The sequence below is a fragment of the Homo sapiens genome, chromosome 6 (genome assembly GCF_000001405.40).
Source record: "Homo sapiens chromosome 6, GRCh38.p14 Primary Assembly".
Lineage (NCBI taxonomy): Eukaryota > Metazoa > Chordata > Mammalia > Primates > Hominidae > Homo > Homo sapiens.
Window position 1 is genome coordinate 158,962,700 of NC_000006.12, and position 284,085 is coordinate 159,246,784.

Consider the following 284,085-nt stretch of genomic DNA (forward strand, 5'->3'; position numbering starts at 1 on the left):
TTTATAGATATTTTCTGTTGGGACTCCTCCAGTTGGGTCTTGTTCTGTCATTACTGGAGGTGAGGTGAAAATTCCTACTATTTATCTTTTAGCATAAAAGATGTGTTATTAAAGAAGGTAAAATCCAACTTACTCAGATTCCACTGACATTGATGGGAGTGTAAAAAGTTGGTACAATCTTTCTTTTATCATCAATATATATCAAGAGCCTAAAAATGTTCATTATTTGACCTAGTAATCTCACTTGTAGGAATCTGCCAAGGAAAGATTTAAAGACACATTTATGATTGAAAATGTTGTTTATAATTTTAGAAGAGTAAAAAATTAGGAAAGCTTCAATGACCAGCAGTAGGACATCATTAAATCAATAATTGCACTTTAGGTACTATCTGTAAGGAATACTGAATAATATGAAAAACACAAAATATATTTAATGATAAAAACAGAAAATAAAATTATATTCATCATCCCAATTTTATGGAATTACAAACATATACATAAAAAGACTGAAAGGCAATGTTATAAGTGATAATTCTTACTCAATTTTGGTGGTGAAATTAGGAGAGATCTTTTTTCTTTTTCATAATTTATCTCCTTCCTCTCTTCCTCCCTCCCTCCTCTCTCTTTCCTTCCTTCCTTCTCCTTCCTTCCTTTCTTTCTTTCAGATAGGGTTTCACAGTCTTCCTTCCTTCCTCCCTCCCTCCCTCCCCCCTCCTTCCCCCTTCCCTTCCCTCCCCCTTCTTCCCCCTTCCCTTCCCCTCCCCTCCCCTCCTCTCCCTTCCCTTCCCTTCCCTTCCCAGTCTCTTTCTCTTTCCCTCTTTCTTTCTTTCTCCTTCCCTCCCTCCCTCCCTTCTTTCTTTTCTTTCTTTCTTTTTCCCTTTTCTTTTTTCTTTTCTTTCTTTTGATAGGTTTCACAATGTTGCCTAGGCTGCAGGGCAATGGTGCAATCATGGCTCAACAACTCACTGCAGCCTTGACTTCCCAGGCTCAAGCAATCTTCCCACTTCAGCCTCCCAAGCAGGTGGGACTACAGGCATGTGCCACCAAGCCAGGCTAATTTACAAAATTCTTTTGTAGAGACAGGGTCTCACTCTGTTGTCCAGGCTGGTCTCAAACTCTTGGGCTCAAGCAATCCTCTTGCCTTGGCCTCCCAAAGTGCTGGAATTATGCCATAATTTCTAGTAACTTCCAAATAGCCTCAATAAAATAAAATGGAATAAATAACAATGAAAACAATTTTTAACAGCCATAGATCCCAAAAGTGATATACTAGAAAGTAAATTTTCTACCCCTCCTCTTACCCCTGATAAAAATAACTTTTCCTAGTTATCAGGAATCATTAATATATGTACCCTATTCAAACAATGAGGGAGGTATGGACAAATGTTCCAAGACTTTTGGGTTCCACAGACCAATAACTTTTCAAAAACAATTTTAAGAATGGACAATTAGGGGAAAAAATTCTGAACAACTACTCTTTATTATCTTTAATTTCTCACACCACCCTCTCCTCTAATATAATCTCAGAATAAAGGACAGTTCTTTAATTGGGAAAAACTTATAGTATTGTCTTTATTTTTCAGTTTTTGCCATGGATTGATAGTTTTTGTGGACTGAATCAAATCTAAGGATCAATGGGATTAGATGGATTCTCAAGTCTTTTTCTGTATTGTGATTGTATGGTCTTCAACTCATTTTTAGGACCTGGAGTCCAGATGTGACCAGTGTCATGTCATAAATCATTAACTTTATTTGCTTGAATGAGTGTTCCAATTTCTCCTCATCCTTAATAACTAGTTATTGTCTGTCTTTTTAAATTTTAGCCACCTTAATGGGTATGAAGTAGTTTTGATTTGCAATTCCTTAATGACTAATGTTATTGAACATTTTCCATGTGTTTATTGGCTATTTGTTTAAATTCTTTAGAGAAATGTCTCTTTAAACCCTTTACTCATTTTTAAAATAGGTTGTCATTTTATTGTCGAGTTGTAATTCTTTGTATATTCTGGATAATAAATTCTTTGTTAGATATATGCTTTGATAACATTTTCATCCATTCTCTGAGTTATCTATTCACTTTCTTGATGGTGTCCTTTGAAGCACAAGTTTTAAATTTTGATGAAATCCAATTTATCTTTTCTTCTTTCACCATTTGTGCTTTTGATGTCATATATAAGAAACCATTGTCTAATCCACAGTCACAATGTTTTACTGTTATGTTGTCTTGAGTTCTAGCTCTTACACTTAGGTCTATAATCTATTTGGAGTAAATTTTTGTAAATGGTGTGAAGTGGGATTTGACTTAATTCTTTAGCATGTGGGTATCTAGTTGTTCCATTACCATTTATTGAAAAGATCATTCTTCCCTTATTGAATGATCTTGAACATATGTCAAAAATTAATTGACCATAGATGTATGGATTTATTTCTAGACTCTGTAGTATTCCATTGATCTATATTTCTATCCTTATCCCTTACCACACAGTTTTGAATACCGTAGCTTTGAAGTTGGGAAGTGTGAGTCCTATAATTTTGTTCTTTTTCAAGATTGTTTGGCTACTAAGGTTTCCCTGTAATTCAATATGGGTTTTAGGACTGGCTTTTCCATTTCCGTAAAAAAAGTCTGTTGGGATTTTGATTGGTATTGCATTGAATCTGGAGATCACTCTGGGGAGTCCTGCCATCTTTACATCATTAAGTGTCCCAACATGAATATGTAATGTCTTTCCATTTATTTAGGTCTTCTTTAATTTCCTTCATGAGTGTTAAGTAGTTTTCAGTGTACTGTATAAGTCTTGCATCTCTTTGGTTAAATTTATTCTTAGGTATTTAATCCTTTTCAATGCTTTTGTAAATGAGATTGTTTTCTTAATTTCCTTTCAGATTGTTCATTGCCAATGTATAAAAATGCGATTTTTATAAACTATTGATTTTGTGGTCTGCAAACTTGCTGAACTCATGTATTACTTCTAATAGTGTTTTCATAGATTGCTTAAAATTCTGCAACTAAAGATATTTTAATTTTTCCTTTCCAATCCGGATGACTTTTCTTTTTCTTGCCTAAATGCCATGACTAGAACTTCCAGTACAATGTTGAATAAAGTGGCAAGATAAGGTGTCTTTGGCTAATTCCTGATCTTATAAGGAAAACATTCAATCTTTCACCGTTAAGTATTATGTTGTGGAATTTTCCTAGATGCCTTGTACAGGATTGAGGAAGTTTCTGTCTGTTCCTAATTTTGTTGACTGTTTTTAATATGAAAGTGTGTTGAATTTTGTCAAATGCTGTTTCTGCATCTATTGAGATGATCATGTGGTTTCTGTTATTATATTAATATGGCATATATTCTTTTCTTTTAATTTTATTTTTTAAACTCTTATTTTAGGTTCAGGGTACATGTGCAGATTTGTTATATGGGTAAACTTGTGTAATGAATATAACATATTATATTGATTGACTTTTGGATTTCACAACCTTATATTCCTTGGATAAATCCCACTTGGTCATCCTTTTCGTATGTTGCTAAATTCAGTTTGCTAGTATTTCACTGAGGATTTTTGCATTTATATATTTAAAGGATATTGGTCTACAGTTTTCTTGTGATGTCTTTGCCTGATTCTGGTATTAGGGTAAACTGGTCTCACAGAATGAGGTGGGAACTGTTCCCCTCTTCTTTTTCATAGTTTGTGAAAGTTTGACCTTAATTTTTCTTTAGATGTTTACTAGAATTCATCGGTGAAGCTGTCTGAGTCTGGGGTTTCCTTTGTGGGAAGTTTCAAAAATTAATAATCCAATCTCTTTGTTACAGATCTATTCAGGTTTTCTATTTCTTTTTGAGTCAGTTTTGGTAAATTGTATCTTTCTAGGAATTTGTCAATGTCATCTAAGTTATTTAATTTGGTGGCCTACAGTTGTTCATAATATTCCCATAATAATCTTTATTAACGTAGGGCTGGTAAAATATCATTTCCTTCATTCCTAATTTAATAATTTGAGTGTTCTTATTTTTTCTTGGTCAGTTTAGTTTTGGGTTTGTCAATTTTGTTAATCTTTGCAAAAAAAAACCAAATTTGTGGTTTTAGTGATTTTCTCAATTGTTTTTCTATTCTCTATTTCATTTATTTCTGCTCTAATCTTTATTATTTTCTTTCTTCACTGGCTTTGCATTTATTTTCCTCTTCTTTTCGTTTTTTAAGGTGGGAGTTTAGGTTATTGATTTAGGATGTTTCTTCTGTTTTAAATATAGACTTTCAGAGTTATAAATTTCTGTCTAAGCATTGCTTTAGATGCATCCATAAGTTTTGGCATATTGTATTTTTTTTTTTTTAAAGACATGGTCTCACTCTGTTGACAAGCTGGAGTGCAGTGGTATGATCATGCATCACTGTAGCCTTGAACTCCCTGGGCTCAGATGATTCTCCTATCTTAGCCTCTCAAGTAGTTGGTACTACATGCATGTACCACCATGCCTGGCTAATTTTTGTATTTTTTTTTGTAGAAACAGGGTTTTGCCAGGTTGCCCAGGCTGGTCTTGAACTCCTCGGCAATCCACTCACCTTGGTTGGGATTACAGGCACGAGCCACAGCATCTGGCCTATTTCTGTTTCTATTCACCTCAAATTACTTTCTAATTTTTCTATGATTTCTCCTTTGAACCATTTATTATTTAGGGGTATATTGTTTAATTTCCACACATTTGTGAATTTCCCAAACTTCTTTTTATTATTGACTTCTAACTTAAATGTATTGTGATTGGAGAACATACATTGTGCAATTTTCACTATTTTAAAATTTACTAAGGCTTATTTTTGGTCTAACATAATCCTGGAGAATGTTCCATGTGCACTTGAGAAGAATGTGTATTCTGTTGTTAAGTACTTCTATAAATGTCTAAGATTAATTAGTTTATAATATATTTCACATCATTTTTTTCTTTGCTGATCTTCTCCTTAGTCTATCCATTATTGAAAGTGGGGTTTTGAAATATCTATTGCTTTGAGTTGTCTAATACTCCCTTTAATTCTACCACTTTTTGCTTCATGTATTTTGGAGCCCTGTTGTTAGGTGCATATGTGTTTATAATTGTTGTCTTTCTGAAGATTGACCTTTTTATCATAAAATACATTTCTTCACCTCTTGTAACTATTTTTATCTTAAAGTCCATTTTGTCTGAGATTAATGTAGCTACCCCAGCTCTTTTTTGGTTACTGTTTGCATGCCATATCTTTGTCCATCCTTTTATTTTCAACCAATTTGTGTCTTTGAATCTAAAGTGTGTCTCTAATAGTATTGTTGGGTTATTTTTAATAAAAACCCTCATTCTGGCAATCTTTGCCTTCTGGTTAGGGTGTTTAAGCCATTTACTTTTGATTAAATTACTGATAAGCTAGGATTTTAATTTACCATTTTGCTATTTGGATTTTTACATGTCTTATGTATTTTTTGTACCTTTATTCCTCCATTATTGCTCTCTTTTGCATTAAATGGGTATCTTCCAGGAAAAGCTTTTAATACTCTTGTTTCTTTTACTGTTTTTTATTTTTTATTTTTTTGAGATGGAGTCTCACTCTGTTGCCCAGGCTGGAGTGCAGTGGCATGACTTCAGCTCACTGCAACCTCCACCATCTGGGTTCAAGCAATTCTCCTGCCTCAGCCTCCTGAATAGCTGGGATTACAGGCATGTACCACCATACCTGGCTAATTTTGCGTATTTTTAATAGAGATCAGGTTTCACCATGTTGGCCAGGCTGGTCTTGAACTCCTGACCTCAAGTGATCTGCCCACCTCAGTCTCCCAAAGTGTTGGGATTACAGGTGTGAGCCACCACACCTGGCTATTTTTACTATTTTGTAAAAAGATACTTTCTTAGTAGCTGCTCTGGGGATTACAATTAACATCTTAATTTAAGACAATCTACTTCAGATTAATAGTAATCTAATTTCAAGAGTATACAAAAAGTTTTCTCTAGTATTATTCTGTTCCTTCTCCTTCCTTTGTAGTAGTATTATTATTTATTTATTTATTTACTGTGAAACAGAGTCTTGCTTTGTCACTAGGCTGGAGTGCAGTGGTGTGATCTCGGCTTACTGCAACCTCCATCTCTTGGATTCAAGCAATTCTCCTGCCTTAGCCTCCCGAGTAGCTGGGACTACAGGTGTGCGCCACCACACCCAGCTAATTTTTGTACTTTAGTAGAGACAGGGTTTCACCATGTTGGCCAGGATGGTCTCAATCTCATGACCTTGTGATCCACCCTACAAATTACATCTTTATACATTAGAAGCCCATTAATACAGTTTTATAATGATTGCTTTATGATGTAACTGTCTTTTAAATGACAGAAGAATTACAAAGAAAAGTAAATTTATACTATCAATTATATACATATATACAGTCTTTATTGGTGCTCCTTATTTCTTAATGTGGATTTGAATTGCTGTCTAGTATCCTTTCATTTCAGTATGAAGGACTCCCTTTAGTATTTCTTGTAGGGTAGGTGTGCTAATGACAAGTTCTCTCAGTTTTTGATTATATGGGAATGTCTTAATTTCTCCTCATTTTAAAGGATAGTTTTGCTGGATACAGAATTCTTGAATGGCAGTTTTTTCTTTTAGCACTTTGAATATATGATCCCATTGCCTTTTGGCCTTCATGATGTGGGATGAGAAGTCAGCTGTTAATGTTATTGAGGAGCCCATGTACATGAAAAGTAATTTTTGTCTTGCTACTTTCAAGATTCTATTTGTCTCTGTCTCTTGACAGTTTGAGTAGCATATGTCTAATTGTGGATCTCTTGAATTTCTCCTATATGGAGTTCACTGAACGTCTTGAATGTGAAGATCAACATTTTTCATCAAATTTAGTAAGTTTTCAAGCCATGATCTCTTCAGATATTCTGCCCCTTTCTCTCTTCTCTCCTCTCCTTCTGGGGATGTGTACGTTGATATGCTTGATGGTGTCCCACAGGTCTCTGAGGCTTTGCTCATTTTTCTTCATTCATTTTTCTGTTCCTCAGAGTGGATTATCTCAATGGACTTAACTTCAATTTCATGGATATTTTCTTCTGCCAGATCAAATTTGCTATTAAGGCCCTGAAGAAAATTTATCATTTCAATTATTGCACTTTTCAATGCCAGAATTTCTATTTGGTTCTTAAAAAATGTTTTTTCTCTCTTAACTGATATTCACATTTGGTGAGACATCTTTCTCATACTTACTTTAATTCTTTAGACATGGTTTTCTTTAGTTCTTTGAATATATAATAGCCAATTAAAGTCTTTGTCTAGTAAGTTAAAAATCTGGACTTCCTTGGGAACAGTTTCTATTGACTGCTTTTTCTGACTGCCATATGTTCCTATTTTTTGCCTGCCTTGTACTTTTTTCTTTTTTTTTGCTGAAAATTAAACACTTTAAATAATTATAATGTAGTAACTTTGAAAGTTATATTCTTGTACCACCCGTCCAACCTGGGTTTTCTGTTGCTGTTTGTTATTCTTTGTTTAATGACTTCTCTGGAAAAATTTTGTAAAATTTGTATTCTTTGTTGTGTGTGGCCACTGAAGTCTCTGCTTAGTTAGCTTAGCAGTCAGCTGATGATTAGAGATTTCCTTAAGTGCCCTGAACCAGTAAGTTTTCCATCCTTTGTTGAGTGGCTCTATAAGTGTTGGGCATGCCTTTACTATTTTGGCAGTTTATAGCTCTGTCTTAGCTTTCAATTCCTGGTTGTGCAGATCCTTAAGGTCAGTCAGAAGTGAGTGATTCAGGCCTTCTTAGCTCTTTTCTGGGCATGCATGCAGTCCTACACATGTACCCTATATGTAGTTTCCCGAGAATGTCAAAGCTTTTCTTTTTTTTTCATTTTTTGAGATGGAGTCTCACTCTGTCACCTGGGCTGGAGTGCAGTGGCGTGATCTTGGCTCACTGCAACCTCCGCCTCCTGGGTTCAAGTGATTCTCCTGTCTCAGCCTCCTGAGTAGCTGGGATTACAGGCACCCGCCACTATGCCTTGCCAGTTTATTTATTTTTTATTTTTAGTAGAGATGGGATTTCATCATGTTGGCCAGGCTGGTCTTGAACTCCTGACCTCGTGATTCACCTGCCTTGGCCTGCCAAAGTGCTGGGATTACAGGCGTGAGAAACGTGCCCAGCCAAATGTCAAAGCTTTTTAAAGCCCCTTATCACCACTGCACTCTCAAGACTTTCAATTTTTTTTTGCCAGTCTCTTATTTGCTCTACCTCAGGCAGCTGTGATGTTAAACAATTGCTGCTGCTTTTTGTTCTTAATGCCTTGATGTCAGGACTTTTGTCACTGAGAAAGCTCTGAGTCAGGTTAAATAAAGACATGCCTCTGTAAATGGGCTTTTCCAGAGAGCTGCCACAGATGCCAAGTAGTGACAACTGTCTGGAGATGCGGTTTTATTGTGGGGGTGGGGAGGCACCAAGCCTTTCTGCTCCTTTCAATAGCTCCTAAGCTTCTGTTTCTTGGTTACTGACTTTCAAGGCTACTGTGGAGTTGGGAAGAGCGGGATGGAAATAGGTCAAGTTAAAATGCCATGAAGCTTACTGTTCTTACTAAGATTCAATCATTTTTCTTTAATAAATGTTTGTCATTGTTGCAAGCCGTTGGTTAATTTCTAGAGTTCTGAAAATACTGATTTTGGCAATTCTGGCCTGCATTCACATTGCTTTTATGGAGGAACAGATTTTCAGAGATCCTTATTCCACCATTCCAGAGGTGCTTTGTCCATACACATTAATTTCTGTATTGTACTTTAATATAAACATGTAGTCAGGACATGCTGAAGAATACTCAATTTTTGCTCCAGACTGCTATACTTTTTGAGTTGCCTATTTTTTCCTGCCATTTCTCTTATGTTAGTGCTATGAGTTTTCCCACAGCAGTCCCTCTTCCCTGGTTAATGTTACATCTAACATATTGTAGGGTCAATAATGAAATAGCCTAGTTGGTTAGCAACATGTTAAGATAGGCTTGGAGGGTCCACTGCAAAGTCTGTTGACTTCGTGACATTGCAGCTGCTCAAAACTCATTTTGGCTTTTTCTCTCCGATGTCCTGGAAGATATGATTTCTAGGCATTTGAGTTTAGAGAAAGTGATTTGGTGATGGGTGATTGCCGAGTCAGATTACACCTATAGTTGTCTACCTAATTCTGGGAAACATGTTTTAACAGAAACTTTGACCAAATAGCCATTTAAAAGTAATAGTAACCAGGATGGTGAGTGGGGAAGTTCCAAAACTGTGCCATATGAGGAATAATTGGGAAGAGTGGTGAATCTCATTGGGAGAAAAAAAACTTGGGGGGGATAAAGAAAAATTTATTGGGGTACATGATAGGGCTGATATGGCAATAAAATCATTTTGTCTCCCTCTACCATAATCATGCCCTCATGATTATGACCAATAAGCAAAGGTTATAACAGGCAGGTTTTGAATCAGTATAGAGAAATTTCTAATAATGAGAACTGTCCAACAATGTTATTGGCTAAGCATCTACCATAGCCCAGGCCTGTGGAGACAAAACCAAGTAAGACAGAATTGCTATCTACAGCAGCTCATAAAGTGAAAACCTCATCCTTAAAGTGATGAAACAAAGACTAACTGACCATCTGTTAAGGATCCTGAATTAGATAGTGAAGTATGTGACAACTAAAGTCCACTCTAAAATGAACATTTTAAGAGTCTGGCACCCCTACAGAGCTGGCAGAGAACTTTAGGGCGAGATAAAATATTCATTGAGAGTCTAGAAGATTCCAAGGAATACAATATATTTTTGAACTGTGCTCACCAAGGTCTTTTATGGTCACGAAATTATGTATGAAGTTGGCAGCAAGTCAACCTTACCTTAGGGTTTCACTGACACCTAGTGGTTATAATCTAAAATGTTAAAAGACAACATACAATGATCACAAAAATGTTCGTATTTATAAAAATCATAAATGAATATAGTGATAAAAATTCATTCATTTTGAATTCTCTTTTCAAAAAGAAGTTAAAATTGCTTAAATGGCATCTTATATCTGAAATATTTTTATGCTAAAATTTCAAACTCTTTAACACTTGATTATAAGCAAGCCTATAATGCTATTAGCTTATCTTTTAACTCATATCTTTCAGTTATGTTATTCTCTTGTTTATGAAAAACAGAAGAACATCATCTAAATGATCAGTTTATTGAATTTTAGTAATGTAAGTTGAGATCATGAAACATACAATCTAATTCAAAAGAAGAATCATAGGTACCAATTCAACACCATTAGCACTACTTTCACAATAGTGACACCCCACTTATAACACTCTTTTTTGGGTCTCTGACTGTGAACAAGATTGTGGAAGGTTGGTTGAGGTTAGGCCTAGGCATTACGGTTAAGAAATAACAGATGCTAATTAGTTAGTGGGGAAGTGAAGCTCATGTTTAGGCCTTTTCATAATGTCTTTATGCTAAATAAATTAAATGAAGTAAACAGCCATGGCTATTGAACTACAGAATACATAAAAATACATTCTGTGATTCACCTATAAACAAAAGAGTAAAGCAGAATGTGTCAAATTTTCCATAGCAGGTAAAGCATAGAAAAAAAATCTAGCTGATATAGTTGTTATGTTTCAACAACATAAAATGAAATGTTTCTAGGATAGAAGAAATTGGTACCATTAACATTTGGATGGTTATGGTACCATAACATTTTGATATAATATGCAAAATGCTGCTTCCCCAACTATGACCGCCATTATAACTTTTAATGGAATTATAGGCTCCAAATACTTTCTTCTGCAAGTTACCCACCCTTTCATATGTTTTTAAAATGAAACACTAGACTGATAAATCAGTTCTTTTTCTTAATTTAAAAGAAAAAAGCTTTGAGAAAGGCAAACCCCCTTCTCCATGGTGAAGACTACATGCTTGCATGTGAGGACTCAAGCCCAGTGGTCTGGCTTTGAATCTGCTTTCAAACTCCACCTTGTGTTGCTCAGAGTGACTTTGCAGGCCACGCTCATAGCCCTCAGATGGCTTAAATGTAATGATGCCTATGCTAGAGAAAATTTCATTCTACCTCTCTGATCTATTTTAGTGATATGGGAATTTATGTTAAGAATGACAATTTCTTTTTCTTTCTTTTTTTTTTTTTTGAGACGGAGTCTTGCTCTGTCACCGGGCTGGAGTGCAGCGGCGCGACCTCCTGGGTTCAAGTGATTCTTATGCCTCAGTCTCCCGAGTAGCTGGGATTATAGGCATGCGTCACCATACCCAGCTAATTTTTGTATTTTTAGTGGAGACAGGGTTTCACCATGTTGGCCAGGATGGCCTCGATCTCCTGACCTCGTGATCTGCCTGCCTTGGCCTCCCAAAGTGCTGGGATTATAGGCGTAAGCCACCACACCCGGCCAGGAATGACAATTTCAATATATTTACTATCTGTTCTTCATTTTATTATTATTTAGCTTCTGTTAACTCAGTGTTAGCTGAAACATCAGAAAGAAATAAAACTTATGAGAAGGGTATTAGCAAATGTGTGAAAAAGTCAAGTACTGTTTATACTCCAAAAAGTATTTGGAGCTTATAATTCCTTTAAAAGTCATACTGAGGGTCATAGTTGGGGATGTAGCATTTTGCATATCACATCAAACTGTTATGATGGTCCCATAACCATCTGAATGTTAATAGTACCCATTTTCTTCTATGCTGGAAGAGTTTTATGTTCCCAAACCATTTGCAAAAGTTGCTTACAGTTATGAAAAGTCTTCTAGACATATGGAACCTAAGAATGCTATCTTGTAATTTCCCAGAAAGTCCTTCAGGTACTTGAAGAAATTCTTCATAAACTTTGTTTCCATTTAACATTCTTCTCTCCAGATAACATATAATGTGTTACCTCTAAGCTTTCTCACAGCGACAATGCCCTAACCTCTCAATTATTTTGATTTCTCTCTAGGATGGACTAGGATTGCAATTAAGCTTAACCAGTTCAGTGTGGGGTTTATAGATATCTACTTCTTTCAATAAATTGAATTAATTTATGGATTTATAGAGCATAGGTCTGGCATCTGCAAAGTGTTTAATGGACTGGATCATTCTAAAGGAGAATTAGAAGATTATGAAAGATAATCAACTTCAAATCAATTTTAAGGTTTTTTTTTTTTGAGAAGGAGTCTCACTCTGTCTTCCAGGCTGGAGTGCAGTGGCGCGATCTCGGCTCACTGCAACCTCCGCCTCCCGTGTTCAAGCGATTCTCCTGCCTCGGCCTCCTGAGTAGCTGGGACTACAGGTGCCCGCCACCACGCCTGACTAATTTTTGTATTTTTAGTAGAGACGGGGTTTCACCATGTTGGCCAGGATGGTCTTGATCTCCTGACCTTGTGATCCGCCTGCCTCGGCCTCCCAAAGTGCTGGGATTACAGGTGCAAGCCACCGTGCCTGGCCCAATTTTAAGGTTTCTAAAAGCTAGTTGTAGATATTTTAAAATTGGTAATAACAATAATAATCAGCAATAGCCCTAATTAAAAATTTTTGGTCTTCTTGCCAAAATTAATATCTTATAAATGTTAGGATGATCATAAAGACTGTTTAACAAGATGGAACCAGCCCCATGATGGATAAGAGGCGTGATTCCAATTTTTAAAATGCTATTAGTGCAATAATTTATTTTAAATTATTCTTTGTACCTCACAAAAACAGCAAGTTATTAGAAGAAAGTATACCAGATTAGAAGTAAGGAGATTTGGATTCCAGCTTTAGTCCTATTCCCTACTAGGCTCGTCATCTATTGCAAATCACTTTAAATTCCTGAGCTTTGGTTTCTTTATTTACATCATTTACTTCATTTAGCTCCACTGCTAGGCTGTAAAAAACATGTAGTATTCGTGACTGTTCACCGCTGTATCTGCAGTCTCATTCCCAAGGCAGAGCAGGCACTCAGCTAATGTTTGCTGGCTGACCGAATTAAGGATTAGAAACTAAAAAATACAAATATTGTCATGCATTCTTCAGAAGGTTGCCATGAGGCCTAAGTGTTATAGTGAAATACTATATGGGAAAATGGGTGCATTCTTTTAAAATTTTTTAAATGTGGATACATTCTTGGTACCTAACTTAAAAGAAATTAAGGTAAATGGGTTAATAATTATAAGTTATTTTAAATCACTACGTTTATATATGTGTAAGTATTTTGCGAAAAACAGACTCAGCCAGGTGCGGTGGCTCATGCCTGTAGTCCTAGCACTTTGGGAGGCCAAGGTGGGCAGATCACTTGAGCCCAGGAGTTGGAGACCAGCCTGGGCAACACAGCAAGAGCCCATCTCTACAAAAAATACAGTAACTAGCCAGACGTGGTGGTGCACACCTGTAGTCCCAGCTACTTGGAAGGCTGAGGTGAGAAGATCACCTGAGCCTGGGAGGTCAAGGCTGCAGTGAGCTGTGATGGTGCTGCTGCACTCCAGCCTGGGTGTCAGAGTGAGACCTTGTCTCCAAAAAATAAAAATAAAAATAAGTAAAAAGAAAAATAGGCTCTATTTATCTAAAGGCTCTGAAGACTTCAGTTATTGCTTACGATTAGGAAGGCTTTGGAGAGAAAATAACTTGTGATTTTAATACTGCAGGTAAATTCTCTAACACATTCAGATTAAAAAGTCAAATGTTAATTCCCTATGCTACAGCACAGTCATAATATGTAATACCTTAACCATATTTTGACAAGATAAGAGATTGATGCCACTAACCTTGAAAGATCTAAGACATTCTCTTAAGTGAAAAATAAAATATGTAAATAATGTTTATATTTATATAAAGAAAATCAAGCTATATATTTCTAGATTTTCAAATACATTTGTATAGGAATACCTCAAAAAAGGCCTAGATAGCTCATACCTGATAACAGTGATCTACCTTTGAGGAGGGGAGTGAGACTGTATGAGGGCAAACAGGGACTTTTGCTTTATTGGCATTGCCTGAAATTTTTTCATAGTAGGAATGTGAAAAAATAGATGAGAGCATATACTAATCCACTGAATTCCTTAAGCCTTACTTGAATATTGAAGATGGTCCTTGCAGGAAGGGAGCACTGTGGCTTTCAGTAGCACAACGTTTAGGCATTCTCTCTCTTTTTTTTCTTTTTTTTTTGAGACGGAGTTTTGCTCTTGTTGCCCAGGCTGGAGTGCAATGGTGCAAACTTGGCTCACCGCAACCTCCGCCCCAGGTTCAAGTGATTCTCCTGCCTCAGCCTCCCAAGTAGCTAGGATTACAGGCATGCGCCACCATGCCTGGCTAATTTTGTATTTTTAGCAGAGATGGGGTTTCTCCTTGTTGGTCTGGCTGGTCTCAAACTCCCGACCTCAGGGGATCTGCCAGCCTCAGCCTCCCAAAGTGCTGGGATTACAGGTGTGAGCCACCACGCCTGGCTAGGCATTCACTCTTACAGTAGGTGAAATAGTTTTCCTATAGAGAAGAAAAGCTATATGGCTGACAGCACTGATATTGAACATTAAATATCATACTTACTAAAAAAAACTAACCCGCAAAATTAGAAGGGCTAAGGAAAAATATATTTGCTGGTTACATATAATGGTAATAGAAAGCTAGTAATTAAATATAATTCTCATTAGAATTACAATATAGCCTTTGAATATTCTATTAAATAAATGAATTCAATTTAAGTTTCATTCTCAAATTAATTTTATCACATTTGATTGGCCCAGTCCATTACACAAAAAGACATACTGACTAAATACAACATAATTTCTATAACCTGAGGGGACTCGCACATCATTACCTGATTGCTTGCTGACTTGGCTGTTGATTGGTTTCATGACTTTGAAGCTTCCCTCCTATGACAATTCTTCCTCCCCTAAGGACTTCCTCATTGCTGTTTCTTCATCTTGCCCTAAGAGTTCTCTCTCTTCCATAAACTTCCTTTCCTGGGATGACCTTCTGTCATATGTTGTTCTTTGTAGGTAGCCTCCATCTAAAAGCAGCTCCCGTGTCTGTGACATGCTCTGCTCCAGGAATTCAGAGGCCTCCAGTGACTCTGTCATTGCTCCAGGACCACCAGGCTCATCCTCGGGTTCTGGAGACTGATGTGTGTCTTCCCCATGCTCATACATACACAGCCTCTTTTCAACCACCTCACGGATCAACACTGAAAAGTTAAATGTTCAGACATCACTATGATTTTCATATTATGGTATATTTCAGGAGTTATAATGCTCACTTATAGATGATTACAAAAACCTTCACGAAGCCTCATCTCTTTCCTATGTCATAACCTTTTTTGGAAGTCAGCATACTTCACACTTAATGCATTAAATATAAAATATATTCTGTTTTCACAGAGTATCATTTATAAAGTAATGGCAGAAGATATTAATAGATAGCAAATTATAGAAGAGCCAAAAATAATATTGAGGGTAAAAATTTGCACTTTTATTAATACAATTGATATACTAAAAGTTTAAATATTCAAACTGTAAAATTAATCTTTCTTTCAGTTATTCAATTTATTCTTTCTACTAAAAACTTTAGAGATGAATTTTTGGATAAAATAACTTACTGTCAAGCACTGTTCTTCCCACCATGCTATATTCCATGGTTTTTTCAACTTCATTCATTAGCCATGGAAGAAATCCTATCTCAATATCTGTAATAAAAGAATTCATTGATTTTCATGTATTATCAGAGGAATAATGCGCTTTTCTCTTAATGTAATAGACTCATCAACATTGGTTTCTTAATATAAAATGTTAAGTAGACTCATACAGCATAACTTTTGCCATATTCCTTATATATGTTCTGGTCAGTTTCCTTTCTGTTGCATAAGTGATTTTTTATTTTTATTTTTTTATTTTTTTTGAGACAGAGGTTTACTCTGTTGCCCAGGCTGGAGTGCGGTGGCGCGATCTCTGCTCACTGCAACCTCCGCTTCCCAGGTTCAAGTGGTTCTCCTGCCTCAGCCTTCTGAGTAGCTGGGACGACAGGCACACGCCACCACACCTGGCTAATTTTTGTATTTTTAGTAGAGACAGGGTTTCACCATGTTGGCCAGGATGGTCTCAATCTCCTGACATCGTGATTCACCCGCCTCGGCCTCCCAAAGTTCTAGGATTACAGGTGTGAGCCACCACACCTTGCCCAATATTTTAAGAACTATGAGGCCTTCCTTGGAGTCAAGGCATTTGGAGTTTCCTTCATAGGTGCAATCTGAGATGGATCAGGGAGGCAGGGGGAGGATGTGGGTTTGGGAGAACTCCAATCCAAATGCAATGCAAATCTGGGATTGAGCAATGCCAGTAAAAGAAAGTCTCCACCTGAAGCCCAGGGCCTAATGGAAGGAAGCTGATCAGACTCAGAGAATGCAGTGAGAGGGCATTTGAGGAGGCAGTCATCTAGAAATAGGTCAGAAACTAGGTGTTTCCATCAGTATCAAGTTTGTTCAAACTGAAATCTACTGTGTAAGCATTTTAAAAATATGGTCTATTACAATATACATTTTAAAGTTTCAAAATAGCATTTTTTGGGGCAGGCATCTAATTTTATTTTTCAATAGGATGAAATGGAGAGTGATAGAATATTATATTCACTACTATAAATAATTTTTATCTCAGGTATGAATTTCATTTGCAAGCTTTTAAATGATCTATAACTTACTTTTTTGGTAATCTGTGATAGAAAAAAGGCTACTGGTCTCTCTGGCTAACAGTTAGAGTCCAAGCTAGAGCCCAGGACAGCAGGATGATAGCCGAGAATGAACACTGGACTTGGAGTCTGAGTTCCAAGTCAGTTTGAGGCCTAATATTTCCACTGCCTGAGGATTTGGGAGCAAGGCATTTAACTTCTCTGAGCTTCAGTTTCTATTTCTGAAAAAATGGGAATTCTATCTGACCTGTCTATCCTACAGGGTTATTGAGAGTATCAAATGATATCACCTATGAAAAATACTATGTATATTAATAATATTTGTCTGTGATCTGACCTCTTTGTATTGAATTGAATATGTAATCAGTGAAAATTATCATTACTAACATGTGTCCCAAGATACTACTGGCCAACAAAATAGGACCTATACACCAAGCACGGTGGATGTAAGTGCTTTTCACTCTGAGGAAGGTGGGTGGTGGTGAGGACATGCAACTCTTCCTTTCCACTGGCTGAGCAGCTAGGAACGTGGACTTTGAGGGGATACAGACAGACAGCTATCAGGCTATGGGCTCCCTAGTGGCAGAGATCAGGGATCCTTCTTTTTCTCCAATACCAAACACTGCCTGGAAGAGGGTAAGCGCCTAACTAAATGAATAAATGACCTTGATAGCTGCCCTCAAAGGGTTTTTGATTTGAATAAGTCAGCTGAGAAAAAGTTAATAACAACTACTTACGCATACACAGGACTTTATAGTTTACACAGTTTCATATATTTTATGACTTAACTCCTAAATAATTCTCATTTCAGGCTGGGCACGAGTGGCTCACGCCTCTAATCTCAGCTCTTTGGGAGGCCAAGGCAGGCGGATCACTTGAGGTCAGGACCAGCCTGGCCAACATGGCGAAACCCCGTCTCTACTAAAAAATACAAAAATTAGCTGGGCGTGGTAGCAGGTGCCTGTAATCTCAGCTACTCGGAAGGCCGAGGCAGGGAGAATTGCTTGAACCCAGGAGGCGGAGGTTGCAGTGAGCCAAGATTGCGCCACTACACTCCATCCTGGGCAAAAGAATGAGACTCTGTCTCAAAAAAAAAAAAAAAAATTCCTCATTTCTCACATGAAGAAACTGGAGGTCATCAAGCTAGCTAATGATAAAGCTGCAACCCAAACTCAAGTTTTCAATACCAAGTCCATATTTCTTTCTACTATACAAATGTTGCTTCTCAATAAACAAATACTAATATCCTTAAATCAAGATCTTTAAAATATACATCTCATTAACAACTGTACTTACTTTAAACAACTAAAATTGACTTTGTGTCAGAAATAGAAAGACTCCAATTCAAAATAAAAATGGACATAAGATAAATTTGAACCATTAAGAGGATGCTTATTACAACAAAATTAATCTAACAAAAATATCTACAAACCTCTTTCAATGGGATCATAAAAGTAGCCACTATCCCTGAGGCTGCCAAAAACAGACGGGAGAAGGTCAGCCAGGTAACGCTGTGCAAATGCTCGGGCGGCGATTTTTTGTGATGTCTCGTTGTGCTTGTGCATTATTTCCCACTGCTGTTTCTTACGCCGTTCCTGCCAAGAACGACAGAGGTGGTTATTTAGCTCTTATGCCCTCCCCAAGTGCTGAATCTAGTGAAGTTAGTAAGTACAAGAATCCAGACTTATCAAAAAATGGACAGCGAGGTGTCTATCTATTAAAGGTTCATATTTTTCATCAAAAATTTAATGAATTTCAACAGCTAGTGGCTACTGAATTCAGGAAGTTATGAAAGATGGAATTTAAGGTAAAACATGTCACTATTCAAGTAAAATAATTTCAAGACATAATGCTTGACAGTATAGATGGTAGCAAAAAGATAATCACCATTATATGTATTTTAAATTAATATTATCATGAAATATTACTGGTAAGAAAAATTACCAGTGGGCCAATGAATGAGTTCATTTGTAATAATTCCCTGAATTTGTAAAGCTGAATGGTTCTGAAGATTATGAAAGCCTCTTATTTTTTGTTGTTGCTTCCTTTAGACCATGTAATATTTATAAAGGTGATGAATCCTGTTCTCTACTCTCATGTGGAAGTGGGAGCATTAATACGTTTTCTAATTAAATCTATTTTCAAACTTTAAACAAATATAAATCTAGGTGATTCTTGTATCCAGTTTTCCATAATATGTTTCCAAATAGTAAATAAACAAATATTTTTTGATAAAGACTTCACGACTCATTTCAACAAAGTTTATTTTGCCACAGTTTTTTTATATCTATAAATTTGCACAATCCTTATTGTAAGCCCTATGCTCTTTACACAACTAAGTATTCATCTTAGAATTAAAGTCCATTTGATAGGTATTGAGTAGGATTTCCCAACAATTATGCTACTTTTCACAGCATAGTAAGTTAGGCCCCTTGGGAATTTTTTCTTAACTGTTTCAGGTATTAAGATATGACTTTATAATTTGTTCATCAGTATACAACAAAGGCTGACAGTTATTGCCAGAACCAGAAAGACTATCTTTTCTAGTGCTTCCTAACTGTAGGCTACTGGCACATGTAAAAAAACTGGATTGTAAACCTTTCCTTATTGAAGATTCTAAAAATCTAGAATCTGAAAAATATTCTACGAGAACCCAAATAGGTCTGGTGTGTCACCAAGGGTATAAAGAAGGGCCTGGTCACCGAGAAAAAGAATCAGAATTCTATCCAGATCCCCTGCTTTTTACCCACAGTCTCTCTCCAATACATTCACTTTTTCCTTCCTTCCATCTTTCTGCCACTGACTTATGGCAAACCAACATACATCTTTCTTTCTTTAGGACTCCTGATATTTAAGAGAGTCTTCCAACTGGCACACATGTAACTTAGGAACTTTCACTTCATTTAGAAACTTTTGGAAACTCAATTTAGGTATATTTATGTAAGCTGGAGTTTAAAAGATGTAATTCCGTCCATGAAAGATCTATGATCTATAGGAGAGACTTGAGCAAAAATACTATAGATCTTTTTCTAATATATTCCCAAAGATCTTTAGTTTTATGATATATCATCACATGTAATTTTGAACATAATATGCTAACTAGCCAAAAGACTGCCTAAGAAAGAAAATATAATTATATATACTTTTTCTTCTCGGTGTCGCCTCTCTTGCTCTTCAAGTCGTTGAACTTCAGCACGTTCACTATTCCGTAGTTCTTCATACTCACGCTGACTGGCCCGCAGGTTAGCCAGCTCTTCTTCTTCCATTACTTCCAGAAGAGACTGCTCAATTGTCTTCCCCACCAAAACTTCTAACACTGGTTTAACTTCAAGATCAAAGTCAAAGAGCTTAAACATACAAAATAAAGCAAACTTAAAATTTTAATTACGAATCAAATGCTCAACAAAAATATAATGAATAGCAATAACAAGATATTATTTATTAAGTGTCTCCTGTGTGCCAGACACTGTGCTGGTGCTTTATTCATGGTTTCTAATCCTCAAAATGAACAACATTTTGTTTACAGGCAAAAATCTGTTAAGTCAAAGTTATGAAAAAAACCTACGCATTCATCAAAATGAACCCTGACACTGAAGAGAAATATCCTCGTCTGTCTTATTCTTTGCCTTTTCTGTTTGATTTTTATTTATTTTTAAATAACAGTTTGATGAATGAAGGAACAAGAATGAGAGATATTTTGGTGATTCATTGCTAGGATTTATAGGCAAATATAACTTTCAGGTAGCTTCTGAAGATTTATTTTATTTCCCAATTTCAATGACAGTTCTTTCAAGTTCCCACAAGTGTTAAAACTCACTTAGGTCATTATGAACATAATCATTGCCTTCTCTTCTTCAATTTCATAAACAGGCCTATTTATGCATTCCACACTGATAGAAAAATGTAATTATTAAAATTTTTTTTTTAAATGAGAGAATATCTTTACAAAAGTTAAATAATCCAAAAGCAACTAACTGTGGAATTTTTTATACCAGGGATATTATTTTTCCCTATTTAGTACAAATCTATCTTATACATATATACATTAAGCAAGCATATAAACAAACAAAAATCAAATGTGGAAATATTCTAAAAATATTTCAAATGATTTTGTTTTTAATCAGCAAAGAAATCGGAACATGGTATGTTAAAACATTTCTGAGTACTATATGATAAAACCATTATAGATAATATCTGGAAAGAAATCCAAGAAGTAGAATCTGATTGTGAAGTGGTTCTTGCTCATATTAAGCATTATCTACACCTAACTTTACCTCATTTATAAAGATTATAGAGGGAAGCCCAAAGGATGTACTGTACCTCTCCTTCTAGTATTTGGGTGGCCACATCTTTGCCAGTTTTGGCAGGAATAAAGAGTGGTGTTGGTGGTCTGTCCAAAAATGCATCTGTTTGGCATTCCATATCAACTTCTATTATGCGATCAGCAATTTCTTCAAGGTATAATTCTAAGAAGAATATCATATATATCGAGTTTAAAATTCTGGTCTAAGGCCAGGCATGGTAGTTCATGCCCATAATCCCAGCACTTTGGGAGGCCGAGGAGGGTGCATTACTTGAAGCCAGGAGTTTGAGACCAGCCTGGCCAACATGGCGAAACCCCATCTCTACAAGAAATACAAAAATTAGCTGGGCGTGGTGGTGCGTGCCTGTGGTCCCAGCCACTCGGGAGGCTGAGGTGGGAGAACTGCTTGAACCTGGGAGGTGGAGGTTGCAGTGAGCCAATATCGTGTCACTGTACTACAGCCTGGGCAACACAGTGAGACTCTGTCTCAAAGAAAAAAAAATTCTGGTCTATTTCAAGCATATATGTGTATTTGAAATTTTAGCTCCTTCAAAACATATTTAAATGAATCAGAAAATAAGTATTAGAATAAAAGTGCTCAAATGGGCTTACCTCACATACTGAACTAAGAGTTTTTAAATATTTGGAAGACCATAGATAGAGTTAGGCTAGAACATTTACTGAATGTCTAGAAAGCACTGAGCTTTGTATTTGAAAATGGAACTAAAGAAGAACATGAGACCGTAGATGTGTATAAGATGCAGAGTACAACAGTGGATAAAAAGTCAATTATATATATATATATATATATATATATATATATATATATATTTGAGTCCTAAGATAGTAAACATATACAGATTTGAAAATTCCTGGATAGTTAAAAAAATCATGTACCAAGTCACCAGGTTATTTGATATTCCCTCTACACTACAGATTATAAACAGATGTATGAAAACAAATTTCATGTTAGGAGTAATTTATATGAGGCAGGGGTAATGTGGTATCAAGCAAAGAACATGAGCACTAGAGTCAGATGTTGGGCATAGGACTTGGCCAAGTCATGTCCTCTCTGGGCCTCAGTTTCTTCATTTGGAAAATGGGCTATAACTACCTGTCACACAGAATCTTTGTAATAATGAAGGAAATACACAGATAAAGGACCTGGTTCAGTCTCTGAGGAAATAGCCAAAAAAAGCTGGCTGCTATTATATCACTTAATATTCTGATGGTGTAAAGAAACATGAAAACTTAGCTCTTTGGTTAATGACAGCCATACACTCATTCTAGACTTGGCCTAAAGGCAGGGGTTAAAGCATGGAATGGTCCCTTTTGCCTTTACCATGCAGAAATAATCCCGATGGATCCACTCACCATCTTGGAAGGGTACAAAGTGAACCTGAAGTAGTGACAGTGGTCCAAGGAAAACACCAAGCACTGTCTGATGACCAAGATTCTGTCAACAACACAGCTAGACCCTATAGGACCAGGTAAGCCTCTACAGCTGAGCAGAGCGAGACAAGTACGCAAATCCTGGCACCTGTCTCAGGGGTGCCTGTGTGGCCCTGGGGAATGTGCACAGCGACAGAACCAGAGGACAGAAGAGGCTGGTGTGAGAGGCAGACGACTCAGATGGGAGTGGGTTTACTAATCTCAAAAGACAAACAAAAGGACAAAATAGAACTATATTGGTCTCCTTTCCTGTAAGTCCTAATGAAAAGAACAGTGATTCATGTTGGGCTATGAGAAAGGATCCCAGTTTGAGAACAGAATATGTGAAAACTGCTAAGAGAGAATTTGGTCACAAAATTATTTATTTATTTGTTGTTCAGGCTGAGTGCAGTGGTGTGATCATAGCTTACTGAGGCCTTGAAATCCTGGGCACATATGATCCTTCTGCCTTAGCCTACTGAGTAGCTGGAATTACAGGCGTGCACCACTATGCTCAACCAATTTTAAAATTTTTTTGTAGAGATGGCGTCTTTGGTCTCGAACTCCTGGGCTCAAGTGATCCTCCCGCCTTGCCTCCCAAAGTGTTGGGATTACAGATGTGAGCCACCGTGCTTGGCCAAAATTCTTCTTTTTGTTTTTTTTAAACCCCATCCCAGACTTCCAGCCATATCCACTATGATAATAGTATATAGTCTATGTATTTCTCTCTCTCTCTCTCTCTTTTTTTTTTTTTTGAGATGGACTTTTGCTTTTGTCACCCAGGCTGGAGTGCAATGGTGCGATCTCGGCTTACTGCAACCTCCGCCTCCCGGGTTCAAGCGATTCTCCTGTCTTAGCCTCCCGAGTAGCTGGGATTACAGGCGACCACCACCATGCCCAGCTAATTTTTGTATTTTTAGTAGAGATGGGGTATTTCACCACATTGGCCAGGCTGGTCTCGAACTCCTGACCTCAGGCGATCTGTCCGCCTCAGCCTCCCCAAGTGCTGAGATTACAGGCGTGAGCCAGCACACCCAGCCTAGTCTATGTATTTCTTTAATAAAGGAACTTCCCTACCATGTGATCGGGGAAGTATCAGAGAGCACAGGAGAGGCATAAGTAATACAAAGGCCAAATAAAAATGAACTGACATAGACAACTGAGTAAACCAAGAGGACACAATGCCAAGGGCACAGTCACACACCTGTTTGCACATCGACATGCTTTCTGCCTTCCACAGGTTCAGGTGTTTGTGGTCTGAGCTGCTCTTGGGCTTGTTTTCTGGCAAGAGCCCTCTTCCTAGCCTCCCGTTGTCTCTGGAGCTCTAGAGAATCAGGCCGTCCGAGCTAACAGTGATAGAAAATACTTCTAGAATTTAGAAAATATTTATTAAAGCATACAGGAACTGCCATTCCAAAAGCAATTCCTGAGTAGTATAAAGGCATTTGTCATAATGTTTCTTGATTATCAGTAACTTCATTAAAATTGTATTGGTACTTTGTCAGATAATTACAAAGATGTTTGACAAAGCATAAAAGCAACTTCAAAGTATGGCTGTTAACTGGAATATATGGGTGCACAATCCTATCTATATATTTAGAAAAATAATAAAAACATTTCCTTTTTAATTTATTCATTGACCTGCTGATCATTCAGGAACATGCTGTTTAATTTCTATGTATTTTTGTAGCTTCCAAGATTCCTCTTATTATTGATTTCTAGTTTTACTTCATTGTGGTCAGCAAAGATATTCGATATGATTTCTACTTTTTTGAATTTGTTCAGACATGTTTTGTGGCCTAAGATATGGTCTATTCTGAAGAATGATCCATGTGCTGAAGAAAAAAAATGTGTACTCTGCAGAAGATGGATAAAATGCTCTATAAATATCAGTTAGTCCTAATAGGTCTAGTGTGAAGTTTAACACCAATTTTCTTTTCTTTCTTTTTCTTTTTTTCCTGATTTTCTGTTTGGATTATCTATTCATTACTGAGAACAGGTTGTTAAAGTCTCCTAATATTAATGCAGTCTATCTCTCCCTTTAGATCTATTCATGTTTGCTTTATATAGTTGGGAGCTCTGGTGTTGGGTGCATGGATATTTATCATTGTTACATCCTCTGGCTGAATTGATCACTTTATTATTACAGAGTGACTGTGTTTCTTTTTACAGTCTTTGATTTGTAGTTTATCTGATGTAAGTATACTCATGCTCTTTTTTGGTTTCTAGTTGCATGGAAAATCTTTTTCCATCCCTTTACTTTCAGTCTATGTGTGTCTCTGTAGGTGAAGTGGGTTTCTTGAAGGAGCATATAGTTGGGTCTCGTTCCTTTATCCAATCAGCTCTTCTATGCCTTTTAATTGGAGAACCGAGTCCTCTTACATTCAGTGTTATTATTGATAAAGCAAGGACTTACTACTACCATTCTGTTGCTTATTTTCTGGTTGTTTTGTATCTCCTTCCTTCTTTATTGTCTTTCTTTGTGTTAAGTGACTTTATCTGGTAGTATATTTTAGTTTGTTGCTTTTAATTTTTGGTGAATCTATTACAGATTTTTGCATTGTGGTTACCATGAGGCTTATAAAAAACATAGATATAACAAGTTGTTTGCAGAGATGACAACTTATCTTAGATCACAAAGAACAGAAGCAAAGAAAAAAAGAAAAAAAATTCTACACTTTAACTCCATCCCCCCACATACTAACTTTTAGCTGTCTCATTGCACATATTTTTATATCACCTACCTCTTAACAGGTTGCTGCAGCTATTACTGTTTTTGATAGTTGTCTTTTGGGCCTCATAGTAGAATTATGAGTGGACCGCATACCACAGTTATAGTATGAGAGTATTCTAGGTTTGTCTATGTACTTAATTTAACCAGTAAGTTTCATACCTTCAAATGTTTTCTTTTGGCACATTAGTGTTTTTTGTTGCTGTTGTTCAGGCTGAAGAATTCCCTTCAACACTTCTTGTAAGATGGGCGTGGTGGTGCTGAATTTGCTCAGCTTTTATTTGTCTAGGAAAGACTATCTCTCCTTCATATTTGAGGGATAACTTTGTGGATACAATATTGTTACATGATTTTTTTTCTTTCAGCACTTTGAAAATATCACCCCAGTCCCTCCTGGTCATCTCACTCCCTCCTGGCCTGTACAGTTTCCACTGAGAAGTCTGCTGCCAGATGGATTGGAGCTCCTTCATGTATGCTATTTGCTTCTTTTCTCTTGCTGCTTTTGGGATTCTTTTTTTGTCCTTGACCTTTGAGAGCTTGATTATTCTATGGGGTATTATTTGGGGTGAATCTGTTTGGTATTCTCTGGCCTTCCTGTACCTGGATATCTATCTCTTTCTCAAGTTTTGGAAAGTTTTCTGTTAGTATTTCTTAAAACAAGCTTCCCACTCCTTGCTCTTGCTCAATTCCCTCTTGAACACAAGTAATTCTTAGCTTTGATCCTTTGGGGGTAATTTTCTATATCTTATAAGCAGTCTTTGTTTCTTCTCATTCTTTTTTCTCCTCAGACTGTGTATTTTCAAATAGTCTGTCTTTGTCTTCATGTTCACTGATCCTTTCCTCTGCTTGATTCATTCTGTTGTTGAAAGCCTCTAATAAATTTTTCAGTTCAACAAATGTATTACTCAGCTCCAAGATTTCTGCTTGATTTTTAAAAATTATTTCAATCTCTTTGTTACATTTCTCTAACAAATTTCTAAATTGCTTTTCTGTGTTATCTTAGACATCGCTGAATTTCCTTAAGACTGCTATTTTGAATTTTTGGTCAAAGAGCTCACATCCTGCCATCTCATTAGGGCCAGTTACTGATTCCTTGCTTTGTCCCTTTAAGTAGGTCATGGTTCTCTGTTTGCTGTTGTTTCATGTGGATGGACGTCTATGTCTCTGCACTGAAGGATTATTTAATCCAGTCTAATCTGTCTGGCTTGTTTTGCTTTTTATTGGATATATTTTCTTAGAGTTTTTTTTTATCTTTTTTGAGACAGAGTCTCGCTCTGTCACCCTGGCTGGAGTGCAGTGGTGTGATCTTGGCTCACTGCAACCTCTGCCTCCTGGGTTCAAGCGATTCTCCTGACTCAGCCTCTCAAGTAGCTGGGATTACAGGTGCCCGCCACCATGCCTGGCTAATTTTTGTATTTTTAGTAGACGTGGGGTTTCATCATATTGGTCAGGCTGGTCTCGAACTAATGACCTCAAGCGATCTGCCTGCCTTGGCCTCCCAAAGTGCTGGGATTACAGGCATGAGACACTGCGCCCCGACAGAGATCCTTTATCACTAGATTGCTGCCTCCTTTTTGGCTCTAGGTGGTGCCTTAAGGCCAGGTTCACCTGGCTCTAGTAAATGATCAGAGCACTGCCCATCCTGAATGGGGGAGGTCCCAAAGGGGATACACTGGTAGTGTGACTGGCTAGGGGTTTGTGCCCAGGGGACCGGTACAATGTTATCTCCTACAATGTGGTGCTGCTGAACAGCCACTCTGATTTGGTGTTTCCTTTGGTTGAGTTATACAGCAGAGTGTCCAGGGCTGGAGATGGTAGTCTCACCTCCCCATTTTGTTTTTGGCTGTACTCAGGGGTATTTCTCTCTTCAGGAACTCATGATGCTTCTGGTGGGTTGAATTTCCTGCCAGGAAACCCAACATGGTAGGGAAACTAGTTGTCCACCTTGATCTTTTTCCAGTGCAGAAATCACAAGTCAGAGATAAATCCTTGCGATGGTTAATACTGAGTGTCAACTTGATTGGATTGAAGGATACCAAGTACTGATCCTGGGTGTGTCTCAGGGTGTTGCCAAAAGAGACTATCATCTGAGTCAGTAGGCTGGGAAAGGCAGACCCACCCTTAATCGGGGTGGGCACAATCTAATCAACTGCCAGAGTGGCTAGAATATAAGCAGGCAGAAAAATGTGGAAAGAGAGACTGGCCTAGCCCCCCAGCCTACATCTTTCTCCTGTGCTGGATGCTTCCTGCCCTTGAACACTGAACTCCAAGTTCTTCAGTTTTGGAGCCTGGACTGGCTCTCCTTGCTCCTCAGCCTGCAGATGGCCTATTGTGGGACCTCGTGATTGTGTGACTTAATACTTAATAAACTCTCCTTTATATATATATATATCTATTCCATTTGTTCTGTCCCTCTAGAGAACCCTAATACAATCCTCCACACCCTTAGTGCCAGGCAGACTAGAAGGAGAGATACTGTAGACATGAACGTCTGATTCTCCTACCATCTCCTTGAAGCTTTTTCACTTTTCTGTAGCCCTGGGAACTGCTTCTTCCTTCAACTTGAGCTTTAGAATATTGCTGGTGGTAATCTTGGCACTGTACATTTGTTCTTGATTTTCTTTTGCAGGGGGAGTGAAGCCAGCCTGCTTCTATGCTGCCATTTTGGAACTCCTGAAAAATATTTTCACTGGATTAGAATTAGAGCTTGATAGTTCTTTAAGGACTTGAAAAATATTGTGCCACTTTCTTGTCTCCATGTTTTAGGTAAGAAATCCACTGCCATTTAAATCATTGTTCTCCTTTAGCTAACGTGTAATTTCTTTCTGGCTAATTTCAAAATGTTTTTTTTTTTAATTTTCAAAAGTTTGATCTTGATTTGTCTCGGGTAGATTTCTTTGGGTTTATCCTCTTGGGGGGTCACTTGGCTTCTTGGATCTGTAGGCCTTTTGCCAAATTTGTGGAATTTTCAAGCACGATTTCTTCAAATATTTTTCCATCTCATAGTTTTCCTCCTCTCCTTCTAGGATTCCAACAACATGAATGTAAATCTTTGTGATTGTTCTTCAGCTCTCTCAGCCTTTTTTTTTTTTTTTTGGTCTATTTTCTCTCTGTTCAGCTGGATAACTTCCGTTCTTCATTGATTCTTCTTCAAATTTACTGACTGTTTCCTATGCCATTTCCAATGTACTACTGAGTCCATCCAGTGAGTTTATTTTAGTTATTGTATTTTTCAGTTCTATAAGTTTCCATTTGGTTCACTTTTGTATCTTGTATTTCTTTGCTAAGATTTTTTTATTTGTTTCAAGAGTGTCTATAATTGCTCACTTTTCATTGAAACATTTTTGATTGTTGCTTTAAAATCCTTGTCAGGTAATTCCCACATCTGAGTCATCTTGGTTTTGTCATTTCTTGATTGTCTTTCCTCATGCAAGTTGTGACTGTCCTGATTCTTGTATGATGAATGATTTTTGTTTGTATCCTGGCTATTTTGGGTATTATATTTTAAGACTTTGGATTCTATTTAATTTTTCAGTAGGAAGTCACCCTTTTTGTTTTAGTGCACAAGCCTGAGTGGGGTTGGAAGTTCAACTTCCTGCTGGGCCCCACTGACACCACCTCAACAAAAGCAGAGGGTCAACTTGTACCAACACATTGGTGCCAGGTGGGGGTGGTAGTTCAGCTCCTTTCTAGGCTCTGTCGACACTGGTGGTGGTGTAGGGCGAGTGCAGCATTGACTAGCACTGCCTCATACCACCTTGTTACTACCAGATAGGACTGCAATTCAGCTACCCCACTGGGTTTGCTGGCACCACCCCAGAAAGAGTGGGGCACTGACTTGTGCCATCTCCTACTACCTCATTGGTACTGGGTGAAGGTGACAGTTCAGCTTCCTGCTCCACCCTTGTTGATACCACCTCAGTGGGAGAAGCAGGGAACCCCTGGAGGTTCTAATGCAGGAGATCCAGGATAGGGCTGAAGTGTATATACATACATACATATATATATGTTTATTAAGTTAACCATTGCTTCAGACTAATAGATGTTCCCCAACTTATGTGGTTTATGATTTTTCAGCTTTATGATGATACAAAAGTATCCACAGAAAATGTACTTTGAATACTCATACAACCATTCTATTTTTCACTTTAATATTTCATAAATTATATGAGATATTCAGTACTTTATTATAAAATAGGCTTTGTGTTAGATGATTTTTCCCAACTGTAGGCTAATGAGCACTGTTTTTTTTTTTTTTTTTTTTGTAGACAGGGTCTCATTCTGGGAACATACCTTAGGTGGGTTCTTCACATCCCTCATTTGACATTCAACAACATTCTCTCTAACGTGGATTTGAATGCTATTATTCATCTTTAACTTCTTTTTAATCACGTATTTCTTGATACTCCCTGCCTCAGACTCCGATTCAGGGCACACTGAGCTTCCCTCAATTCCTTAACCTTCTAGGTTGTATTTTTGTTTTTGTTTTTTGAGACAGGGTTTCCCTCTGTCACCCAGGCTGGAGTGCAGTGGTGTGATCACAGCTCACTGCAGCCTTGTCCTCCTGGGCTCAATCAATCCTTCTGCCTCAGCCTCCCAAGTAGCTGGGACTACAGGGGCGTGCCACCATGCCCAGCTAATTTTTGTGGGGTTTTTTTTTTTTTTTTTTGTAGAGACAGGGTTACCCACATTGCCCAGGCTGGTCTCAAGCGCCTGGGCTCAAGTGATCTGCCCACCTTGGCCTCCCAAACTGCTAGGATTACAGGCGTGAGCCACCACGCCTGGCCTCTGAGCATATTTAAGGTAGGCTATGCTATGTTATGGTGTTCGGCAGGTTTGGTGTTTTAAATTCATTTTCAGTGTTCAGTGGGTTTATTGGGACGTAACCTCATCCTAAGTGGAGGAGCATCTCTATCACCATCTTGTATTAGGCACTTACATGTCATATACTGTTTATGGATTCATCTGTATTTCATTTCTGTGCCAAGAACTCACCACCCTTAATATCATACCATGTCTTACTCATCTCTGTATCCTAGGTACCCAGAACAGGACCTAAAACTCAATAAATATTTGTTGAGTGAATTAAAGAAGCAGAATTCAGACTTTTTGATTAAATAATGATAATTGTATTAGAGTATGAGATAATCTAAACAAATCTAGATGCAATAGACAAGTGCCACTCAAAATGTGGGCCTCTGGCTAGTGTCTATAAACTATTTGAACTGGTCTGTAACAATTTAAGTACAGAAATTGAGAGTAAAGGTTTAGAAATGTTTAGAATGGCAGAGTTCTGTTGAATCGAATGAAAAATTGGGGCTTTTTTTTTTGAGATGTAGTCTCACTCTGTCGCCAGACTGGAGTGCAGTGGTGCGATCTCGGCTCACTGCAACTTCTGCCTCCTGGGTTCAAGCAATTCTCCTGCCTCAGCCTCCCGGGTAGCTGGGACTACAGGCGAGCGCCACCACACCCAGCTAATTTTTGTACTTTTAGTAGAGACGGGGTTTCACCATGTTGGCCAGAATGGTCTTGATCTCCTGACCTCGTGAGCTGCCCGCCTTGGCCTCCCAAAGTGCTGGGATTACAGGCGTGAGCCACCGCGCCCGGCCAACTGGGGCTTGCTTTTTTTTTTTTTTTTTTTAGCTAATTCTTTTTTTGTGGTAAAACACACATAATGTAAAATTTATCACCTTAACCATTTTTAAGTATAAAATTCAGTGGTATTAATTACATTCACATTGTTCTATCACTGTCACCATCCTCTATCTCCGGAACTCTTTTCACCTTGCAAAACTGAAACTCTACACTCATTAAACAATAACTCCCTCCCTGGTCCCCTCATCCCCCAGCTCCTGGAAACTGTCACTGGGCTTCTATTTGTATGTCTTTTTAAAAATTTCATTTTTATAGTAATTCATCTTTATTTTATGAATGTTTTAGTCTGCAACGGATTAGAAATTAACACCAAGAAACTGATCCTTCCCCATAGATAATGTGAGAACACGGTGTTAGACTATTCAAACTGAACTTACCAGTGGCCCTGTCTGGAGTGCATAAGTGTTACCTCGAATTACCCTTCTGTCATACATTATGTTTCCATAATGCATAGGTTCTTCATCTCTGTAAAACAGAAAATTCTGTATAACCACTTTAATAGAGTATTGGTATCTATGAAGTAACTCATTTTCAATAGGATTTAGACTAAAATCAATATATTTTAAGAAAATAAATTTCTGTTTTAGTGTGGTCCATAAAATAAGGAGGTAAATGGATACAATTTATGTAATGCTTACTATATGCCAGGTCCTTCATGTACATTATTTTATTTATTATTCACAATAAGCTGCAAGTTGGGAATTATGATTCCTTTTTCAGAAGGGGAAACAGACTCAGGAATCTGCCAAAGGTCACCTTGCTAGTAAGTGGCAGGACTAGATTTAGGTTGTAAATCTGTATGACTTTAGGAAATATGAAAATGTCCCATTTGAAAAGGAGCCTTCTTTAAAGTACTGAAAAAAGCTTGATTCAAAGATTGAAAAGTTACACTAATAAAAAAATGAGGCTTAAAAATTAAGTCAATTTTCTCATTGTTCTTTAAACCCAAATATATTTTTTAAAGTTATTGTTGAAAATGTTAATACTATTTTCCAGCCTGGCCAACATGGTGAAACGCTGTCTCTACTAAAAATACAAAATTAGCCAGGCCTGGTGGCCTGCACCTGTAATCCCAGCTGCTCTGGAGCCTGAGGCATGATAATGGTTTCAGCCCAGGAGGCAGAGGTTGCTGTGAGCTGAGATTGGGCTACTGAACTCCAGCCTAGGAGACAGAGAAAGACTTTGTCTCAAAAAATAAATAAATAAATAAGAAATAAAATAAAATATTAATTTCAGTGATTGAATGATTGCTAGTAAAAAATACAAAAACACAGTTGATATTTCCATTCAAAGTTATTTCAATTATATATTGCTTATAGCTAAGACACTAAACATTGCCCTACACCAATAACAGTACTCTATGGGAAATGATTCTGAGTGGGGTATAAGTTGCTTTTTTTTCATATATTGAAGCCACTATTGAACATTCTAACAAGTTTCATTTCTTGTATTAATTGATCTCTGGGCAGTGTTAAGCCCAGCTGGCCACTCCTTCACTGAAGCATTCTCTTTCCTAGGCCTCTGTGTTACCACTATAATCTTCTGATTGTTTTTCTACTACTTCTCTAACACCTTTTTCTTAGCCTTTGTTTGCAGTTCCTCCCATACTGGAGGATTTCCTCCGGGCTCAGCCTTCTCTTATCCTTAGTTGACCTCATCCATCTTCAAGACCTCAATTATAATCCATATACCCAAAACTCTCAATTTTTATTTTTAGCTGAGAACTCTTCTCTCAACTCTAGGCATATCCAGTTACCCAATGACATCTCACTATGTTACCTGGAAGGCAACCTCAGAATTGAACTAATTATCACTCTCCCATTCCAACTCATTACTTCTTCAGTGTTTCCTATTTCATTAAATGGTACTACTAACTACATAGTTGGCTTAAAATAACGCATTTATTCTCAGAATTCTGCAATTTAGATGTCCAAAATGGGTGTCAACAGGACTGCACTCCTCCTGGAGGTCCTGGGGAGAATGTTTCTTTGCCTTTTCCAGCCTCTAGAGACTGCCCTCATTCCGTGGCTTGTGGTCGCCTTCCAGTCAGCATTTGTGTGATTCTGACCTTTGCTTCTAATGACACATCTCCTTCTATGACTCAGACTCCTGTGCCTTCTTCTTTCACTTTATTTTATTTTTATTTTTTTTGAGACAGAGTCTCACTCTGTCACCCAGGCTGGACTGCAGAGGTGCAATCTTGGCTCACTGCAAGCTCCGCCTCCTGGGTTCATGCCATTCTCCTGCCTCAGCCTCCCGAGTAGCTGGGACTACAGGCGCCCGCCACCACGCCCGGCTCATTTTTTTTTGTATTTTTTTAGTAGAGACGGGGTTTCACCGTGTTAGCCAGGATGGTCTGGATCTCCTGACCTCGTGATCCGCCCACCTTAGCCTCCCAAAGTACCGGGATTACAGGCGTGAGCCACCGTGCCCATCCTTCTTCTTTTACTTTTAAGGCCCCACTGTGATTCTACTGGGCCCACCTGGATAAGCCAGGCTAATTTCCCATCTCAAGATCTCCCATCTCAAGATCCTTAATGTAATCACATCTCAAAGTCCCTTTTACCACATAACATGTTCACAGGTTCTGGGGACTAGGAAGAGGACATCTTTGGGGAATCATTATTCTGCCCTCTACGGTGATTTTAAACCTTATTTGACCTGAGTAAAAATAAAAATAAAAAAAAGGTATGTTCTAAGGTTTTAATTCATTTGCATTAAAAATGTTATTTTATTGGAAGGGTTATATATCCTTTACCAAAGGATTTGTAAAATGAGGGAATGTCATTATCACAATTGTCTTTTCACACATGCCTAAAGGTGAATTTAATGGCATTTATGATCACCCAACTACCAAGAAATACATAAAAGATGTATTACATTCTCTTGTTTGTAAATGAGAAGACTAGTATTCAAATGTTCTCTTTCAGCTTTATAATCCTATGAAAAGGTGGAAGTTCTTGATTCACATTAGACTTGTGTTAAATTTCTAGACCCTTTCAAAGGAAAAATCAGATACTCCCATTTCTGTATTTGTGTAACTGACTTCTCATACCTAAGTAAAACTTCACAGCTTTCCAATTAAGTTTCATTTTTTGGTTTCAGCCCAGTTATATATACCCAATCAAGATAATTTAGAACCTTGACTCCCTTCAGTCATAAGTTAGTTATCCATTCCAGCCATGTGTCATCTGAAAAACTGAAGATTTATCCAGTTCAACATAAAATTTTGAACATGAAAGAACTAAACGACATTCTAGGATAGAGACAGATTGACACAAAAGCATACTCTTTTTGGATATGGTCATTTAGTTACTCACCAGCAAGTACTAAAAGTACTGCTGTGGTCTGGATATGGTTTGTCGTCTCCACTAAAACTCACATGGAAATTTAATTTCCAATATGGCAGTGTTGGGAAGTGGGGCCTAGTGGGAGGTGTTTGGAACATGGGTGGATCCCTCATGAATGGCTTGGCACCAGTTCTCGCAGTAGTGAGGGAACTCTTACTCTCAAGAGACTGGATTAAGTTCTCACAGGACTAGTTCCAGAGACAGCAAGTTGCTACAAAATGAGGTACTTCCTCCTGTTTGGCCACTTCCCACGGATCTGCTTCCCCTTTGACCTTCTCCATCATGTTATGAAACAACAAGAAAAGCCCTCACTAGAAGGCAAGCAGATGCCAGCACCATGCTCTTGTACTTCTCAGTCTGCAGAGCTGTGAGCTAAATAGATCTCTTTATAGACTATCCAGTTTCAGATACTCTGTTAGAGCAACATAAGATGGATTAAGACAAGTACTCTCCTGAACACTTTTTTTTTTTTTTTTTTGAGACAGAGTTTCGCTTTGTCGCCCAGGCTGGAGTGCAGTGGCGTGATCTTGGCTCACTGCAACCTCCGCCTTCTGGGTTTAAGTGATCCTCCTGCGTCAGCCTCCCAAGTACCTGGGATTACAGGTACATGCCACCATGCCCGGCTACTCTCCTGAACACTTAAAAAATATTTTATTCATAAGGATATCAGAGGAGAATATTATCCTTATCCATAAGCAAATTATGGATAAAATATCAGTATTTTATCCATTAGGATATCAATGATTATGATTTGTAAGATAATACTTCCTCAAAATTGAGATTTTTCTGTCTTGTGCATTACTCAGATATACTAATAAACTAATCAATAGATTACTTCAATATACTAATCAACTATCAAAAAAGTTGTTCCTAATGAACCACCATTGATTCTTGTTTCTAATCTGTTGGTCTGATTGGATAGTAATGATTTGTAAGCAACCACTTAAAGGCACCAGAAAGTGTTTTTGGAAGGATTAGAAAATTTTAAAATTGAATCCTTTTCTAATATAAATGATCACTCTTCAAATTTAAATTTTCTATTTTAGTTTTCTTACAGTGATAGACATCTCTTATAGAAAAAGAATTTGTTAGAACAAGATAATTATGAATTTAGAAAGAGCGTTTGAAATAAGCATCAATAATTACATTGTTGATGTTCAATCATCAGTTTGACAATTCGTATTAAGTGCTTACTATGTACCAGGCATTGTACTAGGTGAACAAAAGATGCAAAAGTTCCTGCATCCATGGAGCTTGCATTCCTATAAAGTTCTGCTGAATTCAACATTTGAGGCTTATGGAAAGAACTTTAGAGAACCGTTTAACTTTAAGAGAACTTTAAGAGTTTATGTTTTTTTTGCTGGGTGTGGTGGCTCAGGCCTGTAATCCCAGCATTTTGGGAGGCCGAGGCGGGCGGATCATGAGGTCAGGAGATCGAGAGTATCCTGGCTAACATGGTGAAACCCCGTCTCTACTAAAAAAATACAAAAAAAAAAAAAAAAAAAAAAAGAGCCGGGCGTGGTGGCGGGCGCCTGTAGTCCCAGCTACTTGGGAGGCTGAGGCAGGAGAATGGCGTGAACCCGGGAGGTGGAGGTTGCAGTGAGCCGAGATTGTGCCACTGCACTCCAGCCTGGGCGACAGAGCGAGACTCCGTCTCAAAAAAAAAAAAAGAAAAAAAAAAAGGCTTATGTTTTGTTTTTTTTCTTTCCTATGTATGTTTGAATATTTGCAACTGTTCATGGATGTAAAAACACAAACTGCCGTCCGGGCGCGGTGGCTCACGCTTGTAATCCCAGCACTTTGGGAGGCCGAGGCGGGCGGATCACTTGAGGCCAAGAGTTTGAGACCAGCCTGGCCAACGTGGCAAAACCCTGTCTCTACTAAAAATACAAAGATTAGCCGGGGGTGGTGGAGGGCGCCTCTAGTCCCAGCTACTTGGGAGGCTGAGGCAGGAGAATCGTTTGATCGGGGAGGAGTGGGGGAGGGGGGCGGAGGTTGCAGTGAGCGGAGATCGCGTCATTGCAGTCCAGCCTGGGCGACAAGAGCGAAACTCCGTCTCAAAACAACAACAGCAACCACCACCACCACCACCACCACCACCACAAAAAACCAATCTGTGGTCCTGCATGGAAGAATAATCTTACTCCTGCTCAAAGCCTGCCGAAGAGATTTACTCGGCTCCCATTTTGGATATGCTACTGTTGGATATCTTTGCACCGCGGTCTCCTCATCTGCATAATGGAGTTATAAAATCAACTTCACAGCACTGTGGATTAACTAAGAAAACGTATTTGAATGCCCCCCGTAAGGTGCTCAGCACGTAGTTGGCCCTCAATACACACTGGTACAATTCAAACTTTGTGAAATGAGCCAATTCGTGTACATGTTAAGGACCACGGCAGCAACTCATATCACTAAAAGTTAACTGATGCCCAACCCATGCCCCTTCCTGCTTCACTCCTCCACACCACGGGAGATTCCTTAGGGCAGAACTTTTATTTCGGCAGAGTGCAGCCAAGGGAAGACAGCATAAGCAGCTTTTTTGCCAGGGCGAAGGGGCCAGACCCCGGCCTGGGGATGGGGTGCAAGTATGGACCACACAGGGGCTGGCTTGGTCACTCACGGCTGCGTCAGGCTGTCCCGGTAACGGCTGCGCTGGCAGGGCAGTGCTCGGGGCCGGCTGGTGTAGGTGTAGGTGCTCGGGGCCCGAGAGGTGCGATCAGTCAGCGCTGAGGCCATGTCCGGGGGCTGACTGCCTCGCTTTCGGTGGAGCTTGGCTTTGAAGCAGGTGGGCGCTAAGGTGTTGTGGGACCCGGAGAGATGTAAGTAGTGCCAAGGGCAAGGATTCCGCGACGCGAGGAGAGGCGACAACAAGGGAGGCGGGCGGGACGGGAGGTTACCAGCGCAGGAGGTGGGAGCTATACTGGGCTCGCTCCCAGCACCACAGAGACCAGCTGCGGGGGCCGCATCGGTTGCCCAGCAACCCAGGGTTCTGTCTGGGGGCGGGAACTCCGGGCAGTTCCGGTCCCCAGGTTTCCCGGGAAGGACTGCGGCACAAGGGACTTCCGGCTCTTGACTCCGCCCAGCCGCGCCACCCAGGTAGGTGCGCCTGCGCTTTGCGAGGTTCCTGGCTAGGGAGGCGGCCTTGGCTGGCTTGACCGTCATCCTTGAGGCCTGCGGGGCAACGGTGGCTGTCCTTGGCCCGGCTTTGGAATGTGGCTTTGCAGGGCTGGTGTTGGCGCCATTCTCGCAGGCCCACGTGCTCCTGCTCTTCCAGGGTGTCCTCGGCTGTTTCTCCTGCCGCGGCGCAGCAGCGCTCCCAGGCTGCCCCCGCGATAACACGCCCCTGGCAGCCAGGCTCCCAGCTCTGTTACGTGCCCGGGCGGGGAAGAGCTTCCTGGTGTCTCCCGGCTCCTGCCCTTCTCCCGCCCCAGGGGCGGGCTGCCGCCGCCCTCTGCAGCTGAGTCAGTGCAGTTCCTCACCTACCTTCTCTGCTCACCGCTGTGTGCTAGCAATCGGAGGACCCTTGGCACACGGAGCGACAGGGGCCTCCCCCACAGACACCTCATTTTGGGAAAGAAGTGAGCAATTTATTGAGTCTTAAAAAATACAAAGGCATAGTTCCCCTTAATCTATCAGGCTTCCAGCTCTAAAGAATGTCTCTAGTATTGCGGGGTGGGGCTGCGCTTAAAAACGCAGACGCTTTGGTTTTAGTACCAGCAACGTTAAAAATCTTCTATCTTGTATGAGTGAATGTGTATCCCTTGTGATCAGTTATTTGCATTTGCAGTTACACCTTCATTCAGCTAATTGCTGTCTTGATTTGAATCCAGGTTCTAGAATGTACTAGCTCCGAAACCTCAGGCAAGTTAAATGTTTTTGTGCTTCATTTTCCTAATCCACAAAGTGGCAATAGAAGAATTTATCTCTTTAGGTTTTGTCTTGAGGATTAAAACCGTTAATACTTAGAGCTGTGCCTGGTAAATGGCAAGCCTTTATATTAAGATCTGGACCGTTCTGTGCTTTGAAGTGTATGACCTAAAGCAGATGTAGGCATTCTATAAGTAACACTAGCATAAAGGTGTATGGTAAATTCTAGAGGTGAAAACACTCCCAACATATTTTAGGTCTGATCATTTAATTTTGAGGTAATTTCTGAAAGGGCTAGAGGAGAAAGTGACATTTAAGTTGTGTTTGATAAATGATAGTATTTTAACTGGCCAGCCTCTTGGGGGAAGTGCATTCGGAATGGCTTGATCAAAGGCTCAAGAAGCCCAAGGTGCATTTGGAAAACTGTAAGCAAGGTTTGTGTAGATGAGTTGTAGAAATATATATAGACAGGCTGACACCACATCGTGGAAACAGTAAACACTAGCATATTAATTAGAATATTTTTTCCCTCAAGTAACAAAAAACCAATTCCAAGTGGCTGAAATAATAAGGAATTCATTATTTTACACTCCCCAGGTTGGTTAACCTGGAGGGTAACTTGGGGGCTCAGCACATTATCAACAACACGTTTTTTCCCCTACCTTTCCACTCTGTCACCTGGGTTGTTGGCTTCAACAAAGTAGTAATAGAAGTATCTGCTCTTTTGTCTTTATTGGAAGAGCAAAACCCCCTCGTAAACTCCCAACTGACCAGAATTACATCATATTGATTTAAGCTTAGGATCTATATAAGACCACCATATTTGGATTAGACCAGGTAACCGGTCTTTCTAGGCCTCCAAGAAACACTTGGCCAGGGAGGAGGAGAACAAATTCTGTTAGGAGGATGTTGGGGCAGAATTGAGTGGGTATTAAGTGGGTAAACAATAGTGCTATACCAGCCACAGTGGGCTTTATAAAGAAATTGATAGCCACTATAGGTTCTTGTACAAGTTTCTTTCTTTTTTTTTTTTTTTAGATGGAGTCTCGCTCTGTGGCCAGGCTGGAGTGCAGTGGCGCGATCTTGGCTCACTGCAACCTCCGCCTCCCCGGTTCAAGTGGTTCTCCTGCCTCAGCCTCCTGAGTAGCTGGGACTACAGGCGTGTGCCACCCCGTCCAGCTAATTTCTGTATTTTTAGTAGAGGCGGGGTTTCACCATGTTGGCCAGGATGGTCTTGTTCTCTTGACCTGGTGATCCGCCCTCCTCAGCCTCCCAAAGTGTTGGGATTACAGGCGTGAGCCACTGTGCCTGGCCTGTACAAGTTTTTATCCACAGCCTGTTTCTCTTCTTGTACTTTCTCCCAGGGCAGTCCCATTTCACGTCTGTAATTTCTAGTACCACCTATATACTCAGGGTAGCAAAGGATGTATCTCTAACCTAGACTTCTCCCTCAGGTGACAGTCCTGGATATCTGACTATTTTGTGGACAACTCTTGGATGATCTGAAACTGAAAGATTCATTCCACAAATAGTTATGTGTATCTAGTATGTGCCAAGCATTGTTGTTTTCTTGTCCCTCGTCCCCACTCCCCTGGTGTTAGTGGGGATATAGCAGTGAAAAACAAAAACAAACAACAGATTAAAAGTCCTGCCTTGACAGAATTTATATTCTAGTGGAGGAGTCATACAAACAAGAAAAGTGAGTACATTATGGGTGTTACATAATTATAATAGCTAATTCGAAATAAAGCAGGAAATAAGGCTAGGTGCTAGGGGCATGGGAGACCTATCAATTTTATAGTGGTCAGAGAAGGCTTCATTGAGAAGGTGACATTTGAGTAAAGACTTGAAGGAGGTGAAGAAATGAAACTTGAGACTTGTGACTAATTGTCACAGCATTCCAGGTCAAGGAAGCAGCCAATTCCTCGTTCTAAGGCAGGAAGTCGTGTTGGGGATGGCAGTAAGAGTGAGTGGAGCAGAGTGAGCACAAGGAGGAGCATTCGGAGATGAAGTCAGAGGCTGGGCCGTGCGCCCTGTTGTAGGTCAGTGAAAGGACTTTAGGTTTTACTCTAGGGTTAAAAGTCCCTAAAGGGTTTTGAGTAGAAGCTTGACATAGTTTGATTAAAAAAATTTGTTTTTTCTAGTTGTTTGGTTGAGAATAGACTGAAGTGGGGCAAAGGCAGAAGCAGAGAGACCAGATAGGAAGCTGCTCCCAATAAGGCTGGTGAGAGGGTGGCTTGGATCTGGTGTAGGTGTGGTGCTCGGGCCCGAGAGATGCAGTGAGTCAGTGCCGAGGCCATGTCGGGGGACAGACTGCCTTGCTTTCAGTGGAGCTTGGTTCTGGATCTGGGACAAAAGTGGTGGGAAGATCCCAGCTCAATTTTGAAGGTAGAACAGATTGGACGTGACGTGGTGCACGAGAGAAAGAAAGGCAAAAGAGATGAACCTAAGGTTTCTGATTAAATGTTAGACATTGTGTAGGAAAAAAATCACATAGAGGCTCTGGCAAAAAAAAAAAAACTAAATAAATAAATAAAAAATAAATAAATAAATTGCATAGAGACTGTGGCTGATGTTGTGTTTCTCCAGAAAGGATTTAATTTTATTCTGGCAAGCAATTAGAGTAGGAACGGATGACTTTTTTTTTTTTTTTTTTTGAGGCGGAGTTTTGCTCTTGTTGCCCAGGCTGGAGTACAATGGCACTGTCTTGGCTCACTGTGGCCTCCACCTCCCGGGTTCAAGCAATTCTCCTGTCTCACCTCCCAGGTAGCTGGGATTACAGGTGTGCACCACCATGCCCGGCCAATTTTGTATTTTTTTAGTAGAGACTGGGTTTCACCATGTTGATCAGGCTGGTCTCGAACTCCTGACCTCAAGTGATCCACCTGCATTGGCCTCCTAAAGTACTGGGATTACAGGTGTGAGCCCCTGCGCCTGGCCTCAGATGACCTTTAATTAGGGATTCAGACTTTGTGAGGGCTGATCATTTTCTAGTTTGGCCTTATCCCAGAGCTAGGCCTTTCTATTCTTTCTCAACATGAACATCTGTGGTATTTAACAGGTCCCCATCTTTGGGTGACCTTGAACTCCAATTTTTGTACTCCCAGCTCTGTGAGACTGTTGAAATGTACACTTAGCATTTTAGCTATTTAGCAACTGTTTGGTTTCTTGATTTCCAGTGCCCTTACAGCTTAGAATTCAGCAAATGCCTCAAGGATAAAAGCCAAACTAAATGTCAGACTGGCTTCTCTATGATCCTCCTTTCTTTGGGATCTGTCCCTTCAAGTCCTATCCGCAGTTTTCAACTCCAATTTTTTATCTCCCCGTATCTGAAAGGGCCCTGATACCTCCAGGTCACTGCTTTCTGCTCGCCATAAATGCCCTGCACAAAACTCAGCAAATGACCCAATCAGAAAAAGCAATGGAGAAGTTCTGTATCACTTTATGCATCTGTCTTCTGGGATCCCAGTCTCTCATGTCTTGACCATCTTGGTTGCTCTCCAGTGTCTTCAAACAGCCTGTGTAGTTTTTGTTATGTGTGCTTTTTTAAATGTTCAGCTCTTGTGCTTATTCCCATGAGAGGACTGGTTTAATTTAAACTATTCAATTACAGCTAGAGGCCATGATAAAGTTGTTGACTAGAGTATCTGGAAGAATGGAGTTGCCATTTAGTGATAGAGGGAACGCTGGGGAGGATCCATTATTGGAGTGAGCATTAGCAGCTTGGTCTGGGGCACATCAAGCTTGGAAGGCATGTTAGTCATCCAAGTGGAGATGTTGAGTAGACAGTTGGACATGGGAGTCTAGAGTTTCAGGAGATTGGTCTGGGCTACAGAAGTGGATTTTTGAATCAACAGCCATGAGACTTGATAAGATTACCAAGGGAGTGTAGAGAGATAAGGCCTTGAGTGTTCCAATATTTAGAGTTTGGAAAGATGAGGAATAATCAGCAAAGGAGACTGCAAAAGAGGGCCAACAAAATGGTAGAAAATGCGGAAAGCCTGGTCACCTGGGAGTTAAGTAATGAAAGTGTTTCAAGGAGAAAGTAATCAGCTGTATCTAATGCTATACATGTGCTAAGCAAGATAAGAACATTGGATCTAGCAGCATAGAGGTCTCTGGTGATCTGAAAAAAGGCAACTTTCATGAAGTTGTAGAAGAGAAAGTTCAGTTATAATGGATCCTGAAGAGAGTGACAGAAGAGCGATTTATGACTCAAGGAAAGAAAAAACAAATGGGCTGGTAGTTAAAGGGAAATTGAGTCAAGAAAAGGTTCAATATTTTTTAATGGTAGAATTGACCGTATGTGTATGTGCTTCTAGAAGTGATTCAGGAGAGAGGGTGGAATGGATGGTGTGGGACGGAGGGAAGAATTGGTGGAATGATGTTGGCAAAAAGGAATAGGCTTTTGTGCATAAGTTGAGGGATTGGCCTTGCCTAGAAACATGGACAATTCGTCTATAGTAAGAAGAGAAAAGGTAGATCTATGACCACAGACATAGTCAGATAATCATTTTAAAATTCTTTAATCAATAGATGTTTCTGATGTATGGCAGGCAGTAAGCTAAGCAGTTTACATACCTGATTTCATTTAGTTATTATAACAATCCCAGTCTAACAATGAGGTAGATTCTGATATTATTCCCATTTAATTTGCAAGGAACTGAAATTTAGAGAAGTTAAAATGACTTACCAAAGTCATATAGCAAGCAAGTGACAGGACCAAGACTTAAGCCCTTGACTGCTGGACTCTAGAACTTAAGCAAGAAAGCATCAGCTTATGATGTTCATTGTCCTCCCACTCCCAGATCCCCCATTTCTTGCCCCTTTTGCTTGTTCCCCCTCCCCTCATTCTCCATATCCCAATAATCACTAAGTCCTGTCCATTTTACTTCCTCAGTGTTTCTTGCTTCTGGATCCTCTTTTTTGTATCCTTCCTATTCCTACCAGCCTTTGACCTCATCATTCTGACCTCATGTAGTCTAAATTAAATCGTCTATGGAACCAAACAATAATCGAACAGAATGTGATCCTTGATCATGCTTGCTCCATAACCCACTGCCTAATGAGTTCAAGTTTCTTAAACTATGCTATAAGCCTGCCACTACCCGGTTACTGCGTATTTTTCGAATTTCACATCTCACTGATTTCTGTCTTGTACTTTTTTTCTCAGCAGAGCTGAGCGCTTGCAGTCCCACTGCATGAACTATCATGTTTCCACGCTGTGTTTGTGCTTTATGATTTTTCCTTGTCTCTTTTCCTGGATTTTTTTTCTACTCCTCTTTTAAACCTCAGCTCCTGTTGCTTTCTCCAGGAAGGCATTTCTTTTTTTTTTTGAGACAGAGTTTCACTTCTTGTTGCCCAGGCTGGAGTGCAATGGTGCTATCTCGGCTCACTGCAACCTCTGCCTCCCAGGTTCAAGCGATTCTCCTGTCTCAGCCTCCCAAGTAGCTGGGATTACGGGCATGCACCACCACACCTGGCTAATTTTATATTTTTAGTAGAGACAGGATTTCTCCATGTTGGTCAGGCTGATCTTGAACTCCCGACCTCAGGTGATCCACCCGCCTCGGCCTCCCAAAGTGCTGGGATTACAGGCGTGAGCCACAGCACCCGGCCAGGAGGCCATTTCTGATGCCTCTAACTTGGGTTCATATAGTTTGCAGCCACAACGCCATCTTTTACTTGCCACATGGCTTTTATAATGATTTGCTAACATGTTTGCTTCCACTAGGCCATGACTTCCTTGAGGGTAGGGATCATGTTCCATTTGTATTTGTAGTCCTACCATATTACTTAATGTTTGGTTATAATAGTTTTTTGAATGAGTGAATAGCAGGGGTATACAATTTATCCAAGAAAAGAAGCAGCAGCATATTTTCCATTTAAGTGTGCAAAAAGTGAGTGAAAGGCTATGGTTTCAGAAATGTTTTTAAGTGTAGGTAAATGTATTAGTCTGTTATCACATTGCTATAAAGAAATACCAGAGGCTGAGTAATTTATAAAGAAAAGCTGTTTAATTGGCTTATGGTTCTGCGGGCTGTACAGCAAGTGTGGCGGCATCTGTTTCTGGAGAGGCCTCAGGAAGCTCCCAGTCATAGTGGAAGGCAAAGGAGAAGTGAGGTGTCTTACATGGCAGGAGCAGGAGCAAGAGGGAGAAGGGGAGGTGCTCCATGCCTTTGAACAATCAGATCTTGGCCGGGCGCAGTGGCTCACACCTGTAATCCCAGCACTTTGGGAGGCCGAGGCGGGAAGATCCCCTGAGGTCAGGAGTTCGAAACCAGCCTGGCCAACATGGTGAAACCCTGTCTCTACTAAAAATACAAAAATTAGCCGGGCATGGTGGTGTGTGCCTGTAATCCCAGGTATTTGGGAGGCTGAAGCAGGAGAATCACTTGAACCTGGGAGGCAGAGGTTGCAGTGAACCGAGATCATACCACTGCACTCCAGCCTGGGCGACAGAGTGAGGCTCTGCTTCAAAGAAAACAAAACAAAACAAAATTAAAAACCCAGATCTCGCAAGAACTCATTCACTATCCTGAGGACAGTATCAAGTAGATGGCAGTAAACCATTCATGAAAAACACCTCCATGATCCAATCACCTCCCACCAGGCCCACATCCAACATTGGGAATTATACTTTGGCATGAGATTTGGGTGGGGACACAGATCCAAACCACATCAGTAAGAGAATGCAAGGGAGAACTTAATATAGTTCATTATTTGACAGACACTAAGCACCTTCCCTGTACTGAGCAGTATTATAAGAGCTTCGGATAGATGAAGCTTTTGTCCTACTGTAGGGAAGTAGATAATAGGCAAATAAATCAAAAAAGAAAAAAAGAAAATTTCATGAAATGATAAAAGCTTTGGTGAAAACAAAACAAAAACTTTGTGGTGGTGTTGGGGGGCATGAGTAGCTGCCTTCAGTTAAGTAGCAGAAAAGGCCTGAGAAGGTAACATCTAACTAGAGACCTTGTGACATAAGAAGCAGCGAACCACATGAAGTTCTGGGGGAGCCGCCCAGACAGAGGGCGGTGGCTAGTGCACTGTTCCTAAGGAAGGAACAAGCTTGTATGTTTAAGGAGCAAAAGGAAGGCCAGTGTGGCTAGAACATGGAATGACGGGGAAGAGTGGTTAGACGTGAGCTTTTAGAGCATTTTGAGGAAGCTGGGGGCAAATTGGAGGGCTTTGTAGAATGGAGGAGGAGTTGGGATTATGGGGAGCCATTCAAGGGTTTTAAGAAAGGATATCATCTGAGTTATATTTTAAAAAGATCACTGATTGCTATGTGAAGAATGGATTGTAAGAGGTGAAGATTAAGTTGCTAGTTAGGAAGGTGCTGAGTAGGTTAATGAGAGGCTCTGGCTTGAATTAGGGTGATAGTAGGGAAAATGGAGAGAAGAGGTACATTTGGGAGCTTTCAGAGAACGAACTAAGTCCCTTTATTCCTCTACTCCTCACTGCCACTTACTAATAGTAAGTAGTGGAGGACTACAGAATGACTGCTAAGATTTTGGCTTTACTAAACTGACAGGATGATCATGTTATTTATGCGATGCAGTCAATTGTTGGAAAGAGTAGGAGACCAAGAGTTTTGTTTTGGACAGATGCTATTGGACATCCAAATACATACGTCACATTGGCAGGTTAGAGATGCGAATCTGAAGTTCAGTGGAACTAGAGATATAAATTTGGTACTCATGAGCACTTAGATGGCTTTAAAACATTTTAAAGGAGAAGGGAAACTGATTTTGCCAAATCCAAGGGTTTTAGGAACAGTGTGTTCAACCTGGTCAGATACCACTGAGAGGTTGAGAAAGGTGAGACTTGAGAAGTAATCATTGAGTTTGCCAACCTGGAAGTCATCTGTAAACTTGACAGTCACACAGATTCTGTGAAGAGGAGGGGACTGAAGCCCATGTAGAGTGATTGAAGAGAGAATCTAGTTACAGAGGCAGAGTTGCAACCCTAGGTTATTCTTTCCAAAAGTTTTGCTCTTGTCTTCTTAGTGAAGTGCACGAAGCCTTTGGACATCTCTGCAAATGGGTAGCAGTAGAACATGAATTAATAAGCTTTTGCCACAAGGTGTCACTAATTCTTCATTAGCTTCTAGTAAGCGAAATAATTGCAGCCCAGGTATACCTTGTATTAGGGAAATATTATTTTTAAAAATCATATTTACAAAGTAGGCCAACTTGGCCCGGCGCGGTGACTTATGCCTGTAATCCTAGCACTTTGGGAGGCTGAGGCAGGCAGATCACCTGAGGTCAGGAGTTCAAGACCAGCCTGGCCAACATGGTGAAACACCATCTCTACAAAAGTACAAAAATTAGACAGACATGGTGGCAGGCACCTGTAATCCCAGCTATTCGGGAGGCTGAGGCGGTAGAATTCCTTGAACCCAGGAGGCAGAGGTTGCAGTGAGCTAAGATTGCGCCATTGCACTCCAGCCTGGGTGACAGACAGAAAGAGACCCAGTCTCAAAACAAAAACAAAAACAAAAGCGAAACAAAGTAGCTAACTAGAAGGCAGTTACTTACATGGTGGAGAGGTTTCCTTTCAAAAGACAGTCTCTAGTATGTTTAACAAATGTGCATGGCCGTCAAGTGGTGCGTGGAGCACTGGGCTAGCAATCAGAAGACCAGAGTTCTGGGTGTAGAGTATTGGATTTGGAGTCAGAAGCTTCGAGTTCATCTCCTGTTTTGTTCTCACTAGCTATGTGACCTCATGCAAAATTTAAATTATTCTTTGTCTTATTTTGTTGTTGTTATTTTAAAACGATAGATAGTAAATGCTGTTCTGGCCATCTCAAGCAATTATTTTTGCATACCAAAAGAGATAATGTGTGTAACAATTTAGAAAATTATGAAGTGCTATGTAAATATAAGATTTAAAAAATTTTATAAAAATTATTTATACCGAACTTTACAGCAATATAGGTATTATGTAAAGCAGTTGTATTAGTGAGAACCCCCGGTTGCATAAGGGAGAAATCCAATTTGAATTTGCTTGGCAGAAGGGCATGTTTTGAAGTTTATGGGGTGGTTCCTGTGCCTTCAGGGATGGCAGCATTGTGGGTGGGCTTTAGGCATTGCTGGAATCAGAGATTGGAATGACGGCAGCATGTGTACCCTTCATTCCCCTTTGCTTCTGTCTGGTGCCTTTATTCTCTTTGGCCCAAACTTACCTCCCCTACCTTGTGGGGGAACATTTTGATATTGTGATTGTAGGGCACCTGCATGACAACATCCTATAGCTTGAGAAGGTGAGAAGCTGGGGCTGGAGAAGTAGACGTAGAATTACCTTGATTTTGATGAAGAGAATAAGAATTTTGAATTTATGAGTGCCATTGTCAGTTAATGCTGACCTTCCAGTTTTGAAAAATAAAACTCACATGCTCTGAAACAGTTTAATATCCTTGAGTCTGCATGTCTTTGCCTGCCTGCCCGTCCGCCCGCCCGCCTGCCTGCCTGCCTGCCTGCCTGCCTTCCTTCCTTCCTTCCTTCCTTCCTTCCTTCCTTCCTTCCCTCCTTCCTTCCTTCCTTCCTTCCCTCCTTCCTTCCTTCCTTCCCTCCCTCTCGCTCTCTCTTTCTTTCTTTTCTTTCTTTCTTTTCTCTCTCTTTCTTTTTCCCTTCCCTTCCCTTCTTCTTCCCTTCCCTTCCTGACAGGGTCTCACTCTGTCACCCAGGCTGGAGTGTAGTGATGCAAAATCATGACTCACTGCAGTCTTAACCTCCTGGGATCAAGCCATCCACTGGCCTCAGCCTCCAGAATAGCTGATACTACAGGTAGTTGCCACTATGCCCAGCTAATTTTTCTATTTTAATTTTTTTTCCAGTTTTAAATAGTTTAAAAATTAGCCAGGCATGGTGGCGGGTGCCTGTAGTCCTAGCTACTCAGGAGGCTGAGGCAGGAGAATGGCGTGCACCCGGGAGGCAGAGCTTGCAGTGAGCTCAGATCTCGCCATTGCACTCCAGCCTGGGCGACAGAGCGAGACTCTGTCTCAAAAAAAAAAAAAAAAAAAAAGTTTATTCAAGAAAAAGCTGGGAGTGGCCCATTCAGGAGGAAAAGACTCCAGAGAAACAGGGTCAGTGCTCCAAACGTCAAAGGTAAGTTCTTAATTATAGAGGCAGAAAACAAAGACATTAACAGGATTACAAAATTTTTTATACAAGGCTGGTTTAAGATGAAACTCTAATATATAGGACATAAATAAGACTTCTAAAGTGTGTTCTAAGAACACCTGCCAAAATTATCAAAATTCTGTCATTGTTCCTGGGATTCATTTAAAATGACAGGGCTGGGGACTCCTGGTTTAAAGTGGCATTGACTGAAGTTGGAATTTCTTCCAATTCTAACTAAATACCCATGGCAGTAGGACAGGGCATGTCCCATTTCTGTCTAGAGGAGCACAGTAGCTGGAAATGGGAGGGAGCTGGGAGCTGGACATTGCAGTCTGTTTTTTAGCTTGAAGAGGAGATTGACAGGCACCCAGGTAGATAGAAAGTGAGGCCGAGGACAATATGATGTGTGTCTGTTGGTGGGCACCAGGTCTGGATCTGTTCTATTCATTGGAGGAGGAGGTGAGGAGAAACATAAAATCTGCGAAAAAATGCTGTCAAGTAGGAGGAAGGGAACACACATTTGAATAATCAGAGGAAGACAGAGCTCTAAAAATGAAACTCATTGGTATCCCTAAAGATGCTGTTTGGTACCACCTTTGAATAAAGCCATGCAGAGAATTCTTAAGATGCAAAAAGACGGATGTGATTGAAAAAGACTGATATTATAGGCAAAAATATTTTTTAATGCTTACCACATGCCAGCAATGGCGCTCGGGGCTGAGGATATAATGATGAATAAAATTGCCATGATTCTTGTCCTCTCAGAATCTAGTGAGGTACCAGACAAGGGAACTGGCATTTCCAATTCAGTGTGAAATGTGTGATAATAGGGTTGGCAGGGCACAATAGAAGCACGAGGACTCCGAGCCATCCTTGGCGGTCGTGGCAAGCTTCCTACATGAAAGCTGGAGCTCAGAGCATATGAAGATGTAGGAGTTTGCCAAATGAAATGACATGGTGGTGGAGAGTGTTTATGACCAAAGAATGCCGTGTGTGAAGCCCTAGAGGTGAGAAAAAACCCAAGATGTTGTCCAGGCCCAGTGGCTCATGCCTGTAATCCCAGCACTTTGGGAGGCCAAGGCAGGAGAATTGCTTGAGCCCAGAAGTTTGAGACCAGACTGGGCAACATGGTGAAACCCCATCTTTACAAAAAAATACAAAAATTTGCTGAGTGTGGTGACACGCAGCTGTAGTCCCAGCTGCTTGGGAGGCTGAGGCCAGAGGATCGATTGAACCTGGGAGGTAGAGGCTGCAGTGTGCTGTGATTATGTCGCTGCACTCCAGCCTGGGTAACAGAGGGAGACCCTGCCTCCAAAAGCAAATACAAAAACAAAACCCTAGAATGTTGAGGAATTGAGAGAAGTTCAATGTGTCTGAATCAGAGTATGAGGCAGGGAATATCAAGAGATAAGTGATTAAAAAGCAATTAAAGATGAATAATAGCATTCACATCCACATAGAGAGAATGCTGTTGAATGTCAAATGAGGGATGTGAAGAACCACCTAACGTATGTTGCCAGAATGCAGAGAAAAGGATTAAAAATATTGGCCGAGTGTGGGAGATGAGAGCTATCTAGGGGAGGGAAGAATGAGTCAACGCAAGAATCTTAGGTATTCCTATGGGAAAATAGAAGCAACAACCAAAGACCTAATTAAACAAGTGTTTCTTGTGCTGAAAAGAACTTGAAGATGAAGATCAAAAGAATCCACCACAGGGCTGGGCGCAGGGGCTCATGCCTGTAATCCTAACACTTTGGGAGGCTGAGGCAGGCAGATTGCTTGAGGTCAGGAGTTTGAGACCAGCCTGGCCAACGTGGAGAAACCCTGTCTCTACTAAAAATACAAAAATTAGCTAGGTGTGGTGGCGTGTGCCTGTAATCCCAGCTGCATGAGAGGCTGAGGCAGGAGAGAATTGCTCGAACCCAGGAGGTGGAGGTTGCAGTGAGCCGAGATTGCACCACTGCACTCCAGCCTGGGTAACAGAGCGAGGCTCCATCTCAAAAAAAAAAAAAAAAAAAAAAAAAGAATCCACTGCATTCCAAGAAAAAAGAATGACAACATTTTCACATTACAAAGATATAAGAAATAGACCATATGAGCATTCAGATAGAAAAAAGTAAGTTTCCTATGCAGGAACAAAAATCTCTCTGGCCATAGGCTTTTTTTTAAAATTTTTTAATTTTTTTATTTTTTGCAACACCCAAGATCAGAAGACAATGAAACCACACGTAGTAGAGTTTTCAGGGGGAAATGTTGGGAACAACCTCATGCCCAACTAAGTCTGTTGTCTTTCAAGGCAACAGCATATACTTTCAGATTTGCAAGGCCTGGTACCATAGACCTTCCCGTCCTTTCATTAACACATCTCAAAGATCTGCTACTCAAAAGAGTGGTCAAAATGAAGATCTCAGTAATGAGGAGATCATGATCCACTTTAAGACCAGCATTGTTCATGCTGGACCCACACACAGGTATTTGATTGGCCTCCATGTGGTCTGGTCAGTTCTGTGGCCACGGGCTGTGGTTTGGCCTGCAAGAACCTCCTTGAGCTGCTCCTCTTAAGGTCTCCGTCATTTCCCGGAAAGTGGATTTCTTGCATCACATGCTTTACCTCATGTTTCAGAAGAAATGTCATGATTGATGACCACATGAAACTGATTTGGCTCCAGGGTCTGTAATATTGGCCAAACTATTTACATGGTTGAGAGCCAATGCCGAGAAGAACCAAACACTTCCTCTTCCTCAAAACCAGAGCTGTGTAGTGCATCGTATTCATCATTAGCATCACCAAGAGCTTCACATGTTTTCTATGTCTTTTTTTTTTTTTTTTTTTGAGACAGTCTGGCTTTGTTGCCCTGGGTCTGCTCTTGAAATCCTGGACTCAAGTAATCCTTCCACCTTAGTCTCCCAAAGTGCTGGGATTACAGGCGTGAGCCACTGTGCCCAGCTGTTGTCTGCATCTTTAAGACTTCAATGGTTACCTGATTTCTCTGACTTTTAACTAGGAAGGAATAGTAAAAGGTCTAAGCAGCCACGTTGTCAGAAAGCTTCAGTTCATACTGTCCTCCACCTGGGACTTGTGAATGTCCCTGTGTTACCTATGGCTGGACTCAGTATATTCATTATGTTCATATAATGCAAATATTTAGAAGTGAGGCTGACCTGTTTTTTATATTTTTTAAAGTAAATCTCAGAATCAGAGAAATTATCATTTCCTTTTGATCTAAGAAGTTAGTGACTCACTTTAGTAAGAGAAATATTTTTAAAGGCACAGAAAAAAGACTAAGAATTATAATAATATAAGAAAATATTTCTGACTAGAAATATTACAGTATAACTATTGCTGGGTAATTAGCCCTCCGCCCACCTCTGAAATTACTGACTTGAACAATGTATTTGGAACCTTCAGAAACAAAGCCAATAGTGTATAAATACATACATTATAAGACCTTTATTATAGGGAATTTATTATGAGGAATTGGCTCATGGATTGTGGAAGATGAGAAGTCCCATAGTCTGCCATCTGCAAGCCGGAGACCCGGGAAAGCTGGTGGTACAGTTCCAGGCTGAGTCGAATGGCCTGAGAACCAGGGGCACTTGATGGTGTAAGCCCCAATTTGAGGGCAGGAGAAGACTGATGTCCCAGCTCAAGTAGTCAGGCAGAGGGAGCAAGTTCTACCTTTCCAGGCCTTTTGTTCTGGCCTGCAATGGACTGGGGAAGGAACACTGGGGAAAGCAATCTGCTTTACTCAGTCTATGATTCCAGTGTTAATCTCATCCAAACACCTTTACAGACATACCCAGAATAAGGTTTATCTATTCAGGCATCTTGTGGTCTAGACATAAAATTAACCATCACAAACAACATGCATTTATTGTGCTCAAGGGTTCTGTGGATCTGGAATTTCAACAGGGCACAGGAGGGAGGGTTTGTCTTTATTCCCTGGTGTCTGAGACCTCAGCTCAGTAAGACTCAAGCTGGCAATGACTTGGTAGCTGGGGGCTGGAAGCATCTGGAAGCTCTTTCATTGCCCTGCCTGGTGCCTGGGTTGTCATGACTTGAATACTAGGATTACTGAGCGGAGCAGTCACCAGCTTGCCCAGATTCAGAGAAAGGGGGACACAGACCCCAACCTCAATCAGCAGAGTAGCAAAAGAATTTCTGGCCATACTTTCCAAAACGACCTGGTAATAACTTGTTAACATCGGTTTTCTTTGGCTCATAGGATTTGGGATGGTGTTCTGTGTTGAACTGTGTCCCGCCACCCCCTTCCAAATTCATATGTTGAAGTTCTAACCCCCACTACCTCAGAATGTGACTATTTGGAAATCGTGTGTTAATTACTTAAGTTAGAATGAGGTCATACTGGAGTGGGGTGGGCCTCAAATCTAATAAAACCAGTGTCCTTATAAGAAGGGGAAATTTGGATACAGATTTGCACACTGGGAGGACACCATGTGAAGATGAAGGGAGAGGTCAGTGTAATGTTCTGTCAACCAAGGGATGCCAGAGATTGCCAGTAAAACACCAGAAGCTAGCTGGGAGGTGTGGAACAGACCCTTCCCTCACAGCCCTCAGAAGGAACCAACCAGCCCTGCCAACACCTTGATCTTGCACTTCTGGCCTTCAGAACTGTGAGACAAAAAATGTCTGTTGTTAAACCATGCAGTCTGTGGCACTTTGTTATGACAGCCCTCGCCAACAAATACAGATGGTTTTAAGGTTTTTTATACTTTTCATATTTTTGACAGGGAACATATATTTCTTTAATAATGAGAAAAATAGATTTGATTTAATTTAATGTTTTCAATTTCTTTGTTCCGTAAAAACATGAAAATATGCCAAAATCTTTCCATGGTTGTGTCTAGGTAATGTGACTACAGGTAATTAAAAAAATCCCATCTACTGAAAACGTTTTCTCTAATGAGTATGTGTCACCCTTATTATGGTGAGGAAAAGAAGGCTGGAAAAGCCACCATGGGAAGTAGAAAGAGCACCTGCCCTGGGTCCCACTCCGCTGGGGAGTAGCTCTGAGTCCGGCTCCCAGTGTGTAACAGGGGGAGTCTTCCTCAGTGTTGGGAGAGGCAAATGCATGCATCTATGCAGACACACACAGAATCCCGGAATCCAGTATCTGGCGCTGGGGCCTGGTGAGCTGCACTTTGCCTCCATTCTCCACAGTGTGGTTTACAGCCTGTGGCTGTGATTACGAGTGGTGGTGGAAGATGTCAGTACTTTAAGATATACATATATATATTTTAAAATATCTATATATGGATATATATATTATATCTATAATATATAGATTATATATCACCTATATATAGATAATATATATATAGAGTACTATATATATATAATCTATCTATCCATCTATATGAGAGAGAGAGAGAGAGACAGAGAGAGAGACAGAGACAGAGTCTTGCTCTGTCACCCAGGCTGGAGTGCGGTGGTGTGATCATAGTTAATTGCAGCTTTAAACTCCCTGGGCTCATGCAATCCTCCCACCTCAGCCTCCTGAGTATCTGGGGCCACAGGAGCATACCACCATGCCTGGCTAATTTATTTATTTATTTATTTTGTAGAGAAAGCATCTCCCTTATGTTGCCCAGGCTGGCCTCAAACTTCTGGGCTCAAGTAATCCTCCTACTTTGGCCTCCTGAAGTGCTAGGGTTACAGGCATGAGCCACCATACCTGGCCACAAAAAATATTTCAACCACAATCATGTCTCTTTTCATGCTGACTTACCTCGTTGAATGGCCCTGGAGTGGTCATGGGGATTTTAGGACTAGGCTAAGGGAAAGCTGACTTATGGATATATTTAGTTTGATTTCAGTGAATGTCTTAATCCATTTCAGCTGCTATAGCAAAATCCCATAAACTGGATGGCTTATAACAACAGAAATTTATTTCTCACAGTTCTGGAGGCTGGGAAGTCCAAGATCATAGCACCAGCAGATTTGGTGTCTGATGAGGGCCCCTTTCCTGGTTACAAATGGCACTTTCTCTCTTAATGTCCTCATGTGGTGGAAGAGGTGAGGGGTCTTTCTCAGGCCTCTTCCATAGGGCACTAATCCCACTCATGAGGGCCCCAGCCTCATGACCTCATCACCCCCCCAAATGCACCACCCCTTAGTAGCATCACCTTAGGGGTTAGGATTTCAACCTAGGAATCTTGAGGGAACCCAAACATTCAGGCCATAGCAATGGGATTTACTTATGTGCTTTGCAATCACTTCCTTAAGTAGGTAAGTTATTCATAACTATCCTGGGGTGGGAGGGGCTTTCAAAGATAGTCCTACTGACCACTGTGCCTACTCACCAGGCTTGTGACGTGTGCTACGAGAAGAACACTTTTTGCAGAGCCTAACATTGGCAGTATGTAGGTAGTAGAGGAACATTTGAAATATATAGAACCAGCAGTCTGCAGGTATTTTTCCAGATTTTATAGCTCCTATATGAAAAACACTTGGCAGAGATTTCTCCAAATTTGTCAATAATTCTAACAATTTACATGACATTATCAATGAGTTGAGAAGCTGAAATAAATTATTCTAAACTATTAATGTTGGAAAGAACTCCAAATTTTAGCCAAATTAAAGGAAAAACAACTTTTATTCTCACTAGAGAAAATAATTTTAAATCTTTATTTTTTAGGAAAAAAGTGTTTTAAAAGAGCATGCAACTAAAAAAGATAGGAAAGGGAGCACTACCGAAATGTCCCAGGCAGTTAGTAAAAATGTTATTTCATATTTTGGTGAAAAATTTTGTTTGCTGTATTTGTCAGCGTTATTAAATTTATGCTTTATGTTTTTTTGTTCTAGATACATATTTGTGTTTATGATTAAATTTGCATTTGTAAGTTTGCCTTCTTTTTCTTGTAGAGAGCCTCCAAAATTATAAAAACACAGAGCCCCTCAAAATCTGAGTCTGACCTGAAGGAGCCCAGCTTTCAAATCGATCCTTGTTTTCCCACAAAGTTGTTATTTGAGTCTGATGCTACTATTTAGAATTGTAGGTTCTCTGTTTTTCCATTTCCTACAGAAGAACTCAGATTGAGAAAAGCTATTTACCAATCATTTCCTTTTAACCTAAAAGGTTTCAGTGACTCTCTCTAGCAAGAGTTTGAGGGTGCATGCTATTTACCTAGTCAGAGCAAAACCATGATTCAGAGTGTGAGAAAATGGCTCTCATTTTCCTAGGAAGTTTTCAATATAAAAACATGCTGTGCTTTTGAATGAAAAGTAAAATTTAAAGCCAATGGATGGAAATTTCTTGTAAGAAGATGTAAAAAACCCCTAGCTGTTTCTATTCTTGAAAATAAGAGTTGTTTTTTCACAGGGTCTAAGACTTGAATACATTTTTTCGAAATGAATTTGGCCTGTTGTATTAAGGCCTGTGATAATACGATTTCATTCCTTGGTGCAGCTCCTTAAGTACCTTCCTTCTGTAGCCACTGTGCTTTGGTGTTTTAAAGTTAAAAAACTCAGGAAAAAATAGTCTTGGGTCATAAAATTACATTTGCATATATGGGGTTTTAATTTGAAGCCAGGGGTTTCTTTGCCTTTATCTCTGATCAAAGATAAGCTTCACTTATTTTGCTGAACTTATTCTGTGGTTTAAAAAATATTTCCTGTTTTAAAATATAACAGATCTGTTACAGAAAGAACATAAACTAAGTATCCAGCCTAGAATATTTGTCCCCTTTCCCCTATGCTGGGATGGAGAAAAAGAAAAGAGCATGTCTTCAGAATACAGTAGCCTTATGTTAAAATGTCAGCTCCATCTTTCATTAGCTGTGTGACCTTGGGCAAGTTACTTAGTCTTCTCATCTATTAAATCATGCGTATTAATATTCATCTTGTGAAGTTGTGAAAATTACATGATAAATTAAAAACAAGAAAACAATCAAAAAACCTTTTCCCATCTAGTTATAGTAAGTACCTGGCACAAAAAGGAACTAAGCAAACACTTAAAATATGAGAAAGATAAGGCCTTAAGCCTGCTCCTGAGGAGTGTGGAATCTGGAATATGGCAGAAAAGAAGGATCAAAGGGGAAGGGTTAAATTATGGAGCATTTGAAGTTGGTGCATTTCGAAGGAAGTGGTGGAAAGAAGTTGAGTGATTCTAGTTTGGAGAAAGTTTTATATAAAGCTGAGGAGTAAGTGATAAATTACATGTAGGGGACCACTGTTATATTTTCTTGGTTGAATTAAAGAGTAGAAGTTCATTTATTTCTTTATTCTTTTATTAATTCAACAAACATGTAGTGAAATGTTTAACATGTGCCAGGAAGTTTTTTTAGTTCTGGAGAATACAAAGAGAAAGGAGACCCATTTCTCACCCTTAAGGAAGTTATAGTCTACTGGGAGGAGAGAAACAGGAAAAAATGGTAGATATTAAAATGTGGGGTACAAAAGAGAAAGGGAGGGAGGTGGGGTCTGTGAGTTCTTTAGGTGTCAGAGGTAATTCTTGAGCTGAGGTGTCTGCATGGCTGCGAAGGTCCGGTGGCAGGGTGTGTGGACTGTGTAGACATTGTAGGTAGGGAACTGGAATGAACGAAGTCCCAGGTGTACATCAGCTTTGCATGTGTGTGGGAGCTGCTCCAGAGTAACAGCATGTGGGGTCAGTGATGGAGGGCTGGCTTGCATGCATCAGCACAAGCCCGTGAGGGGCCACGTCAGGGAATAATGACAGTGGCTGTGGCAGTGACTCCAAGAACAAATAGATGTAACCTAGGGCAGGGGTCCCTGATGCCTGGGCCACGAACCGGGTACTGGGTACTACTGCTCTAGGGGAAGGTCTGAAAGACCAGGTGAAAGGGTGGGATTTGAAAATTTTGGGAAACATGATGAAGGTGGGGTTTGGAATGTGAGGCTTCCAACTGTATATACTGCTCAAATTGCATGAGGAGGTGGCGCATGCCTGTAATCCTAGCACTTTGGGCCCAGGAGTTCAAGACCAGCCTAGGCAACATGGCGAAACCCTGTCTGTATAAAAAATACAATAAAAGTAGCCGGGCCTGGTAGTGGACTCCTGTAGTCCCAGCTACTCAGCAGGCTGAGATTGGAGAATTACCTGAGCCCAGGAGGTTGAGGCTGCAGTAGGTGCCAGATTGAGACTGTTTAAAAAAAATTGCGTGGGGAAGACAGCTGAGACAAGGATATTAAATAAGAAGACATTTTATAAGCCTGGCCATTTGAAGATATAGGCTTAGACCAGTAGATTGTAATTTAAATTTTACTTTTTTATTTTCCAACTCTTTAATCTCTAGGAATAACTGGAAATTTTAAGAAGTTACTATCTCTGCTATGGGGATGGATAGTCAGACAGCAATGTTCACAAATTACTCTTGAAACTTGATGCAAACAACCTGTTTAAAAACTGATGTAACGAGAGGAATTTCATGGATGCAAATGAACACCTGTGAAAATTCTTCGGCAAGAACTGTTTCATTTAGCAACACCAGGTTAGCAGTTTGAGAGAGGATCTTTTTTGGGTCTACATGCCCAAATTTACAGACTGTTTTGCTACTTGAATCTGCCATAATGTTTGTTGAATAAATAATCTCTATCTTTGAGGGAGCTGTTGAATTTTTTTACAATCAAAATCCTGAAAGGAATACATTTAGATTGTATGCATCTCAATGTGCTCCGAGGCCTGTGGATGTTTGCTGTTCTTTTTAAAGAATTTAGGCATCTTAACTCTTGGCATATAAAATTATTCTTAGGAACGATATGGATATAATTCAAGTGTAATACCACCTATACATTTGCCAGAAATCACAGATATATATGTGTGTGTGTGTGTGTGTGTGTGTGTGTATATATATATATATATATATATATATATATATACTTTTTCTCATTTCTAGTAACAATGAAAATCCTGTAACTTTTTGCTACAGATGAAAATAACTGGGATCATGAATGAAATGACCAGATGGTTGCCCCATCACCTAACAGTGAGGTGCCCCCGCTTGAAATGTTGCCCCCGCTTGAAATGTTTCTGGTTTCTTTTTTTTTTTTTTTTTCGAGACAGAGTCTCGCTTTGTCACCCAGGCTAGAGTGCAGTGGCGCGATCTCGGCTCACTGCAAGCTCCACCTCCTGGGTTCACGCCATTTTCCTGGCTCAGCCTCCCTAGTAGCTGGGACTATAGGCGCCCGCCACCACGCCTGGCTAATTTTTTTGTATTTTTAGTAGAGACGGGGTTTCACCGTGTTAGCCAGGATAGTCTCGATCTCCTGACCTCGTGATCCACCTGCCTTGGCCTCCCAAAGTGCTGGGATTAAAGGCGTGAGCCACCGCGCCTGGCCAACATGTTTCTGGTTTCTTAAGACTTTAGTATATTGTTCTTAACATTTATTTGGGATGTATTTGCATTTTTGGAAGCTGACCAGTTTCTACACATATCTAAATGCCTCCTTACATTTGACAGTACATTTAACATGCTAAAGTACTTTTCTTAGATATGATCAATTTTATCCTTGAAATAAGCCTATTGGGAGCCATGGACACCAGCTCATTGTGGTGAGGACGCTGAACTCAATGGTGCAGATACAGTGGTGAAGGAGACACACACCCTGTGGTATGGTGGAGTAGACTCCTAACAGACCAACCCTGCCACAAATATAGCAACTATAAACTGGACAAACTACCAAAAGTAACTACTTAAGAGACCTGGGAAGTGAGCAAATGCAGGCAGAGGGGAGTTGAATCTTGGAGGAGAGTGTGAGTTTCCTGTTTTTCAGCCTTGTCCAAAAGATGGGCCCTGGTCACAAAGTGTCTGGGGGTGGCTAAAACTCCCATAGAAAGACTGCCATGTTTCTGGTCTAGGGAACCAGGGGCTGGAGCCTGGGGCAATCATGGCCACGAGAGTGAGGGAGAAATCCCAGAGAGGACAGAGCCAGAGAAGGGGGCACCCAAATGCTGTATCTGAACTCTGCCCAAGTCTCTAGCTGACCCGTGAACCACATGCACACAAACCAGATTCAAAGCCACTTGCAGCTAAGGTTTGGAGTACTGAATTGAGATTTGAATGGCCACTCACCATGAGAGACATGGAGTTTACAGCCTTCAGTGTAACCAAGTCAATTGCTTGTTAAAACAAAGTATCAACAGCCTTGGAATGAATACAACAGAATTTAGAGTCTTGACTTATGAAACATCCACCATGTCCAAAACTACTCAAAATATGAAGGACCAGGAAAATGTGATGTATTGGCAACAAAGAAGTTAATAAAAAGAGGTCAATTTCAGATGACCGAAATGTTGAAACTATTAGTCAAGGAATTTAAAGCAGCTATTGTGCTCAATAGAGTGAAAAAAATGCTCCTAATAAATGAGAAGATAGGAACTTTTAGGAAAGAAATGGAAAATATATAAAGAAAATATACAAAAAGGGGAAATTTTAGAACTGACAAATACAATACATGAAAAAAAAATTGCTGGATGGGCTCTAATAGCATAATGGAGATAGAGAGGAAAGAACCAGTGAATTTGAAGATAGAGCAATAGAAATTGTCCCATCTAAAGGAGGAGGAGAGGAGGAGGGGGGCGGGGGAAGGGAGTGAGAAACATAGAGAGCCTCAGGAATGTGTGGCACAATATAAAAAAAACTGATATTATGGATAGTTAAAATATCAGGAAGAGAGGAGAAAAAGAATGGGATGGCAAATATTTGAAAAAATAGTGGCTGAAAACATCCTAAATTTAATAAGATGTTTACATTTTCTGATTGGATAAGCTTTGTGAATCCCAAATGGGATAAATACAAAGAAAAACAAACTAGACACATCATAGTCAAACTACTGAAAACAAACAAAAAACAAAGAGGAATCTTAAAAGCGTAAATAAAAATGACACATTTTATATATAGGAGAATAATGATTTCAATGGTTGTGGACTTCTCAGCAGAAATTATAGAAGTCAGGGACAGTCGAATGAAATTGTTGAAGTGCTTAAAGAAAAAACTGTCAGCTTAGAAATCTCTGTCTAGCAAAAATACCCTTCAAGAATGAAAGCAAAATGAAGACATCTTCAGATATCAGAAAACTAAGAGAATTCATCACCAGAAGACCTGCACTTCCAGAAGCTAAAGAAAGTTGTACAGACTGAAGGGAGATGATATGAGAAAAGGAATAAAAAGCATAAAAAATTATAAATATTGGAGTAAACATCAAAGACCAATTTTCCTCTTAATTTCTTTCACATATGCACAACTGTATAAAGGACATAATATTGACTTAAGGTTTATATCACATGTAGATAGATTTTATGGCAGCTATGGCATAAAAGATGGTGGCAGTGTTGGTGGTGTGGCCGGGGAGGGTAAATGGACCAGTAAAATTGCCAGTAGACTGAGAAGTTAAGGGATTATATTATAGTCTCTAGAGGAGCTTCTAAGAAATCATGCAAAAGACTAAAAGACCAATAGGTAAGTTAAAATGAAATTATAAAAATATTCACTTAATCCAAAAGAATATAGGAAAGGGAGAACAAGAGGGACTAACAGCAGAGGAGACAAACATAAAGCAAATAATAAAATAATACAGCATAACCAATTAGTTTTATCCCAGGAATTCAAGGTTTGTTTAACATTAGAAAATCAATATAACTCACCATATTAACAGAATAAAGGAGAAAAACCATCTGATCATTTTCATATGTAGATAAAAAATATGACAAAATTTGATATCCATTTATAAGAAAAATTCTCACCAAACTGACTATGAAGGACTTCTTCAACTTCATAAAAAGCATCTATGAAAAACCTACGGTGAGCATTATACTTAATGGTGAAATATTAAATGATATTCTACCAAACTCAGAAAAAAGGCAAATGTGCTCATTTTTTTTACCACTTCTACTCAATATTGAATTGGAGCTTCTAGCCACTGCAATAAAGAATGATAAAATGATAAAGATTGGAAAGAAGGAAGCAAAATCGTCCTTATTTGCAGGCAATACGATTGTTTACATATGATTGTTTTCTACATCCTAAGGATCTAAAAAATAATTAGAAGTAGTATATTATTCCATTCTCACACTGCTATAAAGAACTACCTGAAACTGGGTCATCTTTGAAGAAAAGAGTCTTAATTGACCCACAGTTCCACAGGCTGTACAGGAGGCATGGCTGGGGAGGCCTCAGGAAACTTACAATCATGGCAGAAGGTGACAGGGATGCCAGCACGTCTTCACATGGTGGCAGGTGAGAGACAGAACGAAGGCGGAGGTGCTACACACTTTTAAAAGAAGCAGGTCTCATGAGAATTCCATCACAAGACAGCACTAGAAGGATGGTGCTAAACCACTAGAAACCACCCTTATGATTCACCTTTCACCAGGCCCCACCTCCAACACTCAGTATCACAATTCAACATGAGATTTGGGTAAGTACACAGAACCAAACCATATCATTTTGCACCTGGCCTTTACCAAATGTCATGTCCTTTTCACGTTTCAAAAAACAATTATGCCTTCCCAAGAATCCTCCAAATTCTTAACTCGTTCCAGAATTAACTCAAAAGTCCCAGTCCAAAGTCTCATCTGAGACAAGGCAAGTACTACTCCTCTGCCTATGAGCCTGTAAAATAAAGAAACAAGTTAGTTAGTTCCAAGATACAGTGCAGGTACAGGCATCGAGTAAATGCTCCCATTCCAAAAGGGAGAAATTGGCCAAAACAAAGGGGCTATAGGCCTCTTGCAAGCAAAACCCAGGAAGGCAGTCATTTAATCTCCAAGCTCCAAAATACTCTCCTTTGACTCCATGTCTCACATCCAAGGCACACTGATGCAAGGGGTGGGCTCCCAAGGCCTTGGGCAGCTCTGCCTCTGTGGCTTTGCAGGGTACAACCCCCAAAGCTACTTTCATGGGCTGGGATTGAGTGCCTGCAGCTTTTTCAGGCGAACAGTGCATGCTGTCAGTGGATCTATCATCCTGGGGTCTGGAAGATGGTGGCTCTCTTCTCACAGCTCCATTAGGCAGTGCCCCAGTGGGAACTTGGTGGGAGCTCCAACCCCACATTTCACCTTCACACTGCCCTTGTAGAGGTTCTTCATGAGGGATCCAGTCCTGCAGCAGACTTCTGCCTGGACATCCGGGTGTTTCCATACATCCTCTGAAATCTAGGCAGAGGCTCCCAAGTCTCAACTCTTGCCCTTTGCATACCCACAGGCCCAACACCATAGGGAAGCCATCAAGACTTGGGGCTTACACCCTCTGAAGCAATGACCTGAGCTGTACTGTGGCCCCTTTTAGCCATGGCTGAAACGGGAGCAGCTGGGATGCAGGGCACCATGTCCCAAGGCTGCACAGAGCAGTAAGGCCCTGGACCTGGCCCACGAAACCATTTCTCCCTCCTAGGCCTCTGGGCCTGTAATAGGAAGGGCTGCTATGAAGGTCTCTGAAATGTCTTAGAGGGATTTTCCCCATTGTCTTGGCTATTAATATTTGGCTCCTTTTTACTTATGTAAATTTCTGCAGCTGGCTTGAATTACTTCCCAGAAAATAGGTTTTTCTTTTCTACTACATGGCAGGTTGAAAATTTTCCAAGCTTTTATACTCTGCTTTCCTTTTAAATATAAGTTCCAATATCAAACCACCTCTTCGGAAATGCATATGAGCATATGCTGTTAGAAGCAGCCAGGTCACTTCTTGAATGCTTTGCTGCTTTGAAATTTCTTCCACCAGATACTCTAAATAATCTCTCTCAAGTTCAAAGTTTCACAGATCCCTAGAGCAGGGGCACAATGCCACCAGTCTCTTTGCTGAAGCATAGCAAGAATGACCTTTACTCCAGTTCCCAATAAGTTCCTCATCTCCCTCTAAGACCTCCTTGGCCTGGACTTCATTGTCCATATCTCACTATCAGTATTTTGGTCAAAGCCATTCAACAAGTCTCTAGGAAGTTCCAAACTTTCCCTTATCTTCTTGTCTTCTTCTGAGCCTTCCAAACTGTTCCAACCTCTGCCCATCCAAAGCTGCTTCCACATTTTCAGGTATCTTTTGTAGCAATGCCCCACTTCTCTGATACCAATTTCCTATATTAGTCCATTCTCACACTGCTATAAAGAACTATCTGAGACTGGGTAATCTATGAAGAAAAGAGGTTTAATTGACTCACAATTCTGCAGGCTGTACAGGAGGCATGGCTGGGGAGGCCTCAGAAAACTTACAATCATGGCAGAAGGTGAAGGGGAAGCCAGCACATCTTCATATGATGGCAGGTAAGAAAGAATGAAAGGGGAGGTGCTACACACTTTTAAAAGAAGCAGATCTCATGAGAATTCCATCATGAGATAGCAGTGGAGAGATGGTGCTAAACCATTAGAAACCACCCCCATGATCCAATCACCTCCCTCCAGGCCCCACTTCCAACACTCAGGGTCACAATCCAACATGAGATTTGGGTGGGGACACAAGAGCCAAACCACATCAAGTAGTAAGTAAATACGGCAAAGTATATGAAATTAAAAATACAAAAATCAATTCTGTTTTCTTTTTTAAATTTTACAGGCAGGGTCTTGCTCTGTTTACCTAGGCTGGAGTGCAGTGGCACAATTATAGCTCACTGCAGCCTCAAATTCCTTGGCTCAAGCAATCCTCTCACCTCAGCCTCCTAAGTTTCTGGGACTACAGGCATGTGCCACCATACCCGGCTTATTTTTTATTTTTGTCAAGATGGTCTCACTCTGTTGACCAGGCTGGTCTCGAACTCCTGGCCTCAAGTGATCCTCCCGCCTTGGCCTCACAAAGGATGAGATTTCAGACATGAGCCACTGTGCCTGGCCAATTCTATTCTTATATTTTAGCAGCAAACCACTGGAAAATGAATTGAAAAGCAATTTCATTTATAATAGGTTCAAAAATAAAATATTTAGTAGTACATTTAAGAACAGATGTACACAGGTGTATATCTACATTTAGATGTACACCTGTTACACGTAACAGATGTACACATCAGCATAGTGTATTATTAAACTTTTAGATTTTTGCTTATCTCATGGGAGAAATAGTGTCTTCGTGTAGTTTAGTTTTTTTAAAAAAATGAGTGAACTTGTGTATCTTTTCAAAAGTTAAAGAGCCATTTGCTTTTTTTTTTTTTTAAACATATTTTAAAATAGAGAGTGGGTCTCACTATGTTGCTCAGGCTGGTCTCTTAGCTTCTGGGCTCAAGCTGTCTGCCCACCTCAGCCTTCTAAAGTGCTGGGATGACAGGCATGAGCCACCATGCCCAGTTCCATTTGCTTTTCTTTTTCTGTGTATTGGCTGTTCGTATCCCTTGCACATTTCTTATTGAGTTTTGTTCTTTCCCTTATCTTTTTACAGGAACTTTATATGTTATAGAAGTTAGCCCCAAGAATGAAATCGTGTCCTTTGCCAAAACATGGATGGAGCTAGAGGCCTTTATCCTAAGTGAGTTAACGCAGGAACAGAAAGCCAAATAGTGCATGTTCTCACTGATAAGTGGGAGCTAAACTATGGGTTCACAAAGGCATGCAGAGTGGTACTGTGGACATTGGAGACTCAGAATGGGGGAGGCTAGGAGGGAGGTAAGGGATGAAAAAGTACCTGTTGGGTACAATGTACACTACTTGGGTGACGATGGGTCCACTAAAATCCCAGATTTAACCACTGTACAATTCATCCATGTAACCAAAACCCACCTGTACCCCAATGCTATGAAAATAAATAAAACCAAATTAGCTCTGTTTCTGTTAGATGAGATGCAAATATTTTCCCAAGTTTGTCCTTTGTCTTTTGACTTTGTTTATGGTGTTTCACTCATGCAGATGTTTTTTATTTTCATGTTTTTAACTTGTCATTATTTTCTTTCATGTCTTCTGGATTTTAAGTCATGTTATCAAGGCTTTCCCACTCTGATATTATAAATGAATTTTTCCTCATTTCTCTTAGAACTTTGATTCTTTCACTTCCCACATTTAACCTTCCACGTATCCAGAATTTCCCCTAGCATAAGTTGATACGGTCCCAATGTTTCTTTTTTTTTTTTCCCAAATGGCCACTCATTTATACCAACACCATTTATTGAATCGTCTATAGTCCCCACTGATTTGAAATGCCAGCTTTACATACCAAAGTCCTGTATGCATTTGCCTCTGTTCTGTTTGGTAGGTCTATTCAAGCTCCAGTTCCCAAAAGTGTTGAGTGTCGCTTAAAATCTAGAAGGGCTGGTTTCTAGTTTTCCATAATTGCTCCTCTTTTCTAGTGTCCTCTGTCCTATTAGGGCTTATTGATTTTTAAATATGATTTGTGGATTCAGTTTTCTTTAGTTCTAGTGAGCAACAAAAACAACCAAGAAAAAAATAAAAAAAACCCTCCCTGTTTTCCTTTCTTTCTTTCTTTTTTTAATCAAGATCACCTTAAGTTTAAAAATTAACGTAGGATAACTTGACATATTTTATGATTTTTATGTTACTCTCCAAAAATATAATAAGTGGTTCTATTTATTCAACTCTACTCCTTTGTCCTGCAGGAACATTTTGTTTCCTTATCAAGTCTGATATTGTCTTTTGGTCTGAGATAGACATATTTAAAAAAATTGTGTTCATTGATTTCTATCTTATTAAAGACTGGTTTTGCTAACTTTGTTCCTATCTATTTTTTGTGAACGTACATGGGGCCTTTTCTTTTGCTATATTTTCTAGCTATTAGTATGTACAGAGGCTTTTGATTTCTGTGTATTTATTTTATACCTTGCTTGCTCAGTGTGTTTTATTTCTAGTAATTTTTGTTATTAGTTGATTCTCATGAATTTTCCAGATATCCAATTATATAATTTGTAAATAGTCATAGCCTTACCTCCTCTCCTACAATTTTTGTTTCTCTGATTTCTTTCTCTTGTCTGGTTGCTTTAGATAGTACCTCCAGAGTGTGTTAGATAATAAAGGGAAATAATGCCAATCAGACTTTTTTCTGACTTCAAGGGAGTTTCTAGTGTTTCCTTATTAAGTCTGATATTGCCTTTTGGTCTGAAATAGACATATTTTTTTAAAAATTGTGTTCATTCATTTCTATTTTATTACATATATTTTTAAAAAACCTCAAAAGGCCTGGTGCAGTGGCTCACACCTGCAATCTCAGCACTTTGGGAGGCTGAGATGGGAGGATTGCTTGAGGCCCGGAGTTCAAGACCAGCCTGATCAACATAGTGGGACCCTATCTGTATTATTTTTAAAAACATAATAAATAAAAACCTCATAATGGAGATTAAATTTTGATAGGGCTTGTCTTACTATCTATGGATCTAATCATGTTACTTTCCCTCTAACTTATTAATATGATATATCATATTAATAATTCCTACATCAAGTCATATTTGCATTTTGGAATAAATGTCACTTGGTCATCATATATTCTATTAGATAATATTTTATAATTTTTACATCAATATTTGTAAGACTGATCTGTAATTTTCCTTTTTGTGTATGTGAAATTGTTACTGGGTTTTGGTAGCAGTTATAGTTGCTTTATCAAGATAATTTAAAAGTTTTTTTTTTCTTTTTCATAGTCTAGGTAGTTTAAATAGCACTGGAATGATCTGTTTTTTAAAGATTTGGAAGAAATCCTGTGAAACCAACTGGACTTAGGGAATTAGGGAGAGTGGTTGGCTAGTTTCTTTGTTTCATCTATGAAATAAATCTGCTTAAGATTTTTCTGTTTTTTGTAATCAGGTTGGTAAATTATGTCTTCCTAGAAAAATGATAATCTCATTCATATTTCAAATATAGTTGCATAGCGTATTCAAATATATTAATACAATATATAATATAATATATATTAATATAATGTATATTATGTATTATAATATATAGTACTTCAAATATATTTGCATAGAATATTCAAATATATTTGCAAAGTAGTCTTTTGATTCTTCTAATTTTCTGTAGTTATTGTCCCATTAGCATTTCTCATGTTGTATGTTTTTAATTTCTCCCTTTTCCTTGCTTAGATTAAGCAGAAGTTTGTTTTATTTATTTTTTCAGAGAGCCAGCTTTGGTTGTATTTATCAGTTTTATTCTTTTTCTGTTTTCTAAATTATTAATTTCAACTTTATTTTTATTATTTCCTTTTCTAGCTCCATAAGTGGTATGCTGAATTCATTCATTTTTACTTTTGTTTATTAATATAATCATATGAGGATGTAAATTTTCATCTGAACGCCACTGTAGCTATATCTCAGATTCTTGGTGTTAATATATATAATTAGCTGTTGTCATAATTATGATTTATGGTAGAAAGCCACTAGAGAGTTAAGAAAATAAGTGAATTTGCTTACTTAGGATGGGCCTAAATTAAGAAGGGCCTTGAATGATAGATGGTAGGCAGAGGACTTTAGACTCAATAAAAATAGTGTTAAGAAGACATTGAAAATCCTTGGTTAGGAAACTAACAAGATACGTGTTGTTTGGAAAGATGAACAGCCCGTATATCAGCAGTTACCTTATCTACTGCTTTGTGTTTTTCAAAACAAATTTTGGATAAGAAATGCCCTTTTCAGCAAAGATGGAAAAATAACATCTAACTATTTACTTCTCAAAGATATTGCCAAATCCTGTAAGTGAATATCCAGCTGGAACCTTCCACAATTGTTTTGAATGTTGTACTTGCACTTGTTTGAAATCTTTAAGTTTCCTTTAAATGTGAAGTATATCCTAAAGTAATGAGACCATGAAGCAGCCATTCATTTCTACTATGTATTTTGTGTTATTATCACTCACTTGGAACTTACCTTTGCTGTCAAAGGTGTCTTATTTCTCTACTAGATTGTAAATTCCTTATACAAATGCAATATTTTTATATTGTAGGAGGCCAATATTTGTTACTAATTTATTTTGCTTAAAACTACTGTTGTATAATTGTAAAATTCTCACAGTGAGCATACAAATAATTGAAATACTCTTGAGACTGTTATCTACCTTATCTTTTTATTATTCCTAATCATATGGAACATTTTCAATGGTCTCATATTAAGTAGATAGTCTACTTTATCCTGCCTTTTTAATCATTGAGCAACTAAATTTGGATTTGTTTCGTTGTACCTACGATCTCTTTTATTTGACTTTTGTGTCAAGGCCTTGCAGTATCCATCTCCTAATTTCTTACTGATTTTGCTGGGAGAGGCAATTGGCTATAAAAACTGTATTCTTAGGTTCCTCTGCTGGTAAGAGTAGCCACGTACTGGCCGAGTGCGGTGGCTCACGCCTGTAATCCCAGCTCTTTGGGAGGCCGAGGCAGGCAGATTGCCTGAGCTCAGGAGTTCGTGACCAGCCTGGGCAACACGGTGAAACCCCGTCTCTACTAAAATACAAAAAATTAGCTAGGTGTGGTGGCATGCGCCTGTACTTCCAACTACTTGGGAGGCTGAGGCAGGAGAATGGCTTGAACCCAGGAGGCAGAGGTTGCAGTGAGCCGAGATCGTGCCACTGCACTCCAGCTTGGGCAACAGAGTGAGACTCCGTCTCAAAAAAAAAAAAAAAAAAAAAAAAAAAAAAGAGAAGCCACGTACTAAGTTCTGGCCTCTGGGATGGAGGTAGAGGTTATTGAGCAGAAAGTTCCTGCTTGGGATCTGGAGGGAAAGGTTGGGGGAAGAGGATCATGTTCCCAGAAAGGATGGTAGACTAGAAAGTTGAAGTTGTGCACAAGACTGGCTACATAATTTGCAGGGCCCAGTGCAAAGTGGAAATGCAAGGCTCCTGTTCTCAATTATTAATACTCTAAAAATGCCAATAGCAGAGAATTACCCTAGCATTGGGTCCACAGGTCATAGCCCCATGCAACTGGCTCTGAGTATGAAGGAACCCGGGGCCGGAGGAGGCCATGAGCCTTCATCCCAGCCCTGGGCTGCCAGTCTGTTCTTTTCATAGAGCGCACAAACCTCCTTCTTGGTTAAGCGTCTGTTGTCTGGGTTTTCTGTTACATGCGTTCCGTAACTGATGCAAGTTATCATTACCCTCATCTGATAGATGGAGAAACCGGAGCTCAGACAGGTTTAGTGCCCTGTGCATGGGAGCAGATTTCGGGGTATTCACAGACTCAGGTTCTGTGAATTTGGGTCGTATATTCATTCTGTGTCAACACGTTGTCTTTCTTTTTCCACGGAGATGTTAACATTCTGCATTTCCTATTTCTGGCCAGATTTTGCATTCTGCAAGTTTGCTTGTTTCACAATGCCCCCCTCTTTGTAGCCTGTAGTAGGAGGAAGAACTTCATCCCATTTGTTTTTCCTCATTTACATTTAATTTTTACTCTGGAGTGAACATAATGCAGAAGTTCAGTCCACATTTAAAATATTGCTAAAAAGTGATTCACTTCCAATTCTAGCAAAACGTTTATACCTCTGATTCCTCAGTAATTCTCTTTTTGCAGAGGAAGAGTTAAGATTACATAATTTAATTAAAAAAGAAACTGGAAACATGTAAGATCGCATCCGATGTGAGTTTCTGTCTGACCTTTCAAGAGAGAAGCATGTATTGGCGATTTTTCCAGTGAGATCATGATCAGAAGAATTTATCTATCAATGTATACTTTTAATTTAGGATAAACCTAAGGATAAACAGTGTTTGTAGCTCTTTGCACATTCTATCTATGGCCATAGGATGTGCTATGGCCATTAACTGTCATTTGTTTTGTTAGCGCTAAAAACCATAGCTGCGACTTCAACTTCCTAGGGACCCCAGTGTAACACAGGTGTTGTATTTGTTGCGTTCAAGTTCTGGTGCAATCTTAGTTTTGCTAAGCTCCTGCAAAAGCACCTAACACAAGTCAACATTTCTGAAACAAGTTTTAATTTCTTTCAGTCCTCAGTAGTGCTGGTGTGTGGGTTGGGGGCATGGTGCACAGTGTGTCAGCACAGATAATCCGTGTATCATGGGTCATCCACCTCTCCCCCTCTTTACCGGAGGAGAGAGCATCTCCCAGGGAATCAGACCTGAATTTAAGTTTGAGCTCCTAATTAGGCTTCCAACCCGGTTTTACTATACACTTTGCATCAGGTACATCTGTGATTGTCCCATTTGTCATTAGTGTGGGCCCTTAGGAAGTCAATAGAGGACAGAACTCTGGTGTTCCTGGATCCTTGACTAAAGCATCATTTTATTGTCATCTAAATCTCACTAGAAGCCCTAGCTCTCTGGTTATGGTGAAATATTCAAATTATTGGCATATTCAAGGTATCATTAAGTAGTATTTTGAAAAACTTGGTGTTATGGGTTGAATTGTGTCTTGCCCTATCCAAATTCATATGTTGAAGTCCTAATCCCCAACATCTCAGAATGTGACTATATTTGGAGAGAGGGTCTTTACAGAGGTAAAATGAGGTCATTAGGTTGTGTCCTAATCCAGTATAACTGGTGTCCTTAGAAGAAGGGGAAATTTGGAGACAGACTCACGTAGAGGGAAGATAATGTGAAGAGACACAGGGAGGAGGCCATCTGTGCTAAGGAGAGAGCCCTGGAACCTATTCTCCCTCACAGCCCCAGAAGGAACCAACCCTGCTGAAACCTTGACCTTAGACCTCCGGATTTCAGAACTGTGAAACATACATTTCTGTGGTCTGAGCCGCCTGATCTATGGTACTTTTTACAGCAGCTCTCAAAAACTAATATACTTGGGAGCCAGGTTGGGAAAACCTGTTTGAAAGGCAGATGGACTCCATAGATAGGAGTGGGGCTACCACACTGTGCAATATTTGAAATAGTCAACTGTTGCTGTCTGCACTGTTCAAAGACTAACAATGACATTTGCTTGGGCAGGGAGCTCCTAAACGTTCGTCAGCAAAATGTGCTATTCATTTGTGTAGAGGACTTCCAGTTTCATTCCACTTTTTTAAAATAAGGAAATTTGGGTAGGGTTTTCGTGACCTGAGTCGGGTTTTCGTGACCTGAGTAGGGTCACACGGAGATCAGGTGAATGGTAAAGTGGGAATACATTTGTAACTTCCTGGTTTGTAGTCTTAGTGGTCTATTGATGGGAATCCTCTGATTCTCAATAAGAAGTGGCTATTATTAGAGGCAGAGGATTTTTTTTTTCGGTACTGAAATACTTAGCACAGTGCCTGGCACGTGGTAGATGCTAAAATTGTAACTATTGCTATTAGTGACCAACTCTGGAAAAGGACTGCTTTTCTTAAGTTAGCAGTCAGGTAAGCTCTGCCCCATGAAATTTATATATTATTGGGGCTTAATAAAGTTTTATTATTTATTTTATTTATTTATTATTTTAATTTTTTGAGACTGAGTCTCACTCTGTCACCCTGGCTAGAGTACAGTGGCACGATCTCAGCTCACTGCAACCTCTGCCTTCCAGATTCAAGTGATTCTCCTGCCTCAGCCTCCCAAGTAGCTGGGACTACAGGCACCCATCACCACACCTAGCTATGTTTTGTATTTTTAGTAGAGATGGGGTTTCACCATGTTGGCCAGGCTGGTCTCAGACTCCCAATCTCAAATGATCTGCCCACCTCGGCCTCCCAAAGTGCTGGGATTACAGGTGTGAGCCACCACACCTGGCCCATCAATAAAGTATTTTTAATATTAGGTCTGAGTATGCTGCCTTGAGCAGTCTATTTTACAACATTATTAACTTTGCCCATTATTGATAAATCATCTCCGAAAAGACTCAACACAAAATATTTCTATAACAAATCAGAAGCATGCATGATATTTTATTTTAAAAAGATAAAATAAGGAAAATTGAAGTCCAGCATCTCTAAGATACTGGATAAATATCTTAATAATCGAACAGTAAAGCTCTAATACAGTACAAACATTTTACCATTATGTTTGCCAATAATTAAGCAAACTGAGCATCATAAGAATGAGGTGAGATGTAAAATTACTGGAAAGTTTAATTCACTAGAAATGAGAAATTTTACATTTGTTATATTATCCTGTATTTGTGTACTACATTTTTCTGGCAGAATGACTCCTTGCTGAAAAAAAATGGCTTAAAGTAGGTGCTTTTTTAATGGTTTTGCAAATTCTGGAGAACAGGGACTGCTTCTTCCTAAACAAGATCCCCGGTCTTGCTATTAGTCTAGAATAGTGAATATATATTTAATAAATGCTTGTTGAGTGAACCAATATGTGAATGATTTTCTTAGTGGATTTCTATTAATTGAGGGAAAGGAGTTAACATGTCAATAAAAAAAGAACATTTTTACTTTCAAATAAGGAAGGCAATTTATTGTAGTGAAATTACATTGAAGTTTTATATATGACCCCCAATGCATATAAAATCATTTACCTCCACATTATAGGATAGGATATCATGAACTACAAAGATACTCAAAGTGCTATAGATGAGTTAATATTGATGTAATACATTTTCATTAATCTACCCACATTTAATTGGATGATTGAAAGGACACGTTGAAGTGTTTTTCATGATTTTTGCTACGGCCCCAGCTTTTACTGGAGTTTTTAATGCCTTTGATGACTCCAGACACTCAACTCTGTTCCTTGCAGTCTGTTTCTTTCTTCTATGGTGGTGATTAGTTATTGCAAGACTGCTTATATAGAGTAATATATAGTTTACTCTGGTATGGAGTAAACTTATACCAGAGATTTAAACATTTCTCCCTAAATGGAGTTTGTGGAAGATGTGAAAATTGGCATGACATTTGAGGCCACATTAAAAAAGCGAAGATAATTTTTAAACACTAACCAAGAGAAAAGTGCCCCAGGAAGCAAGGAACAGCAGTGTACTTCACTGCAAGTTCAAAACGTGTGCAGGGATTATTAGACATCCTTTGCACCTAACACCTTATCTATAATACATTTGATACATTTTTACATATTGCACAAATCCAGGTACACAGAGACTATCTGATGCGCCATGGCCATGGTGTAGCTATCCTCACTGAGGAGGGCTTTCCACAACTTTCTCAAGGAGCTTATTCAAGACCTTTTAAAAACAATCTACAGGCAGTTCTTTACAAGTCTCATATTTACAGATAGCACAAGCTATGGCATGGCGTATGGCCTCCCTCCTAAATATACGATTCTTTGGCATATTGGAATTGGTCAGCCTCAAAGACCGGCTGGCTACATCGTCGCACGAGACAGTCCCGCTTATTCCTCTGCACGGACTCGGAGACGGTCCTCAGCGGGAGGAGCTCAGGTCTCCCTGGGCCAGACACGTGCCCCAGAGAGTCCCCAGAAGCATGGACAGTTCTGCTCTGTTTCCATCGCTCAGGCAGGGGAGAGAGTCCGTGGCCAGGGAGTGGCTCTTTGCTGCCCCTGTGTCTTGAGTCCTCTACGTGGTGAGCAGGTGGAAGAGGGGGTAGGAGGCAGTGCGCCTCCAGCATCCTCGCCCTCATGCTCCCCACCGTCATGCTCCCCACGGTCTGGCTCTCGGAGGCCACTAGTCTGGCTGCCGGGCCCTGCATGGCCTCTTCATAAGAGGGTGGGCTTCCAGGCCTCTCCCAGTCAGCTCCCTGGAACACATCATCCACCGAGAGGGCGTGGGGTCTCAGGCAGAAGCCGCGGGCTGTTTGGTTGTGGGTTTCACACCCATTTTCCTGCACGATTCGGCCGGCAAGCTGGCTTTCCTTTCTGACACCCCTCGGGACGTGGTCCCTGGTAAAGTCTTGCGATTTCCCAGAGCCCGCGCTGAGGTTTTTGGTCAGCACTTTTTTGTGAGGGGCAAAGGTGAAAGACATGGAGTGCTTTTTAATTTCTCGGCTGGGCTTGCCTTTCTCTGTCTTTGTGGTGAAAGACTGATGTCTGCTGAAGAAATTTCTTTTGGGACTGGAAGGAGAAGCCACGGGCGAGCTGTCAGAGGACGCGTCCAGCGAGCTGCTGGAGAAGGCTTTGAGAACCAGTGCCCGCGGGAGCACCGAACCCGGGGCCAAGTTCTTGATCTTCAGGTCCACCGGCCTCTTGGTTTTGCCTTGCACTGCAGGGAAGACCTCCTCTGGAAATGGGTCTTCAGCCTCCTCACTTTCCAAACGAGAGCCTACCCGGGGCACGGGGAAGTCCCCTTCACTCTTTGTTAGTGTTTGGTTTGTCACCCGGCTCTCGAGGCACTCCTGGGAGGATGGCATGCTGGGCTCTGAGTATCTCCTATCGGGCTGTGCGAGGGAGCTTTTCAGCCTGGCCACGGTGCTCACAATGGGCTCTGGGCTGACCTCTCGGGCATCCTGTGGGCCCGCGCTATCCAAGCCAGCAGCTGTGGCCATGGGCACCTGGGGCTGCCTGCTGGGAGAGCTGATGCCACTGCTGCTGTTGGATTCCACATCAGGGTCGTTGCTGTCGTAGGCTGAGTCATTCTGCAGGGTCGACACATCTGGGGGAAGTCAAGCAGCAGTTGAACATTTGTTTGGGTTTATTTATTTATTTATTTTTATTTGTATTTTTTATTTTCATTTTTTGAGATGGAGTCTCGGTTTGTTGCCCAGGCTGGAGTGCAGTGATGTGATCTCGGCTCACTGCAACCTCTACCTCCCGGGTTCAAGTGATTCTCCTTCCTCAGCCTCAGTAGCTGGGATTACAGGTGCCCGCCACCATGCCTGGCTATTTTTTCTATTTTTAGTAGAGACGGGGTTTCACCATGTTGGCTAGGCTGTTTTTGAACTCCTGATCTCAGGTAATCTGCCTGCCTTGGCCTCCCAAAGTGCTGGGATTATAGGCGTGAGCCACCACACACGGCCATTTAGGTTCTTTTAGAAATGAACTTTGCTACAGTTCGCCCTGCTCATACCAATCAGGGCACTAGGTGATTTATTAGCAGAACTACTTAGGGGCTTGATATGACAAGAAATGTACCACATGAAAAGTTTATTTCTTTCTGAATTTATTTTGAGATCAGAAGAAAAATAGGGAAAGGAAATGAGTAAAGGAGGGAGGAAGGAGAGAAAGAGAGGAGAGAATAAGAAAAGAGAGAACAGCATTTCACTGAAAATGTATTGACCTTAATTTTTAAAACTGCTCCTTTTACTGGACCCATTTTCATTGTGATGGAGTCATATCCCATGAAGTGGAAACAAAAGTTTCTCACTCCAACTCCAGAGCTAAAGGTAGCTTAGTGAAATCAGCAGTGATTTGCGATGTACACTGGGAAGGGGGAAAGACTATCTGTGGTCTGAGGAGGCGCTGCAGGAAAAGCCCGGAGCAGGGTTTTCATGTTTAATGACTTCCTAATGGACTGGAGTCTAGTCTGACTCGGTGATTTGTGAAGGTAACTTCTGCCTCAAATATCAGAGATGCTTTACATGACTGGCAGACTGGCATGAACTTTTCCCTACAATCGTAATCAAATGATAGCACATTCCATACCTGAACTGTCAGTGTGCTCCAGGGAGTCATCAGAAGTGATACTGGAATGCACTGGAATGTTCTCCCCAAATATTTCAAAGCAGTTATCAATGAGGAATTCCACCAGTGTCTTCACCTGTGAGGAAAAGTAAGCAATTTGTCAGCTTGAAGACTTTTTTTTTTTTTTTTTTTTTTTGGAGGTGAGGAAGAATGGGGACACTGGAGTCAGGTGCCAAAATGAGAATCTGAGATCTTTATGTGTCTGAAAAGAGCATACAGAAATTTGGTAACAATCAGATACTTTTTTTTTTTTTTGAGACAGGCTTTCACTCTGTCACCAGGCTGGAGTGCAGTAGCCTGATCTCAGCTCACTGCAACCTCTGCCTCCCGGGCTCAAGCGATTCTCCCGCCTCAGCCTTCCGAGCAGCTGGGACTACGGGCGCCCGCCACCACGCCTGGCTAATTTTTTCTATTTTTAGTGGAGACGGGGTTTTGTCATGTTGCCCAGGCTGGTCTCAAACTCCTGAGCTCAGGCAATTCGCCTGCCTCGGCCTCCCAAAGTGCTGAGATTTCAGACGTGAGCCACCATGCCAACAATCACATACATTAAAGTTAGATACTCCTTGGTGTTTTGAGACATGCATTTTAAATTTAAGAACTTAAAAAAATTTAAAGTATTAATAAAATTTTCATTTAAGTAAGTAGTGTCCCAGATTGATAGACTGATAGACTGTGGTGTACAAAACACAAAAACAAAAGGGCTTTTTTATATCGGGAGAGAGTGATGTAAATACTCGCAGCACTCATCTGTCTCACAGATGACAGAAGACACGGATTTATTCAGTTTCATTAGATACATGTATCTGAGAGAGTGGAACTATGACAAAAGCATTTTGCATTTTATATTTTCACTGTGATTCTGAGTCAGTTGGAGACATTCTGAAGCATTTTATTGCCTGGACTTGGCAAACAGATGGTGAGATCATAAGTTGGGGATTTCTCATCAGTAAGCAGAACAAACCTTGTTGTTCAGGTCCTTCTGGGCTTCAAATGACAGGCTCTGGTCATTCTCCAGGGTGAGCATGTTGGGTCCAATGCAGATGGCCAGATTGCTGGAGTCCATCCTGTTCACCTCAGAGTTCTTGCTGATGAGGTGCAGCACATAGACCAAGTGCTTGAGTAGCAGGAGGTTGGGCCGGGGGAGCTTATCTGCAACCCTGGAATAAAGTGAAGGGATGTTAGTTTTCAAAAAGGCTAATGGTCTTCAGTGTAGCAAGCTGAGAGTTTCTGCCGAAACCAGACTTCCTTTAAAATGAGGAAGGTGCATTTTCACAAGTAATATTGTGAAATGCTCATTCAGACACTTCCAGTGGCAACTGACACAGAGTGAGACTGGTTAACCACAAGGTCTTGAGGAGCTAAGAAACTGGCCTTTGTAATTGGGACACCAATAACACAGCCCTTTATTATTTATACAGAGCTTAAATTATGAAGCCAATCTGCATTAAACACCATAGTTTGCCTTTATGTTTAGAAAATAGTTTTGTTGAGTAATCATTTAGTCATGTAGAATTTCTTTCTGTTTCTAACACGACTAGACTGGTTTTCTTGCCTTAAAACAAAGACGGAAACAAAACTATAATTACCAAACGAAGATGACACATTTTTACAACATTCTGAGAAAGCTTTATGAAGACTAAATCAGTTTCTAAGGGCATGTTCATATAAGGCGGCACTTAAATCGCAACATTGTTTCTAATGATAAGAAATTAGACTTCTTAAAGTCTCACTTTTTCAAAAACGAAATGGTGATTATTTTCATTTCTCAGAAGAAGGAATTGTTATAAAAATGCCTTATGTCTAGGTAGAAACTCATTGTGATAATCTTAGAATTTTCATTTTGGGACAGACATTTTAATGTCTTCAATTCTATACATATGTCATTGAAAGTATTTAGCCATGTGGGACAATTATAACATTTAGATAAACTTTCATAGGATGTGACAACCATGCTGACATTTCAAAGCTTGGGTTTTAGAATTCTCTAGTCACTAACAGATCACACTTTCCATTGCATATGTTATTATTTTTACTCTCACTGGAATGTGTTATTATATAGTTTTCATTTGGGTTAATTATAAGAAGATGAAATATGCTGTGAAGTTTTATGAACAAAACAACTGCCCCCCACCACACTGTCTGGCTGCATCCTGAGGGATGTTTTATGGGAGAACTGTTGCCTTGCATGACACCAGTCAGTGTAGCTTAAAGATAATCCCGAATTTCTACACTTTGCTGGTGAGCCTGTGTTAAAGTTCTCAGGTCTGATTTTATCTCATACCTTTTTGAACATCTTACATTTTCAGACTTCCCTACCTCTTGGGATTTGTGAGGATTGAAGTTCGCTTTCTACTTTTTGAAGAAATATTTCATTTGGCTAAAATTAAAATTCAAAAGTCCAGGGCACCCTCTGGTTTTTGTTCTGGGAGTGGACGAGCAATTCCACTCGGATTCCCTAAACATCACAATTCTCATGGAACAGGGATCATGAAGCATTTAGAAAGCTGTGTAAAGAATCAAAAGACGGAGGTGATGTGGCCTGGCAATGACCGATGACTTTGATGACTTACTGTTTCAGGGCCTCGATTCTGTCCTCCTCGTCCTGCATCTCCAGAGCACCCATCCACTCCTCAAAGAGGTCGCTTGAAAGTAGCTTCCGGGGGATACTTCTGAGGAAGTCCTGGGGGATGAGAGTGGGCTGTTGGCCTATTGGTACTGTATGATGTCCCATGTCCTTGTTTTCACCCGGTTTTCGTTCCATCGCAGGGTGCTCTATGCTTAGCCCATCATAGATTGTGGCCCTTCATTCCTGCATTTGATGAATCCAGGGAACCCTCTCTCCAACACCCTTGGCCTCTCTGCAACTTTCTAACATCAGGCAGAGTCAGAGGCACCATCCCCAGGTGGGTGTGTTCTGAGGGGCCACTGGATTTTGACGTATGGATTCTGCCACGGAACAATCAAATTGCCCGTACTTGGCAAAGTTTTGGGAGAGCAGAATGCATCACTTTCTGTTGGAATCTGAGGTCACAGAAACAGAGGTGCTTACTAAATAAATAAATAAAGGGCTTAATGAAAAAAATTAAACTCCAAGATCAGTGTACCTTGCTGTGTGGGGAGAAGAGCCTATTTCTTGCATCCTGAGAATGAGTGTGTCAGGGCCCCTTGGCAGGTTATTTGGCGCAAGTGTGTTGAACTCACCTTAAAGACCACAGCGAGGAGGTGCACGGGGAGCCTCTCCAGATCCACCGCATCCCCAGAGTTGAGCTCCTCCTTCAGCTCCTTACGGGCTTTCTCGTTGGCTGCTCTCCTGAATATCCCTTCCGTTGAAGGGCCTTTAAGGCATAGAATAGTGAGAATGTCCTAAAGGAAACAGCAATAGGAACAGGAAAGGGTTACCCTTCTTCTTTAGTATACTGAGATAGTCTTAACAGGAATATTGATGTCAGATTTTGCTTTCAGTCCAGTTGCTGTCAATGGCCTTCCTCAACCCTGCTATTTTTCTAAGAGGAGGCAAATTGTGAAAGCTCTAATTTTGCACTTTCTAAAATCACTTTGGAGCTCTCTCCTTTCAAATACTTCCATATGAACATTGGATTTCAGATCACAAAGTCTATATTCTGTTTCCCCCTTTTGACTTTTCAGAAGCTACAAATCTTCAGCATTCTCCACTCTGTGAAGTCAGAGGAATGGCGGGACCATAGCTCTGAGCTCATTGGCAAATACAACTAATTTCAATTTCTGGAATGGAAGCAGTCAGATATTCTTCTGACTGCACGCGTATGTGGGAGTGCCATGTTGAAGAGTGGAAAATATGGAAGATCAGTCCCTACAAACTTAATAGGAGAATGACATTCAGATTTCCCGAGTATTTTGCATGTCCAACTGAAAACTGAAGTAGGTTTATGAGAGAATGCACGCCTACCTGGATGGGTCTGGGGAGTGTGTCACTGTCACCGCAGATAATTGACAAGGGCTGATCAAATAGCGATGCTTTCAAGTCTGTCTCCAAAGCCCCAGAAAAATCTGATGCAGGGGAGAGCCTTCTCATGAGAAAGGGCCAGGACAGCACCTTCTTTCTCTTCTTAACTTCTACAGCCAAGAAAACAAGGCAACGAGAAAAATTAGACTACAGTGTTAAGAAGCAAAGATCCAGGTAAGAAAATGGGTATCGTTGGCCGCATAATGTGGTCAATAGTATGCGATGTGAGAAAAATAATTTTGAAAACTTGAGAAAGCAAAGGGCGTGAATCTTAATCTAGAAAAACCAACCGATAAACAACCACACTGTTACCAGGGCAACCAGTTCCCTAAACAGCAACACCAGAGTTCCTCAAGGCCTCCACCTTTCCTGTTTTCACTCTTTCCAGCTGTTTGCTACAGAAAATTAGCAAAACCTAACTGTGCTGATCATAAACAACCATCTTAACCTACTGGCCTGAATAACTATAGAGGAAATTTCTGATATGAAATAGATTATTTTGATTTCCTCCTTTAACTGGCGAAGAAAACGAAACTTAAAAGGTGAGGAAGTGACTTGCTGAATATCTTTTCGAAGGCACATAGCAGGGCTGGCTCCAACCCTTTGCAGCCACGCAGGCACTAAACAGCCACTAGAGGGAGCTAACACCATTTTTCCTTCCAGGTGACTGGTCACCTTGGGTTTTCCAGGTTGCTGCTTTAGGACAGAGGCAAATACGAATCGCTGCGGGAAGCCTTGAACCTAGATCTGGCAACTGGGAATTATCAGCAAAACGTTATCAAGATATTCTGTCCTTCTGAAATCCACAAGATGTGTGTGCAATGGATATTGCAATCTCAAACATTTCCTTCTTTCTTTTCTTTTCCTTCCTTCCTTCCTTCTCCTTTCTTACTAATTATAAAGGCTATATTTTCTAAATGCATTGGCATCTGTTTCTATACATTTCAGATTGGCAAGTGGAAGCATGATGAGAAAGAAGTGGCCTGTCTTTATGGTTCAGGAGAACTGGGTCAGGGTTACGCTATAATGAAATGCATTATGAAAAAAGTTGAGAGTGAATGGTGGGTCCTTTGGGATTTGAGATCAGCAACAGTTGCTTCATAGGCTCTTGGATGCATTCTCCATAAGAGAAGGAAGAAAATGGAAAAGACACTGTGTGTTTTTCAAATGTGTGCATGCTAATTGTCGAAACATACATGGCCAGGAGATTGAACCGCATTAAAAACGCTTGGCAGAACTGGGGATTCTCTATGGAGAGGCTCTTTCCTTTCCCAGCACTCCCTGCTCTAGTGAGTTGGAGCATACCTGCCATTTAAGGGTTAATGTTCTGCGGTCTTTAACAGAACAACTTATACAAAAAAATTCCTAGTAGAGTAAAAGCGCTGTGGTTTTGCAAACCAAGAGCACTGGTTGTTAGCACTTACATAAAAGATCGGTATGTTTTTAAAACTCACCAATGAGCTGGCAAATACTGTCTTCACTCTCACATGATGCCAACAGGGGATGTTCCTTGATATCACCCTAAAAACATTTTTATTTCAGTTAAATATAGTGACTGAAGAAACCTATCGAGTCTTTCCCCACAAAACACACATACAGCATTTTATTCATATTAAAAATGAAGTCAGTAGAGTGCATTGATGTTTTTTCTAGCTTCTAGAAGCAATATTAAGGTCTTGATTGTCATCATATAAGATCCTAATTAATGTGCTTAATTTACTACATGTGTGATGTTAGTTTACTACTCTTATAATTACTATTCAACCCAAATAATATTCAATTAAAACAAAGTTTTCCACCTTCTCACAGTACAGATAAAAAGTCTTAAAAATTGCTTTCTTACCTCTGATTGACATTCGATTAGTGTCTCCATATTATTGGCGTTTAGTGTTTTTGACTAAAAGAGAAAAAATAAAATTAGGTAAATATCTTTTGGCCCTTGCCTGTAGGAAACGTGAATGAATGAATGTGAGAGGGGCACTCACAGCATTGTGGCTGCTTCTCAGCTTCATCAGTATTGCGGCTGACTGTCCAGGGGTGGATTTCACTCCCGTGTGGCTGTGCCTCTGTCTACAACGAATCACATGGAAAGGAGTTAGGAGGGACTCACACAGTAGGCCACTTTCAGCGCCACTTTGCCAAAGCACAGAGTTTGAAACTATTTATTTATTTTTCTCTTTTGCTATTTTTTCACTTGCCTTTACTTTGGAAAAAACTATTACATAGACAAGTTTTCATTTAAAATCAGTTCTGTTACCAGATGTTGTATGTTGTTAAGAGCAGCATCTGAACACAATTATTTCTAAATTATTTAAGTCAACTATCTTTACCACTCTAAACGTTGTTACCAATTTATTCCGTTCCATCAAGAGATAATCTGGATATCAATTACGTTAACATTTTAAATTAACATGAACATTAACTTTTTTGGTGGAGTGCTGACTATATGCCAGCTGTCGTAGTAGGTGCTTTGCATGGATTTTCTCATCTAATCCAAAAAGGAAAAAAAAAAAAACATATCCCTAGGATGCTAAAATAGTAAACATGAAACAAAGATAACATTTACAGAACTCCTACACCAAAAAGGTGCAGCCTTCACGTTGAAGCAAAGCTTTGTCCTGAGACTTTATAAAGTGAGAGCATATTCCACGGGATAGCTGTTTTCTGTTGCCTGTGATCTGAGTGACCTGTGACTTGCGAGGCAGCTTGTAATTTCTAGGCATGTTAATATATAGTGTACTTACCCTTGGAGGGTCTCTAGCCAGAGTTCTTTTACATCCGGTGAGCTGTAAAGAATGGGAGAAACAGCATAACTCTCTGCTCCTTCTAGTCCACTGGGAGAGAGAGAGACCGAGCCGGTCTCCCTTCACATGCTCTGCATTATAAGCGAAGGGGCGGGCAGGTGGAAATTCAGAATATTACAGAGACCGGAAAGAACATCATGGGCTGTCACACGGACGGAGCCAGCCAGACACTGGAGAGCTCTCGCTTCCTCATTCCTTTTAGGGCAGCTATGTCTTTTTTTTTTTTTTTTTTTTTTTTTTTTTTTGTGTCTTCCACTTCAAAGTAAAAAATCTGTAAACTACTAGGAGTGGAAAACATGACATTCAGCCCATAGGTGAAGGCTCTGATTAATGTCATAGGTGGGATGTGTGAACAAGAAATTGTGTTATTCTGTGCATAAACATCACTTTATTTTCTAAAGTGGTAATTTCAAGTGCCTCTTTTTGCATCCTGTTTGGGTGCTCTTTCCCCTCCCACGTGCCATCTGCTCTGTCCACCAGCACCACACGTTGATTAGCACCCCTGGATGTGGGACACTGTTACAGAACCAGAAAGAAACCCAAGACAGTCCCTTCCTTGAGGAACAATCACCGTCCAAAGCCAGGTTAGTTTCCTTTGGAAGTAGAAAGAAAACTCCCTCGAGTCAGTTGTCAATATAGTAACCCCCTCCTCCTTTCTGTAACTCCTGGTCAAAAGTATTGATACTTAATTTACAGTCAGAGCAGCTGTCGTTCTGACACGGAAGGAAAACAAACAAAAAAATTCCTTTGATCAGACCAACTTAAAGTAGGAAAGAGATGGTGAATTTCATTTGTGGATCACTCTTCTGCATAAGAGAATTTCTGATCTTTTCTGTAGATCAAGGGCTATATATGAAACCACTCAAATGCCTCGACACGAGAATGGATGCATAAATTGTGATCCATTCACATAGGGAATGAATGTTGTATAGCACTGATAATGAACAGCCTATGACTATAGCCAACAATATGGTTGGATCTCATAATATGACGCTGAGCAAAAGAAGCCAGACGTGAAAGTGTATATCCTGCCGGCTCCCATTAATGCAAAGCACAAAATTAGCAAAAGTCGTCTGTGCTGTTGGAAGCAAGAGTAGCAGTTTCCCAGAGGGGATGGTAATGACTTCCAGGGGCCAGCGGGGGGCTTGGTGATGGTCCATTCTTGATCTGGGTGGTGCTAGGCTTATGTGCACACTTCCCTATTTATGTAATTTTTCAATAAAAAGTTTTAAAATAACTTGGCTTCATTTATCATCAGCATCTTTAATTTTAAGACTTTTCCGCATTGTCAGTTCTTTTGTCATTTTACTGAAAGGAGGTGATTATGGGGCAGACTTTGGGAAACCGAAGCACAGAGAGGTCGAAATTTGCTCTGTAACTTAGCGGCTCGGTGGGGACCTAGGGACAGATCCTGGTTTTCAGGCTTCCAGCTGGGGGCTCCCTCTCTGAAAGCCACCACAGTGCCAGAGTTCACCCAGTGTTCCCAGGGCAGCTGTAGAGGCCACCACTCTTTCAGCATCCCTCTCCTGCCTTTATAAACCTCCAAAGTGAACTCACTGATTTTTTTAATTGAAAAAGGGCATTTACGCTGTGCCCAGCCTAGTGCTAGGCATATAGTAGGTACTAAATAACTAATTTCTGAATATATACATTTCCTTATAAAATAGCCAAAATAGAATATTACTATAATGTTCTATATATCATAGAATATATATGTGATGTATATTCATTGCTAGTATGTATTTTCTAAACTTTTTTTTTTCCCGACAAACGGACTTTTCAAATTTTTGTAAGAAACTTAATGTACTTACTGTTCTTTCTTTTTTTTTTTTTTTGAGATGGAGTTTCGCTCTTGTCACCCAGGCTGGAGTGCAATGGCGTGATCTCGGCTCACTGCAACCTCTGCCTCCTGGGTTCAAGTGATTCTCCTGTCTCAACCTCCTGAGTAGTTGGAATTACAGGCACGCGCCACCATACCTGGCTAATTTTTGTATTTTTAGTAGAGATGGGGTTTCGCCATGTTGGCCAGGCTGGTCTGGAAATCCTGACCTCAGGTGATCCACCCATCTTGGCCTCCCAAAGTGCTGGGATTACAGATGTGAGCCACTGTGCCCAGCCTCAGCATCTTTTAAAAATACATAACATGAATGGTTTGATGACCTGCAGAAATGGTTACATCGACGGACTTTTCTTTTTCTTCTGGGACCTACCATGCCTAGTTAAGCACCCAGGGAACTATCTAGGATGAAAAGTTAGTAGCAAATACGGCAACAGAATTAGGGCCCCTCCATTTTTTGAAACAGAAATATGTTTTGGCTCTTCTTATTGACACAACTGATGGTGGGAAAGCCCAGAGGGAGGTGCCATCCTTTGGGGTCCCTGGGAGATTTTGACAGTCAACATCTAATGAATAGGTACATTTTGTGACTGAAGGAAAGCCACCATTGTTGGCTGGTGCTGCTGGGGGACTGAGGAGACGTTCTCCTTTATGACTGTGGCCCCGCCTGCATATGGCGCCTACTGTGGAAAGAGAAAGAGTTGTGAAGGGCAGGTGCTGCACCCTCAACTCTGAAAATCTCACAGTAATTTTGATCGCAGTTTTCCGAGCACTAGGAGAAACATTTATAAATAAAGTGTAAAATTTGGAAGCAGTCATGCCAAAAGTTAGAAAAAAAGATGGAAATGTCAGATTCACTTTTTCCATATTCTTGTCTCCCACACATCTCTTTGAAAAGCAAGCTCTCATCGTCCTGCATAGTAAGAGTCTTCAGAACGTGGAAAGGAACTTCAGTGGCTTTTGCTGGGTTGGGCTGAAGGAAACCCCGGTGAAACCCACACCTGTAAAGATGCTTCTCACAGTGGGACTTTTATCGCTTGGGTCCTGGTCACAATCAATTTTTCTGCAAATAATTGGCTTTGCTTTTCTTGTGGTGAGTCTCTAAGGACAGTGAGTTCCGTTCTGGGGACTGTGAGTTCTATGCTGTGTACATGTGTGCTTTGGAGGGTGACTGGAAGCACCATCGTTCCTTCCCATACTTTCAGGCTCAGTTACCGCTTCAGTCTGGACTGTTGTGAACGAGAATATGGAAGTCATTTTCCCCACATTGTTTACCCAGCTTGCCTGGGAAACACCAACTGGAGGATTAGAGTCCGGCTCTTCAGTTTGAACTCACTTTCCCTTTCTCTTCCTGGGACCACCCAGTGATTCAGAGCCCTGCATTCTGTAATGAGATTAATGTCAACAGTTTCCTGCATTGAAGATTATTTTCCCAAAGAGTTCACGATTTCCTTCAGGACTTCTCCATCACCCCAGTGTCTGGCTACCTAATGACTGATTAACAGGTTGATTTTCTAGAAAACTCAAATTACAATTTCTTTTTTTTAAAAAAGGGCAATCCAGCCTTTTCTCTGATTATCCGTCCTCCCCATCTCCCACTTGTCCTATGTTTTAGCCACACAGGCTGTTGTCATCCCCTAAAAGTGTGCTTCTGAGTCTCCAGGCCTTTGATAAATTGTTCCCTCCTCCTGAAATGCCATTCACGCCATCTGCCTTTTGGAATTCTGCCCTTCCCTCGGAATCTAGCCCAAGTCCTATCTCCTCTAAGAAGGGACTTTTCTAGATTGAATTAAATTTCCTTCCCTGGCCCTGCATAGTGGCCGCACCCAGTAGACTGTGAGTCTACTTTTTTCATCTTTTATTCTTACAAGTGCCTGGCCTCATATTTTGCACACAGTAGGCATTTGCTATACTTTAATTACTAGTAAAATTGAGTGATAAAATAAAACATTTAAATCTCACCATACGTTTGCTGGTATTGCAATTTGTTACTCAGACTTTTTGTCACTTAGCCTTTGACTGTTTCGTTTCATGGAGAAAGACTACCTCTTTGTCACGCTGTAACAGAGACCATCGTTGCAGAATTTGATTGAGCTGGAGACAGCCTCTCCTTGCACACACCGCGGGCTTATGTCGATACCAATGTTGTGGGATTAGACACATGGACTCTCTAGCTCTGTGGTGAGGAAGGAGGCCTCGCCTTAGGTGGACTTGAGTGTCAGCTTCTGTCAGTGAATCTGTCAGGAGGGCGTGACCACACCTGTCCAGCCTCTCACCTCCCACCCTCCAAGGACCAAAGCCTTACCAGTGTTCTCACCTTAGACTCCCTAGTTCTGTGTGCTCTGGGAGGTGTGGACGTCCCCAGAGCCATGCTCCTCACTGTCTGGTGGCAGAGGAGGACTTAGCATAAAGGACTCCGGGGGCTGGGAAGTTGGTGCTCACTTTGAATGACGGTCTTGGATTCACTAATCTGCAAAGTACCCAACCTGCAGAATCTTTTATGCGGTGACTTTGGTTATAGCGAATTAGCAATAAAACTCCTTGCCTGCCTCTCCTCTAAGAAACTTCTAGGAAAGTCTGTGGGTGGGGAAGATATGCCTGGAAGAGACGTTCTCACCTCTCTGCAGGCCCCGGGCTCACAGATACAGGCAAGGACTCAGTCTCGGCTACGGTAAATACAGTTCAGTCCTTTAAGGTCATTTTTTAATTTTTGTTTTTTTTCCTGGCAGGAGAAGGGCTGCCTTCCAGGGAACTTCTCAGAGGTTTGCTGGGACCCTGGCATCCCTGAAATAATGTCAAGCATCATTTCATCTTGCAAAATAATTTGCTGTCTCCACAAATGGCTGCATTTCTGCAGTAGTGGAAGCAGACATTTCAAATTTGCCCCCTCAGATATTTGCAATTATGAATTTATCTTTGTGTTGGAATACAAAATAGGCTCAGCATAAAATAATATTTGAAGAACGCTGTGTTTTCAAAAGCTGGCTTGAAAACTAAGAAAGGCTCAAACAAAATGTTCTTTTTAAACTGGCTTCTCCACTTATTGTGATCAAGATGAAGAATTAAAAATAAGACATCCTGAGATTAGGTGATTAGAAGCTGTATGGCTGATGACACAAACTGCTATGGGACCCAGGCAGGGCCTCAGCTTAGCCGCGCTTATCACTGCTATGGGACCCAGGCAGGGCCTCACCTTAGCTGCGTTATCACTGCTATGGGACCCAGGCAGGGCTTCATCTTAGCTACATTATCAGTGCTGTAGGACCCAGGTAGGGCTTCAGCTTAGCTGTGTTTATCACTTTAAGAACTAAAGAATGTGGCTGGGCGCGGTGGCTCACGCCTGTAATCCCAGCACTTTGGGAGGCCGAGGTGGGCAGATCACGAGGTCTGGAGTTCAAGACCATTCTGGCCAACATGGTGAAACACTGTCCCTACTAAAAATACAAAAAATGATCTGGGCATGGTGGCACACGCCTGTAGTCCCAGCTACTCAGGAGGCTGAGGCAGGTGAATCACTTGAACCCGGGAGGCGGAGGTTGCAGTGAGCCCAGATCTCACCACTGCACTCCAGCCTGGCAACAGAGCGAGACTCCGTTTCCAAAAAAAAATAAAAAATAAAAACAAAAAAACTAAAGAATCTTTTCTTTCTGTTGATATTTTGGCCTGAAAAATTGCACAAGGCAAACATGATGTCAAAAAAGGCATGTCAGCAGCCCTGAACATCAGTTAACTACAATATGATTTGGTAGGTTATTTTTTTGAAGAAACAAAGAGAAAACTATGAAAGCTGAGGTTCTTTGTTAGCAGTCTACAAAATTCATGTGCAGCATTTGTAAAAATCTGAACCAAAAAAGTAGAAATGGTGGAAAAATGTTTAGTTTGCCCCATGCTTTTAAAATGCCTTTTAAAGATATATTTACTGTAGTTGACTTTGGTTTTTTTACTGAGCACTTTTTTTCATTTGTCATATGAAAAAAATTATCCAGGGCTTTTACCTCCCTGTGTAAATTTTAAAAAAGAAAAGTATTTGTTATTTTGAATGTGTGTGGTCCCCTTCTCAAATATGTGCCTTATTTGGTGTCTCCTAAGAAAATCTTTCAGTGATGCCCTCCCAAGCGGCCCCTGCTCCTCGGGGTTGGGGAGCGTGGCCACTAGGCACGCAGCTCCTGCCAGGGGAAGCAGTAAGGGGGTCTCCAACCTGAAGACAAACTCTCACCTGGCCGGAGCGGGCTTGCCAGTGCTCAGGGCACTGTGCTCATTGGTGGCTTCACATCTGATTTTCACCTTTTCACCCAGGTTCAGCTAGCAACCATTTAGCAAGTCCTAACCCTTTGTGGCTGGGTCTGTGGAGTGCTTTCTTTTCCTGGCAATTGTAGCCTTCCTGATGGACTAGTCCAGACTGGTTCTGATTTAGACTCTAGGACCAGTCCGGGGGAAGGGTTTAAAGCTAGTGTCATCTTCTGTGTGAAAAGACTTTGGGCAGAGGGGCAAGGGAAAGCCACGTAATTTTTGCAAACCTGATGCTGCCTCCTGGGCTTTTCTTACAGAAAAAAGAATCATAAGATTTCTCCTTCTGTTTTTGGGTCATAAAACATTATGTAACACACTAGAAAGCATTATATATATATATATATATATATATATATATATATATATATATATATATATATTTTTTTTTTTGAGATGGAGTCTCACTTTGTTGCCCATGCTGGAGTGCAGTGGTGTGATCTTGGCTCACTGCAACCTCTGCCTCCTGGTTCAAGCAATTCTCTGCCTTAGCCTCCCGAGTAGCTGGGATTACAGGCACCCGCCACCACACCCAGCTAATTTTTGTATTTTTAGTAGAGACGAGGTTTCACCATCTTGGCCAGGCTAGTCTTGAACTCCTGACCTCGTGATCCACCTGCTTCGGCCTCCCAAAGTGCTGAGATTATGGGCGTGAGCCACCGCGCCCAGCCATGATACATATTTAAAAAAATTTCCATATCTTTCCTAAGTTTGCATATGTTAACTGGAAAACTGAGCCCAGAAGCCCTTTCTCTGAGTTGTAGCCTTTGTGAGATCTTCCATAAATCTCAAACAGCAACCATTTCTCAAATGTGCAGTGCAGTGCTGCTCCAAGTTGATCGCGTATCAGAATCACCTGGAGGTTCATTCAAACCTAGACTGTGGCCTCCACCTTGGAGCGTCTGATTCGGCAGGTCTGGGGAGAGGCCTGAAAATGTGCATTTGTAATGAGTACCCAGTGACGCTGATGCAGCTGGTCTGAGGGCCACACTCTGAAGGATGGCTGTGGAAGCACAGTAAGACCTCATTTAATGTCATCCATAGATTCTTGGAAACTGTGACTCTAAGCAAATCAACGTATAATGAAAACAATTTTCCCATAGGCTAACTGATGATGTAAACAAGAGTCAAGTTCCTGTGGCATATTTCTGGTCACAAAAGGATCACTGAACTTTTCAGTAAAGACCCATAACACTTCAAATATTAAACATTGAAATAAGTGTGAGCTATACGTACATTTAGGAAAGATGAATAAAAACAAAGAGGTTCATTATTTACCTGCTCATTCCAGTTCAGGGTCTGGGGTGACAAGAGACCATCCTGGCGGCTCAGCTGCCACCCCATCGCAGGGCACACTCACACACACACCTAAGCTCACTCAACCTGGGACCACATAGACACGCCAGTTCACCGAATGGCACAGCTTTGGGATGTGGGAGGAAACCAGAGGACCCAGAGGAGACCCATGTGGATGTTGGGAGAGCATGGAAATTCCACACTGAGAGTGGCCGTAGCCGGGAAGAAATTGTTTTTCTTCATCCACGTGATAATGAAATGACATTGAACAAAATGATGTTATTTGAGGGCCTGCTGTATCATGAAAAAGTAAAAAGTAAAATGTATTTAATATATTCCTGCTTCCTGGCTTTGGAGTAGTTTATTTAACGGCATTTTTATAATCACTAGGTTATTCCATGATTCCTTGCTAGCTTTCACGTTCTATCTTGCCCCTTGAAATTAGAGTGCAGGTCCTTAAATTGAAGCAATTCATTCTTACACCCCAAGACAAGCCTGGGGTGCACAGTATGAAGTACACAAATATCCATTTTTAAGAATGAGTAAAACAGGTGCCCAGCCTGAAGCTGTACTTCTGCTTTTTTGGATATTTGGACACATTTCTTCTTCTGATTGCTATGCTCAACCATGTTTTCCCAGACAAAAGCTGAGGGCTACTCCAAAGGAATCGTTTACACTTTTATGTTGAGACTAAGCCCTAGACCTTTCACCAGGTGGCTAAACAGAAGAGAGAAGGCATCTACTGCTTGGCTCACTTAGAGCCCCGAGATCTAACTCAACAGAGGCTTTGCTAATTTTACTTAATTTTTTCAAATAAATGTGGTATTTCCCTATTGGCGACTCACTTTCAATGGCCTGGGTTAAGGAAGCCAAATAGACCACCAGGTGCACAAACTTGTCTTGAACCTAAGAGCCAGCTGTATGTCCACGGGGCGTCTGTTTTTTGTGAGAGAGCTCAGCTCTCCACAAATGCCCCTTGGAAGATCCCTAAACACTTGAAGGTGAGCTTCCTTGACCACCACCTGCAAGAACACTCGGGGTGTGTGTGTGTGTGTGTGTGTGTGTGTGTGTAACATTATCCTTTCATGATGCATGTTTACCATGTACAAATGACCAGGTCGACAGAGTAAATAAGGCGTTAGTTGAATCTCTCTGACAATTGAGAAAAGGCAGTTTAAAGTTTAAATATCAGTCCTTCTCAAACTTGGCTGCACGTGAGAATCCCCTGGGAAGCTTTTTAAGAATAATCAATGCCCACACCTAATCTTTGACCAATAAAATGGAAATTTCTGAAGACGGGATTTCAGGATTAAAAAAAATTCTCCAGAGAATTCCAACATGCAGCTTAACCAGTGATCTCAGCCACAGTTTTTGGGGTCAACTGATCTGTCAGTTTTATAATGGGATCCTTTTCCACTGTAACCACAGGCACCAGGCAATCTTAGAAGCAGCAGGTACCTTGTCCGCCTGGGTGGGAAGCTGAGCCTCAGCGTCCCTCCATTGAGCAGCGTCGTCTCAGGAGCACTATTTCCCTAACTTACCCCTTCTCACCCACAAAGTGAGAGAGCTGAGGTGACTTAGAATCTGCTGCAGTCTTGTGGTTAATGAAATGTGGCCATAATTCTTTGAGGCGGCTTCTATCAAGACACGGAGTCTACTTCCCCACTTTATATGAGGCTGCCCTCATGACTTGTAGAATGCAGAAAAAAGGATACTGTGCTCCAATGGCCTCAAAGTTTCCACCTTTGCCCTCTTGAATGCAGCCCTGAGATAGCCATGTGAGGAAGCCATACAAGCTTCCTGGAGGATGAGAGACCACGTGGAGGAGAGACAAGGTGCCCAGCCCACAGCCAACACCAACTCTCAGACGTGTGTGTAAGGCCGTCTTGGGCGATCCTGAATGTCATCTAAGTGAGACCGTGTGAAACCAACAGTAGAACTGCCCAGCCAACCCGTAGAATCCTGCTAAATCAGAAATTGATGCTGTTTTAGGAGACTGAGTTTTTGGTGGTTATTATTCAGCAATAGGTGCCTGAAACAAATAGTGACTCCATAAATTGTTACCATGACTTTTGCACATGCACCCCCAGGGTAACATTGCAATGCATTGCAAATGCAACTTTAAAAAGCACTGATTTAGCCTCGTTCTCGGTGGAAGCAATCCAGCTTTATTTTAAAGCATCTTAGTGAGCTACTGATACAGTATTTCTCACAGTGAGCCCATGATGCATTTTTTAGTGTGTTTAAGATAATAAAGTTTAAATAGACCAGAGAGATGTAAAATAAAAATCAATCAGTGGTGGATGTTAAAAAAATCTGTGCTTATGGATACAAATGACATACAAGGGAATTTTCAGGATGCAAAACTAAAGGGTGGAGTATCCAGAACTTTGGGTAGAACTTTCAGAAATTCCAAAGAAAGACTGACATTCTTTGGGTACTCGAAAAGTTGAACTGAGATGCTTCTGGAAACTTAATTTCATTATTATTTGTACTCAGTCAATAAATACTTTTTGAGTCCCCACAAGGTGCATGGAGCTTTACTGGGTATTGAGTTGGAAAATGGACATGGCTCCCAAACTCAAGGTGTGTTTCACGTTCCTATCTCATCCTTTCAGTTTTCCAAGTTATTAGCTGCTGTCAACAGGCATTTCTCAATCCTAACAGTTGGGATTCACATTTAGTTCTTCTGGAAATGATCGTGGTTCTTCAGTGCAAAGAGGGAGCCAAGGTTCCCAGGAGGATGCTGTGGAGCGTGTGTTGGGCTGTGACCAGGAAGGGCCCTGTCACACCGTTCAGAACGGAGTCAGGAGGGGTGGCGCGTTTCATTTGACAGTGTAGACAAGGGGCTTCTACTGGGCAACAGCCATGTGATTCAGCGATCTAGAATTAATTCAGGGAGGAGGCTTTGCCTTGTGACTAGCCACTCCAACTTTTATCAGTTCCTCATATTATACACACACACACACACACACACACACACACACACGCACACACACGTCTGCTGGGGCTGCCACAACAAAATACCACAGACTGGATGGCTTAAACAATAGGAATGTGTTCCTTCCAGTCCTGGGGTCTAGGAGTGACCAAGGTGTGGGCAGGGTTGCTTTCTCCGAGGCCTCTCTCCTCGGCTTGCAGATGGCCATCCTCACTGCACCCCGCCTTAGTCTTCCCTCCGTGTGCACATTCCTGGGGTCTCTCGTGACCACATTCCCTCTTATAGGGGCGCCAGTCGGACTGGAGTAGGACACACTCTAACTGCCTCACCTTAACTTCACCACCTCTTTAAGAGCCTCCCTCCAAACACAGTCACATTTGGAGGTGCTGAGGGCTAGGGCTTCCACACAGGAATTTTGGGGAGACACAATTCAGCTTATAAATATACATATGTATATATGAATACACATATAGGTGTACATATATATACTTTTAAGTTGACCAGAAATATGCCTGCCTTTGTTTCTCTGTCAGGGGGTTGGTATCAGTTCTCTGCCTTGTGGACCACCCTACGATGTGACAGATACAGACAAAGGGAAGGGGCAGGAGGGTGGTTTGAAAGCAATAGACACTCAAGTCAGACTCAAGTCAGAATCGCTGAAGGCAGAGACCAGGAAAGCTCCAGGAAGTCTGGAGCTGGCAGTAGTGACAGAAACTCAAATCTTTGCTTCCAGGGACCACACAAAGCTGTGGGCCAGCCCCACAGCATCAGGAGGGCATCAGTTTGCACACTTCTGAGCAACTTAAGTAGGACAAAAACCTCACCTTCTCGAGTGTGATTGCTCAAGTTCCTATTCAGAAATAATTGTCAAAGAGGAAATTACATTTTTTTTGGCGGCTCTTTTCCTTCTTCTCATTTTTAAACTCTCTAGACTGTGATAGGCAGATAGGAGTTTTGCTTCCTTAAATAAAAGCCACTTAGTTCCTGTTTTCTGTCATTGGAGGCATTTCAAATAAAAAGCCAGGTTATCAGATAGACATGAAAAACCTACTTCCTAACTGAAGGGGAATTCTGCAGATAACTACGGCATCTGAGAATAGGGATTGAGGATGTCTGCATGAAGTCCAAAAACATGTATTCATTTACAAACTCAACAGATTGTTTTCTAGGATTTACTCACTACTCATGTCCGAGGAGCCTTTTTCCAAATAAGTCTGACAAAGACCTTTGCTCAGCTTTTATGGGAGAAGCTTTTGAAGCCAGCCAGAGGGGAGACTTCCCACAGCCTTCCCCAGGAAGGGCTGGAGCCATCACAGCAGGAGGTGAAGTGCTCCTGATGGCCATGGATGAGAGAAGACAGGGTTTTAAAAAGGAAATATGAAAAGCCTAACCCAGGAACAAACAGGGAGACAATGTTAACATCGAAGTCCTGAAAGTGGAATTGTCAGCAAAAATGGCCAGATGAAAACATCAGATCCTGAAGACTCTGCATCCCATGGGCAGAAGTCAACATGAGGAGACTGGGGGATGCTGCCTAGGTTCCCAGAGAGTCCTGAGTGGGACAGCTTCCTGCAGGTTTTCAGCCCTATAGTTAGTCTGCCTTTCTGCACACTTTTGTTTGTTTGTTGTGTTTTGATCATGATGGGATTGAAAGCTTTAAAGAAGGCAGATTCCAAGAGCTTGCGCGAATTTCTGCAATGGTCCCTGGATGCCAAGATTTATACATTTTACTCAGAGCTCATTAAATTAGTAAAATATGTAAACATTTCCTGTACTGCTTTTTCTCAACAGGGAAACCACTTTTTCCCCTGAAAGAGAGCCGTGTCTGAGACACACAATCACACAGGAGCCTGAGTTTCTTCTGTGGTGATGAAGGGACCTGCTTGGCGTGAGTGTGACTGTCTAAGAGCAGAGGGTCCTCAGATGTCTTTCTGGGAGCCCTGCCTGGTGTCCCTCAGCTGGTCTGCAGTGTTCTGCGGCGAAACACAAGCATGGCAGTCTCTTCCCAATCCACAGACCAATTTAACTTGGTAGAGAAAACTTGCTTAGTTTTACATTTTCTCCCCATATTTACAACAAATTTGCAACTCACATTTGTCTATGTTGGAATCTACTCCATGGTACTATTTGCTCTGGCATAAAGTTGCCAAGTTATTTTACAGCGAACGTGTTAAACTTTCATAGTGATCAAAAAAACTTTCCTGTGACTTTCAGACACTCTGGTCCTTGAACAAGGGTGTCCCCTGCAGTGGTCTGCTTGACTGTCCTTCCATGAGGGCAGGGGCTGTGTCCTGTTAATGTTGACATCTTCTCCGTAGGACTCGCATATAGTTGGCATTCAGTAAAGGCTCATGGACTAGATGAATTCTGGTAGGGTCCATCTTTGAGCATGAAGCATGTGTGGCTCTGGCTCTGCAGCTGGCGGTGACGAAATGTCATTAAAGGGCAGGGGATCCATGAGCCCCAAGAGTCAGAAGGGAGGAGGAGGCAGAGTTACCTTCTGGTTTCTGGGACTTTATGTACCAGGCTCTACCCAGATGCGGAGGGAGGACGTATTTCCTCTGTGGTAGTGAGTATGGTTTTGCCTGTGGTCCATTTTGGAAGTCATACTTCCATTTTGGAACTCTATCCTAGCTGCCCTTGGTAGAGGAATTTCTTAAAAACTTTTACAAAAGCCCAGGAAAAGACCCCGAATGATGGGAAAAGGTGGCCACAGAACCAGGACAATGGCTGGTTCCCCAGAGTTTCTCTCTTTTTCTTTGATGGCCACAAGAATACAGAGAAACCCTTTGTCCAAAGCCAGGAAGGAGGTTCCTCACTCTGAGTGGTGGTGAAAAGTGAATCTCTCCTTAAGGAACAGAAAGTGATGGACCTGGTGATAGTTGACTAGTTGGATGCGGGTTATATAAAGACTTATGAGTCAAATTTTTTTCGTATCTTCCTCAGAGCTGTATATTTCACATAGTAAAAAGTATAACTATGTTTTTCTTTCTTTTTTTTTTTTGACAGAGTCTCGCTCTGTCGCCAGGCTGGAGTGCAGTGGCACAATCTTGGCTCACTACAACCTCTGCCTCCCGGGTTCAAGTGATTCTCCTTCCTCAGCCTCCTATAGCTGGGACTACAGGCACGCACCACCACGCCTGGCTAATTTTTTGTATGTTTAGTAGAGATGGCGTTTCACCAGGTTGACCAGGATGGTCTCGATCTCTTGACCTCGTGATCTGCCTGCCTCGGCCTCCCAAAGTGCTGGGATTACCGGCGTAAGCCACCATGCCTGGCCAACTATTTTTCTCTTAATGGAAAGAAAATTATTCCCAGTAAGAATTGATTTTCCTTTCTGCACCCTCGAAGACCTCTGCATCCTTTTTAGAGCTTGGATATTGGGGTGGTTGTGTCCAAGGATACTACTCAGTGAATCTGGAACATGAGAATCACCTGGGGGAGCTCCCAGTGATCCTAAGGCCTGTGTTGGACCCCGTCCAATTGCTTCAGAATCTTTGATTCAGGCATCAGTATTTTAAAAGTTTGTCAAAGGGTTCCAAAGTGAAGACAATACTGGGAACCACTGCCTGGAGTCCACTATAGTCCTCAAATGCAAAGGTTTCGATTTTTAAAAAATGTTCAAAGGTTTCTTTTACTTGGAAAAAGTGTACTTTAAAAAATAATCTCATAACTCAAAAGTTACCAAAGGGATTTTTCCCCTTAAACTTTCCATTAATAAAAAACAAAGCAAACTTATACTGAAAACAATTATGAGAAAATTCAGCCCAAAGTAGAAATTTCCAGAAAGTTATGGGCAAGTGAAAAAAAAAGGCAAAAACTATCACTGAAAGAAAAAATGCTTTTTACAGGAATTTCATTTTAAATTCATTTGCAATGAATGTCTAATTTCAAAGGTGGATAAACAGCATTTGCCAAAAGTCCCACCTCTGGTGGTGCTAAGAAGCTCTGTGTCGAGTGATGGAAATGCCCACAACAGAGTTAACTCAGTCTGACTCAATGTGGGTTTTAAAAAAAGAAATTAACAAATTTTAACAGTAAGAGCACAAGTGGGCGACAAAATGACTAGCAACAAAATGACTGGTTGAAAAGGATTATCTTGCCAGCCAGGATGGATGGTTCATTTTGCAAACACAACTTTTCTAAATACCATGTCAGCCTTATCTTTTGGTGGCAAAAGAAATGCGTGTTTCCAATTAGTTAGATAATAATACTACACTCTGCAAGGCTCTAGACTACTCTGCAAAGAGCAGAAAAAGTGGATGTAATACATCAGTTATTGACATGGCACAACTGCACCAAGTAATTGTTAACTCTTTGCATTGTATTAATCTGGCACAAGACATTGAGTTCACTGATTTTTGTGACATCAGCTTCCCATTAGCTGCAGGACAAGTAGAAATTCCTCGGGCTGATGTTTAAGCCCTTCCATGATGAGGTCACACTGTGCTTTTCCATCCCTGTACCCCTCTGGTGCCTTTTTTTGGGCCAGTCTTCCTAAAATTTTTCTAGTGAAGAGACACAATGACAAATGAGAGTCTAAGAGAGTCTCCCAAGCCCTCTGTTTTCCCCTCTCTACCATTATTGGGGTCTTCCCCTAGGTCAGACTCTCTGTTACACATTTTACAAATTGATCTTCTTTGTGCCTAACCGTAAACCTGAGAAGTGGGAATTATTATTCTCTTTTTACTTACGATCCCGTGTCACTGCTGAAGTCTCCTTCTTACTATACCAGGGTTTGTCTTCATAATAAAGAGAGTACTTTTTCACTCTCAAATCACCAAAGTTGAGGTGCAGGGAGATGCTTAGTCCTGGGTCATGCTAATCTCTTGGATGCTTTTGACTGAGCACACATGTTTGCAAGTGAACTGGAGTGAAATAACTCAGGAGTAGGCCAAGCTGGAATTGCTCTGCAGGAATGGAGAGGTTGGGCATTCCTTGTTCAACTTTTCTGTTGCGTTGCTTAACTCAGTGTCGGTCATGGCCATGACAGTGGGGATGATGGGAGTAGCTTATGGAGCAGAAAGGAAGGGACGGGCAGATACCAAATCCCGTTCAGCCCTCCTCTGCTATGCCTGCTGCCTTCTGTGGGTGAAGGGTGCTTTGCATCTCTGGGCCTTCATCCCTTTTGTCCCTCTACTGAAATGTCCTTTCCACTCTTCTCCAAAGGCCCAATCCTGCCTCTCCCCACAAAGCCCAGCTCAGAATGCCCCCTGCCCCTCACTCCCAAATCCTCCCGTTTCTCTCAATGAGGTTAATTGTCTACAGTGGCTGTCCCTCAGAAAGATATGTCTAAGTCCTAACCTACACTACCTGTGCAGGTGATCTCATCTGGAAATAGAATCTTTGCTGACATAATTAAGGTTAGAATTTTGAGATGAGATCATCCTGGATCAGGGTGGGCCCCGAATCCAATGATGGGTGTCTTTAAAATAAAAAAAGGAGAAGATTCACAGAGGAGAAGCCGTGTGAGGACAGAGGTAGAGACTGAAATGATATGTCTACAAGCCAAGGAGCACAGGGGATGCCAGGACCACTGGAAGCCAGGAGAAGGCCCGGACACGTTCTCCCTTAGAGCCTTCCAGGGGCACCCACCCAGCGGAACCATTGACTTTGGACTTCTAGCCTCAGAGCTGTTTGTGGTAATATGTTACAGCGCCCCTGGAAATGAATACACTGCCTTTTCCTGAACCCTCCTATTATTCTATCTTATTTTCTCTTGAGACCCATCAGTTCTGACACTATGTTTTATTTTTTCACACACACGTTTGCCTTCTACCAGATCACAACCCCCAGAGGGCAGGATCCAGCTTGACTGCCCTCATGCCACCTCTCTCGAGGATTCCTGAAGGGTTGGTACTCTGGTAATGTCTGCATGGTACTGCACGAGGAAGCTGGAGCACCAATGAGTTAATGCCCCTGAAGGGACTTGACCGACTCAGAGGGAGCTGGAGCACTTCCTTGGCCTCCATGGCAGCCCCTCCCCTCCATGGCTGGGTCAGCCTGATTCTGGCTCAGCCCTGAGACTTCTTTGTTGCTTCAAGTCTTAGGACGTCCTCACCCAACCTCCCTGGTAGACTTCAGACAGCACTGGGTGAGGGGCTTATCCTCTTTGCACCCCCGTTGTCCTCATCAGCACTTAGAGCCCTTGAGGACTTGGTCTCCAGCCAGATTTCAGGCTCAGTTTGTCTTATCTATCTGCTTGGCCGGTCCCCTAGCCCCCTGTCCCTACGGCGAACTCTCTGACTGCAGTGCAGTGATACCAGCCCCTTGGCAGTGGGTTGATTTGCGTGCCCACCTGCCCCCAACCTTATTTATGTGTTGGAGTCCCCAGTACCTCAGATTGTGGCCTTACTTGGAGATAGGATCGCTACAGAAGGAATTTGGTTAAAGTGAGGTCTTTAGGGTGGGCAATCCAGGATGACTGATATACTCACAAAAACTAGAAATTTGAGCACAAATATGTATAGAGGGAAGAGGATGTGAAGACGCAGGGAGAAATCAGCCATCTACCAGCTGAGGAGAGAGTCCTGGAACAAACTCTTCTCTCACAGCCTCAGAAGGAACCAACCCTGCTGACACCTTGATCTTGGACTTCCAGCCTCCAGAACCAGGAGATGTACATTTCTGCCATTTAACCCACCCAGTCTGTGGTCCCTTGTAATGGCAGCCCTCGCAGGCGACCACTCTAGTAGTTCTCAAACCATCCAAACCCTTCCCTGGGGGCAGGCGCCATGCTCAGAGGTTTACCTGAATTATCTCATTTAATTCTCTTAAAAACACAGTATCTGAAGTTCCTTTTTATGAAAAGAAGCGTTGTCTATGCTGGTTGGCCTGTGCTGACATTGTAAACGAACCCATCTGAATGAATCAAAAACAGCAGTCACAGGATTGCATGATATCCCAGAGACTACAACGGGAGGGACAGTTCAAAGGGCATAGCCATGCTCAGGCCAGCGTGAGTGGAGATGCCAGGGCTTCTTGTGGTCATCTGATATTAGAGGGGGTGGAACTTCCCACATTAGTAAGAGAAAGAATTTTTTCTAACTTGGAGGAAGCCATTCTGCAAGGAGAAAATCCATTTGTGACGCCCAGTTTGAAAGACTCTTACCTCACATGTGACTAGGACATCTGTGTCAGAAAGGAAGTGGGTGACTTATTGTATATCAAGTGCTCAGAAGAGTGACAGGCGCATAGCGAGTTCTGGGTAACTGTGGACCATTATTATTATTAGTATTCTAAAGTTTCTCTGTCAAGAAAGAGTGTCACAAACATTAATGATGGTTCCTACCTTGTACACTATGAGCTGATCCTATGAAGTTTATAGGACCACAGTTATCTACTGCAAGGATAAAACAGAAGCCATTTTTCTAGAATATTTCAGAAAGTAAAAGAAGATGACACAACCCCAACCATTTCCTGCCAAAGCCCTACATCTGTGGCTACGAACTTTGCGGAGCTGGTTTTTTATTGTGATGCTCAGTGAACCTCTCAGTTCTTACGTGTGGCTGCAAGCTTCTCTGCTATCATTTGGGCCTCTGTAAGGCTGCAGAGTGAGCCTTCTTCATGGCCCCTCCTTTTGCAGGTGTTTATATCTGCTCTCCAGTAGAAAGCCCTTCTCCACACTTTGCCATTAAGCAGTTTGCCAGAACAATTTGAAGCAAATAGGGAGGTTGTGGGAGAGTTCCCAAGTCACCCCTCAGAGATGGACTGAGATCAGAAACTTAGTAATTCTAACCTTATCAATCATCTTGGCTGTGAAGACCATCTTCACTGGCCTGGATCTTCCTTCCCCCAACCAAAACAAAAAACCAGTTAGCAGCCAGCACTTGCATCACACACCTGCTAAGTGCGAGAAATTCTGTGTTAGTTATTTCTATTTAAGCTACCTCATTCTTAGTTCTCTAAACTATGTGTGACAGCAGCTCATTTATTCTTCCTCAAAATTCTGTAGTGCAGATAAAGCTACTTCCTTAATGGATGAGGATACTGAATGAAATTTGCCTGGGTAAAATACTCAGGAAAAGACAGATTTAGGATTCCAATGTTGGTCTTCTTGGCTTCGGGTTCTAGGCTATTTCCAAATCCCCTGAAGCTTCTCAGTTTGGGAATGCCTGAGTCAGGGAGACCATTTAGGCTGGAAAGGACACGGTTGATGAAATACACTGAGAAGGTTCCACATATGAGGTCTCTCCAGAGATGTCTGGAATTCCTCAGTCAGAATCTCTGTTTTCGGCTAAGGTGCATTTACAAAGGGGCAGCAGAGGCTCTCAGTACTGACCTGGGGGGCACACAGCCCCCTGTTCCAGTGGGTCTCTAGATCAGATGGCACCACCAGCCAACGGAGGGCACAGGTGAGTATGGATGTCAGGAGAGGATGAAGAGGCTTCAAGAAGAGGCCGGAAGAGCTGGAAGAGTCAATGCAACAGGTATTGTGGGTGTTATTGGGAGCCAGGCTCTGGGCTGATTGCAGGCTGTGGGCTGGAGGGACGTGGTCTATGAGGGAGGAAGGTGGAGCACGTCTACAGCAGTGTGTGGGTCACGAGTGTCAATGGGAAAGAACATAGAAGGCAAATTCAAGCTATGTTTCTATGACCTTCGTGTCCCATATTGAAGGAACACATGCTGAACTTTTGGAAGTTTTGTTCCTTTGAAGCAGGTGACCCAGGCAACCCTTCCCAAAGCAAAGAAGAGGTCATTCTCATAATGCTGTGTACATCTCATCATCCCGGCATCCCTTTGCCCACAGAAGAACCCTACGAACTGTGAAGGGGAAGCAGGGTGTGTAATAGAGAAATAACACCCCATTTCAATTCTGTTCTTGGTGGAAGCCTAGAGTTGCTCTGAACCTTCTCATGAAAGATGGAGACAGAGCAGCTGTCTTTCGTGTGTCCAATTTCCTACATGATAAACTGACTTATTGGGTTATGTGGTCACAAATGTGCTATAAGGAAAAGAAATGCCATTGTTTGTGTAATACAATCTTTAGAGGGAAACAAAACTAACAGTTAGCTTGAGTCCGGGAATTGGTAGTGAATTACTAAAATTCAACTGTTTCTCTTCCCTTCATATCTCTGCACACAACACAATTCTTTCTTTAAAAACTAATCTGTATGAAATACGAGAAAAAGCAAAAATAGGCTATGAGGCCGTCTGGTAACAATAATGGAAGTAAATGGAGATCTAAATCCTTCCTGCAAAACTTCTTTTTGTGAGAGCTGGAATCTGTCAAGGACCCAGACTTTGCTAGGATGACTGTCTTCAGAGCCTTCTCCCTGGCACATTCCTATTTTCAAGGGTGCCGTGCTTTGGCATAATGTATTCATTGCAAGTGACACGTCTTGGTCGAGTGTCTAGAAGACACTGTCACGTGCTCTTTGTTGTAACAGTCATGAGTTAGTGAAAGGACCGGAGGCTTCCTGAAGATCTTAGCTTTGTAAACCTGTAATTGAAACTGCTGGCACTCACGGAAACTCGGCGACACAAGGGTCAGAAGCCAGCATGAAGACCAGAGAATTTCCTAAACTGATAGTGAGATCCTGGTCTTTGTCCCCATCCTGCCTTTCCTCTCTGTCACAGGTGACAGCCTGCACGCCAGATAGATGCAGCTTCTGTTCGACTCTGTAGCTCTTGGAAGACCTGGAAAAAAGAAAATGAGAATTTCGCTGATTCTTGGATTGACTGTGAACTGCAATGGAAATGCTCCAAGGGAAGCCAGGCACCAGTGAGACCTGGGCAACCCCCAATTAGACGCTTGGTCCGTGTGTGTCCCTTTCTATCCAGATCGGTCCTTGATTAGCCTTCTCTTCACTTTCCAGACAGCATCTGCAAAGGAAGACACACCACAAACATACCTGGATCTGAAAGTGTGAGGCGCTTGTGAAGGAACCATTAGGTGGCCTTGGTGTGACAAAGCGTTCCCTGGCACACATGACCTGAGCTTTCTACCAGGTCCTGTCTCCAAGGGGAGAAGGAACCTGTGTTGAGATATGGGCCAGCTAGGTGACACGGCTTCCTTCACAGAGCTGATGTCTCAGCATGGCTCCCACTCAGCCCCTGTCACCGGCAAGAGCCAAGTCGTGGCCAAGTGTTTTGATAATAAAACAGTAACAATAAATGATAGCCACTATTTTCTCCATGACTTTGTTTTGAAAGCATCAAAAGCCAGCAAAAAGACATTCCCGCTCCCCCCACCTTCTCAGCTTTGTTGTAGGTATAAATAAAAAGTGTAATTTAACAGATCAAAAGAAAAGCAGAAGGCCAGGCAGATCATAGGCACTTAATAATGAAAAGAAAAATTTACAAAAAGCTCAGAATGTATCAGGAGTTTGAAGGTTGAATAAAAACTCATGGGTATGCAGGGGGGTTGAGACTTTCCTTTTTAACAAGGACAAACTTGTAAGTTTCCCTTCCAGTCTCAGCAGCCACGACAAGGTACCATAACAAAATTATTTTAAGTCAGGGAAAGACAAATTCTGAACATGCAGGAAGAAGAGAAGCCCTAGAAAGAGTATATTTCTTGACTTCTGGACTCTCCTCCAGCTCTTTTTCCTAGGAAACTCCTAGCTTCAATTCAACATGAGAATTGTGGACAGAAAACAACTGTGGCTTTGGCAGGGATTAAGAAGTTGAGTGGGGGTGGCCCTCACTGTCCCTTGATTTAGGAGGGGAAGGCAGCTTTATTTTCAAGAGCAGATCTGAGCTGAATAAGAGAAATGGAACAAACAGAGAGGGCAAAACAAGAGACGCATAAATATCATTTAGCCTCAGCATGTTTTCAAAACATCTCAACCCTCCCAGAAGCACATGGTGATCCTAACACATGACAGTGAACTTGGACAATACCAGGGCCTCAAGAGGCCTTCTGGTGGTTGGTGGTGGGGGTGGGGGATGCAGGAGGAGCTGTGGAGGGCGGAGGAAGGGTTGAGGTAGGGCATCGTAGCAGTTCTCTCCTTCTCCAAAGACCAGCAGAAGGGATTCTGTTGGCTGTCTTGAAAAAGCCCAGTTACTCTGTGGGGTAGGCTGAACTGTCAGTCCTAAATATATATGTTTCTAACAACAATTTTCTGCTTGAAATAATAAATAAGAAATGAGGTTGCATTTTGTTTTCCTCTCTCTTATCACCTCCAGGGCACTTCAGATTCTTTAGACTGCCAAGATTAAGGGCAAATGGCCAGTGGTGACCCCTACTTAGGCGCCAATGAAGATGACACGCATTTTTCTAATGGATCATACTACTGTGTAACTTCATTCTCTTTAAACATGTCACCCACACTGTGCAATCACAGACTGTTCTTTGGAAGCAAACAGAAATCTAAATCCTTCCTGCAAAACTTCTTTTTGTGAGAGCTGGAATCCATCAAGGACCCAGACTTTGCTAGGATGACTGTCTTCAGAGCCTTCTCCTTGGCACATTTCTGTTTCCCACGGTGCTGTGTTTTGGCACAATGTACATTTTGCAAGTGACACACCTCTCCCTCACTGCCAAAAAGCAGTAAGTGAGGCCAGGTGTTCTTTAACTCACACTCCAGAGATGGCCCCATCCTTCTAAATTTTGAAAATTAAAAAAAATGTTCCCTGATGCTCAATACTTGTTCTCTCTTCACCCTTCTCCTGCCCTTCTCTCTCTCTCCCCCCAAACCTCCCCTCTGTGTTTTCTGATCTTCGTGAAGGATTTTTATTTTCTCGAGGGATGCAACAGCCTGGGTTGTTGCATGCTCATTCGTGTTATTCTTCTTTTTTTACTGTCAACTAAGTAGATTGTGTCATTTATTTTGGGTGGCTGTATAGACTATAAGCCAAACACAGAATTTTTGCTTTTTCTACGAACCCAGTAGACAGCAGGACAAAAGGACACTTCAACCCAGTAAGATGCCATTTTTTTTTGTCCTTGTGAAGGAAAATGAAAAGGAATAAATTGTTAATGTCTTCTCTTTTAGGAGATAGGATGGAGTGTCACCAAGATAGAAGACAAAAACATAAGCTGTGAAATGTGATTATAAAGTAGTGACATGAGTGCCAGAAACCACGGAGGAAACGTCTCCTTGTTCTGGATCCACACTTCATACGTGGTCATTGAAACGTGGCATCAAACGGGAGGAATGTGATGGGCCAGGTTAGGGGAAGAGCACCAAGCAGGGCCTTTCCCTGGGAGATGGCACCACGTGACATGCTTCATACGGAAGCACATGGGCCCTCAGCGCTGGTATCTTGCTTCACCTGGGGATGGTGATGAAATGATGCAGAGCTGACTCAATACGATACAGAGCTGACTCAATACGATGTGTGGGATCTTCCATCGTGAAGCAGCTGGGAGCACCAGGAGGCAGGTTTTCCCGTGCTTATGGAAAGCACCACATTGTTCTGCTGGGGACATGTTCTTTTACTCCAAGGAGTAGTGGATGTGCAATGGGCTGTCCTGCCCGTAGAGATGTGTGGGGCTGGCTGCTGAGAACAGATGGCAACTGGCTGGCTCTGATGCCTCAGAAGAGGTGAATGCATTCGGAGAGGCCACAGCTGAGAGTCCCTCAAACTGGGGAGTTATTATTCTAAAAGTTGGATTTTTAGCAAGATTTTACCAGGTGAGGCTGATTAAATGATGGTGGCAGGGGCGGGGAGAAAAACAAATAAAAGTGAGTTGAAGTCAACCTCTCCAGTTAATGGATGTGCGTCTCCTTTACCCAGTGTTCATGGGTCAGAAATCTCACTATTCCACTTAGTAACACACTTCTAGAATTTTTGGCTTCTGTTTTCCTGAATTTGAGCTCTTCTAGGACATTTTGTTTTGCAGTGGAGGAATACTTCCAGCAGGGCACCAACGGTGGCTCCACTGATTGCCGATCGAGACTTCTATCTGACCATTCGGGTCTCCTCACACCACTGAACCGCACAGAAAAGAAGGGCACCACTGGCTGGGGTGGACATGCAACCACCAAGAGGAAATGTGGTTGTTGCCATACAGTGGGGCAAGGGAGGATTCTCTGGAGCACAGGGGACTCTCTGGGCTGTCCCTTAGCTCTTCCATGTCTAATAATAAATGTTAAGGGAAAACTATAGTAACAACGAAAATGCAGGGTCACTGACCCCTTAGGAATGAAGGTTCCAGTCACTGTGTAGAGAACCCTCACAAGCTGAAGCCATGGCCGAGGACAAAGGAAAGAGAATGGCCAGTGCAGAAAGAAGCTGTACACATCAACGACAGCCTCATGATCAGTCAGAGAAAGGGGGACCAAAGCTACTCCGTGTACTCTCACATTCGTCATAAGTGTGTGCATGAGTGTGCTTACATATGAACATATTTTGTCTTCTACCTTCTCCCTCTCTTTACTTCTTTGAGCAACTATTGTTGGAGATTAATTTACAATTTTGTCTTTAGGTAACACGTTATTTGAATTGGCTGTGACTGAATTTGAGGAACAACGCGCCCACCCCAGAGATGGACAGTGGCCTGTTTTCAGGAGATGGCAGCATTGATGACTGGGACATTGTATCTCCTCATTCAAGGGAGAGAATGGGAATGCCTCCATTTCTTATGAAAGAGGCCCCACAACTTGTTAAGTTGAAACATGGATGTCTTGGGAGTTCCAAAGCTCACAGAGGGGAGTGTGTGGAAGCAAAGCCCAGGGCAGGCTGTGCCGAGTATGGAGCTTTGGTTTCTCAGTCCCAAACCTGCCATCCTCCACCCCGAGATGCTGGGCTGGGACGTTGCAAATCAATGCCTGCCTTGCTGCCTGGCTCCCTGTGAGGTCCTGCTGATTGGGCCGCTGCAGGCTGGAGGAGGGGGAAGGGACTTGCTCCTTCCTGGTTTGTCCTAGTTCTGCTTTCTTTCATTCGGTTCCCGTCAGACACCTGTCCGTGTCTTCAGGTTGGCAGTGGCAGTCCCATCCAGTAGCAGGAATTGAGATCAGTTTTCAGTTTTTTCCAAGATTCTCAGAACTGGCCTCATCACACTCTCTTAGGGCCGTGAGTGCCTGTTGCCCAGCGTCCCTCCCCTCTTCAGAGGTCAGGGACTCAGCCTCACAGGGACCCCGCTCTGATCTCTGGGATCCCAACCGGGCTGAGCATCACTTGATTCTCACGGGTTTTGCTCTGCAAGGCTTTCCCCCAAACTGTTAGGAATTCCAACTTCTTCCCTTTGTTCTCCTAGCCGAGGTGCGACGGCTGCTTCCCGCCTTTGCTACATCCACGATCCCTCACTGTTTCCATTTTGCCTTTTCATTTCTCCAGGTAGTTAGCAATTCTATGCATTACATTCTCTCTGTCAGAGTAACCAGTTTGGTTTCTGCCTCTTGTCTGCATTTTTAAACTTTGCTTCTTTTTTTATCTCTCTTCCTCACTCGTGGAATTGGTCAAATTTTCTTTTACCTGCTTTCAGAATTTTCTTTTGCCTCCTTTTAGAAGGTAATAACATACATTCTACTTTTACTATTTTAGAAATCATCCACTAATTCTTGATTCTTAATGCTTACTCGACCTTATTTTTTTTTCTAACAAAATCTAGAGATGGTTAATATTTCTACTCTCTTCTTGAACAAGTCAAGAATGGTTTACTTTCTTCTGAAGTCTTCTCTTCCATCTTTTATGACATTGTCTTTTATATCAGTTCTACTATCTTGATTTTTTTTTTTTTTGAGACAGGTCTCATTCTGTCACCCAGGCTGGAGTGCAGTGGCACAATCACCACTTGCTGCTACCTTGACCTCCTGGGCTTGAGTGATTCTCCCACCTCAGCTTCTTGAGTAGCTGGGACTACAGGTGTGTGCTGCCATGCCTGGCCAATTTTTATATTTTTTTGTAGAGACTGGGTTTCGCCATGTTGCCAAGGCTGATCTTGAGCTCCTGGCCCCAAGCAATCCACCCGCCTCAGTCTCCCAAAATCCTGGCATTACAGATGTGAGCCACTGTATCTGGCCTCCATCCTGATTTTTAAGCAATCTCTAACTAGCTGTAATTATGATCTGTACCAGTCAACTATGTAGACTGATCAGTGCATTTGATTTATTTCTTTGGTTACCATTGTCTTTTTGGATCCTCATTTTTCCCTTTGGATTCAACTTCCTTCTTGCCAGGGTATAAAATAATAATTTTTTTTCACCAAGAGTCTGCGGGCATTCAACTCTCAGTTTTCGTTGTCAGAAATTGTCTTTATTTAGCTTTTAACTTAGAATAATAATTTAGCTGGAATTTAGATTTCTTTGATGAAAACTGTTTTTCCCTGAGTATTTAAAAGATATTATTCATGGCTCCTGCTATCTGTTATTGCTTCTTGGAAATCTACTGTCAGGTTACTTATTATTCATTTTAGCTCTCTGCTTTGTTTTCTTATTAGATAACATCCAGGTTTTTTCTCTTTACTTTTGATATTCTGCAGGTTTATTACCATGTGCCTTGGAGCTTTTATTTATACTGTTCTGGTTTCAGTCTACTTATACAATTTGAAAAGTGATGTTTTTCCTCTCTTCTGGAAAAGTTTTCAGATATTATCACTTGAATATTGCCTCTCTAACTTTCTATTTTATGCACTTATTCTAGAACTCTAATTAGACACATGTTGACTTTTCTCACTGTACCCTTGTAACTTTTTTTTTTTTTTCTGTATTTTTGGTACAGATGGACTTTCACCATATTGGCCAGGCTTGTCTCTAACTCCTGACCTGGTGATCTGGCCTCCCTCGGCCTTCCAAAGTGCTGGGATTACAGGTGTGAGTCACCACGCCTGGCCACCCTTGTAACTTTCATATGTTACATTTTATCTTTCTGAACTATATTCTAGATGATTTTTCCTAGTTCTTTATGCTAATTCACTATTCTCTTCAACTATTAAACCCACCTATTGAGGCTTTTTGTATAATTTGTTTTTTTTTTTTGGAGGTTAATCTCTCCTTTTCTCTCCCATGCTCTTCCTTTATGCTATGTACATCTTTACATTACATATTTTAGATATATTTAGGATCTTTTCAGATTGTTTTATTTTTCTTATTTTATTTTTTGAGACAGAGTCTGCTCTGGTTTTTGGGCTGGAGTGCAGTGGCAAAATCATGGCTTACTGCAGCCTTCACCTCTTGGGCTCAAGGGATCCTCCTGCCTCAGCCTCCTGAAGTTCTGGGATTACAGCTGTGAGCCACCATGCCTGGCTAGATTATTTTATTTTTAGTTCTTGAAATGCAAATATTCCCATTTATTGTGTTTGCTATTTGCCCCTGTTGGTAGTCCATTTCCTAATGTGATTTAGAGTCTGAATTCATTTTTTTAAAAGGGCTATTTTCTACAGGAGTCTCCCATACTGCTGTTTTATGGAACTATTCCTACAGAGCTGTTTCTATTTCCCAGAAGCCTCCAGGAAACCTTTCCTGGCACCTCATTGGCCAGAGTGGAGTCACATGTTTTTCTCAGGCCAGTTGATTGTAAGGGGGAGGGAATTACCCTTAGATCAATCAAGTCCACCCTAATCAAGCTGAGGGTGTTTCAATCTTCCCCTCAGAAACAGGCTGAGAGGGAGGGTGGACACCTGAACCAAATCAGGGTTCTGTGAGGGAGAAATGTACATTTGAAACTTCAGCACTCCTAGAGATGTTCCAATTTGCAAAGAATCACTAGTTAACTATCCAGTAGACAAAATCTCCAAGGGATATGGAAGGGGAAGGGAGAGACAGAGAGTAAAAATGGAAACAAATACAGTAAGGGCAATTTTTTGATGAGACATATTCTGGTGGAGTAGCATTTATATGTTCTCTAGAAGTGACTCACGTTTTTCTGAAAGGCGACTTTGGCTTTTGTTGTTGGATGTGGAGTAGCACTGTACATACCACTCTGTTTTTCTTTTGTCTTTTTTTCCCTTCTATTTACAGGAAAATAAAAACAAAAGCAATCCAATGAAGAAAATGTAAACAAAATGATCTCTAAATTTCGGATATGGCAAGACAAAAATTTAGTATAAGAACAGTTTGAATTAATCTGTGAGTACACTGTGATCCTTTGATGAGTTCAAAGTAATTTGTAGAAAGTTAGTTATATTTTCAGTATTGACGCAGAGCTATGCTTTACTCTGCTTACACAACATAGTAGTTAAGTAACATGATAGGGAACACAGTGTCTGACTGTGGGTCTATCTGGGTCTAACACTATCACCAGCCACACAATTTTGGCAACATCTCTTCTGTGATTTGACAAGCTAAGTTCCTATAGCAGCAACAAAAGCCTCAGGGGTGCTGCCAATGCTCTATGAAGTTTTGCTAAGATTAGTCCACTTCCTTTTGTCGTGTCAATATTTGATGAGCATCCACTATGTGTCAGGCACTGTGCTGTGTCAAAGACGTGACAGGGAATCAACAAAGTCGCTGCCTTCATTGGAGCTTATTGAGGACCAAATCTCTGAGGAGATGAGAATATTGTAACAGACTTTATACATATTTAAATCTATGGACATTTCAATTCTTCATTATTTATGGGCATACTTGCCACCTTGTTGAAAAGTAAAGGTATTATTGATCCTAGTAATAGGTGCTAAAATACCCAACATTTAGCATTCTAGATATATCTAGCCTCTCCATTTGTTTGTGTGACTTTGTCCAGCCATTCACTCCTTCATTTTCTCAAGAGACGTTAGATCTTAGATGGCAGAAAGACTTCTCGGCAAAGGTGACAATTAGGCTGAAACCTGACGATGCGGGGGAGGAATGGTGGTATTGGTGGAAGTGAGGGTAGAGGTTGGCTGAGGCAAGAAGAATGTTTCCAGAGAAAGGAAAAGAGCAGCACATGTAAAGAACCTCAGCTGGGAAAGAGCTTATGAGGATAAGGAACGACTATTTCCTTCTCGCATTAAAGCCATCAGCTACCCCAAACCGTATGTCCCTTGCTCCCTCTGGCATTCCCATCTTAGACCCGGGAACAGTGGTTTTCTCCTTCCTATCTCCTTTGCTTTTTCCCCTTGCATCCTTTCGTGTGTCATCCTCACCTCACCCCTTTTCTATGTTCTTATCATTTCATCCTTGAACTTTAAGTCTGCTTGACGTTTTGTTGTTTTCTGGTCATAATGTTATTGTGTAACCTTTGAAATCTTTTGAGTCTATGAACATGCTTTGAATCCTGCTGGCTTTTCTGTAATGCAACTTTCAAACGCCATAATGTAAACTTGGAACAATTTCATATATAAGCCCTGTGAAAGAATCCCCATTTGTCCATCATGTTTGCAAGGGGGGTTTTACACATGTCTCTTTGAATTCCAGCCCCAATCTGTCAAGGAGGTGTTCTCATGAGGAAACCAAGGCTCCAAGAAGGACTTTGTTAAAATCTAAAAACTAATAAACAATGGAGGTCAGCCAGACCCAGGTCTTCGGACTCCAAATCTAGTGTTCTTCCCAAATCACTTCTTTGCCTTTTTCACAAATGATATCATTGCCCTAAATACAGACTGCAGATTTAACTTAAATAATTACAGGATCTCTTACACACAGCTTATGTTGAGTAGGATTCAGAGGCTCAATTGATTTTTGGAGATTGGAGCTGTATTTAGATCAATTATCCTTTTAGATGGCATGGACAGAACAGATTATGCAACTCAGTTTTATCTCCCACCCCTAGTCCACCCAGTAGAACTAGGATTACTTGTATTTGCTCAGACAACTTTTCGTTTAGTTGATTCTCTATATTTGCTAGATCAGGAGTTGACAAACTTTTTCTGTAAAGGACTACATAGTAAATATTTTGGGCTTGCACAACCTCTCGACTCTTCCACTCTAGCACAAAAGTGGACATAGACAATGTGTAAACAAACTTACAAAAAACACATGGCTGGTGGGATTTGTCCTCTGGGCTGTAGTTTGCTGAACTTTGTTTAAGATAAATGATCCAGATAAGTGATAAAGATTGTCTTATCTTTATTCCTCATATCAGTTAGGATTTGTTTCAACTCTGAATAACAGATCCTCCAGATAATAGTGGCCTAAACAAGATAGATGTTTATTTCTGTCTCATAAAATGCCCAGAGATGAGCAGTCTCAGGCTAGTATGGCATCTCTGTTCTGGGAAGTCCTCATAGTCCGTCCAACTCACCACTCTCCCATCCAGAGTGTGGCCTCATCCTTAGATCTGAGATGGCAGTATCCAGCTTCAGGCAGCAGGATGGAAGAAAAGCCAATGAAGCTTTTCTTCCATCGAAAGAAGTGACCCTTCGGGAAAATCCCAGAACCTGTCACATGATACTTCCTCTTTCATCCTGTTGGTCAGGCTCAGTCACATGGCTACTGGCCTAACTGCAAGAGACTCTGGGAAATGTGGTTCTTACTCTGGATGGTCATTTGCCTGGCTCAGAATTGTTACTGTGAAAGAAAGGGAAAATGGATATTGGGAGGTTCCTGACACACATGCTTCTTAATTCTTTCATTAACTGAATTTCAGTAGAAAATTCAGTAACTAAATTTTATTTTTGTTATTGCTAATATGATATTAACTAATGAGCACTCTTTTCTTGTTTAATAGGAATGATGCTAATGTTTCACTTTTAAGTATGAAATATTTAAACAGATTATGCATATTATCTACTATATTAAGTATAGTAGATTTCTGTCAGAGATCCTTTGTCAATTTAAGGAAGTTTTCTTCTAATTTTAGCTTGTTAACTACTTTTTAATCAGAAGAGAATAAGCCATAAAATCTTCTGATAAGGCAGGCCTGGCTATCCCACCCTCTTTATAGTTCACAAGAATAACCTTAACACCATCTGAATGGAAACACATAGGATTCCCGTGGAGGTGAGCCAGGTCTCCTCGATTCTCCAGGGCCATCTGGTCATGCTGTCAGTGAATTAGTCTCAGGGATGCTGATATCCAGCCTGGGGAAAGACAAAGCTGCCTTTATATAGAATCACTTCTTTGGCTCTCTGCAAACAGAGACCCTGCTCTGTCAGACTTAATTGGGGTTGGTGTATCATGATGATTTCCTATCTTCCTTTGTGATAAATATGTAAACTATAAAATGTCCCCCTGGGGTGCAGAGCTGTCACAGACTCTCGGTTTATATGGTCTGTCTCAGAAGATGGGAGAGTTTATTGCTTGCTATGGGCATAAAAGCACACCCCATACTCCTTGTTGAAATTGGAGTCTTCCAGCCCCTGCAGACACACACCCAAATGTTCTTACCTGCCATGCCTAAGGACTCCCTAAACCCAGGCAGAGAACCTTTTGGAAACCCTCTATGAAACAGTAGCTTCCTCGCTGACTTAGTCAACTTTCTATGCCTCTGGATTCGAACTGGATCCATTTCACCTGCCTTCTCCAGTCTACTTTGAAGGGGTGTAGATTTTCTTTTTGTTTAGTTTAGTTTAGTTTTGTTTTGTTTCTGACCCACAGCGCCTACTTGCCACTTCCTAAAGGAACTGCTGTTCTGGGTCTGGGCTTGTTGCCAGGCCCTTCCTGGGTGATGGGAGTCCTGCTCTGTCACCCCAGCTCTGTCCTGTGGGGCTGCTTGCATCCAAGTGCAATACTCTCTCTGCTCTGTTTGTGCCTAGCATAAGGCACATATCGCCTGCAATTCAAGCTTTAAGAGCCCGGGAATGTTTTACTACGTCTCTTCTCTCTTCAACAGAGCCTGTTCCATCAGCCGGGGTCCTGGGATGAAGGTAACGTGGAGCAGAGTTGCAGCTGATCCACGATGTGTTAGCGCAAGCAAGAAATAAACTTTTGTGATCCTAAGCCACGGGGGTTTTTAAGTTGTTTGTTAGAGCATGACCTATCCTATCCTGACTGCTGTACAAAATTAAGCAATTTCTGTTTGGCAGGATTTCCCAGACCCTCCGGAAGGCTGCTGTGCTGTGTCAATCTTTAAAATGGGAATGAGGTATATCATTTTTCCCAGTCTTAATGCCCAAGACTTTCTTAATGAAATCATCTACTGGGACTTGAACTGCTGTTCCAAAGAAGTTAATGGGATAAATGGCTACGTGTGTTCTGTGCATGAGTCATCTTCTTCCAATGAGATTGAAAGCCCCTCAGTGGAGTAGCATAGCATCCAACACAGAGTTCAATTCAACAAACTTGTTGATAAAAAAATCTCATCCTTTCCTGCCACCTCCATGCCCCACCCCATGCTGAAAGATTTATTTGTAATACCTGTTTCTTGCTTCGTGAACCAAGTTAAGCAGTCAGTGCATCCTGCTCATGTCATATGAGGCCCTGTCTCGCCCATGGAACTACCACTGACTTCTTTTTATTTACTTATTTTTGAGACAGAGTCTTGCTCTGTCACCCAGGCTGGAGGACAGTGGTGTGATCTTGGCTCACTGCAACCTCCACCTCCTGCGTTCAAGTGATCTTTCCACCTCAGCCTCCCGAGTAACTGGGACTACAGGTGTGCACCACCACACCTGGCTAATTTTTTTGTATTTTTAGTAGAGAGATGGTTTCACCATGTTGGCTAGCTGGTCTCGAATTCCCGACCTCAAGTGATCTGCCTACCTCGGCCTCCCAAAGTGTTGGGATTACAGGCGTGAGTCACCATGTCTGGCCACTACTACTGACTTCTACAAGTGCTCCCTTCTGGGGCAGCGCCTGGGAGGCAAAGAGCTGTGTGAGAAGCTTATTTCCAGAAGAGGTGATGAAGGTAAATCAATAAGATTCCGATGCTGTAAACTGGTCAAGTGTCACTCTGCAGCAGACATGCAGTATTAAAGGCTTTGCTAAAAAGAAACCTTTGCCACGTCTGCAGCTATTAGAAAACTTTTTGAATGTCTTCAAAGTAGGATCGCGACAATAGTTTCTTAAAAGGTGTGGTTGTTGGGGAGAAAAGAGAGGCTGCCATGAAGTCCTTTTCTTCTCAAAAGCAATTGCAGGAGAGATCCCTGTGTTCAGAAGAGAAGGGAAGGTGTGGATGGGAAACGCTTTGGTCTGCAGTTGATGTTAATCGAGGCTCTTCTGGAACCAGTCAGAAGCTGCCAGTGCCTGTGATTTCCCCAGCCCTCAGTGCTGCGAGCGAGGCGGCCCGTGAGTAATAGCAGCGCAGCCCACTCTGCAGTATGTGGGAGGACAATAAAGGTCAAACCACAGAGTGGGCTTCCAGCTGCCAGCACGGTGGCCTCTGTCCTTTCACTGCGAGGGGGCTTGGGAGGCTCGGGGAGGAAAGGGAAGGCTGGGTGTTAACGTGAGGTCCTGTCATGGTTTCCGTGGTAAACCATGGGTTTTCCAGGTCTTCAGATTCCAGGCCCACCGCCCTGTGGTTGCCATCTGCCAGCCCCTCTGGACCAGATCAAGTGAAGTCTCTCTCCCAGTACCCTTCTAGTGAGGAAGCAGACATCTGGCTCCTTATCATTGAAGAGAGAAAGCACTTATGAAATTGGATTTTGATTTGTGAGAGATTCAGGAACAACAGAATAATAAAACTAGAGATCAGTGGATCCAGGCGCTTTTTAAAAAAGTCGGCATTCTGGGGCACTTTCATTGTGCCTGGTACTGTGATAAAGATTTTTCAATAACTATTTTGTTTTGTTTTGTTTTTTGAGACGAGTTCTCACTCTGTCTCCCAGGCTGGAGTGCAGTAGTGCAATCATGGCTCACTGCAGCATCGAACTCCTGGGCTCAAGCAATCCTCCTGCCTCAGCCTCCTGAGTAGCTGGGACTAGAGGACTGAGCTACCAGGCCTCGCTATTTTTTTTTCTTTTGTAGATACAGGGTTTTGCTGTGTTGACCAGGCTGGTTTTAAACTCCTGGGCTCAAGCAATCCTCCTGCCTTGACCTCCCAAAGTGCTGGGATTACAGGTGTGAACCACCACACTCAGCCTAATAACTGTCTTTTCTAATCTCCCTGTCACCACTATGCTGTGGTACTATTACTATCCACATTTTACAGAGGACGAAACTGGCATCTAGAAGCTTAAGACCCCCATAGACAGCTGGGACCAAATTCAAGTTCAGCTAAATCACCAGCCTGCTCTCTATCATGCTGCTGCCCTGTATGGCCATTTTGGAAATTTCTGGCTAAAATAGCTACTGGATAGAAATGAACTACTACTATTGGTTCAGCATTTCTTCATTTATCCAGCGAACTTCTGTTGAGACCCTGCTGGTGAGGGCCCAAGGTGGATAAGGTTTGCCCCATCTGGAAGTCACCTGGGCTGGCTCAATTAGAGGGAGGCAATGCCAAAGGCAGTGGGAACCTTGAGGAAGGAACAACTCACTCTACCTGCGGCAGCTGGAGTGGACTTCCATGACATGGTGACATTGACGCTGAAGTGGGCTATCCCAAAGAGGAGAAAAAGGGGCAAGAGACTTGGAGAAGACTCAGCAAGGTGACCCAGGAATGGGAGGCGTGGGGAGTTTGGGAAACTCCAAGTATTTCCCTGCACAATGGGAGGAGAGGGAGGAAGTAGGAGAGAGTAAACCTTCTTAGTGCCACACTAGCTGGAGGGGCTTCATAAGAAGGCAGGTGATGTTACTGATGTTTTATTGAGATGATGTTTGCCATTGAGGATTGGAAGAGATGGGAGTGAGGTGAGGCGGGTGCTAGATGAGATCAGTCTTGAAGCCACTACTCCTCTGTGGTGGCATGAAGGATGAAATGGGCTGAGCAGGTAAGGAGACAGGTGCAATAGTCAGATGCGAGATGATGAGGGCCTGGGATGAGGCAGAGGGGATGGGTTAGAATGACATGGTCTTGGTCATTGAATGGATTTGGGCAAAGGAAGAAAAGGAGAACATTTTGGCTTCTGCCTCGCCCCATTGTCTCAATCTCATGCTAAAGGGGACTCTCTGTCTTGACTTAGTGGGTGCATACTTGAAAATGGAGTTTCAGGCTGGGCGTGGTGGCTCATGCCTGTAATTCCAGCACTTTGGGAGGCCAAGGCAGATGGCTTACTTGAGGTAAGGAGTTTGAGACCAGCCTGGCCAACATGGTGAAAACCTGTCTCTACTAAAAATACAAAAATTAGCTGGGTGTGGTGGTGGGTGCCTGTGCTCTCAGCTACTCAGGAGACTGAGGCAGGAGAATCGCTTGAACCTGGGAGGCAGAGGTTGTGGTGAGCCAAGGTTGCGCCACTGCACTTTAGCAAAAAAAAAAAAAAAAAAGGATTTCAGGGTGGCTATTACCTAAGTAAAGGTGGATGGGTTTTTAAGTTCCTCTGTTTCATTTGTTCACTTCTATTATTCATGTCTCTAGCATGAATCTGCAAGCAGAACCAGTCCCAGTGGAAACTGTGGTGGAGGAGGTTCGAAATGACAGGGGGTACATTATGTAAAGCTGCTGTCCTTTTTTTGTCTCCCGGCCGCTCCCAGCCTTGCACTGGGTCTCTCCCTGGTTACAGAGTACAGCATTCCAGAGAAGAACAGTTTGGCAGAAAATAAAAACATTTGGCATATAGTAAAAATAAACAGAGATCTGCAATGAGGAAATCTTAACCCTGAACAATTCATGGAGAAAATATCTTCTGGGATATTTGAACCATCAAGAGTTGGGATAATTTAACATATGGGCTATAAAATGAGGAAGAAGGAGACAAATTTAAATGCTTCCTTTAATTAGAATATCTTGGTGAAATTGGGTTATAGCCTCCTGGGACCAATTGTTTTATTTTATAACTTTTCCTTAAATTTTGTTTTGCATTTTTTTTCACTATATCAAGAAAGCCTAGACCAAATAAACTACTGAAACATCTGGGCTCAGAACTATGAGGCCCCCACATAGCTGTCTAAAGCACAAGAAAATCCAGGTTCAAATCCCAACTTCACTGCATACTCATGCTGTGACTTGAGGCAAGGGGATAACCCACGCATCAGCGTTTCGATCCTCAAGCTAAGAATAAAAACACCAAGGATAGGTTGGTCTGAGGACCAAATTATAGAAATAATATGAAAATGTTAGTCTACTACCTGGTCCACAGGCAACACAGAATAAAATGTTAGCTCTTTATTATATCATTTAATTCAAAGAGACCAAAGTCACGTGTAGTGGCATTTGGGCATAGCAGCAGGCACACAGGAAGTCTCATGGCCCAGCAGAATTGCCTTACTTAGCTTCTCTCTAGAGACAGAGGTGTGGGGCAGCCTTCATTGTGATTAATGAAACAGAGGTTGGCCAAGGTCTATGACAGCACAGGTCTTCCAGTCAGAAGTGAACTCCAGGCAGGGGTCCATTCTAGCTCTTGTGTTGACAGCACAATGTAAGAGACACTTAGTCTGTAAGAAACTTGAAATAGCCCATAACCTTCCTCACATCCTCCACCTCCTACCAAGCTCTGGGGCTGTCCCACTTTGTGCACAGACTGGAAGTTGTGCTTTGTTGACACTGGGGTAACGTAACTGTGCACATCTGCTAATGGGCAAGGTGGCCTGGCAGAGGAACGGTCTCAGGGGCTTCCCCTTCTGCAGAAAGGACTGTGGAGCTCACACCCTGAGTTTAGAGAAATGACCAGTCCCTTTCTTTCTTTCTGTCTGTGCTCTATGGGTTAATCTAACAATACCCATCAAAAGGAAGGAAGAGCCACGAGGGTCTTTTTGTTTTATTTTTAGCAGAGCCCTCCTTCCTGTCTGGTCTTCCCCAGTCCCTCACTTAGGTCCCACACTCTGTGGTGAGGCAGTCATGCTAATCTGCCTTACAACCAACTTTCCATCATCCTTACAATTAGGAGTTACTGTAAAAAATAGATCTGGAACAAGGGAATATACATCCTTAAAAAAAAAAAACAAAAAAAAAAAAACAAAAAAAACAAAAAAAAAAACAAACCAAAAAACAAGGCCAGGCATGGTGGCTCACGCCTGTAATCCCAGCACTTTGGGAGGCCAAGGCGGGTGCGGGTGGATCACGAGGTTAGGAGATTGAGACCATCCTGGCTAACATGGTGAAACCCCTCTCTACTAAAAATACAAAAAATGTAGCCGGGCTTGGTGGCAGGCGCCTGTAGTCCCAGCTGCTGGGGTGGCTGAGGCAGGTGAATGGCATGAACCCGGTAGGTGGAACTTGCAGTGAGCTGAGATTGCGCCACTGCACTCCAGCCTGGGTGACACAGCGAGAGTCCATTAAAAAAAAAAAAAAAAAAAAACACAAAAAAAACCCAGAAAAAGAACTTATAGGAATTTAGAAGTAATTACAAGTAATTACATCCTCACACTATCCTGAAAATTCAGTCCATTTCAGTTTTTAAATCAACATTTAAGGAAAATAACTAATATTTGTTGAGCATCAAGGACTTGACCCATTAACATCAAATCTTTAGTAATGCTCTATAAGTGAGCTCTATTTTCCGTATTTCATAGGTGAGGAAATGCGTGGCCAAGCTTAACAGAGCTCCAAAATAAAAAGACAGGCATTTGAAACCATCTGTGTCCAAAGCTCACACTCATTCCCAAACTCTGCCTGGCTCATCACTAAACCTAACAGCCTCAGCTAAGTGAGATAATCCAGTACCCCTTGGTCAGAAGTTTCATCTCCCAAGAAAAAGCAGATAAAGCAAATTGCTTTTTAAAAAAATTTCCATATGTATTTGGGGAACAGGAGGTGTTGGGTTACAAGAATAAGTTCTTTAGCAGTGATTTGTGAGATTTTGGTGCACCCATCACCAGAGCAGTATACACTGTACCCAATTTGTACTCTTTTATCCCTCATCCCCCATCCCCCTCCACACTTTCCCCCAAGTCCCCAAAGTCCATTGTATCATCTTATGCCTTTGCATCCTCATAGCTTAGCTCCCACTTATGAGTGAGAGCATAAAATGTTTGGTTTTCCATTCCTGAGTTACTTCACTTAGAATAATGGTCTCCAATTCCCTCCAGGTTGAATGGAAACAATGATAAATAGGTGAGACTTAATTAAACTAAAAAGTTTCTGCAGAGCAAAAGAAACAATTAGCAGAGTAAACAGACAACCGGCAGAGTGGGAGAAAACTCTTCACAGTCTATACATCAGACAAAGGACTAATATCCAGAATCTACAAGGAACTCAAACAAATTAGCCAGAAAAAAACCCAAACAATCCCATCAAAAAATGGGCTAAGGACACGAATAGACAATTCCAAAATAAGATATGCAAATGGCCAACAAACACATGACAAAATGTTCAACATCACTAATGATCAGGGAAATGCAAATCAAAACCACAATGCTATACCACCTTACTCCTGCAAGAATGGCCATAATCAAAAAATCAGAAAATAATTGATATTGGTGGGGATGCGGTGAAAAGGGAACACTTTTACACTGCTGGTTGGAATATAAACGAGTACAACCACTATAGAAAACAGTGCAGAGATTCCTTAAAGAACTAAAAGTAGAACTACCATTTGGTCCAGCAATCTCACTACTGGATATCTATCCAGAGGAAAAGAAGTCATTATGCAAATTACTTTTAATAATGAGCTCGTCTCTCAGAGCAGGGCTGGAAATACATGGCCTTTCTGCAGGTGTTGACATACCACAGAATCACAGTGGAAAATGATAGAAAACAAAACATCTTACTTCTACTTAACTAGTCATATGCTTTATTAAAAAAAGGATTTTTGAGATTATAACGAATATTAAACAATAAACTTGGGCCAGGCGCAGTGGCTCATGCCTGTAATCCCAGCACTTTGGGAGGCTGAGGCGGGTGGATCACCTGAGGTCAGGAGTTTGAGATCAGCCAGACCGACATGATAAAACCCCATCTCTACTAAATACAAAGAATTAGCTGGGCGTGGTGGTGCATACCTGTAATCCCAGCTACTTGGGAGGCTGAGGCAGGAGAATTGCTTGAACCTGGGAGGTGGAGATTGCAGTGAGCTGAGAATGCGCCATTGCACTCCAGCCTGGGCAACAAGAGCAAAATTTCATCTCAAAAGAGTAAAATAAAATAAATAAAATGGAAAAAAATAGGATTTTTAGTAAAGGAAATTTCGTTTAGATTTATTACAACTAACATGAATATAACATTTTATTTCTCTGAAAATAATAAAATTGGAATCTGCTGATAGACTGATAGAAAATGTATGCATGTACATACATTTCTATATCTGAAAATATAATCCGTGATGATGCAAAACATTGCTAGGTAACTTAGTGACTAGATAGAGGACTACATATTCAGCTTGCTGAACCATATAATGTGGGCTAGTTGTTAGCTCTGTCTTCATGCTGATTTTCCTAAATGGTATTTAAAGAACACTTGAGATTTTTAAAATTCCTTCTCCTTGCTCTTGCTGTAGCTAGGTACATATTTGTTTTATATGTTTTCTTTTTAGGAGGAGGCTAATTTTTAAAAATACAGAAAACAATACAAATAACAAAAAAGCAATAATTCATAAAGCCACTACCCACTGGTATCTGTTTTAATGTCTATGGCTTTATATTTTATTTTGGTAAATGATAGCATCTGTCTTCTTTCTTTGTTGATCTTCACACAGTTGCCTTGGCTTTTTGGCACATTTAAGAATTTAATAATCAATTATGTTTTAAAAAAATCCCTTGATGATTTTGATTGATATAGCAGTTATACAGTAATTTGAGAAGAAATTGAGTCTTGCCATCCATGAATGTGGTATAGCTCTTCACTATTCAAGTCATCTCTCATTTCATATTTAATTAAAACTTTCTCTATAAAGGTCTTGAAGATTTTTCTTAGATTTATTCCTATTTTGAATTTTTTGCAATTGCAAACTAGATCTTATTTTTACATTTTAAAACTTTTGTTATTTCCAATTTTTAAATTAAAAAAGTTTCTACTTGTTTGGATATATTTTAATTCTGCTTTTCTCTATTTTTTTTTTTTTTGAGACGGAGTCTTGCTCTGTCACCCAGGCTGCAGTGCAATGGTGCAATCTTGGCTCACTGCAAGCTCCACCTCCGGGGTTCATGCCATTCTCCTGCCTCAGCCTCCCAAGTAGCTGGGACTACAGACTCCCACCACCACGCCCGGCTTATTTATTTATTTATTTATTTATTTATTTATTTATTTAGTAGAGACAGGGTTTCGCCGTGCTAGCCAGGATGGTCTCGATCTCCTGACCTCGTGATCCACTCCCCTCAGCCTCCCAAAATGCTGAGATTACAGGTGTGAGCCACCGTGCCCAGCCTGCTTTTCTCTATTTTTAAATTTAGTGATTGATTTATGTATTAATCTCTCTTGTTTTGTAATAATTGCATATAAAGTGTATAATATTTTATAACCTGGGCTAGTTTTGAAGTTTTATATTTAATAGCAAAACAAGAGATTCCATTTTAAATAGTAAATTTACTTTAATAACATGATTAAAAGTTTTGCCATAATTGTATTTAAAGGTTTTGAAAACCAAGATAAAGTTTGTGCATGCAAGTATCTGTAGCTGAAAAAAAATTAAGGTAGTGGTTTTACAAACCAGGGTGGTATGTATCACTTGTGCAATGACATCAGTACATGAGAATCTTTTTTGTTTCTATGAAAGTACTGATGTTGCATCATCTACTTATTAAGTAATTGTTCTTTTTTTTTAAAATCTATTTTTGGGTTAAAACAAGATTGCCATCTTTCCTTGGATGGTTTTTCACATTGAATTACTGTTTCATCATCCGTTAGCCTATTGTGGATTTGATTTGGAATAAGCAACTGATCAATAGAAGAAGACAAATGCTTATATTTCACTGCAATTTTAAGAAATATTGCCCACGTTGTTATCATTTTGCTATAATAGAACATTAAAATGTTAAAAATTTTAAATGTAAAAAACTCTTCTCATCAATCTTAATTGTACTTATTTTTGTTATAAATGGTTACTTAATGAATAGATACTAAAAATTTTAAGTCAATTTAAATTGATTTTATTACTTTTTCATCCACTGCATACAAAATTTGTTACAATACTTTGAAAACAGTTTTTGAAGTAATTGAAATTTATTCCTGTCTTACACATGTCAATGGAGTAGATTTTTAGGTTCAAATAAAAATTCTGAAGACTTAGACTCAATATTTGTAGAGGGAAGAATCTTTGGAATTCCATGAATTTAAAAAATCTTCAAAATATATTTAAACATATTCAATATATAACAGAAAAATTCCATGAACAAAATCTCAAACCATTTTTTATTTATAAAAGTTATACTTTTGTTCAATGTAGACAATTTGAAAACACAAAAAAAGAAAAAAAGCAAACTTTTGGGTAATTAATGAGAATTTTGAAAAGATTTTGAGAATAACTTCTCTGTTTGTGGGTATAAACTTTAAAATTTATGATTCCACCCTTGGCCTAGAGTGTGAGGTCCAGCATGGGCCAGATTCCTCTTAGGCTGATCCTAGCATGCTCCTTCCTCTGGTCTTTTTTCCATCCATGTTTGACCCTAATGTGCCTTTCCTGGCCTTCATGAGTTTTCGCCTGGTCCCTGTCGAGCTGTCCTGCATAAGAGCTTGCATTCTGGGGCCGGTCTACTTGGGGTTAAGTGTCAGTTTCTCCACTTAACCTTAGTGGGACATTGGGCAAGTCTTCTAACCTCTGCTGGTACCCTCATCTGTAAGATGATTGTAAGAATAGCAGTGTGTATTTAACTGCTATTTAACTAAATAATGGCTGTATTTAACTCGCCATTTGACAAGTCTGGGCGATACGATGTTTGTGCACACGAGGCAAGCAAAGACCTGACACATCCTTGTGAGGCTAGGTTTGCCCTCTTGCATTTCAGTTGTCATTAGAAACACATGCCCTGAGTATCCATCCTGCTGGTCCTAGAAGAATAACAGACACTAGAGAATGCCTGAACTTAACCTGTGTTGGGCACCCAAGCCCACCGGGTCCAGCGGAATGCTAGACAACCTGGAGATGCCTGAATAAGATGCAAATGCTTGTTTTCATGAGCTACTGTGTTTTGAGATGGTTTATTCTGTGTCATTTTTGTGACACTAGCCAATTAAAACAGTACCTGCTGCATAGAGGTATTATAAAGGTAATTAGGCACTGTGTCTAAAGTACTTCAGAGCTTATCACAAAGTCACAGCTTAGTGAGTGTTGGGTTTTTGAGCTCAGTTTCCAAACCGCTGTGTCATGTCCTGCCTCCCTAACTGTTTCCTCCCAGTGGGCTGATTTTTCCACCTTGGGACTCTTTTGTGAAAGGCACACAACGCAGCTATGGTGGCAATGCACCTGGCCTGATTCCTGGGACCAGCCTCTCCTCACATGCAGCCCCAGAGTCAGAGGGCAGATGCCTGTGGATGAGATTCTTTATGGATACAATCATTTCATAGTTTCAGATAGTTAAAGTGAGAACACTACTCATATCAGAAACACTTAGAAAGATTCTAGAAATAATTTTCTTTCTACCATTTTTTTCCCTTGCCAGTATTCACCTGAGCAGTGAAGATAATCTCTGGTTCTAGAGAACCCAGAAATAAAGCCACATGTTTACAACTAAGTTATCTTCAACAAAACTGACAAGAACTTTCATTGGGGAAAGGACACCCTTTTCAATAAATGGTGCTGGGAGAATTGGATATCCACATGCCGAAGAATGAAACTGGACCTGTATCTCTCACCATATAAAAAAAATCAACTCAAAATGGATTAAAACCAACCGAAGACCCCAAACTGTAAAAATACTAGAAGAAAACTTAGGGAAAACTCTCCTGGAGATTGGTCTAGGAGAATAATTTATGACTAAGACCTCAAAAGCACAGGCAACAAAAACAAAAATAGACAAATGGGACTTAACTAAACTAAAAAGCTTCTACACAGCAAAAGAAATAATCAACAGAGTAAAGAGACAATCAGTTGAATGAGAAAAAAATATTTGCAAACTATTCTTCTGACAGGGGACTAATATCCAGAATATACAAGGAATTCAAACAACTCGACAGGAAGAATCAAATAATCCCATTAAAAAGGGGGCAAAGGACATGTATAGATATTTCTCACAAGAAGGTATACAAATGGCCAAAGATATATGAAAAAAATGCTCAACATTGCTAATCATCAGAGAAATGCAAATCAAAACAATGAGATATCATTTTACCCCAGTTAGAATGGCTGTTATTAAAAAGAAAAAATAAGAGATGTTGGCAAGGATGTGAAGAAAAGGAAACTCTTATACACTGTTGGTGGGAATGTAAACTAGTACAGCCATTATGGAAAACAGTATGGACATCTCTCAAAAAACTGAAAATAGAATTACTATTCTATCCAGCAATTCCACAACTGGGTTTTTAGCCAAAGGAAAAGAAATCAATATATAAAGGGATCCTTGCACTCCTATGTCTATTACAGCACTATTTACAAGACAATGATATGGAATCAACTAAGTGCCCATCAACAGAAGAATGGATAAAGAAAATGTGGTATATATACACAGTGGAACCCTATTCAGCCAGAAAGAAGAATGAAATCAAGTCATTTGCAGCAATGTACCTGGAACTGGAGGTCATTATTGTAAGTGAAATAAGCCAAGCATAAAAAGACAAATATCTCATGTTCTCCCACTTAGATGTGAGAGCTGAAATATCTGATCACATGGTGGTAGAAAGTGGAAAGAGAGAACAGAGATGGGAAGGGTGATTGGGGTAAAGGGGTGAGGATGAAGAGAACTGGGTTAAAGAACACACATACAATTAGATAGAAATAAATTCAATTTGTAAAAAATAATTTAAAAAATTAGAGATGGGATCTCGCTGAGTTGTCTAGGCTGGCCTTAAACTCCTGGGCACAAGCAATCCTCCCACCCTGGCCTCCCAAAGTGTTGGGATTATAGGCTTGAGCCACCGTACTGGGCCTAAATTCATTGTTTGGTAGCAGAGCAGGATGAGTATGGTTAAACAAAAATGTATTGTACGTGGGTGATGGATATCCTAAATACCCTGACTTGATCAGTATACATTATATACATGTAACAAAATTTCACATGTACCCCATACATTTGTACAAATAAGAAAAAAATATTTTAAATGTAATCTACTGTTCCTGTGGATGGAGGTGACTTTTTCCATGAAGCCAACAATCTCAAGAAAAAAATTGTTAAATAATATGTAAAATGAAAGTTAACATCAGCTTTCTACTTCCTTAAGATGTCAAAAATAAGCCAGAATTTTTTAAACAAAGTTTAATAATTCATCTAAGTAAGTTGTCACTTGACAAATGGCAACATACCGTGAGGGAGTATTATAACTCTGGGACTTGGGCAGGCATGCAAGGTGCGATGAAGAAGAGATACCAACTTCACAGAGCTGCTGTTGGCTACTAAATACATCAAGACGTATGAAGCGATAAACCTGGTGCCTGGGCCATAGGAATGATCGACCTTGGTATTAAAATTTGGCATAGGCTAAGTGGAGATGGGTGGTAATGAGGTCATCCTTCATAAGTGTCCAGCGGGGAAGACAAGATTCAGGACAGCCATGGACATTTGGATGTTTATGACACCAGGGAACAAGCCATGATGAGAGCTTTTATACATTTTATCACATGTAAAACGTTTCGTGAATAATTAGGAATAAATATGAATCTTGTTATGTCTGTTTCTATTTTATCAACTTGGATCATTATTAAAGATGTTCTTTTTGCCTGTTTGCCAAATTATTTTGTTTTGAAAACAATTTTATAGCATTGCAATTGTGACAATTTTTTTCAAAATAAGTAACTCATAAAATGAATTTGTTTATTTATTTATTTTTGAGACAAAATATTGCTCTGTTGTCCTGGCTGGAGTGCAGTGGCATGATCTCAGCTCACTGCAACCTCCGCCTCCCGGGTTCAATCCTCAGCCTCCTAAATAGCTGGGATTACAGGCGTGCGCCACCATGCCTGGCTAATTTTCATATTTTTTAGTAGAGATGGGGTTTCACCATGTTGGCCAGGCTGGTCTCGAACTCCTGACCTCAAGTGATCTGCCCGCCTTGGCCTCCCAAAGTGCTGGGATTGCAGGTGTGAGCCACCACACTCAGCTCCATAAAATGAACTTAGATGTACTCAAACTTTCACATCATCTGTAATTACATTAAATAGTGATTGAGAAGAGTTAAAATTTAGTGAATGAATTGAGCTTATGTTTTTTAAAATCTTACTTTAATTTGATATTTTATGTTATACTTACACTAATATTAGCTAATAGTTTACTTAGCTCTGTAATAGCTTTTAGTAGGAAAAGTATTTTGAATGCAAAGGTATGCTGATGTATGTCCCACAGTAAGACACAATTAGACACTGATCGCTCATTATCACCAGTGACCTCTATGATGCCTGATCCAATCCCCAAATCTCAGTGCTCACATTACTTGACTTGGGTATGGGATGTCCATAAGATTCTTTGTCAAATCTGCCTCCTTTTGAGAGCAAAAGGGAGCCTGATAAGTAATAACACCAGGACGAAAGCAGATGTGAGCTGGGACCTTCCTGGGCAAGCCAGTATAAACGACTAACCCTATCCCACAGCAGCATTTGCTGAAGTTGCTCACTCTCTCCTCCTTGATGCACTTTCTTTACTTGGTTCCAAAATGCCACAGTCTCATGATTGTCCTCCCACTCGCAAGCCTCTCATTCTTGGCCTCCTTTGATGATTTCTCCTCTTCTCCCCAACCTTTTAATGTTGAAGTATCCAAGATATGGTCCTTGGTCCCCTTTTCATTTCTCATTACACTCAGGGCTTTAAATATAATCTGTATGTCAATGAGATGGTTTTAAAAAATATGTCCACCAACCCTTGTTGACTGGTTCTAGTGAGTAGATGATGGCAGAAATGATGGGATGTCATTTCCAAGATGAGGTTATAAAACTACTGTGGTTTTTATGTTGGGTACTCTCTCATTCTCTTTCGGCTCACTCATTCTGGGGTAAGCCAGGGGCCATGTGAGGTTCACAGGATGAGGATCTGAGGTTTATTAACAGCCACACAAGTGGGCGTGGAAGTGGATCTTCCAAGACCTGCACCACCTGTGTGAGTGAACTTGGAAGCTGATCCTTCCTCAAACTCGCCTTCAAATGAGGTAATGAGGTCATCCTCATTACCTACTAGACTACCTGTTAGACAGGACTGCAGCCCTGTCTAACACCTTGACTGCAGTTCTAAACCAGAACCACTCAGCTACATGGCTCTCAGAAACCCAACCCACAGAAACTGTGGGTTAATAAATGATCCTTGTTGTAAGCTGCCAAATCTTGGAGCAAACTTGTCCAGCAATAGAAAACTAATATGGGCGACTCCAATATCCAACTGCCTCCCACCATTTTCCTTCAGACGTCTAACAGCATCTCGAGCCCACACGTCCAACACTGAACTGCTGATCTCACAGGTCCAGAACCTGCTTCACTCCACCCTTTCTCATCTCAGTGGACGGCAACTTCATCCTTTATTATATTATAACTCTGTGACTTGGGCAAGCATGCAAGGTGCGATGAAGAAGTGATACCAACTTCACAGAGCTGCTGTTGGCTACTAAATACATCAAGATGTGAATTCCAGGCCAGGGAATTTCAGTCCTCTTTGATTTTTCCCAAAAGGGGAGAAAGCCCCACCTCCAATTTGGCAGGTTGGTCTCACCTTCAAAATGAACTAAGAATCCAGTCCCGTCTTACCGCCTCAGCTGCAGTTTCTCCAGTCTGAGCCACCATCATCCCATGCCTGGATTTTCTGCAGTCATCTTCTAACACTTCCCCTTCTTCCTACCCCTGGCATCTCCCTGAGCCCTACACTATTTTCAGCAAAGCAGCCAGACCGAATCTTTTAACACAGAAGTGAGATCATATTATTACTCTGCTGTCATTTTTTTCAATGGCTTTCCATCTCACTCAGCAAGGAAAACAAGCCAAAGCCCTGCCAAGGCCCATGAAACTCTGTTTGATCTGCCGCCCGCCACCTGCTGACCTCCTCCTCTGTCCTCCTGCTCTTGCTCCCTCCCCTCCATCCCTGCAGGCCCGCCTGCAATTCCCCGATGTGCTTGGCACGCTCCACTCTCTGGCCTTCTGCTCTTGCTGTTTCCTCTGCCATGAATGCTCTTCCTCTGGATATCTGCTTGGCCAACTCCATATTTTTGCTCAAAACTCCCTTTTGCAATGAGGCCCACATAGGCCACTCCAATATTGCAACTAACCACTCTCTTGCTGTGAATTGCCAATTCCCCTTGCCCAACTCTCCTTTCCCCCCATGGCACGTACCACCTTCTAACAGACTAGATCATTTACTATGTTTCTCATCTATTTTCTACCTCCCCTGGCTGGCACATAAGTTCCACAAGAGCAGGACTCCTTTTCTATTTTATCCCAAGTACCTAGAGTAGTGCCTGACAGTATACCACAACCTATGGAATACAGCAAAAGCAGTACTAACAGGGAAGATTATAGCTACTAAGTGCCTACATCAAAAAGGAGGAAAAACCTCAGATAAGTAATATAACGATACATCTTAAAGAACTAGAAAAGCAAGAGCAAATGAACCCAAAATTAGTAGAAGAAGAGAAATAATAAAGCTGACAGCAGAAATAAATGAAATTGAAATGAAAAAAATACAAAAGATCAATGAAGTCAAAAGATGGTTTTTTTGAAAAGTTAAACAAAACTGACAAACTTTAGCCAGACTAAGAAAAAAAGAGAAGATCCAAATAAATAAAATCAGAAATGAAAAAGGAGACTTTACAACTGATACTGCAGAAATTGAAAGGATCATTAGTGGCCACTATGAGCAACTATACGTTGATAAATTGGAAAATCTAGAAGAAATGGACAAATTCCTAGATACACACAACCTACCAAGATTGAACCAGGAAGAAATCCAAAACCTGAATAGACCAATAACAAGTAATGAGATGGAGGCCATAATCAAAAGTCGGCCAGTAAAGAAAAGGCCAGGACCTGATGGCTTCACTGCTGAATTCTATCAAACATTTAAAGAAGAACTAATACCATTCCCACTCAAACTATTCTGAAAAACAGAGGAGGAGGGACTACTTCCAGACTTATTCTGTGAGGCCAGTGTTACCCTAAATTCTTCAAAAATCAGGTTGTTGGATAGTTCAGCCTTTGTGAAATGAGAAAGGCAGGTTATGTCCACAAGTGAATGAGAGCATGGCATGAAATTCACACTGAATTTACACTTTCAGCCTAAAACAAATAAAGCGATTTATTTAAATTCACAGAAGATGTGGGAGATGTACTTTTGCAACTTTTATTTTAAAAAATAATGTTGAAGTTGTGTCTATTTTATTCCAAAACATGATTTTTGGCAAAGAAATAAGATCTTTTGTGGAGCAAAGTGAATGTTATTAAATATAGGTAAATGCTGGTAAATATATCCAGTAAAGGTCTTAAGCTTGGATGTTCCTTAAATATGTCTGATGATTTAAAATATATTAAATCCATCACAGGGGGCAGCCAGGGCCAGCTCCATGAACAGGTGACCTGTGCAGCCCCTGGGTCCCCAGGCTTGGAGACCCCTGTGGTTGGTTTATCGTTCTGCTCCTGCTGTCTTAAAATTCCTATTACTCTTTGAAAAAAGGGCACTGTCTTACAGATTGTGTAGCCGGTCCTGGGGGTGGTTATTATCAATTGTGAATGGCTATTGCCTCAATGGAAAAGAATATTTCAAAACCACTTGGGCAAGTTATGAAATATGCCTTTGTATGTCATACTGTTTATAGTAAAACACAACTGAAAACACTTCCCTTCGCCTGTGGAGTCACTGGCTGTGCTGTTCTTGTCAATGGATTGCCAAGGCTCTCCTGGACGTTTATTCGCTGAACCTAATTGCACAGATCTGAAAACAACCATGTGGTCATAATTCACAAGGCTTTAAAAATCAGGTATCTAGTCCTATAAAAAACAGTAAAACTTCTTTAAGATAGTTCCTCATTACACATATTGGAATATGGTACCAAGTATATCTTGAAAACTTACAGCTGAAGATTATACTAAAAATAGAAAAATTAAATAAATTTCCCAAACACATGAGTCTCACTCTTTGAATTCAACAAAACCAAAACACCACACAAAGTAAAGAGTCAATCATGATTCCTTCCCTTTGTCCATGAAGGCTGGCAGATTTTTTAAAAATTAATTAATTAATTAATTTTTTTTTTGAGACGGAGTCTCGCTCTGTCACCCAGGTTGGAGTGCTATGGCTGGATCTCAGCTCGCTGAACCTCCACCTCCTGGGTTCAAGCCATTCTCCGGCCTCAGCCTCCCGAGTAGCTGGGATTACAGGCGCCCGCCACACACGCCTGGCTAATTTTTGTATTTTTAGTAGAGATGGGGTTTCACCATGTTGGCCAGGTTGGTCTTGAACTCCTGACCTCAGGTGATCTGCCCGCCTCTACCTCCCAAAGTGCTGGGATTACAGGCGTGAGCCACCGCGCCCAGTCGAGGCTGGTGGATTTTAAACCTTTCTGCTACATTATAAACTCTCTGAGAGCTTGGACTCTGACTCCAGAGTATGGCAAAACGGCTTGAGTGGAGCAGACCCTCTGTGTGCCGGGAGCCATTAGCTAATAAGTGATTGAGATTCATTTCAGGCTGGTGGAGGAGACTGAGATCTCTTCTCTGGTCTTCTCTTTTTGTGAGTGGGTGGGGCCTCAACCCTTCTTGGAAAGCACATCAGAAAGCGACTCTACTTCATAGGAAACACTGCACACACGTGCCAGCCGGTTCTAAACTCTGATCTTGTAGTTATTCTTTCAATCCCCACCCCAATCCATCCTGTGAGGAAGATGCTATTTTTATCTCTACAGACGAGAAGACAGAGACACATAGAGCTTAGTCACAGTTGGTAAATGGCGGAGAGGAGATTCAACCCCCGCCTGGGTTCCAGAGTCTGCGCTTTGATCCAGTTTCCCGGGGCCATGTCCCCCAGCATGGAGAAGAGCTGGCTCAGGAGGAGGGGGCACAGCCTCCCAGGTGGTCGGAGCAGCGCGGGCGGAGGCGCAGAGGCAAGAAGGAGCTGGTCTCTTTGAGGGCGAAGGCGGTTCATAGGGTGTGTGCACATCTAATCCCTCTCCTTCGAGAGTGCCGCCACCCTCATTCTTAGGGAAGGGGCGGGGAAGGGTTCCTGGGATCGTCATCCTACCTAAGCACCCCAGTGAGTGTTCAGTTCCCTGCCGCAGCTAGTGCCCTGTGCCCAGTGGGAAGCCACGTGGCCAGGCCTAGCGAGATCTCCGGGCGCGGTGGCCCGTGTGTGCCTCTAGCCAGGCCGCCGTGGCCAGGGCTTGGTGGTGTGTTTGACGCTAACCTTCCATGTCAACTCTGTGCGTTTCCCCAACACCCCGCACTGACCCTGTCCTCCTGGCTGCTGGTGACCCCTGACTCCCTGCCTCCTGACTGCTGGTGAGCATGCTGAGTCTGTTTAGAGGGGCGACTCGGGGAGTTCCTGAATGCAAAGTGAGGGGTGGTTCAGGCCACACACCTGTGAGTGCCCTGGGTACCAGCCCGCGGCCCAGAGCCTGGCTCAGGAGCTCAGCTGGGGCGCTCGCGGAGACTGTGACAAGTGTGCGTTCTGAGCCGTGGCAGGATTTCCCCAGCTGCTGTTTGTGCCTCCCCGGGGCTTTCTCAGGTCTCTGAAAACAACATATCCCGGGCTGGGATACGGGGGGAGGATGCCAGATGGGTTTTGAATTCTTTGAAATCTCCAAGCACCTAAAAAAATAATCACGGTGGGTAGGTGTGGGAAGCTCTTTAAAATGTGGCACATTTCCCCCAAAGCTTAAAATAGAGCTTTTCAAGGGAAATTAAATGGAAGTATAAAAATATGTAAATGCTCTTCCTTCCTACAAAACAGAAATAATGTTACAGGCATCACCCCGGGGCCCCAGGCCCCTCCGTAGTCAGCACCAGCAGTGCCAAATATGGCCCATGGCTCTGGGTTTCCTCCCTATATTGACTCTGACCAGGGACATCAACACTTCCCCCAGGGGACCCCACTATTTCTCTGATATGTTCTATTTGCCTAATGTCTGTGTTTATCCCTCGTTTTTTTGTTTTTGTTTTTAAACTAGTGTGGGATTTTTAGAAGGTTGTCACATGTTCCTTGGGCCTGTAGGTTTCTTTGTGAAAAATATACCACGTCCTGGGAGTTGTGGCTCCAGTCCAGAGGCTGCTCTAATGCACACATTGAGGAGGTGTTCATTGCAGAGCTTCCCAAAGAGAAAAATGGTGCAGGTCATGTTAACTCAGTTATCGACTTTCTCAATTTCTGATTTCAACTTTATTGCTATAAACACATTATTCACTTTTAGTCAAACCAAAAAGTCAAGTTTGCATAGGGCTTTTTTTTTTTAAATGATGGATTTTCTTTACTTTTCTTGTCCTAGTTTTCTACCCACTACCTGTGTGATGTTGTCCCAGGGATTCAGCCTCTGGGTGCTTTGCTTGTCAAAGAACAGGGAAGAAGGACGGAGCCACCTAAGCCTGTGCAGGCTGGAAGCGCTGGTAACGTGGGCCAGGCTGGGTCCCAAGCTCTGGGGCCCCTTGCAGTGCCCTTGGGTGTTGCTAGGGTCTTGGAAAGAGATTGAGTTTTAGGAGAGAGCAAAGCGATGACTGCCACCAACTCACCTCTGCTTGGCAATGACCAGCCAGTCCCTGAAGAGGAAGAGGTGCCTCCTGGTGGTCTCAGGGCCCTGGGTCAGCACCATGGGGCTGTGAAGGACAGGCTCAGCGTGCTTGAGGGGCAGGCCCAGCTGCAGGGACAGCTGCTCGAGGGTCACTGCGGATGCCAGGCTCTTCCTGAGGGCGGGGGAGAGTGGGATCAGTCCTGAGGGAAGAGGGTTCCCCAGGGAGCTGGCGTGCAATGCCTGTGATGTCTCCAAACACCAAGTCACCACTAGTGTGGCTTAGTCAGAGTGGAAATCAGCAGGAAAAAAGTGCAGACTTTTTTTCTTAAAATTTGAACTTAAACAAAATGAATTTACAATAAAGCACAGCAAATTGAGTCAAATTGTTGGACCTGATTCAGGTTATAGCTAATCACTGCTAGTAATGTCAATGCTAAGGATTTCTGTGAGAATTTTAACCGAAGGCAATACTTTCCAAATATTTTCATGCCATAGCACACACAGCAAAGATAGCATTTATATCACACTCTGAGGGAAACTGAGGCAGCCAAAGGCCTACCGGCCCACCCAGGCTGGCCCACACACAGAACGGAGAGGGTCAATGCCGCGGCTTTGGTGTAACTCATTTGTGGCACATGGCTTAGGAAGCTCTGACGTATTCCTTTGATTAGCAGAAGTTTTCCCTAAAGGTTAAAAAGGTCAGGGTTTCCCTGCTGCTAAGTCTAAACAAATGTCTCTCAATTCATGGTTTTCTTCCATAGAGTAAGTTAGCCGCAGAGCAGATTAAACATCACCTGTGAGACTCAAGCGGTCATCATTCATTCATCTGGACTCCAGCATCTTTTCCCTGTGCTTCCTACAATTCTAGAGTCACCTAGCTCCTGTTGCCCTTGAAACATGTTCTCCTCCTGGTCCTCTACCCTGTGTCTGGGGCCGATGGTGAATTTAGGCCATGAGGGGTCTGTCCCTTGGCCTGCTTTTCCAGTTGCTTTACCGCCACTCCTTTCCATTCTAAACACAGCAGTACTAGCTCTCGCAGGCACATCTCCATTACCCAGGGAATCAAATGTGATATTTGAATAAAGATGAGTTGGGATACGTTTCTGTTATTTAAAAGGCAAACATTAAAACATTTTGATACTCGGCTGCGTGCAGTGGCTCACGCCTGTAATCCCAGCACTTTGGGAGGCCGAGGCAGGTGGATCACTTGAGGCCAGGAGTTTGAGACCAGCATGGGCAACATGGGGAGATCCCCATGTTCAAATATTTCGCCCACATCGCCAGAGGCTCTGTAAAGGCCGCATGTTTTCATGTGCTCTAAATCTGCAGATGGTTGGGATGGCTGGGGCGAGAGGTCAGAGCTTTGACCCACATTGTGTTTAAAGAAATATTTGTGTATTTGTCTCTACAAAAAAATACACAGATTAGCTGGGTGGCATGTGCCTGTAGTCTCAGCTACTTAGGAGGCTGAGGTGAGAGGATAGCTTGAGCCCAGGGGGTTGAGGCTGCAGTGAGTGGGGATTGCACCATAGCAATCCAGCCTGCGTATGAGATCCTGTCTCAAAAAAAAAAAAGCAATACTCAGTGTTTTCCAAAAATCAATTAAGTGGCATGAGTCTTGGATTTCGTGCCCTGATGATGGGTTCCCGCTCTGGAGTGGGACTCTGCTCTCTGGCCTTTCCACCCCGCAGACACCTCCCACAGCCTTGTGAATAAGTCAGAGCTTTCTCTCCATCAAGCGGGGGTGGGCGTCTATAAATGATACAGCCCAAAGGAAAGCCTGGGCGGCTCTGAAGTGGTGGTGTTTCAAGTCTTGCTGGTGGTTAGTTTGCTATTTAGGGAGAGAATACAATAGAGAAATTGGGTCTCAAACCGTAATGCATGGGAACTAGAACTCTCTGCTCTGTTTTTAAATGGCTTCTGCTTCTCTTTGAATTTATTTGGAAACATGTCTGGCTATTTCCATATATTTGAGGGATATATAACTCCCAGGTATGGAGCAAACGTTGTCTCTCCGGCTATACCCATCAGAGCCTGCTTCACTGCCTAGCCCAGAGACCACCCTCAAACGCCTGAGGGGAAAGTCAATGGTTGAAGTGAGTGCTTGGGAGTGGTGGGACCGTAGAAAATGGTAGAAGTTGTGCTGGGTCCAAAGGGACAGCCCATGAGGGCCACATAGGAATGCGGGCCCAGTGTTACTGCCAATGATTTAAAACGCCAGTAAGCCGACATTCTATTAAATGTCCATTCATTCTAAACATTTCTTTCTTTTTTTTTTTTTGAGATGGAGTCTCGCTCTCTCACCCAGGCTGGAGTGCAGTGGCACAATCTTGGCTTACGGCAACCTCCGCCTCCCGGGTTCAGGCAATTCTCCTGCCTCAGCCTCATGAGTAGCTGGGACTACAGGCATGTGCCACCACTCCCGGCTAACTTTTTGTATTTTTTTTTTTAGTAGAGACGGGTTTCACCGTGTTAGCCAGGATGGTCTCGATCTCCTGATCTCGTGATCTGCCCACCTCAGCCTCCCAAAGTGCTGGGATTACAGGCGTGAGCCACTGCCCCCGGCCCTAAACATTTCTTTAAACACAATGTGGGTCAAAGCTCAGACCTTTCGCCCCAGCCATCCCAACCATCTGCAGATTTAGAGCACATGAAAACATGCGGCCTATACAGAGGCTCTGGCGATGTGGGTGAAATATTTGAATATTTAAAATAAGATGTTATGAACCAAATTGAGAGGAACAGATCTGTATTTGTCAGATAATTATTCATTTGAGCTTGAAAAAGCATGCACGTGTAGATAATCCACATCCAGTCAAGTGAAGTAGGTCAAGTTTCTTTCCTGAGTATTCTGCTTGCCAGGCACCTGTCCGCATGTCAGTCTTGGTCTGCCCACGATTTTTGTTTTCTTTCCCCTCTCCTTTGATCGCTGTTCCTCCTCATGCTCCCTGGCCAGTCCCCCGCCCTCCAGCCCTATTTTGCACTTCCTTGTGATCCCAGGAGAACTGTACACTTGCCGGGGTTAATTTTTCTGACACACACAGAGACCTAATTTGGTGATGTCATTAAAAAAAAGCACTCGTGTTAACCATATTTCACAACAAAGGCGCCTCAGCACTCTCACCGGAGGGGAAATTTTTTTAATGCACTGAAATAGGAAACAAGTGACGTGGCGAATACCTGGTGAACGGAAACAACTGTGCCCTTTGCCTTTCCATGCACTGATGAATTTCCAGCGGAGTGGGGCCTGCTGGTGGCTTCGCACAGCGAAAGTGCCGCCGGGCCCTGCTCCATGGAGACCTGATCTTCTCTCCCCAGAACTTCACATGGGAAATGATCTAGTCAACTGGGGCCCTGCTGAGTTCAGCATCAGCTCCCAGCCTGAATAGACTTCAGGAGCCTGCTGGAAGTGGGAGAAGGAAGGGTGGTCACAGGTGCACCCTGGGAGTGGGTGGCGAGGCCTCTTAGGTCAGTTTGCCCAAGTGTGTGCTCCTCCGATCTGAACTCCCAGTATTTGACTGTGGATTTGGCATAAAGGTATGGAGAGTGGCTCAGTATTTGGGGGCTCTTTGAATTACTGGTGACTTTGCAAAAGAAAAAAGTGCAGTTAAAGGGATTTCAGCCATAAGAAGCCTGACCTGGAAACCATCATTTCCTGGCATCTGGGGTTTCGAGGCAACACAGCTGTGGGTCCACCATTCCACACAGCCTGGATTAACCTGCATTGGAGGCCCCCTGCATAAAGTCATGGCGCATACAGCTCTCCAAAGTCACGTTGTGTGGATGCAGTTGCCCTGAGGTATAGGTACAAGCCTGTCATCCATTGCTAAGCACCCACAGCATCTCATCTCATTTCTGGCAAGATAATCAGGTTTTGATTGGCAAGATAATCAGGTTTCATTTTCAAGCCAGGTGTGGTGGCTTACACCTGTAATCCCAGCACTTTGGGAGGCCGAAGTGGGAGGATCACCTGAGGCCAGGAGTTTGAGACCAGCCTGGGCAACAAAGTAAGACCCTGTCTCAAAAAAAAAAAAAAAGTTTAAATTAGCTGGGCCTTTAGTCCTAACTGCTTGGCAGACTGAGGAGAGAGGACTTCCCTCAGGAGTTTGAGGCTTCAATGAGCTATGATAGCACCACTGCACTCCAGCCTGGGTGACAGAGTAAGACTCTGTCTAAAAAAAAAAAAAAAAAAAAAAAAAAAATCAAACTTGGTCCTCAACCTATGGCATGAATTACCATTTTCTTCAACAGGGCTAACACTGACTGCCTGCCATGTGCCAGGCTAATCTCTTTACCCTCATTCTTTCTCAATCCTTACAACACTCCTATACAATTAGGGCCATTTTATAGATGAAGTAACTGAGGCTCCGTGATGTTAAGCAATCTGCAGACCTCTCAGCTGGCAAGTGGCAGGGCTGCGAGCTGGAGTCAGGCCTGTCTGGCTCCAGGGACTTTCCCTTCTCCACATGATCAAATGTTGCCTTCTGGATATTTTTCATTTACTTCTTTTTTCTCATCCACTGACGTTCCACACTCCTGTGGCATGTTGCCTGCATTACTTCAATAGTTTCTGCTATTTTCCTTGCATCAGACCTTAATTCCCTCAACTCTCTGTCCCCCTCCATCCTCCCTGTCACTGCCCGAGGAATTCTCTCAAATATGTATGCCTCAATCACTCCCAGGCATCAGAGCCCACAGGACTCCTCAGTCCCTTTGATCGATCTCGCCAGGCTCTGTGTGCTAACCCTGGCCCCTCTCTGCTGCTTGCCAAGAGGCCCTCTCCGCATTTCAACCCAGGGACCACTTGCAGCCTAGAGTGGGTGTCTCCCTGCAAACCTGTGTCACCTACTTGTCTGGCTCATCTGCCTGTCTCGTCTGTTGTAACGCACGTGGTCTCTTTCATTTCCACAGCCCCAGCATAGTGCCTGGAAGTGGGACGTGCAGGCACTATGGAAAAAGGACTTGGGTGGTTCCGAAGGGAAACCAGGCAGTGGAGGCAGAGGCAGGGAAATAGAACCACAGTGAATGGATGAAACCTTCACAGATCTGTTGAACGACCTTTGATCTTTTATGTGCCTTGCTTGATTTGCTTTCCACTGAGGTCACCTGCATTTCTCTCAACCTATCCTAGCCCTCACCACAGCCAGTCTGAAGTCAGATGGCAAAGTTGTGGAGTGTTAGAAAAAGCAGTGGCTGGTGGAGCAAATGGGGGTTGGGGGAGTGGTGGGGACATGACTCCCCCTTGAGGGCCCTGCCCAGCTGTTCCACAGCAGCCTGGCTGGCCCCTTCCTAGGCAGCCTCTTTGTCTTAGCAGCGTCTTTCCAAGGTCAGCAGGCTCTTTCGCGATAAGAGCGGACATTGCTGAGCCCTGACTCTGTACCCGCCGGTGTTCTAGAAGAACCTGCACTTGATCCAACAAAGCAGAGAGTTCTTGGGTCCTTTTCTTTCCTTTTCCTTTCTGAAACTGTATAATAAACACATAAAAGTAAAAAATATTTACAATACCTTATAACAAATGCCAGATGCTATGTATTCCCTGTCTACTGGCTGGCTGTTTTGGTTTTTCTATTGAGATTTTGCTCTTGAGTGGTAGTAAAATGCCATTTTCCCTCTGTGATTCTATCATTAGTTTCCCAATAATTTCTTTAATAATAATAATATTTGGTATTTTAGAAGGTTTAGAGTTCAGAGCACTTTCCCCCTCATCATCTCACTTGATTTTAATTCTCGTCTACCTCATGAATAGGGCAGGAATCCTCACCCCCTGCGTACAGAAGGGGGACCAGAAGCTCAGAGAAAGAAGGGGCAAACTGAAGGAATCACTGGCAGCAGAAGGACATAAATCAGGCCCCAGATTCTCAGTTTGCCCTGTTGTGCACATCAACAATTCTTATCTTTTCATTACATTTGTTGATTTGGTTGATCTCATCAGAGACCGTCATCTAAAGAGTCAGTTGTATTCAGGCCATGCCAGAATGTTCTGTTTGTGGACACAGTGAGCTAAGGCGGTGCCTCTGGGCTCAAGAGAAACGCCGCAGCAGGGCAGGAGGCAGGACCATGCTGCCCATGTGTTAGCTCGTCTGCAGGGCCAGGCGTGTGGCGGGTTCCAGTCTCCGAGTGTGGTGGTAGGCTCAGCGCTGGGAAATTTCACGTCTCAACACATCTCTTGGGAAAAAGGACTTGGGTGGTTCTGAAGGGAAACCAGGCAGTGGAGGCAGAGGCAGGGAAATAGAGCCCCAGTGCATCTGCAAGTGTAGCTGAGGGTGCAGCGTGGTGGAAGCACTTTATAGTCTACACCAGGATTTCTTAAACAGGAGTCTGAGGATTGCTTCAAGGGGGAGAGGGGCAGAGATTGTTTTTTTTTTTTTTTAAAGAAGCAGATTCTCAAAGGGCTTCATTCATGTCCTCCCAAATATTGAGGACTCACTCTTTAGTAGGAATTCCATGAATAAAGGAATAACATATGACATCTGAAGTGGAGTTGTCCCTTATTATCCTGTTTGTTTTCAAGGTAGCCTCACAAATTCAAATGGCGTCCCCTGCACCCTTCAAACTCGCCCTGGCATTCAGAACGCTGCTATTCTCTGCTTGGAAGGGTCCTCGCCTGGCACAGCAAACTCCCATGTTTACCAGAATCCGACTCAAATCTCACCTCTGGGTGGTGCCTCCTTAGACCCCTGGGAAGACCTGGGTACCCTCCTCTAAGCCTGCCCAGCACCCTCTCTGTCTCTAACACCTGTCTCCCTGTCCTGTAGTGACTTGCTCACCTGTCACTATGTTGGAACACCTTGCTGTATTCATTTTCCCATCCCCAGCATTGATCTCTGTGCCAGGTTCACAGAAGGTGTCCAGGAGATCGCTGTGTGATTGACAGTCTGGAAGCTGGGCTATTAAGGGCAGTTGTCCAGCCAAATCTGAGTGAAACTGGGTCAGGATTTAAAGATGTGGTTAGTCTGATTCACATAGACTCTGTAAATGTCACTGAAGATTATCACTGGCATTTGGATGGTGTGGTCTCTGTGACCACAGGGCAGAAAATTCAATTATTCAGCACTTGCTGTATGCAAAGCACTCTACGGAATCCCATGAGTAGGAGGAAGTCTCAAAGAGGATGAAGACATTGCCCCTTCTTCCAGGAGATGTTTAAGTTCTATTTGATTGGGTCAAGCTCATATAAAATTCAAGGTTTTGAGGCTTGGTCTCATGATCAGACTAGCCAGCTTGGGCCAGAAGTGTTTTGCGCTTGGATACTCTCACAGGTACACTTCATATTCTCAAACTAAACATCTGGTAACACAGAGCAGTTGGCAAGATAATCAGGTTTCTTTTTGTAGGTCTTCGGAAGGAGAACAATTGGATAGTATGAGGGGATCATTTGCCAATTATAGATAGTAGCCCTGGAAAGCACTGGAGAGACCTGGGCCCTAACACGGGGGAAAAGTTCAGAAATTCATCGACGGGAGCGGAAGTTAGACACATTTTAATTTCACGTGCTGTCTTGAATACTGTGTACCACGGCAGCGTCTTTACTCGAGACTCAAAATCATTTGACTCTTCTACAAACTGGATTCCCATTCAAGATTTTCTCATTCTCCTCTACTGTGGATATTAGCTTGGAATAGATCATTAGCGTCCATATAGAATTTGAAATCTTTATTTGAAGTTATAACCGCTAAAAATGATTGTTAAAATCATGGTGTGTAGATTCAGATATGAGGTTCCCAGATAGCAAATTTAAGCCTTCTCTAACCACACCCCTTAAAGGGCCTCTGCGGACACCTCCACCCCCTTGTGAGACCCAGGAGTCTCTTCCAGAGTGCAGTAGCAGAGGAGTGGCTTCCCCGGGGAACAAATACTGCGTGGTGCACCGTGGTCCCGACCAGACACGCTGGCCCTCCTGGAGGCCTCAGGCATTACTTAGACCTTCAGCCAAGTCTCTCTTCTGTTTGGAGAGCTTGGGAAAGCAGTTTTCATCTCCTAATGGAAAATGAAAATCTGTCATCACCTTTCACATCATCAGCCTCCTGGAGCCCCCTAGTCCGTCTGACTGCAGTTATGTCCCAGATAATGAGGCTTCAAGCAAGCCCCCTAAGTGCACAGCGCTGCAGGCTCAGCCCTCTCTGCACTCCTCTTTCTTCCCCGCCTTCCTCTCTTCTGGATCTGGATCCCCCCACACCTGCTCAGTCACCAACAGCAACCTGCCGGGTATCAGCTACCCCACTCTGGGGTGGCGGTGGCTCGGGTGAGGACAGGGCTGTGCCTGCAAATGGCCCCCTCGGGCCTTTCTCCCTGTCCCATCGCTCCCTGCTTCTTTCACAAAAGTCAACATCACAGCCTGTAACCCAAAGGCTGATAGGATGTGCGGATAACAGCTATATAACCTTAATTCTCAAACGATGGGAGACAGCCAGGGAATTTCGTGTCAGCTATCCACTGCTGTGGCTCCGTGGAAATGCTTCCAGCACAAACAACCTGTGTACACTGCAGAACCTTTCACTCAGGAGGGAGGTCTGAGCACGGCTAGTTTTTGCTGCCTCGGAAGGGGTCAGGGCTCCCTCTGCAGGGAGCCCGTGGTTCTGCCGCAGCAGCGGAGCCTCCAGCGCCAGTCGGTGACCCTCCTGCCCATGCCTGGGAGGATGTGAGCTCTGGTGCCCCAGGCAGCCTGGAATTGTGCCCTGGGAGTGGGGCTGGGGCAAGGGAGAGGCTGCAGTGTCATTACAGGGATGTCCTCCTTTCCTGGAGGTCACTTTGGGCTTGACCACGGGCTGTCCACTGCCTGGCGTGGTCTCTGATTTGCTGCTCTCTGCGGACCCTTGGTTGTGCTCTTTCGGGCTTATCTAACCTTACTCATGCAAAGACCCGAAGCTCTGGCATTCCCCATATCTGACCTGGGATCCCTAGTCTTTCTCATTATCTGTGCTACCCCCTCCCAGAGTGTCCCGGGGAGAATCACCGCATCCACTTCCTGAGGTGGGTTTGATGAATGATGCAATGTGGCTATGGTGAGGGCGTCTGGCCTGTGGCAAATGCCCAGTAACTGGCTCAAGCTTTTGTTCTGCCTGGTCCCGCCTGGCTGGGAGCCTTAGGGAGGGATATTAATGCTTATCCAGTTTGGGCCAATTCAGTAAAGAAAACTTTAAACTTAAACAACCCTCTTAGATGGACTGCATTTTACTTTTGTGAATTGGGTTTTTTTTTTCCCCTGCTCTTTGGTTGTTTTTGGAGTATAATAACATGATGCCAAAAATACCTTGGTGATTCGTGAACAACCTGATGTTTTGCCCCTGGGCTGCCACGTGTCTGAGGACAAGCTGGGTGCTGCTTACACCTGCATAGTTCCTCCGGGCAGCAGGCTCACACTCTGCTGCTGTCATGTAAAGCACCCTAGAGATGAGATCAGCCAGGCAGGCTGAGGTTAGGCCTCTGTTCATGGAGAGGCTCAGTGCCTTCATGGGCTCCCTGGCAGCGGTTCAGTGTGGTGGGTTTTCACCTACCTGGTGTGTGGCCGTGCCTTGCCTAAAATCTTGTCCAGTCCAGCAGCTGGCACTGAGGAGCAGCTCTGAGCCAGGTTCCTGAGCTGTGGGAACAAACAAAGCAGGGCTGATCATTGTCTTGCTTGGTAGGAAACGGCAGCTGCACTTAAGGCACTCATGTAAAAAGTGTGTTCCTAAACAAAATGGAGAAAACCAAATTGTCTCCTTGTTATCCTCTGCTCTGCTGCACTGCCTGGAAGGGACTTACACCTAAATTCGGAATAAATACATTTATCAACGAGGTCCCAACTCTCGGACCATTGGTGAATGGCCAGGGATGCCTGATTAGATGATAACATAAGACAGTTCCGGCAGAAAGGGGCGGGCTGTGGACCCTTCTGAAGCTCCAGTGGTTGAACTACTGGATTCAACTTAAAACATCAGTCCATTTTTGCATTAAGTGAAAGCAGTAGTTGTGCAAATCATTGTACTCACACTGGCCGAGGAAGCACCAGGGACCGAAAAGGACAGGGTGGAAATCTCCCTCCCCAGCCCTCTCTTAGCCTGCTTGGTGTGATCAGGACTCTTGATTTCTGGGTCTCCAATGCAGTGACTCTAACTCTGAACATTGGCTGTGTTTCCAGCCCCTTTCATGTGTGGCTATTTGACAACCAGTAAGCAACACTTTGACTTCATTTCTGCAAAATAAAGATCACCATTGTTTTCTCGACTGTGTCCAGCTGTGTTTATTTTAAAGTACCTTGTTTTCCATTTTATTGAGAATGGCTACAGAACTCTGCCATATGCTCTGCATTAATGAGAGGGCATCTGTTCCATCCCATCGTGCTTGGTCAACATCTCACACACTCTGTTTACTCCTACTTTATAAGCAATAAGGAATCTCCAACAGATAATGGAAGAGTTGCTTCTTTCCAGACTGGAGGTGGCTTCGTGCAGAAGTGGAGAAGTGAGCACCCTCCCTGGCCCCTGTGAATCAGGTCTTCCTGGCCTGGGCTCATTGGATTTTAGTCTCATGTTAAAAGGACCCAATTCCTGCCAGGTGTGGCATTAGATTTCACTGAGAGTAGAAATCCCTAAACATCGAACCCCCTGATAATCAAATGCAAAAACTCATTCCAAAGACAAACAGAAATCATATTCATTGTCAAAAATCACATGGACCTTCCAGGATAGGAAAGAACAAGGAAGATGGTCAGGTTTTACCCCTCAGATGATCTTATAGGGTAAATGAGGAGTCAGAATACATATGAATACAAAGAGATGAACTGCAAAATCAGGCTGCAAATGATCAAGCTGTGGTGAATCAGGTAGACCAGAAAGGTCCTCTGAAGAAGCCGTGCTGGTGGGCTGGGCCAGGTCTCTCTCCAGCACGGTGCGCCCAGACCAGGTCCAGGACAAAGCTGGATGATTGAACTAGAGAAAAAAAAAAAAGACAACCAGGTGTGGCTTTTTGAGTGAAGAATGAGCCTCTTCTGTCTAAGATGCCCCATCTGTGTCCTAGCTAATGCCTAGCACCACCCTTATAAGGCAGGAGAATAGGGAATTAGGGTAACCAAGGGTTAAGGCATAAGCAAAGGAACAGCAGGTGCAGCCAGTTCTAGGCAAGATTAGGCAGCATACAGGCCACAACCTCACTCCTGTGATAACAAAACGGAAGTTTCCACTTCAGCCTCTGATTGGTTGGGGGCCCATCCATCATAGCGGGTAACCAATTGGAGGCCTCTAAAGGGAATCTAGGGGTGTTACCAAATTATTTCAGCTTAACAAAAACCCCAAAGAACATTCTAAATGGGGCTCTTGAGCTGCTTCGTTGATCGAGCCAACTCTCACTCTATAGAGTGTACTTTCACTTCAATAAACCTGCACTTTCGTTGCTTCCTTCCTTTGTTGCTTTGTGCATTTTATTAAATCCTTTGTCCAACACGCCAAGAACCTGGACAACTCACAGTCACGACTTCCTATCTGGTAACACTCATTCCTTTGCAAAATGTTTCTTGATCTCTGTTAAAAGGCAAGTACATGGTAAGGTGCTCTTATTCATGTACTCCTCCAGGTGAATGATTTGATGTCTTCCCTTCCTAAAACCAGGTTTTTATGGGAGAGGAAGAAGTGGGGAGTATGAAGACCCCAGGAAAAGAGTTTTTAAAGAGGAGGAGATCCAATTTCACACCTTTGAGTAGTCCAGCTCTGGAATCCAGTACAGGATTTTTGGAAGATTCACCAAGATCCATCTTTCCTTTTCCTGCTATTCTTTCCAAATAGGTAAAGAAGTAGCTGAGGGAAACGCAGCTTTGTGAGGGAAGCCTGGAGCGTGAGAAATCTGCTCACACTGGATTCTGCCTCGGGCTCGACAGAATGTCACAGCAGACCCGCGATGTGACAGGCTCACTGGTGTACACACGGCTGTGTCGGCCATGGCCCTGTCAGGTGGGTCAGGAAGGAAAGGCCCCCCAGTTCATACTTCTGAGTCATCGGTCAGATAGGAATCACGTTCTTTTTTTTTTTTTTTTTTTTTTCACTCACACAGCTACCCTGAAGCTTCAGATCTACTTCCTGGCTCAGACCACCTGCAACACACTGGTTTGGCATCTAGCGGGTTGTGCTTGCAGAACAGCAGGCTGGCTCCGTGCACCTGCTCAGTGGGGCTGGGCTTTAGCAACCTGCATTGAGGCTGCTCTTCTTAACTTTTCTCTAACTTGCTTCATGAAAGTTAATTCTGCTGGGACCCCACGAGGCAGCGGAGAGCCCACTCTGCCCATGATTGGTGCCCTGGGCTGGCACGCAGAGTTTAATGGAGGAGCCCGGGAGAGAGGGATGCCTGAGAACCAGGGATGTGGGCTGGAGCAGTGCCACCTCCTCTAACTCACCCGCAAGCCCAGCCAACCGGCTAAACCTTCCCCACAGAGCCTCAGTCTCCTTATCTGTAAAATGGGTATGCCTTGTGTTTTCCCCTGCGTTTCCTTGCTCCCCTTGGGAATATGACAGTAGTTGAAGTCAGCTTTCTAAGCCTTGTCTTTTATGAAATGTAATGCTTTATTTTCTCGTGAAAAGAAATGAAGCTATCAGAGACCAGGCGGGAGATTTTTTTGAGCGTAGAGTGAAGAGTTGCTCTTCCTTTCCTGCCCTCAAAATGTTCCTACAACCTTGCTCTTTAATGGGAAGTATTTTTTTTTTCAGACATAGTATTAGAGTGATTCTGTATATCTAACACCTTCATCAAACCCTCTGAGAAACTGGGAACTTAGTGACTTGTGCCTGGTTCAGCTGTTTTCTCCAATGGATAATGTGTGCCTAAGGACAGGGACCACATTCTCTTACTCAGTTTTCTATCCCCAGAGCCCACCTAGAACAGAGCGGGGTGCTTTGTAAGTGTGTGCGAAGTTTCTGTTGAATGAACAAATTAGATGATGTCATGTTCCAGGAGGGCGGGAGCTGCATCTGCTCTGCTCTCCCTTTCTCTCCCAGCCCACGGCTGACCGGAGTCGGTGGCTGATAATGTGACTTCTAATGAGTTCATTCACCAAATACTAAATAAGCAAAATTACAAGTGATTTTCTTATTTTGAGACAGGGTCTCCTTCTGTCTCCTAGGCTGGAGTGCAGTGGCGCAATCAAGGCTCACTGCAGCCTCGACCTCCCTGGCTCAAGCGATCCTCCTGTCTCTGCCTCTGGAGTAGTTGGGAGTACAGGCACACGCTAACATGCCAGGCTAATTTTTTTTTTTTTAAATAAATGGAGTTTTGCCATGTTTCCCAGGCTGATTTTGAACTCCTAGGCTCAAGCGATCTGCCCACCTTGGCCTCCCTAAGTGCTAGGATTACCAGTGTCAGCCACTGCGCCCAGCCCACAAGTGAAAATTTTAAACTATATTTTGTTAGAGAGAGAAGAGGGAACCCGAGGCCTGGATAACATGCAAGATCTTCATAAGACTTCATAGCAACAGCATTCACTTGTCATATTTTGATGATCAAATTGGAGAAAATACCTCTTAAATTCAAACCTAGGGGCAAGGTAACATTTCAAATAGGATTTTTTTTTCCCTCTGTCTATAGTGGATATTTAAAATTTTTCCATTCATTCTTGCACACCTACAGATTACCTGGCACTTGTCCAGTCTTTCTGCAGTCAACATCGCCCAGATTCCATGCAGAACCCTTTGCAGACTCCTGAGGAGGTACAGACAAGGAGTGTCCCTGTCCTCATGGTGCTACATGAAAAGGTACAGACAAGGAGTGTCCCTGTCCTCATGGTGCTACATGAAAAGGCAAGTGACCCAACAGGCAGCATTGGAGAAAGTGCCTAACTGTGGAAAGGCCAGTGGGAGAGGCTCGGTGGAGGAGGAACTTGCTGGACTAGAGAGGTCAGGGAAAGCTTCTTGGAGGAAGTGAGGTATGAGCTGGAAGTAGAAATACCAGGAAGCCCAGGGCAGGCTTGGGAATGGGCCAGGCATGCTCAGGTCCCAGGGCATAGAGTAACAATCTGGCTGGAAGAAGGAATGGAGGAACAAGCTGATAGGAGGGTGATTTCATGTGGACTGGACCCCATGTTCAGGAGGTGACCACATAAGCCAGGATGGGTGGATAGAGTTAGCTAATCCTGGAAGAAATCATGGAATAAAATTAAATATATGCATTGCTGGCTACAGATCCAGTTCCTCCTTCCCGGGTCTCTGTGTCCACCCTTCTTGGGGGCCATCCCACACCTCCCTGCTACTGCCACAACCTTTGCCCTTTCTAAGCAGGTGCTGGGTAGAGAAAGAGGTACAGTGGAACTTGCCAAATGTCCTCGCCGTGCAACCTCTTGCAGAGGGCCATGTGTGATCTTCAGATCCCAAGATTTTCTTGATATTTATAAAAGCACCTTTGCCTCCATTCCCAAACTGAATTCTCCATCCCTGGGCTCCATCTTGAAGGGAAATGATCACAGCTGTGGCGATTGTGTGTCTCCTACTGGTGAGAGCTGGTAACTACAGCATCTAATTGGCCGTTTTCCAGACCTCTGCAGGGTAAGAGCCTGTGGGGAGCTGGTGTTGAGGTGGAATTCCAGCTAATATTTACTGGGTGTTTCCTACATGCTAGGCACTTTCCTACAGACTTACAAAGGCTAACTCATTTTCTCCTCATAGCAATCCTATGAGGTCAGTACTGTTGTTGTCCTTTTTTAATCCATGAGGAAACTGAAACACGGAGAGGCTAAAAATGTGCCTAAGATTCCCAGGATCAGGGAAGGCAATACACATGTTTGTTGTTGCAAACAAAATTGTGAGAAGGACCAGCTTTAGGGAAAGGCAGAGTGTGCCTGCTGTCACAGCACTGACTTTTAGCATTCGACTGCCTGTCTAGATTCTAGAGTTCTAGGAGTTCTTACTGATATAAATTGTAACATGGTGATCCTGGTGATTTAAAGAGTTAATGTTAAAACTCAATCATTTTGAAGGGTGCACATCATTTGACTCAACAAAATTTAAATACTTACTATCTGTAAGTTCCTGGCAGGATACTATAAAAATGAAAGAGACTGTTACAAATAACAAAGTTAAATTAACTCACAGTGTGGTGTCAGTGATAAGACATGTATAGAAATAATCATACTACAAGAGAGAATGTTCTAGAAGAATGCTATTAATGCTATGGAAACATAAGGCAGAGGCCATAGTGCAGATCTTAGAGGACTTCCTGGAAGGGTGACTTTTGAGCTGGGCTGATGGTGGAGATGGTTGGGAGGGGCAAGGGAAGGTGTGTTTTGGTGGAGGGTGTAGTGCTGGCAGAGGCAGTGAGGCAGGAAAGCAGAGTGGTGCTTGGGAGGCCAATTGAGGATTGAGGCTGCTTGCAGCTTAAGTGAGGGCAATTAGGGAAGACTAAACCTAAGGATGGGCCAGACCTCTAAGGAGTTAGGGATTTAAAATTATATTACATATAGTGAAAGTTTTGGATCAGGAAGGAGGGTCCAGAAAACAATAGATACATTTGTTGGTGCAAACAAAATTGTGAGCAGGACCAGCTTTAGGGAAAGGCAGTGTACTTACATGTCAGGTAACATTTGCAAAGACTCTCAAAGAGTGCAGTAAATAGAACATCCATACACCTGCCAGTGCCTGCCCAGTCTGAACAGCTTACCTGTCTGCAAACCTCCTTCCACTCCCTGCCACCAGGGCTGGTATTTCAACATTAAACACCAGGTGAGACAAGGGCTTGGATATGAAGAAGGCCCCAACTAAATTGTATATACAGCCATGAATCACTCAAAAACAGGGATACATTCTGAGAAATGTGTCTTTAGGTGACTTTTGTCATTGTGCAGACACCACAGAGTATACTTGCACAAATCTAGATGGGCCAGACCACTTCACACCTAGGCTATATGGTAGACCCATTGCTCCTAGGCTACAAACCTGTACAACATGTGACTGTACCGAATACTGTGGGCAATTGTAATGCAATTGTATTTGTACCTATATGGACAAGGTACAGTCAAAATACAGTAGAAAAGATTAAAAATGGTTCACCTGCATAGGACACTTAACATGGAGCTTGCAGGTCTGGAAGTGGCTCTGAGTGAGCCAGTGAGTGAGCAGGGAGTGACTGGGAAGGCCTAGGGCACTACTGCACACTACTGTACACTACCATACACTACTGTAGACTACTGCACACTACCGTGCACTACTGTAGGCTACTGCACACTACTGTACACTACCGTACACTACTATAGACTACTGCACACTACTGCACACTACCATACACTACTGTAGGCTACTGCACACTACTATACACTACTGTATGCTACTGTAGACTACTGCACACTACCGTACACTACCGTAGGCTACTGCACACTACTGTACGCTACTATAGACTACTGCACACTACTGCACACTACCGTACACTACCATAGGCTACTGCACACTACTATACACTACTGTACACTACTGTAGACTACTGCACACTACTGTAGGCTACTGCACACTACTATACACTACTGTACACTACAGTACACTACCGTAGGCTATTGCACACTACTATACGCTACTGTAGACTACTGCACACTACTGTAGACTACTGCACACTGCTATACACTACCATATAGTACTGTAGACTACTGCACACTACTGTACACTGTACACTACTGTACACTACTATACACTACTGTAGACTACTGCACACTACTGTACACTACTGTATACTGCTGTAGACTTCCGCACACTACACTACTGTACAATCCTATAGACTCCTGTACACTACTGTAGACTACTGTACACGACTGCACCCTACTATAGACTACTATAGACTTTATAAACACTGCACACTTAGGCTACACTAAATCTATAAGTTTTTTCAATAGTAAATTAACCTTAGTTTACTGTAACTTTTATTACTTTACAAACTTAATTTTTTTTCACTTTTTGACTCTTTTGTAATAACACTTAGCTTGAAACACAAGCACGGGGTACTCCTGCACAAAATTATTCTTTATATCTTTATTCTATATATTTAAATGTTTTAAAATTTAGTTTTACTTTTTAAACATTTTCATTTAAAAACGAAGACACAAACATGCACATTGTCCTAGGCCATCACGGGGTCATGATCATGAAGGCCGGAGTAGGGAGCAGGAATTTTTCAGCTCCGTCATAATCTCATGGGGCCACTGTTGTATATGTGGCCCATTGTCCACTGAAACGTCATTATGCGGCCCGTGGCTGTAGTTGCTTTGCGGGAAGAGAGGAGGCACAGACAATTGATAATAATGATAATACCAGCTGGAACCTCTTAGTCACTTGCTCTGGGCTGGGCACGGCTCTTGACATGCTCTATGGCAGATCTCATTTTATCTTGGCCATAACCCTTCAAGGCAGGGACTCTCATCATCCCTGTGTGACACAGGAGGACACTGAAGCCCAGAGAGGCCAATTGACTTACTCGAGGCCACACAGCTAACAAGCGGAGAGCTGGAATTCACTCCCAGGTTGCTCTGTGTGCCTGTCCTGTGGGTTAATGCCCAGACCAGATGCTCAGCTCTAACCGTAGAGGATCCACGGAAGCAGGGCCTGAGGACACAGGACACAGGTCAGGCCTTTTTCAAAGGACGTAGACAGAGACTGTCCAGAAAAGGAGGAGGCTCTTTGAAGGGAGTGAAGTCCTGGGTGAATCACAGAGCACAGAGGCTCCCTGCCTGTGTCAGCCTGGGCCAGCTTCCCAGGGAGCGTGGCCTGACCTGGCCTCACCTGAGAACCTGTGTGTGGCGTGTGAGCAGTGTGTATGCGGTGTGTGTGTGCTCACCGTGTATACAGCAGGTGTAGTGTGCAGTGTGTGTGCATGCAGTGTGCGTGCATGCAGTGTGCGTGTGCATACAGTGTGTGCAGCTAGAATATTACCCACTCTGGCTTTGAACCGCACTGGAAATTTCCATGTGAATAATTTCTTTTCCCAGTCACCTCATGAATGAACTCATTAAGTCATGATTGCAGCTAAAGCCTCTCACAAGATTATTTACCAGCAGGGCCACTAGCTGGGAAAGAGAAGGAATCACCAGGCAGAGCTCTTGCTGCAGGGTGGTGTCCCTGGCCCACCTGCACGAGTGGCCACCCTGCCATAGGGGCCCATCTGACAGCGTCTCTGATGACAGGAGCTCAAGAGCCTCCCACTGCCTAGTTTAGAAATGCCTTTACTTACATCATTTTAATCTTCACAAGGACACTGAAAGGCAAACGTTTTAATTGACATTCAACATACAAAACAACAACACTAAGCAAAAAGCCAACCTGAGATTCAGAGAGGTTACTTGGATTGCCTGAGGTCACACAGCGCAAGTAGGCAGTCGCCTAGGTCCTATGATTTACTGGATTCTTCTAAACTTCCTGTATTTAGATACTATTCCTATTACCATATGACCCAGCAGCAGTTACCCTTGGTATACCCCAAGATAATAAAGAACGTATGTCTGGCCAGGCGTGATGGCTCATGCCTGTAATCCCAGCACTTTGGGAGGCTGAGGTGGGCGGATCATGAGGTCAAGAGATCGAGACCATGTGGCCAGCATGGTGAAACCCCGTCTCTACTAAAAATACAAAAATTAGCTGGGTGTGGTGGCACATGCCTGTAGTCCCAGCCACTCAGGAAGCTGAGGCAGCAGAATTGCTTTTACCCGGGAGGTGGAGGTTGCAGTAAGCCGAGATCATGCCACCGCACTCCAGCCTGGCAACAGAGCAAGACTCTGTCTCAAAAAAAAGAAAAAGAAAAAAAAAAAAGAACATATGTCCACATAAAGACTCTTGTGCATGAATATTCACGACAGCCTTATTCATAATAGCCAAAGTGGAAATAATACAAATGTCTATCAACTAATGAGTGGATAAGCAAAATGTGGTTTATCCACACATTGGAATGTTATTCTGTTGTAAAAAGGGATGAAATACTGATTCATGCCACAACATAGATGAACCTTGAACCATTATGCTAACTGAAGAAAGCTGGACACAAAAGGCACATGTGATATGATTTCATTTATGTGAAATATAAATAGAATAGGCAAATCTGTGAAGACAGAAGGCAGACTAGTGGTTGCCAAGGGCTCGAGCATGGGGGCAGTGCAGACAGACTGCTAATAGGTATAGGGTTTCTTTCTGGGGTGAGAAAAACGGTCTGGAATTAGATAGCAGCGATGGTTGCACAATGTTTTGATATGTGAATTTTATCTGAAGGAAAAAAAGTAAAAGTAAAACAAAAGACAAAACCAAAAACCTGTATCTCTTGCATGGCATTGAATTCTCTACTCTCTGCCACATTGTCTGTATTTCTACCCATTAGAGAGCCTTTGAGTTGAGAAATGCCTCATTGAATAGGCAAATGTCTTCCCAAAGCTATTAGTCGTTTGCACCTTAGAGTGAATTGGTTCGGAGAGGTTCTGTTTCTCCCAACCACCGAGAGAAAGATGCTTGGGAAGGAGGATGAGCTGCTGGAAACCAGCTCTGAGGAAGGAGCCAGCGGGAGCCATTAGCTTGGCTAATGTGGGAATCCTGTTGTCTCTACCTAGGCCAGTGGCCTGGGCTCTGGGATCTGGGCATAGAGGTGGAATGGTCAGGTGGCCCTTACCTCAACGGGTTCCACGGGGTCATCCCCAGGGGGCATTGTTTGGCTGTTTTGAGCTGTCTGCTTTTCCTCTGCTAAGTCACAAAGTAATTCATCATAGACTCTTCTTTTGTTATTTATCCCTTTTAGGGATCAGGACAGCATAGTGTGTCCTCTGTCTTGAGAAGTTCGCATCCAGCTCTGCCATGGACCAGCCATGCTCATGGGTGAGTTACTTAACCTGTCTGTGCCTCAGTTTCCTGTCTGTAAAATATCAGTAATAATAGTTCTTATTACCCAATTGGTCTGGTTGATAGAGTATTACACAAGTTACTCTAGGTGGAGTGCTGAGATTGCTTCTGGCCACTTCATGAGGGCTGTGTACTTGATATTATTAACAATTGTAAGACATTTAATGAAGACTCTGAGTGGTCGGTTCATCTTTTTAAAAAGCTCATGGAAGGAATAAATTCATTCTCTGTTTTCTTTCAGATTGCCTCTCATTTTGCTACGGACAGGAGACAGGAAAATACTGGGTAGAAGAGGGCGGTTCCCGACAAAGGCCCCAACCTCAAGCCTGAAGACCCACGACCCTAAATGAGGACAGCCATTTCTGATTTTGTGCCCAAAAATTTGCCTTTTGGCCTGCCACACCCAACATCTTGCCCCTATATAAACCCGAGACCTTAGCGGGCACACACACAATCAGCCAAATGTTGGGATTAGCAGACCAGTGGACCAGCGGACCAGCAGACCAGTTAACGGTGGAACAACGCAGCAGAGAAAGAGAGAAGAGGAGGGATGTCTGAATGCCAAGGGGAATTCGGCCGCGGGCAGTTAGAAAAGTCTGGCTGCTGGGCGGCCCGACTCTAGGGGAAGACCACCTTCCCACTCCATCCCCTGTTCTGGCTCCCCATCCATCTCCCTGAGAGCCACCTCTACCACTCAATAAAACCTTTCATTCATCCTTTGAGCCCATATGTGATTTGATTCTTTCAGGACGCTCAGCAAGAGCTCAGAATATAGAAGGTTGTCTCAGTGGTCCCCTGCCCTTGCGATAAGGCAGAGGGTCCATTGAGCTGATTAAGACACAAGCCCAGATGGCAAATCTGAAAGAGCTTTATAATACACACCCACTTGGGCTTGGGGAGTCACAGACACCCATTCCTAGATGCTGCCGTGGGGCCAGAGCCCAAAAGGGCTTTCCCTGGCCTCTGCACCTGCCCATCTGCATGCTCCCCCCAGGGTTTTGAGCTGTAGGCGAGCCACACCCCTGTTGCGCGTCCTGCCAAGGGGAATTGGGGAACTCTACTGTTTCAGTTTCATGTTCCCCATATTTGTCTGTTAGGCAGAGACTGCTTTTGAGTAAATTTCTTACAACTAACAAAAGAAATACGTTCTACTTTAAATTATATCATAATTCTGTGCCCCAATGGAAATAAAGTTTCCAAAGGAACAACACTTTTATAATTTTAAATGCATTTTAAGAAAAACAGTTCCATGGGTTGAGGATGCAGGAACGAGTGATTCTGAGGGCAAGGCTGCAGTTCTCAGGCTTGGTTAGCCGTTTCTATGAAGTGAGAATTTTGGCCTGAGAACCCAGGTTGAACCTCAGATGTGAGTAGATAATTCCAAATCTAGGAAATGCAAGTCGGTTTCCTTCAGAGGAGTTGGGAGAGCAGGTGACTTCAACCTCCAGCTCAGTAAGTCAGGGACCCGAGACTTTTCTGAGGTGCTCAGGGAAGGTATTTCACCCAGTTCTGCGGGATGGTTGCTGTGTGTGTGGAGGGCTGAGGAGCACCTCCCATGGCTTGCCAGTGCCTTGACAATTGGAGTCAACTCAAGAAGGAACGCCAGGGCTCTGTACCTCTGGAAACTTGGCAGTGAGAGATGAGCAGAGACATTCCTGAGCTGTCATTTGGCAACAGTTCCCCATGGAGCATGGCCTTGCTCTGAAATCAGCCTGTGTCTCCAGTGAGAAAGCCTCTGGCAAAATATTGCTTCATTTCATGAAGTCACAGCCTGGGGGATCTTTCTCATTCCGGAACAATCTTTCTGAAGCACCACAGGCTGATTCTATTTCAATCAGCAACAACTGGATTTCGGGCAACCACCCAAGGAACCCTCTTTATTGATATTTCAGGCCTTTAAGTTATATTACAGTCATATTCCGGCAGATATGATATGTATCAATAAGTCATGCTACAACAGGACAATGATTTTCTAAATATGTGGGAAATCTTCACTGATTCATGGAATCGGGGGGTCGCTGGGTTGACCTTGTGCCCCAAACCATCAGAAGTGAAGATGGGTTTGCTAAGTCAGGGTGTCACCAGTGACTGCCTCTCTGTTACGCAAATCACTACATACTTAATGCCACGAGCTAGCCAGTTCCTGCATTGAGTCTGGGTGGCTACGCATCAGTGGAAAAGCATTGCTGATATCAGTCCCTCATGAGATGGTGCCCTCGTGGCCAAGCAGGAAACAGAATCAAGCACTGCATGTGGCCCTGACTTGGTGTGGGGATGGTGGCCTCAATGAGTTAGCAAGAGCAAGGGGCAGGTCATGATGTGACCCACAATGATTAGCAATAACGAGGAGGGGCCCTGGCTACCAAGAGGAAACTGACTCCTGCTCAGGGACTGTCCCTGTTGATGCCATGCCAAGATCATTCCATCCTTTGGCAACAGACCTGGTCTTGGACAACCACCAGCCCATGAAACTCTTTCTCCCGTAGTCTCTTTGGCTTCCCAAGGGAGCAAAGCACTAATCCTAATCTTTCAAATTGCTGTGCCTGGGACCAGCTAGGGGGAGACACCAAGTTTCCGTCTCAGGGTTGCCTGTGTCTCTCTGGGGGGAGACAGACCTCATAGAGGAGTCTAGAACAATCCCATCCCTAATCTTTACCAAAATGATAAATGACCAAAAACATCTCCGAGCCACCCTTGGAAAAGAAGATTATTTCCTCCTTCTCCAGGAGTCTCTGCCTGCTTCTAGATCCCTGGAATAACCCTTATTTTTAATTCATCAGGATTAAAAAGAAAAGAACTCATTATGGGGTAATTCTGAGTTTGGGCGTTAGCAGAGAGCAGGGTGGGACTGGGTACAGGAGCATTCTTAGTGCTCATGGCCCTTGCCCAATTCTATTCCTCTCTGTGCTTCTTCTCATCCCCTCCCCAAGCCCATCAGGTGCTGAAGAGGCCATGGGAAAACCCATGCTCCCTAGTGGCCCTCCAGTGGCTCTCCTTGTGGACGCTGTGGCCTCTTTGTTATAAGCATTATAGGCAGTGCATGATAAGAAACTTAACTATGAAGGGAAAAGCCAGATATAAACATTTAAAATGACAAAGATACTGCAAGACAGGGCAAGAATCTCTCCCTTGATATCTAGCAGTGAAAGAGGAAGGAGGATGCCCACCTTGGGACAGACCGTGAGGCCAAGGCTGAAGGTTAAATGAACTCCCTAACTGCAAACTAGACCAGCCCCCATATGTCCTTTAGCTGTATCTTCTCTTCCAAAATCTTATACTGTAGCAATTTTAGGTCATTGTCCTTAGCTTTGAAATTGTTTAAAGAAACTGAAGGAATAGCAAAAATTTAGGTTGCTTTTTCTTCTGCCTGAAATTTTAGAAGATTCTTCAAAGAAGCCTGTCTGAACTGAATACCCCAATATCACAGGCCACATACAACTTGTATTTATCTGTTCTCATGCTGCTATAAAGAACTTCCCAAGACTGGGTAATTATAAAGGAAAGAGCTTTAATTGAATCACAGTTCCACAGGGGCTGGGCAGGCCTTAGGAAACTTACAATCATGGTGGAAGGGGAAGGAAACACACCCTTCTTCACATGGTGGTGGCAAGGAGAAGTGCAGGGTGAAGCGGGGGAAAAGCCCAGAATAAAACCCTCAGATCTTGTGAGAACTCACTCACTATCAGGAGAACAGCATGGAGGCAACGGCCCCTGTAATTAATTTACCTCCTGGCAGGTCCCTCCCATAACATGTGGGGATTATGGGAGCTATAGTCCAAGATGAGATTTGGGTGGGGACACAGCCAAATCGTATCACTACTCTTGCTTTTATAAGATTAAAAATGGTGAACTCTAACAAATGATTTTTTTTTGCAAATTTTTTTTTTGCAAAGCAGTTAGTTCTTAGTCACTAATCAATTTATCTACTTTTTTCAAAAAAACCTTGTTCATGTAAAGTGACCCATTTCTCTCACCTACTGTGTCTCATCTGAGAGCAAGCCTTGTTGATTTCTTCTTCCGAAGTATCTCACAAGCTCCCAGTTCTCTTGGCTACCACCCAGGCCCTCATCTCTCCTGTGTGGCTTACTGTAAAACAGCAAGCTCTCTACTTCCTCCATCCCACCCTCTCAATGGCAGGCAGGTTTTCATTTTAAAGCACAAATCCAATCATGTCACCTTCCTGTGGGGGAGTGGCTTGTCATCACCCATGCCATAGGTTCCCAGCAGTTCACAGGGGAGCACAGGCCTTTTGTCCTGGAACCCCCTTTGTTTTGTGACCCCAGGTCTGGGTCAGGATATTCCCCTGGCTTGCAACACTCTTCCCTGCCTAGAAGACCCAGCCCAGTGTCATCTCTTCTAGAAACTCCCCTGTTTCCTCAGCGGGGAGGCCTCCTTCTCGGTCCTCTCCTGGCCACTTTGCCCTCCATGTTAGTGCTGACCACACTGCACTGGCTTCGATTCCACATTGGTTTCTCCACTGGCCGTGAGCTCTTTCGTAAGGGCAGCTCTGTGTCCCACACGCAGCACACATCTGACCAGTGCTTGTGGCATGAATGCGTATCAGAATGACAGGGAAGTTGCTAAATGTAATTAAAAAGAAAAAGCAACTTATGAAACTTCTGTTTCCAAGAGTGCAGGACATGAGACAGGAGCTTCTCAGTGGGCCTGTTTAAAGTGAGTGGTAGGCTTTTGCTATTCCTACTGGTTACACAGACCCTTCCCCTTCTTAAGTCTTGAAGAGCAATTTGGTTTTCTGCAACAATTTCTGCTCTGAATTTGGGCATGCACCAGAGGTTGTTGCTGCCCCTTTAAGTTTGGCTGTGTGGTTTAAATGTAACCCTCTCATCCTTCCTCCTTCTCCTTTGCTCCAAGATGGAGGGTTTCACAGAAAACACTGCGGGGATCTTATAAAGAAAGAAGTCCATCCCTTAAACAAATTAAAGTTTCATTTCATTTGACAAATGTTGAATTCATTTAACATCAACAAATACTGACGATTTCAATTTACTGTCATTTGTAAATGAATTAACAAATTATAATTCATTTAACATCAACAAGTATTGTCTGGGCCGTTACTCTTGTATACTGACTTGTAATTGTTCTTGATCCTAAACTAAATTTGGATCCTTATGTTCCTGAAAATATGAAGACTTGTTATTTTTCTTCTATCCCAATGTTTCTTTCTAATGAAACTATAAAATCACTTTGAGAACCCTTTATGACACTATCCCGTATGATTTACTGCCAGCACTTAGGAGATGTGACGCCAAGCCAGAGAAGTGGAGGACACAAACATGGAGGAAAGGTTTAAATTCTTGCTTAGAACACAAGATCCCAACTCCCAGGCTCAACAAATGTCCCTTCCTCCTGCTATTGCTTCAGTTTGAGATTTCTAAAGAAATATTTCTTTAAGAACTTAAAAGAACTGTATGTTGATTTTAGAAAAATATAGATAAAAAGAAAAAAATCTACAAAATTTCTACATCAAAGCTAATCACTGTCAGCATTTCAATGCAGCTCTTTCCAGATATTCATATAAACATATTCTTCTAGACCTCTATATAAATTAAAATTGGATCAATCAATATACTTTTTTTGAATAACGGTCTTTAAGTTGGAGACTATTTTTGTCCCCTTTGGGATGGAGGTTTGCTGTACTCTATCTCCCTTAACATGTGAGGGCTCAACCTACTTCAGGCTGAAATCTCCCTACTTACCCTGTGCTTTGTAGCAGGGACACCACAGCTTTCCCCCTTGGGTGCTCTGGGAGGCTGGGGACCAGGCATGGTGGTGCCACTCCAAGAGGGCCAGGAGCTGAGCTTAGAGTCTCAGGATCACAGTGGACCGGAGCAGGCAGAACACACGTGGGCCATTCCAGACAGAGGTGCCCTGAGAAGGGCTATTCCAAGCAGAAGACACATGTGCCTGTGCTCACTCATTGGTGTGCTCTCTCTCTGCCAACTAACTAGAAAGTAGCAAGTTCTCTTTTCTTCTCTCTCATCCTAAACTTGGACTGATCTGCCAAGTTCTTAGGAAATTCATGCCACAAGGGTCTATTTTCAGCAAATGTGACTTGTAGGGTTATCCTTGAGCAAAACAGTTCAGCCAAGCACCCACCTCTCTTTGCCGAGGCTTTGGTCACATGTTGGACGCTTACCCAGGGGCACAATATGGAGAAGTGATTGGAAAGCTGGGCTCTCTTCCCCCACATGGAGCGCAGTGGCTCCGCGAGTGATGGCTTTTTATAGCCTGCACAGGTGGTTGTGCTGCAAGCCCCTTTCTGGAAGGCAGAGTGCTCTGCTCCTCACCCCTGCTGGGAGAAACCTGTTAAGAGAGAAGAGAAGCTCAAATAAATGACTTGCCTTCTCCTGGGAACTGAAAGTGCATTGACATTTTCAAGGTTTTCCTTACTGGAGATCAGATATTGGACTGAATCCATTCTAACAGGTAATCAAGAGAAAATATGTATTCTTTAAGAATTTTCTATCAGTAACAGTGTTAGTCTTTGAGAAGAGCCCTCAGAATTTGACTTAGTTGCAACTTGAAAATTAATCTGGTCCATACTGCTCATTTCCTAAATAAATGAAGACTCAAAATCAGTAATTTCTTCAAGGTGTCGAAGTAGCCAGATTTTGTTTGAACTTTATTTATTTATTTATTTGTTTTTTTTATGGAGTTTTGCTCTTGTTGCCCAGGCTGGCGTGCAATAGTGTGATCTTGGCTCACTGCAACCTCCACCTCCGGGGTTCAGGTGATTCTCCTGGCTCAGTCTCCCAAGTAGCTGGGATTACAGGCATGCGCTTCCATGCCAGGCTAATTTTGTATTTTTCTTTTTTTCAGTAGAGATGGGGTTTCACCATGTTGGTCAGGCTGGTCTTGAACTCCTGACCTCTGGTGATCCACCCACCTCGGCCTCCCAAAGTGCTGGGATTACAGGTGTGAGCCACCGTGCCCAGCCTGTTTGAGCTCTTATAGTTTGCCAGCACATTAAAATATAGTCTTTGCTACTGCATTCATCCTTGGCCTTGGAATACAGTTGGCATTCCATACCAAGGTGCATATTCTATTAATAGACGCATTTAGTTTGTCTGGGTGCCACACATACGCAACAGACATCTAGTGGGAGTAGAATGACTTTCTCTATTGACCTTTGTACAGACTGAAGCTCATAATAGTGGTTTCCAAATACAGAAGCATCTGTTAAAAATTCAAAACTGAAGCTCCCTTCTTAAGACTGCATGTTAAGGAAATCATACCTTTATCTTTAACCTTCTTTATTATTATTATTTTTTTTGAGACAGAGGCTTGCTCTATCGCCCAGGCTGGAGTGCAGTGGCATGATCTTGGCTCACTGCAACATCTGCCTCCCAGGTTCAAATGATTCTCCTGCCTCAGCCTCCCGAGTAGCTCGTATTACAGGTGTGTGCCACCATGCCTGGCCAATTTTTGTATTTTTAGTAGAGATGGGGTTTTGCCATGTTGGCCAGGCTGCTCTCAGACTCCTGATCTCAGGTAATCTGCCTGTCTTGGCCTCCCAAAGTTCTGGGATTACAGACATGAGCCACCACGCCCGGCCTCTCTCTTTAAATAATGTGGAAGGAGAAGAATGATTTCGGTGCAGGAAAAGAGAAACTGAAGTTAGTTTGGCACAGATTCTCAGTTCTGCAAGTTAAATTGCCTCTATTTCAGATTTTTCTGCACTGAGGTATTTACACGTTTATTAATTGAAAGGTAAAGTAATCTGACATAAAGACAGCCTCTAGTGGGATGGCCTGTGTAAGTGGTCTGCTCTGTTACAGCATCTCCACTGCTTTCTCAGGGCCATCCTCATTGTTGTGGGGAAGTTGTGTTAGGACGTGGTGCTGCCCCTGGCCATATTTGCTTGGTTTAGAGGTGGATGAGTGGCTCTTCCTGGGCCAGGGATGTCTCCATGCTGCTCCTGGCCATAGTAAGTCCTTGGTTCAGGAATAACCACCAGACCCAAATTAGGATACAGCTGTTTTCTGCGAATTTTGCAAGTGGAATGAAGAGACGAAACCATCTCTTAAGTGTTAGGATTGTGAGAGGAAAAGTTGGGGATCCTTCAGGGGACCATTTGCCCCCCATGTGTTCTTGGGGAGGGGAGAGCAGCTTGCAAGAAGAAGGAGCAGAGCAGGAGGGGATGGAGGGGCTCTCTTGGCAGTGCCGCCTCCTGGGTGTCCAGGTGTTTTCTAATTTGGGTCTTGTGACTCTTTCCAGAATCTTCTTGTCAAATCCTAAAATCAATCCATTGTACAGGAAGCAGTTAGGGATGTGTATTAGTCTGTTTTCATGCTGCTGATAAAGACATACTCAAGACTGGGCAATTTATGAAAGAAAGAGGTTTAATGGACTCACAGTTCCACATGGCTGGGGAGACTTCACAATCATGGTGGAAAGTGAAAGACATGTCTCACATGGCAGCAGGCAAGAGAAAAGAGCTTGTGCAGGGAAACTCCCTTTATAAAACCATCGGATCTCATGAGACTTATTCACTATCATGAGAATAACACAGGAAAGACCCTCTCCATGATTCAGTTACCTCCCACCGGCTCCCTCACACAACATGTGGGAATTGTGGGAGCTACAGTTCAAGATGAGATCTGGGGGGTGGACACAGCCAAACCATATCAGGCTGATTTCTACAATATTTGACTAAAAACTTTTTAATGTATGTAGTTCATATAATTAATTTTCTGCTAAAGAACTTCTAGAAGACAAAATAAAAACCTTTCTTTATGCATTTAAACAGAAAATGGCATAACCTACAGATAGCATTTACTCAGAGGGCGGTTAATCATTTTTTACAAACATGCAGAGTTTGGTAATAATGGCAAGGAAATCTCCTCTCCTCAGCCCACTCCCCAGGATGCAGGACACTCACAATTACTTTAAAATTATGTTTTTGAAGATGTTTCTTCTGTTCCATGTTTCCTGAAGGGGTATTCTTATCTGTTGTCTTATTTCTATTTTTGACTCTAAAATTAATCTTCGGTATTATCACTTTGAGTAGACATTATTATAAAAAGTAAACAGATACTTATCTATATTATCAAAAGTATAATTTGCTACATAATTTATTTATATTTAAATAGAATGTTTTATATTTACATTATAAAAATTAACTATGATTAGTAGAGAATATTTGAAAAATGTAGAAAAATAGAGGCAGATAGATAAATGCTGGTCATATTTTGGTATATTTCTTGTCTGATCCTTTTCAATGCATTTTTACATAGTTGTGATTCTTTTAAAGACACAATTTTGTTTCCTGGTTTTTTTCAGTTAAGATAAAATAGCATACACATTTCCATATTCATCACAAGTTTTTTATGGTTTTGTTATTATGTATTTTTTAATGTTATGGATGCACTGTAATTTAATCTGCCCACATAATTTTAAGGAATTAGATGGTTTCATATTTTTAACAATCATAAACAATGCTATAATAAATATGTTTGTAGGTACTTTTATAATATTTAGGATTATTAGCTTAGAACAAATTACTAGAAGTGTATTTCTGTACTAAAGCTTCTGATGATTTGAAACCTATTTATGCATGTTACCACTACAAAAGGATTGCACCTATTCATTCCCCATCTAGTGTTGTTTAAGTGTGCCCACTTGCCCTGTGCTCGCCAGCAGAGGGGGTGCTCATATTTAAAAATCTTTATTAATTTGATAGGGGAAAATTTTTTACCTTATAACTTGCTTCTATAAACATTATTGTAAGATCGAACATTATACAAATGTTTGTTAACCAGATGTATGTATTTCTTCTTTAATGATTTTTCTATTCGTGCTGCTATTGCAGGCATTTAAATGAAGGACTGTTTAGGTGAATGGCAGGAAAGTGGCATCTGACAGTCAGCCTGATGTGGTTTTCCCTCGGTGCCATGGAAATACTCATGGTGACGCAGAAAATTATGAAAATTAATAGCACCACCAAAAATTAGTACTAGGAGGGAAACTATTGCTGAACAGGGAAGAACATTCCAGAGCACAAATGTCTCCTCTTTTTATTTTGCTCCAAAAAAAATTTGTTAAGCAATATATCCATAATCCATATCATGATTCAAAAATACAGAGAACATCTGTACATTATTTAATAAAAGTACAATATTATTTTTCCTTTACAAAGAGAACACAAGTAATAATTCCTTGAAAGTAAAATGTAACATTCATCTTAAAGCTGCATCAACTTTTTGGATGAAATGTGGTTAAAATGAATACCATAAAATACATAGGAAGAAAGAAACATCAGTAAAACTCTCCTCTGAATGGCAATAGTTATCTTACATTTCCCCTGCCTTAAAATCCCACTTGGCACACATAATGAAGGCTAATCACTGTTGACTAAAAATTAGGAAATTAAGGAAAACCTTAAGCCTTCAATGCCCATAATAAATGTGCCTCATTGTTTTATTCTAAACCATGATGACCTAACCTAGGACAGGGCAGACCGCTGGTTCTGTGGTCATGTGGGAAGCTGCTCTGGGCCAACATTATTGCTCAGAGCAGCCCCTGCCAGGGCTCCTGATGACATGTCAGGAGGCCAAGTGCAGTGGGGATATTGAACAGGAGACAAGCTGTCTGCTGTCCCCATCCATCCCAGCAAGCCCTCCCACTGTTGCTGTCTGTACAGCTGCTTTCGCTGTCCCAGGCAGACTGGAAGACACCCAGCCCCCGTGGCCCTGGCCAATCAATACCGGTCTTATGTCCACTTGTCCAGGGGCTCTGCCTAGCACGAGATGGACAGTCAGCTGCTGCTCAGACAGCCATGAGTCTCCCTGCTTGGCATCTGTGTTCCAGGCAGCAGCACCATGAGCATATTCACAGATACTGGGGTCTCAGTTTAACCAACTCTTTTTTTTTCTTCAATGCAGCGTGCTTCCTCGTATAGGAAAACCGGAGGATTTCCTCAAATTGCTGAGTGATAATGTAGCACTGAGACCAGGGAAAATGATTTTGCTTCTCCTCTGAGTAAAACACTGCTTTCCTTACAGGTAAATCACACAGCCATGGAGGCACCCACATCTTTGGCTCAGATGAAGCTGCCAGAGTGACCCACTGGGTCCAGCGCAGATGCCCTCAATTCAAGAGATGGGTCTGGAGCTGGGCAGGTGTGGAGGGGGGTCTGGTCCAAGACTAAGTCCCTGAATCACCCCTGGGAAGAGAGCGGCCAGGCCTTCTGGAGCAAGGCTCGGATGATGCAAGCAGTGTGACTCCTGTGTCCTTGCAGAGCTGGGGCCTGGCCAGGCAGCATGACCTTCTTTTCCAACTGAACGGCCACTCCTGAGTGTCTGTCTCACGGGCAGACAGCCTTTCTGCCTAGAGAAAAGCATTTGGTCAGGGTCCAAACTGTGTCCCAAGGAACTGTCTTATTCTGCTCACATTTTCTGTTTTTTTTTTTTGCCAAAGCTATATGTGTATTATTTTGGTAATATTATTGTAACTGGTAAAAGTAAACACTAAGAAGAGATAAGCACAGAAACTTAAAAAGAAAAAGTCAAAATTCAATACATGGGACAGTGCACAGTGGCAGCCAGGATGGCATCATTGCATGTTAAACAATAGCTTCCCACACAGAAGCCAGTCACCTTTCCTAAGAAGGCAGCGAGACCTCAGGAAGCCAGGCGATGATCGAAACTTAACCAGCCACCAGAACCTGCATCAGCGACACCAGGTCTTTCTGGTGACAGCAGTGAGAGTGAATGGTTCAAAAGTGGAGTGCAAACATCAGATTCACTTCTTCTTTTTTTTTTTTTTTAGATGGAGTCTCGCTCTGTCACCCAGGCTGGAGTGCAGTGGCGCGATCTCGGCTCACTGCAACCTCCACCTCCTGGGCTCAAGCAATTCTCCTGCCTCAGCCTCCTGAGTAGCTGGGATTACAGGCGCCCGCCACCATGCCCGGGTAATTTTTTTATTTTTAGTAGAGACAGGGTTTCGCCATGTTGGTCAGGCTGGTCTTGAATTCCTGACCTTAGGTGATCTGCCTGCCTTGGCCTCCCAAAGTGTTTGGATTACAGGCATGAGCCACTGCGCCCGGCCATCAGATTCACTTCTGAAGAACCGCCGGGTGCTGTTTTATCACAAACTCCCTGCACTTACCTATTTCTCTCCACAACAAATGGTAGAAGAGTGAAAAAAAATTTTCCCCACAATTTATTCTCCATAATCTCTAAACATCCGTGTTAACAAAAAGCTGTCACTAAATAAAAATACATCTTTAGTTTCACGGCTGTGGCTGAGACAGGTGTGTGGAGCGGTGCGGCTGGCTCCCTCTGGGGCCTACCTGACCCTTTTTCTTCTGAGCTGCAGGAAGGCACCGGGTCTGAGGGAGCCCCTTCCGGCCTGGGACCCATGGGGTGAGCTGCAGCAGCGGCCGACCACCCACCTGCACCTGCCTGGCACCTGCCGCCTGGGAAGGGTCCGCTTGTGCCCACTGACCATACCCACCAGCATCCGAGAGCACACCCTGCTCTCTCAGCTGGCTCCCGGGAAGCACAGGCAGTCCAGAAACATCCCTGGAACCAGGGGACCAGGAACCACGGGATCATGGATGTGGAGACCGTCCTGACCAGGACCGTTGTGGGATGTTCTCGTTCTCATTCACTCCCTGTGAACCTCCTGCGGGGAGGGTCCCGTCTGAGAGACAGAGCTTCACAAGTCCCTTTCTGCTTTATTTCCTGTCTCAGTGACACATTAGAAAACAGGAGGAAAAGATATCATAGCTGCAGCCACCGGAAGGAAGCGAGGCTATCATTCCAAATGACCCTCCTCATAAAGAAAAACGGACTTAAACTGGGAATTTCACGTCTCAGTTGTCTCCTAGGTTTCTTTCTCTGGTGTGAGGACAGAAACAGGCTTCCCTGCCTTCCCCAGGAACCTCTCCCTCCTCTGAAGGCCTGGGAGAGCATTTCTGAGAGCTTGCAGTGCTCTTGGGAGCCACACTAGGCACCATCACAAACGTATCACAACAGACCGCACGTGTGCATTCTTCCCCAGCTAGCACCAAAAAGAAGATTCCAAATCGGTTTGGTGAATGGTGGTTAAACAAAAAGTACAGTCTAGCTTCCTAGTTTCCTTCCAGAACTGCTGCTGTGGCACAACCAATTCACATCAAGGAATCCTCTGGGACGTGAGCTGCGGGCCTGGCGACGCGCAACACAAGCAGGGCAGGGCATTCATTGTTCATCGGCTCCTAGCAGGTGGACTCTCTTCACAGACACACAGACCCACGATCTTCGTGCTATTACGGTTGCTTCATCTTCACAGTAAAAGCGTCAGGAATTCCCAGAGCGATGGGACATCAGCTCGGCTGTTCCGCTGTCTCTTGTCGGTGCTGGTCACGGAACCAACAGCCCCTTTGGTAATGAAGAGCTCTTTACTCCTGAGGGAGGACTGAAGTCCAAGCCAAAAGGCAGGGCACAGTGACGCAGAGGCCACTCCCTCAGGGGATGAGCCCCCTGCCCTCCCCAGGCCCATCAGAGGCCTCCCCGACAAGAGTGCTCGGTGGCCGGAACCGGCAGGGAGCTGAGTGCGAGGAGACCCGGGACACCGCTGCACTGGCCCCGCACGCGCGTCTCAGTGGCGGGTGTGCTCCTGCGGTGTTGGGACGCATGGAGCCCGTGCTGTACGAAACAGTCGTAGAAAACTACAAACAGGCTACACGAGGGGGAGGCCTCGAGCTGCAAAGTGGTGGCTGTGGACCACGTTAAACCGTCTCTACCCGGCCTGTGCGCTTGGCCTGGCAGCCTGAGCTCACAATCGTCCGACCACGTCCACTGGACGCCCTCGGTGACTGCTGGGCACATACGGGGGTCATCCTATCAAAAGTTACGGTGAAGTCAGGGTGGGTGGCGAGTCCCTGCAAGGTCGCCCCTCTGTGCCAACACAGCCTGATGGCTTCTTGTTTCAGGAAACATCCAGAATTACAACTGGCCATTGAGTTATTACATATCAATTGAACAAGGTAGTTTTAAAATGAAAGAAAATCTTGCAACATGAATAAAGAGATAGACTCTTTGAATCTGGCATACAGCTTTCCCTTCCTTCTTCCTGCTTTCCTGGACACACCGTGGACAGACCCATTTCCCTCTGGATTCATGGTAAGGTATGTGTGGCCTCTGGAGGAAGGCAGATGGTGGGTCTTACTCCGGTTACAGTGCTTTATTTACCAAATCGTAGCTACACTGCCTTTCCCCCTGCCAGAAAAGGTTGTCGAACTCTTTTATCTTGGAGCATTTATGGGACCTGGATCCCACTGCGTGATTTTGGGAAATGCTTGTCTAAGGAGCTTTCAGGCTCTGTGTGAAGAGCTATATATCCAGCCATGGTGCTTTCATGAGTAAAGACATTAGAAAGACTTTTTCAAATACCAAAGGGTCCAGAAATATTCTCTTAGTGGCTCATTCTATTCATTTTGGGTCCTGGGGCAAGAGAACAAATAGTAATCTACATACCTGTACTTAAGTGGTGTTGATAAATCACACTTCAAGGTAATACACTCTTAAGTAAAATATATCCTCTCATTTTTCATGATTACTTGAAGGCCCTGGTGGAAGCTCTGCTCCAGGACAAGGGGACGCCAGTCACCTGTGGCGCCATCTCAAGGTGGCATCGCGTGGAGCTGGGTCCTGCTCTTACTGCCGCCTGACAGCAGTGCCCAGCCTGGCTCGGTGCCTCACCTGCCCCTGCCCCACCATCAGCGCTTTCTTAACAGAATAGCAATGCCGTTCCGGTGTTCTTCCATTCCCAAGCCACTGCGTGTGTCTCTGAGGAAACTGCCCCTTCCACTGTGGGAGGTCCGGCCCTGATTAGTCGCCAGAGACACACCTGGCAGGAGGCCCATGTGGACCCTGAGAGCAGACTTAGGGCCTCTGTGGCCAGGAATTCCGGGGCCCTGGGTGTCAGGAGGGGACCAGAGGGGCACATGGTCTGTGGTGGGCACACCTCTCTGGCCTTTCGGATTCCTCAGCTGGTGGGAAGAAGTGAAGCCAGAGAGAGGCCAAGCATCACCCTCCAAAGCGGAGGCTGGGAGCAGAGGCTGCACGCTGGGCTGTGAGGTGGGGCTGCCCTGAAAATCTTTCCTGAAGATGTACCTCAACCAGGTGAAAGATGGACTGAGAATGAGAAAATGATGCTAGAACAGGGCGTGGGACTTCCCACAAGCCAGGGCTTCTCCAGATGTGGCCTATGGACTCCCAGGTCAGCACCACCTGGGACCTGGTGAAGAACGCACCCTGGCAGGCCTCGCCCCAGACCCGGGAATCCTAGAGAAGGGGTGGCCCAGCAGTCTGTGTTTCCACAGGTCCCGAGTGCTTCTGATGCAGCTGCTGAGCAGACCCCGCTCATCTCAGGAGTCCCGAGGACACTCGCTTCCCTGCAGCCCGTCCGCCCTCCATAAGCCTGGGGGCATCTGCCCTGCAGCACTGGGGAGGAGCCACCTCCTTGTCTGGGAACAGCCAAGCCTCCGTGACAGCTGAGGATTCTTGTGGATTGTTCTTTCTGTAACTGGACAGCACATCCGGAATTCCTTGCCATAGCTCTGTGCCTTGCTGGGGTCTGAGGTTCACAGGTCAGATGCTGCTGTCTGGTCCTTCCCAATTGCGGCGTGAATTCCTTCATCCTCACCAGTAGCTTCTTGCTCTCCCCAAGGGAGGCACGTGCTTAGTAGGGAGAGAGGCCTACCAAGGTTGCCATCTGCCATGGGCTCAATTGTGTCCCCAACCCCCCTGCAAATTATATATTGAAGTCCTCGCCCCCAGTACCTCAGAATGTGGTTGTACTTGCAGACAGGGTCTTTAAATAGGTGATGAAGTCAGTATGAGGTGATTAGGGTGGGCCCTAATCCACGATGATGGGAGTCCTTGTAAGAAGGGAGTAGGACACAGACATGTATGGAGGGAAGACGCGGGCAGAGGAGGGCTGTCTGCAAGGCAAGGAAAGGGGTCATCGGAAGACAGCAACCCTGCCACACCTTGATTTTGGATTTCCAGCTTCCAAAATGGAAAGAAGATGATTTTTTTGTTGTTGCTGCTCAAGCCCCCCAGTCCGTGGCAGTTTGTCATGGCCACCCCAGGTGACCAAGACGCCATTCCATCTGACCTGCTCCCTGGGCCTGTCTTTCTGTCTGGGTGTCTGGTTTTCCTGCTGTGCTTTGTAACCCCCGGATCTGATTCCTGACCTCCGTCTTATTTGGTGTTTACAGCAGCCACTCCTTGGCACGCTTTGCTGTTTTGATAAGTGTAACTTTTGTCCCTTCCCCTAAATACTAAAGAAAGTTGCATCAGGTTTAAGAAGCATCCCTTCCTCTCAGTCGTGGCTGGGGATTCCTCGGCCACCACATTCTGTTATTAATGGCTTATGTTGTGTGTGGTCCTCTGGTCTCTTGTTGGTCTTTGAATGTTTTCTTATCCAAGCCTACAGGGTGGTAGCCCCACCTCTAGTGGCCCCTAGCTGTCTTTAATCTTGTGTATGAAATTAAAATATCCAGGACCATGAAAACTGAGTGCTGAGAGGCTCTAATTGTGGCATATTTTACAAACACACGTGCACCCATGAAGACTTTTGGTTGAATTACAATTGTATGTGGATATACCTGCCTCTAGTACACAGCACACTGAGTTTTTCTAGGATGGGGGCTGTGTTATTTTTCTCTCTGTAGTCCCAGACTTAGGAGGATGCCTGGAATTTTCTAGGTGTGTAATTGTTATTTTTTTTTTTTGAAAGAATGGATGTTTATGAGGGAGTGGAAACTCCAAGTTTAAAGAAACAAAACCATAATTTCCCATAATTTCAGCTTTACCAAACTTTCCTACCCAAAGGCCGGGACTTATCTCTTGACACAAAACTTTGTAAATAGATTAGACCGCTTGTGGTCATTCTTGGAGCAGCTTCTCTCTATGCACTTGACTTCTGAATGCAACATTGATTTTGATTCTTCACCCTCCTCTCTTTTTACTTTGGCCCCTTTCAGGGTACACAAACTGCTGTCAAGGTCAGATTCATGGACAGGATCCAGGAACAACCATTTCCCACCCTGGGCCACACAGAAGAAAAAGATACTTTGTGATTTCTGGTGCAAAGCAGAGATGAGGCTTTGTCTTGTGGCTGGAAGAGAGAGGGGGCTTGGGCAGAGAAGCTGGCAGAGAGGGTCCAAGGCAGGGGACGGGAAGGCTCTGGCACCCTTCCAGAGAGGGCACCTGTGGGAGGAGTTGTGAGGGGCTGGGCTTTGTGAGGCCTGGGGCCCAGGCGATCAGGCGATCCTGCTTTGGAGGCAGAGATGGCGCAGTGCCCCGGAAAATGGAGAGGAGGCCCTGCCCTCCACCCCACGCCTGTGGCAGCGGCAGGGAGTCTGTGGCACCGGGGGCTGGAGCAAGCACCGAGGGCAGAAGGGGCGGCGGGTGGCTGTGGGCAGGACACACGGGAAGGGTTTGGCCACAGTCCACACGGGACGCCCCTGGGGTTCCAGCCACAACAGGGAAGGCTGCGAGGCAGGGCTGAGGGATGGCTCCTGCAATGTGGGTGTTGTTGCTGACCAGCCCTGGTTCTCGCCTCAGCCACCTCCCTGCCACAAAGGCTATGATATTTTCCCCCAGGAAAGTCAATGTGGCTGCACAGACATTTCTTATAAAGCTACATCACACCCCCACCAGGGGCTGCATTACAGGTATTAGGATCCCCATTGCTCCTTTCCACCACATCTTCCCTGGTGCCCCTTCGCTCGTCATTCACAGTGGTGTCCTGCCCTTCCTCCCGGCTCCTTACACCTTCATTTTCTCCAGCATCCGCTTAGTATTGATTTCTCTCGTGTTTTCACATATTGGTTTTGTTTGCTGAGCCAGATCATGGGGAGCTCTGTGAGGATGGGGAGCTTGTCTTACATATCTTCCTCATTTTCTATACCCAAACACCTACCACATGGGAGCACACAGCTGCCACTCAGGAATTGCTTGGTGGGTTGAATGAATGGCTTAGAAAGCAGAGTTCTTCCTTAGTTCGTTTTCTTTCTTTCTTTCTTTCTTTCTTTCTTTCTTTCTTTCTTTCTTTCTTTCTTTCTTTCCTTCTTTCCTTCTTTCTTTCCTTCTTTCTTTCTTTCTTTCTTTCTTTCTTTCTTTCTTTCTTTCTTTCTTTCTCTTTCCTTCTTTCTTTCTTTCTTTCTTTCTTTCTTTCTTTCTTTCTCTTCTTTCTTTCTTTCTCTTTCTTTCTTTCTTTCTTTCTTTCTCTTCTTTCTTTCTTTCTTTCTTTCTTTCTTTCTCTCTCTCTCTTTCTTTCTTTCTCTTTTTTAAATGTAACTTTCATTTTAGGTTCAGGGGAACATGTCCAGGTTTGTTATACAGATAAACTATGCAGGTTTGTTGTACAGATTATTTCATCACCCAGGTACTAAGCCTAGTATCTATTAGTTATTTTTCCTGATCTTTGTCCTCCCACTCTCCACCCTCCGATAGGCCCGTGTCTCTTGTTCCCCTCTATGTGTCCTCAACATTTAGCTCCCACTTCTAAGTCAGAACATGCCTTGTTTGGTTCTCTGTTCCTGCATTAGTTTGCTAAGGATAATGGCCTCTAGCTCCATTCACGTCCCTGCAAAGGACATGATCTTGTTCCTTTTTATGGCTGCATAGTGTTCCATGGTGTATATGGACCACATTTTTTTTTATCCAGTCTACCATTGGTGGGCATTTACGTTGATTCCACGTCTTTGCTATTGTGAACAGTGCTGCAATGTATACACACATGCATGTGTTTTTATGGCAGAACGATTTCTATTCCTTTTGGTGTATACTCAGTAAATGGGATTGCTGGGCCGAATGGTATTTCAGACAGATTATTTTCTATAGAGACGAATCCTGGTCGCAGCCGAAGCAGCATGCCCCCTCCTTTCCCAGCTCAGCCACACACCCCGCTTATCTCCTGTTGCTGTTTCAAACACCCTCCCGCCTTTCCACCGCAAAGACCCTGCGCTTTGCGAAGATCCTCACTAGGGAATTTTGGAGACAGAACCTCTGAGAGCTGTCACCTCAGCTCGGGTTAGAAATCAATTCAGATTTCTGTGGGCAGCCTGAGTCCTGAGTGCACACCCAGACTTGCCTTTTCTTGCACACAATAGGCACTCAAAGTTTGCTCAATAAACAAGTAAATCAAGAGAAAATAATAAAAAGAGAGAACCCTCTTATTTGACTAAAGGAATGAGTTTGTATGTATTAGTTGCATACCCACCACATGCATATTGTAGTTGAACTGTTTTAGGATCCATGGGGGAGAATGGCCGTGCAGCTTGGCCCAAGTAGCTCTTTGCCAACAGGGAGGAGGCTGTCGCTATTGCCACCACTTCTTTACCACGATGGCTCTCTGTTTCCCTCTGGTGGTAGATCCATGCCCTGCAGTGGATGTTTCTACGATTCCCACAAGGTTAAATTTGAGCAGAATGGATTGTTAAATCTTGAAGGTCCTTACAGGTCTGTGATTACAGAGTTTCCCCAGCTAGACTATTGTGACACAATCTGGAAAGCCTCTGAATTCTTTACAAGATTAAAAATTGGTTTAAATTTTGATGAAAGTGAAAATATAAGCATCTTATGGGAGATGTGGATGATTGCTTTCCAATCACGTCCTGCACTGCAGTTCTGTTTTCACATTTGCCAGCACAGCCTGGGCTCCCTGTACCAGTAAAAGTTTTGCAGTTCGAAAACCGCAGCACACTATGGAATAAGCAAGCCCAGCGCAAAAGGCTTGTGCCTTCAGTCCACCTTCAGTGATGGGTGGCAATTCAGTTTCAGAAATGCGACATCCTCTCTCATGTTAGTTTGGCCAATTGAACTCTAATGATTTTAGTGTTGTTACTAATTACTTTAAAAATGTACTTTGGTGATACTTAAGCGCTATATGTCCAGCTTACACCTTATTTTATAATTGTGTATTTTTATGTGTTATTACAGTAAAAATGAAGTAATTCAAATGTGGAGGTCTGCAGGTTTTCCCTTTAACACTGGGTCAAGTGTTGAGCTTGTGTGAACAACAAATGATGCAACTGAGGTCCAGATGAATATGTCAGTGTAGCAGCATCATGTATTTGATTGAGGGCAGACCCAGGAATGCACACATAGAGCAGGTGTTCAAACTCCCAGTCCTGCATTCTCTCCACCAGGCCATCCAAATTGTCTGGATTCAAGAAAATCTATTTTGGTATTGATGAACTCCACTCTTTGCTTCCTTTTATCGGTGGAGACTGGATCTGTAATCACTTAAAAATAATCGACATTGAGATTAATTACTTCTTTTCATGTTGATTCAAGTCACAATGTATTTCATGTTGTCTGTAGCATTTTGCTTAACAATATTAAAATTATGTGATTCTTGCCCAAGAACAGCTTATAATTACATGCAGTGGGGAGAGGAGAGACGTATATGGAAATGTAAATAATTAACGGATAGTGTAGCAAGGCAAAGCTGTCACTGTTTTTCATTGTTTTCATTCTTTGTATCCCAGCAGTAACCTTTCTGAAAGTCTCCTAGGAAGTCAAGAAGGAAGCCCCAGTCCTCCTTGTCTCAGGTGTATCTGTCCAGGGGTCACTGCTCATTTCTGTGTGGGAGAATATGGCATATGAGCCTCAGGAGGAGGGTGGCCTGAAAGACACACTGCTCATGAGGTCTTATAGCATATAAGGGCTCTTTGGGAAGAATCAAACCCCCCAATCCCCGAGGCTGGGGTTTCCTTCTCTCAGAGCTGGAGAGCAATTTCTCTGCCACCAGCGCTGACGATTTGCCTTGGCTTGGAAAGCAGCAAGCTCTTATTGTGGCTGGCCAGGCCAGGGGACCCGTCACCAATGGGGCTGCACGTGCCAAAGCACTGCCGCCATGGAAGTGTGTGCCTGCTTGTGCACAGTCTGTGCATACACCAGTGTGTGCACATGCATGTATGCAGGCGTGCACGTGTGTCTGTGTGCACACACATATGTGCATCCACACTGGAGGCGAGGCCAGCTTCCTCACGTGTGGGACATGCAGCAGCTCTGGGTAGAGTCTGTGTTTTTCAGGCAGTGAGTGATACTTCATCTGGGGGCCCTGCAAGTTGGGAGTGGGGTATTCCTGAGTCATTTTGGCCTCTCAGACATTATGTGACTCCAGTGTAATCCCCAAACATGGGCCTTTGCTGCTTCCAAGTTCCAGGATAATTAGCTATGAATGTGCTGAGTGTTTTTGAAATTGTGGCCACCTATCTCTAGGACCTAAGAGTCCTCTATCTACAGTGTCAGGGAGTGTGTAGGCAAAGGTGACAGAGCGTGTGCAAACTAAGATAGTCCCTCTCCTGTCATGTATGCATTATCCACTCACCCCCAAACAATGGCTTTTGATAATTTCTCACCACTTGGTGGGCAGGCTGGGCCAGGTGGTCTAGGATGGCACCCTCCTGTGGCCTGTGGTTGGCCGATGGGAGCTAGGGCAACGTGTGGCTCATCCCCCGGCTGGCTGACTGGCCTGGGCTCCTCCTTCATGCGGTGCTGGGGCAAGGCTCCCTCACCTGTCACCTTGTTGATGTCCCACTGGCCAAGCCCAGCTTCAAGCGGGGTGAAGACATACTTCACCTCTTGACAGGAGTGTCCACCAAGTCATGTTGCAGTTGGGGGGAGGGGGCATAATTGAGGACTTGTTAGGAATCTCCCTGCTTTGCAGCTGAACAGCAAAGATGAAGACATGGACCCCACCCTCACACGATTCAGAGTCTGGGCTGGGGGTCAGGTTGAGGACTGGATGGGGACTATACCGGCCCCGTGACCCACCATCAGAGTTGACTAAAGGCCAATAGGGCCCTTAGGGTGACACAGAAGTGGGCCCCACAGGGTGACATAGAAGATGCTGGGGGCGGGCTGCAAAGGGCAGGGGGCCCGTCCATCAGTGGAGAAACGGGCACAGCAAGCGCCATGTCAGGGGAATGGTGGGGAGGGGTTGGGAGAGGGCTGGTTGGGGCAAAGGAGGCAAATTAGGCCACCAAGCTGTGGCTAATTTGACCTTATTACAGAAAGGGTGGTATGATATTGTTATTGCTTTTAATCAGTTTCACGTTCTTGTTCAGGTAACTCTTGAACTTTTACTTATAATAGCTCTAGCAAATTTACCGAAAGTTTCTGTTTCTCTCTCTTTCTCCATTTCTGGCATTTATTGGTGCAACTGACAGAGTAGAATGAAAAATATGTGCATGAGTTTATACCCCAAGTCCAGGGATGATTTATGTAATCCTTTTTCCATTTCAGATGCATACTGATGTTTCTGTGGGAGTTACATTTATTATCCCAATTATATGGTGAAAGGGAAAACACATTTATACATTCATAGCTGAGGGGGTTGCAACTTCAGCTTTTCTGATTAAATTTGGCACGAGGATTGTGGCGACATTGAAAGCTGAAATTGCTGGAGATATTATTTATTGTGGCCTGCAGGCATTGTAGCAGAAATGGAATTTTACTTGAAATCGTAAAGAAAAAAAAGGCCTGAGGATTTCGGGATGCACAATTGCGTGGATGTCTCTGTAAAGGGGTGTCGAATGTGATTGGCACTCCCGGTGGGGAGGGGTGGAGGCTGCGGCTTTATTTTGATCTCTGCGAGAAACCCCCACTTTCCACCTCCCTGTCATTCTCTTCTCCTTCCACTGTCTTTGATTCCCCTCTCCATTCTTTTGCCTCCTGTTCTCTTGCCTTACCCTGAAAGAAGAAGTAGGCATTTGTGCACCTGCCTAAGTTGCGCTCACAGATCCTGAATAGAATAGACACAAGGCCTGCCTCGGGGCTCAGCCAGGATAGGACAATTCACTGGCAACTTTCCCACAGGGGCAGGCAGATTTTTTCCTCAGGAGAAGAGAAAATATGGGAAGACAGATCAGAAACTAGAGTTTTAAAATACAATTGTTTTCATCTTTGCGTTCTATTCCAGAGTTTGGCATAGAGGAAAGAGGGAAGCGAAGGGATTTCCTCATTCTTAAAGCTTCTCTTTGAGAGACAGACATAGAAGATAAAGAAGAAAGGGAAAAGGGGAGAGGAGAGAAGAAAAGCGGGGAGAAATTGGGGAATGGGAGAAGATGCTGGGATGGGAGTAGGCAGTTACGGCGTTTTGTGCTCTGGTGTGCTGCCCCACAAGCGAGACTGGGACCACGTGATTCTGGGGGAGATTTGCAAAATACCTGCCCGACTAAGCACACAAGGGTGTTAGGGCAAAGATGCCATGGCAGCATTGTTTATAACAGTGAAATGTGGGGAACATATTTAGTAAGAAGGCAGTAGTTAAAATTATGTTGTTTCTTCCCACGGAACACTATGCAAACATTAAAATAATGTAGTAGACCTCTACTTATTTCTACTAAAAGATATTCATGATGCATATTTCTAAACTAAGAAAAGCAGTTTGCAAAACTTTACAAAACAGCATGTCTAGTAGGGTCCTCTTTTGTAAAAATATATACGTATAACTATATGAAAGTGTACATAGAAAAATCTGGAATAATATACGCTAAAATGTTAACTGATTTTTTTTTCTGGGTAGTAGGATTTGAGGGAACTTTTTACATTCTTCTTTATATATTCCTTTCCTTATTTTGTGGCTTTTTAAATATAGACTTAATTTTTTGAAGCAGCTTTGGGTTCATAGCAAAATTGAGCCGAAAGTACAGAGAATGCAAACATATCTCCTTCCCCCATCCCCCAACAGGTGCAGCCTTTCCGGCTATCACCTTCCCGCACCAAGAGTGGGTCATTTGTACACCAGTGAACCCACATCATCATCACCCAGAGAACAGAGTTTACATTAGGGTTCACTCTTGGTGTTGTAAATGTTAAGGGTTTTGACAAATATATAATAACCTGTATCCATCATTATCATATCATATAGAGTACTTACTTGCCCTAAAAAATCCTCTGCATTCTGCTTATTTATCCCTCTCCCTAACCCCTGGCAACCACGCATCTTTTCACCATCTCCATAATTCTGTCTTTTCCAGAATGTCATAGAGTTGGAATCACACAGTGTGTAGCCTTTTTAGATCAGCTTGTTTTAATGAGCAATATGCATTTAAGGTTTATTCATGTCTTTTCATGGCTTGATAGCTTACTTCTTTTTAATGCTACTACTATTCCATTGTTTGAACGTACTACAGTGTATTTATCCATTTACCCACTGAAGGATATCTTGGTTGTTTCCAAGTTTTGGCAATGATGAATAAAGCTGCTGTAAAGATCTGTGTATAGATTTTTATGTGGATGTAAGTTTTCAACTCATGTGGATGGATATCAAGGAGCTCAATTGCTTGATTGTATGGTGAAGGGTAAGCTTGGGTTTGTAGGAAACTGCCAAACTGTTTTCCAAGGTGACTGCCCCATTCTGCATTCCCACCAGCAATGAATGAGAGTTCCTGTTGCTCTACATCCTCACCAGCATTTGGTGTTATCAGTGTTTTGGACTTTCGCCATTTTAATAATTGCTTGACATTTAAAGATAAACACATAATTTTTTTGGAATGAGAAAATCATTAGAGGTATTGTCCTTTTGAAAATAAAATCCATCTTATGTACAGCCTCAATGAGGTTATCAGGAAAACTCTAAATTCAAAGTTGGTAATCAGAACTCTTCCTATGGATTCCCCCTTCCATACTGTAAGCTTAAACTCATTTGCTTGCTTTTCTAAATCAGTGGTTCTCAAACTTCAGTGTGCATTGGAATCACCAGGAGAGCTTGTAAAAATGTAGACTGCTGGGCTGCACCCCCAGAGTTTCTGATTCAGTAGGTCTGGGGTGGGGCCTGAGAACTTGCATTTCTAACAAGTTCCCAGGTGAGGCTGATGCTGCTGGTGTGGAACCCCACATGTCACACCTTGAGCCATGCTGTTCTAGATAAGGAAAAAGGTGCTTCAAAAAGTTAGAAGTAATGATCTCCTTTCTAAGTTTTCCAAATTTTCTAGAACAAATGCTCCTTTAAAAATATCATATTTAGAATATTGTAAAAGAATTCCTGAATTTTTATGAGATCATTTTTTCTGAAAATAGATAACACATCTATATGAATATATATAAAATACATTGTGGGCCCTCAAATACCTGTAAAGTGAATTTCAGACAAAGCTAGTTTTCCATGGTGCATCCTGCCACGTGCCAACTGATGTTCGGTGTTATTGACAATCACTATCTGCATTGTGTGACATTCTTGTGGTCTGTCTATTTGATAAATTTTAAGCTTAAAGCCATTGTTCAAAAAGTCACACTATTGCTGACATTCAATGGTAAAGAATCTCAGTGAACCCAAGGAGTGCACATGCTTGTTTAAAGTTTTTTAAAAAGCACTTTCTTCTGTTCACTCTGTTGGCCCTGTGTACACAGCCACTAAGTCATTGGCACCCATTCCCTCCCACACCTGCCCTCAGAGCCCCTTGCATCCCCTGTGCAGTCAATTGGAGGGTGCTGGACTTCCTGGTCAATGCCCAGGCTCTTCTCAGTTTCCCTTGAGCCCCCTCATCAGTTTCTTGCACTCCCTTACCCTTTCTAAAGGACTTCCCTCGGGCTGGGGGAGCAGCAGGGAGCTCAGCTCTTTGGAGCCCAGCCCCTGCCTCCTGAGGGGCTACCCTGAGCTTTACACCATAGGGCTCCTCTGCAGGGTCAGCTGGAGATGCTCTCTGTGGGGCCTTCACTAGGCCTCCTCCTCCTTCCCATCCTGCCTTTGTCACTCCCTTCCTCATCTGCCCTGGGAGTGCTGGTGTCATAATCAATAAATCACCTACACACAGATTATATTAGTCCATCTCACGCTGCTATGAAGAACTGCCCAAGACTGGGTAATTTATGAAGGAAAGAGGTTTAATTGACTCACAGTTCTGCAGGGCTGGGGAGGCCTCAGGAAACTTACAACCATGGTGGAAGGGGAAGCAAACATGTCCTTCCTCACATGGTGGCAGGAAGGAGAAGTGCCGAACAAAAGGGGAAAAGTCCCTTATGAAACCGTCAGAGCTCGTGAGAACTTACGCACTATCACAAGAGCAGCAGCTTGGGGGTAACTGCCCCTGTGATTCAGTGATTCAGTGACCTCCCACTGCGTTCCTCCCATGACACATGGGGATTATAGGAACTACAATTCAAGGTGAGATTTGGGTAGGGACACAGCCAAACCATATCACAAATCGTTATCTTAGGGTCTACTTCCGGGAATTCTAACTTCAGATATGGGCCCTTTGTATGGTATGAACCCTAAGACATGTCTCAGTAGAGGTCGTCCACACAATATTATTAGCAACAGTGAGAGTGTCTGGGTGGGAACTCTGTTAGCAGCAAGGCCATGTAGGAACATAAGGCCCAGCTGAGGTCCTGGAGGGAATCCAACTCTTGCCCAAACCTGCAAAACATACAGATGACAAAGTTTAATAATGTGTGGGGCAGGAAATTAGTTGGGACCTATTAGCCCATGTGTCATCTTCAGGTCCTCCTTGCCACTTGACCTCTCCCATACAGCATTCAAGTAGCAGAATAGGGTGGAGACAGGCTGTGTGCTGGGTCCGGCCTCTCTGAACCTCTCTGAGCCAGGTACCCCATGGGCTGCTGGAGCTGCCAAAAGGTCCCTATGTCCTCACGTGTGGCACAGAAGTCATGAGGACAGCTGCTGCGTACAAAGGATGATGTAGTCAGGAACATGAGGGGCTTGAGTGGACAGAGGAAATGAGGGTCTGGCGGTACCTTCCCCAAAGCCTCTGCACCCTCTAGGTGTCCTAGAACTTAGACACAGCTCCAGGGAAAGGAGAGGCGAGACCTTGAGTTGAGTGAGATTCTTCTCCCTCATCCTGGTAGGATGGGGTATTAAAATAGAAATCCAGCTGAGGTACAGAAAATAAAGAAAGTTCTATTTCCTGCATCCATGCATTGGAGCACTGGGATCCATATGCACTATAAGTACAGGGGCACCTACCACATCCATGGTGCAGAATACAGCTGTACGGTATTTGACATATTAAACTTTTATGGGTTCAGGGAGTTTCTGCAATGCATGTGTATTCTTGTGTAAGGTCCCAAATATCTTAGACCTTCAGGAAAGTAAAGAAGTTGGTTAAACCAATACATAAAAAAACCCCATGCAAAAATCATGCTCTCACTTTATGCTTTGCTTTGACTTGCTTCACTTTTAAGCTTGCCCAGAGGCCAAGTAATCCCTGATTCAAGCCTGGTTAGAAGTAATCAGAAGAGTTTTGTTTAACAAAGCAAAGAGAAGTCAGCTCTTCAAAGCAAAACGTTCAAGGGATTTAATTTTTATGAACCAAATGTATCATATTTACTGAGTCCCTAATCTGGCCCAGACACTGAGGTTGGCGCCTTGGCCTCTGATAAAGATAAACAAGGGTAGGGGACCAGTTTGCCCTCTAGATCCTCTTTTTGTCTTTCCTCCACAGTAACTCTTGAAAGACGGGTGCATCAGACCATTGTTCCTTAAGGGACTGCTGTTTCTTTTCCTATTTATAACACGGGGAGGATGATATTTGCCTCAGTAATTTTGAAGGAAAGAGAAAATAAATGAATCATTTTAAAGACTTGGCTTACACAGAGCATGACCTTAGAAAGCCAATTCTTTTATGATTGATAATGTTGGCAATGATATTGGCAATGATAATGTTGACAAGCCCCTTGTATCAGTCCGGGTTCAGTCAGAGAAGCAGAACCACTGAGGGAAATAGACATATCTCTATCTATCAATTATCTATCTATCTATTGATCCATCGATCCATCCATCACTTATCTATTATCTATCTTCTATCTATCATCTAGCTATTGATATATATTCCACACATGAAAACACATACTCACAAACACACACACAAATATTAAGGGCTTTGTTATAGACACTTGACTCTACACAATTCTGGGAGCTGGTTGAGAGGTCCCTGCCTTAGGGCTGTTGCTTTCATGTCTGATGCTGAAGGTTGAAGAGTGCAGGGCAGGCAGAGAGGAAAGAAAGATGGATGTAAGTCTTGGAATCCAAGAACAAACTCAGAGCAGAGCAGGACACTGGAAGCTGTGTCCACTGTCATTGTTCTGACCTCAATGGCTTGGGTGTTCTGCAAAAGCTGGACCTTTGGTAGGAGCTAGGAGCTAGATACAAGCACATCTGGCCCAAGAATCAGAGAGGCTGGAGAGGAAATCCCAGGAAGGAGGCACAGCTGCAGGCCTGGTGGCCACCCCTTCATGCCAGTGAGGGAGCCAGCATTTAAGTGACAATGTGCAAGCCACACATGGCTGTTATTTCCTTTCTCCCTCCAAATCTTGCACAATGATCACTTTTGTGGCCACCCTAACTAGAAACTTCCAGCAAGGATGTAGTAGCTGTCCGTTCTCACACTGCTAATAAAGACATACCTGAGACTGGGTAATTTATAAAGAAAAGAGGCTTAATTGACTCATAGTTTTGCATGGCTGGGGAGGCCTCAGGAAACTTACAATCATGGTGAAGGGGAAGCAAACGCTTCCTTCTTCACGTGGCAGTAGGGGAGAGAAAGAGAGCCAAGTGAAGGGGGAAGCCCCTTATAAAACCATCAGAACTCATGAGAACTCACTATCATGAGAATAGTATGGGGGAAACTGCCCCCTTGATTCAATTATCTCCATCTGATCCCGCCCCTGACACATGGGGATTATTGTAATTCAGGATGAGATTTTGGGTGGGGACACAGCCAAACCATATCAAAAGGAATTTTGGGAAGTGTAGTTTATCCTAGTTGTGTTGACATATTACCAAATCGTCACACCCCTGAATAAACGGTTTTTTTTTTTTTTGCCCCAGGATACCTGTAGTTCTTGTAAATCACGTTTTAGGCCTTTCAAAATGTGCTTTCATTTTGTTTTAACAGCATGTCTATTGATGTATTTTGCTGTTGCAGAATATAACTAGTAATAACATTTCATACATGTATTTCCATTTCTTTCTATGTATGCTTTAAAATGGATACATGCATATATGGTTTTATGCCCTTATTTGTAACTTTATACCTTTATATATTTTTCATGTCTTTAAAAATTATGTATAAACTGAATTTTAATAGCTAAATATGTAATCAGATACATGTACTAAATTTTATACTATCATCCCCCCATTATTGGATTTTTAGGTTCTTTTTTTTTTTATTTGAGACAGGGTTTCACTCTGTCACCCAAGCTGGAGTGTGATAGTGTGAGCACAGTTCACCGCAGCCTCAACCTCCCACACTCAAGTGATCCTCCCACCTCAGCCACTGGAATAGCTGGGACTACAGGCACATGCCACCATGCCTAGCTAATTTTTTTGATAAAGATGGGGTTTCATTACATTGCCCAGACTTAATTTTCCACTTTTCAAGTGGTGGAGTGGACATCTTTTTGCATAAATCTGATTATTCCTTAAAATTCACAGAAATTAAATATAGTAAACATCTTAAGTCTCTTGCTACATGTTAATGAATATGTAAAAATTTACTTAAATATTTTGATAGGTTACAATTTATGGTCCCATCAGAAGTACATTTAACTCATACTTTAATTTGGAAAGAATCAATATCTTTATCATATTCGGTCTGAGTATTTTAGAACATAATATATTTCACTGAGGCTCAGAAACTTCCCCTGCCCCCACATTATAACATGTTTGAAATTAGGATTTATTTACAATAGATGATGTTTCATAACTTAATTGGCAGTGTTTTATTTCTTAGTGTTATATACAATAATGGTACATCTTATCATCTATGGCAATTTATATTTGATGAAGAAAGTATCTCTTCATTTAGTTAAGCCCTTTTTTAAAGGTTCTAGATAAAGATCAATAGTTCTCCATTTTAGGTCTCATTAAACAATAAAATTATTCTTAGGTAATGTATGAGTTGATTGCTTTTATAAAGGGAATCTTTTATATTTTAATCTGTAATAGATTATTGTTAATATACATGGGAAAAGCATTAATTTTGTTTATTTACCTTATATTCTTTTTTTGAGATGGGGTCTTGTTCTGTTGTCCAGGCTGAAGTGCAGTGGCACAATCATAGCTCACTGTAGCTTTGAACTCTTGGGCTCAAGCAATCTTCCTGCTTGATCTTCCAATGTGCTGGGATTACAAGCATACACCACCATGGTGCCTGGCTAGTTTTTAAAAAATATATTTTGTAGAGATGGGTCTCACTATGTTGCCCAAGTTGATCTCAAACTTCTGGTCTCAACCAATCCTCCCACCTTAGCCTCCTGAGTTACTGGGATTACAGACGTGAGCTACCAGGTTTGACTCTACCTTATATTCTTATATTCATCTTAAGTCACTGTTCATTTATTTTTCTTTTTAATGACTAAGTCATGGAAAACTTTGGTTTTATTGTTTGGTACAGGTTTGGCTCCACCTAATAATTTGTGAGATTTTGTTTATGCCCAAACATTTTATTGAACACCTCCAAATTGTGGGGAAACTGTTATAGGCTGTGGATACAAAGATGACGAAAATTCTCTTCTTGTCCTCAGGGACTCACAACATAGTAGACTAAAAGACTAGATTATTTTTGTTTCACTAAAATGAAATATGCACTGAATGTATTTGGAATGAAGCCTCTTGAGCAATCTTTGCAGCTGTATGCAGCAGCGGTAATTGCTATAAAGGTGGGCTTTGAAGTACATAAAAATAGCCTTTAGAACATCTGACCCTCCCACTACTTTCTGCACCTTTACTTCTCCTTTGTATTTGAGTTATTACCCTTCAATTACATTTTCCCTCTTTCAAGGAACAACAAACACTGAGTACACCATAACTGATGGTAATTGATATCTCAGGGAACTCTTGCATCTCTAGTAAAATTTTGACTAGTCTTGACTATAAATTTAAACCAAATGAAACCTGACTCTAATGATTTCTTATACTCTGGCTCCAAATATTTAATCTATTTGGGAAATATAGTCCATTTTCTGCTGCTATAACAGAATACCTGAGCTTAAGTAATTTATAATAAACAGAAATTAATTGGCTTACACTTCTGGAGGCTGGGAAGACCAAGATCAAGGTACCAGCATCGGGTGAGGGCCTTTTTGTTGTGTCATTTTAGAAGTTAATCCTTGAATAGTTCATATAAACATGTTATAGAACGTTTAAAAACCTTTCTTCCTATGTTTATTAGTAGCGGTAGAAGTGGGTTTGGTGATCAGTCAGCAATCTCAGCCTGGGGAAGAACAGGGAGAATAGATAATGCATGCTGACGGAATGTGCTGGGTTTCAGGGACCCATGGAATAGCCAGCGCAAATGCGGGACTAGACCAGATAGACAGTAGGTAAAATTATAGGAGTGGAGGCAAATGTCAACTCAGACATACGACATGTTGGAAATGTGTTTTAGGAAGGTCAGTCTTATACTAAGGTACAGGATGATCTGGAGAGCTGGAAAGGGACTTCAGTTAGAATGCAATCACACTTACCTAGGTATGAAGTAAGAGGAACCTGACTAGGGTGGTAGGAGTAACAGTGGAATGAAAGGGTAAGAGATTCTGCAATTAAAACCAAGGGGACTTGTGATGGATTGGCTAGGTAAGGTGAGATAGTGCCTAAGATTTCCGTACCTAAGAGCTTTGGAAAATGGAGGACCATTAATGGAAACAGAAGGTGTTAATGGTTATGGGACTGGGATTCAGAGAGAACAGCGAAAATTACATGGGGTATTGCCATTTGGATTTTGATAATAATAGGAAATTCAAGTGCAAATACCCGGTAGGAAGCTGGAGAAGGGGAGCTGAACTCAAAGGAAAGATTGGGGCTGAAAATATAAACTGTATTAGTCTGTTCTCACACTGAAATAAGGAGCTATCTGAGACTTGGTAATTTATAAAGAAAAGAGGCTTAATTGGCTCACAGTTCTGCTGGCTCTACAGGAAGCATGGCTGGGGAGGCCTCAGAGAACTTATAAACATGGTAGAAGGTGAGGGGGAAGCAGGCGTGTCTTACACGATTGGAGCAGGAGGAAGAGAGAGCAGGGGGGAGATGCTATGCACTTTTAAACAATGAGATCTCACGAGAACTCATTCACTATCATGAGAACAGGAAGGGGGAAATCTGCCCCCATGATCAAATCGCCTCCCACCAGGCCCCTCCTCCAACATTGGGGATTACAATTCAACATGAGATTTGGGTGGGGACACAAATCCAAAGCATATCATAAACCATCTTTGTGGATTATAGCTGAAGTTTGAAATTAGAGAGGTTTCCTAAGGAGAGTGTAGACTTTTCCATTATAAGTTTAAAAATCAGAATAGGTCATCTTTTCTCTGAATTGCAAACTATCAAAAACTAAAGTACAGCTTATTATCGTTATGCGTGGTAGTTATGGTTTATACATTTGCTATGAACACTGAATTAGCAAATACTGAAGCTTGGCTCCTGGGGGAAATACAGGGTTAGGTTCCCGTGAATCGCTGATCACAACATTTTCATCAAGCCATCAATATATACCCTTTTCTAAGTGTGTGTTTATGTTTAAAGACATTTTATTTAACATACGTCGTGGATGCATTAACATAGAGCTCATTGCCAACAGCGCTGTAACTCACGCCTGAATGAAGCTTCTCTAACACACGTATTTTCTCCATAAGGCACAGCACTGCATTCTTGCACTTAGGGACGCTAGACAGCACTTCAGCACGATCTTGGGGGCCATTTTAAACAGCGAAATCACCAACAATGACCACAAAAATTGTGAAAACCATAGCGGTAAAGAAATAGTGAAAAGGACACTTGTTTACACTGTCAGAGCTGGGACAAGAAGGCAGGGTGTCACCTTGTTAGACTTCAGCCGAGAACGTGCCAGTTGGGTGATTCATATTTTGCACCACTCTGCTCATGTCTGAGAATGACCTCGAAAGCACCATGGGCACTGATTTGGGGTCACAATTCAATTCTATAAAGTAGGCTAATTCGCAAATCAGAACCATGAATAATGAGGACCCAGTGTACTTGTGTGATGGTTAATATTGAGTGTCAACTTGATTGGATTGAAGGATGCAAAGTATTGTTCCTGGGTGTGTCTGTGAGGGTGTTGCCAAAGGAGATTAACATTTGAGTCAGTGGACTGGGAGAGGCAGACCCACCCTCAGTCTGGGTGGGCACCTTCTAATCAGCTGCCAGCTTGGCCAGAATAAAGCAGGCAGAAGAACGTGGGAAGACTGGACTGGTTTAGTGTTCTGGCCTCCATCTTTCTCCCGTGCTGGATGCTTCCTGCCCTTGAGCATTGGACTCCAAATTCCTCAGCTTTGGAACTCTTGGACCTTTGGCCACAGACTGAAGGCTGCACTGTCGGCTTCTCTGCTTTTGAGATTTTGGGACTTGGACTGGCTTCCTTGCTCCTCAGTTTGCAGACGGCCCGTTGTGGGACCTCACCTTGTGATGGTGTGAATCAATACGCCTTAATAAACTCCCCTTTATATACACATCTATCCTATTAGTTCTGCCCCTCTGAAGAACACTGACTAATACAACTTGTATGAGAAGACAACTGGCATTGTTCACTGCCCACTTCTGGCTAAAACACTTAGGTTTAGGAGATCATGTGTGGATTTACCCGTCGTAGATATTTGAGCTATTGGGAAGTAAACTGGGAAATAAACTGGCCTAAAGTAGTTTGGTCAAGTTCAACCAAAGTTTGCTCTTATGTATTTCTTACCATTTAAGAAATAGAATTCTGGGTGTTCAAAGTAGATTAAACATTAGCTATTTTAACAAACAGTCCCAAGATCTAAGTGACCTACTATAATAAGGTGTATTTCTTGTTCATATCAGATTGTAATGCAGGACAGAGTGAGGGGTGTTTTGGGACTTAGGGTCCTTCCTCCTGTTAGCTCGGCTGTCCCCAAGGGCCTCAGAGTCTGCTGCTGGATTTTCTCCATTCTACAGGCTGACCACCAGAAGCATGGACAGTCCTGTGGATGTTTTACCAGCCAGGACTGGAAGTAATGTATGCCACTTTCATTACACTCCACTGGCCAGAACTCAAACTCAGTCACATTCCCCACTGAGCTAAATGCAAGGGGTCTGAGAAATACAGGAGGTTCCCAAGTCTAGGTGCATGTTCCCTCTTGCTGCGGTAACACATTGCTACAATCGCAGGGGCTTCAAACAACACAAATGTTTCCTCTTACAATTCTGGAGGCCAGAAGCCCAAAACGCATCTCACGGGACTAAATTCTAATGGGATTGCCAACCCTGAGAATCCACGTGGGTGAGACTCTTGAAGAAGAGCAGGGAAGGCGCCAGCCATCTGAAGCAAGCATTCAGCCAGCATCATGTAAAGCCCTGTGGAATATTTCCCAGAGAGGCCTCTAGAAACTCACAGAGGCACGCATGAGAGTGAAGCAAGCCTAAAACATTTCCAGCTGGGCAAGAACATTCCTGTTCCTGTTCTTCCTACTCCTTTTCCTACCTTGACTCTGGAAGGGTCTGGAAAAATCAAAGGAAAGAAGAGAAGGCTTCGCACTCTGCAGTCTTCCAGGTACAGCGGGCTCCAGCTGGGCGGTGGCAGAATATCCAATTTTAAATCCTTTGGAATTTTTACTATTACATACGACTTTTTTTTTTTTTGAGACAGAGTCTCACTCTGTCGCCCAGGCTGGAGTGCAGTGGCGTGATCTCAGCTCACTGCAACCTCCACCTCCCGGGTTCAAGCAATTCTCCTGCTTCAGCCTCTTGAGTAGCTGGGATTACAGGCATGCACCACCGCACCCAGCTAATTTTTGTATTCTTAGTAGAGATGGGGTTTCGCCATGTTGGCCAGGCTGGTCTGGAACTCCTGACCTGGTGATCCGCCCACCTCGGCCTCCCAAAGTGCTGGGATTACAGGCATGAGACACTGCGCCCAGCCTATTACATAGGATTTGACATTTTTAGTCACGGAATTGACACAGTGTTTCTAACTTAGAGCAACCTTAGAATTTATTTATTACTCACAAATTCACAGGAGTCGTGACACTGCCTGAGTTTCCTCCCTGAGTCGGGAAGAACTTTTCCCACTCCCACTGTACATATTTTAAAGAAACAGTGAAAGATAAAAATAAGGAAGTTTCCTTATTAGATCTCATGAGTTTTCCTGTTCAATGTGTATCCTTTATAGTTCTACAGAAACATGTTTAGGCTTCACAAGCTCTTCTGAAACTTCCTTTATCCACCTGCTGATATGCATTCGAGAGCTTCCTGCATCCGTGTAACTTCAGTCCATTGACTTTAGTGGCTCTCAGAATTCTACAGTCTGGATGGACAATACTTTACTTAACTACTGCTTTATTGATGTGACTCTGTATTCTTTTTACTTTTATTATTAAAAGTAATATTGCAAAAATACTATCCATCATCTGTGTGACAGCCATATTCTTTGAACACTGCGTGTTTTCTGTTTTTTACTTAATTTAGCCAGAGTGTGTCTCTATTGTTTGCCAGTGATATAAAGGTTTCTCAAAGCGGGTAAACCTTGGGCTGAGTCTTTAAGGGTGAATAGGTGTTTCAAGCAGCCCAGGACAGGTGCAGAGGGGGTGGGATCATAAAACACGTGATGAAACCAGTGTTGGTTCTGAATGTCCCCAATCCCTCTAATTGTTCTCTAATTAGAAGGATTTGTCAAAATATTAAATGAACATGTTCTTTATATCTGAGGTAGCAAGTTGGACTTCTACCAGCGGTCTGAAAAGTCACTGGAGTGGAACTGCTATATTGCAAAGAAGATTGAGCAAGTGTTGTTTTTATCTGCCTGTCTTCCATTCTCTCTCTTTCTGATAATAACACCTCCATTTTCTTTTGGGGGAAATGGAGATGTAATAAGAAAATATCTCTAATTTTTGTCTTCTGCTTTTCTGTTGACACAAATCCATGTGGTTTGTGCTTGTCCGGCGTCCAGAAAACTCTGTACGCCGCCCTCTTGTGGAGAAGGGAGGTCATGCCACCCAAACTAACCCAATCAGATGCTTCCTCCTGGGAACTTGAATTTTTAAGAAACACAAAAATGGAAAATTATTGGAAATGATTTGTCCAGAAAGAGGTGCCTTAGAGAAATTGGCAACTGTTTCTGCCCTAGAGCTTTTCTGATCTTGTTTTTCTGGAGACCTTGTTATTCAGCCTTTTCTTTAATCCAGGGAGCTCTTCCATATTTTTCAAATATCCTGAGTTTTTTGTTTGTTTTTTACTTCATTTAGCCGGAGTGTGTCTCTATTGTTTGCCAATGATCTAAAGGATATGTTCGTTTAGTATTTTGACAAATACCTCTAATTGTCTTCCAATCGGAGGTAGCATTTGTATTTCTACCCACAATTGGAAGCGTCTGGGCTTCATTTTTATTTTGATTTGTTTTAAATAGTTCTGTTGTGTTATGAACAGAGAGTCTCCTCTATTCAATCTTCCTAATACAATACCACTTCAATTTCCCGATAGAGTGATGTTGCTTACTTCCAAGTGAGAGAAATGCTGCTTGCTGTAGTGGGTTGGCCAACAAATAAATTATTTATTATTGCCAAAAAAACAACTGGTTTATATTAACTTGCCAGAGGCATAACTGATAAAATGATCTAGTGTCAAATTAATTTCATTTATAAGTGAAGTGATTCGTAAGGATGTGAGCCACAAACTTGGACACTAAGTATTCCAAAACCAAGCATTCTTACATGATCACCTTAGCAACTGTAAATAATGACATCACCAGCAAATACCAGCAAAAGAATGGACAGGCATGATACAAAAAGCTCCTTTAATTAACATCATGTTTGCCAATTACTTTATTCTTAGGTAAACCATCTGTAAAAGTAGCATAATTTGTGATTTGAATTGAAGGCATGTGAAAAAGAACTCAGATTCTCTAACTGGGCAAGTAACATCACTAAAGTAATGTCCTGTGTGCACAGAGGGCTCCTTGCCTGTGTGGAAAAAAGTGTCTAGGTGATTTTTGGAAAATCTAAATAAAGCAAAGATGAACATAAGTAAAGATGAACCACAGCGAGTACACAATCACCAACAACTGTGTGTACTGGAGACAGTGTGAAGAGATGAAGCCATGCCCACACCCAACTTCTTGAAACATTTCCTGTAAAATGAATAAAGGAAAACATTTACACATTTGATTTTTGTCTCCTCACTTCACCTACCTTGGTTGAGATTAAAAGAAAATGGAAATTGTCCAGAGGAGAGAGATTCATAGTATTGAAACGAGGACTTTTCAAGGTTTTGCATAGGAGTGTTGCTGAAAATCTTTGACAGCCAATAAATAATGGTAATGTAATGTCAATAAATATATGAAGCAAAATTAAATCAATAACCCCCATATGGTTACAGGATGTTTTATAGGATCTCAGAAAGGAAGATTACTTAAGTAAATAAAGTTGTGTTGTTTTGTTACTAAGATACGTGGAAAAGATTGTCTTTCATGTGCCAAGCAATGCAACGGACAGAAGGAGAAACTGCCAAAGGCCTGAAATAGATAAAAGCTCCTTGCCAAGGCCTCCAGTGTGGAATAGACCTCAGGATAGTGGACATCCATGCTTCTCATATTTCACAATTAAGAGTGATGTTTGCCCTTGGTTCTTTGTGGATGCTATTCATCAGTTTATGAAATCTCTCTTGTGTTTTCAGTTTAAGAATTTTTTTTAAGATGTTGAATTTTATCAAATAGTTTTTGTGCGTCAAATGAGAAGACCGTATGGTTATTCTCTATCATTCTATTAAATGTGGTAAATTACATTTATTCTAATATTAAACCTCTTCTGAATTCCTGGGATAGAGCAAATTTGGACAAGATTAGACTTGGCTGCATTTGGTTGTTAATGCTGTTTAGAATTGTTGTATCAATGTTTATCAGTTAATCGTCTGTAATTTTCCTTCATCATATCATCTTTGTCTGGTTTTGGCATCAAGGCTATATTAACCTCACAAGAATGCTACAAGGGGATTGTTTAGTTTTTCTAAATGAAATGTTCTAATCTTTCCAGATGATTGGAACAATTTTTATTGAAAGGTTTTTAGAATTTGTCCATAAAGTTTTCTGGGCCTTCTATTTTCTTTATAGGAAGATTTTAAACTACTAATTACATTTCTTTAATAATTGCAGGACCGATTGGTCATTCCCATTGTTTTAAAGTCAAATTTTGTAGGTTATAATTTTCCAGGAATTTATTTATTTTATATGAATTTTCAAATTTATTAACATAACATTTGATAAGCAGATGAGGTAATTATGATAGGTAGACAAAATAAGTATGATAATTCATAGCAATCTTCTTTTCTTTTTCTTTTTCCTTTTTTTAAGATGGAGTCTCACTCTTTTTGCCCAGGCTGGAGTGCAGCGGTGTGATCTCCGCTCACTGCAACTCTGCCTCCCAGGTTCAAGCAATTCTCCTGCCTCAGCCTCCCAAGTAGCTGGGATTACAGGCATGTGACACCACGCCCGGCTAATTTTTGTATTTTTAGTAGAGGTGGAGTTTCACCATGTTGGTCACGCTGGTCTCTAACCCAACTCGTGACCTCAGGTGATCCGCCCCCCTCGGCCTCCCAAAGTGCTGGGATTACAGGCAAGAGCCACCACGCCTGGCCTTTTCTTTTTAATATCTACTGTTTGTGTAGTTGTGTCTCTTTAAATCTTACTACTCTTCATTTGTGCATTCTATCTTTTTAAAAAATAAATATCATTAAATATATGGCAATTATATTAGTCTTAGCTAAGAACCATTTTTTTTGCATTACGCCCTCCATGGTACCTTTGTGTTCCTTTTCACTAATGTCTGCTAGTATCTTAATTATCTCCTTCCTTTTTTTTTTTAAAAAAAAGAGTTTGTTATCTTCCCCTAACTTTTTAACGGGGTATTCAGCTTATTTTCAATCCTTTATTTTTAAATACAAGGTATATTTAAGGCTAATATATAGCCTTACATTTAAGGCTTTATATTTCCCTCATATATAAATATTAAGGCTATATATTTTCTACTTTTGCAATATCCTACCAGTTATGATACGTACAAGATTTATTATTGTTCAGTTCTGAGCATTTAAAAGTTTGTGTTATGATTTTGTCTATGTTTGATTTCTGAAAATATATTTTAAATTTTGATTTTTAAGTCTGACTTCATTGCACTATAGTGAGAGAACATAGTCTAGATGTATAATTTTTTTTTTGAAATTTGATATGGCTTTTTTATAGCCTAATTTATAACCAATTTTTATAAATGTTCCATGTGTGCTTGAGAACAGTGTGTATTCTATATATGACCATTAAACCAAGCTTAAACTAAGCTTTGGAATTGTTCGGTTCAAATTTTCTATACTCTGCTACTTGATCTGGTTTATCTACCAATAACTGAAGAAGGAATGTTGAAATCCTATTCTTTATTTAGAAGTTAGACACTATATTTTGTAGTTGTTACTCTTAAAATTTTGCCATACTTAATGAAAAAACTATACAGTTTACTTTCCATTTTCCCTGCTGAACAATAGAAATTCATTTGCACATGCTTAACAACACACACCCAACTGATTTCATTCTTTTTCATTCTCATCTTTTGTGTATTGTCTTTGGCTGGGCATGATGGCTCATGCATGTAATCCCAGCACTTTGGGAGGCCAAGGTGGGCGGATCATTTGAAGTCAGGAGTTCGAGACCAGCCTGGCCAACATGATGAAACCCTGTCTCTACTAAAAATACAAAAATTAGCCAGGCGTGGTGGCACACACTTGTAATCTCAGCTACTTGAGTGGCTGAGGCAGGAGGATCCCCTGAACCCAGGAGGCAGAGGTTGCAGTGAGCCAGGATTGCACCACTGCACTCCAGCCTGGGCAATAGAGTGAGAGACTCTGTCTCAAAAACAAACAACAAACAAACAAAAAACCACATACTTTGTGTATTGTCTTCTTTTCAAACTCTATGATTAAGCCTTTAAAAATTATACTGTACAATTGGTCTTTGTTTAGATTTACCTGCACATTTCCACAATTCTTTGTCTGCCATTTCTCTCCTTGCATCCCAGACCTTTATTCTGAAGTCAGTCTTTTCTTCCTGAAGTACTTTCAGAAGTTCCTTTAGTAGAGGTCTGTAGGTAATAAGTACTCTCAAATTACAATTGGTCTTTGTTTAGATTTACCTGCACATTTCCACAATTCTTTGTCCGCCATTTCTCTCCTTGCATCCCAGACCTTTATTCTGAGGTCAGTCTTTTCTTCCTGAAGTACTTTCAGAAGTTCCTTTAGTAGAGGTCTGTAGGTAATAAGTACTCTCAAATTTTATTTATCTGAAAATGCCTTTATTTTACTTAATTCTTGAAAGATAATTTTGCTGGGTATACAATTCTAAGCTTGCAGTTATTTTCTCTGGGAAGTATGAAGATATTCCACCATCTTCAGCCTATTGTTGAGGAGTCTGCTGTTAACTATAGTCGTTTTGCAGGTGTTCTTTCATTACTTTTTGGCTGCTTTTAATCACCTTTTTTACATTCTGTGTTCTTAACCTCAATACAATGTACTTGGATTTTGTCATATTTATCTGGCTTGGTATTTGTTGTGTGTCCTATATCAGTGGATTTACATCTTTTATCAGTCCTCAGCCATTATTCCCTTGAATATTATCTCTTCTCTATTCTGTCAATACTTTTCTTCTGAGACTTTGACTGGACATGTGCTAGACTTATTAATTCTATTTTTCATAACTTTTTACTTCTTCATATTTTTCATTTCCCTGTATCTCTGTGTTATAATCTTAGTAATTTCTTCTAACTAGTCTTCCAGTTCCCAAATTTTCTCTTCTACCATATCTAATCTACTATTTAGCCATCCACTGAGCTTTTATTACCCATGGTAATATTTTTCATTTATAATTTATATTAAGCTTCTGCTCAAAACGTTATTTGTTTTTTATTTTATTTTTATTTTTCTAAACATGTCATGTATTATTTTATATTTTGAATCTAATAAATACTAGTATCTGGAAAACCTGGGAGCCGTATCTTGTTTTGGCTGGCTCTTCTCATCGTGTTTATTTCTTTGAGGGTTTATGATCTCATATTCTATTGATCTTAAGCTGTGGAAATCCTGAGGGCCTAAATTGAGGGGGTTTTCCTCCAAAGAGGTGTTCTGTTTGCTTTTGCTAGCGACAGAAGATGTGTCTGACCTAGAACACTCAGAAGTCCAGACTTTTTTGTGTGTGTGTGTGATAGAGTCTCGCTCTGTTGCCCAGGCTTGAGTGCAGTGGCAAGATCTTGGCTCACTGCAACCTCCACCTTCTGAGTTCATGTGATTCCCCTGCCTCTGCCTCCGAGGTAGCTATGACTTCAGCCACACACCACCATGCCTGGCTGATTTTTTTGTATTTTTAGTAGAGATGGGGTTCTACCATGTTGGCCAGGCTGGTCTCAAATTCCTGACCTCAGGTGATCTGCCCACTCTGCCTTCCAAAGTGCTGGGATTACAGATGTTAGCCACCACGTCCGGCAGGAGCACAGATTGATGTGGGGGTCAGAGGTGCTGAGATTTAGTCTCTGTCTGCGGTAAGCCCAAAGACCCCTCAATGCCCCATCACACATATATCACATTCTGTTAATTCTACCTCCACAGTATCTTGTCTAAGAACTTGTTTCTTTGATGAAGCCCTCAATCAGGTTTTTTTGACCTCTCACTGGGATTATTTTAATGGCCTCTTAACTCCTTCTCTCCCTTGATTCTTTCCTCCTGCCAACCAATCCTGCAGCTAGCTGCTTAATTAAGCTTTCTGGAGCGCAAGTCTGATTTTTATAGTGTAAATCCCTTAGGTTTGTATGGTTTGTCATCTTTTTGAAGATACTGCCATTAGGTTGTCTCACTAATACCTCACTGCTCCTTTGTGAGAAATAGTTGATATACTTTTCTGTTCAGTGGCTTCCTCTTGCCTTCAGAGTAAACCCAAACTCCCCAGTCCTGCCTTTAAGTTTTTCTATTATGAGCTCTATCCCATCTTTAAAACCCTGTCCCCTGCTAATCCCTTTCATGCATCCTCCAGTCCAGCCAACTCCACTTCTTAACTCTCTCCTTTACCTTCCTTGCATTGGTCTCAGTGATGAAACTGTCTTGTCATCTCCGTTTCCCCTGGTTATTATCTTTCCTGCAAGGTCTGGCTCAAACACTGACTCTTCCAAAACTCCTGTCATTGATCTCCTCACCAGAACGTGTCTCCTGTCTGCCCTATGTCTCCTGTGCATTAGGCAGTGTATGAGTATGAATATGTATGTATATCTATATGTGTATGTATGTAGACATACCTACACACATATCCTGTTCTTGGGAATTAATTACTTCGTCTTACAGTTCCTTTTCCTCTCTTATCTCTCTGTCCTGCTCCTCTGAAGCTGCTTTTTGAAGTCAGGTTCTGTTTCATCTTTGTAGTCAATCCTCTGTTCTGTTCACTCCAACCCTATCTCGAATAATTTTTTGACATAAAGATGAAATACACTCATAGGATCCTAAGTATTTTGAAAGGAGCACAGTGGAGAAGTGTCTGAGATGGTCACAGCTACACAATTTCACCCAGCTGCTCCTGGCAGACTTGCAGATGGAAAGTGTGACTGGAGGTGGATATACTCAGTGGCTGATTCCTCTTACTGATTTGAGTTTCAGTAAAGAGGAAAACAAACCCAAATAAGCCAGAGAGAGAATCTTGAATGAATGACGGGAAGCTCAGGGCTCAGGGCATCACAGCAAGGTAGGGACAGGTAATGTGGGGAGTGGATCCTTCAGTCCCTGGATGGGGGGCCATGCTTGCCATGTAGATTCTCCTTCCTAGTTTGAGAATCCTGGTGAGTTTCTCTTCTTGGAGAACCTGTAATAATAATCTGATATGGTGGCCTAGCAGTTTCAAGTTTCCTTGTGATATTTGATACTTGGCATATTTTATTTCTTGCCAACAGTTAAAACAAGACATCTTGCCGTTTAAAATATACTTCAGTGACATTTTTGTGCTAGGCTGTAAACCAAGCAAACAACTGCATGAAAAGAATTTTCAGCTTAATGAATTAGTCTTGTTTAGGAGTTTGCTAGTTCTTGCAATATGCAAAGTGTATTAGTCTGTTCTTGCACTGGATAAAAAACTACCTGAGACTAAGTGATTTATTCTTTTTAAAAAAGAGGTTTAATTAACTCACAGTTTCATAGGATGTACAGGAAGTATGGCTGGGGAGGCCTCAGGAAACTTACTATCATGGCGGAAGGCGAAGGGGAAGGAGGCATATCTTCACGTGACCAGAGCAGGAGGAAGAGAGAGAGAAGAAGGAGGTGCTATACACTTTCAAACAAGCAGATCTTGTGAGAACTCTATCATGAGAACAGCAAGGGGGAAATCTGCCCCCATGATTCAACCACCTCCCACCAGGCCTCTCTTCCAACACTGAGGATTACAATTTGACATGAGATTTGGGTGGAGACACAGAGCCAAACCATCTCACAAAGCAACCACATTGCTATATTTCAACCTTTTTTTGATAATAAATTTATTAATTCATACAGATAAGTCATACTTTTAAGTGAATAATACATGATTGGGCCTTGTACTTTGTTGATACCAAAATATTATTCATCTAAAAAATAATTCCAGACACTGTTTCTTCCTCAGGTACCTTCAGTATTTATCACCGTGCTCAACGAGTAGTAGGCATCCCATGAGTGTTTGTTGAAAAATTCATTGAAGATATTTAAAAATGCTTTGCTAAGGCCCAGTGTATTCTCTGCTTTCTTAGTAGTTCTATGGGTAACAAATAGGTGTGGGAGTTTGCAATGAAGTCAGGAGGAAGGACATGTGATTATAAACTATGTGAAGTGGCATAAGATTTGAATAAATGCAGCTGGGTGTGGTGGCTCATGCCTGTAATGCCAGCACTTTGGGAGGCCGAGGCAGGCGGATCACCTGAGGTCAGGAGTTCTGTGTCCCTAACAATATTTTAAAACTAGAGTATAGCCAGGCATGTTGGCACAAATGCATAGTCCCAGGTTCTCAAGAAGTGGAGGCAATAACTCAGGAGTTCAAGACGAGCCTGGCCAACATGGAGAAACCCCGCCTCTACTAAAAATACAAAAAATGAGCTGGGCATGGTGGCGTGTGCCTGTGATCCCAGCTACTAGGGAGCTGAAGCAGGAGAATTGCTTGAACTGGGGAGGCGGAGGTTGCAGCAGCCAAGATCGCGGCACTGCACTCCAGCCTGGGCGACAGAGTGAGACTCTGTCAAAAAAAAAAAAGTTAAAAAAAAGATTTGAATACATGTAAAACATTGTTGGAGTAAACTGATTAAGTGAGGGAAAAATGAGTGGGGGCCTTCCAGGCCAAGGGAAGTATGTGACAGCGTGCAGAGGAGGGGTGATCTATCAGAGCAGTAAAGAGGGAAATCCTGCATTGTCTCCATCTGCAAACGCTGCACAGGGGGTCCCGTTAAATGAAATGAGGCTGCAAATGGAGTCTGTCCTGGATGGGCTGCTGCAAAGGATTTATGAGCTGCGATGTATGTCATATTTTATGAACATAGAAGGATACATGCTGTAAAATCAAATAAGGTTATAATCTAGTCTTATGCATTTATGTATTTATTTATTGAGACAGGGTCTCACTGTCCTCCAAGCTGGAGTGCAGTGGCATGGCCACTGTTCACTGCAGCCTTGACCTCCTAGGCTCAAGCGATCCTCCTGCCTCCGCCTCTTGAGTACCTGGGACTATGGGTTTGTGCCAACATGCCTGGCTATACTCTAGTTTTAAAATATTCTCAGGGACACAGAACAGGGACACACTGACAGAGAGGCATCACAGGCCAGGGTGTAAATAAGGGGGAAAAGGCCTAGAGGAGCAGAATTGCCTTCTTGCAGAGGACTGTTGTATTAGTCCATTTTTGCACTGCTATAAAAAATACCTGAAAGTGGGTACTTTATAAAGAAAAGAGGTTTAATTGACTCACAGTTCCACAGGCTGTACAGGAAGTATGGGTGGGGAGACCTTAGGAAACTTACAATCATCATGACCCACCTGGAGCAGGCCTGAGAGGGCTGTGCAAGTGTGTACCTTCCCCAGCAGCAAAGCCTCAGCTAGAACAAAGGTGAGTGAGCCCAGAGGAGAGTCAAAGGAAAACAAATCATTTGGTTCAGTGAGCTGGAAAATATGCAAGAAAGCAGGGGTCTTGTTGCGGTGTCAGCCTGTGGCAGTAAGTCTCCATGTTGGTCCTCTATGATCCACCAAAGGTCTTCATGCCGTTTGTATAGTCCACTCCCATGTTGAATCAAGGCTGGTCTGTGTCACCAATAGAATATGGTGGTAGTGACAGTGGGTGACTTCTGAGGGTGGTCTGAAAAGGCATTGCACTTCTGCCTTGGACTCCTGCATTACTTGCTCCAGGGAAAGCCAACTGCCATGCTCTGAAGATATTCAAACAGCTTTGTGGAGAGCCACTGAGGCCCCATCTTGCAGCCAGCACTAACTTGCCAGCCCAGAGTGAACTAGCCAGGAAGTGGATCCTCCAGCCCCAGTCAAGCCTGCAGATGATGACAGCCCAAGCCCATGCAACTCATGAGGGACCTCCAAGCCAGACCTACCCAACCAGGCCACTTCCAGCTTCCTAACACTGGGAAACTGAGAAAGATAATGTACAATTATTGTTTTTAGTCACTACGTTTTGGAGTAAACAGAACACAAATTTTCTGAAAACAAAAAAACCTGTCACATACTTGGGTAATTGTTCAAGCATGAACTAGAAGAGAAGGAGATGGCCTGAGAAGTCTCCCTCAGTTGGTGCCTTTCTAATATGACCTGTTGGCCAAGGTGATTGATGACATTATATGAGTTTAGAGAGTTTTTCCTGGGAGCGATGGTTAATACTGCATTTGCCCAACCAGCTGCACAATCTGATTAGAGAAGTTATGATGTTGGCAAATTGCAAGGCATTCAGTGTCTAACTGTTGAATGAATGAAAGAAACAACAAACAGGGCAAGCATCACTAATTAATAAAAAAATTTGAATTTGCTACAAAATTACTTGCATTTATCCTCCTTCACCTTAGAGACAATACATAAATATCCTTTTACAAATTGCTAGTCTCACTACCAGTAGCCCAGAATGAGAAATTTAACATTTTTAAACTGTGTTTGCCAGAGTGTCTCTCAGCCTGAGGACATCTGTCTGCGGAGTTGCTGCTTATGCATGCTGGGTACAGCCAGGGTCTGGGTAGGAGTGGGCTGCAGCAGGGAATAAGTCCAAGCTTACACTGACTTCTTGGAGAGGGCAATTGTATTAGTCCTTTTTTGCACTGTTATAAAGAAATACCTGAAACTGGGTACTTTATAAAGAAAAGAGGTTTAATTGACTCACAGTTCCACAGGCTGTACAGAAAGCATGGCTGGGGAGGCCTTAGGAAACGTACAGTCATAGTGGAAGGCAAAGGAGAAACAAGCACATTTACATAGCAGGAGCAGGAGGAAGAGAGTGAAGGGTGGGAAGTGGGGTGCTACACACTTTTAAACAACCAGATCTCACGAGAACTCTACCATGAGACAGCCCTAGGGGATGGTGCTGAATCATTAGACACCACCCCAATGATCCAATCACCTCCTACCAGGCCCCACCTCCAACGCAAGGGATTACATTTCAATATGAGATTTGAGTGGGGCACAAAGCCAAACCATATCACCAATTCTACCAAGCTTGTACTACTGAATAAAGAAGATCCTTCATGTATGCATGCTTGTACACATGAACTCACAAATGTTTACTGAGTTCCTGCTATGATTCAGGTCGCATGCCAGGCTATAGCGATACAAGGCGAGCAAAAACAGATGTGATCCCTGTCCTCATGGAGCTTACAGTCAAGCTGGGTGATGGATGAGTAGCTATGGAGATAAGCATGAAAATTCAGCCACGGGAAGGACCACAAAAGCAAGTTCTATGGTGCTGTGAGTGAGTAGAAAGGGGAGATTTTACCTGGTCAAAGGGTTCCAGGGAAACTCTAATAAAAGCTGAGCTTTGAAGGATAGGTGGAAAGGCAGAAAGGGACGGGGGATGGGATCAGTTGGTGCAAAAACCCTGTGAAGAGGCAGCAAGGTGACCGCAAGACTGAAAGGGCAGCGTGACTGGAGTGACCGTGGATGGGATCTTCTATGGAGAAGGGGGAAGGAGACTTGAAAAGGCCTCAGCACTGCAGAGGAGATGGAGGAACAAAGGTAGGAGAAGCAGAAGACAGGTCAGGACAAGCTCCAGTGTCAGAAGTCAGGGAAAGATGCTTCCAGAACAAGGAAGAGGCCTGTAGGCTGAATGCGCTGAGGGCTCACAAAATCATGATTGAATCTAGACAGAGAGTAAGGTCCCCTCCCAGAGTGGAAGCTACCTATAAAACAGCTCAAGCCTGCTTTTTCATTTCAGGAGCATCATATGAATAACAATTCAGTACTATCTGTGAGCTGTGTTAGGGAAGCACATTGATTTGGATGCTACAGAATCACAGAATATTTTCTCCTAGATGTTTTTGTGCAGATTCTAAAGAATGTAAGGAAAATCGACTTTGCTTCTCAAGCGTGGCCAGAGAGCAATAGTTATAATGTGGATGCAGAAGATGGTGCTTTTTCTTAAGTCAGGGAAATCGAACTGTAAATAAAAGAGGCCCTCATCCTAAATGCCTCCCTGTCAACATTTTATTACTTACGAATTCAACACTGGAGAATTCTTGTTTTGATGGCCTATTGTGCAAAGAGCACTGTGTTTGCAGGTGGAGTATCAGGGTTTGCCTCCTAGCTGTGTTATTCCTTAACTGCATGAACATTGGCTGGACAAAGAACCTAAGTTTCTGCCTCTGTAAAATGGGCATAATAAAGTGTCACCCTCCCTGATGGTTCATGTGGATGAATGAGCGCACACGTTGTGACTATGTGAGTTGCAGAGCACTACATCCTTATGGAGAAAAGATCATAAAGCCTTATCAGTCACTTATTTACATGCTAGTTAGAAGGAGGTGATTGGATCCTTGAAGGAAGGCTTGATGGGTGGTGAGAAGGGTGCAGTATGAAAGGGCATGATGTGCTTGGGTAGGTGCCTTAGAGGGAGACATCAGCCAGGAGGGAAAGGGGCTGGGATCACCACCGGCGAACTGTCTACTTCATCACTTCCTCCAGGCCAGTCACACTGCACAGATGGCAAAGCCCCCGTCAGCTGTCAGCTGGTGCAGATGCCATTTCACAGGTGACCACAGTCTGTGCTCTGATCATGGGCCAGGCACACAGGTGGGGTTCATTATGGGACTACTGAACAAATGATGAATGTCCCCATTTCCAGAGTGAGTGCCTATCTGTCCTCATGCTATCTGAGGCATGGGGGGCTTGAGTGGCATGCCCTGTACACACCAGCATGGGCTTGGGTGGGCAGCTCTGCACTGCTCATGGACTAGCAGTTGTGGTCTGCTCTTGACAAGACGCTGGGAATCAGAAAAATGCAGCCTGGGAAGGCGGCCAGACATATGTTTTCTTAGCATAATGCCGGGCCAGCTTTTCAAACTGCCAACTGCAACTTGAAGACTACATTTTGAGCTCTTGTTCCACTCAGATTTACTAATGTCTCCTCCCCAAACTGTGCTCTTTTTAATTCCACAGGATTAGTGTGATTAGAGTGAACATACCCCTATGTCTGCCTATGAGAAGTAGACATAGGGTTAAAAATCTCCTTGGTGGGAAAATAAGTAAAGGAAGTGTTGCGCAACATTCATGAAAATTCCTTTAAGCTCCATGGCCTGAAGATTACAGCACTTGTCACATTGGATTGTGATTGTTTTCAGTTGTTTGTTTATCTGTTGCATTTGACTGTGAGCGCTTCGAAGCATGGGCTGTCTGTGTCTTAGTCACATTTGCACCCCCAGATTCTACTACATGGCATGGAACAAAAATAGGTGTTCAACAAAGGATATATAAAGGAATAGAAGAATGAATGATTTCTCCTGTCCCCATTGACAAGCAGTAGTTGGCAGAATTGGAATATCTTCTTCCATGTGTGGAATGTAGGCTGGATTGACCTGGGCCATTGGACAGAAACTTAGAACACAAATCTGTGAGTTTTTTAATTTAATCATGCCAACCATGCATATGTGAGGCTGGTGTCTGACACCTTAATCCTTTATGTTTCACTAATTCCCAGTAGATTTGTACAATAGAAGAGAATTGCCTTGGCACTGCCTTGCAGTGGAAACATGTTAGAACTTCTGTGCAGAGGAAGTGTGTTTTGGGCAATGATAGATTCATGGCAGGGTGTTTTTTAAGAAGCACCATTTCTTGTCTGCATCTTTGAAACTCTAAGAACATGAGTGATATAACATTGAGGTCTCATGTAGTTGTTTGCTAAGAGGGATTGGTCACTATCTGGATGATAAGGAAGTGTCTCCGATAAATCTGCAGTGGACACGGGGACATGGCGTGTGCAAAACAGACTTTTATTTGTCCTGTCTCCCCTGATCCTCATAGTTTTAATGAAAATGGGAGAGAGGGAAGGACCTTCTGAGAGTCACGTGTGGTGGAGAGAGATGTGTACTTGGGGTCAGAGGCTCAGACTGGACTCCCAGGCGCACCAGTTAAAGGGCCAAGCACATGCCACACGCCTTCTTGGAGCCTTGATTTTCTCCTGTAAAATCAGAATAGTGCCCCTAAAGTTGTTGTGAGAATCGGAACGAAATGAGTACTGTTCAAGAAAAGAAGTAAAGCATTATTTTATTATTTTATTTTATTGCCAGCTAGAAGCTATTTCTATCACCCTTCTCCCAGGTCAAGGCGAAACTGAGATGGCAGTGTCGACTTGCCTGCTTCTATTTTCTTTTCCCTTTTCCCTCTGTTCATAGAATCCTGGGGACTGTTGTGTTCCTCCAGATCTGCTGTGTCCGATTTATTGAGCTCCCCACAATCACAGCAAGTGCTGTAGGAGCACACTCTCTTTTGTTCTCCTTCTATGTAGTCTTTTAAAAATATCACTATTGTGTAATGGGTATTGTGTAGTGTCCTGCGGCGATCACAATATGCAGATATATTCAAATGTGGTGCTTAAAAAGGAATTAAAGAGCCACATGAGCCAAATTGAAGACTGAACAAGATTAAATGTCAGATGAATAATATGAGACACGCACTTTCAACGCTCTACTTGAGTCTGTACTGGAAGGTCATTTGAACTTGCTTCCCATTTATCCATATGAAACACGAGAATAGCAATTTAATTTACCCTATCACATAGGAATGCCACGACAATGTGTATGAGGAGTGCTGAACTCCTTGGATGTATAGTTATTTTAAAAATAACTAGAACAGGAAATAGTGTATATGAACACAAGCTGATCTGTAAAGCCAGAAAAGACCACAGAACTAAGGCAGACTAATAAGGCATTGATTTTAATGACTGGCCATCCATCCAGCCCCAGAGCAACCTCCACTCTGTTTGGTTTTGATGAACAAAATAGAAGCAACAATCAAGACATCAGGAAATTACATGAAAAAACATTTAAATCTTAAAATCTTTCACAGGACAACAGTATTGATATTGGACTCAAAACTGACAAGAAGGAAGAAAACTTCCGTGTGCTCATATTTTTGAGATGACCACGTTGAGAACAGATGACTGACTCCGAGTTCCATTTTCTTTAAGATATTTTGAGCCTAAAGGTAATAATACCTTTTGATTAAAACACACACTCTCATATTTGTAATGAAATCAGAATCAGAACTCATAAGTGTCAGTAATTTCATTTAATATCAAACAGCCCATGGTTGAGGGTTCTGAAACTCTAAAATTGGAAGTAATTTTGCATTGTGCTTCACTCTGAAATGTACCCCTAAGAAAGTTGCTCTAATAAGTATTCTGGGGAGGAAGGTAAGTGCACATGCATCTCCTGAGGATGCAGGGAAGGAAACTGATGTCTGTTGAGCTTTCACTGTGTGCATATAGAGATTATGGCATATGATTAGTTCATTACAATGAAACTAAAGAGTGACATCCTGAAATTACAGAAGTCACAATGGAGAGTTAACCAGCAGCATGAGAATAGTGTGACTCGGTATATTGCAAATCCTCTTTTTCTCCACATCCAATGAGTCAGAAAATCTCCCAAACCATACCTTTAAGATGCATCCAGAACCTCACTGGTTCTCGTGCCCCACTGCTGTCCATCATGTCCAAGCACCGTCTTGCCTCACTGGGATTGTAAGAGCCTGCTTACCCGTGTCTCCTCTGATCAGAATTCTCCAGTGTTGCCCTTCACCTCTCAGATTGAAAGCCTAAACCCTTCCTGCAGCCTGTAAAGTCCTCAGTGCTGCCTCCCCTTCTCTGCTTTTAACTTAACTCCTGCTATTCATCTGCTTTCAGTCACTGCTAATCCCCGGGGTCTACAGCAGTGCTGGGGACAGAGTAGATCACAATAAGTATTTGCTGAATGAATGAATGAATGGCAATTAACCTCAGCATTTCCTGGATATTACTGTGTTTGGTTCTGTGATGGCCTCTTTTGGGTGACAGATGAGCAATAAAGATAAGTCTTGGTTCTTGTCCTCTTAAGAACAGGGGGGAGTGCACTAGTCAAGACTCATTGGTTATAGAAAATAGAAATCTCATTCCAAGTTAGCAAAAGGGAATGTGCTGTCCCCAGAACCAGCGTTCAGAAAGCGCAGGGGTGAGGTGGAGCCCGGGACTCTTGCATCTGCCCGGCTCTTTTCTACCCACCTGGCCGCTCTCCATGCGTGGCTTCCTTCTCTCCAGCTGGTGTCCCTGGAGGCTGCAGCCAGAGCCACAGGCCCATCCTGGCTACTGCACTGGTGTTCGGTGGCCGCTGTAAGAAGTAATTACAAACGGGGTGGGTGGCTTAAACAACAGAAATCTGCTCTCTCAGTCTTGGAGGCCAGAAGTCTGAAATCAGTTCCACTGGCCTGAAGTCCAGCACAGGCTCTGGAGGAGCCTCTTCCAGCCTCTGGTGAGGGCTGCCAGCATCCCTGGGCTGTGGGTGCATCGTTCCCATGGCTGCCTCCGTCCTCACCTGGATTTCTCTTGTGTGCGTCAATCTCCCTCTCCTCTGTTTTATAAGTTACATACATGACTGCATTAGGGCCCACCCAGATAATCCACGATAATCTCTCTGTCTCAGCATGCTTAATTGCTTTTTAATAAACCATGTAAGGTGACATTCACAGGGTCAGGGACTAGGACAGGAATGTCTTTTTGGGGAGGAAGGCTGTGTTTCAGCCTGCCATGGCTACCATCCTTCCAAATCCACGAATGATGGGAGAAAGAGACCTTTCCACCAGCCCGTGTTAGAAGAGTCCCAACTCTGAGTGACCCTGTCTAGGCCACTGCAGAGCCCTGAGCCAGTGGGGAAGTGGGGCTTTGGGAAGGAGTGGGAGTAAGGAGGGGGCCTGTCACTTGGTTGGAGTTGGGGAGGGAGCTACCATTCCCCCAAAATAGGCAGAGCCGGGTGGCTGCTGGTGAGACAGAAACCACACAGCTCCATTAAATGGCATGTGGGGAAACATGATAACATAAGGGAGTAATGCAGGAAAGTGTGTTTGGGCTGGGCGTGGTGGCTCACGCCTGTAATCCCAGCACTTTGGGAGGCCAAGGTGGGCGGATTGCTTGAGCTCAGGAGTTGGAGACCAGCCTGGGCAACGTGGGGAAACCCTGTCTCTACAAAACATACAAAAATGAGCTGGGCATGGTGGCTGAAACCTGTAGTCCCAGCCACTTAGGAGGCTGAGGCAGGAGAATGGCTTGAGCCTGGGATATGGTGGTTGCAGTGAGCCAAGACTGCACCACTGCACTCCAGCCTGGGCGGCAGAGGCAGAGGGAGACCCTGTCTCAAAACAAAAAGAAAAAGAAAAACAAACAAACAAAAACCTTTGCTGGGAAGCAGGAGAGTTTCCTGGAAAGGAAGGCGGTAGGTTTACACCTTTCCTGGGTGCTCAAATTCAAAGAGATACTGTATTTCTGGTTTTCATCTCTTTGCAATTCATTTACCTTTTTTTTTTCCTCTCTGCAGAACACAAATCCGGTCAAGTTTTGGGTTGTCATGAGGGAGAACTGACATAGCGCTGGGCGGTGAGTTCAGCCAGGTTATCTCTGCGAGGACACCGGTCGGCGGCGGACAGCAGCACGCGGCGTCCAGGACCCGGCCTTCCTAGAGCTTAGGTCACTGTAGCCTCCAGGGGCGCTCCGAGTCCATCTGGAGGGCCGCGAGGCTTCCAGGCTGGAAGGAGGAATAGGGAGAAGGAGGAATAGGGAGACCTGGGGCAGTGTTACAATTACAGAAAAGGGAGAGGCGAGGTCCGCTGAGTCCTTGGCCTGGGCAACAAGGCACACTGAAAACTGGGTTCCTTTTCGACCCGCATCGTGCGCGCCCTAGAAATGACAGCCAGACGGAGCAGGGTCTAAGGACGCTGAAAACCCCTGACGTGGGCGCGCCGGGTGCGGGTAGGGACGTGGAAGGACTGGGCTAGCCACAGGAACTACAGCGCTGCGGACCGGGTGAGGGGTCCCGGCCCGAGTCCCCACTTGGGGCGCAGAGGTGTTTCTGTAAGGGGACAAAGGGCACTCCTCGGCGCGATGGGCGACTTCCCCAGCCAGAAAATGAGAGGGTTAGACGAGGGGAGGAACTTCCTCAGCCACTTGGCCCGGCACAGCGACCGCCCCAAGTTCAGAACCGCTAAGTCAGTCCGGGGCGCTCCGGCCCCTTCGTCCCGCGCCCCGCCCGCCTCCAGCCCGGGCCCCGCCGCCCCCGTCGCCCCTGTCGCCCGGGTCGCCCCCGCCGGCCCTGGCCCCGGCCCCGCACACCGGCAGGGGGCGCCCGAGCGCAGCTAAAAGGCTCGGCGGGAGGTCGGCGGCCTCAGTGGCGGAGCGCGGCTGCCGGTGTGCGGCCGGGAGCGATCGCCGCGGGGCAGGGGCGCGGCGGGCACCGCGCAGAGCGCGCAGAACAGACGGACGGCGGCGGGGACCCGACGGCGGCGCCTCGGCACTCCCCAGACTCCGGCCAGCGCCCCCCTGCCAGCCGCAAGCACCCAGCCCCGGCCCACCCCGGGCTCTCGATGGCCCCCGAGGCCGGGGCGACCCTGCGCGCGCCGCGCCGGCTGTCCTGGGCGGCGCTGCTGCTCTTGGCCGCGCTGCTCCCCGTCGCCTCCTCGGCGGCGGCCTCAGGTACGCGCCGCGCCCGGGCCCCCGGCGCTCCTCAGCTCCCCGCGCACCCTCCTGCGCTCGGGCCCCGTCGTCCCGCTCAGTGCTGGCTACGGGTCGTGTCACTAGCCTGTGCGTCCTCGTCACTCGCGGGTCGGGGCACTTGGCGCCCTGTGTGGGTGGCGGGAGCGGGGACGCCTCGGTGCCCGGGGACCGCAGCGCGCTGGCGTTTAACTTTGCCGTCGCCCGCCTTGGAGTCGGGAGGCTCCAGCCGTCTAAGTGTCCCGGGAGATTCAGGCACAGCGGGGAAAAAAGGAAAAGAAAGGCGACTTTCAGCGTGCGGACTGGGGTAATGCCTTTCTTTGCCCAGAATTTCTCGGGAGCGTAGGTGGTCATCCTACTTTCTCCGCGTTCACCTCTCGCGAGGCAGGATGACGGGCGCACTCGGGAGACCGGAGGGAGGCAGAGCAGGGCTGTTCTAGAAGGTCGTGGGGGAAAGGCTGCGAGCTGCCGCAGGGCGTCGGGTGCCTCTGCGCTCCAGAGGAGAAGCGCTCCAGTGCCAGCTCGGCTCCAGGCGGCAGGAGGCCCGCGCGCCCGGGGGGAACGTTCAAGCTGGGAGAAAATGTTTGTCTTGAGAGGAGGGAGAGGGAAATGAGAAAGCTGATTCCAGAGAAACTCGCCCTTCCCCAATGGCTGAGGCTGCAGCCAGGATGGATGCTTCCTTTGAGAGCAATGCTTTTCAGAAAATGCTAGCGCGCTCCTGTCAGATTTCTTGCAAGCTTCCTGCAGAGAGAGACAAGTTTGTGGCGAGGTTTTCATTCCTAAGCCTTTGGCGGCCCTTGTTACCACCTCCTTTGCAGGCATTTTTACACTTGAAACTGGCTTTTAGGTTATTGGTTTGTAGAAATCCAAGAAGCAGACAATGATCGTCAGATACTATTCCAACGAGGGTACCAGTTTTATGATGCTATTTAGTGTATATATTGTTCTCTTACTTCAGGGGTAAAGGAAGAAAAGTTGGGGATCACATTACTTTGTGACTTTTTGGTAGATACATCATCCCAATGCTTGGCTCAGGTTTATGCGAGGTATTCTGATGCCAATGCCACTTTCTCATAAAAGGCAGTGCCTGCCGTAGGGTCTTTTTCTTCCCATTAGTGAACTCTAGGAAAGTATTCACTGAATACTTTGCACAGTACTTGAGAGGAATAAAACTAAATAAAGTCTTCCAACTTCCCCACCTACAACTCCTGGCTTTTGTTTTTCTAAGTGAAAATTTTCAGAGTGCTGGAAGAGTTTTTGTTTCTGAAAATGATCTGAAACTGGAACCAGTGCTGCCCTGGCTTTGTGGCGATTCCAGCCTTCTGCTTTTCCGATTCCTCTGCCACCTGCCCGTGGGTTGCATGTGAGTGGGTCCGAGCGGGGTTGTTTGTGAGAGCTCCTGGAATCCCACCGCGATCTGCACTCTTGCTTTTTCGCCTTCTGCTCTGTGAATCACTGTGCTGAGGAATGCTGGGGCTGGACAGCTTCCCAGCCCTTCTCTCTACTGTGTTGACGTGGGATCTACAGTCAAATGATGACCAGACTAGAGGTGGACAAAGGAGGACAGGCACATTTCAGAATGAAATCTACTAAATTTAAATTAAGTAATAGAAGGATAGAAACAGACATAGCAACCTGTAGATAGCTCCCCATGCTGTGGATGAAATTATGGGGTACATAACTTCTTTCATGGGCTCCCTTTGACAGCAACGTCATGGATAGACTGCTCCCTCTCTCTGGTTGAACTAATGCATGGACCAAGCGAGCTGCTTGTGTCAAGCTCTCCCCTTCACCACCCTTTTGGGGCCAGAATCTCTGTAAGGAAATTACCCACGGCCACATAATAGTGGCTCCGAGGGACTTTGCTTAAAGCAGGACACACTGAAGATCTGGATAAGCCCTTCAGTGTAGGGTCAATTAAACATAAAACAAAATAAGCAAGCAGTGTCCCCTCCTCCACTCATATTCATCCCTACAATAGGATACTATGCAAACATTAAAATTATGATGGCCTTGCCAGTCTGGTATGATACATTTTTCTAAACACATGTGGATGTACTCACACATGCACATATTTGCAGTGGGTATCTTAGGATGGTTAGGGATGATTTTTATTTTCTTCTTTAAAGAAGCTTTTAGGGAATTTTCCATGTCAAAACTATTTTCAAAGTAATACTAAGATTACTAAGATGCTATTTTCCTTTTTCACAGTTGACATTTGCACTGAGGGTGCAAAAGCTTGATGGGTAAACTGCGGGTGTCTTACTGAGAATCAAGGCAGGGACATCACCATGCACTAGTAGTCTTTGAATTTTGGGGGGACTTTGCAGTTAAAAAAAATTTGCCAGTTTCATTAAGAATGTTCTTGATGCCACAGTAAAATTATTAATTTTACCAAATCTTTGTATCTTTGAGTGTATGTCTTTTTAATAGTGTAAATAAATGGGAAGGACACATAAGTTACTACTGCTGATGACCAAGTTCAGTGGCAACCCCAGGGGGAAGCACTGGTGTGATTGTTTGTGTTATGCATTAAGCTAGCTGGTTTTTTAAAATGGAATGTGGTATTTACCACAAAGAATGACAACAGACAAACTAGAGCTATTCTGACTTGGGTATTTGGCCGATGTTTTCTCAAAAATGAACAAAGGGAACTTGCTACTTCTAGTAAAATAACTGCTATTATTGCTTGCCAATGATAACATTTCAGCTTTCAAGTGAAAATCAGAATTTTGCCAAGTTGTTTCCACCACTGTAAGCTTGAAAGTTTCCCAATATTTAAATTTTTTTCTAGTGAGATCAATGGTGATATAAATGAATGTGATTTGTAAATGTCATCTCATAAAATGTGTCAACATTTGGATGATCTGCATAACCAAATAAACCAATAGATCCAAATGACCAGTGTATAGCCTTACAACAATCTTGCATGGGTAAAAGGTCTGTTCAAAGTGCATGATAGCCCAATGGATTTTTAATGTAACAAAATATGAAAAATTCTTCATATGATTTCAGATTCTAAGAATTGGCTACTTGATGAATTTTGGTGTAATATCAAAGATTTTTCAAAATTATCCAAAAAGGCTATTGAAATAGTTGTCCAGCTACACATCTGTGTGAGGCTGGGTTTTCTCCAAGCAAAACGACATATTGCAATAGATTGAATGCATAAGCAGATCGGAGATATTCTATTAAAAAGATTTGCCAAAATGTAGAAACAAAGCTGCTCTTCTCACTCATTTCTCTTTGTTTTGGGAAACAGTTACTTTTCATATAAATATATTTGTATGTCAACATGTAATGGTTTATTATTGTTTTTTAAAATAAATAAGTACATATTTTCGTTTTAATTCCCAGTAAAGTCAATAAGGATAGATAAAACTCACAGAAACATAACCTCCTTGGCATCCTCGTAAATTTAAGAATAGAAGATAATTCAGACACCAAAATGTTTGAGACACACTGGTATATACGGAGGGAAGTAGGTTAAAAATCAGGATGCCTGGGTGTGAGTGGCAGTGCTGTCCTGCACCTCTGGGGGCCTTGGGCTAGTCTCCGCGCTTCAGAATAGGTCAATTGAAGGAGGCTCCTTCCATCTCTGGAAGCCTTTAGAAGCTCGCCTGTGGCTCAACCTGCATGTGGCTTTATGGGGTTTCCCTGTTACTTCAGTCCTCTTTGAGAGAACGTGGTGAGACCCTCTCTCCTTTTTTGTGCACTGGCACCCGCCAATGGCAGATGGAAGAGCTGTTTTGTTCATCAACTGATCATGAAATTTATTCCTGTGGAATCAGAGGTTGTAATAGGATTGCAGAGTGACAATTTGCACCCCTGGAAAGTTATCACCAGACAGTTCCAGAGCATGATGAATATACTCTACCAAGACCATTCACATCATACTTAAGTTCTAAAGGCCCGTTCCCTGAAAACAGGAGGGGAAGGAGAGTGTATTCATTTCCTATTGCTATAACAAATTGCCACACACTTAATGACTTGAAACAATACAAATTTATGATCTTTATTATAGTTATAGAGATCAGAAGTCTGAAATGTGCGGTACTGGGCAAAAATCAAGGCCTGCATTGAAACTTTAAGGGAGAATCTATTTCCATGCTCTTTTTACCTTCTAGAGGTGCCCACATCCTTGGTTCTCGGGATTAGGACAAGGACATCTTTGGGGGATCATTATTCTTCCTACCTCAAGGGATGAGGGGGGCAGGGAGCCTGGAAGCAAACATTTCGGGAGAGGCTCCATCACCCTTGGCTGATTAAGGAGCAGACCTCTTTTCATTGGCCCCCCATGGAACTTAGGGATTTCTTGAGTTATAATTAAACTGTTATCAGAAGCTATTATTTCAGTTAAAAAATAGAGGTATTTAAAGGTATAAAAGTAAAGGAGAGAAAGGACTATGTATGTGTATGTATTTACTTGTAACTGCACAGAACGTTTCTGTTAGAATACCCATGAAACTACAAACTTTGGTGCCTTTGGGATGGAGAGCTGGGTCGCTGGGGGACAGTGGTGGATACTGTTTCATCCATCTCTTTTACCAACTTTTGTAGATGTATGTTAGAACATTTGGAATCAGGGAGGTATGTGAATTGGTTATTCACATTCGTGAGCACCCCGTTTTCCTCCCTCCTAAAAGTTATCCTTGCTTATGAAAAACCTGCGTCTTCCTCCCTCGGCCCGGCCTGGGCAGCGCTTGCGCTCTGAGGCCCTTAGAGGGCGCTCCTGGACTTCTGGAGCCGAAGCCACCACCCGCAGGCCCTTCCGTGCAGCCCTAGTTGGACTTAGCTGTCGCTGCGGCTTTATAGAGATAAGAAAATTAGGACAAACATCCAGTTATCTGCCTTGTTTCTCCCTTAGTGCTTGCCTTTTGGCAATTTTTCTACTCATTGGCGCTTTCTTCATATATTAAATGGGAAAGGACAGATCACTAATTAAGAGTCGAAATGGCTGCGTGTTAGCAAATTCAAATAAGCACTGATGAGAAAGGAAATTGCCTAGACCTGCAGCTGGGGTCAGAAGCCCGCTGGCTGTTGGGGTGCCGCTGGTGCCTCTGCAGGCCTCCACCAAAGATGCAGCAGCTGGAAGATGGGGTGAGAGCAAGGGATGTCTCAGGGGTACCAGCCTCAGGAACTGCCTCCTTGGCCCTGATGGGTCCCGTCTCAGCCTCTCCCTTCCACCACCAATGTTAATTTTTGTATCCAGAGAGGATAATATTACAATTATAATGTCAAATTATTATAATTATATACTATGTATTCTAATTATTATAATAATGCTACACTTGTAGCAAAATAACTTGAGAGGTGTTCATGTTAATTACAAAGTAGATGCTGCTCACATTTTTTTTACCGCAGTCTCCTACATGTGGACGAAATGATTTAATTATGGCATCCTTATAATCTATAAAGTACAATCTACATAATTCTATTTTCAGTTTTATGAGGAATTCCTAGGTGTACATTTTTACTTCCTTTTAATAATAACTGGCAGTTTAAAGTGTTACGGAGTTCACCATTTCTCTCTGTTATTTAATTTAATTTTCACAGTGACCTTACGAAGTCAGTAACATCCTCATCTTGCTACTGGGGCAGCTGAGGTCAGAGAGGTTAACTGGTTTTCCCTAAGTCTGTAATCTAATACTCAGTCTTTGCGGTCCAGATCCCACACTCTCCCTGCAGACACCCCTGTTCTGGTTGGTTTGAGCTTTTACTGTATCTCCTTGTTTTCTTCTCTAGGCTGGATGTGAGTGCCAACACTCACATCTTTGATCTGCTCAGAATGCCTTCCTGAGTTTACTTCTGTAACATTGCTGTCGGCTGTTGAAAAATGATTATGTGAGGTACTGAAATGTGTTGAACTCCAACAAGGCTAAACTTAAGACAAAGTGGCAGTGAATGTAGCCTCTGTTACAAGATGGATTTGGCCTGTGGATGTGAGCAGGGTCCTCACTGTGGGGAAGCCCCCTTTCCTTGGTGGTCCTGTTAAGCTCGCCTGTTGGCATCTTAGAGCCGGTGCTCGGTGTCTAACCTGTTACCCAAACTCTTTGCTACTCTCTGTGAGTGCTTGATCTTTACCGTGGAAATCACAACTTTGAACCTTTGAGACTGTATTTAACCAGAAGGCTCCCGGAAGTGCTACCACCTTGTGCTAAGACACTCAGTTTTGTTTACTGGACCATTTAAGTCAAGGAAAAATGCTGAGAAACATTAGTGGCTAATCTATATGGTTGACAAGTCCCTACATCTCACAGAGGTGGTGAGGCTGATGCTCACAGCGTTAAAGTGTCTTGAACTTCTCAGGAGAAATGTGCCATTTAAATGCTGGGCTCTGCTATTTAGGGACTGTTTTATGGTGTCACGTCCCTTCATCTGGTTTATTAGGTCCTAATTGAGCCACCAATTTGGCTGTGTGACCTTGGGTGGGTCATAACTCTTCAGGCCTCAGTTTTCTCATCAGCAAAGCAAGGGGATTGACCTAGATATTGTGAAGGGCCCCCCAGCTCTAACTTTGTGTGAGTCTCCATTTGAAGGAGGTCCATTCATTCATTCATTCATCCATTCAGCAAGGGTTACTGGGAGTCAGACAAAGACACAAAGTCAGATGAACATAGTGCCTGCTGTCAGAGGACACACAGGCAAGGAGGGCTGGATGAGGATAATACAGACAGGTGATACGTGCTAGGACAGAGGTAGCACAGGTGTTTTGAGGGTGAATTGACTGGGAGGTCAAGGCCAGCTATATTTGAGCCCTTTTGAGAAGGACATAGGCATTAGTTGGAGAAAGATGCTGAGGAAGGACATCTCTGGTCGAGGAACAGACCCTGCTGCACACGTGAAGTCATGTGCAAGGAACCAGGAATATTCGAGGTGGTTCGTGCTAAGTGCTGCTCTGGGTCAATGGTGGCATTCGGGGTTGGAGGTGTAGGAGGCACCCAGCTCAGGAAAGTCCTGGGGTCTGACCTTGATCCATAGTGTTGGTGGCCACCGAGGGAGTGCCATAAGGTGGCATGTCGCTGGGTCAGTGGGAGGTCAGGTAGCAGCCAATCCCAGTACTGCATGAGGCTCTGGCCAGAAAGGGCCATTGAGGCTTTTGTTCATTGTTTGGGGCTTCTTCTATATTTGCTTATTTGTTTGGGGCCTTCTTCATGCCAATATAGACCAAATGCCTATATTGTATCGCCTCCAGTCATATCTCATTTGAAGAATCATCTTTGTTTCATGTTTTCTGAAATGGCTCGTATGTTCCAGAACAGTCTTATTTTGGAAAGGGCTCCAGGGTAGCATAAGTCTCATGTATTTACATGTGGGCAGTCTGGTAGGATTGATTTATAGTGCGGGTCTTGAACAGTTGAGTATGTTGGCTTTGGGGCCAGGGGTGGGTCTGTGCCAAATTCAGTGTGGTTCCCAAGGAAAGACCCTGTGCAATTTTAGGAGTTCATGGGCGGGGAGTGGTAAGTAACTTGGCTTAAAGAGGAAATAAATGGACACAGTTTACTGAGACTTTCACTAAGTCTGCAAACAGAGTGGAGATGAGCATGTGCCACTCTTGAAGAAGTGTGGATAGCGGGTACCTTAAGCCCTAGTGCTGTGGCTGGAGTTAGCTAGCATTTTAATAAAGTACCTGAGAAAGCTGTGCGGTGATGTCTCCTAATTTTTCATGATCCCACATTTGTCTGGAGATGAAGTCTCATCCACAGTCACCCATGGCGGAACTCACGGGGCTGGATGGGGTGTGGCAGGTGTGGTCAGGTGTGGTGTCCTAGGAGCTCAGGAGAAGCCTCCCTAGCCAGGCAGGGGAGGGCAGGACCTGGGGCAGGTGGGCTCACTGTGAGCCCCTTCTGAAGAATCAGGAGAAGCTGCTTTTGACAAAAGCTCTGTGAAATTTATGGGTGCTCTGGGGGATGGTGGGGAAAACTGCCATGGTGGCACAGAATCACATATACAATAAAATCCCCCTGCAGAGAAGGCTCGGCCTCCTCTGATGGATGTGTGCTCGTGATGACGCATCAGTCACACTTAGAGGACAGAAAGCTCAGGAGTGCCCTTCACAGAGTAGCTGGTGTGGCTGTGTTTACTTTAGTGGAGTGTCGTGGGGTGCTTTCAACGATCATTTCTTATGGCCAATTCTGGTGTGCCCATTCCCCCGCAGACATAAAGGTCGGTGGTTTGGACTTCACCCTAGGCTTAAATGCTATTTTTCAAAAAATGTTTTAAAAAAGTTTTAATTTTGAGATAGTCATAGATTCCTGTTCAATTATAAGAAGGATGAATGTTGTCAGAATCAAAATGGAGTCACTTATGCTAAAACCCCTGACAAACAGAGCCATGAAAGGCCAGCAGGGGAGGATTCTATGCACGAATGCCTGATAACAAGAGCTCTCAGCAAAGACTACAAAAATTACAAGCCTGCCAAAGGCCATGACAACCTGACGTCTGCCCAGCAACTTCCTGTCCATCCTCAGACTGGCACTATCCTCTTCATTGATCCTTGTAGCCAAGGATAATGAACTCAAGACAATTGCTATCTTCCTTATTTTCGCTTTAAAAGCCTTTGTCTTCCTTTCACTCCCTGAGTATGCGTATAGTTCACCGTGGCATACAAATTCCCATTGCAATACATACTCCTAAATCAACATCATTTTCTCTTGGAGTCTCCCTCTCTGTTGTTTAGGTTGACAGCAGTAAGGTGGACGTACCATGTACCCTCCACCTAGTTTCCCCTAAAGGCGGCATTTGCATAGCTGTAGTGCCGCATCCCAGCCAGGACAGTGAAGATGCAGAAGAGTTCTCTGAGAAGGCCCCTGTGCTACCTAATGTAGCCATATTTACCTTCCTTCCTCCCATCCACCCCAGACACAAATCTGTTCCCCCATTTTATAATTTTGTCATTTTAAGAATGTCATATAAATGCCGTTCTACAGTATGTCACCTTTTGAGATTGTCCAAAGACTATTTTTAAAAGTGTTTTGCCCATTCTGCTTGTGATCACTGCAGTTAGCTTGCAAGTGTTTTTCTTTTTTTTTTTTTGTAAATGGAGAAATCATGGCATGCAATTTGGCATCTCAGGGAAGTGCGGCTACCACCCTGGTCCAAGCCGTATTACCTGGATTTTTGCAGTGACCTCTCCATAGTCTCACTGCTCCTGTCCTCTCCCGCAACATTCCAGTCTCAGGACAGCAGCTGCAGCAATTCTCGTGATGCACAATGTCACAGAACCTTCCAATAGCTCCCTGACTCCCTCAGATACAAACCAGAGTCCCAACAAGTTTTCCAGACTGTGCATGATCCTTTCCACACCACGCCCTCCCTCACCGTCTGCCATCTGCTTTGGCCTCCGGCCTCCTGGCTGGTTCTGCAATGTACGAGGCCTCTTCCAGCCTTAGGGCTTTTGCGCTGGCCGTTCCTTTTGCCTGAGCAACCTTCCATGAACATCAGTGGGTTGATAGCTGGGTGCAGTGGCTCATGTCTATAATCCCAGCACTTTGGGAAGCCAAGGCGGGCAGATCACCTGCCTGAGGTCAGGAGATCGAGACCAGCCTGGCCAAAATGGTGAAACCCTGTCTCTACTAAACAAAAATTAGCCAGGCATGGTGGCAGACGCCTGTAGTCCCAGCTACTCAAGAGGCTGAGGCAAGAGAATCGCTTGAACCCAGGAGGCGGAGGCTGCAGTGAGCCAAGATTGGGCCACTGCACTCCAGCCTGGGTGACAGAGCAAGACTCTGTCTCAAACAAAAACAAAAACAAAAACAATCTATGGGTTGATGCCTCATCCTCTTCAGGTTCTTTGTGCAACATCTTCTCAAGAGGCCTTCTGGACTTCTCCCTGCCTTTAACAGGGTAATCCTATCCTTACCCCCAGCACATCTTATCACTGCCTTATTTTGCTCCACGCCCTCATCAACACCCGGCATTTCATATATTTTACTGGCTTACTTGATATTTGGCTATCTTCCTTTGCTGGAATGTAAGCTCCACGAGGGCAGGACATTGTGTTGGTTTTATTCCCTGCTATAGCCTCCGTGTCTAGAATGCTGCCCTTAAATAGCAGAGGCTCAGTGACTGCTTACTAAATGACTGGATGTGCTTTCTTTGGTATTAGTTACATATGATATACCTAAATATATTTATGTATGTTGACCGGCCTCCAGCAGAATAAGGGGGTGGTGCCGAGTGTGGGACAGTGCCCTGCTTCCCTCCCAGCCTAACTGTGTGGTGTCAGCATATGCGTTAGTGAGAGAGTTGCTTTGTGTTGGAAGTCCATTTTCAGTTGGAGAGAAGAATTGTATTTACACAGTATGTGAGTGTCCTAGGGCTGCTGTAATAAAATACCACAAACTGAGTGGCTTTAAACAACAGAAATGTATTATCTTGCAGCTCCGGAGCTGGAAGTCTGGAATCTGTAGGGCCAGTCATGCTCTCTTGGAAGGCCCTGGCAGAGAGCCTATCCTTGCTTCTTCCTAGCTTCTTGTGGTTTCCTTGGCTTTTAGACACATCAGTCCAACCTCTGCCTCCACGTCATATGGCATTCTCCCTGCGTCTTCTCTTGTAAAGACACCGGTCATATGGGATTAGTTTTGGCCATCTTAACTCTGTAAGACTGTATTTCCAAAATTTCCCAATAAGGTCACATTCACAAATACCAGGGGTTAGAATTTCAATATATTTTTGGAAGGGATACAATTTAACTCATAACGTGTGGTGTGCTTACCAACATGATTCCTTTTCTTTTTTTAATTTTTAATTTAATTTTAAGTTTAAGTTCCAGGGTACATGTGCAGGATGTGCAGGTTTGTTACATAGGTAAATGTGTGCCATGGTGGTTTGCAGCACCTGTCAACCCATCACCTAGGTATTAAGCCTGGCATGCATTAGTTATTTTTCCTGATGCTCTGCCCCAACCCCCTGTCCTCCCCTGACAGGCCCCAGTGTGTGCTGTTCCCCTCCCTGTGTCCATGTGTTCTTATTGTTCAGCTCCTACTTATAAGTGAGAACATGCAGTGTTTGGTTTTCTGTTCCTGTATTAGTTTGCTGAGGATAATGGCTTCCAGCATTATCCAAGTCCCTGTAAAGGACATGATCTCATTCCTTCTTATGGCTGCATAGTACTCCATGGTGTATATGTCCCGCATTTTAAAATCCAGTCTATCACTGATGTGATAGACTGGGTTGATTTCATGTCTGCTGTTGTGAATAGTGCTGCAATGAACATACGTGTGCATGTATCTTTATAATAGAATTATTTATATTCTTTTGGATATAGACCCAGTAATTAGGTTGCTGGGTCAAATGGTATTTCCAGTTTTAAATCTTTGAGAAATCACCACACTATCTTCCACAATGGTTGAACTAATTTACATTCCCATCAACAATGTAAAAACGTTCCTATTTCTCCATAACCTCGACAGCATCTGTTGTTTCTTGACTTCTTAATAATCGCCATTCTGACTGGCATGAGATGGTATCTCATTGTGGTTTTGACTTGCATTTCTCTAATGATCAGTGATGATTCCTTTTCAGTAGGCAAAAGAGTTCATCAGCTTCTAGCACTGGGCCACAGCTCAGATGAGGAAGGGATAAGCCCCTGAGATGCATTGTGTGCTGAACTGTCAACCTGGTGTTCCAAAGACCTATGGACATTCAAGTGGTCTTAATTATTTGATCAAGCCTGGCTAGGTCCTTCACTGATAGATTAAATAATAAGTAATTAACTCACATCTTCTGCGGGCAGGGCACTGTGCTAGGCTCTGGGGTTACAAAGATTTAGTAATAAAGAAGTTGGGATTGCTGTGGCCATAAATGACAACCAAATATGATAAATGTAGCAATATAGGATCATCTTGGACTTTCTAATAAACTTCCGCTTGCCAGATGTAGTGTTTTTACATTGAAACATACAGAACTGTAAGATCAGGAAGAGAAACCACCAACTATGTCTGAGGACCTTGCCTGGCGGGCACACTTTGGTGTTGACTCAATCTGAAACTCAAAAAATCAGTACTTTTTTTCCTATTCTGTAAAATTTGGAATGTGCCTTTCTCTTTTTTTCTGTCTAGATTGTATTTTCTAATTGAGACTTCCAGGTCATGAGATGAAGGCAGTCTTGTTCTACCACAGACAGTCCATGGGCCGTGGATCTGACAGCCTTTGACCTTCTTGATGATATGGAAAACCATCACGTTCTCTTTTCCTGTAACATGTGCCCTGGCTCCAGTCTGTTTTTTAATACCACTTTCCACTCCACCCATCAATTTCCTTCTACTGCTCTCTGATAGCCTGGGAGAATTGAAGCATCTTGTTTTGGCTAATAATTCTCAGAATCCACATATGTACCTGCTGATATTCAAACAAACCACACCCAAAGGATGTGAGGCCTTGGGGTGATCTTATTTTCACAGCTGCATCATGACTGCACTTTCAATGCTAGCACCTAGGGAGGCTGAGGTTCAGGGTACAAACACTAGATATCATCTGAGCAGATTGTGTGTCCCTCTTAACAAGCATGCGGAATCTGACTTGGGGTCCTTGGGATGAGTTCCGTGGGGTCCACTGGCACTCTGAAATTGTAATGTAGTTTCATTACAGGAAACAATTCTCAGCATTTTGAGGAGTCAAAGATAGGCTAGGTCACAGCCACAGAGAGGGACAGACTATGTGTCCTCTTGGAATTCAAGCCCTGGAAAGCAGTGAGTGACCCAGGGCTTCCACACATGGGGAAAATCTCTAGTAAAAGCGCTCTTTGAATTCCATTAATGCCATACTCTGTTCTCTGATTATCCTAGCTTTGGGAGGACTTCCTTTCCCCTGGGCCCTGATAATGTTTCTTGTTAGTGGCACTCAGCTGATAGTAAATGCCTGATACCCTCACTCTTTCATGTGCCAATGTAGTGCTTCCTTCAGTAGATTGAAGCCCATTGCCTTTCTTACATATCTCCAAATTAATTCACTTGTATTCCCAGGGGAGTGGCTTTCTTAGTAACTCTATGTCACCCAATTGAATAGCATATTCAAAGATGTTTACCTTTGAAGGTAGGGAAATGTGTTGGAATTTGCCTGGGTCTGTCCAGTCATGGAAATCACTGAAGACTATTTTGGATTTACAATCAATAGGCAGATGGAAGAGGAGAAGCTGAATCAGATTATCTAAGTTTCCTTTCAACTGTCAAGATTTAAAAATTCCAATTAAAAGTATGTTTTCCAAGATGGAAGGAAATGAGGACCAAATGCCAGCTCTGCTGTGTGCGGAGGGAGAATTGGCCAAGAGCTGAGATACTGGGAATCAGGCTGGGTCATTTTGTACCAGGTTGTGATTGGGGATATCAGGTGTTCTGTGGCATTTATTCCTCATGTTGATGTTATCTCACATGTGTGGAGTGTTTTATGATTTTCTTTCATATTTTATTCTTGCATCAATCCTATGAGGTAGGTAGGATTAGCTACATTCATAGAAAAATGGACTAAGTTTGATATTTGTAGAGAGAAACTTGAGTGGCATATTTGCTTTCTTTGAGGGCCTTGAATGGTGGTGGACACTCTCTTTCAAGAGGAGAAAAATGGGTTCTTTTCAGCCTTGACTTGACTTGACATTGGGGGACATTCCCTTCTTCCTGAAAATCTCTCCTGCTTCCATGATGCAACTTTTTTCTGGTTCTCCTACCACTAAAATTTCAGATTTAAACTGTCATCCCTCAGACCTCTGCGTTCTTTGGGTGGAGATGTCAAGTAGACAGTTGGACACACTGGAGCTCAGAGGGGAAGCCAGGCTGGAGTTGGGAATTCAGGAGCCTTCCACATATGGATGGTCTTTGCAGTCATAGCACCAGGTGTGCTACATGGGTAGAGAAGGAAGGAGTGCAGTAGAGAAGAGGGAAAGCCAGAGCTGGGCTCTGCAGTGCTCTACCATTTAGAGTTCTGGCAGAGGAGGAGGAGCTGGCAAAGGGGACCAAGACGGGGTGACCAATGATGTGGAAGAGAAACCAGGGAGTGTGGCATCCCAGAAGCTAGTCTAGTGGTCAGGGAGGACCTGAGAAGACTTGCTTCTAGGAGGAGGCGCTCACTGTTGTCGGACATAGAGTAAGCTGAGGAGCAAGAGATGAAGATTTGGCAGCATGAAATCTTGCGTTCACAAGATCCATTCAGGGCACGAGCTCATGTGTCCTTATGAATTCAGCTGCCACCACTGGCTTTCAGTTTTATATCTTTGGTTCTGATTTATCTCTGGGTTTATACTTATTGCTTTTAATTATAATTACAGCTGAGAGGGAACAAAGTATAGTAGAAAGAGCATGGTCCATAGTTTCAGATGGGTCTGAGCTTGACTGTCACTTACTAGATGTGTGCCCTTGGGCAAATCACTTAACTCTCTGTGACTCAGTTTCCTTATTTATAAAAATGCGAACACCAAAGTGCAGTGCACAGGCTTTGAAATGGGGATCAAAGAGAAAATAGTTATGATAACACAGCTCATTTTAAATCACTTCTATATTGCCAGTTCCTTGCTTAGAATCTGACACATAGTAGGCACTCAGTAAATCTCTGTTCCATAAATGAATGAAATGGCTGGCACTAAGTAGGTGGTCAGCAAATGTTCCTTTCCTTTCTTTTTTACTTCCTTAAATATTTTTTTCTATATTACAAACGGATCCAAAACTTAAACTCTTAGTTTATTAGGTGTGTAGTGTATTTTCCCCTTTTTATTGATAATTTACCTATGCCCATTCATAATCATTAAATGAGTTTTATTATCTGAAATGTTTTAAAAATGGCTCATTAGCAAGTGGGGTTGTCACTGGGCCTATGTGGTAGCTGGCTCTTGGTCATGTCTGTCTCATTCACTGTGTTTCAAACCTACCTCTCCAGAACCTTTGCTTGGCCTCTCTTCTAAGGGTGTTTTTCAGGGAGCTTTCTGAGTAATATGAGTGGTGATTTTGGGTACAGTAATGCCCAAGTGTTTAACATAGTTAGACAATGACTTTCACATTTTGGGAAAAGGAATAAATTTTCAGGGAGTGGTTTTTGGTCTGGCATGCCAAGCAGTTTATAGTAGGCTGAGACTAGCTGGACTAGCAAACAATGGTCATTCTTTAAGAAACTATTTCTTGGTTACAAATTGAATCTGAAGAATGTGCGAAAAAATTCCACAAAAACCTGCAAAGTACTGGCTTCTAGTTGGGTCTCTGTTGCCTGCCAATGGAAGGCATGAGCCCTTCCCAACTATAGGCATTTGCTCTTTAGGGCCTGTTATTTCTTATGATTGTTATAAATAAATATACTTATGGAATTCCTCCAGTTCCATTTCCCTAAACCATTCTGGAAAGCTGGTGGTTTATATGGAGGGTGGGGGGGGGGGAATCTTGTTTTTGCTCTGAAACGGTAGCTTTTGCTTACACTGGATCCTAAACAAAATGGCCAAGAACTTTAAAACCTCAAATCCTAATGATTGAATTCAGCCAGATCTGATGGTGGAGTTCAGTCTGATTTATGGCTGCATCACTCTCTGGGCAGATGTAATTACTCAAGTCAATGGCCTACTGACAAATAAGCATTGAAATTGTCAAAATTAAATTCCCAGAGGGGATCCCTTAAAAATAACAAACAGAAAGTAATGAAAATTAAACCAAAGCAGCTCTCATTTAAAAATCAGGAAGATGATTTGATTTTACAAATCCAGAAGTGATGTTAGGTAGCAGTGGGTTGGGCTGCAGACAACATGATATCTGATTAACAGTGGCTAAACAAGTAAGAGAATTGTTTATCTCATTCACCAGTAAACTTGGGAGCAGAGAGACCGGGACTGTCCCATGGTTTAACAAGGTTATGGACACATAGCCTTGTTCCATTTTCCACTTTGCTGTCATCATTCTCAAGATTGTCACTCCATGTTTTAAGTTGGCAGCTGCATCACCAGGTATCATGTTGACATCCCAAGGGGTAAAAAAGGAGGAAGGTACAAAAGGCCACCAGCCCATAACAGCCAAACCTAACCCCTTTAAAATGCTTTCTGAGAAATGGCAGGACGAACCTCCCTATGTCTGTCATTGGCTAGAGTTGATCATATGGCCATCCTAGCTGCAAGGGAAGCTGAAAAGTCATGACTGAATGTTTAGTATTCTGGCCTCTGTAGTAGAAGGCAAGGGAGAAAGAAGCTGGGAATAGCTTTTGGGTAGCCAATCCATAGTGTCTATGGTGGTGGTTTCTGAATTTAATGCAATCTGTCAGACGGTTATATATTAGTTGGGAAACTGGACTTGAATGGGACTAATAAAAATCCAGCTTAAAATGTCTCAGAAACATCTTGAGGGATAAGGGAGATTTATTTTAAGACTATTCTCTGAGCAAATTACAGTCAGTTCCTATTGGCTTGAGAGTTTGATTTTAGTTTTGCTGCTTGCAGTTTATTTTGAAACAGAATTTCTTCATGTTTCATTTTACTGTTCCATTTTTGTATTTTTCTGCTTTGTAGATCTTTTCCAAGTTGGCGGGTGGTGGGGAAGGAGGGAGTAAAGTAGGAAGATAATGAAAGGGAATAATGAAAGATAAACTATATTAATGAATATTCTTTCTCTTTGCTCCAATTTCCCCTGAAATGCAAATAAACAAACAACCTAGAATCTAACACATTCTAGGCAAACTTTGTCCATAAGGAGCCATTAACCCTTGAGATAATGAGAGTGCTTCTGAATGAAAGGCTTAGTTTGCCCTCATCGTGCAATGGTGCAGGTGAACTTGGCTGGAGGTTGGGAGCCAATTCCTGAGGTCCCTAGAGGCAAAAGTGAGCTGCCCAGGTACCTTGGAAGCTCTTTCCATGGGACCTTTTCATGTAAGGCAGCATGCCTGGCAGTTGCCTGCATGGCAAGCTGACATGCAGCTCCCAGGCAGAGCCCAGAGACACAGGGGTCTCTGGCACAGGATGCAGTCTACTGAAGCCCAGGTGTGAGGATCACTCTGACATGCAGCCACTTGAAACTCACCAGAGGTGGAAAGTGCTCACACAGAAACGCGTGGAGGTGGTGGTGGCGCTGACAGTCTGGAGGGGATAGAAATTGATCTGACAAATGCCATTTAAGGATTGGCCAATGTTTCCCCTTTGGAGATTTGGATGGCTTCACCATTTGGCTTCTTTGAGATGATGAAGAAAAAATGTGATTCACAACTGTATTCAGTGACTATCCAGTGTACCCTTATAAGTACATTGGCATGCATGCATGAAAGTTTGGCCTTTTTGTCTGAATAAAATAATGCGTTGTTATCAAAATGCTGGAAGAATAGCTGGTGACAACCACGGGGAATTTAGGTGGGGCTGCGGTGGCTGGAGAGGTGAGCCCAGGAGTGCCGCTGGCTCCTCTGCTCAGGAGTGAGTATTGGCTGCAGCCAGTAATGGGGACCTGCAGCCTAGGGCAGAGCTGCTCACTCCACCAGTGTCCACCCTCCCCAGGTGAACATAACAGGGCGCTTTGGGGCCTGGAGTAGAATCCAGTAAGTTAGAGTTTCATGGGGAAATGGATTGGGCAGTGAGGAATGTGAACCAGGGATAGTCTGTAGGACACGATCTGCTTCCATTGCTGTCCTCCATCTCTCGTGGCACCTGGGACACCTGCTTGCCTTGATGTTCCTCTGACCTGACAAAGCGCTGGGTGGTGTCAGAGTTTTGTTTGCAAAGCTCTTTCCATTCCCTAGTGTGTTTTATAATAAGTTCAGACTCCAAAGAGCTAGGGTTTGATTTTATTTTTTGTACAGTTATCCTTAAAGAACCCAATGCCAACTGTGGAAAACACTTCTATTGAACCCTATGCATATTGAGAAATGTCAGAAGGGGACCCAGGGGGTTCTTTTCATACCCAGACTGTGTCTACCCAACAGCAGCCTCCTCGGGGAAAATTCAATCCACCATCTGCAAATTTTACTAGTATTAGTTTTACATCACAGAACCACAAAACAACCTGGACTTCCAGGGTTTTCTTTTTTCTGGGTGGGGTCTGGGTCATAAATATTTGCCAAATATAATTCCAACATCCATTTGAAAAAATATTTAAAATTTGGTCAGTCATTTGAGTCGTTCTAGTATTTTGCCCATGTGTTGTCAACCCTCTGATGTTTCTGAATTTCTGAATATTTCTGTGCTGTCCTGTATCGTATGAATGATAGCTTCATTTTTCCACCTTTCCTCTGAATCCTAGTCTCTATGTCGTATATCACATTGATTCCTACCTCCAAGCTATACTGCTATTGTAGTACATCCTAACCTTTTCTGGCTGATTATCTGTTGACTTTTTGGTCCAAGATGTGGTTACACTGAGATCTGTGTTTTCTTCATTTCAGAGTCTGGGAAGTATTTGGCGGTTTCCAATGGAAAGTAAAACTTGAACTTCAAACAAAGATGAAGTAGGGAGACTTACGTAAGCATGAAGGGTTTGTTGCATTAAAGAGCAATCTTTGGTATACTTAAGAAATAACTTCAGCATTTTTGGGGTTTTATTGGACCAGTGTATTTCCAAAGCCCTTAACATTCCTTTGGGAGTTTCTTTGTAACTTAGTCTGTCCTCACTGGCTCCTTGGCATTTGCTGCAGGCTGGGTGGGCTGCTGTGAATGCTCCACTAGGAATGGCAGTCGTACCAGGTGGTATCTGCCTCAATTTCTTTCTTTTTTTTTTTTTTTTTTTTTTTGAGACAGAGTCTTGCTCTGTTGCCCAGGCTGGAGTCCAGTGGCGCAATCTTGGCTTACTGCAAGCTCCGCCTCCCGGGTTCATGCCATTCTCCTGCCTCAGCCTCTTGAGTAGCTGGGACTACAGGTGCCCGCCACCAGGCCCGGCTAATTTTTTTTTTGAATTTTTAGTAGAGACGGGGTTTCACCGTGTTAGCCAGGATGGTCTCGATCTCCTGACCTCGTGATCCACCTGCCTCGGCCTCCCAAAGTGCTGGGATTACAGGCGTGAGCCACTGCGCCCGGCCGCCTCAATTTCTTTGAGTGCGTCCAAATACACTGGCTGTGGGGGTAGCTTCAAAAATGTTAATTTTTACTTTTTTTTTTTTTTTTTTTAAGATGGAGTCTCACTCTGTCATCCAGGCTGGAGTGCAGTGGCAAAATCTCAGCTCACTGCAACCTCCGCCTCCCAGGTTCAAGCGATTATCCTGCCTCAGCCTCCAGAATAGCTGGGATTACAGGTGCCCACCACCATGCCCACCTGGCTAATTTTTGTATTTTTAGTAGAGACAGGGTTTCACCATGTTGGCCAGGCTGGTCTTGAACTCCTGATCTCAGATGATCTGCCCACCTCAGCCTCCCCAAGTGCTGGGATTATAGGTGTGAGCTGCTGCACCTGGCCAATTTTTATTTTCATAGAAGATCTTGATTAATAATGTTCTAGCCCATCGGGGTCTGACTATGGATGGCAAAAACCCAACTTGAGCTCATTTAAATTCCAGAATTCATTGGTTCTTGGAGCTATACCATGGGATAGGCAGGGGGCCAGCTGGCCTTTGGGATGCCTAGAACTAGGGCTGTAAGCATCATTGGAACTCTCTCCTCACCTCTGGTCTCTTCTCAATGTGACAGCAAGAGCTGGTCACCAGCAATGTCAGGATTCTTCCTCCACAGCCTCGTGAGTAGAAAGTACTGGCCACATCTCCAGTCCAGCTCCAGTTAGAAAAATTCCTGGGAAGTTCCCTGGGCAGTTTGGGGTCACACGTCCATTACCAGAAGAATTAGGGGAGCTTTACTGGATAGACAGAAATGATGTGTATTCTTTCCACAATACAGTGTGGATTGGCTTCCTTATAGAGATTGTGTGGAGGACTCTAAGAATTTAGGCAAGCAGGACGCTTTGGATTCACTTATTCTTACTTCAGGGAACCCTGAAGAAACGGCACCGATTTCAGTGAATGATGGCAGAGGCCACAGTTGCTGAGGGAACTCTCACCCCTCCTGGGCGTTGGAAAGACTCTTCCCTGGCTGAGGCCGAATAGTATAAGAAGTAAAGGAGGAAAGCTATTTGGACTTTAATTTCTTTCGGTTTTGAGCTATAAGACAAAGACAGCACTACTTTTGGACTTTAAATTTCCCCTGGGAATTTTGTGATGGGAGGGATTTCTGTGAAAATCTGGGTGTTTTTATATTGCTTGTATTGTGTTATGAACAGATTGTCATGCTGTTATGTCATCTCATTCCTGGGACTGTGCTGGGCTCTTCTGGATAGCATAAACTGGGCAAAATTTGGCATTGGAATAGGTCAGGACAGCAGTAAATTTTCAGCCTGGAGGTCAGCTTGACTTTGGAGTTGGCTAAAGAATGAGTTTTACCCATGTCAAAGCCTTCTGGGGTCCTGATAGGGGCGGTATTCCCATCTTTAATCCCAGGAAGATACATGGCAGGTTACTGATGAATCCAGGGCATCGCCTGAAGGTGGCGCGAGGTGGTCCTCATCCTCGCCCTGAGGGGCAGCCACAGCTTGACCATAGGTTGACCGTTGCACCCAGTGGGGTCAGGGACAACCAGCTGGGGATGTTCAGGGAGCTTCCAAGGAGAGGAACTGTGGTGCCATAGAGCACAACAGAGGACATTTCTGGCCTGTCCCCTGTCCCGCACTCCACGCTGCAGCCGAGGGTGATTGGGAGGAGTACAGCCTGGTCGGCCTTCTTTCTTTACCTGGTGGCATGAATGGATTAGAAGCCCCAGGCATGAGTGTCTCCTCTCAGGTCTGCCTTCCTACGGGAAAGTTCCATTTGGCTCCACTCCCACGTCCCTGTGGGAATTCATGGGGTGAGGTCTAGGCCGGTTGCTCTCTGTCCACAGCTGGGAAGCTGCGTGCTGAGTAGTCTGCCCTGCAGTCTCCTTCTGGGTCTTCCAGTGGTCCAGAGCTGGAGCAGGGAGACGAGGAGGTAGGAAGCACAATGGTGGCCACACGTTAGAGCCCACATTCTCCAGTTCAGCTTTGTCAGCAATAAACCTGATATTTTGCTTTCTGACTCTTTTATCTGTTTGTTCAATTTTGTTTTGAACTCAAATGTTCATCATGAGCACTTTTGTGCCCCATGCTTCAAGTTCAGGAACGGGTGCTTCATACATTTAGCCTGGGGAAATGAAACTGAAACGTAATTTGTTATTGATCAGCACACTAGAAATATATAGGCCCTTTTATTGCTTGGCCTAATGTATTCCATTTGGTATTTGTATCAGTTCGTTCTCACGCTGCTGTAAAGAACTACCTGAGACTGGGTAATTTATGAAGAAAAGAGATTTAATTGACTCACGGTTCTTCAGGCTGTACAGGAAGCAAGGCTAGGAGGCCTCAGGAAACTTACAAGCTTGGCGGAAAGCAAAGGGGAAGCAAGAACGTCTACGATGGTGGAGCAAGAGAGCGAAAGGGGAGGTGCCACATATTTTCAAATAACCATATCTTGTGAGGCTATCATGGGACAGCACTAGGGGGATAGTGCTAAACCATTAGAAACCACTCCATGATCTCATCACCCCCTACCTCCAACACTCAAGATCACAATTCAACATGAGATTTGGGTGGGGACACAGAGCCAAACCATATCACTATAAGAGATGGGTCCTAGGAATCAATGAATTGTCTAAGTACAGTGGGACCAGCAGTTTTGAGATCCAAAGATAACTCAAATCTATTATTTTAAGACTTGATTTTCAAATCAAATCAAATGGATTTTTAGTTACTTGAGTAATTTTCTCCAGGGAATACTTGGTAGAAAAATCAAAGAAGAAATAGCATTTGTTTTTCATGCAACTGTTCCATAACTCATTAACTCAGAAAATATTTGGTTTTACCTATTCAACATTTTGTTAGTGGATTTTTTGAAACCTCAGCTGTGTATTTTAACTTCATTATCTACAACGATTATGTGAGTGGTAAGCTCTGTTTCAGTGCAATCACAGAATTAAAAAATGTAAGCATGCTTATCAGTTGCTATTTTGTTTCTAAATGGTAGACTGACTGTAAATCACACTTAAAGTATTCATTTATTCACCTGATATTTATTGAATGCTGACTCTGAGCCAACACTTTTGGTGCTGTAGAACATTTGGCTAAAATCAGTGCATTTCAAAGTTAAAATGGAGCATATTCAAGGGAATTATGCCTGATAGAAGATGATTTTATTCTTTGTTTCTCCCTGGATTAGTCGTGCTTTTTTTTTGTGACAGGGTCTCACTCTGTCGCCCAGGCTAGGGTGTGGTGGTATAATGATAAACCATAGCTCACTGCATCCTGCCCTCCCAGGCTCAAGCAATGCTCCCACCTCAGCTTCCCATGTAGCTGGGACTACAGGTGCACGACACCATGTCTAGCTAATTTTTTTGTATTGTTTTTATATATAGAAATGAGGTTTCACCATCTTGCTCAGACTGGTCTCAAACTCCTGGGCTCAGGTGATCCACCTGCTTCAGCCTCCCAAAGTGCTGGGATAACCTACGTGAGCCACCACGCTCAGCCATGTCATGCTCTTATAACCACCCCTGCCCCCACCTCTAAAATCTACCATCCATTCATCTTTTTCCTTTTACCTACCTTGAGAACTTAATGAAGTAACTATATGTCATTAAAAAATTGAAACAAAACCAAGACCAAAAGCAACACTTTTAATCCAGAAAGATTCAGTTACTGTTTCAAATCACAGTTTTCTCAGCATGATTTCTTATGAATTGTGTCATTATGGCATTATTTTTACCATTGGTTCACTTTATTCACTGATTCTGAACCTTCCTTCTCTTTATTCTGAGAAATAGTGCTTGACAGAGTTCCCTTGAGAGGAAGCATGCCTATTTTCGTCCACCATGGATATGCCTGGACACTGAAGGATGATGCTGAACATCTAATTCAGGTGCTTGGACAGGTGGTGTTGTCTGAACCAAGATTTTGAATAATTGGATATTGAATTTCATTCTGAAAGTGTTCAGTTTGAAACTCATATTGGACCATATAGACAGTAAGGGAATATTGGTCTGGAATGGTTAGGCCAGAAATAGACATGCAGAAGTCAACAGTTTTGCTGGTAGTTGAAGCCTGTGTAGCATCCCACACTCCTCTCCCTGAAGGCTTCCTGGGATGCATCTCCCTACTTCTTGGAGCCCAGGACAGCTTTTTCAGAGCCTTCCGGTCTCTAGAGGGAGGGAGGGGAGGTCTGGGGGTGTGATGTGATTCCTTGGACAGATCTGTACCTGATGCCTTCAGGGGCTAGGTTGGTCTAGTTCCTCTCCAGACTTTAGCTTTCATCTTGATTCATAGACTTTCCTCACGGACCCAGATTCACAGAGTCTCTGAATTGAAATTGGACACGAGGAAGTTGTCTGGGTCAACAACTAAAGGATTTCTTCTGGGGTCAAGGTAGAGGTCACTGACTGGCCACCAGTGGACTGAGTCCAACAGCTCATGTGTGTATGTGTGTGTGTGTCCCTACATAGTGTTTTTTTTTAATGGAGTTAATCACCAATTAATACACAATTGGGAGTTTTCACACAAAAATCAGGGTTTTAGCTTCTTAGAAAAAAATCCCAGAATGTCTGACAATGTGGAGCCTGGACACCTTTTGTCTGAATTTCTTTTCGTCACCGGAACCTAAACTGAATTGTGCCTTTAGATGGAGCATATATTCTCCATAGATGTCACTTGCTGGAGGTTCATGGCCCTTGTGAGCATTTCATGGTCTTCATTACTTGTAGGCATGGTCCTTGGAGACTCCTGGATTTGATCTTGTTGGTCTTACCTCCTTTCCTTCAACCATAAACCATTTAAGTGAGCACCAAGTGTGTGGGCAGCCCTGAGTGAGAAGATGAGGTATGGTGCCCCATCTACTATGATGAACAGACCCTGCAGATATTGGTCAGGTTGGCCCAGAGACCTACCGCTGGACTCAGGCTTAGTTCTGGGCTCAGCATGTCAGCAACCCCGGGGAATCTCTGGAGGCCTGTCTGTGCAAACTGAAGACTCTTCAAGGACAGACATTGAAGAGCCATTGGAATCTTGGAATCCATCTATCTAAGAGCAGTCATGGATCCATACTTTGACCCTTGAACCAAACTGGCCTCTTTGGGCCCTCTTGGATAAGTTCTGGAGTTGGTGCTAGACCAAAGTAAGAAATCTAGGTGGGGATTGTGCCCTTATTTTTCATTCTCCGGCAAACCAATAGAGGTCATATTCCCCATGGGAGCTATGGCACAGAAGTGTCTAGCCTGGCAATTGCTGGGTATCTGAACGGCCACCAAAATATTATTTTGCCACTCAGTCCCCAGCAAAATATTCTTGAATCTGAGTAAAGTTTACTGGTATGAACTGTGGAAGTGATTTTGCTGTGTTATGAAATCTTTGGAGTCATAGCAGGCTCTTACTGGCTTTCTTCTTCTGTCTGGAGCACCTTACCATCTGTCTCCACTCAAAGACAGTCTTGAATGAGGAAGGACACAGACAGGAAATTCTTTTCATTTAACCCAATTCCCTTAGGCTACAACTTAAGCTTATTTCCTCATTTTGCATCCTGTGAATATGAAAAAGCGTCTTGTCATGGCCCTACCTGTCATGCATGGACTGTGAAGTTTCCTCCCAATGTTCCTTCTATTGGACTCTTTGATTCCTGTTGAATTGATGTTTGGGTTTGTCATTTTTCTTTAGAGACCCAGTGCATGGATAGATAGCTTTAAAGAATGTATCCTATATCATCTTCATTAGATGAGAATACTGTAAATGATTACAAAGATTCTATGATTCATTTGTCCAGCAGAGAGGATGGTCTGTTCAAGTTTCTAAGAATACTTAAAAATAAACAAGGGACTCACTTTGTCATATTTCATCTTTATGCTATCAGAGTGCTGATTCCATAACACAGAACTCAGAATGCAACCAACAGAGCCCGAAGCCACATTCACATTCCTTATAGCTTTATTTCACGTTGAAGGATTGCACTCATGAGACCTTCAAAACAATGATCGGGAATAGAACAAACTGTCATACTTCTAACCCCAAGGATAAGTTTTCAGTCAAGTAATGTAAGCTCATGCACATTGATTTCTGCTTGCCAGAATGACTGCCCCTTAGTTAGATGCTGGTTTGATGACTTCACTCAGAGCTGAGGCACTGCGGGTGAGAGGCAGGGCTGGAATGATGGGCAGGATTGCTTTTTATCTGGGTCTCCTGTTTGTCTTTTTGTCCAGTTCTCTCTGAGTTAGGCATGGACGAGTTAGGCATGAAGCATCAAAAATGACATCAATTTTAATATCAAAGTCAATGGGAATCCAGGAAATGAAAATATCTCATCAGGTCAAGCGTTTTGTTTAACAGGTCCAGTCTGTGTGTGGTGCGGTGGGTGGGAGGAGGAGGTCGCGATATTTGGCTTAAGGCATTTTGAGAACCTTAAATTCAGAGTTGATCTTATAAGGAGATTGACGGTAAGGTTGCCTGTAGGGTTTTGTTTCAGAGTCCCCAAAAGGCCTTTATGTTAAAAAGAACCTTCATTAGGTAACTCTCTAAGGCTTAAATTGTCACCATTAGAAAGTCACTCCTCTGGTTTAAAGTTTTGTCATAAGAATGCAAATTCCTGAGAGAGAACATCACTCACTTATTCCATTCCTTCCAGAAGAGAGAGGTCGATGAGGATGCGCAGCCCAAGGTGAAGTGATTGTGGTGGGTAGGGAGGAAGAGTGCTCCCAAGAGAGGAAGATGGTGGGGGAAGGTGGGGTGGAGGGTGGTGGGGTGGTAAACAGCTCTGGAGGTCTTACAATTTGTTTTAGGATAGTATGTTTCAGTGGATATGGTCATCGATCATTGATAATAAGAGACCAATTCCGAGGGAGCATGAGCTTCTGGCAGAGCTGGGCTTTGGAGTTGGGCAAAGCCATGTTTGTAGTTGGCTCCATCCCTGGTGTAGCTGTGTGACTCAGCACAGAAATTATTCTGTGCTGTGTCCAACGACAAATGCAAGGTATCGCAGAGAAGAACAATGAAAATATTTATAAATTGCTCTTTTCATGTGTCAGTAATAAAAGTAAATCATGTTCTGGCCTAGGTAGCTGTGTACTGATTGAATCACTAGTGCCTGGTAGAAAATGTGACAGTATTTAGGTTTTACAGTTCTCACATTTTAGAATGTCTATTCAAGATCTCACTTTTCTTGAGGGAGATTTGCTGTAAAGAAAAGTGCGATATGTATATTCATTCATTTATATTCTTCCTTGGGAGAAACACTCAACCATGAGCTTCCATTTGTAGTTTTCGGATATCTTGTTTTGCTTCTACACACCTTTTAGTCAGTGTGAAATGTTGGATTCCTGGGAATGATTCCTGCTGAAGTTGCTTGTAGATAAGGAAAGGTAAATGAAAATTAAAGAACAGTAACCACTATTGCTAATTTTAAATGCCTAGAAAATGATTGGTGTCTTCATAGTCTTCCCAACTCAAAATTTCCCAAAGAGCATGAGCCTACTTACCTGTGATTCCTCCCTCACAGGTTTACAGGAACCTCACCTCTGGAGTTGGGAGGGAATGCTTTGTAGATTTTTGTCCATACCCTAACATCATGCTTCTGTCTCCAGAATAGACATTCTTTCTCTAACGCTTCAAAATCCTCAAATTCATACTCTTCTTTCATCCCTTGAATTTCTCTAAGGAGTTCTTTCCCTTGCTAATCATTTTACTCCAGAGGCAATGGGCAATTTTGGGAGGAGTGATGTGTGTTAGAATTATCTATGTTTATTCTGTTCAGAATTTTCATCCAATATTAAAATCACATACTAACTCACATATGTGTCATCACTAAACATGCTCCTTTTCTTTTCTTCTTCCCTGAGACTCCAAATGCGTTTTTCTTAAAGTTACTGTTTAAAGGTTGTTGGTTTTGTTTTTAGGTTACTTTTTTCTTTCTTGCAGCATGCTTTACTCAATAGTCAGTTTCAGTTCCAGGTTTGCCCTAGATTTGTTTGACTGTTGCTTGAATATTTCACACACATTTATATTATGTTGCATTACAATATCAGTTACATAGTGAGTAGAGAGATTTTGTTTGACAAAATGTTATGTTTCACTTTAGTAATTTTGAAAATGAAGTGAATTTCTTTGGAACCTCATAAGTCAAGATAAAAAAGTGATTGTACTTGGTACTAACTTGTTTTTCTTCTGGAACACAATATGGAAACATTTAAATTAGACATATGCAGATAGAACCAGAGTTTTACTCGCCCTTTAAGCTGTTGATGATCTTGGTTTGTTTTCTTTGTGGAAATGAATGCTGCTGTTATCTCACTTAGAATACAATGGATATTTTTCTTAATCAGGACAGTTTTATGCTGTTCTCTCCGAGACGTTTAAAGATTGTCCAACTGTACCACACAACATACTAATAACTTATTTACTATATAAATGCTACTGGAGAGTATGGCAAATTACTGATTTGTTATTCTGTCACTAGCAAGACAGTGTAATCAAGCCAGACAATGCCTAAAGTTTATATTGATTTATTTCCCTTTTGGTTTAAATTTACCACCTACGGTTATCCAAAATACACGAAGGCCTGTGGGTTTGGTATATTTGTTTTGTTGTCACACTGTAATGCTGTGCAAATACATGACTATCCTTAAAGTCTTTCGGATCATACTGATTAAACGTCATTTACTGTTTTCCTAACAATATCAAAGACGATTAAAAAAATTCGTTTTCCCAATCTGTTATTGCCATGAGTTGATAGTTGCGCTGTTTACATAGTTGACCACCCACTGAAGCCAAGGCATGTGAAACTGCTGTCCACTAAAATGGGCCTGAAAGTCACGTGGGACCCACCCAAAGATGCTACCAGTAGACCTGTGGAGCATTACAACATTGCCTATGGGAAGTCACTGAAAAGTCTTAAATACATCAAGGTGAATGCGGAGACATACTCCTTCCTTATTGAGGATGTGGGTAAGTGACACTCTGATCTTGTTCCCAGTCAGAATTAACTGTGCACCAACATTCTCAGTTGCATTCTTAGGATGACTGTGAGACAACCCATGGCTGGGCTCAAGGTCCCTTACGGTTCTTTGGGAATGGAGAGCTGAGTTCTGAGATGCTTGTCGGAGGCTGCTGTTTGACAGCCGGTGTGGGACACTTGGGCTTCCCCATCCGTGCATGTGAACTCAAGTATTCCTGTTTCCAAACTGATGCAGCAGATGATTTTTAGTTTCTGAATGTGTTTTCAGAAAGTAGATTGATCCTTTTTTGCTTCATAGAAACTTCACTGCTAGACAACTGAGTGGGCTGATCTAGAGACTTCGAACTTATATGCCATTTTATAATCAGGGATTGGGCAAGTCGTATGCCCCTGGAGATGTGGAATACGTTATGCCTAGCCACGTCTGGTTAAAGATGTAACACTTTGCCCCATTTAAATTTGACTTTAACTTGATTCTGGAGGTTTGGAATATTTGAGATTTTGCCTCAATATATTTTGTCTTATTAAGTGCAGATGTAGTTGGTTTTGGGCTTAGGCTTCGAGCTGCCTCTGAATCCTCTGTCTTCTATTTTTGATTCCAGTAACCTAAAGCCCCATTGATTCTTGAACCATGTCATGGCCCAACATTAAGATGGATCATAAGGAAGGAAGAGAAGTCAGCATTTAGGAAACAGGTCTCCTCTTGTGCCACCTTAGCACTTTGATCCTTTAGTGGATCATGGGCTCCTCAGCTTTGGTCCCCTGACCACAGCTGACCACACTTACTCCTTCTCCACCTCCTGCATTTGACATCACGCTTCCTGGGTAACAGAGCAGAAAGTTTATAAAAGGGAGATGAAGGAAGACAGACTCCCTTCCTCATGGCTTCAGCTAAATGTCCATTTCCCTTAATCTCTTCCACGTCACCTTGGCTCCCCAAGTCCAGCTGTGAAGTTAAATGGAGATTCTATCAGATCAAAGGCGTGAGCAGATCATATCTCCTTGCTCAAACCTTGGGTTGTTATGATGGCTGCAGAGAAGAAAAACATGTGAAAAGAGAGTCGTAGAGCTCACTAAAAAACAAATAGTATCTCCCAGACAACTTTCTGATGAGTTAACTGTATGGGTATCAAACACATGTGGATTAAATTTCTTTGAAATACAAACAAGCTCAGAGTAAAGAGAGAAAGTGTCTGGCGAAGCATGATTTTGCATTCTGTCTGACCCCCGGGCATTTCCCCATTAGCCTGGCAGGTCGTGCCAAACCCTGAATGCCACCAGGCCCTGCCACAGTGAGACAGAAGTCACACCAGTCTTGATCACAGCAGGCATCCCAGGGGGCATCAGCCAGGCTTCTGTTCATGGGCCTCTGGCTTGAGGACTGAGTGAAGTTTTGTTATAATAATGCTCCCTACTTTGAGAAATGTCATTGTCATTATGACCTTTGACAGAACTAACCCTCACCTCTCCAGCTCTCGTCCCCTGAAATACCCACAGACTTTCGTCTCTTCAAGAAATTGGTACCCCACTTACCTGTCACAAGACAGTGATTCATTTTCAGGAAACCTAGTACTTAGTAGGGTTTTACCTTGCAGAGCTACACGTTCAGGGTGCCCTCCCCTGTAACATGGGTCTTCATTTCCTTTCCCATCCCATCAACTTTAGGAGCTCAGCCCAAGAGACCTCTGCTATTTGGCCTTGACCCCTAGATGAAAGTCAAAAAGTGAAGCCCAGTTATGTCAAGATTAGCATTTCCAAGACTCCAGGATATATATATTTTTCTAGCTTTTTGTTGGAATGGTCAAAAACAACATGCAGACATAGTAAGGGGAATATTTTATTATGAAAAGGAGAAAATTTCATGAAGCTTTATGTATTGCAGTGAAGATTTCCCATGTGCTACATTTTATGGGTTACATTGACATTTCTTATTATTTTCTGGAGATTTTCATTTGGAGCCTCTAATGGGGAAGGATTATTAGTAGTGACTGACAGTGTATGTTCAAACACCTATTTAGTGGACAAGGAGTTCCTGTTTCCTACATGGATTTCACATTAAAACCTTCAAAAGCTCTTTTTGTTGAGTGTTGATGAATCCAGGTTTATTACACATGGCATGTACCTTGTATGAAATAAAGTTTATGTTCTTTGGGTCATGTGTTTTTCAGTTGCATGAGAAGAATGTTAGTGATTTTAATTTAAAAAAAGAGAGACATCTATCATTATGCTTGTCACTGAATTTGGATTTTTGTATTTGGTTATAACTGGTATAAGGAAGATGGTTATGCATGGTTAGTGAGTGAAACTGTGTCATTCTTGGAGATCTGAATTGGTGGCTTGATATGAACCGTATGTTTCAGAGCCGGGGGTAGTGTACTTTGTGCTGCTTACTGCAGAAAACCACAGTGGAGTGAGCCGTCCTGTTTACAGAGCTGAAAGCCCACCTGGTAAGTCCTATCTAGAATCAGAGGCTGTAGTGTTGTTACTTAGATTGGGAGAGACATCCCTCCTTGCTTCTTCCAGTAAATATAAATTTAGAGTTATTAAATAATTTTTGAACAAGAACTTTTTAGACTTGTATAGCAAGCTGACAGATTGAAAAGTGGAAGAGGCTTATCCTTTCTTTTAAAATAGTTTTAATGTAGGTTATTAGCATTTCATCCAGATGTTTTGAATACTTACTGAGTAAACCATGTGTAAAAGACCTAAAATATGTATTGTCCGTAAAGCTGAGGTGTCCAGTCACTAATATGGGCTGAGCAGATCCTTTTGAAGATGGTTGAAAAGATCATTTAATTATACATTATGGATGCACTGTAATGTGGAAAACCCAACAGTCCTCGTTTCTAACTATCAAGTTGCATTTCCCTAATTTAGGAGGTGAATGGATCGAGATTGATGGTTTTCCCATTAAGGGTCCAGGACCATTTAATGAAACCGTCACAGGTACTACTTCCTCCTTCATGTCAGATTCATGTTTTCACTGAAGCATCGTCTCGCAAGAGAGTTGTGCTTCCGTCACACACATGTGCTCACAAACCTTCACTGAGTTCCCATCGCTAAACTAACACACACGCCACACAGTCTTGGTCAATCTGTTCTGCATCCAATGAACTAGACTGTAACCAGTGTTGCTTATTGTTCACCGTTCTTTCATGTTCTCGCGTGGGGAAGTGTCTGCGTCTACATCTGGGGATATTGTTGCCCTCTTCATAGGCAAATATGGTGGTTGAGATGGCAGTACTGACCAGATTAGGATATTTATAGCTCTTCTACCAGTGAATCAATGAATGGGGTCCCCCCAAAATAGTGGCTTTTATGGGCTAACATGTTGCTTCAAGTCTTGCTTTTTTCTTACAACCTTGGGATATTTTGTGATATGTTAGACGACCTACCTTCCATCTCTGCTCCATATTTGTGTATCTGTTTGTTTTCTCATTTGGATGTTGATGTTGTCTGGTCATATTGTTTTACTTACTGAGAAAAGTGTTGACATTTCTTGTGTGTTTCTTGAATATATTTAATTGATGGTGAAAAAATAATGTAAAATGAATGCAGTTATTTCAGAGTGTGGTTGGGTAATATCTCAAAAGCACTATGGTGAGGAGCTGTGTTTTATTTTCACATGCCATGTGTTTAAATATATCAATCTGGAGTTCTTGTTGACAGGAAGGTGAGTATGATGAAACCAATGATGATTATCTGCTTTTCAGACCAGATTTGATAGTGTAGGTGGTCTTCACAGTGCATGCTATATGAAAAGGGGGTGGAAGAACAAAACATCAGAAAAGAAAACTGGCTTTTGGGGAGAGACTAAGTGTTCTTGTTTGAATGACTATGAGGTGTTGCAACAGAAATGTCTTGTAGCTGATTTGAGAAGAGAGAATGGAAGTTGGAAGAGGGAAGTAAGAACGAGACATGGACTTAGGAGTCATGCTATAAGGCAAAAGTTGAAGTAGAGAGCTCATGAGTGGCTGAGGATTAGCAGAAAGAAGATCAGGAGGCCAGGAATCAAACCATGGAAATTCAGTAAAATGGTCAACAAGTTAGTACAGCTAGCAAGTGTGCAAAAGAAGAAAAGGTGTTTATTTTCAGAGGTTGTTTACCTCTGAACACACACATGTAAACAGACACGTGTGAACCTTTTACTGATGGATGTGTGTGCCTTGCATTTGAATCTTATATTTTGTGTTTTAAATAAGCGTCTTATTTTTACATCCTTCCTGATACAGTTTTTTGAATGACAATAGCTTTAGAACAAGTGATTTTCTTGCTTTTTCAGAAGTAATTAATTTCTTATGCCCTCTTTAATAGTGTGTGTGCACACATGTGTATGACCTTTCTGAGTAAGTGAGCAGAAACCCTGGGGACCAGGGATCAGACAGCCGTGTTCCAGCTCATTATTGGTTGTATGTATTGTGAGATTATTGAACTTCTATCTGCAGGAGGCTTTGCAGGCCCTGGTTGCCAAACCACTCTGCTATAATACATGATGTTTCATTTGTCATACATGGTGATTAAAAAAGATACCAGAAGAAACTGCTGGCTCAAACCACTTGAAGCATGTAATATAAAGCAGAACTTAAAACAACAACAACGACAACAACAAAAAAAACCCAGGAATATCCAGAATGCACAGACTAGGTTAAAGTACTTCACAAATTACATTTCATTGTTAATAAAAATAATAATTTATGTGAAGTTATCAGTAAGTGATCACCATGTATCTATACCTTTTGATGAGGCTTGGAAAATATGATCTGCTATTATTCCGAGAAATTGTTAAATATATGACAATCTTGCCAAACAAAAGAAGTATTCAGAATTCCCTGTCTTCATTCAAAGAGGAATTTGCCTTCAAAAATGCAGACATTAGCATGGGCACCTGGTGTAAGGCCCAAAGGGATTCACTTTAGTGCTTTGACTGATAGGGTCTCACATCCTTCCTGTGTTTTATTAGAAACCAGAGGAATATCCATTCTTTTAAGCTGCTAGAAACAATGGCTGCAGTTCTGATTCCAGAAGACCTCCTTTTGCAGGCTTACAGCTATCTCAACTGAATTGTCTTTACCTAAAAATAGGACTTTAGTTATTCAATTAATTTATTACAGGCGGAGGTCTAGGTGTTAGAGATACAAGCTAGACAAGGGATCACCTCAATGAAACTTATATTCCAATGAGAAAGAAAGATAACAAACAAATATGCACAAAATGTTGCATATAATCTATTAATTTGCTGGGGCTGCCATAACAAAATGCCACAGACTGGTGGCTTAGAAAACACAAATTTATTTCTCTTGATTATTGGGTCTAGAAGTCCAAAGTCCCGATGTTGGCAGGTTTGATTTCTCCTGAGGCCTCTATCCTTGGCTTGTAGATGGTCACCTTTTTGCTGTGTCCTTGAATGGCCTTTCTTTGTGAACATGCATCCTTGGTATCTGTGTGTCCACATTTCCTTTTTATAAGGTCACTAGTCAAATTGGATGAGGCCCCAGCCTAATGGCCTCATTTTAACTCACCTCTTTGAAGACTCTATTTCTGAATATGCTCACATGTGAGATACTGGGGTTAGGACTTCAACATATGAATTTGGCAGAGGGGGCACAATGCAGCCCATAACACATCATGAATTATTTTAAAAATAAGCAGTACTGTAATATAGAATAAGCAGATGGGAGTGACGGTTTGGGAGCCTAGGAGACACTGATAAGATGGTGGCACCAAGTTGAGATCGTAAGAGACTGTGAGGGTGAAGCCATGTGGGGAGGAGGAGGAGGACCATGCCAGAGAGTCCTGGAGTTTGGGCAAGACTTAAGCAATTCCCAGACTGGTCAGTCGTCCAAATATGAAACCTCTCAGCACTCAGGAAATGACAGGATCGAGCGAGAATGCAGCACGAGGGCAGCAGTTTTGGCTCCTCTTGTGTTGCTCATCTCACTTCTCCGAGCCGGAAAGCTTTCTTTGTACTTAATGCAGAATCCCTCTTGCTGGGATGGAAACCTGTATCCTCTTGTTCTGTCCCCAGGGAAGAGATGTCACAAGTCTGTTCATTTATTGGAATACTGTTATGGAGCTTTTCTGCAGACTTCTTTTCTGCAAGTTGTTTTGGCTTTTTTTGTGTAACAGGATCTGGGTAACCTGGCAGTGCAGAGCCAGGCCCTGGGGGTCAGGACAGGGACACAGACACATCCCCACTCTGCTACCCGCCAGCCTAGGGCCTCAGCCCAGCTAGTTAGTCAGCTTTTGTCAAACTCTTCATTTGGGAAACAGTATTAGGTTCTGGTTAAGTATAGTTCTGAATATGATCATATCTATTTAATCATTTTTAAGGTTTTTCTAAAAATCAAGTCCTCTGTGCTTTTCTCAAGTTTTGGAGCCTAAACTAGGCCTAGTACTGAAATCAAAGTCTAATTTCTGCCTCATTTTTCTTTACATTATATTTTAGTTCGCGACGCTTGCTCATTTTTTTGGACAAACGATAGCTTGGACTCAAGTTCAGCATAGAGTCCACAATTACTCCTTGGCCATTTCCAGACGATGCTGCGTGACAATCGCTTGCGGACCAGACATTTCCTTATCTTGGTCACCCACTGACTTCCGGGTTGCTCCCTAAATCCAGCAACTTCAGGCACTTGCCGCATAGTGGGTCTGTATTCCAGGCATCCATGACAATGACCCATTTGATATTCTCACCTCCTGGCTCTAACTGCCACCTCCCCTCATGGAGTTAAAGTTACAGATAGAGTTGATCCCTTCCAAAATCTAGACTCCTGGAATCCCCATCTGATCACCATCATCTCACTTCCTCAACACCCTCACGTCAGAAGCTTAATTTCAGACCATAGTAGACTTTGGACCTGTAGACCCTTCCCAGCTGTGGGGTCCAGAAGCTGCCGCTGTCCTGTTTCTTCTTTACTTTATCCAGGTCCCATCATTCCAACCACACTCCACATGCAGGTCTGCCCCCGTCATTTCAGCGGCCTCACTGCTGCAGTGCTACCTCTGCCCGTCGCTCTGCCAGGACCCCCAGCTATCTAGCTTTCTCTGTCTGCCATGCTGATGGCTGGGCTTTGTGAGACAGATGAAGAGCTGATCTGATTTGAGTTACAACAGCTTGTCAGAGCTGGTTTTCTCACTTCATCCAGGTCCTCAGTGCTGCTTGGCCACTTCCTGATTGTCCTCACACAGTTTCCTTTCTTTATGCCACAGTGGCTAGTCCAAAATGTCACCACTGTGCTCCAGCCCATTTCCTGGCCTGGGTTCCTTTCACTTCTAGTAGGTGACTTGCTTCCTGCTTCCCTGGGGGGATGAAGGTTTCAGCTGACATTGCCCCTCTCCCTTCTTCTCCCTCCTGAACCCTCACTGCTCCCTGCCCTCCTGCTGGCTCTAGGGAAGGGCTGTTGTCACCTTCTCTTTAAGGCTGACTTCATCTACATCAGTTTCTTGGAAAGCATGGTAGACCTGAGGGCAGATCTGGGGTGGGATTCATCTTTGGATCCCTCCCAGTGCCTGGTTCAGAAAGTTGATACCTACTGTTGAACTAATTATTTGATACCAAAACAATGAAACTATGAAAACATGAAAAAACAAAGTTTGGCATTGTAAAGATTTCTTATCTAGCACTCTTTTCATGGGCATAGCTACAGATTGATGGGACATGTATACCCCAGACTTGTATTTTGGCCTTTTCTGTCAGTATTTCATCAAAATGAGCACCAACTTTAAGGCATATGATCTTGCTGGTTTATTTAAATATGACTGATGTGGAAGTTGAAAACTCTAAACCTAGTGTCTTGAGATGGCTGTCTCTCCAATCTGCTGATTCAAGAGCATAATTAATCCACCAAACCATAATCTCGACACTGTTCACCTCTGAACACCTGGCTCCGGCTCCAGGTTCAGGCCCTGACTAGCTCTCAGCCATCAGCAACTCCTGTCTTCCAAATACCAGATTTCTCAGCTATGAAATGATGGGATTCAACAAGAGGCTTCTAGGTTCCTTTCTAAGAACTTTCTTAGGCTCCAAATTTCTTTCTAAGGTTCCAAGTTTCCTTTTAGTTTTGAAATGTCATGAAACTATGAGGCTGAGTGGACGGATTCCACTTTTAATGAATGATGCTAAGCTTTGTGAGCAGTAGAAAACCATTTGTCATACTGAACAAATGGCTGTTTTCCTATTTTTTTTACCCTACTTTGAATGTTTTAGGTCATTGCATTCAAAAGTCATATTAGTGAAGGAAGAAATGCTAAATTGTAATTTCTGCATTTTGAGAATGTACTTAAAACACACCAAAGGTACACAGAAGAAAGACTCATCCCCAGTGATAATGCTGGAAAGCACCTCTCCCAGGGCCCCCTTGTTGGGTGTCCTCCCCTCTGTTTGCAATGGTGGAATTCTGCTGAATGAACCAGTGGAGATGGTGATGTCAACTTATTTAAACTGACATGTGTCATTGGCACTTGGTGCAAAAGGTGCCGGCAGAGTAAACCAATAGGCAAAGCAAGGGCTCCACCAGATATTTCTGCAGCCAGGCAGTGGAGCTGCTGTGCACCAGACTCGTGCTTAACATGTACCCCAATTCAAAAGCAAGGAATTAATTATGAATCAAAGACTGCCTTCTTTCCAAGTACAATTTCAATCAAAGCCTTTGGCCAATGGGGAATTAATGCTGTCTGTGACATTACTTTCACAGTAGCTTTCTCATGCAGTTATTAGTTTTATTTAGTGTGCACTTCACAGGACAAAAGTTCATGGCCTGGAAGGTGAGCTCCTTAAGGGCAGGGTGCTTTGATTTACTCATCTTCCTATCTCCAGAGCCTGGGGCAATTGCACAGTGGGTGCTCAGGAGACATTTGTTCAGTGGAAATGCATTTGGCGGTTGCTTCTGCCCCATACCTGTGCTTGGTAGAGGAGTGGGCATTGACAAGAGTGTTGACAACAGCTGGGGCTTGGACGTTGCAGAGGTGCCTGTGAGAAGATTGGGGTCACCTCTGTCTAGTTCAATGTTGATTCGGGGGGTTCTGGGCAAGCCCGTTTGTTGAACTCAGATTGGTGCTACCATTAATCAGAGATTCTACTTCTTGTCTTTTGCTACTGTGAGGGCCTGGGCCAAAAAAAAAGATGTGTGCATCTGTAAACTGGAATTCTTTGGGCTGGCTGGTCTATGAAGATGAGGTGTTTGCACAGCCAGATCCATGGGCTGTGGGGTGGCCTGCCCACTACTCCCTCCCAAGGAAGTACTGCCCCAGAACGAGCCCTTCCATCTTAAGGGCTTGGATCTCTTCATCCGGTGCTCGTTTCAAAGCTGCCTCTCATGTTAAAATACAGCTAGACTTTGCTAGTTGTAGAGCCCATTCTTTAGGTAATAAAAATGTGGGAGACAGAGGTTTGTGTGAGAAGCTGTTTGACTCCATTTAGCCAGATGTCCCTGGGGAGAAGCAAAGGCCTCAGGAGTCCCTGCTGGCACCCCCCCACCCCAGCAGAAATGCCATGGAAGGGAGGCAGGAAGGAGCTAGCTGGCCAGAAAAGAGATTGATTGGGCACAGCCTTCTCCTACCTTTGAGGTGAAATCACAGGCATTTCACGTGAAGACACAAGCAGTGGGGGTAAGGCCCTTTCTTAGGACACCAGGATGTGTGCTTATTTCAGAGGCTGATGAGCGACTGTTCCGACTGTGAGGGGCGGGGGCTCTGGGAAGGTGGGAGATGGGTGGTCCCTGCCTGTGCCACCTTGCATGAAGCACTTGCCTTCAAGTCCTGGACTTGCCTTCCAGTCCTGGAAGAACCTACAGTAGTTTAATAAAACCTAATACTTCTGATGAGGCCAGCATCTTGGGGTTCACTTGCTGCTTTCTGATTGATATCTGGGCTTTTCTCTGGATGTCTGTGAGAAAAAGAGGGCAGGTGTGGGTCTGTGATACCTCTGAGAGGGGAAGCAGCTTTTGTGGGACCCTTGCAAATTCAGATATTAATCCTGAAAGGAAGCACTTTCCTTTTTAAACTTATCAACCTACTCATATATTGTAATTGGATCTTTCATTTGCAAGTGAAGCCAATGTGTGTGTGTGTTGGAGAACAGTTAAAAATTGAAGTAACCAATAGACGTTCAACAAAACAAGGTCTTTGATTGCCAGAAAACAACTGCATTACTTACCATTCTATTCCCAAAGGAAACAAATACAGAAGAACTTTAAACTAAAACAAACAACCCCGACAAATCAAAACTCTTTGAACTGACGTCTGGTGTTAAATTTTCCTTAGAATATTTAACACTCCTTCTCTTCGCTTAGAGGCTATGAGGCCATCTCTGTGTTATACTGTGGGGATCCAGCCATTAAGATTGGAAAAAGATTATTGCTTTCTTTGCTTTCTGTGGCCCTCATGAATCCTGTAGGGGAATGGCTGAGAACTAAAGCACCACGAGATGGATCTAGAGTAGATGCTTCTAATGACTCTATACACTCACGCCAATAACGGAGGAAACTTTCATATCCAGTCCCCCAAAGAAGCTGCCTGATCCTTCCACACTGTGTTGGTGGGGATTGGGCTGGGGATGGGGAGTGAGTGAGCTGGGCTCAGGGTAGGACTGACCCCAAGCTGCTGTTGCAGATGGCACAGCGATGTCTACATCAGAATCATAAGATGGCTGAAGAGGGCAACTGGTATTGGTCTTCTGGGTCTAGAGATAAGCTACGGCCACAGATGGGTCACAGAGACTCTAGCCTTGCCTACACAGTGGCAGGATAAGGGAAAGATTCCCCTCAAAAGGCTTATGATCTATACAAATTGAGAGCCATATCCATGCAAGCAACTGTAGAACCTCTTAATTCTTGTGGTCGTGGGAAGGGCTTCATGGCCATCCTGTGTAGAGCTCTTCATTGTCACTAATGCAGTGGATGACCACCGTCTTGGCATTCGGCAGCCCAGCACAGCCTCAGACCTGTACTGTGAAACTGACGGCACAAAGTAGTTTTTCTTGATATTCATAGCACTCCACTAGGATCAATACCAAAGTCAGCTACTGACTGACATTTTGGGTGACATCCTGAAGCCACTGCCATACCTGTGATTCTCAGGGCTTCTCAAACTGGGATCCCCAGAACTTGGGAGAATGTGACACAACTAAGATTCCATGAAGGCCTAAGGTCAATAGACCATGTCCAACAGGGAGAATTTTCCTGATGGCCAGGCATTCAAATGTTATTTTTAATTTTTTTTTTTTTTTTTTTTGAGACAGAGTCTCGCTCTTCTCGCCCAGGCTGGAGTGCAGTGGTGCAATCTTGGCTCACCGCAACCTCTGCCTCCCGGCATCAAGCGATTCTCTTGCCTCAGCCTCCTGAGTAGCTGGGATTACAGGTGCATGCCACCACGCCCAGCTAATTTTGTATTTTTATTAGAGACAGGGTTTCTCCATGTTGGTCAGGCTGGTCCCGAACTCCCGACCTCAGGAGATCTGCCTGCCTCGGCCTCCCAATGTGCTGAGATTACAGCCGTGAGCCACCATGCCCAGGCTACTTTTAATTTTTAAACAAACACCAAAATATTATGGAGTAGTCTACAAAATGTAAATGCAATTTTGAGATAAAAATGAAGATTAGGAATGAATTTCCACGCTCCAGGCTTCTGGGCTGGGGGGATTCATTCTCTCTGCTGTTAGATAGACTTTGGTGAGAAGTTGGAAGAAACCTTAGTTAAGTGACAGAGTGATTCAGCATTTCTGTGAAACAAACAACACAAACTCTTTGAAATGGAGTGGCCCCAGGATAGCTTAAAGAGTTTACTTTGCACCTGAGAGAGTCCTGATGGATTTAGGGTACCCCGCTTGGGGGCACAGATGCTGGCAGCCTTGCACCAGCATCTGACAGCAAAATCCCTTTCTTGACTCCATGTCAAGTGGCATTTCCTGGGGCTTCCTGATTTGATGACACCCAGGATGTCAGGCAGGATCCTGGAAGGCAGGAAGCCAGAGTCTCTGAAATATTGGATGCTTGCTGTGGGCAGCAGAAATCTCGAACTGAAGGTGGTGATGTTGTCTGGTTTGTCTTGAAAGTTAGTGTAAATGCTTTATAAAGGTTCTTTGGGCTTCCACGATTCATGACATTAATAATTGGCATTGATTAGCTCAGGGGAGATCAAGGTCCTTTCCCTTTCTTTTTCTTTCTCTTTTTCATCCTTTTTTTCCTGCTTTTAAGACCTCTTCTTCCAATCCCTGAAAATGCAGCAAGAGTTTACTGACTGCAGGGGTTGGCTGAGGGGTGCTCCTCTGGCATCTCTGGAGGAAGCAGTGTGTTGCTGTCCTTAGTGTGCTGGCCACATGCTTGACTCCTCATCAGGGGTCTTTCCCAGAGCACTAGACACTTACACATTTAAGAGGAATAGTGCACTGAGCAGATCTTGATGGGACAGATGGTGCTGACGCCCTCTGAAGAGCAGTCGGGTCCTTGGGAACTGTGCCAGCTTCTCTGTAAGCGGGGCACATGCACATCTTGCCAGGGCGTCCTGGTGCTGCCCACCACATCCTTCGCCAGTGTGATTTGGGAGGCACCAAGAGGACCTTCCCCTGGAGAAGGTGTGATGCTTGTGCCACACATGGCTACTGGTGACACCAACTCTGCAACCACCATGAGCTTCTCAACAAGAGCTGCTACGGAGAGAGCTAGGGCTACCGATCCGACAGATGGGGTGCGAATTCTGGCTTCGGCTTCCTGCTGTCTGGTTTTGAGATGTTCCCTTAGCCTTTCTGAGCCTCACTTCTTTGGTCAGCAGATGGGCTGTGATTGGGTGCCTTCAAGGATGGCTGCCAAGTGCCCTTTCTCCTTACTGTTAACTAGCTGGGCCTAACCAAGTATCACAGAAAACCAGTACATAGTTACAAGTACTGAGGCTGCTTATGGGAGAGAAAATATGGCATTAAAGAGGGACTTTACGTAAGTATTGCAAATATTGGGTATGTAGAAGAAGAGTACTGTAAATCAATTCAAAGGTGTTTCAGGAGGGTTATGTGTCAGAACTTGCACAGGAAGAACGAGCCTGTGGTGGATGCAGGCTCGGGTGGCGTTTGCTGGAGCTCACCAACTTTGGAGATGTCAGGCAGCACCGGGCCTGGGCATGAGCTGGGGTCAGGGAGTTCAGATGCAGAGTATGGCCAACAAAGCTGATGTCCTGCCCCCATCTGGCTATCAGCAGCCGACCTTCACTGCTCCCGGACACACATTCTCACCCCTTTCCCTGCCCTCTCTTTCTTCTTCCTCTCAGGCTTCTCACCTCTTCCTTATCAAGCTTCTTCATCAGGAGTGCACAAAAGGCCTGGTCCTGATGGAGGTGGGAGGCCAGGTGAAAACACACCCTGGCCAGGTGCTTCTGGTTCACACTGAACTTCGAGCACCATGGCTCCGGCCTAAATGGCTGGACACCCCCTGACCCCCACCCCCGGCGTGCAGATTGGTGTCCACAGTTATAATGGAGGCTGGTGCTGGGGATGGTGGGGCAGCTGCCTGGGGTAAGGTGGGTATTTGAAGGCCTGTGAGCATCAGGCCTGCTCTTTCAGGTCACGGGGATAGAGATCAGGACCATCTTTGTGAAGTTGGTGGTCAGCGCAGTGGGGTGTCAGATCGGTCAGTGGGACAAACCAGACAAATTGCGGCTCTTCAAGGCTGTAGATGGAGTGAAACCTCACATTCTGCTGGGAAGTGAGCATGTCCTGCCAGGCAAGACCTGGGCCAACAGAAAGTAGCCGCCAGACAGCTGTGGTCATGCGTTCTTTTACACCAATGAAGAGAGGGATTTCGAGTGACTGATAATTGCTAGATGTTGATGAAGATGAATAACGCTCTTCATCTGGCTATAGGCAACCTCATATTTGAAAAGATTTTCAATGTAAAGGGTCCTTGGCAATAAGCCCTCTCTTTTGCTCACATTTGGTTCTTTGAAACATTTTTTTTTTTAGTGCCCCTGTATGCAAGGCCTGGTGGTAAGCTCTGTGATACATTCACGGCTCCCATTCTGAAGGGGGTTACCCACTCAGGTAGTGAATCTAGTAAGTGAGGGATTTCATTTTTGTCAGGCCCACAAACACAACTAGTGTGCTTAATACAGCATATGTCAGGTATGGCACCGAACGCTTTACATGGTTATATTACAAAGTGCATATGCTGTGCACTATTTTACAGAAGAAACTGAAATTCAGAGAGGTCTAAGCCACATAGCCTGTAATAGATTCGATTCAGACTTTGACTTCAGAGCCTGTGACTTCAAGCCCAATTCAGAAGCTACCAAGTTTAACTAGCATAGAATGGGTAAAACATCATATTGAATTTTAGATTATTTTCTTTGTAAAAAGAAGAGATTTTGATTCTATACAACTTCAGAATATTTGCCAATTTGCAAAGCCAGTGGCACAAATCCGGAGAAATACTTGAATCCTGTCTGGTTTCTGAGGTCTACTGCAATCTGGATGGTAATTGTTTCACCCAGGGGACCTGCCAAGTGGGTGACATATCATTAGTTGCCGCAGGTCTTCTGTTATCAGCCAGTTCTGAGTGCAATTCACCTGATTACGTTGTACCAACAGCAGTTGAGGGAATGTGTCCAGCCAAGTTTGAAGTACATTCAGCGCTGGTGGATGCAAGCTCCATTACCCTTGGCAGTTGTGACTTCCTGTTTTCAAGATAAAAGACTTACACAGATTTATTAGAGAATTTCAGAAGGCTTTGGTGAGGCTATCACATACAGCCCAGAGAGAACACTTAAATAGTTTAATTGCAAATGAATTTGAACCATATGGCTAGTTTTCTTAATATGCACATCAGTTTAAAAGAGGATTACCAGATGATCTATCAAAGATGTTTGATGGTATATATAACCAGAGTATTAAAGAAAGGAAATTTTCAAAATACTTGAAAAAAATGGGGTTGGTTTTTCTAAACCCAAAGATTTGAAAGAGAGACAATTGTGTTTAGAGGGAGGACATTCTCACTTCACTCTGGTTATTACCGAGACAGCGAGCTCCATGTTGTCTAGGGAACAGTTCTTCCTGGGTGGTATTTGGTGACAGTCCTTCTCTTGTCCGTTTGCTACCTGCTGAGAATACTTTTTGTTATATGTAATGCCTACTGGGCAAAGCAGTCATGTGTTTATACCCTGAAGGGAGCCTGTTGGCTCAAATCCCTTGTTTCACATTCATTAGAAGAGGTTGGGAGGTTGGTGGGATGGCCCATGGGGTAAGGAGGAGCTTAAATGAAAGGGGCATCATGGAAAGGGGATGAAACTGGGAATCAGAATGGCTGAACTCTGCCTGGCCCTAAACAGCTATGTGACTGTCTGTCAGCTACTACTTCCCCTCTGTGAGCCACAGTTTTCTCATGGGGGTGATGAATCTATCCTACTTACCTTGGAGCTGTTCTAAGGACAGCTAGATGAACTATGTGAGAGCTTGCTGCAGAGCGAAACATTCCATAAAATAGGGGGATTGCAAGAGCCAGCCTCAGCCCTGTCCCCAAAGCTGTTCAGTGGGCCTGGTCTCATTCTAGGTTGGACAGCAAGGCCAGAGCCTGGAAGGGGGAAGCGTGTGCAATGAGCAGAAAGCTGTTGTCCCTGCTGTTGGGGTGTGTGGCTCATGTTTAGTGAACCTGGCATGGTGCAGGACAGAGCCACCGGCAGACACTGCAGGCAACAAGCTTGTGCCATCTGTGACCAGGCTCCTTGTCCTTGGAACTTCACTCCTGACTCCTCAGGGACCCCGACCCTCAGGAAATTTCAAAGACCTTTTAAAAAATTTTTATTGCAGCTTATTACGGTTGAGTGTCAGGGATTGCCGAGTCAGAATTGGTTTGTCCTGGAACAGAGAACTGCCATCCTCCCCAGGGCCCAGCAGGGACACTGTGACCCCCAGTATCAGTTTCCATCCCCAGACACACGGCTGGGAAGGTCTCAGGACTGGAGCAGAGTTCAGGGCAGAGGATGCTGTCTCTGCTCAATGATTTATGTTCCAGCTGACTCACATAAGACCAGTGTGTGTGTTCTCAGTAGATCTGCTCATTTTACTGGACTATACTTTTGGACTAAAAACAAAAAAAAAAAAACCTTTAAAACAATTACTACTTTGATTATTGGGGAAAGTATTTGTTGAACATACCATGGTGTTCTCTTAGTAGCCTATAGGAATGGGGTGCCCAGTGACTGGTTGGGTAGCTCCAGCTAATCTACAAGTGGATATTCCTTTTGGTTAGATTCAGGACGTTGGAACCAGGTGTCTGCCATTTCAGCATCTCCAAAGGCTATTGATTTATGTGTTCTTGAAGGGCATGCTGAATTGTGATATTAGATTTTGTTTTTATGTCTTAGTGTTGAAATGTTAGCCTAGCTGGGAATTTTCCAATCTAATAAAATTAGTCAGAATTGGTGATGGGGTTAATGTATATATGGAGGAAGAATGCTTGGGAACTAACTGCCTTACACAATTAAAGAGGTGCTCCTTAGCCTAACTGGATCCCCAAATGAGGGCTTACAATGTGGTTAGTGGCATATTCTAAAAGAGGGCAAGGTGGTAGTCACATGATCCATAACCCTTGTTTCCAAACATACCAGCTCTTATTTGATATACAAGCAAAATTTTAAACACTAAGTATTGATCACCAGAATACACTGCTTTGGGAAAGTTTATAGTGAGGGCATTTCTTGAGATTAACTGGCTTAGCAAGAGATTTCTCAAAACTGATTAATGTAGCAAGTAAAAAAAACAACAGACACAGAGGATAGCAGCGATGGTGTAGCATGGCCAGGCTTTGTCTGGAGGAGCAAGGCTTAGACATGGAAGAAAAATTAGGACCCAAAATAGAAATCAGTTAATGATTCATTGTAAAGGCAAGGAAAGCCCGTCTTTTCAACATTACAGTGAAAAAGCTTTCTGGAGGAGAGTTATAAATAGCACATAATGTCTCTCTGCTATATTTTTATACTGACCTTTAGCTCTTTCCTGAGAATATATAGTTTTGGCCTAAAGGGGACAAAAGGAAATAGATAAAAAGGGACACTGTAAAACATCCAAGATTTCTGGCGGGCAGTCTCACAACATGGAATGTTTTATTTTAATTTCTTGAGACCTTTTGGTATGAAATGTGGGGAGGAATATGTGGTTAGAGTATTGATACCCTTGGGGGAAAAATGTCCTTACTAGAATTAGTTACCAAGAAATGCATGTTTGAAGCTCAGCAGCTAATTGTTGAGGCTCAGGGTCTGAAGACCTCATGTGCATGATGGCAAACTCTAAGTGGTCTACTGTCTAACCACTTTTGTGTCCTGCCCTCTTTAAGAAAAGGAAGTGCCCAACAAGCCCTTGCGTGTGCGTGTCCGGTCCTCAGATGACAGGCTGTCCGTTGCGTGGAAGGCACCACGCCTGTCTGGAGCCAAGAGTCCACGCAGATCACGGGGTTTTCTCCTGGGCTACGGGGAGAGTGGCCGGAAGATGAATTATGTTCCACTGACAAGAGATGAACGGACACACGAAATTAAAAAGCTAGGTGAGTTTCATATTCATTGGTATTCAATGTTTCCATGGTCTTTGGGATCATTTCAATATTTAGAAGCTCATTCATGACAGAGCATTATATTTTAGTTGTAATGTCCACTTGCCAGATGTTACAATGATTTGAATCTCTACTGTTTCTTCCATGTCCATCCTGGACGCCATCATTTTAACCTTCTGTTAGTGGCAGCCCCAGGCTGCCTTCCTAGTGCCTGTCAGTTGCTTCCTGATCCGACAGCACAGACTCCTTGAGTCAGGCCATTTTCCTGGACTTGAGAGTAGGGCCAGTCTTGTCATCTTGGCTGTTTTTGTCATTTTGTTCTTTGAAGCTTTGTCTTAGAATCCTAGGACACTGGGCCTTGGGTCCCATTAAGATGAGACATGGTAGCCGAGTGAAACTGCAAGTCAGGCTTTATTAGGGTTCTCTAGAGGGACAGAACTAATGGAATACACACACATATATAAAGGGGAGTTTATTAAGTATTAACTCACACAATCACAAGGTCCCACAATAGGCCATCTGCAGGCTGAGGAGTAAGGAGAGTCAGTCCAGGTTCCCAAACTGAAGAACTTGGGGTCCGATGTTTGAGGGCAGGAAGCATCCAGCACAGGAGAAGGATGTAGGCTGGGACGCTAGGCCAGTCTCTCTTTTCACATTTTTCTGCCTGTTTATATTCTAGCTGTGCTGGCAGTTGATTAGATTGTGCCCACCCAGATTGAGGGTGCGTCTGCCTTTCCCAGCCCACTGACTTAAATGTTAATCTCCTTTGGCAACACCCTCACAGACATACCCAGGGTCAATACATTGTATCTTTTTTTTTTTGAGACGAAGTCTTGCTCTGTCTCCCAGGCTGGAGTGCAGTGGCGCAATCTTGGCCCACGGCAACCTCCGCCTCCCGGGTTCAGGCGATTCTCCTGCCTCAGCCTCCCGAGTAGCTGGGACTACAGGCACGTGCCACCACACCCAGCTGATTTTTGTATTTTTAGTAGACACGGGGTTTCACCATGTTGGCCAGGCTGGTCTCGAACTCCTGAATTCAGATGATCCACCCACCTCAGCCTCCCAAAGTGCTGGGATTACAGGTGTGAGCCACTGCACCAGGCCAATACTTTGTATCCTTTAATCCAATCAAGTTGACACTCAGTATTAACCATCACACAGGCCATCCTCCCTTTTGTCCAGCCCCTTATTGGGCAAAGGAAGCACTGGCCAGGGAATGCTGATGGGAACCTTTGCTGTGACTGGAAGAGATTATGTGCTCCTTCTGGCCTGGAGGGAGTTCTGATCTTTGCAGGCCGTATTCATCCATAAGCCTGGATAGCGGACATAGGCTTGGCTCTCTGAGGGGCACGACTTGTCGACTTATCCCTCGGGCCTGATGCTTCCTGCTTGTGGAGATAGTGCCAAGAGCCGTCTCACCCCTGCTCCCTGCTTCTCTCATTGGTGAGTTGGAAGGAGCATGGGGCAAGCATAACTGGGCCCTTTCATCTCTGCCCCTCGTGGGGAAACCGGGCCACAGAGAGCACACGCAGGGCCCAGGGCTGCTTGAGCAGAGAGCCTAATTCTGGGTTCCGTGTAAAGTACACTTGCCCTATGTTCTCCAGCTTGCTTCTTACTTACTGTCATGTAAGGGGGCTTTCAGCCCCCACAAATGACTGTTCTGGCATTTCCTAATCAGTTCAGTACTCAAGCAAGGAAAAGGATGTGATTGATTGGGCCTTCTAGAAGACTCCAGTAAGATCCAGGCTCTCTTCCCTTACCTGGAGGGGCCTCTTCCCTTATCTGGAGGGGCCTCTTCCCTTACCTGGTCTCTTCCCTTGCCTGTAGGCAGGGTCTCAGCTTCCTGCCCCGTGGTGTGGAGGCTGGAGGTGGGAGCGGTGGGGAAGGTGCGTGTGCTATGTGGGGATGCGCTGCTGAGAAGGCAGCCTGGCACCCATTGCGTGGCACCTACTTAGTCTTAAAAGGTAAAATCCTTCAGACAAGGAGGGGGATGGGCAGTGTGACTGAGATGGATGAGACCAGACAAGGGCGTGGTAAAGGAGGAGAGGGGAGAGTTGCCTAGGAGGAGAGATGCCGGCCTGCACAGAGAGAAACAGGGGCTCAGGAGACAGCCAAGGCTGGCGCGGAAACAGAGCACTTGCTTGGACGGAAGCCCGGCGAGCCCACACTCCTAGGCGCTCTGAGAGCTCCTAACTCTGAGGAAGGCACAGCCATGCATTTCGGAGCCTGGATAAGCAGCTCTGTGCTCTTCAGTACCTCCGAGGCCAGCCCCCTGGGTCCAGGTAAGCTGACTCTACTTTGTGTGATGCGGGCCAAATTCTACCCCGCATATCAGCAGTTTGGATTTGATCTGGTGGAGACATTGGGTGGATGGTCACATCAGATCCCTTCCCTGATACAGCCTAGGACGTCCCTTTTCTGTTTGTTGCTGTTCAGCCACCTGCTGAAGACTGTCTTGGAGGAGCTCTGCTGCCTGGTGGGTGTTCCAGGCACGGGCTGGCCGCATGGCATTTTGTGTGTTTACATGGTCTCCACATGGTGGCGTAGGCAGCCGAGAGAGCCAGGCGCAGCGTCAAAGCCAGCCCAGCGTATGGACTCCAGCTATTCAAGCAAAAAGGAGACCAGCCACCCCTCTGTTGCAGCGGCATGTGAAATGTCAAGGGAATGCAGGAAGCAAAAGTAGAAACTCTAGAGTGATGTGCTTTGCCAAGCATGACTTTAGAATTAGCAGCAAGACCTTGAATTAGAGACTCAACCCCCTGAAGCCACAGAGTAATTTGTATACCCTTCAGTCATTCCTTCCTGAGCCACCCCTACACAGGTGAGCTGACCGTACTTTGGTGATGCGGGCCAAATTCTGCCCGGCATATCAGCAGGGAAATAGAGTCCCTGGTTTTGCATCTCCGCTGTTGCAGGGGAGCTTTGTTTCAACGGACAGCTTGCTTTGTTCTGAGCCTTCCGGGAACGGCACACACTAAAGTGGCACTTAGCATCAACAAGTGTTTCAACTGGCTGGATCTGTTGTTGTTGTTGTTTTTATTTCTTCAGTGGTGAACTGCTGGCTCACCGGAACATAGTGGAAGGATGTTTTTTGCTGCCTGAACGTGAGCAAATATTGGACCTGAGATCGGGGTGGGCTCCGGTCCCCACCTGGGTGGACCGGACAGCCTCTTGGGCTTCTGGTAAAATGAGTTAGCTCTTAAATTTTCACACATATAAAGCACTAGACTTGCTACCGTGAATGATGTAAGAGATCACCGTGAGGAGGAGGGCTCCTGGAAGCTTGCCCCGTCGCGGGGAAAAGCGGGTGCAGGATGGGGCTGAAGTGGATTCTCCTCGCGGTGTTGGAATGGACCTGCCGTGTCATGGGAAGCCTGTCTACGCACTTATCCTGCATGGGATTTTCAAGCCGTTTATACCAGAGAGGCCACAGAACCCTTGGTACTACAGAGTGGTCGCATGTTAAGGAACCTTGAGGGGTGGGCCTTATGTCCTGCAGTGGAGCGCCACTCTCCGAGCCACTCTCTGTCACTAAACACGTCTTACTGGGCATCTCATGCATCAGACGCGATCCCAGGGAGGCACCAGTGTTGAACTGACTGTCAAAGGAGGCCCCACAGAGAAGGTGGCATTTGGGCAAAGACTTGCAGCCGGAGGGGCTGTGGAACTGTCAGGGGAGAGGAGGCTGCAGGACAGGGAGCTGAGAGGGAGCAAGGGACTTCCTTCTACAAGTCACCAAGGAGCTGTGGGAGTGGGGGAGGACATTTGTGCCACGTCCATTACACACTTGAGGTCGGAAAGTGGGCAAATGTGGTGGCACTGACTGGGGGTTCCTGGGGTCACTGGGCTGATGATGTGGGGGCCATTTTGGGAATTTCAGTTTCCCCTCTTTTTTTTTTTTGTGACAGGGTCTTGCTCTGTCACCCAGGCTGGAGTGCAGTGGCGTAATCTCAGCTCACTGCAACCTCCCCCTCCCGGGTTTAAGAGATTCTCCTGCCTCACCCTCCCAAGTAGTTAGGACTACAGGCACCTGCCACCATGCCCAGCTAATTTCTGTATTTTTAGTAGAGGCAAGGTTTCACCATGTTGGCAAGGCTGGCCTCGAACTCCTGACCTCAAATGATCAACCCACCTTGGCCTCCCAAAATGCTGGGGATTGCAGGCGTGAGCCACCTCACCCGGCCATTTCCCCTCTTTATTCAGTAATCAGGGGCACAGAAAGAGGTCATCTTGACACCATTGCATGTTCATCATATCTCTATGAGGAAGAGACAGCTTGCTGGGTGGCTGTGGCCTGGTCAGCTCTGCACCCGCCCCTCCTCATCTGCAGTTATTGAGAGCCAGGCTTTGGTGCCCGCAGATCTGGGTGGGCCCGCTTCCTTGTCTGTGAAGTGAAGACAACAACAGTAGCTTCTGCGCGGGGCTTTGTTGAGACTCAATGAAGATGCGCGCGTGAGAAGCTTAGCACAGGGGAGAGCTGTCATTGTGTTTACTGCAGAATAAAACTTTTTCTTAATGATAAACTTGGGCCGAGTTTAGTTTCAAGAGTGCAGCAAATCAAGAAATCTGGGCATTAAAAAAAAATCTCAGAACTTTAAGAAATACATTGAAGGCATATACAAATTTCAGTTGTGGGAAATTATTCGTTTCTTGAGAAATGATGGGACACTGCTTTCCATTAGTTACTTACAATGTGTCCCTGGACTGTGAGGTCGAATGGCCATTTTTGTTTGTTTGTTTGTTTACTTCTGGCGAGATTCCATTGTCAATAGCACCGAGTAATGAACAGATCTGAAGTGACTCCTCCATATAGAAGCTTAGTTTGATGTTCTGTGCATTCAAGTGTTACAAACTATTCCCTCCCTTTTATAAAACATTTTAAAATCTTCTGGTAGAATAAGAGGTGAGTGCCGAGTGCCTCCGTATAAATAATTTACTCATTTATGGCTAGAGTATCACCCGCTTTCTCTCTGTAGAGAGCAGGCTGTCAAATATTATCCTCTTCCTTTGAAACCTCTGATTCTTCTACAGCAGCTCACTGTCCATAAACAGTCCCTCTGTGTGAGAATTTTGAACACAAGTCTTCTTTCACGTTTAGCACAACATGCTTGTAAAGACAAAAGAGGGATTTCCTGCTGCCATCTGAACATGTGCAGTGCCTGAAGGAGAGTGCGTGCTCTCAGCTCCCCTTAGGATCTTAGTGTCACTTCCGTTAACTTACTTAGGTCCTACCTGATATTATAACTATTGGCACTAGAAATAGGCCAGATCGCCTCATTTTTATTCTTGAAAAGATTAAAGCTGCAACAGGAGCCTTGGTCAGAGAGTCTGGAGTGAGGCATTAGCAATTTTGGATTCAGGATAGATTGTAAGTTATTAAGTGTGTGACCCTGGGCAAGTCACTCAATTGTTAGGGCTTTATGTTCTTATTTGTAAGATAAGAAGGTCAAATAAAAAATAAAAAAGGTTTTACCTGGGTCTCAGACTTTATGATTCCATAGTAATTGAGAGGACAAGTTTTGTTCCATCATTGCATTTTTTTCTTCAAGTGCAATGGCCCCTGGTATACACTGGATTGGTTCCAGCATTCCCTGAGTATACCCAAATCCGTGCAGACTCAAGACCCTGCAGAATCCACGTACAGTAAAGGCTGGCCCTCCCTGTGCACGGGTTTGGCACCTCTGGAATACAATCCTATCTGCATCTGGTTGAAAAGAATCCACGTATAACGTGGATCTGCACAGTTCAAACCTGTGTTGTTCAAGGACCAGCTGTTCAATTTTCAAGTTCAGGCTAAGTTGCATGCTAGTGGGACCCTCGGAGGGTGCGGGCAAGAACTGACTGAAAGAACCATCCAGAAATAAGGGGTACATTTAAAGTCTTCCATGTGCTGTTAGCAAATCTTCAGAGACTCTGTTTTGAGGATTTTAGTTTTGAAGGGCACAGCATTCCACAGGGAAAGAAAGACCTGGGCTACTCATGTTGCACATTGGCTATTCTTTTCTTTTCTTCTTTCTTTCTGGTGACAGATTAAAAACAGAGTAACCTCCTCTTCTCAATTTTGGAAGTAGAAAGAAATTGGGGGAATTATGTGGGTAAACGTGTTATTCTTTTCTTTTTTAAAGCATTTATCTCTTTTTGATGATTTTGTTTTTGCTTATCTCTTTTTGATGCTGATGAGGTAGAAACCTATTTTTCAGGAATTACTGGTAAAAAATCAGTTCCCTATTTTCTAACATAATAGTGTTCTTTTTGAGTTTAATTCCTGCAGTTCTTGGGCTCGCCCTTCATAGTCCTCAAGAAGTGGGAATACCCCCAGAAAGAGGAAACGGAAAAAGGGGAAGGGGAGGAGGAATGCAGAACCCCCGCTCCAGCCCCAGGGGATGTGTGTTCCTGAGAAATGGAAGTCAGAATCTCATCCCTCACTCCCTGGTCCACAGCCTCGGAATCCGTGTATGTGGTCTCCCTGCAGTCCATGAACTCTCAGGGCCGGAGCCAACCAGTCTACAGGGCTGCCCTAACAAAGCGAAAGATTTCAGGTATGTTTCTAAGGATGCATTTGGTCAAACCATAGTCTGGTATGAATGCTATGTTGTTTCCAAATGATGCTGGCTGAATGATGAATTACATGAATTTTATTGAGGCTAAAAGAAATAACAGGGCAAATGTGGTCACATTTTGGGTGTAAGCGTGCTGCTTTTATATGCAAAGGCTAGAGTGCTCTTGTGATGGAATACATTTCACTGTTTATTTTGAGCCACTTCACTGTGCAGCAGATTTGCTGCGATAGGAGCAGCCAAGCGTTCATTCCAGTAAAGGTGCAGTGTGACCCAAGCCTAAATTGCCCTGGGTGATGCACTGAACGACGTGAGAGAGAAGGAAGAGCAGGCGGGAGGTGGTGCATGCAAGATAAGTACACACATGTTATTTCAGCTATATTTGCATTAAAATGGCATTGAGAATCCTCAGAAAAAGCATCATAGTGGTTTGCTGAGAGCCTGATCATTGTCCACACGGTTACATTTCCCACGTCCCTTCACAGGCATTTTCTATATTCCTGATACATTAACAAATGACAGGTACCTTTTCTGGACCACATACCTTAATTTAAAGAGGCAATCTACAACATAATTATTTTCATGAGTTCACAACATAAAATGAAAGTTATACTTTTTTACATTGTATGAAGTTCCACAAATACAATGTTTCTCTCTTATTATTGATGAATTGCTGCCATAGGATGAGTCCCTATATCACTTTTCTAGCAGGCTAAATATTTTCACCTTCCCCTGCTGGTGGTAAAATCCACATCCTTTTGAAACACGGTCCCTGAAAAGTGAAAAGAAAAAACGAAACAAAAAACTAAAACAAACAAAAAACCCAAGAGACTACAGAGTAATATTGAAGACATCTTGTGAGTCTTTTGAACTAAGACTATAAGCTTTGTGACTGTGATATGTTCTATTGATAACAAAGATAAATCTCTGTAAGAAATTGGCAAACTGACTTCTAGTTCATATCTGAACATGTTTTAATCTGTCTTGGACTCACACCTTCTAAAATGTGAGGACATCAAACCCAATGTGAATCTTGCAGTTGTTTGAACCAGAATTTTCATTTCATGCCATGATCATCAAGGAAATGTGAGTTGAGCTTTCCTTCTCCTAAACTTTTCTTCCCATGAAAATGTTATTATTTTCCAGAAGCTTACAGTGTATATTGAGAAAGCACTGAGTTACTTGGACCATCTTTCACCTAGGCAAAGCATCCCCTTTGTACTGTTTTATATGTCGATTGGGTTGGGCAGCTTTTAAAGTGAAATACTCATTTTTTTTTTTTTTTTTTTTTTTTTTTTGAGGTGGAGTTTTCGCTCTGTTGCCCAGGCTGGAGTGCAGTGGCATGATCTCGACTCACTGCAAGCTCCGCCTCCTGGATTCACACCATTCTCCTGCCTCAGCCTCCCGAGTATTTGGGACTACAGGCACCCGCCACCACACCCAGCTAATTTCTTATATTTTTTAGTAGAGACGGGGTTTCACTGTGTTAGCCAGGATGGTCTTGATCTCCTGACCTCGTGATCTGCCCGCCTCGGCCTCCCAAAGTGCTGGGATTACAGGCGTGAACCACCACACCTGGCCGAAATGCTCATTTCTTAGCCTGTATTTAAGAAATGCAAGACTGAGATTTTTGTTTTTCTACACTGACCAATCCAATAATTGTTTACCTTTCTATCAATTTCATTTTGTCTACATTACACACAAGCAATCTAAAACTTATGCAGGGTGAATAATAGCCTGTCAAGGACTGAGGAGCTCAGGGCAGAACCTGTTGTGAGAGAAAGCCTTTCTCTGGGTCTCGTTGTCATTTCAGAAGAGGACGAATTGGATGTACCTGACGACATCAGCGTCCGGGTTATGTCATCTCAGTCTGTGCTTGTGTCCTGGGTGGATCCTGTTCTGGAAAAACAGAAGAAAGTTGTTGCATCAAGGTACTTTTGCTTATTTATTTGTCTTTATATATGAGAGATGGGGTTTTTCTGGCCCTGAAAAGACATGTATTTAATGATTTTATTTTCTGACTTACATGAATGCTGGTCTCTTTTGTAGCTGAATAGCTGAATGGTAAATATTCTATGACAATCTAGTTAATCCCAGGTGTGCTCACACATTTCCCACAAATCAGATGTTAGCAGGGCCTCGTGTGTAGTGCACACAGCAGGAATTCACATCTCACTTGCTCAGTGATTTATCTTGTGTCTGGAAATTTCCTAGATTCCATTTCTTTCTTTGCCTGTGTTTGTGTTTTGCTTTCTCTCATTGATGTTCTGTTCATGCACAGGGTCCACTTTGGGAGGAGTCTCACCATTCCTCCTGTGATCCAGGAAGAGTCACTGTTAGATGGACTTTATGTAGAGTGGTGGACAATGTCTAATGCCTTACACTTCGTAGTTCCTCATTAGACTTTGCTGAACACTGACTTGCTTCATGTCTGGCTCATTTATACATAACAAAATGCACCTTATCTTCTCTTAAACCATGATGTTATGCTATTCTGCCTTTTATATTCATTTGCAACAGCAATAAAAGGCAAACCAATCATAAGGTTAAAATATTTTTATGTTAAAAGTCCACTAGTGAACATCATTTCTAGTTAGTGGTAGATTAGTATAGCCATGAAAATTTTATTTCCACGACTGAATACATTAAGTAACCAAGAGAAAGCCACAGATGTGGTGGTCTGGTTATTATATATTAACTTTTCAACCTCTCTGCAACCAAGAAAGGGGAATATAGTTTAAAACGAATGGGATATGATGACATTATATATATACATATATAAATGATTATTCATGTTAGATATATAGTTTCCTTCACTGTCTGCTAGTAAAAAAGATAGCTGCTTTTTTTTGAAAGACCTCAGAAGATTCGTAGCAATTCTCTCCCTAGCCATATGGTCTTCTTCAACATGAAGTGTTCCTTTTACCATTGGACTTTGATTTCCAACATCTTGCTGAAACCAGAGAAGGCTTGAGTTTTCTTAGCAGAACTGTTGTGTTAATTGGTGTCCTGTGTCTTCAACTGAAATCTTCTCTTAACATATTCAGTATAACAAATAGCACATTTTTTAATGTATCAAATGCTTTCTACTGCAAAGAGGCCACAAAGACAATTTCTTTGAAAGGGAATCTAATAAATGGCATTTGCAGCTCTTAGAGTGTTGAGGGTGTCCACTGTCAGGGGTTGCTGAACTGTCCATATTTGGTCATACTGTATTTCTCCCCCGATAACCATGCACCACAGTTCCTTTTATAGGTGCCTCTGTCCTGCTCTGTTTGTTTCACATTTTCACTCCTTTTCACTGTAGTAAGTCTACTCAAAACCACATGTTCCCGTTCCTCCTGAACCTATGGAAAACATGCCTGATTTGGGATGAAATGAGTCTTTTTTGTCTTTCTTTTCTGGAGAGCTGAGATAACCTTGGGCCAGGTCCCTACTAGTGCCTTGAGTAGACACAAATACAGACACACACACACACACGCACAGTCACACACACACAAACACATATCCCTGATAAAGTAGTTGCCTCATAAAAGCTGTCTCCCTTCTCTCTCTTCCCTTTGTAATCTCTGCTTGCTCTTTTGAATGGTAAGATTTTTTGGTCTTGAAAAGACACTAAGCTCTGTTTTTTTCTCCCACTTTAGACAACTTTGCTTGGAACTTTGAGCCAATAACATAGTCAAAAGTTTAGATTTTTCTCCTCTTTGATTTTCTTACTTACCTCCCAAAGTCATCACTTATGAGGAAGGAAAAACAGCGAGGCATCTAGTGTTGAGTGGCAGAGAATTTGGACAGATCATTGTGTTGTGTTTTCTTACAGACAGTACACCGTGCGCTATCGAGAGAAGGGGGAATTGGCCAGGTGGGATTATAAGCAGATCGCTAACAGGCGTGTGCTGATTGAGAACCTGATTCCAGACACTGTGTATGAATTTGCAGTCCGTATTTCACAGGGTGAAAGAGATGGCAAATGGAGTACGTCAGTCTTCCAAAGAACACCAGAATCTGGTCTGTATTTGAAATGGCCTTTGAATTTTCAATTTGGGAATTACACCCAAAATAAGATTTAAAGACAATGTAAGATGCCAATAGTGACAAAGGCCAGCGTGGGCATTTTTGAAAGTCATGTTAATCCTAAATTTTGGTAGAGTTTCTATGCGTACATGCAAAGAAGTTAAGGAACTGTTTTTTGGGTCCATGTTTTACCGTTTGTTGGCCTTTTCCACTAGCATGTTGTTCATGTTGTTCTGACATGTGGAGCACATTAAATCCCAGTGTGTAGCATGCATCAGTCACCATTGTGTGCGTGAATGCCCCCAGGTGATGGATGGCTCTTGCATGTAGGAGAGCCTCTGCTTTCCTGAGGCTGAGGTTGCATTTGATTCTGGGAAAAATTTTGGTCTGTATCCAAGGCTACCATTCTTTTCTCTTAAACTATGTCTTTCAAAGTTTCATTAAGAAGAAGTTGGAACTGGATCTTAATCTTCTTTGTATATTTCAATATTTGGCAATGAAAGAAATTCTGAATTACTAAGACCATTTCCCTAGATAGGTCTAAACTCACTAAATGAACTGTTGTAGTGACATAAATCACTATATTACACAAAGAACCAGTGTGGAATTTTCTGTCAGGTATAATAAAAATTAACACAGTAGGTCTTCAATTTAAAAAAATGTGTACCTAGAGACCATGTGCTATTTACATCTAGAATGTCCGGTAAGGCATTTAAAAATGTTTCTTTCCTTGTCATTTTGTAGCCCCTACCACAGCTCCTGAAAACTTGAACGTCTGGCCAGTCAATGGCAAACCTACAGTTGTCGCTGCATCTTGGGATGCGCTACCAGAGACTGAGGGGAAAGTGAAAGGTAGGAATCTCACTCCCTAAACTGTAAGATGCATTGATTCTGATGAACATGGCCTCTGCTTACGGCTTTGTTGACTGAAAAAGAAATAGGGAAGCAACATATGTCTAAGAGGTGCTCACCCAAGGGACGAGGATATTTCATGCAAGATTTTCATTGCCCAAGATCCAAGCAGTCACGAAAGTGACTATTCTTTTCATCCTCCTGTGAAGGCTTTTTGCTGTTGCTGTTGGGAAGGATGTTTTTCATTGCATGGGTGTGACAACATAACCTTTTCCCATCTGAACAACACCCTGGCTTCCATGCTATGGGTCTTTTCGTTGTGCTAGGAAGATCACGAAAGCAGGTGTCAGCAGGAATCCTGCAGAGCCATCAGTATCTTTCATGGGACCATAAATACATTTAATGGGTTTGAAAAACTCAAGTAATAATCGCTGGAAAATGGATTGATTCCCTATTTGTCACCATTTGTTTATGTATTTATTGATGTCAAGGAAAACATAACACCAAAATAGCAAAAAAACCTAGATATTTTAAAGAATAAAAATAGAGTAAAACATTCACAACTAGTTAAATTTTAAAATAGTCTGTTGAGAATACTAAATAAACATGAAAATCTTTTATTTTTAATGTAAAAGCGTTTAAGAACCTCTCAGAATCTGTTTGGAGACATTTTAAAGAGCCATGCTGAAGTTTTTCCTGGCACTGCCTATGCAAATGTACTCTAAGGGTAGGAAGGAATGGAGGTTTTATTCAAGAAAGAAATAATTTTTATTGTTATTAGATTGAGGGGCAACTTTAAGTCTAATATGTCCAGAAACTATGAAATGTTTGTGTAAGCTTAAAGAAATCCAGAAAATTACTACTAGTCTCCTTTGAGAATTTCTTAATTGAAAAAACTGAATGGTTCTCTTTTATATTCATCCAAAAGTTATGTTTGCTGACATGTAGGATGTCTTTTCTTGGAATAATAGAAGTTAAGGAAGGTCGATGTGGAACTGTATTTTCTATACTTCACGTTTTTTCACTTTTTTTTTTTAAAGAATAGATTGTACTATTCTTCTTTCTCTTTTTTTTTTTTTTTGCCATTGGAATAAATCCACAACCAGAGAAAAATATTAATTTGGTCCCTTTAAATCAGGGGTGTACAATCTTTTGGCTTCCCTGGGCCACATTGGAAGAAGAATTGTCTTGGGCCACGCATAAAATACACTAACACTAACGAAAGCTGATGAGCTTTAAAAAAAAGGTCCATGCATTAGTCTCATAATATTTTACGAAAGTTTATGAATCTGTGCTGGGCCTCATTCAAAGCTGTCCTGGGCTGCTTGCAGCCTGTGGGCCACAGGTTGAACAGCTTGCTTTAAATCATTCTTTTTACCACAATTTGAACTTTAACTCCCTCTGTATTAAGTATTGTTGTGCTGCCGAGAAGACCTCTGAAAATTGAATAAAGACTTTTTTTTTGCTAACTACTTTTTGTTAGTTAAAAAATGAAAAGGTAATTATTGCACCTCTGGTGACTTTATTCCCATGCTACTTATGTACTCTTCCTCTCTCCCTCATCTGAGTTGATATTTACAGTTCCTTGGCGAAAGAAGTTCCATGGTAGTCAATTAAATATTGCAGAAATAATAACAGATACTGAGTTTTTATGTCCAAAAGAACTCGCGTATCTTAAGCCTGCTTAGGTCGTTTTTGTAAGGGTGTAGTGGTGAGATTAAAATTAATAATTTTCTATGTACAAGAAATATAAAACGTAATAGAAGAATATACTTTGACAAGGCTAAATTTATTTTCCAGATGGATTTAATTTATTTTAAAATTTGAATCACAAATTTTTATAGACAATGGGTTCTCTTAATTCTTACTTTTGACCACCACAAATGACAAGTTTGTTGATTTTCAATGAGAAATGAATGCTGTTTTTTCCAGACAAATGCTGCAAAAGCATTTTTGGTTGAAACGTTTTTTTTTTAAATAAATATACTTTTTAAAGATTGGAGCTAAGGGAAAAGAAAAGATCATCCATGCTCCTGATAATTCTTGAATTTTCTGTGATTAAAGTTATTTTTCTTTGTTCCTACTCATTTCTTTTTCTTTTTATTTTATTTTTTGAGACATAGCCTCACTTCATTGCCCAGGCTGGAGTGCAGTGTGCAATCTCGGCTCACTGCAACCTCTGCCTCCAGGGTCCAAGTGATTCTCCTGCCTCAGCCTCTCGAGTAGCTGGGACCACAGGCACACACCACCATCACTGGCTAATTTTTGTATTTTAATAGAGACGGGGGTTTCACCCTGCTGGCCAGGGTGGTCTCAAACTTCTGACCTCAAGTCATCTGCCCGCCTTAGCCTCCCAAAGTGCTGGGATTACAGGCGTGAGCAACCATGCCCAGCCCCTACTCATATTAATTTGATGTTTTGTAAATCTTGGGTTCATTGAGAGGAAATAGGCATGACAGTTTTTAGTTGAAGGCAAAAATTATTTTTTAAAATATTATTCCCTTATGTTATAACATTTCCATGTGAGCATAAACATATTTTAGTTCCTTGAACTGAATTTGCTTTGGTTTTCCAAAATTCAGGGCTATTATGTGACTATAGAGCAAGCCAATTAAAGATGGAAACATTAGCTATCACATAAATCTATTACTTAACAACTTTTCTTCACAGCTCTAAAATACTGTGAAATATCTTTATCAGGATATACTAAGAACTTTTATAATTCCTACAAAAATGAAATTATATTTCAAATATGGAATTTTTCTGGCTAAATGTGCTAATAAAAATAACCCAGGTTAATAAAGTAAAACTCTTGAAGATGTCAGATGCTATTCAGGATCCATTCCTAGCAGTTGTCACTTCTTTTTCCTTAGTTTATTCTATCAGGACATATCAATCATAGCAAATTAGTAAATAAATACAATTTTAGAAACCCAACGGTGTGTAAATTTGGGGGGAATTGTATGAAGACTGGCCTCCTGGCTTTCATATGTTTAATTTGCCTAAAATGGTGAAGTGTCAGCTAATTAAATACATAGCCCTGTGTGGTTGCCCGAATGAATGTGAGTTCACCTTCTGCTGTGTCTTCATGCTCCAGCTGGTGACTTGGCGTGCATTGCTAGTGTATTAATTTTAGTAATGCACGTTCTAATTCGTCCTGCCCATACAGTCTGTCTGCTGGACACAGGACTGTTTTCAGTTTCCTCCTTCCAACCATCTGCCAAATCATTTCAGAATACATTCTTTCATACGCCCCGGCTCTCAAACCATTTGGAGCAAAGTCCCTCACCTATCCTGGAGACACTACTTCTGCCCTGGTGGATGGTCTGCAGCCTGGGGAACGCTATCTTTTCAAAATCCGGGCCACAAACAGGAGAGGCCTGGGACCTCACTCCAAAGCCTTCATTGTCGCTATGCCAACAAGTAAGCATTATGTGTCTGTGGCTGTCTTCTCTCTCTCTTCATTCCTGCTGTTTGTTTTGTGTTCCTTTGAATCATGCTCTTGGGTTTGGAACTGCTCAGCAGATGATTTTTCCAGGCTAAGTTGCATATTGATTTTTAAAATATTTTTGTGTTTCCTTTAGAAATTAGTCTTCTCAAAGATTAAAATGTTATTGATTATTGATAACAGTTACTATTTCAGTATTATTAATGTATTAATTATATAATTAATCTGACATCATTATTTAACTTTAGGCTTGTGGTAACAGGGAAAGAACATTTTTACAAATGGTAGTGTGACATTTTTCATTGTCAGCTCTCTTCAATTTCTATGTAGCTTTAAAAATGTTTAGTTTGCAAAAGCAGAAAGGACAGGAGACGGGTGAGGGTTAAAAAAATTACCCACTGGGTACAATATTCACTGGCTGGGAGATGGGTTCACTGGAAGCCCAAGCTTCACCATGATGCAGTATATTCATGTGACAAACCTGCACGTGCAGCCCCTGAATCTAAAATTTAAAAATAAGATAAAAGTAAAATTTTTGGTTTGTATTCCATTATTTAGGAATGCAGCTGTACCCAGAAGGATTTCAGTTGTCTAGCTTACCTGATCGATATCCAAACCAAACAAGTTAATAAAGATCCACAACTGGAAGGGAGTGTTTTTGGACCATGTTTTCTTTTCTACTTCCTCACATTTATGCTGGATATTGGCGGCTTTTCCTTCATTATGTGCTATGAAGACCCATGGTAGACTGCAATATTAGACAATTTTGTCATGGAAAAATCTGTGAAATGGATGACATTTGCCCCTCCGGCACTCTCACTGCAATATAGGTTCCTCTCCCCTATAGAATCTCTTCCCTCAGTCAGTCTGCTCTGAAGACAGGGTGATTACAGTACATTTAATATAATGTTTGCCTATCCCAGGAGTTTTTTTTATTTTAAGCCTTATTTTAGAATTATAAATGTGTCCACTATTAATGGAATTTTAAACAAGAAGGAGGAAGCAGGTAAGGACATGCTATGGGAAGAGGGAAATTTTTGTACTGCCTTAAAAATTACAAATTGGGGCCGGGCGCGGTGGCTCACGCCTGTAATCCCAGCACTTTGGGAGGCCGAGGCGGGTGGATCATGAGGTCAGGAGATCGAGACCATCCTGGCTAACAAGGTGAAACCCCATCTCTACTAAAAATACAAAAAATTAGCCGGGCGCGGTGGCGGGCGCCTGTAGTCCCAGCTACTCGGGAGGCTGAGGCAGGAGAATGGCGTGAACCCGGGAAGCGGAGCTTGCAGTGAGCCGAGATTGCGCCACTGCAGTCCGCAGTCCGGCCTGGGCGACAGAGCGAGACTCCGTCTCAAAAAAAAAAAAAATTACAAATTGGTTGCTCGTCACACATTCCCCATCACTTTGAGTATAGATTATTCAGCAATTTGCACCAGGTGTATTCATGTTTCTTGTCTATTAAGGACAGCTATAATGCATTTGTAATACACTGACAATTAGTTTTATTAAGAAAATCCTATATAAGATTTTGCATTTATAAAATAAATGAGTTACTTCAAAGTACTCATTTCAGAATTTCTTCAAATAATAAGATGTGGCATAACCTGGTTCAATAGAGATTCAATTCACTTATATTTTCTAGGACTATATTTGTTACTTAAAGCAAAATATAAGTTTTAAAAAGAATGCTATCGTTGAGAAAACACGTTTCCAGTGTTCTAAGGAATTAGAAGTTAGCCATTATGACTACTGATTTGAAATGCCTCCATATGCTGTTTTAAATACTGTGTCTCACCTCCGCTTTCGCTTTTGAGTTTCTTCTTTGACAGGCAATTCTTTAAAATCTGTTGCAGCCAGTAAGGCGGATGTTGAGCAGAACACGGAGGACAATGGGAAACCCGAAAAACCTGAGCCTTCCTCACCTTCTCCCAGAGCTCCAGCTTCCTCCCAACACCCCTCTGTGCCTGCTTCTCCCCAAGGGAGAAATGCCAAGGACCTTCTTCTTGACTTGAAGAACAAAATATTGGCTAATGGTGGGGCGCCCCGAAAACCCCAGCTTCGCGCCAAGAAGGCAGAGGAGCTGGATCTTCAGTCGACAGAAATCACTGGGGAGGAGGAGCTGGGTTCCCGGGAGGACTCGCCCATGTCACCCTCAGACACCCAAGACCAGAAACGGACCCTGAGGCCGCCAAGTAGACACGGCCACTCGGTGGTTGCTCCCGGCAGGACTGCAGTGAGGGCCCGGATGCCAGCGCTGCCCCGAAGGGAAGGCGTAGATAAGCCTGGCTTTTCCCTGGCCACGCAGCCCCGCCCAGGGGCGCCCCCCTCGGCTTCGGCCTCTCCTGCCCACCACGCGTCCACCCAGGGCACCTCTCATCGTCCTTCCCTGCCTGCCAGCTTGAATGACAACGACTTGGTGGACTCAGACGAAGATGAGCGCGCTGTGGGCTCCCTCCACCCCAAGGGCGCCTTCGCCCAGCCCCGGCCAGCCCTGTCCCCCAGCCGCCAGTCCCCGTCCAGCGTTCTCCGCGACAGAAGCTCTGTGCACCCCGGCGCAAAGCCAGCCTCGCCGGCCCGGAGGACCCCCCATTCAGGGGCCGCAGAGGAAGATTCCAGTGCCTCAGCCCCACCCTCAAGACTTTCTCCACCCCATGGGGGATCATCTCGGCTGCTGCCCACCCAGCCACACCTGAGCTCTCCACTTTCCAAGGGCGGGAAGGATGGTGAGGACGCCCCAGCCACCAACTCCAATGCGCCATCACGGTCCACCATGTCCTCCTCCGTCTCTTCTCATCTCTCGTCCAGGACGCAGGTCTCTGAGGGAGCGGAGGCTTCTGATGGTGAAAGCCACGGTGACGGCGATAGGGAAGACGGCGGAAGGCAGGCGGAGGCCACGGCCCAGACGCTGCGGGCCCGGCCTGCCTCTGGACACTTCCATTTGCTCAGACACAAACCCTTTGCTGCCAACGGGAGGTCTCCAAGCAGGTTCAGCATTGGGCGGGGACCTCGGCTGCAGCCCTCCAGCTCCCCACAGTCGACTGTGCCCTCCCGAGCCCACCCCAGGGTTCCCTCTCACTCTGATTCCCACCCTAAGCTTAGCTCAGGTATCCATGGAGACGAGGAGGATGAGAAGCCGCTTCCTGCCACCGTTGTCAATGACCACGTGCCTTCCTCCTCCAGGCAGCCCATCTCCCGGGGCTGGGAGGACTTAAGGAGAAGCCCGCAGAGAGGGGCCAGCCTGCATCGGAAGGAACCCATCCCAGAGAACCCCAAATCCACAGGGGCAGATACACATCCTCAGGGCAAGTACTCCTCCCTGGCCTCCAAGGCTCAGGATGTTCAACAGAGCACAGACGCGGACACGGAGGGTCATTCTCCCAAAGCACAGCCAGGGTCCACAGACCGCCACGCGTCCCCTGCTCGTCCGCCCGCAGCACGGTCACAGCAGCATCCCAGTGTTCCCAGAAGGATGACACCCGGCCGGGCCCCACAACAGCAGCCCCCTCCTCCCGTCGCCACGTCCCAGCACCACCCGGGACCCCAGAGCAGAGACGCGGGTCGGTCACCTTCCCAGCCCAGGCTCTCACTGACCCAGGCCGGGCGGCCCCGCCCCACGTCGCAGGGCCGCTCCCACTCCTCCTCGGACCCTTACACGGCGAGCTCCAGAGGGATGCTCCCCACGGCCCTCCAGAACCAGGACGAGGATGCCCAGGGCAGCTACGACGACGACAGCACAGAAGTCGAGGCCCAGGATGTGCGGGCCCCCGCGCACGCCGCGCGCGCCAAGGAGGCAGCTGCGTCCCTTCCCAAGCACCAGCAGGTGGAGTCTCCCACAGGCGCAGGGGCAGGTGGCGACCACAGGTCCCAGCGCGGACATGCGGCCTCCCCCGCCAGGCCCAGCCGACCCGGCGGCCCCCAGTCCCGCGCCCGGGTACCCAGCAGGGCAGCGCCGGGGAAGTCGGAGCCTCCTTCCAAGCGGCCCCTGTCCTCCAAGTCCCAGCAGTCGGTCTCAGCCGAGGACGACGAGGAGGAGGACGCGGGATTTTTTAAAGGCGGGAAAGAAGACCTTCTGTCTTCCTCTGTGCCAAAGTGGCCCTCTTCCTCCACTCCCAGGGGCGGCAAAGACGCCGATGGGAGCCTCGCCAAGGAAGAGAGGGAGCCTGCCATCGCGCTTGCCCCTCGCGGAGGGAGCCTGGCTCCTGTGAAGCGACCTCTCCCCCCACCTCCAGGCAGCTCCCCCAGGGCCTCCCACGTCCCTTCCCGACTGCCGCCTCGCAGCGCTGCCACCGTGAGCCCCGTCGCGGGCACCCACCCCTGGCCGCAGTACACCACGCGCGCCCCACCTGGCCACTTCTCCACCACCCCGATGCTGTCCTTGCGCCAGAGGATGATGCATGCCAGATTCCGTAACCCTCTCTCCCGACAGCCTGCCAGACCCTCTTACAGACAAGGTAGTTTATTTTTTCAAACAGTCTTTCTTTAAGGTGTTCAGTGGTGTTCATGGCAATGCCTAAGAAGTTTTTATTCTATTGCATTTAGCACCTACTATGTCCACGCACCGTGTTAAGAGCTTTGCACATGTGACATAATTTCATCCTCTGAACGGTCCCTAGGGTTTGCATTGTTATCCCTGTTTTCCAGATGCAGAAGCTGCGGCTCAGGATCTGAGGGGCTTGCCCTAAGGCAGACACCTCAGAGTTGCCATTCCAATTCCAAATGGCCTAATTTCACAGCCATTACTAACCCACATTGCCTCTAATTCCACAGTCTTTTCACTGTCCTACATTGCCTCTTTGAATTCTTTGGCATACACTCTTAACCTGTGAAAATGTGTCACAACCATGATGCCCAACTCAGGTTCTTCTTAGTTGTTCAAGTGCCGCCATGTGTTTAAGGGATCCATAGAAGCTGGTTAGATACATATGTAGGCTTATCTTGTTCTTGTCTTTATCTTGTTCTCATCTTCTGCATGCAAAACTCTCAACCAAACAAACCCTGAGACAAACTCAGATATCTTGGGTATGAATTGCTCAGACAGTGCAATTAGTGCATGTTGTCTAAAACCTCCAGAAAATGTATGTTAAAGATCATTGTCACAAAGAGGAGTTACAGGCAGATGTGTGCTTTGTATTTCTATAACAGAGGGTTGAACAAAGTCCGCTATGAACTGGAATTTATGTCCAGGGCAGGGTCCGAGGCATTTACCATAAATTTGCATTCAGTTAAATGGTGCTTTAAACCCTCCTTGTATGTAATTGGGGCTTTATAGAACATTCTTGAATGAATGTATTTTTTTTTTTTGCAGATCTGTACAATGCATTGTTATTTTAGCCCAATGTAAAGACATAGAACAATGCCCCATATCAAACTCAGTTTTCCACTAAGATTGACTGTTTTAATCAAACCTAGCACCCTGAGAGTAGATGTAAAACTCAACGTTCCCTTGTATATAGCAGGAACTCCATAAATATTTAATAAATAAATGAAGGAATGAGAGAAATAAGTGTCTGACCTGCGAGTAGCGGTCAGAAAGCCCAAGCACTTTGCCGAGCGGTCAATGCTGGACCAGAGTAGACTGGAGCTGATGAGAAACATCTCCATGTGAGGCAGAGACAGACAGAAACAACAAGTGTAAGGGTGCTGCTGCATCTTCTTACTGTCTGAGCAAATACTTCTCAAGCAGCCCCACAGCGTTCAGCAAGCTTTGAGACAGCATTGTGCTTTTATACTCGGCGATTGGTGATTGGGACCTGAGTCAGCTGGGAATAGCTGTGTTTAGTTTAACATCCCCAGAAAAGTGGGACAGCATCTAGTACATTTTAGACATAATTTTCTCTATCCTTCCAATCCTTCCTTCCTCCAACTTCCACATGGCTAAAATAAAGCTACAGCTACTAAGATCTTAAGTTTTCTATGGCAAATTTACTTATGCCACACACTCTCATTCCCACAGTATTGTCAGAAAGCTGTGACTTTACTGTATTCTTAATTGACATTCATATCTGTTGTGGAGAAGTCATAATTTGAGACTATCATTATCTAATATATTTGAGCTATTGGTTTAAAATTCTGTTTAGAGCTTCTATTTGAAATGATGTGTCACTACTAATAGTTTGGTATGAAGCCAACTTCCCGGGCATGTTGAATTTACCAGGCTCTGTTATTTTTATTTTTGGTACTGTGTAGGTTATAATGGCAGACCAAATGTAGAAGGGAAAGTCCTTCCTGGTAGTAATGGAAAACCGAATGGACAGAGAATTATCAATGGCCCTCAAGGAACAAAGTGGGTAGGGTAAACTTCTTTACACATCCCCGTTGTTTTCATGCTGTTGAGAAGAGAAAAATGGTGGACATTGTGTAATGATAAATGAAGTGGTCTTTGTTTGTTCTTCTTCTCTAGTTTTAACTACTTATATGTACTTGTATAGAGTTTATTTTAATACTCGGAAAAATCTGTGGTTCTCCTGGTAACTAGCTTGTTTTCTTCTCATAGCCAAGATAAGGCATGGGCCTTCGTTTTTCATTTGCCTTGACTGGTTAGGAAGGTCAAATGAATGCATGGCCCAACCATAGCAATTATAGACCCAATGGATGGCCGTTCAAAGGAACTTATATTTTCCCTGTCCTGGTAGCTTCATTTTATTTTTAGGTTTTGTTTATTGTTTGATTAAACATTACACATATTTTCTGTAAGTCATCTCAAATCCTTTCTCAAAGGACACAGGGTAAAAATAAACAAACAAAAAACCCTGAATGATACTGGAAATTTTTATTAGATCATCTTTTGAATCTTCCAACAAGTGTTGGACTAAAATTATGTATTAGTATTTCATGTATGTCTAAACAGCTTTAATTGCTTGGGGTTAAGATAAATGTTTAGGAGGTTTTGGTGGGTTGAGGGTAACAGAACACTTTACAATATTCAGGAATTTAAAGTACTTTTTCTAAGAATAAAAAAATTATTTATACTGTAATTCCCAACCAAAACTTCCCATTTATAATGATAAGGTTTAGGGAAATGTACTAAAAGACTATGACATTTTCAGTCATAGGTGATCTAAAGATGCATGTTATCATTTCTTAAAGGAAGAGAAATTTATAGTAGGAAGAATGCACATTAAAGCAAAATGCTATTGCAAACAATTTTGAATGGAAACAGCATGGGGTAGATTTCAAAATAGAGTTTATATAAATTTTATTTTAATGCCAAAACAATACCCACCAAAGTGGCTTGCTTGCAGGGCTTCCTCCAGTAGCCTGAGTGTCTAAAGCAGTGGTTCTCAAACTTAAGCCAGCTCAGGATCACTGAGGATTTTGTCAAATACAAGTCTCGGGTAGGGCTGGGTGATTTGAGTATCTGACAAGTTCCTATGTGATGCTGAGGCTTCAGGTCCAGGACCATGCTTTGAGAACCACCAGCAAAGAGCACGAGCTTGTTCCTTAATAGAGATAATTATAGCTTTCTTCAAGTTTTACAGTTCCTTAGAATGTGACGTTTTCTGCATGCATACTATATTAGGCAACGTGATTACAAATTATATTGTTTTTGTTACAGCAACTTTGATTTTTAACATTAACAGCAAAATGGAAAGATTTTATGTCTTTAATATGCTAGCAATTCACATTCATTGCAAGAAGTTAAAACAATTCATATTGAAATATATGAAACAGAAAATAAACATTCTTCACCCAAACTACTTCTCAAAGATAACCACTGTTAACCATTTGCGGTATAACCTTCCATAATTTTTTTCTCTGCAGTTTTAAGCTTATATATGCAAATGGATATATCTTTATTTTTGCAAAATAACCAGCCCTGTAATCTGAGTTCACATATACGTAGAACGTATGTAGAATTGTCTGCATAATATTCTACCACATGGATGGGCCACAAATTATTTAATCTCTTCCCTCAACTGAGAGACACATTGTTTCCTTCTTTCCAGCATTAGACACAATGTACTTAATGGTAAAAATATTTTGAACATCTTTTGTGATTTGAGAAACTTAAAACAATTTACATGTTATATGGGTAAGCAATTATAATATGAAAGATGACTGTTTTGTACTTTTTTTTTTTTTTTTTTGAGACGGAGTCTTGCCCTGTCACACAGGCTGGAGTGCAGTGGCGCGATCTCGGCTCACTGCAGGCTCTGCCTCCTGGGTTCACGCCATTCTCCTGCCTCAGCCTCCTGAGTAGCTGGGACTACAAGCGCCCGCCACCGCGCCTGGCTATTTTTTTGTATTTTTAGTAGAGACGGGGTTTCACCGTGGTCTCGATCTCCTGATCTCGTGATCTGCCCGCTTCGGCCTCCCAAAGTGCTGGGATTACAAGCGTGAGCCACCGCGCCCGGCCTGTACTTTACTTTTTAAGACTTTATGAATGATATTGACAAAAAGAATGTCTTCTACTCACATTACGGTTTCCTTCTGTGGAAGCTTCAGGGGTATATACATATATAATTGGACTAATGTGATCATTTCAAAATGTCCAATATATTCTTTAATCTATGTCATGGATTTAGGTTGTGGACCTTGATCGTGGGTTAGTATTGAATGCAGAAGGAAGGTACCTCCAAGATTCACATGGAAATCCTCTTCGGATTAAACTAGGAGGAGATGGTCGAACCATTGTAGGTAAGGGAGAATGGTTTTTAAAGAATAAAAGCCTACTGAATTAGCCATAGAATTACAGCTTCTATCTTCCTTCTCCCCCTCATTTATAATGAATGGTCATGGGTTAGTTACTTTTACCCATGTGAGAAGAAGAGCCTCAAAAGAGGCAGAACTTGGTGTTTCCCCCAGAGAGCGTTAGTTCTCTTCCTGCAGGCTGCACCCTCTAGAAAATGTGGCCCTTTACTTTGTTCTTAAATTGGCCCTTTCAGAGGAGGGGTCCGCAAACTACAACCTGTAGGTTGTAGCCCACTACCTATTTTTGTAAGACCCATGAGCTCAGAATAGTTTTTACATTTTTAAATGATTGCCAGAAAAAAGAATATTTTGTGGCATGGTAATTACGTGAAATGCACATTTCAGTGTCCATACGCAAAGTTTTACTGGAACACAATACACTCACTTAATTATGCACTGTCTAACTCATTTTTTATGTGTTGTTTATGTATTGTCTATCTTCTTTTTTGCACTCTAAAAGCGGATTGAGTAGCTGCAATAGAGACCATACGGCCTATGAGGCTTAACATATTCGCTTCCTGGCCCTTTACAGAAGAAGTTTTCCACCTTTAATCCAAAGTAACACTTTTCCCCCTTAGGCATAGGAATGAGGCAAAGGAAAGTATTTCTTCCTTTGCTAGACACAAGAGTTATCTCAGGATCGTGGAGCATACTGATGCAATATTCATTTATCCCTTTGCCTTTTACTGATTAAAACATGATAATACATAAGCTTTGAGAAGACACTTATTGCTTGCTTTTTATTTTCTCTGGATTGCTTCACCTTGTTGCATAGCTATTGGTTGATTTTGTTTCAGATCTGGAAGGGACCCCCGTGGTGAGTCCTGACGGCCTCCCACTCTTTGGGCAGGGGCGACATGGCACACCTCTGGCCAATGCCCAAGATAAGCCAATTTTGAGTCTTGGAGGAAAGCCGCTGGTGGGCTTGGAGGTCATCAAAAAAACCACCCATCCCCCTACCACTACCATGCAGCCCACCACTACTACGACGCCCCTGCCTACCACTACAACCCCGAGGCCCACCACTGCCACCACCCGCCGCACGACCACCACCCGCCGCACGACCACCAGGCGTCCAACAACCACAGTCCGAACCACTACGCGGACAACCACCACCACCACCCCCACACCCACCACTCCCATCCCCACCTGTCCCCCTGGGACCTTGGAACGGCACGACGATGATGGCAACCTGATAATGAGCTCCAATGGGATCCCAGAGTGCTACGCTGAAGAAGGTAACTGCCTTTGTTCTAATGCTAACTACTTACCAGGCACACTAGCACGCCGCAACTCAGAGCAGGGTGGCAGAGCCTGCAGGGGAGGTATGAGCACCGTGCACAGCAAAGCAGCAACCCGATGCATTTTTGGTCCCAGCAGGTTTGTTTGACAGTACCATGCCACAGCTAAGGTTGGAAGACTTAGCAAATAAAAATATTACATGGGACATATTTATATGAAAAAAATTATTTCCTGTTCACTTAAAGTCAGATTTAACTGGGCATCTTTTGTTTACTTGGTGATGCTTATCACAACCCAAGTCAAGAATTTAGCTGAAACTTGTGACATTATTTGTTTGGACTAGCATTTCCCAAAGTGTGTTCCAATGGATATTGTAGATTAGTGGTTGTAATATATATGTATATACTTAAAAGGTTCTGTGATTAGCTATGTGATTTAAACAAGGTTGGATAAGTTTCTTACTGTTGTAATACTTAGATCACTGAATAGTCTTGTTGAGAATCTCCAAGAAAAGGAATGTTTCCCTAGCATGTTCGGCAGCTGAGCACTTTTTTGATCAGCCCTCCTTTGGAGAATGCCAATCCTCATGTAGCTGGGCTTCCTGTGGGAGTGTGGGCTTTCCACTGGGTAAGAATGCACCATTTTCCCTTCTCTGCTGATCTGCACTATCCTGCCGCCCCTGATGTAAGTCTGTCTTCCTTCTGAAAATGGCTTGTTCTCCCTGAAGAGCAGGAGCTAGGAGACCTTTATCCAGGTCATCGTGGAGCCCGTATATCAATATATCTCCATCTTTTCTGCTCAGTCCCCTGCTCAAGCTGCTTTGGAAGAAGTCATTCTAGATTTGCATCAGGCATGGAGGAGAGAGATTCATCTTCTTTCCCTCAGTTTGAAATGAATTGCAATGTCAATTATAAAGCTTAAGTCTTTTTAAACCAAGGCAGAGTGAAGATGTTTCCTTTCAGGAATCAAGCTGGAATTCTTATGCAACGTTATTGACTATGATAAGCCCAATCAGTTTGAACATGAATACTGTATCCAAAATGGGAATTCTGTTGGAAGTTAGTCTTTCCGTGAAAAAGTTACAAATAAACAGGAAAACTTGACACATCTAAAAAATTCACACCAAAAAAACATGGAAACACGTACAGAGGGAGAGGAACAATGGGAAGAAAATTTCTACTCTGTCCATTGACCCAGTGAGTATAAATTTGAATTTACCTTTGAATTTCTAGTATTGACATCTGACCTCTGCATGCATTAATGTGTTTAATTTTAAAGACTGAAATATAATTAAAACATAATTAGTAATTGGTCGTAAACAAAAATTGACTATTTTGGATTTGATTTTAATTACGGCTGCTATTATTTCACATTTTATTTTGTCTGCTTTTATTTAGGCCTTCCAACATGTTCTCTTCATCTACTTTATATTTTTGGACTTTTATTTGGCATGAAAGTCAATATTTTTCCTGGCATTTTTGCCTCTTATTTTCTTTGCAAATCATAACATATATATGTTCACTCCTGTCCAGTCTCCTGATTCCCTAGTCGAAGCTAAAGAATAATTTTCCTCTGGACAGCATTTGAAAATAAGTACAAATCAATACACAGTCTTATGGAAAAGTTAAATGTGGGGACAGTAACATATCATCCTCATATCGCATTTTAATGCACTATAATTTGTTAGTTTAAAAAGACTTCCATATGCCCTTTCTTATTTCTACTGTTTCACTAACAACTTCATTAAACATTTTCTTCTTTATTAACTGTAATCATAGTTATTTTTATCTTTTAATCTTTTTAAACCACTTTCTTGATGTATGCATAGAAAAAGTTCTGCATATTTAATCCATACATGTCGATGAGTTTGGGATAAGAATACATTCACAAAATCATCATCCCGCTAAGGCCACAGACACATCCATCACCTCCCAAAGTTCCCTCCCACTCCCACTCCTTTATTGTTAGTATTCTTCTTTTTTCTTTCTTTATAGTAAGAGCACTCACCATGAAAGTGGTATTTTTTTGTGATAAGAAATTAAATTTTTACTATTACAAAGATACATGCACATGTATGTTCATTGCAGCACTATTCACAATAGCAAAGAGATGGAGTCAACCCAAATGCCCATCAACGATAGACTAGATAAAGAAAATGTGGTCCATATACACCATGGAATACTATGCAGCCATAAAAGGAATGAGATTATGTGCTTTGCAGGGACATGGATGGAGCTGGAAGCCATTGTCCTCACCAAATTAACACAGGAACAGAAAACTAAACACCGCATGTTGTCACTTGTAAGTGGGAGCTGAACAATGAGAACACATGGACACAGGGAGGTGAACAACATACAGTGGCGCCTGTCAGAGGGTCAGGTAGGGGAAGAGAGAGCATTGGGAAAAATAGCTAATGCATGCAGGGCTTAATACTTAGGTGATGGGTTGATCTGTCCAGCAAACCACCATGGCACATGTTTACCTGTGTAACAAACCTGCACATCCTGCACCTGTACCCCAGAACTTAAAAATAAAAATTAAAAAAAGAAATTAAATTTTAAAAATGTATTAATACTAGCTCTGTTGAGATAAAATTCATATACCATAAAGTTCATTCTTCTAAAGTTAGTGGATGTTAATATATTTACAGTTGTGCAATGATCACCACTATTAGATTCCATAATATTTTCATCACCCCAGGAGAAACTCCGTACTCATTAGCAGTCAGCCCTCATTCCTCCCTCCTCCCAACCCATGGAAACCACTAACATACTTTCTCTCTCTATGGATTTACCTATTTGGGACATTTTGTATAAATGGAATCATGTCATATGTGGCTTTTTGGGTCTGGCTTCTTTCACTTAGCATAATTGTTTTCAAGATTCATTCACATTATAGAATACATCAGTACTTCATTTTTTTTATTCCATTGTATGGATATACAGCATTTTTTCCATTCATCAGTCAGTGGTCATTTGGGTTATTTCCACTTTTTGGTTATTGTGAATAATGCTGCCTTGAACATTTGTTTTGTTTGTTTGGTTTTGTTCTACTTGATCTGACTTCTCTGTTGGATAATAAACTCCTTGCAGTTGAGACAATGTCTTCTGCTTCATCTCTAATTCCTTGTGGTACCTAAGTATGTACCTTTGGATATCCAAGCAAGACCTTAAGGTATAGGCATTTTCCATGTCCTAAAAGCCAGTGCTCTTTTTTTTTTTCAGGTTCTGTATCTACAGCAAATCTGATAATAGATGATATATATGGAATGTGATGAGCCAAATGAACATCTTCAAGAATTTGTAGCATGACCTTGTTAAAAGTTGCAGAAAAACATCAGTCATTATGGAAAACAGATCTTCCCCACCACAGCTGGGTCTCCAGATAGAAAATACTGAGAAATTCAAAAATTCATTTGAGCTGGACCAACTGTACAATGTGCAAATATCCCTGAGTTTCAAATGGCTGTCATTTACCTTCTGTCTCTAAACTTCTACTGAGAATAATTTTTAAAAATATTTTGTAATATCTCTGGAGCAAAAGCCTTACTTCTTTGGTGACATTTTTCACTTATTTTTTTCATGTCTACTTGATAAACTACTGAAGAGAATAAACAAAACGACTATGGTTGATGGCTGGCAACTATGTTTATGTGAAGAGGCTGAAGCTTTTCACATTGGTGCTGAGTTGACTTGTAAAATATCCAGTTTTACATAGTTCTGAATGGTTTAAAATGACATTCAGGTGGGCCAAAGTAAGGTGGTCAACTTTTTTTTTTAATTGTAAATATATTTCATTACATCTGAAAGTTATTTTTACTTGGAGCCAGGATGGTTCTATTTTAGAAAAATTATGCCTATGTTTATTTGGTCTTAAGAAAAAGAACACCAAAATCACCCAGTAGATTGTTTACTTAATGCCAGAGGACTTAACTGTCACTCATCTCAGGAAGTGAACTCATTTGCTGGTAAAAGCATCATTTCTGTGGCCTGCTGCATGCACTGGAGTATTTCAGCACCTCAAGGAGTTACCCATAACACCAGAGTCCATGAAGGAAATGATATACTTTTCCCTTTTCTTGTTCACCCTGTGATGCAAAAACCTTACAATGTATTTATTTTTTATCTGGCGAAAAGCAATAATGAAAAGAAATGACACTGAACTGATAATGAGGAAAAGCAAGACGACATTCCTAAAGGTTAAATTGACAAGGGAAAGAAAATGGTAGGCCAGGAAACAATGGCAAGATAATCCCAAAGTTTACAGGGTGTGAACCTGAAAACTGATTTGAATAAGCTCAGAAGTAATTTGTCTTGGATCCCAGGTATATTGACATTGGAATGACCAAAGGAAAGTTTGTGTTTAATACTTTTTCATGAAATGGCCATTCCACCCCTAAACGGATGGATAATTTACAACTTCTCTCTGCTTAACATTCATTGGCTGCATCAGAACACACCAGAGTCATTGCCTCAAGGGCCATCTCTTGGGCCTCAGAATAGGAGCTGGGGGCTTCTTACTGTGATCCCAGGAGGGCTGGACAGACTACTCGAGGTTGCCATTGCCCTTTGTGGGTGGAGTTTGTTTTTACAATGTAATATTCATGTCATTCAAACTAGGCTAAAAAGGCTGGTAGAATAATGACATAGGAGTTTATATACCTTCTACTTCAATTTCCCCTTAATTACACTGTGGAATGGTGATTTTAATAGAGCATCTTCATATTTACAAATAATTTTATTGGTTAGTTCAACTTTTAAGAAGTGGGGGCAGTTTTATGTAGTATAAAGTAAGTAGTCTTTGGAGCCAGAGTACCTGAAGTTCACATTCTCTTTTTGCTGTCTTTTACCATCTGCATGTCTCAGGCATGCTGTAAATCCTCCCAGAGCCTTGGTGTCCTTGGCTGATGTATTAGTCCGTTTTCATACTGCTATAAAGATACTACCTGAGACTGGATAATTTATAAAGGAAAGAGGTTTAATTGACTCACAGTTCTAAATGGCTGGGGAGACCTCAGGAAACTTACAATCATGGCAGAAGGGAAAGCAGGCACATCTTACATGGTGGCAGGCAAGAGAGAGAGAGTGAGAGCGAGAACGAGAGAGCAAGTGTGCAGGAAAAACTACCATTTATAAAACCATCAGATCTCGTGAGAATTTACTCACTATCATGAGAACAGCATGGGGGAAACTGCCCCCATAATCCAATCACTTTCCACCAGATCCCTCCCTGGACATGTAGGTATCATGGGGATTATAATTTAAGATGAGATTTGGGTGGGGATACAGCCAAACCATATCAGCTGAGAAGTGGGTATTTATAAGCTCAATGTATCTCAAGCGTTTGTTGTGAAATTATATATACATAAAAGTGGCTGATACACAGAAGACATCTGGGAAATCATCCACTAGTCACTTCTTCCTGTTTTCCCCACCTTGCCCCCTTTTGAGGGTGCATTAAGTTTAGAGAGTTCTATTTAATTGCTGTGGGCTTCAGGTCAAAGGGAGGAAAGGAATTCCTACAATTTTTTTTTTAGCTATAAAACCTTTTGCCTCAAGATTTTATCAGCTACAGTGAGATGTTCTCCTTTTTACAGCTACATCTGTATCTCCCAAGTAGAGAAATAGTATAATCAATTCCATCACATCTTTCCCAAAAGACTTCTGCTTAAACTACCCTGATAATGGAGGTGAAGATGCCTTTTATGCTTAAATCACTCACCTTTCTTAAATCACTCATATGTTACTTATGCTCATAATATCAGTTTAGTCATTATGGTAATTTTTTTTTTTTTTTTTTTTTTTTGAGACGGAGTCTCACTCTGTCACCCAGGCTGGAGTGCAGTGGCTTGATCTCGGCTCACTGCAAGCTCCACCTCCCGGGTTCACGCCATTCTCCTGCCTCAGCCTCCCGAGTAGCTGGGACTATAGGCGCCCACCACGACGCCCGGCTAATTTTTTTTTTGTATTTTTTTAGTAGAGACGGGGTTTCACCAGGTTAGCCAGGATGGTCTCGATCTCCTGACCTTGTGATCCGCCCGCCTCGGCCTCCCAAAGTGCTGGGATTACAGGCGTGAGCCACCGTGCCCGGCGTCATTATGGTAATTTTAATAGTTCTTCTAACCAGGGTTTCCTGGCTTTTCCAAAAATCACATCTGAAATTTTATATTACATTTAAAGTATAATTCTGTAGTCAAAATAGATCTATTGGTTAGTACAGCCCAATCTGTAAAGGGAAATTTGCAATGATTGGCATATGTTTCCAAATTTCCTATGCAAATTAAGAAATCTGATTTATCTCCTGAGTCAGTGAGAGTGGGTGGGAACTCAGTAGGAAGTGGAGAAGCACAAGGAACTCTCATTGGTAGAGTTTGCCAAGTTGGGATGTAGAAGAGGTAGGAAATTACCCTCTTCTAGAATATTCCAGAAGCAAGATGGAGGAGGTGGAGGAATGAAGACTGATGAACAGGGGAGTTCACATGTGAGGGGCTTTTTGTCACCATCCTGAGCACCAACCGCCCACTCTCTTCTGTCTCTCGTGACTGCTTCCTGAGAGCGCCTGCTGTGGCATGAGGGGCCAGGGGCCTTCCCTCAGCATCAGAGCCCTGCAGGCATGCGGGCGAGTGGGCTGAGGTGGTGGGAGGGAGGTGAGAGAGAGCTTGGTGGTGCTGAGGAGTCTGGGAACGTGGAGTGGGGTGTTTGCTCCTAATGGGGCAGGCATTTGTATCGCCCTTTCCTGGGCCCAAAGGAGAGAAAGTCTGGGTTCCATTTCAGTGCTTTGATGATTTTCCTCCTGAAAAAATTATGGAGACCCTGGCCTTGGG

General features: G+C 42.8%; 5 protein-coding genes and 3 long non-coding RNA genes across 22 annotated transcripts in view, besides 29 other annotated features; 4 read left to right on the forward strand and 4 right to left on the reverse strand.

Moving 5' to 3' along the window:
• Window positions 281-37,503, reverse strand: RSPH3 (radial spoke head 3). 6 transcript variants are annotated; one of them, XR_001743668.3, is made up of 9 exons: window positions 36,736-37,503; window positions 31,140-31,227; window positions 23,581-23,722; window positions 20,963-21,108; window positions 19,786-19,989; window positions 18,075-18,237; window positions 15,561-15,647; window positions 14,784-15,149; window positions 281-9,894 (listed from the first exon to the last, which is right to left on the reverse strand). XR_001743668.3 is itself a non-coding variant. In NM_031924.8 (8 exons), the coding sequence occupies exons 1-8, from the start codon at window positions 36,849-36,851 to the stop codon at window positions 14,839-14,841; spliced, it is 1,257 nt and encodes a 418-aa protein (NP_114130.4). In that variant the 5' UTR covers window positions 36,852-37,503; the 3' UTR covers window positions 10,172-14,838. The 6 variants fall into 6 exon arrangements, 3 of the variants coding, with proteins under 3 accessions (NP_114130.4, NP_001333347.1, XP_047275349.1); NR_144434.1 differs by lacking the exon at window positions 281-9,894 and adding an exon at window positions 10,172-14,449 and having other exon boundaries at window positions 36,736-37,488; NM_031924.8 differs by lacking the exon at window positions 281-9,894 and having other exon boundaries at window positions 10,172-15,149.
• Window positions 36,246-37,217: an enhancer, noted in NCBI's record as "NANOG-H3K27ac-H3K4me1 hESC enhancer chr6:159419977-159420948 (GRCh37/hg19 assembly coordinates)". NCBI's record gives its function as "activates a minimal SCP1, AML or CMV promoter by ChIP-STARR-seq in primed H9 embryonic stem cells {active_cell/tissue: H9 hESC(primed)}" and the evidence as "EXISTENCE:reporter gene assay evidence [ECO:0000049][PMID:30033119]".
• Window positions 36,702-36,851: an enhancer, noted in NCBI's record as "active region_25375". NCBI's record gives its function as "activates an Ori minimal core promoter by ATAC-STARR-seq in GM12878 lymphoblastoid cells {active_cell/tissue: GM12878}" and the evidence as "EXISTENCE:reporter gene assay evidence [ECO:0000049][PMID:35858748]".
• Window positions 36,872-36,921: an enhancer, noted in NCBI's record as "active region_25376". NCBI's record gives its function as "activates an Ori minimal core promoter by ATAC-STARR-seq in GM12878 lymphoblastoid cells {active_cell/tissue: GM12878}" and the evidence as "EXISTENCE:reporter gene assay evidence [ECO:0000049][PMID:35858748]".
• Window positions 36,952-37,021: an enhancer, noted in NCBI's record as "active region_25377". NCBI's record gives its function as "activates an Ori minimal core promoter by ATAC-STARR-seq in GM12878 lymphoblastoid cells {active_cell/tissue: GM12878}" and the evidence as "EXISTENCE:reporter gene assay evidence [ECO:0000049][PMID:35858748]".
• Window positions 37,174-80,357, forward strand: TAGAP-AS1 (TAGAP antisense RNA 1). Of its 2 annotated transcripts, NR_183545.1 has the most exons (6): window positions 37,174-37,693; window positions 63,250-63,342; window positions 64,445-64,531; window positions 78,220-78,356; window positions 79,099-79,609; window positions 80,099-80,357. It is a non-coding gene; the product is annotated as a TAGAP antisense RNA 1 (long non-coding RNA). The 2 variants fall into 2 exon arrangements; NR_183546.1 differs by having other exon boundaries at window positions 79,099-80,357.
• Window positions 37,192-37,351: an enhancer, noted in NCBI's record as "active region_25378". NCBI's record gives its function as "activates an Ori minimal core promoter by ATAC-STARR-seq in GM12878 lymphoblastoid cells {active_cell/tissue: GM12878}" and the evidence as "EXISTENCE:reporter gene assay evidence [ECO:0000049][PMID:35858748]".
• Window positions 37,192-38,189: a biological region, named in NCBI's record as "NANOG-H3K27ac-H3K4me1 hESC enhancer GRCh37_chr6:159420949-159421920".
• Window positions 37,218-38,189: an enhancer, noted in NCBI's record as "NANOG-H3K27ac-H3K4me1 hESC enhancer chr6:159420949-159421920 (GRCh37/hg19 assembly coordinates)". NCBI's record gives its function as "activates a minimal SCP1, AML or CMV promoter by ChIP-STARR-seq in primed H9 embryonic stem cells {active_cell/tissue: H9 hESC(primed)}" and the evidence as "EXISTENCE:reporter gene assay evidence [ECO:0000049][PMID:30033119]".
• Window positions 37,762-37,811: an enhancer, noted in NCBI's record as "active region_25379". NCBI's record gives its function as "activates an Ori minimal core promoter by ATAC-STARR-seq in GM12878 lymphoblastoid cells {active_cell/tissue: GM12878}" and the evidence as "EXISTENCE:reporter gene assay evidence [ECO:0000049][PMID:35858748]".
• Window positions 46,408-46,697: an enhancer, noted in NCBI's record as "active region_25380". NCBI's record gives its function as "activates an Ori minimal core promoter by ATAC-STARR-seq in GM12878 lymphoblastoid cells {active_cell/tissue: GM12878}" and the evidence as "EXISTENCE:reporter gene assay evidence [ECO:0000049][PMID:35858748]".
• Window positions 51,824-52,024: a silencer, noted in NCBI's record as "peak6278 fragment used in MPRA reporter construct". NCBI's record gives its function as "represses an SCP1 promoter by STARR-seq MPRAs in K562 erythroleukemia cells {active_cell/tissue: K562}" and the evidence as "EXISTENCE:reporter gene assay evidence [ECO:0000049][PMID:32103011]".
• TAGAP (T cell activation RhoGTPase activating protein) lies at window positions 71,782-82,292 on the reverse strand. 4 transcript variants are annotated; one of them, NM_054114.5, is made up of 10 exons: window positions 82,180-82,292; window positions 81,421-81,505; window positions 81,279-81,332; window positions 80,890-80,956; window positions 79,379-79,545; window positions 78,655-78,816; window positions 78,024-78,133; window positions 76,415-76,610; window positions 75,415-75,529; window positions 71,782-74,425 (listed from the first exon to the last, which is right to left on the reverse strand). In NM_054114.5, the coding sequence occupies exons 2-10, from the start codon at window positions 81,445-81,447 to the stop codon at window positions 73,128-73,130; spliced, it is 2,196 nt and encodes a 731-aa protein (NP_473455.2). In that variant the 5' UTR covers window positions 81,448-81,505; window positions 82,180-82,292; the 3' UTR covers window positions 71,782-73,127. The 4 variants fall into 4 exon arrangements, with proteins under 4 accessions (NP_473455.2, NP_687034.1, NP_001265662.1 ...); NM_152133.3 differs by lacking the exon at window positions 79,379-79,545; NM_138810.4 differs by lacking the exons at window positions 71,782-74,425; window positions 75,415-75,529 and having other exon boundaries at window positions 76,206-76,610.
• Window positions 76,224-76,424: a silencer, noted in NCBI's record as "peak6279 fragment used in MPRA reporter construct". NCBI's record gives its function as "represses an SCP1 promoter by STARR-seq MPRAs in K562 erythroleukemia cells {active_cell/tissue: K562}" and the evidence as "EXISTENCE:reporter gene assay evidence [ECO:0000049][PMID:32103011]".
• Window positions 76,438-76,537: an enhancer, noted in NCBI's record as "active region_25381". NCBI's record gives its function as "activates an Ori minimal core promoter by ATAC-STARR-seq in GM12878 lymphoblastoid cells {active_cell/tissue: GM12878}" and the evidence as "EXISTENCE:reporter gene assay evidence [ECO:0000049][PMID:35858748]".
• Window positions 76,548-76,597: an enhancer, noted in NCBI's record as "active region_25382". NCBI's record gives its function as "activates an Ori minimal core promoter by ATAC-STARR-seq in GM12878 lymphoblastoid cells {active_cell/tissue: GM12878}" and the evidence as "EXISTENCE:reporter gene assay evidence [ECO:0000049][PMID:35858748]".
• Window positions 77,084-77,284: a silencer, noted in NCBI's record as "peak6280 fragment used in MPRA reporter construct". NCBI's record gives its function as "represses an SCP1 promoter by STARR-seq MPRAs in K562 erythroleukemia cells {active_cell/tissue: K562}" and the evidence as "EXISTENCE:reporter gene assay evidence [ECO:0000049][PMID:32103011]".
• Window positions 77,953-79,152: an enhancer, noted in NCBI's record as "BRD4-independent group 4 enhancer chr6:159461684-159462883 (GRCh37/hg19 assembly coordinates)". NCBI's record gives its function as "activates an origin of replication core promoter dependent on BRD2, P300/CBP, MED14 and CDK7 cofactors, and independent of BRD4, by STARR-seq in HCT116 cells {active_cell/tissue: HCT116}" and the evidence as "EXISTENCE:reporter gene assay evidence [ECO:0000049][PMID:35650434]".
• Window positions 79,726-79,995: an enhancer, noted in NCBI's record as "active region_25383". NCBI's record gives its function as "activates an Ori minimal core promoter by ATAC-STARR-seq in GM12878 lymphoblastoid cells {active_cell/tissue: GM12878}" and the evidence as "EXISTENCE:reporter gene assay evidence [ECO:0000049][PMID:35858748]".
• On the reverse strand, window positions 99,179-158,807 carry LOC112267968 (uncharacterized). Its single transcript, XM_047419645.1, has 5 exons — window positions 158,551-158,807; window positions 142,523-142,605; window positions 133,030-133,200; window positions 102,069-102,239; window positions 99,179-101,008 (listed from the first exon to the last, which is right to left on the reverse strand). The coding sequence occupies exons 1-5, from the start codon at window positions 158,617-158,619 to the stop codon at window positions 100,837-100,839; spliced, it is 666 nt and encodes a 221-aa protein (XP_047275601.1). The 5' UTR covers window positions 158,620-158,807; the 3' UTR covers window positions 99,179-100,836.
• Window positions 104,953-105,082: an enhancer, noted in NCBI's record as "active region_25384". NCBI's record gives its function as "activates an Ori minimal core promoter by ATAC-STARR-seq in GM12878 lymphoblastoid cells {active_cell/tissue: GM12878}" and the evidence as "EXISTENCE:reporter gene assay evidence [ECO:0000049][PMID:35858748]".
• Window positions 132,004-132,133: an enhancer, noted in NCBI's record as "active region_25385". NCBI's record gives its function as "activates an Ori minimal core promoter by ATAC-STARR-seq in GM12878 lymphoblastoid cells {active_cell/tissue: GM12878}" and the evidence as "EXISTENCE:reporter gene assay evidence [ECO:0000049][PMID:35858748]".
• Window positions 144,313-153,560, forward strand: LOC124901449 (uncharacterized). 4 transcript variants are annotated; one of them, XR_007059837.1, is made up of 5 exons: window positions 144,313-144,949; window positions 145,050-145,454; window positions 146,616-147,526; window positions 152,733-152,809; window positions 153,075-153,560. XR_007059837.1 is itself a non-coding variant. In XM_047419647.1 (5 exons), the coding sequence occupies exons 2-5, from the start codon at window positions 145,451-145,453 to the stop codon at window positions 153,181-153,183; spliced, it is 315 nt and encodes a 104-aa protein (XP_047275603.1). In that variant the 5' UTR covers window positions 144,313-144,949; window positions 145,050-145,450; the 3' UTR covers window positions 153,184-153,560. The 4 variants fall into 4 exon arrangements, 2 of the variants coding, with proteins under 2 accessions (XP_047275603.1, XP_047275602.1); XM_047419647.1 differs by having other exon boundaries at window positions 146,616-146,740; XM_047419646.1 differs by lacking the exon at window positions 145,050-145,454 and having other exon boundaries at window positions 146,616-146,740.
• Window positions 145,081-145,150: a silencer, noted in NCBI's record as "silent region_17748". NCBI's record gives its function as "represses an Ori minimal core promoter by ATAC-STARR-seq in GM12878 lymphoblastoid cells {active_cell/tissue: GM12878}" and the evidence as "EXISTENCE:reporter gene assay evidence [ECO:0000049][PMID:35858748]".
• Window positions 153,901-153,970: an enhancer, noted in NCBI's record as "active region_25386". NCBI's record gives its function as "activates an Ori minimal core promoter by ATAC-STARR-seq in GM12878 lymphoblastoid cells {active_cell/tissue: GM12878}" and the evidence as "EXISTENCE:reporter gene assay evidence [ECO:0000049][PMID:35858748]".
• Window positions 154,392-154,599: a silencer, noted in NCBI's record as "fragment chr6:159538123-159538330 (GRCh37/hg19 assembly coordinates)". NCBI's record gives its function as "represses an EF-1alpha promoter that drives an FKBP-Casp9 reporter gene in an ReSE screen in K562 erythroleukemia cells {active_cell/tissue: K562}" and the evidence as "EXISTENCE:reporter gene assay evidence [ECO:0000049][PMID:32094911]".
• Window positions 162,058-165,113: an enhancer, noted in NCBI's record as "VISTA enhancer hs2576". NCBI's record gives its function as "enhancer in: eye[4/6]" and the evidence as "EXISTENCE:transgenic organism evidence [ECO:0001131][PMID:17130149]".
• Window positions 162,058-165,119: a biological region, named in NCBI's record as "VISTA enhancer hs2576".
• Window positions 164,600-164,679: an enhancer, noted in NCBI's record as "active region_25387". NCBI's record gives its function as "activates an Ori minimal core promoter by ATAC-STARR-seq in GM12878 lymphoblastoid cells {active_cell/tissue: GM12878}" and the evidence as "EXISTENCE:reporter gene assay evidence [ECO:0000049][PMID:35858748]".
• Window positions 165,070-165,119: a silencer, noted in NCBI's record as "silent region_17749". NCBI's record gives its function as "represses an Ori minimal core promoter by ATAC-STARR-seq in GM12878 lymphoblastoid cells {active_cell/tissue: GM12878}" and the evidence as "EXISTENCE:reporter gene assay evidence [ECO:0000049][PMID:35858748]".
• FNDC1-AS1 (FNDC1 antisense RNA 1) lies at window positions 203,200-207,308 on the reverse strand. Its single transcript, NR_121668.1, has 4 exons — window positions 207,113-207,308; window positions 205,834-206,062; window positions 204,550-204,655; window positions 203,200-203,489 (listed from the first exon to the last, which is right to left on the reverse strand). It is a non-coding gene; the product is annotated as an FNDC1 antisense RNA 1 (long non-coding RNA).
• Window positions 206,580-206,749: a silencer, noted in NCBI's record as "silent region_17750". NCBI's record gives its function as "represses an Ori minimal core promoter by ATAC-STARR-seq in GM12878 lymphoblastoid cells {active_cell/tissue: GM12878}" and the evidence as "EXISTENCE:reporter gene assay evidence [ECO:0000049][PMID:35858748]".
• Window positions 206,701-284,085, forward strand: part of FNDC1 (fibronectin type III domain containing 1) — a 102,709-nt gene continuing 25,324 nt past the window's right edge. Inside the window, exons 1-14 of one of the 3 annotated variants that reach the window (NM_032532.3) lie at window positions 206,701-207,006; window positions 234,732-234,926; window positions 237,297-237,383; window positions 237,814-237,882; window positions 252,246-252,452; window positions 258,899-258,997; window positions 260,829-260,946; window positions 262,836-263,023; window positions 263,774-263,881; window positions 267,116-267,304; window positions 269,183-271,780; window positions 273,516-273,616; window positions 275,855-275,966; window positions 276,818-277,258. In NM_032532.3, coding sequence (NP_115921.2) covers window positions 206,898-207,006; window positions 234,732-234,926; window positions 237,297-237,383; window positions 237,814-237,882; window positions 252,246-252,452; window positions 258,899-258,997; window positions 260,829-260,946; window positions 262,836-263,023; window positions 263,774-263,881; window positions 267,116-267,304; window positions 269,183-271,780; window positions 273,516-273,616; window positions 275,855-275,966; window positions 276,818-277,258 — 4,621 coding nt within the window. In that variant the 5' untranslated portion in view covers window positions 206,701-206,897. The remainder of the gene's footprint in view (window positions 207,007-234,731; window positions 234,927-237,296; window positions 237,384-237,813; window positions 237,883-252,245; window positions 252,453-258,898; window positions 258,998-260,828; window positions 260,947-262,835; window positions 263,024-263,773; window positions 263,882-267,115; window positions 267,305-269,182; window positions 271,781-273,515; window positions 273,617-275,854; window positions 275,967-276,817; window positions 277,259-284,085) is intronic. The other 2 variants (XM_011536190.3, XM_011536191.3) reach the window with 2 other exon arrangements.
• Window positions 207,556-208,055: an enhancer, noted in NCBI's record as "H3K4me1 hESC enhancer chr6:159591287-159591786 (GRCh37/hg19 assembly coordinates)". NCBI's record gives its function as "activates a minimal SCP1, AML or CMV promoter by ChIP-STARR-seq in primed H9 embryonic stem cells {active_cell/tissue: H9 hESC(primed)}" and the evidence as "EXISTENCE:reporter gene assay evidence [ECO:0000049][PMID:30033119]".
• Window positions 211,618-211,912: an enhancer, noted in NCBI's record as "tiled region #9512; HepG2 Activating DNase unmatched - State 20:ReprD". NCBI's record gives its function as "activates a minimal TATA promoter and a strong SV40 promoter by Sharpr-MPRA in HepG2 cells {active_cell/tissue: HepG2}" and the evidence as "EXISTENCE:reporter gene assay evidence [ECO:0000049][PMID:27701403]".
• Window positions 275,445-275,629: a silencer, noted in NCBI's record as "fragment chr6:159659176-159659360 (GRCh37/hg19 assembly coordinates)". NCBI's record gives its function as "represses an EF-1alpha promoter that drives an FKBP-Casp9 reporter gene in an ReSE screen in K562 erythroleukemia cells {active_cell/tissue: K562}" and the evidence as "EXISTENCE:reporter gene assay evidence [ECO:0000049][PMID:32094911]".
• Window positions 278,053-280,630, forward strand: FNDC1-IT1 (FNDC1 intronic transcript 1). The gene is made up of 2 exons (NR_046831.1): window positions 278,053-278,458; window positions 280,487-280,630. It is a non-coding gene; the product is annotated as an FNDC1 intronic transcript 1 (long non-coding RNA).

Coding starts and splice junctions, on each gene's coding strand:
- RSPH3 (NM_001346418.1), bottom strand. CDS start 37,277: ATGACGGTCAAGCCAGCCAAGGCCGCCTCCCTAGCCAGGAACCTCGCA. Junction 31,228..36,735: donor CGGGACAGCCTGACGCAGCC/GTGAGTGACCAA, acceptor TCTGTTTTACAG/AGATGAAGAACCTATGCATT. Junction 19,990..31,139: donor CACTCCAGACAGGGCCACTG/GTAAGTTCAGTT, acceptor TGTATGTTTAAG/CTCTTTGACTTTGATCTTGA.
- TAGAP (NM_054114.5), bottom strand. CDS start 81,447: ATGAAGCTGAGAAGCAGCCACAATGCT. Junction 80,957..81,278: donor TAATCGAATGTCAATCAGAG/GTAAGAAAGCAA, acceptor AAATGTTTTTAG/GGTGATATCAAGGAACATCC. Junction 74,426..75,414: donor GGAGCACACTGACAGTTCAG/GTATGGAATGTG, acceptor GACTTCCCCCAG/ATGTGTCGACCCTGCAGAAT.
- LOC124901449 (XM_047419646.1), top strand. Junction 146,741..152,732: donor TCATGGTGCTACATGAAAAG/GTACAGACAAGG, acceptor TATCCCTTTTAG/GGATCAGGACAGCATAGTGT. Junction 152,810..153,074: donor TGGACCAGCCATGCTCATGG/GTGAGTTACTTA, acceptor GTTTTCTTTCAG/ATTGCCTCTCATTTTGCTAC.
- LOC112267968 (XM_047419645.1), bottom strand. CDS start 158,619: ATGCCTGGTCCCCAGCCTCCCAGAGCACCCAAGGGGGAAAGCTGTGGT. Junction 133,201..142,522: donor AAGGCACGGCCACACACCAG/GTAGGTGAAAAC, acceptor CCCCGCCCTCAG/GAAGAGCCTGGCATCCGCAG. Junction 101,009..102,068: donor CCTTGTGTCGCCGAGTTTCC/GTGAGTGCCAGC, acceptor TGACTCTTCCAG/CTCTTCCGGCCTCTTCTTGA.